Source organism: Salvelinus alpinus, chromosome 2 (genome assembly GCF_045679555.1).
Source record: "Salvelinus alpinus chromosome 2, SLU_Salpinus.1, whole genome shotgun sequence".
Classification (NCBI taxonomy): Eukaryota; Metazoa; Chordata; class Actinopteri; order Salmoniformes; family Salmonidae; genus Salvelinus; species Salvelinus alpinus.
The window spans coordinates 16,666,077-16,952,498 of NC_092087.1; the positions used below are offsets into that span (position 1 = coordinate 16,666,077).

Genomic DNA, 286,422 nt, shown 5'->3' on the forward strand with positions numbered 1-286,422 from the left:
TATCTGCATCTTGGCATTTCTTCAACAGTTTCCTCTGTGAAGCAACAAACCCTCCTACCAGTGCCCACATTCCTGCTTCAAAGACAAATAAAACCGCTGTCATGGACAAATAAAATATTCCCTTCCATTAAAAATCATGCTTCATTTAATTTATGGTGTTTTATTTCTCACTTTATTTGGTGGGTTGAATTGATCTCATCGTGGGTGTTGCCTAATCTCTGTAGAGAATCAGAGTTGTCCAGATAATTAGAAGGTTTTGCTCGCACACTCAAAGTGCTAGTAGCTATACATTCTATGAGTTGAGCTGTGATTAGTGGTAGCTACAGGAGCTGTGCTCTGATCTGATTTACCTTTATTCATAAGGAAACACTGTCACTCTGTCCATCACACCTTCAAAACCTGTCTACTGTTTTAACTTTTTCTCGCTACCCTTCGCTAAATCTTTATTTTTCTCCCCATTCATGATCTCTTTCTCCCTCTGCCATGCACAAACTTACAAGAAAATGCTTTTTATCCTCAAAGGTCCGTAATGTCACAATAATAAAAACTATGATATTACAGAGAACAATTTAACAATCTCATCTCGGAAAATATCTGTAATGTGCTGGTTCTTGTTCACATTATTGATGCTATTGTTGGGTTGTTATGCCCCCCTCCGCAAATCAAAAATGTGTTTATCTGTCCTGCTACGCCGCTACTATTCTGAACTCTGGAAAATGAAATAAAACTCTCATAAACAGTATATTAAAAAAATGCAATTGTAGGCTAGGGCTGGCACCGAATTGTTTTCGGTCCGGCATGTCCGTTCCACACATTTCAACAGCAGGGCTGCCCCTCTAGCTACAGTGGGGAGAACAAGTATTTGATACACTGCCGATTTTGCAGGTTTTCCTACTTACAAAGCATGTAGAGGTCTGTAATTTTTATCATAGGTACACTTCAACTGTGAGAGACGGAATCTAAAACAAAAATCCAGAAAATCACATTGTATGATTTTAAAATAATTAATTTGCATTTTATTGCATGACATAAGTATTTGATCACCTACCAACCAGTAAGAATTCCGGCTCTCACAGACCTGTTAGTTTTTCTTTAAGAAGCCCTCCTGTTCTCCACTCATTACCTGTATTAACTGCACCTGTTTGAACTCGTTACCTGTATAAAAGACACCTGTCCACACACTCAATCAAACAGATTCCAACCTCTCCACAATGGCCAAGACCAGAGAGCTGTGTAAGGACATCAGGGATAAAATTGTAGACCTGCACAAGGCTGGGGTGGGCTACAGGACAATAGGCAAGCAGCTTGGTGAGAAGGAAACAACTGTTGGCGCAATTATTAGAAAATGGAAGAAGTTCAAGATGACGGTCAATCACCCTCGGTCTGGGGCTCCATGCAAGATTTCACCTCGTGGGGCATCAATGATCATGAGGAAGGTGAGGGATCAGCCCAGAACTACACGGCAGGACCTGGTCAATGACCTGAAGAGAGCTGGGACCACAGTCTCAAAGAAAACCATTAGTAACACACTACGCCGTCATGGATTAAAATCCTGCAGCGCACGCAAGGTCCCCCTGCTTAAGCCAGTGCATGTCCAGGCCTGTCTGAAGTTTGCCAATGACCATCTGGATGATCCAGAGGAGGAATGGGAGAAGGTCATGTGGTCTGATGAGACAAAAATAGAGCTTATTGGTCTAACTCCACTCGCCGTGTTTGGAGGAAGAAGAAGTATGAGTACAACCCCAAGAACACCATCCCAACCGTGAAGCATGGAGGTGGAAACATCATTCTTTGGGGATGCTTTTCTGCAAAGGGGACAGGACGACTGCACCGTATTGAGGGGAGGATGGATGGGGCCATGTATCGCGAGATCTTGGCCAACAACCTCCTTCCCTCAGTAAGAGCATTGAAGATGGGTCGTGGCTGGGTCTTCCAGCATGACAACGACACGAAACACACAGCCATGGCAACTAAGGAGTGGCTCCGTAAGAAGCATCTCAAGGTCCTGGAGTGGCCTAGCCAGTCTCCAGACCTGAACCCAATAGAAAATCTTTGGAGGGAGCTGAAAGTCCGTATTGCCCAGCGACAGCCCCGAAACCTGAAGGATCTGGAGAAGATCTGTAGGGAGGAGTGGGCCAAAATCCCTGCTGCAGTGTGTGCAAACCTAGTCAAGAACTACAGGAAACGTATGATCTCTGTAATTGCAAACAAAGGTTTCTGTACCAAATATTAAGTTCTGCTTTTCTGATGTATCAAATACTTATGTCATGCAATAAAATGCAAATTAATTACTTAAAAATCATACAATGTGATTTTCTGGATTTTTGTTTTAGATTCCGTCTCTCATAGTTGAAGTGTACCTATGATAAAAATTACAGACCTCTACATGCTTTGTAAGTAGGAAAACCTGCAAAATCGGCAGTGTATCAAATACTTGTTCTCCCCACTGTAGCTAACACTATCAGTTTACCAATGTTTAACAATAAATAAAAAAATCTAAATGGATTAATCATTTAGGTTGCATGCTTATGGTGTTATAGCGAATCACATTTGCACGTCGATAATGTTTGTTTATTTCGTTGCTATGGTCACCTGGAGCTGTCGCCCTCATGTGTGACTATGGATAAGTTGGTATCAGCGAACATCCGCTCAACCCACAGCTGGCCGTCTGAAAAAGCCTTTATTGTTTTGTTGACAAAGCAAAGCTGGGGAGCGTCGCTCATCAACCCCCCCCCCCCCCCCCCCACACACACACACACACACACAAAACAGTACATATGCTGCTGTTCTCGCATGTGCAATGATGTCTGAGGGTAGGCTGGACACATGACATTTTTAACAATGCTTTTTTCTGATGAAAACGAGTTGATTGCATCCGCCGTGGACCCCAGTTTCATAATATTACCACATGTCCCAGCTGCTTGCCATAGTTATTAAGTAATCACGAACAAACTGGCCTTATTTTAGGCCATTTTTCACCCTGCCAGCTCCTACCATGGCACCAACTCGCCGTCCTGAACGTTCTATTCCCAGTTTATTGTTCTAAGTCACAAAACCTGCTTTGCTATCGTTGGCAATGAGACCTACCTCGTTGCTGGTAGTTAAAATGTAAACAACAAAAAATTACTCATGGAACTCTGAGATCGTCCCATTGTTTACTATAAGGAAATATAGGTATGTCTGTCTATTTTGCCAAATATCTCGCAATGTGTATATTTAGATGTTTTCAAATTGGACACCATTATAAACATGATAATCTCCTCTTTCTAATTACATAAGGTTGGGCAGCGTACTCTGCTGTCATCGATTGCTAGACCAGAAAAAGTCAAAAGTTGCCATTTTTCCCTACTTCCTCATTATGCAGACATAAGCACACTTGGCACCATCGAGGTGCGGATGTTTACTTTCTACACCAGTTGTTCTTTTTCAGTTTCGTCCTAAGAACAGATTGTAGTGGTAAAATAATAAAAAAAATTGGTGCCATTTATCCAAAATGGAATTCTAAGTGTCACTCCAGTCAATACAGGCTCTGCGAACGTTCGATTCCATTCATTTGCTATGGGCTCGCGTTAGTGTTCCAGCTTAGCCACCATTCTTTTGCCGTTTTTCAGCCTTGGGTAAATTTTTACTCGTTCTATTGTCCAGCCTACTGAGCGGAGGGGGGGAAACTGTGTCGTTGTTTGCATTAACTTTGTTGTTTTAATATTGCAAACGGTCATGGCAGTTTCACAATTAAGGATTCCATATATAAGACGTTGATCTTGTTGCCATCTATAAATGCAACCTGGACTCCTCGACTTCTCTGTATATTCTCGTTGTGAACCGCATCATGGTTGTTCGTGGAGATCCATCTTGCTTTCTCTTTGCCTGTCGGTATACCACGTTAACGACATTCGGGAGATTGTAAATTCTAGATGCTAAGGATGTTAGTTATAGAGATAGTTTATTTAAAAATAATAATAATATTGCAACAATAATGACAATATTACACATCAATACAGGGACATTTCTGCGAATACAATGAAAAAAATGAAATAATAGAACACCAGAGATAGCTAGCTACAGCAGCAGATTTGGTCCCTCTGGCATGGCGAGGTAACCTAATTCACCTGCCTTGTCTATGGCGCTGAAAGACCCAAACCCCTGGACTGGAGCCATGGCAGTATCGGGTTTGTGCCAAACTTCCTGGCACCCTTGTGGAAATCCTGACAGCACGGCAGGATGTTTGGGTTCTTCTGAGTTTCTTGCCCCTCATAATAGAAGCTGGGGCCACTACATGTTTACACATTCACTGTTGATTACATATTCACATATATTATTGTCACGATCGAGTGGACCAAAATGCAGCGTGGTATGTTTCCATCCTTTTATTTTGGAAGAGAAACTCAAAGAAAATACAATAAAGCAAAAAAAATTAAAAAAATAAACCTGAAGCTCAAAGTAGTGCTCGCAGGCAACTATACCTAGACAATATCCCACAAAGCACAATGGGGAAATGGCTGCCTAAATATTATCCCCAATCAGAGACAATGATAAACAGCTGCCTCTGATTGGGAACCATACCAGGCCAACATAGATCATTAATCACCTAGATAACACACCCTAGTCATTGTCACGCCCCAACCACCATAGAGCATAAACAGCTCTCTATGGTCAGGGCGTGACAATTATGTATATGTACAGTACCAGTCAAAATTCTGGACACCTACTCATTCAAGGGTTTTTCTTCATTTTTACTATTTTCTACATTGTAGAATAGTGAAGACATCAAAACTATGAAATAACACATATGGAATCATGTAACCAAAACACCCTTTGCCTTGATGACAGCTAGGTAGTCACCTGGAATGCATTTCAATTAACAGGTGTGGCTTATTAAAGGTTAATTTGTGGAATTTCTTTCCTTTTTAATGTGTTTGAGCCAATCAGTTGTTATGTGACAAGGTAGAGTTGGTATTCAGAATATAGCCCTATGTGGTGAAAGACCAAGTCTATATTATGGCAAGAACAGCTCAAATAAGCAAAGAGAAATGACAGCCCATCATTACTTTAAGACATTAAGGTCATTCAATCCGGAAAATGTCAAGAACTTGGAAAGTTTCTTCATGTGCAGTCGCAAAAACCATCCAGCGTAATGATGAAACTGGCTCTCAGGAGGACTGCCACAGGAAAGGAAGACCCAGATACCTCTGCTGCAGAGGATAAGTTCATTCGAGTTACCAGCCTCAGAAATCGGCAATTAACTTCATATGGCTGCAACCCTGGTAACGGGATCGATATGACAACAGCCAGTGAAAGTGCAGGGCGCCAAATTCAAACAACAGAAATCTCATAATTAAAATTCCTCAAACATACATGTGTCTTATACCATTTTAAAGGTAATCTTGTTGTTAATCCCACCAAAGTGTCCGATTTCAAATAGGCTTTTCAGCAAAAGCACCACAAACGATTATGTTAGGTCACCACCAACTCAAAGAAAAATTCAGCCATTTTTCCAGCCAAAGAGAGGAGCCACAAATAGCACAAATAGAGATAAAATGAATCACTAACCTTTGATGATCTTCACCAGATGACACTCATAGGACTTCATGTTACACAATACATGCATGTTTTGTTTGATAAAGTTCATATTTATATAAAAAATCAGAATGCAGTCCTAGGAATCCTAGGTCCACAATAAATGCTTGATTTGTTCGATAATGTCCGTTATTTATGTCCAATTAGCTACTTTGGTTAGCGCGTTTGGTAAACAATTCCAAAGTCACAAAGCGCGTCCACTATAACGTGACGAAATGTCCAAAAGTTCCATAACAGTCAGTAGAAACATGTGAAACGATGTATTGAATCAATCTTAAGAATGTTGTTAACATACATCTTGAATAACGTTCCACCCGGAGAATTACATTGACTTCAGTTGAGCGATGGAACGGAGCTGCCTCTCACGTGAACGCGTGTGTTCAATGCGTGGTCACCTCATGGCAGTGGTGAATCATTCCTGTCTCCTTCGGCCCCCCTTCACATTAGAGTCATCAGACACTGTTCTATTGACTGTTGACATCTAGTGGAAACCGTAGAAAGTGAAAGCTCATCCATATCTCGCTGTAATTTCAATGGGAGCTTGTTTGAAAATCTACCAGCCTCAGAAAAAATCCAAACAGGAAGTGGAACTTCTCAGGTTTTTGCCTGCCATGTGAGTTCTGTTATACTCACAGACATAATTCAAACAGTTTTAGAAACTTCAGAGTGTTTTCTATCCAATAATAATAATATGCATATATTAGCAACTATGACTGAGGAGCAGGGTGTTTACTCTGGAAAATAGTACAAATAGAGAAAAACCCTTGAATGAGTAGATGTGTCCAAACGTTTGACTGGTACTGTATATTTACAGGTGTAGCCTATTTATATTACAGTTAGTGATGGAAGTGATCTACTGCATTGCAGTTGCTCGCTTGGCTGACTTGCTATCATATTGCACCGTTTGTGTTTCCTCCTCTCTTAGGACCATTTGCCATTTGAGCTTGGCCAACCTCTTGATGACCTTCCCGCTAATTTGGTGGCAGGGTTGAAGCTTGCTCATCCCATCCATAATTGCAACACTACGCCTATAGGCTATGTCTATGCTGCTTTGTAGGCATATGCCTCAAGTGAGCTAAATAAAACATTTCTGGCTATTCCGTTTTAACAACAACTGCCTATGCACACGTTGCAACCAAAATGTGCATCTTAAATTGACATATTTTAAACTGTCCTTGTGTGAGGGCGCAGCCGAGAACTAGTTCTGGATGATGGCAAGTGGCGGGGTCAATAAACCAGAATTGGTGGAGGCTCCATCACACTCAACGAGAATAGCCTATGCACCTGCCAACACCTCATACGTTGATACATTTACTTCAACATCACCCCAGTACATCAGAGCAAGACGGAAATGCAAAGAAACACCAACACAACACAGTTTCCCCTCTGACAGGGCCAAAGAAAGTATGCTATGTTTATCACTTTTTGTCTTTGGTTTATAGCCACAGATATGCTCCCATTCTCGGTGGTTGAGAATAGGGGGTTTCAGCATCTTGTGAAAGTGCTCGAGCGACATGACAAACTTCCCTCTTGTACCCATTTCAGTAAAGAGGTAGTACCCACTCTATTTAAGCAAACCAAAGCTAACATTTTCAATGAATTGGCCAATGCACCCTGTGTTGCACTTACTTAACAATGGCAGCTCATCACATTACCCCGGAGTGGGAGATGTACTGCGCTAGAGACACATTCCCCCTTTATGAGAGTCACAAGTGTGCATTTGGCACTGAAGGAGGCAGTTTCATGGTGCTGTCGTAGCCAAGTGGGAATTTACCACATACAACTGGGAAATATCCACTTCAACGGCCCTCAAACTGGTAATTACTAGTGGAAAACTAGTCTATCATCCTGAGCACCGACTTCTCCCACATGGTGACCTCTGACATCACCTACTAAGGAAATGGTCTCTATAACAGCATTTTCGGCAATTAAATGCAACAACTAAACATTATTTATAAAAGGCAATCTATTAATGTAGTTTTTGAAGACTATAAATTGTTTACATGCATAAAAGCTGTACTTTTAGCTTATGGTTGACACAGCCTGTTGGCTATTAGCCAATTGGCGTTTCTCAACGAGTTCAAATCACATGAATGCATCCAACTGGAATTCATGACTTCACAACTGGTAAATTCTCACATCCCACATGGTTACAAATGCAGCATCAGAGTGGAAACTTGAGAGGCCCATCATAACAATCCGCTCACAACAGACAATGCAAGGAACATTGTGAACAAACTTTGGGTTTGGTGAACTCCTACACCTACACCAAAATAAGATATTTTGCTTACTGTTTGAGAATAATATAGCCAGAATAGTGTTGTTTCACTGTGAAGCTAGTATTGCATTGGGACTGCTGGTGTTGTATTTCTAGTGAGCAGGCTTGCACTGTGATAAATTCATACAACATTAACAACAATGGATATTATTAAATGACACTGACGTTCAAGATGGCTTGGTTTTATATTCATTCACCTTATGCATAGATAGCTAATATTGTTAAGTGATATGCAATATAACTAGATTAGAAGGCTTAGGCTACTTCATCCTAATGTAAGCTAAACGCATTGGATAAAAAACAAACACTGGCATATTATAATGGGGAACCTGTCCAATTAAATGATATGTCTGCATATCAAACAGAAATATACACTCACTGGACAGTTTATTAGGTACACCACACGTTCACGGAAATAGTTAGCTCCTGCAGACCGTGAATCATGTGGCTGTGGCTTGCTATATAAAGCTGGCAGAAATGCATCCAGTTACTGTTAGAATAGGCAAAACTAGTGACCTAAGAGACTTTAAGTGTAGTATGATCGTCGGTGCTAGGCGCGCCGGATCCAGTTTCTCAGAAACGGCCATCCTCCTGGGCTTTTCATGCACGACAGTGTTTAGGGTTTACCGAGAACTGTGTGACAAACAAAAAACATCCCCTCAGCAGCAGGCCTGAGGGCAAAAACAGCTCGTTGATGAGAGAGGTCAAAGGAGAATGGCAAGAATCGTGCAAGCTAACAGGCGGGCCACAAACAGACAAATAATGGCTCAGTACAACAGTGGTGTGCAGGGTGACATCTCGGAACGCACAACTCGCCGATCCTTGTCACGGCTGGGCTATTGCAGCAGACGACCACACCGCATTCCACTCCTATCAGTTAAGAAGAGGCTCCAGTGGGCACACAATCACCAACACTGGAGGAGCGGAAAAACATTGCCTGGAACATGACAGCAAGTTCAGTTTACTTGAGTGGCCTGCGTAGTCCCCAGACCTCAACCCAATAGAGCATATTTGGGATAAGATGGAATGGCCTGTTCGCAGCATGCATGTACTGTCCTCCAATCTGTTGTCATCTACGTGATGCCATCGCGTCAGCATGGATGAACATCCCTGTGGAACGTTTCCAAAACCTTGTAGAATAGCCCAAAGAGTTCAGGCTGTTCTGGAGGCAAAGGGGGTTCCAAACCGGTACTAGATGGGTGTACCTAATAAGTGTATATAAACCGGTGAGTGTATATTACATGGAATTAATACACCATTGTAATATTATTAATGCCTTTCTCTCTCCTTGCATGGCATTAGACAGATCAACTGCAGCCCGCAGATGGCCAATCCTCAAAACCAGAACTGTGGGGAGAAATCAACACTTGTCATCTTTTATAAATATCAACACTTTTATTGGTTATCCTGTGTCTGTGCATGAATCCTTAGAACATCGTCCATTGTAATTTTTTTTTTTTTTTTAAGAAGTCATCCCATAAGTGAGAGACATCTCAAGGAGATTAACTTCCAACATTTAAAAGCTTGTTCAGTAGATGAGGGCAAACTTTGTCATGACAGCCACAGGAGTTAACAGTTTTTTTTGCAGCCCTTCACTAACACCTTGTTCAACTAATTGTGGTCTAAATTGTAGAACATGAATAGTTGAAAAATGTTTTTGTGCTGGTCAGGAATAAAAATATTCTATGACAGAAATCACCCATGTCTGTATTTTAGAATGAGCTGGCAATTCTACATGATAGAAAATAATGTGTTGATCTACTTCTATCTAACATGTTGATGTTGCAAACTGCTGAATAAACTCCTGACTAAACTCCTGGGATAGGGGGCTGTTCCTGGTGGACGGAAGGTTCCCAAGTTTTGGGTGATGGGGTGGGAGCAGAAACACAAGGGGGGAGAAATTAACCTCACTGCTCAAATTCCAGTGCTGCCTCAAGTTGCTGAGAACCACAACTACCTTTAGTTATGTGCAGTGGTTTTGTAAACCGTTTTGCATATTCACAGGCTTGATCAAGTTGTTACCGATGTACTTTTAATTGATCATTTCATAACGCAAAAGAAATCTTCATATGCAATGGTGCAACACAGGAGAGGATGAAAAAGTGACAAGAAGAAAGTAAGCTATGTATTGACTGTAAGAATGCAAAAAATAAATTGGCTGGCTAGCAAACCTAGATAGAACAGAACACAGCTAGCTGCATTTCCTAGGTTTTTAATCAAATGTTGTTAAAATGTCTTACCTCCAAACCAGTCGGGCACAACTGTTTTGTTCTGCCAAACAAATGCAATGGAGTGAAATTAATGCATCAGTTGCCATCTGTCCCTGTAAACAAATTGGGGAAAAAACATGATTTGCTACATTTGTCATTAGCTGTCTAGCAAGTTCAACAAGTCAGGATAAAAAAACACACCCCCTCAAGATTCTGAGCCTGCCTGGTAGGATTGGTCCTACAAAGCCAAAGCCCCCTGAAGGGAGAGCATAATATACAAGGAATTTCTCAAAGCTGCTAATGAGAACCTTGACAAGCTTGTACCTAGCCGGTGGGGATTCCGGTGGGGTGCGCCCACCCAGGCAGTGGCAGTGCTGGCAACACTAACTGCAGGAACCCATGGGGAGGGTGTCACACTCGGACAATCAGAGATGTGGCAAATTACTGTGGCCCTGGTGGCACGGAATGAACAAAGGTCACTCAGATGCTTGGGGAAATGGTCACAACGGGGGACCAGCGTGTGTGTGTTTTCAAGGGAAGGGGATGTACCTGATCTCCAACAGCTAGGACAAATTTCCCAATTTGTGCAATTTTTTTGTGCAAAATTTTGCATGCCTTATCAAACAGCTGCAACTGTATATGCATTCGCACATCAAGTCCTTTCTTGAGTTGGGCTCAGGGATGGAACAACTGTTGAACATCTGAGCTTGTGGTTGTTTGTTGGGGAGAGGGGTCGTGTGTGTATGTATCCCACATCTGTTGCTATGGGGTAATGATGTTAGGGACAATATAGGATGAATCACAATAAATGTTTGCTAAAATAATAATTGCTTGCCAAAAATATAATCTTTGCATGAACTGCATATTATTTGTTAATGGTGGAAATTAGAAACGCAGGATTTTTTATATATGTTTTAACCATATATAATACATATCGAGGTGAGGGCATTGGAAGTGCTTTTGGCGGTTGATCTGCTTCTGTTCTGTGGGTGGCACTGTGTGCTCTTTTTGAAGGATGGGTCCCGGTCTCTCAGGGGCCCTGGGATGTGGGGGGACCGAGATGGTCTGCCGGTAACTAGGATGTGATGACAACCCAACTTGGGAGGAGGGGGGGTGTTAGCGGGTGGAATAAATTAAATGAAAACAAACCACATTTTATTGGTCACACACATTTTTAGAAGATGTTATTGCGAGTGCAGCGAAATGCTTGTGTTCCTTGCTAGAACAAGCAATTATGTTAGCACAGCTGAAAACTGTTCTGCTGATTAAAGAAGCAATAAAACTGGCCTTCCTTAGACTAGCTGAGTATCTGGAGCGTCAGCATTTGTGGGTTCGATTACAGGCTCAAAATGGCCAGAAACAAAGACATTTCTTCTGAAACTCGTCAGTCTATTTTTGTTCTGAGAAATTAAGGCTTTTCCATGCAAGAAATTGCAAAGAAACTGAAGATCTCGTACAACGCTGTGTACTACTCCCTTCACAGAACAGTGCAAACTGGCTCTAACCAGAATAAAAAGAGGAGTGGGAGGCCCTGGTGCACAACTGAGCAAGAGGACAAGCACATAAGAGTGTCTAGCTTGAGAAACAGACGCCTCACAAGTCCTCAACTGGCAGCTTCATTAAATGGTACCCGCAAAACACCAGTCTCAAAGTCAACAGTGAAGAGGTGACTATGGGATACTGGCCTTTCTAGTCAGAATTCCTCTGTGCAGTGTCTGTGTTCTTTTACCCATCTTAAACTTTTATTTTTATTGGCCAGTCTGAGATATGGCTTTTTGACTTCACTTTTGACTTTGAGACTGGTGTTTTGCGGGTACCATTTAATGAAGCTGCCAGTTGAGGACTTGGGGATGAGGTAGTTGGATGGGCTATTTATAGATGGGCTATGTACAAGTGCAGTGATCTGTGAGCTGCTCTGACAGCTGGTGCTTAAAGTTAGAGAGGGAGATATGAGTCTTCAGCTTCAGTGATTTTTGCAATTTGTTGGCAGCAGAGAGCTGGAAGGAAGGGCGGCCAAAGGAGGAATTGGCTTTGGGGGTGACCAGTGAAATATACCTGATGGAGCGCGTGCTACAGGTGGGTGCTGCTATGGTGACCAGTTAGCTGAGATAAGGTGGGGCTTTACCTAGGAAAGACTTATAGATGACCTGGAGCCAGTGGGTTTGGCAACGAATATGAAGCAACTGCCAGCCAACGAGAGCATACAGGTCACAGTGGTGGGTAGTATATGGGGCTTTGGTGACTAAAGGATGGCACTGGGATAGACTGCATCCAATTTTCTGAGTAGAGTGTCGGAGGCTATTTTGTAAATGACATCGCTGAAGTCAAGGATCGGTAGGATAGTCAGTTTTACGAGGGTATGTTTGGCAGCATGAGTAAAGTATGTTTTGTTGCGAAATAGGAAGCCGAATCTAGAATAATTTTGGATTGGAGATGCTTAATGTGAGTCTGGAACTAGAGTTTAAAGTCTAACCAGACACCTAGGTATTTGTAGTTGTCCACATATTCTAAGTCAGAACCGTCCAGAGTAGTGATGTTGAACGGGCGGGCAGTTGCGGGCAGCGATGGGCTGAAGAGCGTGCATTTAGTTTTACTTGCATTTAAGAGCAGTTGAAGGCCATGGAAGGAGAGTTGTATGGCATTGAAGCTCGTCTGAAGGTTAGTTAACACAGTGTCCAAAGAAGGGCCAGAAGTATACAGAACGCTGTCGTCTGCGTAGAGGTGGATCAGAGAATCACCAGCAGCAAGAGCGGCATCATTGATGTATACAGAGAAAAGAGTCGGCACAAGAATTGAACCCTGTGGCACCCCCATAGAGACTGCCAGAGGTCCGGACAACAGGCCCTCCGATTTGACAAACTGAACTCTGTCTGAGAAGTAGTTGGTGAACCAGGCGAGGCAGTCATTTGAGAAACCAAGGCTGTTGAGTCTGCCGATAAGAATGCAGTGATTGACAGAGTCGAAAGCCTTGGCCAGGTCGATGGATACGGCTGCACAGTATAGTCTTTTGTCGATGGCGACTATGATATCGTTTAGGACCTTGAGCTTGGCTGAGGTGCACCTATGACCAGCTCGGAAACCAGATTGCATAGCGGAGAAGGTACGGTGGGATCCGAAATGGTCGCTGATCTGTTTGCTAACTTGGCTTTCGAAGACATTAGAAAGGCAGGGTAGGATAGATATAGGTCTGTAACAGTTTGGGTCTAGAGTTTCTCCCCCTTTGAAGAGGGGGATGACCGCGGCAGCTTTCCAATCTTTGGGGATCTCAGACGATACGAAAGAGAGGTTGAACAGGCTAGTAATAGGGGTTGCAACAATTGCGGCTGATAATTTTAGAAAGAGAAGGTCCAGATTGTCTAGCCCAGTTGATTTGTAGGGGTCCAGATTTTGCAGCTCTTTCAGAACATCAGCTATCTGGATTTGGGTGAAGGAAAAATGGGGGAGGCTTGGGCAAGTTGCTGTGGGGGGTACAGAGCTGTTGACTGGGGTAGGGGTAGCCAGGTGGAAAGCAAGGCCAGCCGTAGAAAAATGCTTATTGAAATTCTCGATAATCGTAGATTTATCGGTGGTGCCAGTGTTTCCTAGCCTCAGTGCAGTGGGCAGCTGGGAGGAGGTGCTCTTATTCTCTATGGACTTTACAGTGTCCCAGAACTTTTTGGAGTTTGTGTTACAGGATGCAAATTTATGTTTGAAAAAGCTAGCCTTTGCTTTCCTAACTGCCTGTGTGTATTGGTTCCTAACTTCCCTGAAAAGTTGCATATCGCGGGGGTTATTCGATGCTAATGCTGTACGCCACTGGATGTTTTTGTGCTGGTCAAGGGCAGTCAGGTCTGGAGTGAACCAGGGGCTATATCTCTTCCTGGTTCTACATTTTTTGAATGGGGCATGCTTATTTAATGGTGAGGAAAGCACTTTTAAAGAATAACCAGGCCACCTCTACTGACGGAATGAGATCAATATCTTTCCAGGATACCCGGGCCAGGTCGATTAGAAAGGCCTGCTCGCTGAAGTGTTTTAGGGAGCGTTTGACTGTGATGAGGGGTGGTCGTTTGACCGCGGTCCCATTACGGACGCAGGCAATGAGGCAGTGATCGCTGAGATCCTGGTTGAAGACAGCAGAGGTGTGTTTAGAGGACAGGTTGGTTAGGATGATATCTATGAGGGTGCCCGAGTTTACAGATTATGGGGATGTACCTGGTAGGTTCCAAGATAATTTGTGTGAGATTGAGGGCATCCAGCTTAGATTGTAGGACGGCCGGGGTGTTAAGCATATCCCAGTTTATGTCCCCTAACAGTACAAACTCTGAAGATAAATGGGGGGCAATTAATTCACATATGGTGTCCAGGGCGCAGCTGGGGGCCTAGGGAGGTCTGTAACAAGCGGCAACGGTGAGAGACTTATTTTTGGAAAGGTGGATTTTTAAAAGTAGAAGCTTGAACTGTTTGGGCACAGACCTGGATAGCATGACAGAACTCTGCAGGCTGTCTCTGCAGTAGATTGCAACTCCACCCCCTTTGGCAGTTCTGTCTTGGCGGAAAATGTATACACAAAATGTATACACATGTATACAAATGTATACATTTTTCAGCTATGATTTTACCACTCAGAATCCAGAATGGATATGACAATGTGGCCAGCACAGGATGTAATACACCCTTACAACAATCTACTTTTTGATCTTCTTGACTTCTTATCTGGTAAACTGCTACTATGTGTCAAGAAAAGAGCCCCAATTAGGGGTTAGTGTACTCCAGTAAAAAAGGGCTGGTTTAGATTAAAAACTATTGCTCTGTGTCCCCGTTCATAGGGGCATTGTTATAATTGAGTTGGCACTTTATTGGCCCAAACACCCAAAGACCCACAAGGTTGAGGTTACTCATGGACAGTAATTAGTAATTTTAAAAAAATTGCATTGATGCATTGTGTCTTCTAACTGTCCAAGAAAAGAATCCAAAGTGTTAGTAAATATTTGTTCCCATAAATACAAAGGAGGATGTCTCTCCTCATACCTCTGGCACTTTAGTCAGACTGCCAGACTGTGCACCACAGAGCCAATCAGGAGAGAATACATACAGGTCAACGGTGCCAATTGAAAGTCAAGGGGTGTGTCTGTGCCTTTTGGATTACTCTCTCTTTACAGAGAACCCCTGTGGTTCTTGTCTGCTCTGAGCATGTCTGAAAGTGACAGAGCCAGCAGCCAAGAGAGTTTTTCACAGTATGTTATAAAAAACTATTACACTTATGAATGTATGTAAAATACTAATATGTATTAGATCCAAGTACAATGGAATAACTAAGACCTGAATTTGAATGCAGCGTGTTCCGATTCCTCCTTCTCTTTCTGTCCAGCAGGGTCAACCAAAAACACTTGGCCATTTGTCTTAATGTACAGTATATGAAAGTGATGCTATGAAAATTATTCTTTCATGTTATCAAGCTCACTGTGACTGACAAATCCCTGCCTATTACTGTGATTAAAAAGAGCATATGAAACAGTGTTTTTCATGAGGCCTACCTGTGCGCCTTCCTTTAAGCACTTCTGTTTGAACACCTCTCCTGTCCTTCATCCATTCCACATACAGACATTTGTGGATCTTTTCAGTGTCCATGTGAAAGATAGTTATTGCGAAGATGGAATATTTGTTGACTTAAAAAAAATAATAATTAAAACCAATGTGAAATGAAGGCCTTCAAAGCTTACAGATTTAAGTCTAATAGCATTAAATGAAAGTAGACAAACAGAGTGTGCGATGTTAAGGTATAGTCAGTGGACATTCTGAAACATGTTTGAAGTCACCAAGTCACATGACCAAGGAGCTATTGAAATTCTACATTTTGAAAAATTCATGTAAAACCATGTGAGATGAACATGGACAAACTAAAGGGTGTGCAATGTGTAGGCCCACTGAGTGGTCATTCTGAAACTTGTTTGAAGTCACTAGGTCACATGACCAAGGAGCTATTGAAATTCTACATTTTGAAAAAGTGTAGGGCCACTGCGTGGATATTCTGAACCTTGTTTGAAGTCATTAGGTCACATGACCAAGGAGCTATTGAAATTGTACATTTTGAAAAATTCATGTAAAACCATGTGAGATGAAAATGGACGAACTAAAGGGTGTGCAATATAGAATGGTAATCAGTGGACATACTGAACCTTGTTTGAAGTCATTAGGTCACATGACCAAGGAGCATTTGAAATTTGAGTGTAAAAGAAGTTTGTACTTTGTTTACGCTCCCTAACTAATTCAACTTGGAATACAAAATGCTGCTCACATTTCCACATGTTTATTAGCTTTGGAAAGTGAATTAATGTCCAAATTGTGAAAATAAGACCTGTGCAATGTTGTGCACAATTTTTCCAACATCATGACACTTATTTGGAGTCTGTGGCAAGTGGTTTGAAAGCTATTGAGGTTTGAAAACGCGAATATCCGTTGAATATCCAACTCGAAACTGTCTTAACCTCGGTCAATTTAGTTGGCATCGGTAAAATTATCTCTGTCATCTTTCGCAGTGCAAATAAGTTTAGGGACTGGGGAGAAAATACAATAAAGCACAAAAAACAGAAATCAGTTTGACCGGTTGTAAGGAAAAATAAAGCTGTGAAAACGACCCATCATGTTTCTGATAACATTTCAGTTCGTCTTTGATGCATATTTTATGTGGTTGAAATACTATCAACTTTTATGATGAAGACAGCACCTCTACAGATGGTATCAAGCTGAGCATTGCATTCTCTCAAGGTGCAGAAATAAATAAATCATATTTCTCCACTCCTGTTCACAAGTCCAAATGTTGCCTTTATTTGGTGTATAATTTTACTGCAAGTAATGCTTAATTCTGCAGTAGTTATTAAGGCTATAGCAGTGGTGTAAAGTACTTAAGTTAAAATACTTTAAAGTACTACTTAAGTCGTTGTTTGGGTATGTGTACTTTACTATTTATATTTTTAGCAACTTTTACTTTACTACATTCCTAAATAAAATAATGTACTTTATACTCCATACATTTTCCCTGACACCCAAAAGTACTCGTTTCATTCTGACAGAAAAATTGTCCAATTCACACACTTATCAAGAGAACATCCCTGGTCATTCTTACTGCCTGGCGGACTCAAATGCTTAACACAAATGCTTCGTTTGTAAATTATGTCTGAGTGTTGGTGTGCCCCTTGCTATCCGTAAATAAATACTACATTTTAAAAATGTGCTGTCTGGTTTGCTTAATATAAGGAAGTTGAAATTATTTATACGTTTACTTTTCTTTTTGATACTTAAGTACATTTTATATTTTCCATTTACTTTTGATACTTAAGTATATTTAAAACCAAATACTTATGACTTTTACTCAAGTAGTATTTTACTGGGTGACTTTTACATGAGTCATCAAGTATGACAACTGAGTACTTTTTCCACCACTGGGCTTTAGCCCTATTCGCACCGGACTAGTATTACTAGAGAACGTTGGTATTTATTACCCCAGAATGTCCATTATTCCAGATCTGACGTGATTCGTTTTGTTTACCAAACTGCCTGCTGTAATCCTTTCTCTTTTTTTCAATAAATTAACAGTTATGACGGAAGCTAAGAGTTTTTTTTCTAGGTGTGAAGATATTTAATCAAGTCTAGGCGATAACAGCCACTGATAACTCGAGTTTTGTTCGCAAGTTTCCAAACCATCTTTGGTATTGTGTCGCCATAATATTTGAATTGAGGAAGTGTGATCATCATCAGGCGGATATTTTAGCGATCCGAAGTAGAATACGTCCTAAATGCCCCCAGCGTTCAGATGTGAGCTAAACAGCTAACGTTCACTTCATATGCGTTTGTAGGCTATGAATGAGAAAGTGAACTTGTTCCAAACGTTAAGATCAGTTGCATGCTGCTTTGCGATCTATTAACAGCAGGCGCAATATTTTTGAATTATGCATTTGGCGATGCTCAATTCATTCACACAAAACGTATAAACAAAAGCATTCACTGTGAAAGTCGATACATGTAGACACTTAATATATAGATAAAGCGCAGCACTTCGTTCAATTTATTGAATCAGTTATTATATTCTTGTAGAAAACGCGAGCAACACCTGTTAAACTCAGACATTCCTATCAAAGCACAAGGATGTCGATTTGCACGGGACTAGTATTATAGCAGAATTTTGGAGTTTGCCAAAAAAACTGTAGGTTATTCTGGTTAGTCAATGTCCAGATTTCAGTTCCCATTTAACCCATCCAAACAGTAGGCTACAGTTCCCTTGACATGACATAGGTCTATTTGAAGTCCCACCTTGTGACTGTCGAATTTATATGGAGCCTCACAATCATCACACATAACAAAGTCTGCACTGCTATCATCCTCTTTCGTCACTATTTAATTACCCTAAACTGTCCAGTGGGGACTGCAGGTTATGACCACCCTGCATACCACTGCTGGCTTGCTTCTGAAGCTAAGCAGGGTTGGTCCTGGTCAGTCCCTGGATGGGAGACCAGGTGCTGCTGGAAGTGGTGTTGGAGGGCCAGTAGGAGGCACTCTTTCCTCTGGTCTAAACAAAGATCCCAATGCCCCAGGGCAGTGATTGGGGACACTGCTCTGTGTAGGGTGCCGTCTTTCGGATGGGACGTTAAACGGGTGTCCTGACTCTCTGAGGTCATTAAAGATCCCATGGCACTTATCGTAAGAGTAGGGGTGTTAACCCCGGTGTCCTGGCTAAATTCCCAATCTGGCCCTCAACCATCACGGTCACCTAATAATCCCCAGTTTACAATTGGCTCATTCATCCCCCTCCTCTCCCCTGTAACTATTCCCCAGGTCGTTGCTGCAAATGAGAACGTGTTCTCAGTCAACTTACCTGGTAAAATAAAAAAATAAAAAAATGAGTCAACCAAACCATCACTAATGTACAGTTGAAGTCGGAAGTTTACATACACCTTAGTCAAATACATTTAAACTCAGTTTTTCACAATTCCTGACATTTAGCCCTAGTAACAAAAACAAAATCCCTGTTTAAGGTCAGTTAGAATCACCACTTTATTTTAAGAATGTGAAATGTCAGAATAATCGTAGAGTGAATGATTTATTTCAGCTTTTATTTATTTCATCACATTCCCAGTGGGTCAGAGGTTTATATACACTCAATTAGTATTTGTTAGCATTGCCTTTAAATTGTTTAACTTGGGTCAAATGTTTCAGGTAGCCTTCCACAAGCTTCCCACAATAAGTTGGGTGAGTTTTGTCCCATTCCTCCTGACAGAGCTGGTGTAACTGAGTCAGGTTTTTAGGCCTCCTTGCTCACACATGCTTTTTCAGTTCTGCCCACAAATTTTCTATAGGATTGAGGTCAGGGCTTTGTGATGGCCACTCCAATACCTTGACTTTGTTGTCCTTAAACCATTTTGCCACAACTTTGGAAGTATGCTTGGGGTCATTGTCCATTTGGAAGAGTCATTTGCAACCAAGCTTTAACTTCCTGACTGATGTCTTGAGATGTTGCTTCAATATATCCACATAATTTTCCTGCCTCGTGATGCCATCTATTTTGTGAAGTGCACCAGTCCCTCCTGCAGCAAAGCACCCCCACAAAATGATGCTGCCACCCCCGTGCTTCACGGTTGGGATGGTGTTCTTCGGCTTGCAAGCGTCCCCCTTTTTCCTCCAAACATAACGATGGTCATTATGGCCAAACAATTCTATTTTTGTTTCATCTGACCAGAGGACATTTCTCCAAAAAGTACGATATTTGTCCCCATGTGCAGTTGCAAACTGTAGTCTGGCTTTTTTTATGGCGTTTTGGAGCAGTGGCTTCTTCCTTGCTGAGCGGCCTTTCAGGTGATGTCGACATAGGACTCGTTTTATTGTGGATATAGATACTTTTGTACCTGTTTCCTCCAGCATCTTCACAGGGTCCTTTGCTGTTGTTCTGGGATTGATTTGCACTTTTCGCACCGAAGTACGTTCATCTCTAGGAGACAGAACGTGTCTCCTTCCTGAGCGGTATGACGGCTGCATGGTCCCGTGGTGTTTATACTTGCGTACTATTGTTTGTACAGATGAACGTGTTACCTTCAGGCGTTTGGAAATTGCTCCCAAGGATGAACCAGACTTGTGGAGGTCTACAATTTTTTTCTGAGGTCTTGGCTGATTTCTTTTGATATTCCCATGATGTCAAGCAAAGAGGGACTGAGTTTGAAGGTAGGCCTTGAAATACATCCACAGGTACACCTCCAATTGACTCAAATTATGTCAATTAGCCTATCAGAAGCTTCTAAAGCCATGACATAATTTTCTGGAATTTTCCAAGCTGTTTAAAGGCACAGTCAACTTAGTGTATGTACATTTCTGACCCACTGGAATTGTGATATAGTGAATTATAAGTGAAATAATCTGTCTGTAAACAATTGTTGGAACAATTACTTGTGTTATGCACAAAGTAGATGTCCTAACTGACTTGCCAAAACTATAGTTTGTTAACAAGAAATTTGTGGAGTGGTTGAAAACCGAGTTTTAGTAACTCCAACCTAAGTGTATGTAAACTTCCAACTTCAACTGTACATATCATCAGTAGTAATACACAGGGCATGGCAGAGGACAGGGAGAGCTTTGCAGTGTTGTTTAATGACATTTGAATGTGCATCAGATGGCAACAAGATCATATTGTAAAGGAATTTCCTCAGGTCACATGAATACAAAGCTGGCAAGAGAGGGTTTAGAATAAGATGGGAGGCCACGAGTCTGTGTAACCAATAGAGAATCAGAGTCACAAGTGTGGGAATAAACATTGTCTGGGTAAAGGAGCAAATGCATACTCAACAAAGCTTGCAGGAGTCATGGACCAAATAGCACTATAAAAAAGTAAAACGGTTTGGGGCTAGCCATTGCACACTGAAGAAAAATATAAATGCAACATTTTCAAAGAATGAGTTACAGTTCATACAAGGAAATCAGCAAATTTTAAATAAATAAATGAATCCCTATTCTATGGATTTCACATGACTGGGAATACAGATATGCATCTGTTGGTCACAGATACCTTTAAAAAAAAACTAGGGCATGGATCTGAAAACCAGTCAGTATCTGGTGTGACCACCACTTGCCCAGTGTTGCCGTGTTCGCGGTATTCTGCCAAATTGGGCTACTTTGAAAACGATGTCGCGGGTCAAAATGTATTGGTCGCGGGTGGTTTTTTGTTGTTGCCTACTTCTAAATTGCACCGCGGCCGCATGGCATTTTTCTTTAATAAATATATATATTTCACTGTGACCTGCTGCTGCTGACTATCAGGCAGTGAGCAGGCTGTTACTGAGTAAGTGAGTGAGCGTGTGAGTGAATGAGTGAATGGTGGAGAGGGGGGTGTGTGCGTTGAGAGCAAGGGTTGAGAGAGTGCTGCAGCAGAGGCAGCTGTGCGCGCACGTCGTGACAACTTTTTACCTGTTGTAGTTAGGCTATTTAGATTTGGCATTATGGAGACACCCTTTTTCCATAAAACATATTAACGCGCTAGAACTGATATAACGGCGACAAAGCATTGGAAAACCACTTTAGGCGCACTAGAGCTCTTTAGATAAATTCTCTCAGACGTGGTATAAAGTAAACTGCATTCTAATGTCGACTTTTCTTATGGATAACAGTATAAAGCGAAGTGTTTTTCTCATGCTCAGTTCGAGCGCTGTGCGAGTTGACCTTTTAAATGTAGGTTATGGAACTCGCTCACGTGCTTGTGCTATGGGGAAAAAGTCCACAATGAAAATGACTTTAAGTATAAAAAATGATAGGCTACATTTGCATCTGTTGGCCATCAAGTAGGCTATTAATTCCTATATAATTCATATAAGACATTAATGAGCGAGCTAGGACTACGTAGTCAATAACTATTTGTTCAGCACTTTTGAAATACAGAGACAGAATTCAGAACATGGGCCGTTCTTACAGTATACTCCCTGTACACCAAGTCAGAACGTAGGATACATAAAGGGGGCATATAAGCAGAAAATAAAAGCTCTTACAATTTTCAATGATTACATTTCTCTAAAACAGGCTATGGGCTACAGGTGCACCACCAAGTCAGAACAGTAGGCTAAGTTATGAGTTGCTTTGCAACCCTTGCAGTTAGCCACTGATTCCTTCCAAACCACTCATTATTGAATTTGCGATTTCCAACTTGTTGTGTAATTTTTATGTCCAATGGCCGATGAGAACAGATACGTTTTTCTATAATTTTTCGTCATATGACAAGGATTTGCCAGTAGATTATCGACTTGATTCATGATGATAACTGCTTGTCTAGCTTGCTAGCTAAGATTTTGAAAGTATGATGTTGACATGATCAGTCCAATCAAATCTACTGTAGATACAATGTGATTTGATGTCATTTTATCTGTGGCCAATGACCTTGAGCCTTCTTTGATGGGCACTTCTAATGTAAATCTATGGCAGCACCCAGGGTGCTTGAATATTCGAGCTCTCCACATAGACTTTGTAATGATGTAGTGTCCCCATGAGTGACAGAACAGTGAGCCAATGACGGCGCAACTAGAGAACATTACCAACCCCTACACTCCGTATTTTCTGCTGGCTGCTCCACCACCACAGAAAGCACCGAGTTAGGCTGAAACACCTGCATTTTGGAGCTGCCTTACTCAAGAAAGCAAAAAAGAGACCATGTTTATTTTTTTACATTGTTTGCAATCTGACATGTATTAATTCCAAAATAACATGCAACACTGGTCAGTTTCATTGTGGACTTTTCCCTGAAATGAGATGTTGGCATGTTTGCCTATCAGGGGCTATAGGCTGCCTGCATCTAGCTCAGCAAACCATGGCAAAATTGAATTGTAATTTATAAACCCAGATTTTAGTCAGTAGCCTATGCGTATTGAAATAACAAATACATCTAGCAAATAGGCCATTTATAACAGTTTGTAGTCTTAACATCTGGCACATAGTAATGTCACAATTAGCAGAAAATTATCTAACGTTTGATTTTTGAAGTTCGTCCAAGTGTTTCTTGCACGGAGATTGAGATCCTCTGTCCAACTTTTATCACTCAAACTCTCCCGTCGGATTTATCTATAGTTGTGTACATGCGCAAAAGGGATTTTATTTACAATTATAAACTGGGTGGTTTGAACTCTGAATACTGATTGGTTGAAAGCCATGATGTACCATGGGAATGACAAAGACGTTTTACTGTTCTAATTATGTTGGTAACCAGTTTATAATAACAGTAAGGCATCTCATGAGTTTGGTATATGGCCAATATACCACAGCTAAGGGCTGTTATTTGTGATATATGGCCAATATACCACACCTCCTCGGGCCTTATTGCATTTATCCTTTGCCAAGATAATCCATCCACCTGACAGGTGTGGCATATAAAGAAGCTGATTAAACGGCATGATCATTACACAGGTGCACCTTGTACTGGGGGCAATAAAAGGCTATTCTAAAATGTACAGATACACAACACAATGCCACAGATGTCTCAAGTTTCGAGGGAACATGAAATTGGCATGCTGACCTCAGGAATATCCACCAGAGCTGTTGCCAAAGAATTGAATGTTCAGTTCTCTACCATAAGCCATCTCCAGTGTCATTTTATAGAATTTGTCAGTACGTCCAACCAGCCTCACGACTGCAGACCACGTGTATGGTGTCATGTGGACGAGCGGTTTGCTGGTCAATGTTGTGAACAGAGTGCCCCATGGTGGCGGTGGGGTTATGGTATGGGCAGACATAAGCTACGGACAAAGAACACAATTGCATTTTATTGATGACAATTTGAGTGCACAAAGATACTGTGACGAGATCCTGAAGCCCATTGTTGTGCCATTCATCCACCGCCATCACCTCATGTTTCAGCATGATAATGCACGGCCCCCATGTCGCAAGGATCTGTACACAATTCCTTGAAGCTGAAAATGTCCCAGTTCGTCCATGGCCTGCATACCCACCAGACATGTAACCTATTGAGCATGTTTGGAATTCTCTGGATCGAAGTGTACAACAGAGTGTTCCAATTCTTGCCAATATCCAGGAACTTTGCACAGCCATTGAAGAGGAGCGGGGCAACATTCCACAGGCCACAATCAACAGCCTGATCTATGCAAAGGAGATGTGTCATGCTGCATTAGATAAATTGTGGACACAAGATACTGACTGGTTTTCCATCCACCTCCCTACCTTTTTTTAAGGTATCTGTGATGAACAAATGCATATCTGTATTCCCAGTCATGTGAAATCCACAGATTAGATTCAATTGTTGCATGTTGCGTTTATATTTTTGTTCAGTATATATTCAGAAACGTCAAGTTTTTAAATTACTATACCTGTGGACCCTGGATATTGTAGACGTGAAATCTTGCAGTTGTGTTCCAGACAGTTGATTTTCAAGAGGGACGTACAGAGGCGTCGCCGCTAAGGTAAGTTCCCGCCCCATGGGTGTGTCTATGCAGGATACCCGCGAGCGCGCTGTATCCACCTGCCAATGCGTTTCCCCTTCAGTAGCCTACAGAGAGAGCTGTGTTGCATGCGCCGCGTTTCAACTTTAGCAACTACTCCATTTCAAGGAATAACGCTCATTATGAGAACAACAAAGTGGGATTGTACACAATAGACTGAGAAAAGAGCATAGAGGACACAAATATTGCAAGCTGAGGTGATTAACAAGTTAATTTGGAACCTATATATTTGTTACCAGGGAATCGTGCAGGATCTCCGCTGCTTCATTCGTAGGCTACACTGAGAAGAATAATTGAATAGGATTTTGTTTACTACCTTCTCAATGACTTGTATAACTGGATTCAACATAATTTACACCGGGCAATAATAACCAGGTAGGCACAACTGTAGGCTACTTTATTTAGCTCTAATGTTTTGATGCATAGGGCCTAAGCTTTTTCAGTCAAATCATGACTCATATGTCCATGTTGAATTATTTATTATCCTAAGAGATTACAATCAAAACACAATGGCTCCAGTAATTGAGTCGAACAATAATTGTGAATTAGGCCTATTGTCTATACTAGTCTATACTCTTTTAAGTCTACTGATTTAAGTGTAGCCAAATAAGAAGCTAATTCTTTGTGTAATCAAATCCAGTTTTATTGGTTTCTTTTTATTGTTAATATTATAATCATCTATTATTTTGTTGCATTGTGCCGGCATGAGGAACAATATTGTCTAAGCTTTCAGTCCCTGTAGTAGACTATCGCATGATATTAGCCATAATAAACCCGTTTTGGATTTCTTGCAGATTCCTCTGCATTTCAAACTGCTGTGGGAGCTCTTGCATGGTCTTTTGAGCTACTGTACTTCTCACGAGCGTCGCAAGAAGCGAGCATTTTATAGCGCTCGAGTTTCTTTATCCAACAGGCTGTAGAAATCTGTGCTGCTATTAGTGGGTGGTTTAAAACAGTCAATAGACTGTTGTTATTCTGTTATAACACAAGCATTTCCCCAGTTAAAGCTAGTCTAAAATGTTAAGAGTTGCCTAATTTAACTGATATTGCACAGACTTCTCAACGGAATAATTAATGTTTAGCAATAACAATGTCGTATCATTTTAAACCCAGTCACGCTTTATTTGGGCAAAATGGCAGGCTATAATTTGGAATTTTACGCTTGGAGGTCTGTCCTAACCTGGAGGGTTGAGGCTCTCATTGGGAACTTGATCCTAAATCCCTTCGTGGCAGCTTGACCTCATACCCTGTTGACCCGCGTTACGAGCAGAACAGTGCCATGCAGGAGGGATTTGATGGCAAAACATGTCTTTAAGTAGCCTTTATGATCTCCAAACCTCATAAATCAGTCTTAATATTAACATTATCTCTACTTACGTGGTGTTTTGTTAAATTACCATATTAGGTTATTCATACGCTTTTATCATGTCACCTTAAACGTCGCACGTTTTATTATTGAGATTACTGTCCATTTTTGGAGATGCCAGTGTTCTGTGCTACGTATGCGTAAAATATCTCCAGATAACATATTTGACAACAGACTCGTTCACTGGGCATAAAAGTAAACCTATATGCGTGTATGATTTTTTTTTTTTTTTTTTTGCGTGACAGGGCAGCGGTTAGCGGGTGTGTGGCAGACCCGCCAGACCTACGTTATTTAGGGATGTGGTAACACCTCTGGTGCTCTTTGCTCTCTGGGGTCTCCGGAGACGCTGGGGAGGAGGGAACTGTGGAGTGGTGCGTTATAGAATGGGACAGCGATGGGGATGTTGCGGGGGTCTCGGGAGTAAAATTAGATTAATGAAGATGCAGAATAGTTAAGGGGGAAACTGTAATTCAATGTGAACGAACGCCGAGCTCGGGCCGCGCCCCAACAATTCCATCCCTACATTGACGTGCTCTGTTGCTTTGTAGTAGTCTGTACCTGTACCGACTTACCTGGGAGAACAAGAGACTGCAGGTCTCATCTGTGATGTATCCCCCCTCAACAACACTTCCCTTTTTATAAGAGGAGTGACAGTGAAAGTTGGAATTTGTATGATAAATATCCTCAAAATGGATGCATAAACATTCACTTAGTGTTGATTGATACAACATGCAACACTTTTTTTTCTTGAAAAATGGCACAGAACCCTAACCCAGAAGGAGTTGGTAGGTCCAGTATGTTGCAGGTGTGAGTATGGGGTGTGGTACAGAGCTGATCATTCTCTCTCCCTCTCTCCCGCTCTCTCTCTCTCTCTCTCTCTCTCCAGCTTCCTGGACTGTTTCTCCTCTGTTTCTGGAAGCGGAGGGACCATGCTGTGGGACAAACTATGGTGGCTGTCCACCTTGCTGGCCCTGTCGGCCGAAGCATTGCCCACACTGCCCATTGAGCCCCTCTCTGCCCCTCGGGTTTTCCTCTCCTTCAAAGGTAAGCCATTCACACTTTCAGATATCTCAAATAGTTTGTGTGGTTCTCTGTGACTGAAAATAGGTGGATACAATGTCCTTGTATGTGAGCTCTTGTGGTTGCTTCTAGGTTTTTATTTTCACGGTTCCTCCTAGCTTTGTCTGCTCTTGGTGAAATGTAGGGTTTAGGGGGACTAGACTGCCGTTATAGCCAGCTATGCGCTTATTTTGGCACACCACGGTGTCAGTCAGAGCCCATCCCTCTCTCTCTCTGGCTGAAACCTGATTATCTGCTGAGAGAGGGGGCGATGAGAGAGATGAGGAGAGGTGCTGTTTGTTCCTACTGCTCACGGCCAGAGAGCACATCTTCATTAAACAGACTGACTGACTGACTACCACAGTCCTCCAACAGGGCTTTGCCTGCCCTCAGCTCCCCTCTGAAATCAAGTTGGATTTAACACTTGGCCGTGTACACATTTAGAGGGCCCAGCGTATTATGAATGCCTTTCAATGTCACATGAGGCCCTGTCTGTGTTTTGAACTGTACCTTCAAAATGGTTCTTTATGGACATCATCTCTAATGTCTTGTAGACCTAATTGCTGTGTCTATTTACAGGTGTAGGGGCTTACTTTGATCACCCTGTTGCAGTAGAACTTTCCTGCAATGCAGGGAATGTAAAACTTGTAGTGTATTTGAGGTATAAAAAGGCTTCTGAAGTTTTTAATTCCCACTTGGAAAATGTTCCCTTGTGAAAAATGTATCAACCCTTACAAAAATGTATTAATTATAATCCACATGTTCACATTTCCTGTGGCTGCAGGATTATTTTCCTGCTGTAGCAAATGGCCTCAAACTAATATCCTACATCTGTAGGCTAATCGTGAGGTGAACCCTGGGATGGAGCTCAAAGGAGCGGAGGACTCGCAAAGCCTCCAGATGACTTTAAATCCTCATCACCTCATCTGGGGACTGAGAGGAGATTCTGCACTTTTTATTTTTGTCTGCAAGTATGTAGAATTGGGCAACCTCTCTCTCTCTCTCTCTCTCTCGCTCTCTCTTACCTGTCTGTTTTCACTCTCTAATCAAGTTTGTTTTCACAATCACACTGCTCCAAATTGGTAATTTCTTTCCAATTTCCTTTCAATTAGTTCCCTTTTTTAAAATTGGTTTTTGAGAGACCTATATGCCTGACAGAGCATCTTTACTTTGTTGGTGACTAGAATTGAACATGAGCTGCACATTTTCTAATTGTGTCATTTTGGCTCATGCTGAGGGGAATTGCTTTTAAATGTGCCCATATTGATTCCTTTATGGACCTTGGTGAGCCAATTGTTTTGCTACACATTTTAAAAAGCATATCCATGGGGTCAAGATTCCTTGGAGCTTGCCAAGGGTGCTTAGCTGAATTTTAACAAGTGTATATCTAACCTCTTAAAAATGCAACTAATCTCTTTCTAGCCATCCAACTGTTTTTAAACAAGCTTTTTGATTTCGACACTCCAAGCTTTACACAACCTCTTGCACCTACTATTTCATGATGGCAATCTCTGTCTATTGGAGCAGTTGTGGTACAGTACATTGTGGATTGTGTTGCCTAAATGTGAATCCTAACCTGTGGCATCAGTGTGACTTCTGGCTAATACCGCCAGTGTGGTCTGGTGGTCCAAAGGTATTCTCTAATCTGGTTGGTCTATTGTCAAACACTGAGGTTAAAACCTTACCCTCCAGTTTCAATGTCAGACTTGTAGACAGTTTGTTCTAAATCATTTTTTTTCGTGTCATGTTTTGTGTTATTATATGTCATAATCTTGGATGAGTTGTAGTTGCTGTCGACCACCTGCTGGTCATCAGTGTGGTTAGACCTGGGCCAGTCCTTTCTGCTGAGGACTCAGACTTAACTAAAGCTAGTTCAGGAGTTTGTTTAGTATGTCTGGCATTATTGATTGCTTTGAAGCTGCGTGTGGGTGCCTTGCAACACAGACACACACAGATGTGCATTAACTGTGTGTATAAACATAAAAGCACAGACATGGCATGCACCTAAAACATCAACACATGGAGTGAAGGGCAGGGGCCATTAGAGAGAATGTATTTCCTTTGGATGAGGACTTGAGTTCATGTAGGCTCCTGCTACATGGAGAGGAAAGATGGATGTGTCCATCAGTCAACTCACTCAGGGAACTTGCGCTACAGACCATCTCACAGAGACCTTGGTCTGCCAGACTGATTCATCTAAGATGTGTAGGAGGCCGTTTTCAGTTAATGCTACTACACTGGTTGAATCCATATTCAAGTCATATTAGTTCACATTGCCATTTACTGTCTCCTTTTCACAGCTCAAAATCCAGGTTCTATTTTCATAGAAATGTTTTAAATCTCTTATCTTCTGTCGTTTTTTTCCTAAGCGGAGAGAGAAAATCTTTCTGCTACATGAGTGAAAGCGTTAAGGATTTACATGCTAAAGGGTGGCCCGGGGGGGAGAGGGGAGAGACACGTCACATGCTACCTAGCCATCACATAACTTCATTGTGACATGACAGCACATTCCCTATGATTATTTCCCAGCACAATGGTTAAGAAAAGACACAAAGCAAAATGCTCTCTCTGGAATTGTTGCTCATGTTGTTTAAAATGTAGTTTTCTATCATTCTGAGCTATAAATTGTTATATCATATTTATTTCTTCAACTGACATTTTCCTCCCAAGTATTGAGTACATTTTCAGTTTTACTTGATTCATATTTTTTTGTTGTTGAGTAAAGGTCCCAGATCTGTCTATAGTTTCTGTTGAATGTTGTCCATAACATCAGTCCGCCTATCTTATCATCTAATACTTGAATTGAAATAGATTAAGTCCCTATCAGCACTGAGCTCTCTATGTAAGTTTATATCAGTTGTCTGTAGTATATAGTGAGGTCTATAAAAGCAGCCAGTGAGGGGGTCAGAGTCGGTGCAGGGCTGTGAGTTATCACTCGTGATAAGGGAAGAATAAACAGCAACTGAGAGTAAAGGAATGTCCACTCAGGACTCGTAAGCATCGATCATCTCCCACACTGCTTTAGTAGTATGATATGAATGGTGAAGAAAACAGACATACACACCATTTACACCTATTGAATACACTAAAGCACTGTTGAACACAATGCTCCCAGTTAGTCACACACGCAAAAACATACTTACATGCTCCCATACACGTTAAAAGCCTTTTCTAAATGCTTATCGCAGGCTGGTTAGCAAACACATGTTAAGGTTATGAAGATAAAGTGGGCGCTTAGGTTTTCAAAGAACAGACAGTGTGTTTACAGACATCGTTGAGACCTATGGTAGACATATAGACACCCTGAAGAAGACACAGTTATGCCGAAACGTTGGTGTTTTTTTATCCAATAAATTACTGGGAGGTTATACTAATGGAGTGTGCGACTTTCTTTGTTGTTCTAGCTTCCAGTTTGTTCTCCGTTAGTCAGCACCTCAACACTACATCATGTTCTCTGGGGGAGCTGCAGCTCATGCTTTTTATTAGACATATAGACATTGCCACACTTTCTCCGGTTTTTGGTTGGGTGTTTTTCTTTTGGGGTCAGTGGAAATTGCAAAGTGGATGGTGGACGTTGTAATACAATGTTACAAACACAAACAAAGCACCACCGTTGTGTTCCTTATGAAGGGTACCCATTGCCATCTTATTTGTAAAGAGCTAATAGGACTGACTGGTTTCAGCCTCTGAGAGAAGAACTCTTATATTTATCCTCCAACAAGCTCTATAATCTTGTGCTATTTCAAGGTGTGGGGCTCCTCAGGGGTCATGAACCCCAAAACAGGAGCCAGTCACACTAACTGCACCCCCCCCACACACACACACACACACTTTGGGAGAATGGGAGCATATTAGCTAGTAATAGCTCGTTACGCTAATCTTCAGTCACATTCGAAAGTGTTTAACGTTGTTTTCTTTTTGCCTTTGGTCCAGGGTGAAACACCTGGAAACAGAGTTGGTGGTGAGTGAGTGAGGGAGGGAAATAGAACACTCTAAACGGGGGAGAAAATGCACAGCCAGACAGTCATATAATTGGACTATTTCTCAAACAGAATCTCAAGGTTATTTCAACTTCCCCTAGCTTCTCTCTTTCTCTATCATGTAACGTAATGGTTAAGTGATTATCACAGTAGCACAAAGAGCTCAGTGTTAGCTCACCTCTCCTGTCTGTGCTCTCAGGGTGGAATATATTAACACACAGATCGGCTCTGGCTATATTTCTGCTTCCCTATTATGTGAATTATGCTACTACTCACAGTGAACTTCACTTAGACTTCACTCAGTGTCTCTCTACGGCTCTACGATTACAATAGCCCAGGTTTCTTAGATTAGAGAAAGAAATGTGGGCGGACATGCAGACATGCCTACTGTGGCTGGTAAGAGAGGAAAGCCTATTCATGGTTAAATGCCTTGCTGGAGGTGCTCTCTCAGCTTTCCGCCTGCCTGTGGTTAGTTACTATACTGTATGGGTTGTCTGAAACCCTTGCTGACATGTCTACTGAAAGGGAGAGCATTATGGCAGTCTATTTGTGCGCAGTCTGTCTGAGAGCCAGCCTTGAACTGAGCCTTCCACCCCTGTCAGGGCCTAAGAGAGAGAGATGGCCAGCCAAGAAAGAAAGGCAAGAGTGACAGGGGAAAAGGCCACAGTCCGGACTCCATGTAATGGACACGAGGTGGGAATGTGTGTGTGTGTGGTGTTTGTGTGGATGGGTGTCTGTGAGTGTGAGAGTGAAACAGAGACAGTTAGATGCCCATGTCCAGACTGGCAGAGTAGATCTCCATCCATCTCTCTTCCAGGCTCCTAGGTTCCTATTTAGTTGGGTCCATTGTGACACTAGAGCCAGAGCTAAGTGCCCCAGCCTTACCAGAACAGAGGCCCATGCCATCCCTAAACCTTCCCTGGGCAGACAGACAGACAGACAGACAGACAGACAGACAGACAGACAGACAGAGAGACAGACAGACAGACAGACAGACAGACAGACAGACAGACAGACAGACAGACAGACAGACAGACAGACAGACAGACAGACAGACAGACAGACAGACAGAAACATGGTTTCAGAGTGTAACACTCCCAATGAGACCAGAACCAAAACATGTAAGGTACAAGGGTTCTTGCTCACCAATCAGTTAGGATATATTGTATCCACTGGCTGGTTCAACTGTTGTTGTTTTAAAACAATGGTTCACTGAAGATGACAAGAAGCTTTGTCAAGGTATAATACTCACTGGGGAGACCGTGTCTGGGTCTCTAGTTATGTCTGCTACTTGGGATTACTCACAGTTCATTTTCAGAGCAGGTAGAGGCGGCTGCTATTTGTCTAAGTGCTCATTTGGTCTTAAAGTTCATTCTGATTCCATGACATTAAACCATACGAACAGGGACAGGCAAGATGTGACAGAATGAAAACAGAACACATTTGCAGTCTTTTTATATCCTGATGATTTGCATAATTACTTATTAATGGGAACACTCCCACCTCCAGAAGACATATTCACCTAACCCATCTGACACAGAGAGCCACTGCTGTTAGGTAAGGATAGAGAGTGCTATGTCAGACACACTATGTAAGTAAGAGGCAGTGGACGCACTGTAGCTAGTACATCAGTGTGACAGGCCCCTGCCTGCCGTCCTCTCCTCTCCCTGCTCAAACTGTGCTATTCCGTCCCCTTACTCTGCACAGATACAGTGGGGAGAACAAGTATTTGATACACTGCCGATTTTGAAGGTTTTCCTACTTACAAAGCATGTAGAGGTCTGTAATTTTTATCATAGGTACACTTCAACTGTGAGAGACGGAATCTAAAACAAAAATCCAGAAAATCACATTGTATGATTTTTAAGTAATTAAATTGCATTTTATTGCGTGACATAAGTATTTGATCACCTACCAACCAGTAAGAATTCCGGCTCTCACAGACCTGTTAGTTTTTCTTTTAGAAGCCCTCCTGTTCTCCACTCATTACCTGTATTAACTGCACCTGTTTGAACTTGTTACCTGTATAAAAGACACCTGTACACACACTCAATCAAACAGACTCCAATCTCTCCACAATGGCCAAGACCAGAGAGCTGTGTAAGGACATCAGGGATAAAATTGTAGACCTGCACAAGGCTGGGATGGGCTACAGGACAATAGGCAAGCAGCGTGGTGAGAAGGCAACAACTGTTGGCGCAATTATTAGAAAATGGAAGATGTTCAAGATGACGGTCAATCACCCTCGGTCTGGGGCTCCATGCAAGATCTCACCTCGTGGGGCATCAATGATCATAAGGAAGGTGAGGGATCAGCCCAGAACTACACGGCAGGACCTGGTCAATGACCTGAAGAGAGCTGGGACCACAGTCTCAAAGAAAACCATTAGTAACACACTACGCTGTCATGGATTGAAATCCTGCAGCGCACGCAAGGTCCCCCTGCTCAAGCCAGCGCATGTCCAGGCCCGTCTGAAGTTTGCCAATGACCATCTGGATGATCCAGAGGAGGAATGGGAGAAGGTCATGTGGTCTGATGAGACAAAAATAGAGCTTTTTGGTCTAAACTCCACTCGCCGTGTTTGGAGGAAGAAGAAGGTTGAGTGCAACCCCAAGAACACCCTCCCAACCGTGAAGCATGGAGGTGGAAACATAATTATTTGGGGATGCTTTTCTGCAAAGGGGACAGGACGACTGCACCGTATTGAGGGGAGGATGGATGGGGCCATGTATCGCGAGATCTTGGCCAAAAACCTCCTTCCCTCAGTAAGAGCATTGAAGATGGGTCGTGGCTGGATCTTCCAGCATGACAACGACCCGAAACACACAGCCAGGGCAACTAAGGAGTGGCTCCGTAAGAAGCATCTCAAGGTCCTGGAGTGGCCTAGCCAGTCTCCAGACCTGAACCCAATAGAAAATCTTTGGAGGGAGCTGAACGTCCGTATTGCCCACCGACAGCCCCGAAACCTGAAGGATCTGGAGAAGGTATGTATGGAGGAGTGGGCCAAAATCCCTGCTGCAGTGTGTGCAAACCTGGTCAATAACTACAGGAAACGTATGATCTTTGTAATTGCAAACAAAGGTTTCTGTACCAAATATTAAGTTCTGCTTTTCTGATGTATCAAATACTTATGTCATGCAATAAAATGCAAATTAATTACTTAAAAATCATACAATGTGATTTTCTGGATTTTTGTTTTAGATTCCGTCTCTCACAGTTGAAGTGTACCTATGATAAAAATTACAGACCTCTACATGCTTTGTAAGTAGGAAAACCTTCAAAATCGGCAGTGTATCAAATACTTGTTCTCCCCACTGTATATGCCATGTCATCTCTAATCTGCATCCCACCTCCCTCCCTCCCTATCGCTCGCTCCGCTCTGCCAGCTGTGCATGTATACAGCGTTTATAATAGATGTCCAGGATAGCAGATGTTTAATACATATAAGCAGCATGTTTTCGGAATGAGCTCAGACAAGCCAAGTCAAGTGCAGTGAGTGCGGTCAGTCCCTGTGTCACGTGGGTCATGACGGGTGCTCTGACATTTTAGTTCAACGACAGCATGTAAGTGAGTCTGTGCTTGTCCGCTGATCTATATGTTTGGGGTGGTGAATGGAGTTCTTTAGGTTGGCTTTTTTCTGCTGAACATTTTTCAGAGACCGGAGATATAAAGGCAGTCATAGCGTGAAGGGGAGCTACTAGTCTGCAGTCCATGCTGACCATGGTGACCATGTTGACCATGCTGACCATTCTGACCATAGTGAGTGACCATGTTGACCATGCTGACCATCGCTGACCATTCTGACCATGTTGACCATGTTGACCAAGCTGGCCATGTTGACCATGCTGACCATCGCTGACCAAGCTGACCATGTTGACCATGCTGACCATGTTGACCATGTTGACCATGCTGACCATCACTGACCAAGCTGACCATGTTGACCATGCTGACCATCGCTGACCAAGCTGACCATTCTGACCATGTTGACCATGTTGACCATCGCTGACCATCGCTGACCATCACTGACCAAGCTGACCATGCTGACCATGATGACCATGATGACCATGCTGACCATCGCTGACCAAGCTGACCATTCTGACCATGTTGACCATGTTGACCATCGCTGACCATCGCTGACCATCACTGACCATCACTAACCATCACTGACCATCACTGATCATCACTGACCATCACTGATCATCACTGACCATCACTGATCATGCTGACCATCACTGACCATCACTGATCATGCTGAACATCACTGATCATCACTGATGATGCTGACCATCACTGATCATGCTGACCATCACTGACCATCACTGACCATCACTGACCATCACTGACCATCACTCACTGATCATGCTGACCATCACTAACCATCACTGACCATCACTGATCATCACTGACCATCACTCATCATGCTGACCATCACTGACCATCACTGATCATGCTGACCATCACTGACCATCACTGACCATCACTGACCATCACTGACCATCACTGATCATGCTGACCATCACTGACCATCACTGATCATGCTGACCTTCGCTGACCATCTCTGACCATCACTGATTATGCTGACCATCACTGACCATCACTGACCATCACTGACCATCACTGACCATGCTGACACACATTTCCTGTCTAGACCAGTCGCTCCTTTACTCTGTGACTGTCTTTTTATCTCTCAGGTCTTTGAAAAATTGCTTCAACAGAATTATATTCAGTGGCTGTGGCACGCAAGCCTGCAGCAATTATTATTACCTTGGCTGTGTCTCTCTCTAGAGATGGTGGTGGGAGGGGTGAGGGGGGCATACTGCATCCCAGCAACCTCTGCTCTGCAGGAGTCGTGCTGTCAGACTGATTATTCAAGAAGGGAAAACAGAAGGTGACAGCTTGAGCTCTAAATATAGTGTCTGTCTCTGTTTCTCTCTATATCCTCCTCCTCCTCTCCTCCTCCTCCTCCTCCTCACACCCTCTCTTGTTGCTTGTTGGTAAGGGGTTGGCAGAGGCAGGGAGGGGTGTCAGAGGCAGGGAGGGGAGGAAGAAGCAGGGAGGGGAGAGGAGGCAGGGGGAGGGAGGAGTGGGGATTACCTAGCACAGCATGGGCACCCTGTTTTAGCACGCTTCAAAGGGGAAAGGGGAGATGGCCGCAAGGTGGGGGGGGGGGGGGGCCTCTCAGGGCGGAAGGGTTTGACATACCGGCTCTGTCACAGCGTCACCGTCACGGTAACTAGGATCACAGGCCTGAGGGAAAATAGAGCGTGTTAAATCTCCTCTGTTCTGTGTGGTCTTATGTCAGCCCTGTTGCATAATGATGAATCTGACTGCTGCTATAGTACTACCGTATAGCTATGATCCCTGTCTCTCCCCCTCAAAGTGATGTCATGGATTTTAAAAGAAAGACGTGAAGCACTTCAAGACTATCCTTCTCAATCAAAGGGAATGAACAGCAAATGAAAAGCAGGCAGGCTGATGCTGTTTATACCAGTGTGAGCAGAGTATTTCATGACAGCAGGCGACAGTGGTCAGACAGGGTCCATAACTAAGTATTTAATCATGCTGCAATCTCTCTCCGTAGAGTTATAAAGACATACCATCCAAATTAAATCAGAATCACTGCGTTTTTATTATTCTTAATCTGTGGTTTGGGATTGCCAGGCCTTTTAATTAGAGTCAGAGTTGTTCCTGTGTACAGGAAAAGGACAGATTCCCTCATCTCAGGGATCAGCTCATCAGCCTGTCTAACATAGCCCGGTCTATGGACAGGCTGCAGAAAGGAATGGGCACTGAGGTGGCATGACATGGAAAGGGCACTGTTGAACCGGATGGATGGGAGAGAGACATTGTGGTGTGGAGTGAAGTTAAGATGGAGAGAGAGAGAAGCGGAAAGAGTCGTCAGGTCCGGAGTCTTCCTGTCAGTCACTTACAGTACTCACATACACACACCACGCTCTCCCATGTTTTCCTCATTCTCACAGCCTTCTTTACTCTTACAGTACTCACATACACACACCACGCTCTCCCATGTTCTCCTCATTCTCACAGCCTTCTTTACTCTTATAGTACTCTCCTACACACCACAGTCTCCCATGTTCTCCTCATTCTCACAGCCTTCTTTACTCTTATAGTACTCTCCTACACACACCACAGTCTCCCGTGTTCTCCTCGTTTTAACAGCCTTCTTTACTCTTATAGTACTCTCCTACACACATCACAGTCTCCCGTGTTCTCCTCGTTTTAACAGCCTTCTTTACTCTTATAGTACTCTCCTACACACACCACAGTCTCCCGTGTTCTCCTCGTTTTAACAGCCTTCTTTACTCTTATAGTACTCTCCTACACACACCACAGTCTCCCGTGTTCTCCTCGTTTTAACAGCCTTCTTTACTCTTATAGTACTCTCCTACACACACCACAGTCTCCCGTGTTCTCCTCGTTTTAACAGCCTTCTTTACTCTTATAGTACTCTCCTACACACACCACAGTCTCCCGTGTTCTCCTCGTTTTAACAGCCTTCTTTACTCTTATAGTACTCTCCTACACACACCACAGTCTCCCGTGTTCTCCTCGTTTTAACAGCCTTCTTTACTCTTATAGTACTCTCCTACACACACCACAGTCTCCCGTGTTCTCCTCGTTTTAACAGCCTTCTTTACTCTTATAGTACTCTCCTACACACACCACAGTCTCCCATGTCCTCCTCGTTTTAACAGCCTTCTTTACTCTTATAGTACTCTCCTACACACACCACAGTCTCCCGTGTTCTCCTCGTTTTAACAGCCTTCTTTACTCTTATAGTACTCTCCTACACACACCACAGTCTCCCGTGTTCTCCTCGTTTTAACAGCCTTCTTTACTCTTATAGTACTCTCCTACACACACCACAGTCTCCCATGTCCTCCTCGTTTTAACAGCCTTCTTTACTCTTATAGTACTCTCCTACACACACCACAGTCTCCCGTGTTCTCCTCGTTTTAACAGCCTTCTTTACTCTTATAGTACTCTCCTACACACACCACAGTCTCCCGTGTTCTCCTCGTTTTAACAGCCTTCTTTACGCCGTTCTCTTTATTTCACCCACATTAATATAACCTTTCAACAGTTTTTCCCTCCCCATTACTTTTATGCTCCCTAGGGCATGTACGGTAACAGCCTGATGTTTTAAGATAACTGCTTTATGTACCCTTATGAATTTGACTATCTATGCATGTGTGCATCTGTGGAATTATGTTTTGATTAGAATTCTGCCAACCATGAAAACACCAGATCGGATAAAGCTTCTCTGGTTTTCCCACAGTGCAGTTTTTAGTTTTCCCTATACATTAAATGCTTTTTCAGAATGCAAAATCACATGTAGACCATGGTCTTCTTCACATGGGGCCACTTTGGCATGCTTGATAAATGGCCTTTCTATTTCACACTCTCTGCTGTGCAAAGGGTTTCAACGCTCAGCAGGGGTGTGAGACTACCCCTCTGATGGATTTGTGTGTGTGTGTGTGTGTGTGTGTGTGTGTGTGTGTGTGTGTGTGTGTGTGTGTGTGTGTGTGTGTGTGTGTGTGTGTGTGTGTGTGTGTGTGTGTGTGTGTGTGTGTGTGTGTGTGTGTGTGTGTGTGTGTGTGTGTGTGTGTTCATGTCTCTTGGTGTCTGCTGCGGCCTTTTTATCCAATCGAAATTTGACAGACCGGATAAAAATAGGCTTTAGCCACAGTAGTAGATGCAGCGATGTTGTCGTCTCATTTTTCTAGCCCCTTCAAAGCAGGACCCAAGGAGCGCTGAACATTCAGACATCCACACTGCCCATGTTAGGATGTGTTTTGTTTTCACATGCAATTGACCATTGACTACAGGCATCAATGATTTTCTGACTATTGTTTCTTATGAATGTAAGAAACTCCTTGGTGAACCCTTGTAGATCCTTTGCTTCTAATGAAAAAGTATGGAGGCAGAGGCTGTAGAGTAATAGAGTAAACCTCAGCCCCTGTTACTGAGACAGCGGTGGAAAGGCGAGGGATGGAGGATAAGGGGAGCATTGCAGATGAAAGTCAGAGATAGATGATAATGGATTTTTCAAGAAGTGTTTCTCTTAAGATTCAAAGTGACAGAGGAGGAGGATGACTGCTTGAATATTAATCTCTTCAAGTGTGTGTGTGTGTGTGTGTGTGTGTGTGTGTGTGTGTGTGTGTGTGTGTGTGTGTGTGTGTGTGTGTGTGTGTGTGTGTGTGTGTGTGTGTGTGTGTGTGTGTGTGTGTGTGTGTGTGTGTGGAAACCGCAACAGAGCCCATGTTTGGAGGTGGAGTGTGACAGTTCTTTGGCTTGGTTGCCATAGCAGCATGGCTGTTACTACCTGTCACTTTTCCTCTCAAACAAACCGAACTGATTTCAAATGACTCTCTTCAGAGGGGAAATGAATGCAATCTCTGGATTGGTCTTATTTCCCCTGGTGTGTGTTGTCGTGTCTGCACACAGATGGAGTCTGAAATTAACAAGGATAGAGGTCTGCTAGTTAAGATAAATGGGAACTTTAAAAGTGGATTTTGGGAGACAATTTAACCTTCATACCAATTCAATATTGGGAATGTGATTGAGGTTGTGGTTGGTGTGTGTAGGCTTTGTGTCTGTCTGTTTGAGAAAGAGAAGGAGGAAGACGGAGAGAGATGGAGAGGAGAAAGTGGAAGAGTAGATTCCTCAAGGACACAAACCCCATGGGCCCTCCAGATGTGACCCCATGTGTGTGTGGGAGTTCTCTGGGGGTTAGCGGTCAAGGCTTAATCCCAGGGCTGAAATTAAGGGGATGGCAGTGATGGGGGGTCAAGGGCGCCTCTCTCTCGCCCTGCTGGTCCTGTTTATCCAGTCAGACATCATTTATTACCATCTGTCTGTCAGGGCTAGGTTCTGTTACCATGATGCTGCTGAGACATGGCCATACAAAGACAGACAGACAGAGTTTGGACAGGAGGGAGACAGAGACAGGCACCTGGCATAGGGAGAACAGCTGACTGGTTATCCTATTAGAGATACTGGTTATGTCTGGAGAGTAGGGAGAACAGCTGACTGGCTATCTTATTAGAGATACTGGTTATGTCTGGGGAGTACATTTACATTTACATTTAAGTCATTTAGCAGACGCTCTTATCCAGAGCGACTTACAAAGTAGGGAGAACAGCTGACTGGCTATCTTATTAGAGATACTGGTTATGTTTGGAGAGTAGGGAGAACAGCTGACTGGCTATCTTATTAGAGATACTGGTTATGTCTGGGGAGTAGGGAGAACAGCTGACTGGCTATCTTATTAGAGATACTGGTTATGTCTGGGGAGTAGGGAGAACAGCTAGGGTTGCAAAGCTACCTGTAATTTACCAAAGTAATTTAGGTAATTAACAGAAAATCTATGGCAATCTATTGTGACTTTGGTCATTTATACTTCAATAACAAACAAAAAATATGTCATATATAGTAAGGGTATTCAAAGCTTACTCCACGAGGTCCAGAGCCTGCTGGTTTTCTGTTCTACCTAATAATTAAATGCACCCACCTGGTGTCCCAGGTCTAAATCATTCTCTGATTAGAGGGTTAGAATTTAAAATAGCAGTGGAACTGGCTTCGAGGTCCAGAGTTGAATATGAGGGATACGTACAGTTGAAGTCGGAAGTTGACATACACTTAGGTTGGAGTCATTAAAAGTCATTTTTCAACCACTCCACACATTTCTTGTTAACAAACTATAGTTTTGGCAAGTCAGTCTACTTTGTGCATGACACAAGTAATTTTTCCAACAATTGTTTACAGACAGATTATTTCACTTATAATTCACTGTATCACAATTCCAGTGGGTCAGAAGTTTACATTTACTAAGTTGACTGTGCCTTTAAACAGCTTGGAAAATTCCAGAAAATTATGTCATGGCTTTAGAAGCTTCTGATAGGCTAATTGACATAATTTGAGTCAATTGGAGGTGTACTTGTGGATGTATTTCAAGGCCTACCTTCAAACTCAGTGCCTCTTTGCTTGACATCATAGGAAAATCAAAAGAAATCAGCCAAGACCTCAGAAAAAAATTGTAGACCCCCACAAGTCTGGTTCATCCTTGGGAGCAATATCCAAATGCCTGAAGGTACCACGTTCATCTGCACAAACAATAGTACGCAAGTATAAACACCATGGGACCACGCAGCCGTCATACCGCTCATTAAGGAGACATGTTCTGTCTCGTAGAGATGAAGTACTGTGGTGCGAAAGGTGCAAATCAATCCCAGAACAACAGCAAAGGACCTTGTGAAGATGCTAGAGGAAACAGGTACAGAAGTATCTATATCCACAGTAAAACGAGTCCTATATCGACATAACCTGAAAGGCCGCTCAGTAAGGAAGAAGTCACTGCTCCAAAACCGCCATAAAGCCAGACTACGGTTTGCAACTGCACATGGGGACAAATATAGTACTTTTTGGAGAAATGTCCTCTGGTCTGATGATACAAAAATAGAACTGTTTGGCCATAATGACCATCATTATGTTTGGAGGGAAAAGGGGGAGGCTTGCAAGCCGAAGAACACCATCCCAATCGTGAAGCACAGGGGGGGGCAGCATCGTGTTGTGGGGGTTCTTTGTTGCAGGAGGGACTGGTGCACTTCACAAAATAGATGGCATCATGAGGAGGGAAATTATGTGAATATATTGAAGCAACATCTCAAGACATCAGTCAGGACGTTAAAGCTTGGTCGCAAATGGGTCTTCCAAATGGACAATGACCCCAAGCATACTTCCAAAGTTGTGGCAAAATGGCTTAAGGACAGCAAAGTCAAGGTATTGGCGTGGCCATCACAAAGCCCTGACTTCAATCCTATAGAAATTTTGTGGGCAGAACTGTAAAAGAGTGTGCGAGCAAGGAGGCCTACAAACCTGACTCAGTTACACCAGCTCTGTCAGGAGGAATGGGCCAAAATGTTTACTAGGATTAAATGTCAGGAATTGTGAAAAACAGATTAAATGTATTTGGCTAAGGTGTATGTAAACTTCCGACTTCAAGTGTATATAGTATTAATTTATTATATATGTCCATAAGTGGGAGGGGGCTGAGGAAAGGTACAAGGGTAGTTAGTTCTGGACCTAAAGAGCCCAACAGTAGAGGTGCCATAATACCCATAATACCTAGCGGTCAAACAGGGAAATGGTTCCAATCGTTTTTCTCATAAGGGCTTTTAGAAACACTTAAAATAAGGGCTGTGTTTTGTGTAGACTTACCCTGGCGTGACACTTTGATAACAGTGTAAATCTCTCTCGGACAAGGTGACTTATCAATATTTTCGTCTCTATTTACTCTCAGATTCTAAAATGATAATTAGCATCAAAGGAGCCATCATGCAAGACTACAAATCCCTGCAAGCTCCTGCACGTCATCTCTAGTTGACACCTTTGCTAACAATTATTGTGTCAATTTAAAACTTGTACAAGACAGTTCACAGAATTGTACATTTAAAGAAATGTTGGCAATTTATTCATTACTACATTTAGCTAATATTAGATAGTTAATCCAGAGATTCTTACCTTTGCCTCTATTCGGCAGTCTCATCCAGATCATCATGGCATTTGTAGTTATTTTTGATAGCCACATTAGCAGCTAATTGGCATTTAATTTTGGGGGGTAAATAGAGCCGAAATATAATGATAAAAGTCACCTTGTCCTAGAGAGATTTACACGGTTATCAAAAAGTCACGCCAGGGTAAGCCTACACTAAACACAACCCTTATTTAAGTGTTTCTAAAAATAAAAAAAACCTATGGGAAAAATTTATGGTGGAAAAACAATTGGAACTATTTCCCTGTTTGACCTCTAGATTTTATGGGTATTATGACTCATACTGTGGTACTCTATTGTTGGTGGGGAGGAGGGAGAGCCTTTTCTCTTCCCATCCCAGTAATGTGCTTTAAATGTGGAGTGACTAATCACCAGGGACTGAGCTAGCCTGGCTCTGCTCTCCTCCTTGTGGTGAGACTTAGTGGGACATGATGAACTGATGGACTGGACTTGTCTCTGGAAGAGGGAGAGAGAATTCATCTGGGAAGAGAGAGGGGGTGAGAGGAGATGGTGCTGGAGAGAGAGGGTGAGAGGGAGAAAGAGTGAAAGAAAGAAAGGGAGTGAGGAAGTGCTTCAGGCAAGGCGTGGGAGACTAAAAGGGAGTGAGGGAGAGAGTAGGTGATGTGTTGAACCTGGAGGGAGGGATTGGGGAGGGCTGGCTGAGACACTACTAATGGATGGAGGGGCATCAGTGTCAGGCCTCGTATCTTAGAAAGGTCATGGCTGGCTAGATGGAAGGATGGATAGATGGCGGGATGAGGAGGAGGAGGAGAGGAGCGTGGGAGCTGGAGGCGTACTCAGAACAAATTGTCTCTCTGTTTCTTATTAGCTGTCTCTGAGTGTTGGTTGACATGGTTTAGCTCATGGTGGTTGAGTGCTGGGACACCTTCATGCCAATGCCCTGACAGTAACCTCATGCCTTCTCCTCTCCTCTAATGTTAGGTCCTATCTGAACATCAACAAACCCCTGACTTTCTTTACACTTTTGAATTGTCATACAAATTCGGTTAAACCAACTGTTTCAGATCACTTGGCATGTGAGCTAATTTGGACTAGAGCCTGGACAGTATAACTGAGCCATACCATTCACTCACTGACCATATAAGTGGTTGTCTGCCAAAATGAGAAATTACTATTTTACTGAGCATTGGGGAGTATGTATTTCTCAGTGAACTGACTTGGCATTGCCTGTTGGGAAACTCTCAACTAATCATTCTTAAATGAGAAGCTGTGTATTGTTTTTCTGTTCAAGCAGGAGTTTGGCAACATCAATAGTTACTTTGAGGATAGTGTGTTCTGTTTAAAGGTGCACTATGCAGAAATCACTCTGCCATTTCCTGGTTACTAAAATTCAAATAGTTCGCCTAATTTCAGTTTATTTGACAAAACAAGCAAGTATAGTGTAGAGAATCAGTGTACCATCTAAACCGCTGTGAAATATATTTTCCATAACCAAAAATATTGTATTTTCAGCTGTTTGAAGCTGATATACAAAACCAAAAGTGAAAGACACAAAAACAAAACTTAAGACAGGGAAGCATAGAAATAGCACACATTGAACAGATCTACAGCTTCTTAAACTAGCTTTCAATGAGAATGACAGATCTATAACTGACATTTATATTGGTCAGGTCGCCCAAAAAGTTACATATTGCAGCTTTAAGAAACAGGTCTGGGCGAGTTCAGGCATCCCTATCATGTGTGTTTGCGTGTTTGTGCGTGTGTGTGTCACCCAGGAGCACTCCCAGCTGCAGAACCTTTGAACACAAGTTCACTAGAGAGAAACGATTTACCCATTGGAACACCCTGAAACCCATTAAGCTCAATGCTTTTGGTGGGATGAGGACCAACTAGCTGTCTGTCTCTGGGAGTATGAGAGGGATCAGGGTTGGAGATGGAGAGTGTGGTTGAGAGCGAACGCTGATCTGGTGGGAGGGAGGTTTGTAGTTGTGCTTCACTGCTAGATTTAAAACAGCCTCAGCAGCATTCCTCCGCCTACCTCAGTGACTGCACTATTTTACCCCAGTTCCTTTCACTGCTACCCTAAGCAACAATGAGGTCACACCCTACAGCCCCCCCCTCACCCCTCTCTGCTCATCCATCAGGTGCACTTGGAGGGTATCAATGTTCACCCATGTTAAATAAAAATGAACAGAGCAAGTGTTTTGTCTGGCACACTCTGGTTTGGTCACACACCACATAAATGTGGAAGCTACTATATATGAGACCACTCACGTCCTGTAACCAGTGTTAGCGCTCGCTCTCACCTTTCATGCGGCATGCATATTGTAGGAAACTGAACATCAATTCAACAAGTGTGGTCTCACAGATGTAGTGTCATTGAGTCAAATGCTTCAGGCGTAGCATAATGTACATGGCCAAGAATCCATGGTGGATTGTTCTCCATCCAACTGGATTTGTTTTCACATCTCTTTTCCATAGTCATTGTGGCTTTCAGGCTAGGGAAGGCAGAGTGCATGTGAGAGTCAGTCAGTGTGGGTGTCAGAACATTGAGGAGCAGTGACACTCCTCAGAGATCACCCTTGGGTGGGCTAAGGCTCTGATCCCTCCAATGAACCACTTCCTGGAAGAATAATAGAGAAGGGAAAGGCCCTGAATTTGGAATGAAGGAACTGGGGGATTTTAGGCCCTGTGTGGTGGGACATGAGGTTCCAGACCTTGTTTTCTGGGTTCCAGACCTTGTTTTCTGGGTTCATGTACTGATGGGGTTTCTTTTGCGTGGATAATGTGCTGATTGTTGGTGGAGGAGATGGCTTCTCATCCGCAGTCATTGTGGCGATTGCATTGACATGATGCCAAGATTCTCCCCATGTCCTGCCTCGTTCACTCCCCTCTAACCCTCCTGCTTTGTCGGATGCCCCTGTTCTCAGGCACCCTCTGTAGGTGTCTCCAATGGTATGCTGGCAATGTGGGCCTGTGTGGAAAAGTGTGTGTATGTGTGTGTGTGTGTGTTTGTGAGAGAATGAGAAAGAAGAACAGAGGCCTCCGTTCCCAATGTGTTGCTGTTGTTGTTGGTGTCGCCTCCTTTCTAATCCCAGTGAAAGGAGTGCTACGTCTCAACAGTAGAGGGGCGTTTATGTGGGCTGGTCCACAATTCACTGACTTCATTCACGTCTGAAGGGAAGCCAGGAGGCTTCAACACAAGGAGGCAGACAACATTGGTTAAATGCATCTTTCTCTCTTTCTTCCTCTCACTTTCTCCATTCTTTCTCTCCACTTCCTCCTCTTGGTGCCCATGCTAGGATGATATTTACTCAGAACTCGGAAATGATCCGAAGCTGTTTTTGAGAATTTCACGTTGCATGAATTGATGTGTTCCGCTGTACCCAGCGTTAAACCTTCCATACAGTGATGGGAGTCTGCTGTCCTCTGGGAACCTCATGGTGAACATTCATGTCATGATCAGTTAGACAATGCCATTGTACTGCAGAGACAGTATTTTTAAGAATCCCAGGAACGGTCAGAGCATGTGATAGTTCTACCCATTCCAGTGCTATTGTTCTATTGGAACCAACCCACAATATACCTTACATCTTCACTGGTATCCCTTACGCTGGCTTTGGTCCCCATGGTTCACATTAAGATAAAGTGGCGCTCTACGGTTTCAAAGGGGCTGATGTACATTGGGCGCATGTGAATCGGGGGGCATTGTGTGCATGGCATTTTCTTCTCATGGCATGCCTTCTCTCTATAGCCTCGTTCTGACTGAGTCCTTTTTAATGGTGTCCACTCAGTTGAGCAACAAAGACATAGGAAACAAAAGCAAACTCTTTTGGCATGAAGACGATGGGGAGGAAACAGGCAGGGTTTTCACCAATAATCACCTCCTGTATTGAATCTCAGTCAGTCTGGAATATATTAGCCTGACTGTTGATTAATCCAACATCACTAGGGAATGGTTACAGCAAGATTTACATACTAACATCCGTGACCAGATTACGTTGTTCTTGTTATTTAACATGTTTGTGCTTAATTAAACTGCAAATCCATGGTTAAGTCATCATTAACAATAAAATTAAGACATTCATTTAGACCAGAATGCATCCCAATGATGGAAAGGCTTACTTGATAGCTTTACAATTTACAACCGCCCTACTGTTGGCAAAGGAAAGATGAGCTCTATAAATCTTCTTGGTCTCTTTGCTTGCCACTGACAGAAGTGGAAAGGTTCAACTGTTTTAAAAATACTCAAACTTTTTCAGTGTGCTGTGCAGTACTGGATACCCTGTGCAATGTTGCAAGAAGATTGGGGAAGAGAACAAAGTGATTAATTAAGTTAGAGGACTGGGATTTCTCAATGCTGTGTGAAATCACCAAGCCAACACGGTTTAAATGTAGTATTACATCCTTATGTTGCAACAGTAATAAAAGCTTCAGAGATTAAGAATTGGCCCCAAACATTTAATGTGGGCCAGGGAAGAATTCAAGTCTGCCTCTGCTCACATGAAGAATAATATAGGCCTAGATGACACTGAAGTCTTTTGGTCTGCTTAGGACTAATATCTCCATTCCTTTTAAGATAATTATTTAATTTACTGCCCATCATTGTAATAATTCAACAAGATGGTCAATAAGAAACATAAAAAATGTTCTAATCTATCCTACACATGAAATGATGAAATACTTTAACAGGTGTCCAAACGTCCATGCAGGTGGAGTTTCTGAACTCTCAAGAGGAAGTCTCCAGGCTAAACTGTGACTGACACGCTCATGTTACCATGGCGATGTTGTTGTGGCTACAGTTACCCAGGAAATTAAATTTAAATGACAAGCTTTGTCCCTTAATATTTTGCACAAGATCACAAGACTCAGTATTATTTTCCATGAGTTGGACAGCTTTTTCCTGTGTGAACAATCTGAGCAGTCATTCGTCGGTGTCAAATTGAACTCTGGATCGGGAGGCTGTGAGAGAAAATCTGTCAGGCTGCAGACAAACAAAGACTTGTTTAAAAATAACACCTGTTGGAATCAGATGGGTAAAAAACAGATAGCAGTCATAGGAGGGAGAAAGAGAGCAAGAAAGGGGCCTCCTAAAACCAGATAGGAGAAGTGCGTCTCTCTCCACTCCCTGTGTGGAATGGTCTGTGTTTGGGTTTCTTACCGGTCCAGAGCGGATGGGGTGATTATTGATTTGGTAGCAGGTATTATAGTGTGTGATAAGAGAGTTTTAAGCCCCTCAATGTGTCACTGACTGGAATCACTGGCATAGAGAGAAAGGGAGAGAAGCAGGAACCATGATCACCACTTCCCACTGTCACGCATGTTGCTTCTCCCAGCAGATAAAACTATTTTTTCCCCTCGCCCTCAACCTACAGGCCACAGAAAAACAGATGCTTCCAACTAATATTTCCTCTCCTCCAACCTGTCTGAGCATCTCCCATAGCGGTGTGTTGGTGTTTTTGAGCCCCAATTGAAAATACTAGGAATGTTATAAAGAAATTCAAGATTTTCCAAGATGGTGTAGCAGTTCAGACATCTTTGGCTTTGTCTTGTCCCGTGTATATATATTTTTTTTCTTCGTATATATTTTGTATACTTTTAACCTTAATTTCAACATACTCTCCTGCAACCCACCTCACCCAATGTGGTTTGGATCTGCTATTTTCTATACTTTAGAACCAGAACCCCAAACAGAAGCTAGCCAGCTAACTAGCTACTAGCTAGTAGTCAGTTAGCCACTGCTAGCGGTCATCAACTAACCTTAGCCCGGTCAACTCCTGCCAGTCTGCTCAGCGTGATTCAACCCAGAGCATACCGGACTGCTTTTTCTCCACATCTCCGGTTTCCTACCACAAGCTCTGAACCTTTTCACCTGGACCATCGCAGCTAGCTAGCTGTAATCTGAGTGGCTACCCCTGGCTAACGTCTCTTTCCCGAAGCAAGCACCAGTTAGCCTGGAACTAGCCTCGTGCTAGAACCATCTCCCGGCTAGCTGAAGAGATCCATCAGCCACTCCTTGGGCTACAATACCTATTTTGCCAATTGGCCTGGACCCCTTTTACTGCCGACACGGAGCCCCGCCAATCCATCACGACTGGTCTACCGACGTAATCCGCCCGAGGGGGTTTCAACAGGCTCCTCCGTCGCGACGTCCCCTGAAGGCCCATCCGCTAGCCTGCTAGACGCGGCCCGTTAGCTGTCTAGAGCATGTCGGACTGTTAGCTGAAGAGGTCCATCAGCCAATTTCTTGGGCTACAATACCTATTTTTCCAATTGTCCTGGACCCTTTAACTGTCTACACGGAGCCCTGCCAATCCAACATGACTGGTCTGCCGACGTAACCGTCCGAGGGGGCTACGACAGACTCTTCCGTCGCGAAGTCCCCCTAAGGCCCTTCTGCTAGCCTGCTATCCCCGGCCCGCTAGCTGTCTGAATAGCTGTGTCTCTAGCTTGCCTAGCTATCCACTGGTCCCTATGATCACTCGGCTACGCATGCCTCTCCCTAATGTCAATATGCCTTGTCCATTGCTATTTTGGTTAGTGATTATTCTCTTATTTAGCTGTAGAGCCTCCAGCCTGCTCAATATGCCTTAGCTAGCCTTTTTGTTCCACCTCCCACACATGCGGTGACCTCACCTGGTTTAAATTATGTCTCTAGAGACAAAACCTCTCTCATTGTCACTCAATGCCTAGGTTTACCTCCACTGTATTCACATTCTACCATACCCTTGTCTGTACATTATGCCTTAAATCTATTCTTCCGCCCCAGAAACCTGTTCCTTTTACTCTCTGTTCCGAACACACTAGACGGCCAGTTCCTATAGCCTTTAGCCGTACCCTTATCCTACTCCTCCTCTGTTCCTCTGGTGATGTAGAGGTTAATCCAGGCCCTGCAGCACCTAGCTCCACTCCCATTCCCCAGGCGCTCTCATTTGTTGACTTCTGTAACCGTAAAAGCATTGGTTTCATGCATGTTAACATTAGAAGCCTCCTCCCTAAGTTTGTTTTATTCACTGGTTTAGCACACTCTGCCAACTCAGATGTCCTAGCCGTGTCCCTAACTAAAATCCCTAACTACAATATTTTCCAACAAGATAGAACTGCCAAAGGGGGCGGAGTAGCAATCTACTGCAGAGATAGCCTACAGAGTTCTGTGATTCTATCCAGGTCTGTGCCCAATAATTTGGGCTTCTACTTCTAAAAATCCACATTTTCAAAAACAAGTCTCTCACCGTTGCCGCTTGTTATAGACCACCTTCTACGCTCAGCTGTGCCCTGGACACCATATGTGAATTGATTGCCCCAAATCTATCTTCAGAGCTCGTACTGTTAAGTGACCTAAACTGGGACATGCTTAACACCCCGGCCGTCCTACAATCTAAGCTAGATGCCCTCAATCTCACACAAATTATCAATGAACCTACCAGGTACAACCCCAAATTCGTAAACACGGGCACCCTCATAGATATCATCCTGACCAACCTGCCGTCTAAATACCCTTCTGCTGTCCTCGACCAGGATCTCAGCGATCACTGCCTCATTGGCTGCATGCATAATGGGTCTGCGGTCAAACGACCACCCCTCATCACTGTCAAACGCTCCCTAAAACACTTCAGCGAGCAGGCCTTTCTAATCGACCTGGCCCGGGTATCCTGGAAGGATACTGGCCTCATTCCGTCAGTAGAGGATGCCTGGTTGCTCTTTAAAAGTGCTTTCCTCACCATCTTAAATAAGCATGCCCAATTCAAAAAATGTAGAACCAGGAACAAATATAGCCTTTGGTTCACTCCAGACCTGACTGCCCTCGACCAGCACAAAAACATCCTGTGGCGTACTGCATTAGCATAGAATAGCCCCCGCGAAATGCAACCTTTCAGGGAAGTTAGGAACCAATATACAGGCAGTTAGGAAAGCAAAGGCTAGCTTTTTCAAGCAGAAATTTGCATCCTGTAGCACAAACTCCAAAAAGTTCTGGGACACTGTAAAGTCCATGGAGAATAAGAGCACCTCCTCCCAGCTGCCCACTGCACTGAGGCTAGGAAACACTGTTACCACCGATAAATCCACTAGAATTGAGAATTTCAAGAAGTATTTTTCTACGGCTGGCCATGCTTTCCACCTGGCTACCCCTACCCCAGTCTACAGCTCTGAACCCCCCACAGCAACTTGCCTAAGCCTCCCCCATTTCTCCTTCACCCAAATCCAGATAGCTGATGTTCTGAAAGAGCTGCAAAATCTGGACCCCTACAAATCAGCTGGGAAAGACAATCTGGACCCTCTCTTTCTAAAATTATCCGCCGCAATTGTTGCAACCCCTATTACTAGCCTGTTCAACCTCTCTTTCGTATCGTCTGAGATCCCCAAAGATTGGAAAGCTGCCGCGGTCATCCCCCTCTTCAAAGGGGGAGACACTCTAGAACCAAACTGTTACAGACCTATATCTATCCGACCCTGCCTTTCTAATGTCTTCGAAAGCCAAGTTAACAAACAGATCACCGACCATTTCGAATCCCACCGTACCTTCTCCGCTATGCAATCTGGTTTCAGAGCTGGTCATGGGTGCACCTTAGCCACGCTCAAGGTCCTAAATGGTATCATAACCGCCATCGATAAGAGACAATACTGTGCAGCCGTATTCATCGACCCGGCTAAGGCTTTCGACTCTGTCAATTACCACATTCTTATCGGCAGACTCAACAGCCTTGGTTTCTCAAATGACTGCCTCGCTCGCCTGGTTCACCAACTACTTCTCAGACAGAGTTCAGTTTGTCAAATCGGAGGGCCTGTTGTCCGGACCTCTGGCAGTCTCTATGGGGGTGCCAAAGGGTTAACATCTCGAGCCGACTCTCTTGTCTGAATACATCAATGATGTCGCTCTTGCTGCTGGTTATTCTCTGATCCACCTCTACGCAGGCGACACCATTCTGTATACTTCTGGCCCTTCTTTGGACACTGTGTTAACTAACCTCCAGACGAGCTTCAATGCCATACAACTCTCCTTCCGTGGCCTCCAACTGCTCTTAAATGCAAGTAAAACTAAATGCATGCTCTTCACCTGCCCACCCGTCCGGCATCACTACTCTGGACGGTTCTGACTTAGAATATGTGGACAACTACAAATACCTAGGTGTCTGGTTAGACTGTGAACTCTCCTTCCAGACTCACATCTCTAATCAAAAATTAAATCTAGAATTGGCTTCCTATTTCGTAACAAAGCATTCTTCACTCATGCTGCCAAACATACCCTCATAAAACTGACTATCCTACCGATCCTTGACTTTGGCGATGTCATTTTACAAAATAGCCTCCAACACTCTACTCAGAAAATTGGAGGCAATTACAGTGCCATCCGTTTTGTCACCAAAGCCCCATATACTACCCACCACTGCGACCTGTATGCTCTCGTTGGCTGGCCGTCGCTTCATATTCGTCGCGAAACCCACTGGCTCCAGGTCATCTTTAAGTCTTTGCTAGGTAAAGCCTCGCCTTATCTCAGCTCACTGGTCACCATAGCAGCACCCACCTGTAGAACGCGTTCCAGCAGGTATATTTCACTGGTCACCCCCAAAGCCAATTTTTCCTTTGGTCGCCTTTCCTTCCAGTTCTCTGCTGCCAATGACTGGAACTAATTGCAAAAATCACTGAAGCTGGAGACTCATATCTCCCTCACTAACTTTAAGCATCAGCTGTCAGAGCAGCTCACAGATCATTGCACCTGTACATAGCCCATCTGTAAATAGCCCATCCAACTACCTCATCCCCATATTGTTATTATTATTTTTTTGCTCCTTTGCACCCCAATATCTCTTCTTGCACATTCATCTTCTGCACATCTATTACTCCAGTGTTTAATTGCTAAATTGTAATTACTTTGCCACCACGGCCTATTTATTGCCTTACCTCCCTAATCTTACCTCATTTGCACACACTGTATATAGATTATTTTCTATTGTGTTATTGACTGTATGTCTGTTTATTCCATGTGTAACTCTGTGTTGTTGTTTGTGTCACACTGCTTTGCTTTATCTTGGCCAGGTCGCAGTTGTAAATGGCCTACCTGGCCTACCTGGTTAAATAAGGGTGAAATATTTTTTATTTTTTTTTATGTTGGAGGGATAAACATGGCCCATTTGAGGAGTTAATAGACAGTCAGAAAGTGTCTAATCCTTATGCAATCTATCCTGATGAAGGTTTTAGATTAGATTAGATTAGATTAGATTAGAAGTTGAATAGTCACATGTACAGGGTTGCAGATGTAATTACAGGGTACAGTGAAAATCTTAAGCTCCGAGCTCCAACAATGCAGGACAAAGTGAAATAAATAATAATAATAAAAAATCCTCTCTGTCCCTGATTATCTTCTTGGCCTTACTGCGACACCTGGTGTTGTAGGTGTCCTGGAGGGCGGGCAGTGTACCCAGTGGTTCGTTAGGCTGAGTGTACCACCCTCTGTAGAGCCTTCTGGTCTGTGGCAGTGGAGTTGCTGTACCAGGCTGTGATGCAGCCCGACAGTATGCTCTCAATGGTGCTCCTGTAGAACACGGCGAGGGCCCTCTGGCACAGGAAGAATTTCTTCAGCATCCTGACTTTGAAGAGTCGCTGACGTGCTTGCTTCACCACGGTGTCCATGTGGTTTGACCATCTCAGCTCTTCGGAAATGTGTACGCCAAGGAACTTGAAGTTTTTTTTGTTTTTTTTTAGCTCATATAATATAATTTAAAAGTATGCATTAAGGTGTCTGTAATAGAATAAATATGTGAACATTTAATGTAGACATGCATTTCTATAGCTTTCCCCCCCAAAAAAATATTTAGGAGGAGTACCAAGATGGCTGGATGGTGGCTTCAATACAGCGCCCCCTGTCAGTCATCCAGGGTTTATACACATCATTGGACTGCACTAATGAGAGGGATGTTGTGAACTAGACGGATCAGCACCAAAGCTGGGGCTCTGGTGGGTCTCTGTTAGAGAGTGTGACAGACAAGATGGGCTAGCGCTCTCACTCTTTCTCTCTCTTTACTGTGCCTCTTAGATAATTGTGTCTGTAGACGGGTTGGTTGAGTGCGCAACTATGGGGCCAAACAGACGGGGTTGGCTTAGATTGTTGACTAGATGAAAACTGTATTTTGTCTCCAAATGTATTGATAACATAAATACATTTGCACAATGAGCACTTGTTGTCTCTCAAATACATTATTACAGTTGTTGGTTAGATAGCTATTGAATTTTAGCCATTTTAGCATTGACATGAAATCAGTCACCTACGATTCCCCACATGGCAGCTTCTTGTCATTGTTGCTGGCTATCTGACCGTTCAGAACCAAAACAAAGCACGGCTTCCGGCCACATCGATGCGTTAGAATCATTTTCGTGACGTTGTCAGCCAACCCGTCTGTAGGCTTTATCTTCATTCATTGATGGCTCTGTATAGATGTGTAAAGTGATCCGTAGCGATACGAACATTCAATGGACTTCACAGGGTTTTAACCATTTCTGGGAGTAACTGGAGCAATGCAAAGTCTCCTCCAACTCCCCCACATAACCCTAGACTCCACGCTGACCCTAGTTGTCATGGGTGAGAAAAAAGGTACAGGGTAGGATGTCCTGTCTGTCCGTCAAACATGAAATGGCTAAAGTGGCTGGCTGGGTGGATGTAATGGCTGCCAACATGTTTTGTCTTAAATGACAAAACTTCATTTCAAAGCAAATTAATTTGCACTATTGGAATGTAAATGGTAGTTTTAGCCTGCAATTATTTTTTGAATATTCAACCCATTAGGTTTGAAGTGCTGGCTTTTATTTGTCCTTTTCCTATCAGTCTCATGTATGGCTGTAGAGACCCCGACAGACCAGACAAACAGACGGCCACATGTTCCATAGGACAATGGACAGGTTGTATATTAGTTTGGACCCCAGATTACTTCTCCCATGCAAGATATAAAATTTACGCCCCATATGTTCATTCAATACTTCATGTTGGACAGCAGGTGTAGGGTAGATCTCTCTTCACACCTCTGGTAGGAAATGTTCTCGCCCTGTCAAACCGGCCTCCATTCAGAGACCCTGTTCGTATCACAACAACCTAAAGAGACAGATACTGCTAAGAGAGGAGTGTTTTCAATAGGGAAATGGGTAGGGCAGAAAAATAGGTGTGACTATGAGATGTGTTGTCAACCGTTTACTGCCATTAGAATCTCTTCCATTAGCTCTTCTCCACTATTTCCATCAAAATAACCTTCTGTAATAATTCCGTCTCCCAGCATTCCTTGAGACACCCCCTCCCCCAACCTCCACCCCCCCCCCCCCCCCCAACACCGCCACTCACTCTGTCCCTCCCTCTGTTCACACTATCACTACCTTCATCTCAGAGCAGCGACAGACTTCCACAGCAAGGCAGAGGAATGGTCTTGACTGACAGCTCTCCACCTCATCATCCCCCTCTCTTTCTCTCTCCACCTCCATATCCCCCTCCACTCTTCATTCATTCATGCCTAACAGGCAAAGGAACGAGAGAGAGGAGGGGGACTCAGCCTTGAGGAGCTCCCTGTCAGTCAGAGCACCCTGCCGACTCTTTCTCACTCTTTTTTCTCCCCCTAACCCCCACCCACCACTCCTGCTGCGTCCTACTCAAAGCCTGGATCACATTTATGATGTGTGTGAACGTACCAACGGGTGAGTGTGTCTATGAAGTCTTTTATGTTTCCCATGAACGAGGTCAAACCCATGTCTGTCGTATTCACACAGTCTGGTCATGTTCAGAATGGTTCCATTGTGATGATGGAAAAGAAAGATAAAGAGAGAAAAGATGCCTCCTGTTTGGGATAAACAGAGATGGTGGTAGGATGCGCTCCATGCACCCTAGCTGCTCTATCACTCTTATGGGTCTCCACCACTGATCTCAAAGTGCACTTTGTGTAGAGCGTGAAATCCTCTGGGCTACTCCCATCTGCCAAGGAGCAGGCTGGCTGGATCAATGGCCTGCAAATGAGGGTTGTTTTTGTGGGGAACCAGATTCCTATGGGGCGTTTAGCCTTATGAGAGCTGGTTCAAAGAACCAGAGAACCCAAAAGCTGAGGCCCAGGCCGAGGAGAGGTGGGAAACAGAGCTTTCTGAGGATCCATTTCCCAATCTCTCCCTCTCTGGAGTGTCACCGTCTCGGCCAGTCGAATTGAAGCACAATATTGAGCCTGGCTCTTCCCTGTAACAACAACAACAGCAGAGGAGTTAACTGGGACAACTTGTTGGCGGTCTCTGAGTGTTTGGGTTTGAGAATTTACTCTGGAATTCTAAGTAACCTGTCAGTTAATGTTATTCTAAAGCCAAGGTCGTGGTCACAGGGTTTAACAAACCCGAGGGAGAGAGTTTGATTTTTGAGTGTAATTATCCACAAATCCTTGCACTGGGTCAATGCAATATTGATTTGTTATACCTGTGTGCAGCCTGGCTGTCAGTAATGGACTTTTTTCTCAAGATTTCTCTTTAGGGAATTTGGGCAGACAGGAAACTTGACATTAAGCTGCATCCATAAAGTAGTATAGGAGAGGCTCATCTATCAATCATTATACTGTAACTAGTCCATCAAGCAAATACACACACAACAATATGTTTACATTTTATTTGATGGCTTGTTTTATTCTTTGCTACTATATATTTGAATATCTTTCCCACAATTATTTTCCTCAAACCCTTCCACCTACACGTTAAAAGGAAAGCCATACAGCAACTGTGGGAGAGGGGTATAATGAAGGAATAGTGCTTCAAATACTGTACAAACAGTTCAAGATGATTGATGTTGTTTTAAGAGGTGATTTCGTATTCCTCGTGGTGGGGCTGAATTGGGGGAACGTTTAGTTTTGGTCTCCCCCATCATGCTCCATGGTCTCCATGCCTGTCACATTGTCTTAGTGGCATGGCCTCCATCTGCTGCTCACTGAACACAAAGCCTGTCAGCTGAATAAGCCAGCCTCTCTGCAGGCAGGGCCCAATACTGACACCCCGTCACAGACCCACGCCTCCACGGCTCCACGCCACGCAGCACAACAACCAGCCACCTCGACCTCCCGCTATCCCAGTGTCTTCTGCCTGTCACATGGCATTAGCCACAAGAGGTTGGGCTGGGGGTCTCTGTTGACACCTATCTGGTCGGGGGTGACCCTGGCCTTTGTGTCCCATAGACGGAGGGGTCAAGTGGGTGTATGTAGGGCAGGCAAAGCCCTGGACGCCCCTGGCCTGGAGGAGGAAGAGGAACCTGAAGCATCAGCAGGGTCACTAATGGCTTGTAGTGTAGTAACCCCTCTGACCCTACTGACTCCTGTTCTGTTCTGTAGGGCAGTTAGTCCTCTGACCCTACTGACTCCTGTTCTGTTCTGTAGGGCAGTTAGTCCCCTGACCCTACTGACTCCTGTTCTGTTCTGTAGGGCAGTTAGTCCTCTGACCCTACTGACTCCTGTTCTGTTCTGTAGGGCAGTTAGTCCCCTGACCCTACTGACTCCTGTTCTGTTCTGTAGGGCAGTTAGTCCTCTGACCCTACTGACTCCTGTTCTGTTCTGTAGGGCAGTTAGTCCTCTGACCCTACTGACTCCTGTTCTGTTCTGTAGGGCAGTTAGTCCTCTGACCCTACTGACTCTTGTTCTGTTCTGAGGGGCAGTTAGTCCTAGCATACTGAGGACAGAGGGGGATCTGTAAAGTTGGGGGTTGTAGTCACTCCAACCCAGTCACCTTTTCACAACATAGACCTGGGTTGGGTGATGTCAACCTTTATCCCATCGTGATTATGTACTAATAAAACATGCGGATGGTATCGCCCCCTATTGGCTTAAAACATTACAGGAGGGAGGAGATAAATAAGTGGGGATGTCTGTGTGTGCTGGAGCGCACAGATGGAGCGAGTGACACAGTCAATTTGCCATGCACAAATACCACCCTGTACTACAATCAATAGTAATACATGAGAACCGGGGTTTGGAATGAGTTCAGATCTACAGTATAATCACAATCCAGAATGTTTTGTGATGCTGTAAACTCCGTTAAGGTGGTGGTTCTATGAGACATTTGATTAAAGTCTGTCTCTGGCAGGGTTTGTTAAGGTGACCAAATGAGTACAGAGGACTTGGGATTTAACAGTGGCTAGCAAGGCGGCAGGTAGCCTAGCGGTTAGAGCGTCGGGCCAGTAACCGTAAAGGTCACTAGTTCGAGGCACTTAACCCTATTTGCTCCAGGGTTGCCGTTCATAATGGCAGACCCTGGCCGTGACCCCACTCTCAGGGAGAATGGGTTATGCAAAAAACACATTTCCAATTCACACGTGTATAATACACACTTGAAATAGGACCAATACTGTATAAGCAAACACCTATTATTATTATTATAGATGTCATGTTGAGTCTTGTCTTAATCCTTGGCTAGCTGAGCTGGAGCTGAGAACCTTCTGGATAACCTGTACTCTCGTGAAACATGATTGTGAAAGGGCACGGTGTGGGAGGCAGAGTCAAGGTCTCTTTTTGACATTTTTTCCATTTCAGCCTTTAATGTTCTGCTGGAAAATCAGATGATAATCAAAGGTCAAAGGGGCATTTACAGATGCCTCAGAAAGGATTGCATTCTGTGTGTCAGAATGGATTGCCATACTGTAGCAGGGCAAGACATTTTGCTTATACAGGACATCTGATGTAATAAAGTGTATTACTGTTGTTATTCCTCCAGCTTATGTTCTTATTCTAAACAATACAGCCTTTGCCTGCTCCTTTACACTTGGCTAAATCTGTTTGAACGCCCTGAGTAATAAGGGCAGGGGAATCATAATGTGATTGTTGGCCACGTTGTACCCTAAATCCATCTCAGAGTGCAAGGTTAATTAACAGAGAAAACATGGCCAAGAAAGAGAGATGAAGAAATTCAGCAGAATCTAAACATACCTATGAATGTAATTGTACCTGATCCTGCAAAAATAGACTCTGACAAACCAAATTCATTTCTCTGTCCTTAAAAAGTGACTTTTTACATTCACCTTTCAGATAATAGGAATAATCTACCACAAACCCAGAGCTGATTAGTGAAGGTCCTGGAGGCAATAGGCAAAACTGTAGAAACAGGAAAAAGTCTCCTCACACTTCGTCAGGTGCACATTTCTTTAATTGTGGCTGAGCTTTCGGTCAGTCGACCTTCATCAGAGAATGTCTCCACAAACAATAGTGGGTCAGATAAGGCCACACAGTGAGCCAGAGATAATTACAGACACCTGTGCTAATCTAAAGTACCCCAAAGGGCTACAAGATGTCATAATATCAGATATGAATAAAAAATATTAGTTAGAACAATAAAATACAACGTTATTTGTCGCGTACACATATTTAGTAGATGTTATCGCGGGTGTAGTGAAATGCTTATGTTCTTAGCTCCAACAGTGCAGTAATACCTGACAATACAAAACAATACACACAAGTCCAAAAAATAAAAATAAAGGAATTAAGAAATATACAAATATTATAACGAGCAATGTCAGAGTCCGGAATATGTACAGTGCATTTGGACAGTATTCAGACCCCTTGACTTCTTCCACATTTTGTTACGTTACAGCCTTATTCTAAAATGTATTAAATTGTTTTACATAATTTTACATAAGTATTCAGACCCTTTACTCAGTATTTTGTTGAAGCACCTTTGGCAGCAATTACAGCCTCGAGTCTTCTTGAGTATGACGCTACAAGCTTGGCATACCTGTATTTGGGGAGTTTCTCCTATTCTTCTCTGCAGATCTTTTCAAGCTCTGTCAGGTTGGATGGGAAACGTCGCTGCACAGCTATTTTATGGTCTCTCCAGAGATGTTCGATCGGGTTGAAGTCCAGGCTCTGGCTGGACCACTCAAGGACATTCAGAGACTTGTCCTGAAGCCACTCCTGCATTGTCTTGGCTGTGTGCCTAGGGTCATTGTCCTGTTGAAAGGTGAACTTTTGTCCCAGTTTGAGGTCCTGAGCGCTCTGGAGCAGGTTTTCATCAAGGATCTCTCTGTACTTTGCTCCGTTCATCTTTCCCTCGATCCCGACAAGTCTCCCAGTCTCTGCTGCTGAAAAACATCCCCACAGCATGATGCTGCCACCACCATGCTTCACCGTAAGGATGGTGCCAGGTTTCCTCCAGATGTGACGCTTGGCATTCAGGCCAAAGAGTTCAGTCTTGGTTTCATCAGACCAAAGAATCTTGTTTTTCATGGTCTGAGAGTCCTGTCGGTGTCTTTTGGCAAACTCCAAGCGGGCTGTCATGTGCCTTTTACTGAGGAGTGGCTTCCGTCTGACCACTCTATCATAAAGGCCTGATTGGTGGAGTGCTGCAGAGATGGTTGTCCTTCTGGAACATTCTCCCATCTCCACAGAGGAACTCTGGAGCTTTGTCAGAGTGACCATTGGGTTCTTGGTCACCTCCCTGACCAAGGCCCTTCTCCCCCGTTTGCTCAGTTTGGCAGGGCGGCCAGCTCTAGGAAGAGTCTTAACTTCTTCCATTTAAGAATGATGGAGATCACAGGCCGTGTTCGAATATACATACTTAAGTCCTAAATAGTAGACTGTTTTAGTATGAGGGGGAAAAGTATGTTTTATAGTATCATTAAGTAAGTATTATTAGTTTATAGTATAGTATAATGTTTTATAGTATGTGACATTTCTAAAATCGAGTACACTTTAAATGACCAGATGTTATGCTAATTTCTGCTTTGACAACAGCTGATAATTAGATATGGGGTTGTGCTACCGAAATTAACCTATAACATTCTCACATACTCATCTAGTAGAATTCCACTTTTCCACAATGCATTGGAAGAGGTGGGCTACAAGTGATAGGCCCTAGTTCTCTTCAAGTAGCCAAACAACAAAACTAGGCTACTTAATTGGGAAGATGCCGAATATTGAAGCTTCTGCAGTGGTGTTAAAATGTAGGCTAAGCGGTCACGAGTCATGAAGGCAGTCAAATTCCACGTGACTGTTTATTCACGGTAATTAGGCTTCTCCAATCTCTGATGATGGTCATTAGTAGCCTACCAAACTTGTTAACTACCTGGTACTCAGCACTCTATTTTCCCTCTAATCACTCTAATATCAATGCAAATGTAATCAAAAATCTAATCAAACACTTCGTGTTGCGCAATAGTTCTATAGGCTATGCAATTACGTGAGAAAACAGAGTGATGGCCTCTACTAAAAAGAGGAGGATCCCATCAGCTTTCTATAGGCCTACTATATTTTTTCTCAACTTTCCTAATATTAAGCACATTGTTTATCTTTATAACAGGAGTATAGCCTACCTGGCTATGATTAACTATGGGAAAAGTGTCTTCCATTTGCTACTTAAGTGCATAGATGACATGTATTTTTTCCCCTGCCCCTGTTTCGAGACAGGTTCATGCTAATGGTCCATTCTAAATAAAAACAAATTTCACACATGTATTATTTAGTATATGTAAAGACAAGATTAAATCAAAAATAGTCTGATGGGTGACAATATCAGCCTTATAACTTGGGAATTCTACATTATCACTGGTGAATGATGCCCAGCATAAGAAACTGCCTTTTATTTTGCCACTTTTTCTAATCATAGTGGCACATCTCATGTAGCCTAGCCCATGGGCCTACAGTATATGTTTTGATAAGGTTTGTATCACAACTAAAGTGGCCAAATAACTTCTTAAAATGAAGCACATTAATCCGCTTTCCAAGGGGTTTAGAGCCTAACTGGCATACATAAGCAGCGCGTGGAGTTTCAAGTTTGGGGAAGATAATTTTCACCATAAAAAGGCACCTTCATAATAAAAGCCTTACATGCATGATCAATTTTGCGGTCACTTTTGATATTGGTGTTTTCCCGCTAATGGAAAATGTGTGCATATAGCCTACTGCCATGTGCACATTGCTGCGCTTATAATGTGAAGAAATAGCCTGATAGTTTATCAACATTTTAAGCTAAATGTTCTGATGTGTTGCATCAGCCACATTGCGTATTATTTTGGGATCTATTGCATCCCACAACTGTCCCAGACTATGTTTGGATTATTTATTTCTCACACAGAACAGAATAGCCTACTCATCTTGTTGGCTTGAAGACAGCTCTTCCAATATCTTCAATATGCACCTCGGAATTGTATAAGGACGGACATAATTACATCCCCCTTCACTTGTAGCCTGTGAGGAAGGCCCAATTATAATATTTCAAACTAGGCCAGTTATGAACAAATTCTTATTTACAATGACAGCCTAGGAACAGTGAGTTAACTGTCTTGTTCAGGGGCAGAACAACAGATTTTTATCAACAGATTTTTACCTTGTCAGCTCAGGGATTTGATCTAGCAACCTTTCAGTTACTGGCCCAACACTCTAACCACTAGGCTAGCTGCCGCCCCCAATCAGGTGGTGGAGAGCCTTGTGAATAAGAGGTGCTTCGGAGTGCACAGCACTCATGGAGAAGGGCACAACGCAGCACTCTGGGCCAAAGGCACAACGGCCACTGGCCGCAAAAGGCATGTACCTATTTCTTTGTTAACCACTCAACACACAATAGCCGCATGTGCGCAGTCCCTTAAATCATTTGGAGAAAATATTTATATTTTATTCAGCTTTGTTCAATTGTGTTCTTCATACTATAAAATAATGCCATGGAATTCTAATCAAATCTTGTCTGCTAAATGAACTAGTGATGCCCACAGCAATTTGGCATAGACACATCAGGACCTAACATAAGGAAAACTCAAGAGTATGCTATTCCGTTCTTCTGAAATAGACTACATTTTCTTCCTATCATGCTTCTTTAGACCTGTCTTAAATAAATAATGCATTTATTGTGATGGTGTAGACTATATTACATGGATTTATTAGACTTTTTAATATCTAGATGTTCCAAAGGTCTGCATCAGTGGCTTGTAGGCTATGTGTGGAAGCCGGATGATGCTAAATGTGTTTAGGTTAATTAACGGTCAATTACCGTTAGACTGACAGTTATTTTCTTGACAATCACCGGCTGACGAAATTTCGTGACCGCCACAGTCCTAACACGGGTTCTGCATCGTAGGCTACATCGTTGAAAATAGAACTCTTTAAAAAATGTTTTTACCCCAAGTGGATATATGTTTTCTCATTGAAAAGTGTTTATTGTTCTCTTGGCCTTCGTCAGAGCTTTTAAACTAAATAGTAAACCATCTTTTGATTTCCGAATGTGTCGGCACCGGGGACTCGACATGTGGCTGCGTTGTTGATGTCATGTTAATCAGGTCTTTTGATTTGAACATATGGATTGTTTTCGTTTTGTAGGCAAGGCTACCTATTTCATTATTTAATTTAAACCTCAGCAGCTTTAGTTTATTATGTTGCTGTCCAGCAGTTCTGAATTTGCGATGCACCTGACCATATTCCTGTGCAACAGCTTTTTGATGTAAACATTTAAACATTTGGGTTCTGTGCTGCTGGAGACTCATATCTTTTGGGTCCTGGGAGGGACCTGTATATGGGCTTAGAGGTCCTGCTGTGGACCCTACAGGTCCTGAAAGGAACCCTACAGGTCCTGAAAGGAACCCTACAGGTCCTGGGAGGGACCCTACAGGTCCTGGGAGGGAACCTACAGGTCCTGGGAGGAAACCTACAGGTCCTGGGAGGAAACCTACAGGTCCTGGGAGGAAACCTACAGGTCCTGGGAGGAAACCTACAGGTCCTGGGAGGAACCCTACAGGTCCTGGGAGGAACCCTACAGGTCCTGGGAGGAAACCTACAGGTCCTGGGAGGGAACCTACAGGTCCTGGGAGGAAACCTACAGGTCCTGGGAGGAAACCTACAGGTCCTGGGAGGAAACCTACAGGTCCTGGGAGGAAACCTACAGGTCCTGGGAGGAACCCTACAGGTCCTGGGAGGAAACCTACAGGTCCTGGGAGGAACTCTACAGGTCATGGGAGGAAACCTACAGGTCCTGGGAGGGACACTACAGGTCCTGGGAGAGACACTACAGGTCCTGGGAGAGACACTACAGGTCCTGGGAGAGACCCTACAGGTCCTGGGAGAGACACTACAGGTCCTGGGAGGGAACCTACAGGTCCTGGGAGGAAACCTACAGGTCCTGGGAGGAAACCTACAGGTCCTGGGAGGAAACCTACAGGTCCTGGGAGGAAACCTACAGGTCCTGGGAGGAACCCTACAGGTCCTGGGAGGAACTCTACAGGTCATGGGAGGAAACCTACAGGTCCTGGGAGGGACACTACAGGTCCTGGGAGAGACACTACAGGTCCTGGGAGAGACACTACAGGTCCTGGGAGAGACACTACAGGTCCTGGGAGAGACCCTACAGGTCCTGGGAGGAACCCTACAGGTCCTGGGAGAGACACTACAGGTCCTGGGAGAGACCCTACAGGTCCTGAGAGGAACCCTACAGGTCCTGGGAGGGACCCTACAGGTCCTGGGAGGAACCCTACAGGTCCTGGGAGAGACACTATAGGTCCTGGGAGGAATCCTACAGGTCCTGGGAGGAACCCTACAGGTCTTGGTGTGGTCCTTTTTCTTTCTTTCCTACCTCTAATGGCTACATCCAGCCATGTCTGTCAGTGTTTCTGTGAGTGTCAAGGAACTTTCTGTCAGTGATTGTCGTTGTTAGACCTCGGTACGCCTCCGACTGTGAGTGAGCTGCTTTGAAATGAAAATGGAAACAGAGTTGAGTGTTTTCTGCCCCCTCAGTCAGCCAGTAGCGTCTCTCTCTATAGCCTCACTATAGCCTCTGTACTAGTCATTCAGGCTCAGAGAGAGAACACTAAGTTGCCAAGGCACTCCTCCTGCCAGGCTAGCGTTGATAAATGAAAGCTCTTAGGCCACGCTGTCAGACTCCTCCACCATGGGGACTCCTTCCTCCATTCTCACCCCTCTACCCCACCACCATCAGTCCTGTCCTGGGGTTGATCAATGACCTGGGAGTCCATTTTAGGCTCCTCTCACTGCCCTGGAGTGGGCAGAGAGAGAGCGGTGGATAGCTCGGTCTCAGTAGTCCCTGAGTCAACACTCAGTTCTAATGGTCTCTTTAAATATACCTCCTAATTACCCCCTCTAATTTCCCCATGTACCTCTCATCACCTCCCCCCATCTACCCCTACCTACCTCTCACCATGCTGGCCATGACCCTGTTGCTGGAGCCATGCTGGTCATGACCCTGTTGCTGGAGCCATGCTGGTCATGACCCTGTTGCTGGAGCCATGCTGGTCATGACCCTGTTGCTGGAGCCATGCTGGCCATGACCCTGTTGCTGGAGCCATGCTGGCCATGACCCTGTTGCTGGAGCCATGCTGGTCATGACCCTGTTGCTGGAGCCATGCTGGTCATGACCCTGTTGCTGGAGCCATGCTGGTCATGACCCTGTTGCTGGAGCCATGCTGGTCATGACCCTGTTGCTGGAGCCATGCTGGTCATGACCCTGTTGCTGGAGCCATGCTGGTCATGACCCTGTTGCTGGAGCCATGCTGGCCATGACCCTGTTGCTGGAGCCATGCTGGTCATGACCCTGTTGCTGGAGCCATGCTGGTCATGACCCTGTTGCTGGAGCCATGCTGGCCATGACCCTGTTGCTGGAGCCATGCTGGTCATGACCCTGTTGCTGGAGCCATGCTGGTCATGACCCTGTTGCTGGAGCCATGCTGGTCATGACCCTGTTGCTGGAGCCATGCTGGTCATGACCCTGTTGCTGGAGCCATGCTGGTCATGACCCTGTTGCTGGAGCCATGCTGGTCATGACCCTGTTGCTGGAGCCATGCTGGCCATGACCCTGTTGCTGGAGCCATGCTGGTCATGACCCTGTTGCTGGAGCCATGCTGGTCATGACCCTGTTGCTGGAGCCATGCTGGTCATGACCCTGTTGCTGGAGCCATGCTGGCCATGACCCTGTTGCTGGAGCCATGCTGGTCATGACCCTGTTGCTGGAGCCATGCTGGCCATGACCCTGTTGCTGGAGCCATGCTGGTCATGACCCTGTTGCTGGAGCCATGCTGGTCATGACCCTGTTGCTGGAGAGGGGAAGGGGGATACAGACTCTAGACTACTCCCAAAATCAAGCCCAGCACTCCATTGTATGTGTAAAGATAGGAGGAGAGATCAGGCTAAAGAATAAATCTAATGCACCCCTTTACTTAGTCTTTGGTGCTCGGTTTTTTATATATGATCATATGCGGAAGAGCAGACAGTTGATGTAGTGGGGAAACATAGATCCTTAAGTTATAAGAAAGGAGATTCTCAGTGTGAATTCATCATGGGTGTTAGGGCTTCTTTTTTAGTGGGTAGATCAGCTTTAATACTGCAGATAGATTCTAGCTTCCATCAATGTAATTGTTTTCATCACTTCCAATCCCACATAATTTGTTTTTACAAATATATATATATATACACTACCGTTCAAAAGTTTGGGGTCACTTAGAAATGTCCTTGTTTTTGAAAGAAAAGCACATTTTTTGTCCATTAAAATAACATCAAATTGATCAGAAATACAGTGTAGAAATTGTTAATGTTGTAAATGACTATTTACTTGACATCATGGAGAATTTTACTTGCTTGACATCATGGAGAAATCAAAAGAAATCAGCCCAAAAATTGTAGACCTCCACAAGTCTGGTTCATCCTTGGGAGCAATTTCCAAACGCCTGAAGGTACCACGTTCATCTGTACAAACAATAGTACGCCAGTATAAACACCATGGGACCACCACTCAGCCATCATACCACTCAGGGAGGAGACGCGTTCTGTCTCCTAGAGATGAACGTACTTTGGTGCGAAAAGTGCAAATCAATCCCAGAACAACAGCAAAGGACCTTGTGAAGATGCTGGAGGAAACAGGTACAAAAATATCTATATCAACAGTACAACAAGTCCTATATCGACATAACCTGAAAGGCCGCTCAGCAAGGAAGAAGCCACTGCTCCAAAACCGCCATAAAAAAAAGCCAGACTACGGTTTGCAACTGCACATGGGGACAAAGATCATACTTTTTGGAGAAATGTCCTCTTGTTTGATGAAACAAAAATAAAACTGTTTGGCCATATTGACCATCGTTATGTTTGGAGGAAAAAGGGGGATGCTTGCAAGCCGAAGAACACCATCCTAACCGTGAAGCATGGGGGTGGCAGCATCATGTTGTGGGGATGCTTTGTTGCAGGAGGGACTGATGCACTTCACAGAATAGATGGCTTTCAAGAGGAGGGAAAATTGGATATATTGAAGCAACATCTCAAGACATCAGTCAGGAAGTTAAAGCTTGGCCGCAAATGGGTCTTCCAAATGGACAATGACCCCAAGCATACTTACAAAGTTGTGGCAAAATAGCTTAAGGACAGCAAAGTCAAGGTATTGGAGTGGCCATCACAAAGCCCTGACCTCAATCCTATAGAAAATTTGTGGGCAGAACTGAAAAAGCGTGTGCGAGCAAGGAGGCCTACAAACCTGACTCAATTACACCAGCTCTGTCAGGAGGAATAGGCCAAAATTCACCCAACTTATTGTGGGAAGCTTGTGGAAGGCTACCTGAAACGTTTGACCAAATACTCATTGAGTGTATGTAAACTTCTGACCCACTGGGAATGTGATGAAAGAAATAAAAGCTGAAAGAAATCATTCTCTCTACTATTATTATGACATTTCACATTCTTAAAATAAAGTGGTGATCCTAACTGACCTAAGACGGGGAATTTTTACTAGGATTAAATGTCAGGAATTGTGAAAAACTAAGTTTAAATGTATTTGGCTAAGGTGTATGTAAACTTCTGACTTCAACTGTATATATACAAATCTTTGTTATATATAAATTTCCCTCCAACCCTACCACCCCTGCCCCAATTGGAGCAAACTAGTGAACAACAATGCTTAGGCATGTATTTCCAGTTCATACATATTATATACATTTTATGGACACAGTCTATTTTACAATAGTTTTATTTAGTTTGTTTTTAACTCTTGTCCTTCCTTTACCCTCAACCTCTCCCATATATTTATGATGTCCATCCGGTTTTATTTCTGTTTGCCATATCTTTCAAACTGTACTCTTTCAAAAAAGTTCTTAACCTAAATCCTTTTTATGGGCACAGTAGGTTTTACATTAGTTAACTTTGTTGAGTGTTTGCTTTAATTGCCAGGTCAGAGATCTGTTGGAGCTGGAGAGAGGGAGAAAGAGAGATGGAGAGAGAGACCAGAGAGAAAAGAGGGAGAGAGAGAAAGATGGAGAGGGGTAGAGAGAGAGACAGAAGGAGAGAGACAGATGGAGAGAGAGAAGAGGGAGAGAGAGACAGAGAGGAGAGAGTGAGGCGATGAGGATTTGAACTCATCAGGAGGCATAGCAAGGCTTCCACTCCTTTGTGAGCGGTAGAGAGAGAGATGGAGATGGAGAGAGAGAGATGGAGACAGAGAGAGGGGTGGATGCTCTATTCCTCCACACCACCACCAGGTATCTGTCTTATTATTCCGCTCCTCCCTGATCCCTTTGACCTCTGGTCTCAGCACCGGGCCAGCCACACACACACCCTGACCCCTACCGCACCACACCGCCGGCTAGCCTCAGCACAGCTACAACAATAAACATAGCTCTATCACCATTACAGAGGCTAGCTTAACAGCTACACATACCCCCTCTAGTCTACTGTGAAGCTCCCCCACCCACTCGCTAGCCAGGAGCCCAGACTGAGATATAGGCCCCATGGTAAACAAGGCGAGGAACCATCGTTCTCTGCGTTCACCAGAAGCCAGGGATTAGTGTTCTGAGGGAGGAGGTTAGAACCAGTAGACTGACATGCTGCGGGGCAACAGTGTTTATGGTATTATAAGCTCTGCATACGTTTATCAACCTTTTGGCATCTCCAAGGCTGTTTTTTGCTGTAGAATATGGAAACTATTCTTGTAGATTCTTGGAGCCATGTTGAATGATTTGATGCACTATGCTGTTTTTTTATAGCCAATTGTATTGTTGGAAGGATGCCATTGAAAACAATGTTGAGAGAGACCGTGAACATTACATAAAAATGACTGTCATGTCAAGATTCAGTTCACTGTCAATACTCAATTCAGGAACAACTCCGCTCATCCTCCCTTGACTGTCAACATCCCAGCCTCCATACAGTCCATTCTCCTCTCAGTGGCTGACCACCTGACCATCCTCCTGACGGAGTGGCTCTCGACCCTCACCATTCTTATCCCCCTCCACCTATCCCTAGCTCCTGATTGTGATCAGGCAGAGGCGTGAGGCGAGCCACATTGACCACTGAGATAATCCCAGATTATGCTGGACCAGGATAAACCCTCTCACCAGCCCCCTGGCTCCCTTTCACCTTCAACCCCTGACCATGGGCTGCTGCAGGTCAGACATCTGTCTTTGGCCGCGTCTGGTGTGGAAGAGTGCGTGTGGATATAGAGATTCAGATGTTTACCTCAGATAGTGCAGTCCCACCCTTTCACTCCAAACAACCTCTCAGAGCTCACGCTCTATTAGTACATGTCAACTCTGTCATTCTCACTTCTCCCCAAGCACTGTTCTACGACTCCAACGAGCGATTACAGGTCTTTTCTCAACAAAGTACAAGTGATGATTCATGTGTTGAGCTTGCTTGGACTGTTTGGTTGAATTAAACAAACAAAAAAAGCCAATAGCATCACTGGAAAACACGTCACTTTTTGTTTCATCAGTCTGTAACAACCCTGACTGGGTCCTGGGAAGGACAAAGGTTGATAATGTTATAGCACATTTGCAACTGCCATTAAGTTGACTGATGCTGTATGTATTAACTTATCTGACACGACTCCTTCTGAGACAACTCCTCTCCTTCTTCCACTCGGCGCCGCAGTTGATTCACATTTTCTCTCCTTCTCCTTTAATGAAGAAAAAGTAATGATCAAGTGCACTGACCAGAGGGAGACGAAGACAGAGAAAAGTATTCCCTGTCAGATGATGTGAAGGTCAACACCTTCTCCCTGTGGCTTTAATTAACCTCTCTTGTCATCTGAAACAAGCCCAGATAGATTTTTATAATCTCCTGTTTCCACACAGGAAGTCAGCTGAAGGAGCAGCGCTGCTTAAATCAATGTTGCCTCTTCCTGATCCCTGCACTGGGAGACAGGTGTCCCTGATTTGATGTGAGGATCATAGAGCTTTGCTCGCTGCTGCACTGTCACACACAGATGTGTGTGCATATACACACACACATCTATACACACACACACACACATACACATACACATACACATACACACTGTCAGTCACAGCTGCGGAGGAGTATGAGAGCGTCGGAGTGACAACCTCCAGAGGCTCAGAGATAAGACATAATCTGGTGGCAATTATTTCTCCTTGACAAGTGAAGGTAAACACCAATCAGCTCCTGTGACATGTGTTCTGAGTCAACAGTCCCGGACCAGTGGGTGGTGGTAGGGGCTGATTATGAGCTGTCGATGGGAGGCAAACACCAGGCTGTCACATTACAGCTCCCTGAGATAAGGCCTCTAGTTCAGATACCTGGTTATTCTGATGTCCTCTCAATATCCCTGCCTCTGTCAGGCTCAAAGAAGTACTTTTTATCTGGCTCTCGCTCTTATACTTTTTCCAAGATGGCGTAGCAGTCAGACATCTTTGTCCTCGACTTTGTCGTGTCCCATGTATATATCTTTTATATATTCTTTCTTCGCATATTTTTATATATTTTTTCTAAAACTCAACTTCAAAATACTCTCCTGCAACCCGCCTCACCCAATGTGGTGTGGATCTGCTTTTTTCATAAGTATTTTCTTTACTCCTGAATCGGAACCCCAACAGAAGCTAGCCAGCTGACTAGCTACTAGCTAGTAGTCAGCTAACCACTGCTAGCGGTCATCAGCTAACCTTTAGCTCAGAAAACTCTCGCCAGTTTGCACAACGCAATTCTAACCAGAGCATACCGGACCAATTTTCTCTCCATATCCCCGGATTCCCACCGCAAGCTCTGAACCTTTTCACCTGGATCATCGCAGCTAGCTAGCTGCAATCTGAGTGTCTACTCCTGGCTAATGTCTCTGTCCCGAAGCAAGCACCAACTAGCCTGGAGCTAGCCCATGCTAGGCCCATCTCCCGGCTAGCTAAAGAGTTCCATCAGCCACTCCTTGGGCTACAATACCTATTTTGCCAATTGGCCTGGACCCATTTTACTGCCGACACGGAGCCCCGCCGGTCCTTCACGACTGGACTACCGGCGTAATCTGCCCGAGGGGGTTATTCAACTGGCCCCTCCGTCGCGACGTCCCCTGAATGCCCATCTGCTAGCCTGCTAGCTGCGGCCCGCTAGCTGTCTAGAGCATATCGGCTGTTAGCTGAATGGGTCCATCGGACAATTTCTTGGGCCGCTATACGTATTTTGCCAATTGGTCTGGTCCACTTTACCACACGCAACCCTACTAATCCATCACGACTGGTCTACCGACGTAGACGCACGAGGAGGCTCTGCACGAGGAGGCTATAAACAGACTTCCCCCATCGCGACGTCCCTCTGAGGCCCTTCTGCTAGCTTGCTAGCCCCGGCCAGCTAGCTGTCTGAATCGCCGTGTCTCCAACCAGCCTCACTACTCACTGGACCCTTATGATCACCAGGCTACGCATGCCTCTCCTTAATGTCAATATGCCTTGTCCATTGCTGTTCTGGATAGTGATTATTGTCTTATTTCACTGTATAGCCTCTAGCACTGCTCAATATACCTTAGCCAACCCTTTAGTTCCACCTCCCACACATGCGATGACATCACCTCGTTTAAATGATGTTTCTAGAGACAATATCTCTCTCATAATCACTCAATGCCTAGGCCTACCTCCACTGTATTCACATCCTACCATACCTTTGTCTGTACATTATGCCTTGAATCTATTCTATCGCACCCAGAAACCTGCTCCTTTTACTCTCTATTCCGGACGTACTAGACAACCAGTTCTTATACCCTTTAGCTGTACCCTTATCCTACTCCTCCTCTGTTCCTCTGGTGATGTAGAGGTTAATCCAGGCCCTGCAGTGCCTAGCTCCACTCCTATTACCCAGGTGCTCTCATTTGTTGACTTCTGTAACCGTAAAATCCTTGGTTTCATGATGAACATTAGAAGCTTCCTCCCTAAGTTTGTTTTATTCACTGCTTTAGCACACTCTGCCGACCCAGATGTCCTAGCCATGTCTGAATCCTGGCTTAGGAAGACAACCAAAAACCCTGAAATTTCCATCCCTAACTATAACATTTTCCGACAAGATAGAACTGCCAAAGGGGGCGGTGCTGCAATCTACTGCAGAGATAGCCTGCAGAGTTCTGTCTTACTATTCAGGTCTGTACCCAAACAATTCGAGCTTCTACTTTTAAAACTTTTAAAGTCTCTCACCGTTGCCGCTTGATATAGACCACCTTCTGCCCCCAGCTGTGCCCTGGACACCATATGTGAACTGATTGCCCCACATCTATCTTCAGAGCTAGTGCTGCTAGGTGACCTAAACTGGGACATGCTTAACACCCCGGCCATTCTACAATCTAAGCTTGATGCCCTCAATCTCACACAAATTATCAATAAACCTACCAGGTACAACCCCAAATCCGTAAACACGGGCACCCTCATAGATATCATCCTAACCAACTTTCCCTCCAAATACACCTCTGCTGTTTTCAACCAAGATCTCAGCGATCATTGCCTGCATCCGTAATGGGTCTGTGGTTAAACGACCACCCCTCATCACTGTCAAACGCTCCCTAAAACACTTCAGCGAGCAGGCCTTTCTAATCGACCTGGCCCGGGTATCCTGGAAGGAAATTGACCTCATCCCGTCAGAAGAGGATGCCTGGTTATTCTTCCAAAGTGCAATCCTCACCATCTTAAATAAGCATGCCCCATTCAAAAAAAAAATAGAACCAGTAACAGATATAGCCATTGGTTCACTCCAGACCTGACTGCCCTTGACCAGCACAAAAACATCCTGTGGCATTCTGCATTACCATCGAATAACCCCCGTGATATGCAACTTTTCAGGGAAGTTAGGAACCAATATACACAGGCAGTTAGAAAAGCTAAGGCTAGCTTTTTCAAGCAGAAATTTGCATCCTGTAGCACAAACTCCAAAAAGTTCTGGGACACTGTAAAGTCCATGGAGAATAAGAGCACCTCCTCCCAGCTGCCCACTGCACTGAGGCTAGGAAACACTGTCACGACCGATAAATCTACTAGAATTGAGAATTTCAAGAAGCATTTTTCTACGGCTGGCCATGCTTTCCACCTGGCTATCCCTACCCCGGTCTACAGCCCTGCACCCCCCACAGCAACTCGCCCAAGCCTCCCCCATGTCTCCTTCACCCAAATCCAGATAGCTGATGTTCTGAAAGAGCTGCAAAATCTGGACCCCTACAAATCAGCCGGGCTAGACAATCTGGACCCTCTCTTGCTAAAATGATCTGCCGAAATTGTTGCAATCCCTATTACAAGCCTGTTCAACCTCTCTTTCGTATCGTCTGAGATTCCCAAAGATTGGAAAGCAGCCGCGGTCATCCCCCTCTTCAGAGGGGGAGAAACTCTAGACCCAAACTGTTACAGACCTATATCTATCCTACCCTGCCTTTCTAATGTCTTCGAAAGCCAAGTTAACAAACAGATCACCGACCATTTCGAATCCCACCGTACCTTCTCCGCTATGCAATCTGGTTTCAGAGCTGGTCATGGGTGCACCTCAGCCACGCTCAAGGTCCTAAACGATATCATAACCGCCATCAATAAGAGACAATACTGTGCAGCCGTATTCATCGACCTGGCCAATGCTTTCGACTCTGTTAATCACCACATTCTTATCGGGCAGACTCAACAGCCTTGGTTTCTCAAATCATTGCCTCGCCTGGTTCACCAACTACTTCTCTGATACAGTTCAGTGTGTCAAATCGGAGGGCCTGTTGTCTGGACCTCTGGCAGTCTCTATGGGGGTGCCAAAGGGTTCAAATCTCGAGCCGACTCTCTTCTCTGAATACATCAATGATGTCGCTCTTGCTGCTGGTGATGCTCTGCGCAGGCGACACCATTCTGTATACTTCTGGTCCTTCTTTGGACACTGTGTTAACTAATCTCCAGACGAGCTTCAATGCCATACAACTCTCCTTCCGTGGCCTCCAATTGCTCTTAAATGCAAGTAAAACTAAATGCATGCTCTTCACCTGCCCACCCGTCCAGCATCACTACTCTGGACGGTTCTGACTTAGAATATGTGGACAACTACAAATACCTAGGTGTCTGGTTAGACTGTAAACTCTCCTTCCAGACTTACAATTAAATCTAGAATCGGCTTCCTATTTCGCAACAAAGCATCCTTCACTCATGCTGCCAAACATACCCTCGTAAAACTCACCATCCTACCGATCCTCAACCTTGGCGATGTCATTTCCAAAATAGCCTCCAACACTCCACTCAGAAAATTGGATGCAGTCTATCACAGTGCCATCCGTTTTGTCACCAAAGCCCCATATACTACCCACCATTGTGACCTGTACGCTTTCGTTGGCTGGCCCTCGCTTCATACTCGTCGCCAAACCCACTGGCTCCAGGTCATCTTTAAGTCTTTGCTAGGTAAACCCCGCCTTATCTCAGCTCACTGGTCACCATAGCAGCACCCACCCGTAGCACGCGCCCCAGCAGGTATATCTCACTGGTCATCCCCAAAGCCAATTCCTCCTTTGGCTGCCTTTCCTTCCAGTTCTCTGCTGCCAATGACTGGAACGAACTGCAAGAATCACTGAAGCTGGAGACACATATCTCCCTCACTAGCTTTAAGCACCAGCTGTCAGAGCAGCTCACAGATAACTGCACCTGTACATAGCCCATCTGTAAATAGCCCATCCAACGACCTCATCCCCATACTGTATTTATTTATTTATCTTGCTCGTTTGCAGCCCAGTATCTCTACTTGCACATTCATCTTCTGCACATTTACCATTACAGTGTTTAATTGCTATATTGTAATTACTTCGCCACCATGGCCTATTTATTGCCTTACCTGCCTTATCTTACCCTATTTGCACACACTGTTTATAGACTTTTTCTACTGTATTGTTGACTGTATGTTTGTTTATTCCATGTGTAACTCTTTGTTGTTGTATGTGTTGAACTGCTTTGCTTTATCTTGGCCAGGTCCCAGTTGTAAATGAGAACTTGTTCTCAACTAGCCTACAGGGTTAAATAAAGGTGAAATTAAAAAAAAAATAATAATAGAACCCCTATATGCTCACACACCCAATCAAGCCAGGCTTCTGATACAGACGCATGTACGCACAAGGTGAGTGAAGCCCTCTTTGCAAGGATACGTCAGTCCCTTGATCAAAATCAAATCAAATGTATTTATATAGCCCTTCTTACATCAGCTGATATCTCAAAGTGCTGTACAGAAACCCAGCCTAAAACCCCAAACAGCAATCAAAGCAGGTGTGGAAGCACGGTGGCTAGGAAAAACTCCCTAGAAAGGCAAAAACCTAGGAAGAAACCTAGAGAGGAACCAGGCTATGAGGGGTGGCCAGTCCTCTGCTGGCTGTGCCGGGTGGAGATTATAACAGAACATGGCCAAGATGTTCAAATGTTCATAAATCACCAGCATGGTCAAATAATAATAATCACAGTAGTTGTCGAGGGTGCAAGAAGTCAGCACCTCAGAAGTAAATGTCAGTTGGCTTTTCATAGCCGATCATTGAGCGTATCTCTACCGCTCCTGCTGTCTCTAGAGAGTTGAAAACAGCAGGTCTGGAACAGGTAGCACGTCCGGTGAACAGGTCGGAGTTCCATAACCGCAGGCAGAACAGTTGAAACTGGAGCAGCAGCACAGCCAGGTGGACTGGGGACAGCAAGGAGTCATCATGCCAGGTAGTCCTGAGGCATGGTCCTGGGGCTCAGGTCCTCAGAGAGAGAGAAAGAGAGAATTAGAGATAGCATACTTAAATTCACACAGGACACCGGATAAGACAGGAGAAGTACTCTAGATATAACAGACTGACCCTAGCCCCCCGACACATAAACTACTGCAGCATAAATACTGGAGGCTGAGACAGGAGGGGTCAGGAGACACTGTGGCCCCATCCGATGATACCCCTGGACAGGGCCAAACAGGCAGGATATAACCCCACCCACTTTGCCAAAGCACAGCCCCCACACCACTAGAGGGATATCTTCAAACACCAACTTACCATCCTGAGACAAGGCCGAGTATAGCCCACAAAGATCTCCGCCACGGCACAACTCAAGGGAGGGCGCCAACCCAGACAGGAAGGTCACGTCAGTGACTCAACCCACTCAAGTGACGCACCCCTCCTAGGGACGGCATGGAAGAGCACCAGTAAGCCAGTGACTCAGCCCCTGTAATAGGGTTAGAGGCAGAGAATCCCAGTGGAGAGAGGGGAACCGGCCAGGCAGAGACAGGAAGGGCAGTTCGTTGCTCCAGTGCCTTTCCGTTCACCTTCACACTCCTGGGCCGGACTACACTCAATCATATGACTCACTGAAGAGATGAGTCTTCAATAAAGACTTAAAGGTTGAGACCGAGTCTGCGTCTCTGACATGGGTAGGCAGACCATTCCATAAAAATGGAGCTCTATAGGAGAAAGCCCTGCCTCCAGCTGTTTGCTTAGAAATTCTAGGGACAATTAGGAGGCCTGCGTCTTGTGACCGTAGCGTACGTGTAGGTATGTACTGCAGGACCAAATCGTTAAGATAGGTAGGAGCAAGCCCATGTAATGCTTTGTAGGTTAGCAGTAAAACCTTGAAATCAGCCCTTGCCTTAACAGGAAGCCAGTGTAGGACGGCTAGCACTGGAGTAATATGATCAAATATTTTGGTTCTAGTCAGGATTCTAGCAGCCGTATTTAGCACTAACTGAAGTTTATTCAGTGCTTTATCCGGTTAGCCGGAAAGTAGAGCATTGCAGTATTCTAACCTAGAAGTAACAAAAGCATGGATGAATTGTTCTGCATCATTTTTGGACAGAAAGTTTCTGATTTTTGCAATGTTACGTAGATGGAAAAAAGCTGTCCTTGAAACAGTCTTGATATGTTCGTCAAAAGAGAGATCAGGGTCCAGAGTAACGTCGGGGTCCTTCACAGTTTTCTTTGAGACAACTGTACAACCATCAAGATTAATTGTCAGATTCAACAGAAGATCTCTTTTTTTCTTGGGACCTAGAACAAGCATCTGTCACGTTCTGACCTTAGTTCCTTTTTTATGTCTTTAATTTAGTTTGGTCAGGGCGTGAGTTGGGGTGGGCATTCTGTTGTTTTTCTATGTTTTGTTCTGTTGTTAGATTTCTATGTGTTTGGCCTAGTATGGTTCTCAATCAGAGGCAGGTGTCAGTCGTTGTCTCTGATTGGGAGCCATATTTAGGTAGCCTGTTTTTCATTGTGTGTTGTGGGTGATTATTTTCTGTTCTGTGTTTTGCTTCACCGTACAGGACTGTTCGTTTGTCGTTTTATTGTTTTTGTTCAGTGTTCAGTATTCTTATTAAAACAATATGGACACTTACCACGCTGCGCATTGGTCCTCCTCTTCTTCCACCCACGACGAGCGTTACAGCATCTCTGTTTTGTCAGAGTTTAAAAGTAGAAAGTTTGCAGCCATCCACTTCCTTATGTCTGAAACACAGGCTTCTAGCGAGGGCAATTTTGGGGCTTCACCGTGTTTCGTTGAAATGTACAGCTGTGGGTCATCCGCATAGCAGTGAAAGTTAACATTATGTTTTCGAATGACATCCCCAAGAGGTAAAATATATAGTTAAAACAATAGTGGTCCTAAAACGGAACCTTGAGGAACACGGAAATTTACGGTTGATTTGTCAGAGGACAAACCATTCACAGAAACAAACTGATATCTTTCCGACAGATAAGATCTAAACCAGGCCAGAACTTGTCCGTGTAGACCAATTTGGGTTTCCAATCTCTCCAAAAGAATGTGCGGATCGATGGTATCAGAAGCAGCACTAAGGTCTAGGAGCACGAGGACAGATGCAGAGGCTCGGTCTGACGCCAGTAAAAGGTACCACCTTCACAAGTGCAGTCTCAGTGCTATGATGGGGTCTAAAACCAGACTGAAGCATTTCATATACATTGTTTGTCTTCAGGAAGGTAGTGAGTTGCTGCGCAACAGCTTTTTCAAAGAAAATTCAGAGGAATGGAAGATTCGATATAGGCCGATAGTTTTTTATATTTTCTGGGACAAGGTTTGGCTTTTTCAAGAGAGGCTTTATTACTGCCACTTTTAGTGAGTTTGGAACACATCCGGTGGATAGAGAGCCGTTTATTATGTTCAACATAGGAGGGCCAAGCACAGGAAGCAGCTCTTTCAGTAGTTAAGTTGGAATAGGTTCCACTAAGTAGCTTGAAGGTTTAGAGGCCATGATTATTTTCATCATTGTGTCAAGAGATATAATACTAAAACACTTGAGTGTCTCTCTTGATCCTAGGTCCTGGCAGAGTTGTGCAGACTCAGGACAACTGAGCTTTGGAGAAAAATAAGTTCATGAACTTATTACTGCTGAAGTGAAAGCCATCCTCTCTTGGGGAATGCTGCTTTTTAGTTAGCTTTGCGACAGTATCACAAAGAAATGTTGGATTGTTCTTATTTTCCTCAATTAAGTTGGAAAAATAAGATGATCGAGCAGCATTGAGGGCTCTTCAATACTGCACAGTACTGTCTTTCCAAGCTAGTCGGAAGACTTCCAGTTTGGTGTGGCGCCATTTCCGTTCCAATTTTCTGGAAGCTTGCTTCAGAGCTCGGGTATTTTCTGTATACCAGGGAGCTAGTTTCTTATAACAAATGTTTTTAGTTTTTAGGGGTGCAACTGCATCTAGGGTATTGCGCAAGGTTAAATTGAGTTCCTCAGTTAGGTGGTTAACTGATTTTTGTCCTCTGACGTCCTTGGGTATTGCGATTGCAAACGTAATAAAATGGTGGTCCGATAGTCCAGGATTATGAGGAAAAACATTAAGATCCACAACATTTATTCCATGGGACAAAACTAGGTCCAGAGTATGACTGTGACAGTGAGTCGGTCCAGAGACATGTTGGACAAAACCCACTGAGTTGATGATGGTTCCGAAAGCCTTTTGTTGTGGGTCTGTGGACTTTTCCATGTGAATATTAAAATCACCAAAAATTTGAATATTATCTGCTATGACTACAAGGTCCGATAGGAAGTCAGGGAACTCAGTGAGGAACGCTGTATATGGCCCAGGAGGCCTGTTAGTAGCTATAAAAAGTGATTGAGTGTCTAAAAAAAGTGAAAAGTGATTGATGTCTAAAGGTGGCGATAGATGAGAGAGAAAGGAAGAGAAAGAACACTAATGAGTCAGCATTCTTTCCTTATACGAAGCCGCTGCTCAGTATGCTCAACATTTATTGTATGTTCTGTACCATACATGCAACACAAACACACACACATGGCTGGAGACAAGCCAAAGCAAGGTGAGCCACACCTTCCCATTATGGGTCACTGAACCTAAGTGTTGATGGGGGAATTCAGACAACATGCCGGGGATGCCTGGGCAGGTATGTGGGATTTTCTGCTGTCTGCGACTTCTACGTCCAGATCGCCACCTTCCTTCCCCCTCCCCTCACCTCCACACCTCAGTGCAGCAGGCAGATCATGGGTAGATCTCCAGCTCTGATAGCGGCTCCTCACACAGGAGGAACCAAGTCAGGGCTGAGGGCCGAGGGCTGTGCTCCTCTTTCCGCTTCACAGACTGTCACAGCGCAGTTCACTCCACAAGCAGCCCCTCAAATAGAGCGACCTGGGCAGGTGCACAATTGGTCTCTCTCTCAAATCAAATTTTATTGGTCACGTACACATGGTTAGCAGATGTTATTGAGAGTGTAGAGAAATGCTTGTTGTCTCTCGCTCCACCAAGGAGACAGTGTGACCCTGCCCACCCAGCCCCAGCCCAGCCACCTGTCTACCCACCCAGTAGAAGAGTAGTGAGAGAGCAGAGGGATCAAATCATCTGGTGGACAGACAGACCGTATCAGTTTACCACCAGATGTAATTGACATGCTGGTCTGGGTCTGTGGTAGACAGAGCTCTTCACTAGTTACATTCTCAGGCCTACCTGTGATGGGATGTTCCATTAGGTCTGCTGCTCCAAGGTCGAGGTCATTCACTAATCGATTTTCGTTCTCCCTCAGCTCGCCTGTCAATCTCCCCTGAGATGCAGTAAATGTGACAGGTGCTTAAATCCAAGGCTTCTTTCCTCCTCAACTTTATCTCCTCATCATAACCATAAGGTCCTGGAACGCACGCACGCACGCACACGCACACACACACACACACACACACACACACACACACACACACACACACACACACACACACACACACACACACACACACACACACACACACACACACACATCTGGTTGTGGTTAGCTCCAGTGATGTATCCCAGATCCTTCTGATCTGCTCTGGGTGGAACTATTGCCACCAGTTTGCACTGAACACACAATTTATATGTGAAGGTTTCTCCTCTATATGCGTCCTCTCACTTTCAATATGTCATGCTAGATAAAACTATCAGAGCCGCAACTGAGAAGAGCACTTATCTTGCTTGCAAGGATGACGTACACTAAAATGTATGCACTCACTGAACTTTAAGGCCAGGCACCAGATTTATCAGACTGAAACTTTTCCAATTAAAAGAATACATAAATACATTTTATTTTTGTATTACAAGTTTTATTTATTTTAAAATGAAAATATGCAAAGGAGACAACCTCCTTAAACACCTTCTGCAACTGGATCCTGGACTTCCAGGTAGTAAGGGTAGGCAACAACACATCTGCCACACTGATCCTCAACACGGGGGCCCCTCAGGGGTGTGTGCTTTGTCCCTTCCTGTGCTCCCTGTTCACCCACGACTGCGTGGCCAAGCACGACTCCAACACCATCATTAAGTTTTATGATGACACAACAGTGGTAGGCCTGATCACCGACAACGATGAGACAGCCTATAGGGAGGAGGTCAGAGAGCAGGCAGTGTGGTGCCAGTACAACAACCTCTCCCTCAACGTGAGCAAGAAAAGGAGCTGATCGTGGACTACAGAAAAAACAGGGCCAAACTAGCCCCCATTAACATGTAGTGGAGTGGAGTGGAGTGGAGTAGTGGAGTAAGTCGAGAGTTTCAAGCTCCTTGGTGTCCACATCACCAACAAACTATCATTATCCAAACACACCAATTCCTGTGTCATGTCATAGAGTATACCTGCTGTGTCATGTCATAGAGTATACCTGCTGAGTCATGTCCTACAGTATACCTGCTGTGTCATGTCCTACAGTATATCTGCTGTGTTCTGTAATCCAGGACAGATACAAAGGAAGAGGACAAGCAGGCAGGAGAGAAGCAGACACATCTCTACTCAGTGTGGATTCTGTTCAGTCACTCCTTTAGAGTCCCTCCCTCCTAGTCTCCAGATCTCTAGTCATATGTTATGTAGGGGCATGCTTTACTGTATATTTGGCGCTCGTGATGTTTCTCATTCACCCTATTTGAAACTACAGACACCACCCGTTTTTAACAGCACAGTGATTTTAGCCACAAGAAATGTGCAGCGCAGAAGACGTTTTTTCTGTTTTGTTTTATGTTAAACATAGGCAGAAAATGTTTCAATTATCCCATAATACTCTTTATTTACAATGGGAATTTTCTCTGAGACAGAAAATGCCAAAATGGGTGATATGTATTTTTAAGATGATTGTTGGATCCAGTGATCGTTCTAAAACACAATTACATGAAATGTCCATCTTGCAAAACAAACCACAAGCACTATTTAATGTAACATAAGACTGTAATTATTCCAGTTTAAAAGTGATTTATTTGATGTCATGTTTTGATATCATTTTAACGGCGGAGAGCATGTACCTCAGCTTTATATTTAGTTAACTCTCCTTGGCCTGATTAGTCTTAAGCAGACCATGCAGATATTAAGTATCATGCTATTTCAATATTCTTTGTAGGTTTCTCAATGTTTGCTACATTTACTGTCGTTTATTTTATTCCTCGTTGCCAGCTGGAGAATACAAGTGTTTTTAGCATCCAAATTCAGAGTTCTAGATCTTGTAGATTTTTTGTTATCTTTATCTGTGGGTTAAAGGAGAATTTAGCTTTTTTACAACCAAATCTCTATCTTTGATGTAAATGGAATTTTATAGGATCCAGACACTTTTTTTGCGATTTCACTTGTTTTTGAGAAACTTGCCCCAACCAGCGAGTCACTTACGCATCCTCTTTGTGCGGTATGGGGGATCTGAAAGAAAAAAACATGAACAAATGCTTCAAAAACACCCACATAGTTTTAGAAACAGAAAGGTCTCAGCATAGCGATGCACGTCTTTAGATGTTGTTTTTGCAACTCAAGCTGTTTTGGGTGGATGTCTGCCTGTCACACAGAGGCATCATGCCCATAGGAGGCACAGGGGCACATGCCCCCTCAGATTTGTCCCCTCCAAACAAATGTTTTTGTTGTTGTTTCTCTGTAATACTACTAGCCACCTAGCAATTGTATGAAGTTGGCTTTAGCTAGCCCAGATAGGTTCCCAATCTCCCAACCTCATAACTAGCTACCAAGAAGCCATTTCAGGCTGTCAATCAATTTATAGTAGCTAGTTTGTCCAACTATCTTAGCTGGCATGCCTGCTCGCAAGGTTGGTAGACTTTAGAAAAGCAAGTAATTACTAAATGTACTGAATAAGACTCACATTCCTTTCAATCTTTTACCCAGATTTGTACACAGATGTAAAGCATATTTAGTTTCTTTAAAAAAAAAAAACACCAGTCAGTAGGATAGACAGCTCAAAAGGTATGCTTTGATATGCAGACAAATAAGCATATTTACATAGAATTAAGTTTATTGATGGCTCTAAATTGCAGGAAAAAGCTTTTTGCTCCAACTTCCGTACAGGGGGCCGAGTCCCCCCACTGGACCACCCCCAGCCATCCTCACATACTTTGTGCCCCATTAGATTTTTGGGGTGCATGACGCCCCTGTAATATTCCTGTGTATGTCTGTCTCTCTGTCTGTCTGTATATGTTTCTCTCCTATGACCTTGGACCTGCTAGGGACTTGTGCAATGCCTAACTTCCCCCTGCCAAGCGCTAGAAACAGAGCAGGCAGACAGTGACGCGACACCACCACGGTCCCATTCAAATGACCATGAGTGCTAATCTCAGCGCGGATGTGATGAATGCCACATGTCAGCTGGTGACGGCGTGTCCTCTGAACCCATCGTCTCCAGTATCCCCTCGGCCCGCTGCACCTGCCAGCAGCGCTACAGGACAGGACGGGAGTGATGTCTGGGCACAGTGAGGAACCGCTGGCTGGCGACTCGCCTGCTGATGACCAGAGCTGACAACAGGGCTGCTCAGACTAGTCGGCCTGGGTTTTTATGAAGATGGATGACCTTTCACTGCTCTCACACTGTTGAATGTGGTGTGTGTGTGTGTGTGTGTGTGTGTGTGTGTGTGTGTGTGTCTGTGTGTGGGGGCAGTACTGTAGCTGCTCTGTATCTGTTCTGGGTGGGCTGAACAGACACTGCTGAGAGAAAGGGATGTTGCTGTCTGTCTGGGTTAGAGAGGGTTAGTGAGGGTTAGAGAGAGTGAGGGTTAGAGACGGTTAGTGAGGGTTTGTGGGGATTAGTGAGGATTAGAGGGAGTTAGAGAGGATTAGATGGGGGTTAGCGATGGTTAGTGAGGGTTGGTGGGGGTTAGAGAGAGTTAGTGGGGTTAGAGAAGGCTAGTGGGGGTTAGAGTGTTAGTGAGGGTTTGTGGGGATTAGAGAGGGTTAGAGAGGATTAGAGGGGGTTATTAAGGGTTAGAGGGTTTAAATATCTTCACTACCACCTGTGTCCTAGTTACAGAGGCACAGAGAGCAACGTGGCAGAGCAGGTGTGTGTGTGTGTGTGCATATGGGAAGAGCATTCACATTAACAGAAGGAGAAAGGGAAGACATCTTGCACTATATACAGTATCTGTGTGTGGCTATCTCACACCTGCTAAACCATGATAGTACCATTGAAGAGTTTCCTAAGGGGAAAAGCCAGCGCTCGGCACATTAACAACTGAGTAGCCCTCTGCCAGATGATCCATGTCACTTTTACAGTTACACAATCTCCTGTGTCTCTGTCTGCACTTGAGAGCTACTCACTCACTCACTCACCCACTTCTTCCATCTGGGTAAACATAACATTATACACTTCTATTTCCACATGGACAGATGTTCACTAAAGCTGTTGTGGGGAGGGCTTTTTTATTGAGAAGAGACTTTCTCCTCTCGATGCAATGGAGCATACCATTAGCGGCAGGAGAAAGAGGAGGGCTCTGGAAAAGTAGTAGAAGTTACAGAAGACGGGGGTCGTTTGTCTGCACCCATCGGAGTGGAAAATGAACAGGACCTACATCGTAGTGTCCTCTGGGACATTTGGGGTCCAGGTGCTGGATCAACTTTCCCAAGCTGCACGCACAGAGGCCCACCTTGAGAGACAGAGAGAAAGACCTCCTGTCAGTTTCCCAGCTACGGTTTAACACTGAGATCCTCTCAACCTTTTAATGGACCCATTATCATACCAGACCAGTTGAAATGGGAGGACAGGAACAAAGCTCTACTCTGTGTCCCAAACCTCCCATCCATCTGCCCTCACACCCCTGATCTCACACATAAATGCACGCACACACACGCATGCGCACACACACACCAATCCATGGCAGCAATCCGCCATTAATGACAGATGAGTAATTTGCGACAGGTTTTATTTCCAGATTGTTTCAAAAAATGTTTCCCGTGTATCTCAGTTGGTAGAGCATGGAACTTGCAAGGCCAGGGTTGAGGGTTCCCATGCGGGACCTGCACAACAATGTACGCACTCACTACTACAGTAAGTTGCTCTGGATAAGAGAGTCTGGTAAATTTCTAAAATGTAAACCATTACGATGAGTTCACATGGAATTCAAATCTACATGTAACTGGACTGTGGTATGACCAGAATGGTTGTTTTTTTGAATAACCTTTTACATTTTTATGAACTTGTCCCTCTGGGTTGGTAGGCTGATCCACCAGAGCTGTTTTCGACCGAGATATGTCACGCTGGCATAGATGTCCTCTTTTGGGAAGGTCACCACAGGCATGGCTCCAATGGCCAGTATGCAGTTGGTTTCACAGACAATCACGACAGGGCTGAAGAGTGGTCTCGCCTGAAGAAAGGTGTTGGGGACTTCTGCAGACTGACACAAACACAAAGAGAAAAACAAATATGACCACAAAAACAGAGTGGAAGGGGGTGAAGGAGGAGGGAAAGGGTGTGGGATTGGGGCTGAAATCACAGGTCCCAGAGGAAGTGCCAGGTCTACACAGGTCTGATTCTTCACCCTGTATAAGACATACATTTATTCAATGGTAATTATAAAGAACAAATAACACCACACTATAACAACAACCTAACAGCAAACACCAAAACAAATACATCTTCAGATACATGTATTGTAATGATGGCCAGGAAATGCTTCTTTGATAACAGGAAACACTGCCTGCATGGTTAGATTAAATGTCTCCCAACTGTGAAAATCTAACATTATCTCATTTTCACCATGAGTAAGTCTCCACAAATGGTTCTGAAGAAGTGCTCTGGCCCGGGAAAGAGATCACATGAATCCTCCTTTAAGAAGCTGGACACCATGTCTGTGCTTATATTAGCAGCTGAAATACACATTTAACCACATGGTAAATAGTTAAATAATTAGCAACTAATACATAGACGCAAAGTGTCAGGTTGATACAGGTTATGAGACATTAGCATACTGTCTTCCCTTTCCAGTTAATGCAGGAATGATTTAACAAGCTAGCTAATGTTAGCTAACAAAAGTAGACTACCAGTATATCATTAACATTGGCGTTAATTACTTTAAACCAAAAGATAGTGCAAGCTAATGAAACTAACATTAACGCTAAATTGTCGCCTTTATGAAAATCTTAGTTATGTTAATCTTAGTTTGCCTAGCTAAGATTGTCGACAATGACTGACACCGTCGATTATTTAGCTTCGCCGTTTGGCACCCTTTCTATTTATTTTCTATTGTCAATAGAAAGGTAGCCAAAGACGGCGAAGCTAAATAATCGACGGTGTCAGTCATTAGGGCACATTTACACCTTATTAACACTATTTCTGGCAATAAAGCACTATCAATCTAACCAAAGTTCAAGTGTTTTCAACGAATGTCCGTTCGTGCAGTTATTAACTGCTAACAATCAACGTTACCTAGTTAAAATTAGCATGCTAACTTGGTTTGCCAACTTTCCAATTCAAATGAATGTTAGCTAACGAAAGGTAGATGGGTATAAACAAATTAACATGACCTTTTAATACTGCGGTTGATAAATGATCCATGCCCGGATATGTGTCATTCATTCCATCTTCATTCATGGTGTTGTTAAATGACGCAAAGCTTTGACTTTTTATTTATAGGCCTCACTTATGTAGCTAGATAATGTGATGAACGTATGTCAGTTAAGCAATATCACACGAGAGGGAGTGTTGAATATCAGCACAGCTGTGATTCGGTCGTAGGTACAAGGCCGCAGGCCGAGTGCCGAAGATAATAATATTCAGTATAACAGCACAACCTCGAGTGTGATATTGCTTTTATACAACAGTTCTACAAGCGCCATTTATTAGTTAACAGTAGTACGCGACAACAGATTATGATTTGTTTATTTATTTAATAATGTATTTGGCTCTGCCAACACACATAGTTCCACAACTGGACTGGGACACATAGTTCCACAACTGGACTGGGACACATAGTACCACAACTGGACTGGGACACATAGTACCACAACTGGACTGGGACACATAGTACCACAACTGGACTGGGACACATAGTACCACAACTGGACTGGGACACATAGTACCACAACTGGACTGGGACACATAGTACCACAACTGGACTGGGACACATAGTACCACAACTGGACTGGGACACATAGTACCACAACTGGACTGGAACACATAGTTCCACAACTGGACTGGGACACATAGTTCCACAACTGGACTGGGGCACATAGTTCCACAACTGGACTGGGACACATAGTACCACAACTGGACTGGAACACATAGTTCCACAACTGGACTGGGACACATAGTTCCACAACTGGACTGGGGCACATAGTTCCACAACTGGACTGGGACACATAGTTCCACAACTGGACTGGGACACATAGTACCACAACTGGACTGGAACACATAGTTCCACAACTGGACTGGGGACACATAGTTCCACAACTGGACTGGGGACATAGTTCCACAACTGGACTGGGACACATAGTACCACAACTGGACTGGGACACATAGTTCCACAACTGGACTGGGGCACATAGTTCCACAACTGGACTGGGGACACATAGTTCCACAACTGGACTGGGACACATAGTTCCACAACTGGACTGGGGACACATAGTTCCACAACTGGACTGGGGACATAGTTCCACAACTGGACTGGGACACATAGTTCCACAACTGGACTGGGACACATAGTACCACAACTGGACTGGAACACATAGTTCCACAACTGGACTGGGGACATAGTTCCACAACTGGACTGGGGACACATAGTTCCACAACTGGACTGGGGACATAGTTCCACAACTGGACTGGGACACATAGTACCACAACTGGACTGGGACACATAGTTCCACAACTGGACTGGGACACATAGTTCCACAACTGGACTGGGACACATAGTTCCACAACTGGACTGGAACTGGACTGTTGTCAAGCACCACATAAACATTTTCCTACACACTAGCCTGCTACTTTGTGTAGGTCTACACGTTACCGTCCTCTCCTGACGACCATTCATAATTTAACTCAAATGTTATTTGAGGAAATATGTTCATCTTTGTGGTGCGACGTTTGTTACAATCTAAGATAGATAACGATCGTTAATGTAATTAACGGTTATTAGAACACCTGTAAAGCGGAGTGATACATGTATAGTTAAAAGTCCCAGTGCTGTTATACTCTACTCCAATCAAATTACTTGGTCGTATAAAAAATACTTGTGAACATCATTTTGAGTTCTTTTAACCCTTTTTATAGTAAGCAGTGGGAACGTTTTACTTTCGTTTCCTTTTAGTAACGCTCAAGATACTTTGGCGGTGCGTTATCTGCTGCGTTTTTATGACTTTTTCATTGAAACTGTTATTGAGCCATATCAATAGATTTCACAGTCGCAGCCCTGATTTCTGGTTGCTCTGTGGTATTGGCGGATGCACTGAGGAATATAGAGTGTACAATTCCTTCTATCATCATGTAAAGAGAAGATACACCTTCAACACCTACTTGAAGGCACCCGACTAGGTGAACAGCCATCGGAGGAAAGCCAAGTACCACCGGAACAAGTAAGTAGCTAGCTAGGATTTGTTTTTGTTTTCTGCTGGATTTTTTAAATTGTATTTTATGAATGGACGATACACGGACCAAAGTCATACTGTCCATAGGCTATTCGATCATTTTAGCTATAATGACCTCTTATGGCTAAAGCCGGGTTAATGTGAAAATAATCAATGATAAATAGGAACAAAACACTTAAATAGCTCTTGGTGAAACTAAATACAATTTCAAATAATAATCTGTTTCTTTGACATGTGGTACACAGGACAATATTCAACCCGATCAGCTTCTAGCTAACTCCAGCATCACTGATCAGCAACTCCATACACCTGACTCAGACGAAGGGCAAAGGGGCATTGACCAACATGGAGCTGTCACAGTAAGTAAGTAAGTTACTCGGTTGGTGGCAATCTACTGAAATTGACCATATTTTTTAAAGTACTTGGCTATACTAATAGCATTCATAGTCAGTCTTCACAACCACTTCTCCTGTCACAAACATTATACATGTCATGAACTAGTAATGTCCAGACTGCACATGTCAGGATACTACATATTCAATGTCAACTTTTTTTTAGGATCAGACAACACATGCCACTGCTTTTGTGATAAATGCCAGAGCCAAGCATCTTCTCTCACAGGTAAGATGCTTTTTCTGAGCAGAGCACAGCATTTGGTTTGTTACATTATGCAGAGCATTTTGTAGTGGTTCAGTGATGGTTGAGTTCATTCTCTTCATTGCTAGGTTGTCCACCTTACTATTGTTGATCCCTTATGTCCTTGTGTTAATGAATATGTCATAAACAAAATCTGTATATCATAAGTATCCATGAAGGTGTGTTCCAACCTCCATGATTGATGACATCCCCACCTCTCTCTCTCTTTCATTTTCAGAAAGGCGTGAATGACATTGTTGCTGGGGTACAGCAATATCAATCATCACTATTGGACAACCTCAGGAAGCAGATGGAGACAGTGCTAAAGAAGCATTCAGGAAGCACATCAGGTCAACTTGAAGAAGATGCAATGGATATATTTGACAATTTCATTGACCCTTTTGCTGGCATTGCAACATTTCGACAGGGCAGTGTTATTAAAAAGCAGTTTAGCTGTTTGTACGCAGAGGAAATTCCAATTGCTCGAACCATATGCAGGATGAAATGTGGAGGATCAAAATACTTTTTCATCAAAGACAAATTATTTCATTATGTACCATTAGTCAAAAGTCTAGAACAGTTCTTATCACACCCAAGGATTTTGTCTGGTTGAAAAGGGACCCCAGATGTGCAGGGAAAGTTGTTTTCATGACATTGTTGATGGTGCTCTTCTAAAATCACATCCCTTATTTTCAGAGAAACCAAATGCATTGCAGATTGTTCTGTACACGGATGAAATAGAGATCTGTAATCCACTAGGATCCTTTGCCTCAAAAAACAAGTTGTTAATGGTGTACTACACCCTAGGAAATATAAATCCAAAATACAGGTCTAAACTGGCTGCTATCAGGCTACTTGCCATGGCTAGATCAGCAGACCTCCGTCAATCTGGTGTAGATGTAATATTGAATAGAATCAAGGAAGACATGGATGCATTGTACAGTGTGGTTAAAATGTAAACTTTTAACGGAGAGAAAACTATATATGGTGCCTTGGTCTCTCTGTGGAGACACCCTGACACAACATGAACTAGCAGGGCTCAAATAGGGTGTGGGCTTTACCTACAGTAAGTGCAGACACTGTGAGTGTTCTTTTGAAGACATGCAGTCACTCTTCAATGAGGATGCATATACTTAAAGGACATTGGAGAAGCATGTCAGACAGTGTGATGAAATAGAAAAGGCACAGACGGACTTGCTTAGCAACAGCCTGAGAACAACATATGGGATCAATAGAAGGACCAAGTTAGTTGAATTCCCAGCCTTTGATATTATAGAACAACTCCACAAGACATTATGCATGTAATTCTGGAGGGCATTGGAAATCAAATGTGTTTTGAATCATCTTGTTGTGTCAGGACAGATTGATCTGGACTTCTGCTATTCTTGGTTTCCTTTATGTTAGAGATCGGCCATCCCCAATTTCTGTTAGTACATTAACGTTAAGTGATGGTAAACAATAACAGTCAACTGGGCAAATGCTTGTCCTGCTAAGGATATTGCCACTTGTTTTGGAGAGTTTGGAAGTCAATGCATACAGTATATGATACATTTGCCATCACAGATAAAGTCATTGGGTCCAATGGTTAGACATATGTGTATGCGTGTATGCGTAATATGCCAGAATTTGGACTGGTCAAAACATATTTCTTGTTGATTCTAGGCTTTATTGTTTGGAATATCAGCCATTTCAAACTATACGCTTTGCAGAGAAAGTGGGTAGTAGTCTGTTCCCATGTTTATGCCTCCTCTGTCTCGTCCTGCCCCCCAACACACACACTACATGTTCATGTTTGTAAATGTATGTAAATCGTAAAGTATTTTGTCTGTAATGTATTTTTCGTTATGTGTCGGACCCCAGTAAGACTAACTGTCACCCCGTTGGCGTCAGCTAATGGGGATCCTAATAAATCAAACCCCATACAGGCTTTGGGGTTTTATGATGGCTTATGCTGATATTGTGCAGATATTAGATATTATATATTCACGTTGAGACACTTCTTGTAAACCCAGGTTGCATTTCCTGTCTGCGTGTGCGTTCCCTTAGTTATCACGTTACAGCAAGAACAGATATTGTCAATTCCCTGTGTTAGTCTCGCATCACCCACAGTCTGACGGGCACCTCTTAATTTTACTGTTACACAGAATGAAAATATCTATGGAAATACTCTTCGTGCGTCACTTTTGGGATGTGTGTAATTACATTTATATACCATAACTCATAGCAATTCAAAAAGCAAAAACCATAATAACAGCCAGTGAGGGTTTATATGTCATACAGAGCAACTGAATGTAAACAGAAGAGTGGAGTAGCAGGCATCGCTCCACCACAGCTAATGTAAAAGTTAGTGGGCAGTGGGGGTGTCGGAGGATTACATTTGGAGCCTACTTTTATGAGTGGTTGAAGTTATTGTAAGCGGCACAAGATTTGTTTTTGTGTGTGTGCTTGGATATGGTTGGCATGACTTTGTGCAGGAAATAGGATTTCCCCCCAAAAGGACTGTTACTGTAAAGTTCCTGTGCCAGTTCTAGGATCTTGTTGCCTTGAACTGACTCTCAATAAAAGGCGAATCACTTTTGAATATACAGGTCAATGCCAAAATAAAGAAAACACCAACATAAAGCGTCTTAATGGCGTTGGGCCACCACAAGCCAGAACAACTTCAATGCACATTGGCATTGATTCTACAAGTGTCTGGAACTCTTCCACGAGAAATTGGTGTTGGTGTTTTATTGAGGGTGGTGGAAAACGCTGTCTCAGAATCTCCCATAAGTGTTCAATTGGGTTGAGATCTGGTGACTGAACCGGCCATGGCATATGGTTTACATCGTTTTCATGCTCATCAAACCACTCAGTGACCACTTGTTCCTTGTGGATGGGGGCATTGTCATCCTATGGGAGCAGGGGCATAGCCATGGTAGCTAAAATAATGTCCCCAAGATTTGCCTGCCCAGCATTTTTATTCACACCCTAAGCATAATTGCTTAATTAACTAAGGAAGGATACCTGTGTGGAAGCACCTGATTTCAATATATTTTGTATCCCTCATTTACTAAAGTGTTTCCATTATTTTGGCAGTAACCTGTATGTGAATTACATGTTTCTCAATGTGTGAATATACACTGCACTTTACGGCCACATTGTTCATGACTACAGTGATTAAACCTAATTATCTTCCTCTCCCTCTCGCATTAGAGCTGAGATCTACTGGCACTGCCCACCACTTCTCCTTCCTGCTCAACTCAACAGACTACCGTATCCTGCGTATGGACGAGGACCATGACCGCATGTACGTGGGAAGCAAGGACTACATCCTGTCTCTGGACCTGCACGACATCAACAAGGAGCCACTCATAGTAAGAGATGCCCCACTCCATTATTGATCCTAGCTAGACCTGCTGGGTTCTGCATGTCTAGCACTAAAAACGAACCTGCTTCTCTCTCTCCTCTCTCTCAGATTCACTGGCCTGTGGCTCCTCAGAGGAAAACTGAGTGTGTTTTGTCTGGAAAGGATATCAACGTGAGTACCATACTCTCTCAATCATCTTAACATGTGGGTTAGTTGTGCTCTTGGTGTAAGAAATGGTCTACTTTTGAAAGAACTGTATGGCTGGTTTTAGTGGCCGCCAAAGGGCTCCTGTCAGAGAGACTTGGATTCAGGACTTCACTTTGATCACTTTGAACTGTTTTATTTTGGCAGGTCAATCATCAGAGGACATTGAAGTTATAGAATGTAGTATGTATGGTTCTAGGAACAATGGAAATGTGACAGTTATTAACAAATCCACAATAAGTTACAATTACCCTGGCACAATTCATCAATACACATTCAATACACATTTCCCATATAATGCTACTCAAAAGGGTGCTATAAGTAGCAATACTGAAACGGTTTAAACTTAAATGAACAATATGCAAAATGCTGAAGCTAAGGCAAGCGATAGGCAAGCGATAGGGCAGTGCAGCATCGACAGTAAAGTTCAAGAACATAATCTATAAGGCAGAAACTACAGAACAAATCAAAGTACATAGTCAGACAAAGCATCAGATAATAACTCACTTTTGGTCAATGACGCATTCTGTTGGTTCTTCACCACACCAAGGGCTGTTGCTTGGTGTGGTGTTCGTCTTCGATGAGGTTTAACGGCGTGCATTACCGCCACCAACTAAACTGGGGTATAAATCCATTATACTTTGCGTGATAAAAAAAAAAGTATAATAATAAATAAATTCCCTGCCATCTCACCCTACACTGATTAAAAACCCACCACCCTATTCCTCTATTTAAACCAATCTGATCCTACCTCAGGGCAACGGCCTGGGAGGACGTGACACCACTACTCAACACACCCTGTAACTCTTCTGACATCAAAGCTCGTACACCCGAATACTTCTCTGCAGCTGCCACCGCAACCTCTATTTTCTGCGATGTACGTTCCATCCCTGCAGTACAATTGATTACCATTGCTATGAACGCTAAAAAGCCATAAAAGCCATACTACACAGTATATCACTCATTGGCCTATCCCTCTGTAATAGCACAGATCTACTACTCACACGAATCCTCTCAGGATCCCTCCCCGTTGACCCATCTTCCTCTACTTTCTTCACTGCCTCAGCACACGATACCCTCTGCACTTCTTAACCCTGGTAACCTCAACCTGCCTCTCTCTCACTAGACATTTCTGATCCCAGCCCCATGGGCACCCCTACAATTACAACATACCGCTTCTTTCCCCAATGCTACACTTTCCTTTGTCTCATGCTCTTCCGCACACTTCTCACACCTAGGATCCTCCCTCGTACACACTGCTGCCACTTGCGCATAAGTTTGACACCTTTAACAATGTAATGGATTAGGCACAAAAGCTGGTACGAGATAACGGAAATATCCTAACATCACTTTGTCTGGCAAAGACTCAACATCAAAAGTCAAAAGAACAGACAATGACTCTTCTGTTTCACTACTCACGCCATCCTGTCTGCGTTGCACCAAATGACGAGCATCACAAATTCCGGGAATCTTCTCCTTCAGTTAATCCACTTTCACATTTACTGCTACCCCAGTAATCACTCTTTTCAATAGCCGTCAGGTGACTTGCCAGGTGACTTGGCGGCCATTTTGGAGAGGCCCTTTGACACTTTGATAGTGAGTTGGCCATTAAACATGGAATAATCCGCAACAGTTTACATTATGCAGCCATATTCCATCATTCCCTTCCCTTCCCCCGTTGAATCATGATCTGTTAGGGTGAGGAGGACTGTAGCTGGAGGCTAGAGCTCCTGTTTTACCACATCTGTTTCAGAGGGTTAAATCCTGCACATACACTCACACACACCACAGCCCCCCGTGGACCTGAGAGCACCATTTAAATTCATATCAAGGTCTGATCCTCCTCTGATTTCTCTTTTGATTTGTTCACACATGTCAACACCCCCACACACAGCCCTAAGGGTGTATTTGGGCAGTGGCATGCAGGATGGGGTATGGATAATAACCATGCTCCCCTGCTAGTTTTCAGAGAGCAGGCTTCTGTTTATCCAACTGGAATGTTCATTTAGATGCGCTCGCTGACCCGCACAGCTCACCACCTCTGGCTATATAGTACAGGCCCCTGTGTGTGTGTGTGTGTGTGTGTGTGTGTGTGTGTGTGTGTGTGTGTGTGTGTGTGTGTGTGTGTGTGTGTGTGTGTGCGTGTGTGCGTGCGTGCGTGCGTGCGTGCGTGCGTGCGTGCGTGCGTGCGTGCGTGCGTGCGTGCGGGTTGGAATTCCAACACGGTAATAATAAGAGAGGAAATTGGCTGTAGACATCTTGGCAAACCCCCTCTTTATGTAATGACAGATTATGACATTTCAAAAGCAATTCAAAGGGGATGTCATTTCAGGCAAGAGGTCAAAGGCAATCATGCACACTGCACTCCCTGTGGGGGAGCACAACTTTGCAATGAATACACATACCTACACACACACACACACACACACACACACTGGCCCTGTATCACTGTGGTCAGCATGGAGACCTGGCCCTGGAGGCCTGGCCCTGTATCACTGTGATCTGCATGGAGACCTGGCCCTGTATCACTGATCAGCATGGGGACCTGGCCCTGGAGACCTGGCCCTGTATCACTGGGATCAACATGGGGACCTGGCCCTGGAGGCCTGGCCCTGTATCACTGTGATCAGCATGGAGACCTGGCCCTGGAGGCCTGGCCCTGTATCACTGTGATCAGCATGGAGACCTGGCCCTGTATCACTGTGGTCAGCATGGAGACCTGGCCCTGGAGGCCTGGCCCTGTATCACTGTGATCAGCATGGGGACCTGGCCCTGGAGGCCTGGCCCTGTATCACTGTGATCAGCATGGGGACCTGGCCCTGGAGGCCTGGCCCTGTATCACTGTGATCAGCATGGGGACCTGGCCCTGGAGGCCTGGCCCTGTATCACTGTGATCAGCATGGGGACCTGGCCCTGGAGGCCTGGCCCTGTATCACTGTGGTCAGCATGGAGACCTGGCCCTGGAGGCCTGGCCCTGTATCACTGTGGTCAGCATGGAGGCCTGGCCCTGTATCACTGTGGTCAGCATGGAGGCCTGGTCCTGTATCACTGTGGCCAGCATGGAGGCCTGGTCCTGTATCACTGTGGCCAGCATGGAGGCCTGGTCCTGTATCACTGTGGCCAGCATGGAGGCCTGGTCCTGTATCACTGTGGCCAGCATGGAGGCCTGGCTGGTGTTAAGGCAAGGGTACTGGCTGGGGTTAAGACAGGAGGGCTGGGTGTGGTTGAGGCATTGGGACTGGCTGAGGTTAAGGTATGGGGACTGGCTGGCGTTAAGACAGGGGCACTGGCTGGGGTTAAGTTTGGGGGACTGGGTGGGGTTAAGGCAGGGGGGACTGTCTTGGGTTAAGGCAGGGGGACTAGCTGGTGTTAAGACAGGGGAACGGGGTTTCCAGACAGCTGGAAGGAGACATCATGGGCCACTGCCTTGTCCTGTTCAACGTGCGTGTGTGTGTACCTTCAGATTTAAACAGTCTGCCTATCTTTCATTGTTTTTTAGGGAAACTGTATTCATCCAACTTGCCTTGTAGTCAAATACGTATTCCTGACGTGTGTAATAATATTTTTTAGGCGTATGATAATTAAATTGTCAACTAAGTGAAAGGAATGTTTTCCATAGGCACAAGTGGAATACATAAATGTAACGGAGGTAGTTTGAGGTGGTTAGCTGAAGGTTATTGATCATCAATTGGACCTTTTGTTTTCCTCAGAAGGCTGAAAGGAGTCCAGAGCAGAATGTGTTTATCTTTCTGAAAATGTAATGATTATCCTTGTATCCTACTGACAGCGTTTTTTCCTTGTCTCCATCAGGGGGAATGTGGGAACTTCATCCGTCTGATCGAGCCATGGAACCGAACCCACCTGTACGTGTGTGGAACAGGGGCATACAACCCCATCTGCACCTACGTGGACCGCGGGCGCAGGTCCCAGGTAACCAGAGACAAGATGTAGCCAACCATGGTCACACTCCTGTACTCCCCTCTTTCAGAGTCAGATCTGTCAATCAACCCGGGGTCAAAAAATCTCATTCCGCTCCTTGTCTGTCTGGTCTGTTCTCTCATTTTCTGCTCCCCTTTTCACATTGATTTGCTCTATCCATGGTCTGGTGAACCCAGAGAAACGCTCATATTGGTGCTTTTCCATTGAGACTTAGTGGGCCGCTAGTGTTTTATGTTAATGTAAACTCTATAGTGTAATTGTGTTTCCATCAGGAGTGTGACACTAAAGCCTCGTGGCGAGCAGAATCAACAATCTCTGCATCATTCAAGACTGTTGCTTTGTGAGTAGGTGTTAAAGTTCGCAGTTAGCCATTGTTATGTAAATGAAAGCTAAAAAGTACCCCGGGTCTTGCCTCCAAGTGAGAGCAGGTCCACCAGAGCCATTGCCCAGTGAGACACGGGTGCCGGCCCAAGTAGACGGAAACAGAAAAGTCTGAGCCTTTTGATGTAAAACACTGGGGTCAATCCTCATTGGAAATGCCCCAATAGATAATGAGCTCTTCACAGGTGGTTAACTCTCCTTTATTCTGTCAGTTTGTGTCACACTGTTATAGTGACTCCTATTGGAGAGACAGCTAACTGCCACCATAGGAAGCTAACCGTCAGCTAAAGTACTGCTGGGAAGAGAATGTTGACAGTGTGTCTAAAACAACCAGTACTATCTTCTCCTACTAGTGGCTGTCTCCTCTCCCCCCTCACCTGTTTATGTGTAGTGTTCTGACCTGTCTGGGAGGCTCTGAAAGGCCATCATTACCGATGGAGCCTCTCATCCATCATCAGCCTTGTAACTCACCCCCTCCATCCATTCCTCCCTCTGTTCCTCCCTCTCTCCCTCATAGACCAGCGGCCATCAGAGATGCAGCAGCTGCCGTCCCCAGTGCACACTTACTGTTACTATCCTGCCTGTTTAGTCTCAACGATTCATTTCAGGGCTTAGGTTTCAATGTACAGGCCAGTCATCCCCTTGACATTCATCCTCTCCCCCAGGCCCTGCTAGCTACATCGCTTGAACTGTAAAGGTTTTCATTGGTTAAAATTAGAGGTGTAAACAGAAACCATTTGTTTGGAAGTTCTCCCAGTTGTCATTCCAAAGGCCTCACGCATGCTGAGTCCTCAGACAGCTCCCAAGGTTCTCCAGATATTACCTCACTTCTTCACTGAGTTCACTTTACTTTGAGCTCCTTTTCTGCTTTTCACCCAAATGGGTCCTTTTTTGTCTCATTTGTCTTTTTTATGTTGCTGAATCTTGTGTCTATGTTTTCATTTGCATGGCATGGCATGTTTTCTGTATGTATTTGGCAACCTAGATAGCTGTGGATTCTGAAACTCATCCATATTTTTATTTATTCACGTCACTGAACTCTCTCTAGCGTGCTTCGCTTGACATAGTTATTTTTTGTTACTTTTGGGTTCTTTTCTCATTGATTCTCATGGGGTGGCAGGTAGTCTAGCTGTTAAGAGAGTTGGGTCAGTAGGTGAAAAATCTGTCTGTGCCCTTGAGTAAAGCACGTAACCCTAATTGCTCCTGTAAGTCGCTCTGGGTAAGAGTGTCTGCCAAATGATTGAAATGTATTTTTTTTTTAATGTCATGAGTCCACTCTCATTTCTTCTGTTGTGGTCATGGTTGTGTTTCGGTCATGGGTCTTTCTTTGAGCTTTTTCTGTTCTCCTTCTGGTCAACTCTTGGGTTGATTTTTCCACTGAGTTTCAGTTGGTTTTGGGTTGTCCCTTCGGGTGCAGTCGATAGTACCCTCGTGGTAATCGCGTGGCACGTGTCCTCTTTTTTAGGCCCTCTACCTGCAGGCACCCCAGTCCGGAGGGAGGACCAGCCGGGCGGCAGACTTCAGCACTACGGCAGGGCCTGTGGAGTCAAAGGTGGGCCTACGGCCGAGGGGTGGCTACTGTAGCAAGGGGCTGGGGTCTAGGACCTGGGCAGAGGGGAGTCTACTGTAGCAAGGGCCTGTGGTCTGGGCTGAGGGGAGGCTACTGTAGTAAGGGGCTGGGGTCTAAGACCTGGGCCGAGGAGACTACTGTAGCAACTGGCTGGGACTTAGGCCAAGAGGAGACTACTGTAGCAACGGCTGGGCTCTGGGACCTGGTTGAGGGGAGGTTACTGTATCACGGTACTGCAGTTTGGGAGCTGAGGAGGCTACTGTAGCAAGGGGCTGGGTTCTGGGACCTGGGGAGGCTACTGTAGCAAGGGGCTGGGGTCTGGGACCTGGGGAGGCTACTGTAGCAAGGAGCTATGGCCTGGGGCGAGGGAGGCTACTGTAGCAAGGGGCTGGGTTCTGGGCCGAGGGAGGCTTCTGTAGCAAGGGGCTGGGTTCTGGGACCTGGGGAGGCTTCTGTAGCAAGGGGCTGGGTTCTGGGACCTGGGGAGGCTTCTGTAACAAGGGGCTGGGTTCTGGGACCTGGGGAGGCTTCTGTAGCAAGGGTCTGGGGTCTGGGACCTGGGGAGGCTTCTGTAGCAAGGAGCTATGACCTGGGGCGAGGGAGGCTTCTGTAGCAAGGGGCTGGGTTCTGGGACCTGGGGAGGCTTCTGTAGCAAGGGGCTGGGTTCTGGGACCTGGGGGAGGCTACTGTAGCAAGGGGCTGGGTTCTGGGACCTGGGGAGGCTTCTGTAGCAAGGGGCTGGATTCTGGGACCTGGGGGAGGCTACTGTAGCAAGGGGCTGGGTTCTGGGACCTGGGGAGGCTTCTGTAGCAAGGGGCTGGATTCTGGGACCTGGGGGAGGCTACTGTAGCAAGGGGCTGGGTTCTGGGACCTGGGGAGGCTTCTGTAGCAAGGGGCTGGATTCTGGGACCTGGGGAGGCTTCTGTAGCAAGGGGCTGGGTTCTGGGACCTGGGGGAGGCTACTGTAGCAAGGACCTGGGGTCTGGGACCTGGGGAGGCTACTGTAGCAAGGAGCTGTGACCTGGGCCGAGGGAGGCTACTGTAGCAAAGGGCTGGGGTCTGGGACCTGGGGGAGGCTACTGTAGCAAGGGGCTGGGGTCTGGGGTCTGGGGAGGCTACTGTAGCAAGGAGCTGTGACCTGGGCCGAGGGAGGCTACTGTAGCAAAGGGCTGGGGTCTGGGACCTGGGGGAGGCTACTGTAGCAAGGGGCTGGGTTCTGGGACCTGGGGAGGCTTCTGTAGCAAAGGGCTGGAGTCTGGGACCTGGGGGAGGCTACTGTAGCAAGGACCTGGGGTCTGAGACCTGGGGAGGCTACTGTAGCAAGGAGCTGTGACCTGGGGCGAGGGAGGCTACTGTAGCAAGGGGCTGGGTTCTGGGACCTGGGGGAGGCTACTGTAGCAAGGGGCTGGACTCTGGGACCTGGGGAGGCTACTGTAGCAAGGAGCTGTCACCTGGGGCGAGGGAGGCTACTGTAGCAAGGGGCTGGGGTCTGAGACCTGGGTCAGGTGCCCATCTGGTGTCTGAGAGGCCCTGTCATCATGTACAATCTGTTGAAATCCAAAATGGACGCTGCTGATTATGGTGTGAAAGAAATGGGGTGTTAAAGATAGAGATTATGGTGATATGGTCACGGTTCAGTAGAAAGGTCATAAATTAGTAGAAAGGTCATAAATTAAGTTGGTCAATGTCACCAAGTCCTGTTCTTTACAGTCATTAACATCCATGGGTTGATTTTTGTGACCCCAAAGGCCTACTTTATAAGGGATTTGACTGTACTTGTTCTACAACTCATCTTGGCAACTAAAATATTGAGAAGTAAGCTGCAAATGAATATCAGCCAAATCATTCAAAGTCATAAAGAAAAATGTGGTGGAGGACAATGTCAAAATCCATTCTAATGAGTACCACAACAAGTCATAAAGAATACATTTTAACTTCAGATTCCCCTATAAAATATACTGTAAAAATTGTGCAATAAATAAATGTCTTACAAATGTAGAGATCCTGATTCACCCCTGTTGCTTAGAATACAAAATAATGCTTTGTAAATGTACTGCCTTCAGTGTTGGGAGCCATTCTGGGAGGGTGCCTACAACTAGTGGAGTCATAGACACCAGGGTATAAGAACACTGTCCAACTCTAACAGCCTAGCTTCACAATTAAACAGTCTGCCTATCTTTCATTGTTTTTCAGGGAAACTGTATTCATCCAACATGCCTTTTAGTTAGATATGTATTCCTGACATGTGTAATATTTTTTGGGGCCGTGTGATAATTGTAATTGTCAACTAAGTGGAAGGAATGTTTTCCATAGGCAAAATTAATTATGGTTTGTCTTAGAAAGGCAATCTGTTTAGTTTTTCATTTACCGTGACGGAATCACATCATGCATTTCTAATCACATATTCTAAAATAAAATAAGCCTTATTATTACCAATCCTCAGGGGTACAGTAAGCTACTTGACACAAAGCCAATGTTGACACAAAGCCAATGTCCTCCTGGCTCGTGGACTTCAGAGCCACCCTCCACATCTCTAACACTAGGAGCATGGTGGATTAGTTTTGGATCGCTCTCCTCATTTTTACTCAAGCACTCCATTTTGCCAATAACTGGCCTTATACGCTTCATACTCCCTTGCTTAAAGCTAATACAGGTGTGTGAGTGTGTGTTTTACATAGATGTCTGGTTCAGCACACTAACACAGCATTTGACAGACCTGTGCTTAGAAACAAGGACACATATTTGTGTACCAAGTGCCAACCTTTATTGGGATGACTCGTGTACTGGAGGCAGCTCTGCAGGGTAGTCACTAGCTGGCATAGCCACAAAGTCATACAATCTGATTTTAAACCTAACCTTAACCATAACCTTAACCACACTGCTGACATTATGCCTAAACCTAACCTTAAATTATGACCAAAAAGCAAATATAGGGCAAATGTTGACTTTGCAACCCACCCATCTAGTAAAAATCACTCAGCTCTGCCTCCAAGACAAGACTCATCCCAATAAACATCAACCTGCATTCCCTATATATCCTCCTTGTGTCTGTATTTCTCTGCAAAGGGTTACATTATGTAAAAACCAAATCACTTGTAATAGATAAATAAGGCCTGAATCAACTCTGTGTTCTCAATGGAAACAACAGAATAATTGATGTTGTTTACATATTTAATTGTTTCTGCACTGTCCTCACTTTATCCCTACCTATATGTACTTATCTATCTCAATTACCTCATATCCCTGTACATTGACTCGGTACTGGTACCCCGTGCATATAGCCAAGTTATCATCAACTCGGTACTGGTACCCTGTGTATATAGTATAAAGATATCATTACTTATTGTCTATTTATTCCATGTGTTATTATCTTTCAATTATTTTTCTATTATTCTCTCTGCATTGTTGGGAAGGGCCCGTAAGTAAGCAATTCACTATTAGTCTACACCTGTTGTTTTACCAAGCATGTGACAAATAACATTTGATTTGCTATCTATTACAGGAATATATCTTCCGTTTAGAGCCAGGCAAAGTGGATTCGGGGAAAGGCAAATGTCCTTACGACCCTAAACTCAACAGCGTCTCAGCTTTGATCAGTAAGTGCCTGTTCACCTCTTCTCTCTCAGGTCACTTGTTCCAATATTGGAAGAATTGAGTGTCTCTGTTATTGGGGAAAAAAGTGCTGTTTCCCCGTCAAGCTATATTCCTCTTCCCCCCAAAGAGTCTTTGTGGTCAGTCCAACCCCTGTGGAAGCTATTACCTAATACAATATCTATCAATGCACGACTGGCAAGTCACACTAGATCTTGCTCATTCAAATACTTCTGCCTCTTTTAAAACCGTTTTCTCTTCAATTGTAGTTACCCTGTGATGACGTAAAAAAATCCATTGTTATACTATTCTCATAATCATCAAAGTATACTGGAAAGTGAATTGCTGTATTGAGAAGTATTCATCTATGTACTGCACAGTATATTTACTGTAATTCGGGGATAAAGGGAGTAGCATGTGTTGGTATGTAAGTTCTCATATCAATAGGTGGTCTGGTGTTGACACCAGCTTGCAGACAGTTGGTCAGACTTAGCAGTTGACCTCTTCCTCTCTGGCATGGCTCCACTGACCTCCCAGCCACCCAGGGTGTGTGACACTTCCCATGACCCCGCTCTGTGACTTCCCATGTCATCCCACACCTAGAGCTGACCGGGGCGGAACTAACTAGCATCCACTTACTGTAGCGACTCAGCTGCTACATAACTGACCTACAACACAGCCAGTCATACCACACAACACAGATGCAAAACAAAGAATTCTCCTCTTATACGGGGGCTTTCTATGTATCTCTCTTGACCCCAGTTTTTCTGCCATGTTTGGTCACCTTGCCAACCCACCCCAGTGTGAAGGCTTCGATCTGATGGGATTATATAAGGAAAATACTGTCTTGTCTTTAGGGAGATCTGTCAACACTCTAAACAGGTCCCATACTGGGGCAGCACCTGCTCACTCACACACTCAGCCACAAGCAACTGGTGGCGGGCATTTCCCAGGCCTCCACCCCACACTGCTTACAATGACCAGACCAGGGCCAATGACTACATCCCCACATCCTGCCCCAGGTCCCCAGTGTCTGCCCTGGGATCGCCCTCCCCGCTGTCCTGCCTGACCCTGGCCACCAGCTGGCACTACTGTTGGTTATGTGGAGGGGAGGGTTACCATGTGTTATTGTCCTACAGAAAACAGGGCCATATTGCCATAACAAAGGACGGTAGTCACGAATCACCCCTAGTTTACCACCTGTCAACCGATAGGTTATTGACTTTCTATAACATTCCATGGATCTCTTTCTCTCTGATTGACAGATGGGGAGCTCTACGCTGGGGTCTACATTGACTTCATGGGGACAGATGCGTCCATCTTCCGTACTCTAGGGAAACAGACTGCCATGAGGACGGATCAATACAACTCCAAATGGTTAAATGGTAACGTCTCACGTCTCATCCTGACAAACATCATCTCTCTATGGCATTTGTCTTTATATTTCCATCATGTATCAATTGATTCCTCAGTCTCTACATTCCTGTTCTGTCTCATAGCACCTCTGTATGTCATACTGTTTATATGGTCTAAGCCTCTAGCTGTTTCAGGCATTAAAAAGTCAACCATGCCTATCACATCAATACAGTAGGAAATGTTTTGTCACGTTTGTGCTGTAGCCAAGTCTTCTATGGTTCGTTGTCATGCCATACATGTCTGGTAGCATTTCATGTCTGGGATGTATGGCATGACAATTATATTTGAGTTGGCAAGAGCATATTGGCTGTCCAACCTCAAATACCTTGTACCCCTGCACATTGATCTGCTATATAGCTCCTTTCTTGTGTATAATTTTTATAATATATTTTTTTTATCGTTGGGAAGGGCTCGTAATCAAGCATTTCACGTTAATGTCACACCCTTCGGCGCATGTGACAAATCCAATTTGATTAGATGTTTTATTTTGACGAGAGTGTACACATAAGTGCTGCTGGGTGGGTGTGTTTGGGAATTCGGTGTGTTTTGGAGATCAGTGTGTTTGGGAGATCAGTGTGTTTGGGAAGTCAGTGTGTTTTGGGAGATCAGTGTGTTTGGGAAGTAAGTGTGTTTTGGGAGATCAGTGTGTTTGGGAAGTAAGTATGTTTTGGGAGATCAGTGTGTTTGGGAAGTCAGTGTGTTTTGGGAGATCAGTGTGTTTGGGAAGTAAGTGTGTTTTGGGAGATCAGTGTGTTTGGGAAGTAAGTGTGTTTTGGGAGATCAGTGTGTTTTGGGAGATCAGTGTGTTTGGGAGGTCAGTGTGTTTGGGAGATCAGTGTGTTTGGGAGATCAGTGTGTTTTGGGAGATCAGTGTGTTTGGGAAGTAAGTGTGTTTTGGGAGATCAGTGTGTTTGGGAGGTCAGTGTGTTTTGGAGATCAGTGTGTTTGGGAGGTCAGTGTGTTTGGGAGATCAGTGTGTTTGGGGAGTCAGTGTGTTTTGGGAGATCAGTGTGTTTGGGAGATCAGTGTGTTTGGGAAGTCAGTGTGTTTGGGAGATCAGTGTGTTTGGGAGATCAGTGTGTTTGGGAAGTCAGTGTGTTTGGGAGATCAGTGTGTTTGGGAGATCAGTGTGTTTGGGAAGTCAGTGTGTTTGGGAGATCAGTGTGTTTGGGAGATCAGTGTGTTTGGGGAGTCAGTGTGTTTTGGAGGTCAGTGTGTTTGGGAGATCAGTGTGTTTGGGAGATCAGTATGTTTGGGAAGTCAGTGTGTTTGGGAAGTCAGTGTGTTTGGGAGATCAGTGTGTTTGGGAGATCAGTGTGTTTGGGAAGTAAGTGTGTTTTGGGAGATCAGTGTGTTTGGGAGATCAGTGTGTTTGGGAGATCAGTGTGTTTGGGAAGTCAGTGTGTTTTGGAGGTCAGTGTGTTTGGGAGGAAAGTGTCACCATTGATTAGTAGGGCTGAGTCCACGGCAGGAGGTACTCCCCATCCCCACCTGAGTCCTGTTCATCAGTCCCAGGGCCACACTAGGACATCCTGATCCATCCTGCTTTCCCCATATGGGTTCATATATCCCACCCCCAACATGGTCTACCCCCCATATGAGTCTATGTACCTCCCCCCCACCCCAGAACCCACATGGTCAACCTCCCATATAAGTCTACCGTCCCGTAGCACTCACCTCCGTTATCATGAAGTGCTTTGAGAGGCTGGTCAAAGGCCACATTACCTCCTCCCTCCCCGACACACTTGGCACTCTACAATTCACCTACCGCCCTGATTGATCCACAGACAAAACAATCGCCATTGCACTGCACACTCTCCTCACCCACCTGGACAAAAGGAATGCATATGTGAAGATGCTATTCATAGACTTCAGCTCAGCCTTCAATACCATAGTGCCCTCTAAGCTCACCACAAAGCTCACGGCCCTGGAACTGAATTCCTCCCTATGCAATTTGGCCCTGGACTTCCTGATGGGCCGCCACCAGGTGGTGAAGGTAAGCAACGTTACCTCCTCGACACTGATTATCTACACAGGGGCCCCACAAGGGTGCGTCCTCGGTCCCCTCCTGTACTCCCTATAAACCCACGACTGCATGGCCTCACACAGTTCCAACTCCATCATCAAGTTTTCTGATGACAGTAGTTGGCCTGATTACTAACAATGACCAGACGGCCTACAGGCAGGACGTAGGCACTCTGACGGCATGGTGCCAGGAGCCGATTGTGGACTTCAGGCGGAACCAGGCTGGGTACGCCCCCATCCTCATCAATGGGGAGACGGTCAGAAACTTCACGTTCCTCAATGTGCACATCTCTGAGAAGCTGGAATGGTCAACCCACACGGAGAACGTTGTGAAGAAGGCACAACAGCGACTCTTCAAACTCAGGATGCTGAAGAAATTCTTCCTGTCCTTGAGGGCCCTCACAGTGTTCTACAGGAGCACCATTGAGAGCATACTGTCGGGCTGCATCACAGCCTGGTATGGCAACTGCACCGCCGCGGACTGCAAGGTGCTACAGAGGGTGGTACACTCTGCCTAACGCACCATTGGGTACACTGCCTGCCCTACAGGACACCTACAACACCAGGTGTCGTAGGAAGGCCAAGAAGATAATCAGGGACCTCAGCCACCCGAGCAATGTCCTGTTCTCCCCGCTTCTCAGACGCGGACCGTACAGGAGCATCAGGGCAATAACTTGAAGACTGGCCAATAGCTTCTACCCCCAGACCATCAGGCTGCTGAATAGCCAATAGGCAGCTCCCTGCTCCCCCCTCCTGCACCCAGACTTCCTACCCTGCCCCACCCCCCCAATGGACATTTATCACTGTTACAATATAAATATGTATATATTATTCTTTTTTATTACTGATTTTTCATTCACTTCTCACTCCCCCCTGCTGCTCCCCTTATGGGCATTCTTACCTTGCCTCCACCACCCAATGGTCATTTATCATTGCTACAATTGTAAATGTGTATATATTATTATTATCTTTATTTTTTCTCATTCACTTCTCTTTTCTTATTTTTATTTTATTTTGACCTGCGCTGTTGGAGCCCGCAGCATAAGATTTTCACTGTACCCAGCAGTTCCAGCTGCATCTCTGCATGCCTGTGACTAATGAACTCATCTCTAACCTATTCTATGTACTCCCCCATCCCACCCCCCACATAGTCTGCCCCCATATGGGTTGTGTCTGTTGCAGCAGGGAGGACAGGATCAGTTTGATTTGTCCAGCAGTGCCCTAATCAGTGAGCTATCATGAGAAGAGAGGTTGATACCACATTGTGCTCATTCAGTGAGATTAATAAAACTGATTTGGAATGTAGTGACATGTGCTCAGCTTGATGCCTCAACTGACTCTCACTAGCATCTGTCTCGTCTTCAACTCTCTCTTTCTTTCTCTCTCTCTATCTCTCACTCTTGCTCTCTTTTTCTTTCTCGATCTTTCTCTCTATTTTCAGATCCCATATTCATCAAGGCACACCTCATCCCAGACAGTGCTGAGAAGAATGACGACAAGCTGTACTTCTTCTTCCGGGAGAAGGCTTCAGAGATGGGCCAGAGTCCCATGGCCCAGTCCAGGATAGGCAGGATCTGTCTGGTAAGTGGCCACACAACCATATTATCTGCAAATGTTTTCTTACTGCAATTGTGAGGGTTTGTCTCATATTGTGACCTCTGAGCCTGCAAACCCAGTACCCTGCCACTCCTGATACTGAGACATCCCCAGAGTAGAGGGGTCTCCTTGGAAAATCCCCTTAAACCATCTCTGCCCCCCACTTCCTCAACAGCCAATGAGGAGTCTAAGAAAACCAAACTAAAGGGAATGCTTGTTGTCCCCTGTGATATTCTGTTGGAGTGGGAGAGTTTGCCTTTGGCCTCCAGTATATACACATAAACACACATACACATAACACTCTCAGGGTAATGTTGATCTAATGATGTACGTATCCAGTGGCTGCAGTGACTCAGAACGTTGTTTACCCTTAGAGGGGGTCAGAGGGTAACCCTGTGCTGTGTGCAAACCTTCCCCCTCTTGCTGCACGTCTCCTATGGGACCTTTGGGACGTTGGTCCTGTCTGTCTCTGGATCCTAAGCCACTGTCCTCAAATCTAATCAATGTATTTATAAAGCCCTTTTTACATCAGCAGATGTCACAAAGTGCTTATACAGAAACCCAGCCTAAAACCCCAAACAGCAAGCAATGCAGATGTAGAAGCACGGTGGCAAGGAAAACCTCCCTAGAAAGGCAGGAACCTAAGAAGAAACCTAGAGAGGAACCAGGTTGTGAGGGGTGGCCAGTCCTCTTCTGGCTGTGCCGGATGGAGATTTTTAAGAGTACATGGCCATTAAGGACAGATTCTCTGATGACGCCCACTGGAAATAACACTACTGTCGTAGATACAGTATACATACAATACATGGTAGAACGAGTTCACATGTTGATACAATTTAAGAGTACATCAAATGTTTGTGTAGGAGCTACAAAACAAAGGAATATTATAACCTTTGCATGATGTTCAGTAGCATATTACTCCAATATAAATTGTTGCATGAATAGCATTCTATGATTTTTCACTTGAACATTTCGTAATGAACACGTTTCGTAATGTTTTGCAAGGATTACTGGGCTGTGAATAATTTTCACTGGGCATCACCTCCCTCCCCACCTCTCTGTAGGGGCAGGCGTCTGTCCACAACAGATGGGGTGGACAGACTGACCCACAGATCTGATGTTTTCACTCTCAACTTCTCTGTAAGCTAGTGTTGGCTGCTAGTTGTCTGTATCAAACAGCTGTTGGTTTGAATCTGTGGACCGGTCCACTTGTTGTGTTTGTCTCCCCCCTGCAGAATGATGACGGTGGACACTGCTGCTTGGTCAACAAGTGGAGCACTTTCCTGAAGGCCAGACTCATCTGCTCTGTGCCTGGGGTGGACGGCATAGAGACCCACTTCGATGAGCTCCGTAAGTAGGCATCATTTCCCAACAGTGGTATAGCCTAGTAGTTATGTTCTTAACGTAACTTCACCATTTTCCTCAAGCGTTGTCCTACTCCTCTGTTCCCTCAACATAGTTTGCTCCACTCCACCTAAAAGCGACAGTGTGTAAAAGGACCAACCATCAGTTCAGATATCTGTAATCTTTCTGTTGTATCTTTGTAACATCTGAGTTCTTTTGAACTGTTCCAAACTGCACTAATGCATATTACGCACTGCAGAAAAACATTTAAAAAACAACACTGTCAACAGTTTAATTAAATATGTTTGGTTGTGAAAACATGTTACTATCAATGTTCCTGAATAGATTTCACTTGGTTTCGCAAACTAAGCACTGGGTAGCTGCAGGAACAGGATTGGAGAGCCCGTGGCATGCAGAGTTTGGGCGGAATAGAGTTAGAGGCTTTCTACTGCTACTATATTTATTTATCAGATGCTAATATTAAGCACATTGCTCCACTGTAAAACCAGAGTAGCCTACCTGGCATAATTGAAAAAGGAACCACAGGAAAGCGCCGAATACAACAGGTGTAGACCTTACCGTGAAATGCTTACTTACAAGCCCTTAACCAACAATGCAGTTCAAGAAATAGAGTTAAGAAAAAAATTATAAAAATAGGTCCTGGATGGCAGGAAGCTTGGACCCAGTGATGCACTAGTAGAGTGCATATGGATGACATCTTTTTACCCCGACCCTGTTCCTACCTATCTGATGATGGCCATTTTAAATAAAAACTCATTTCAAATATTAGTAAAGGCGAGATTCAATTGAAAATAGTCTGATGGATGAGAATGTTATCACTTAATGAGAGAACAGCCTGAGGCAAGAAACAGAGCGCGTGTATTTTATTAGACTTTTTCAAATCATCAATATAGTTGCATTATGCCGCCCATGTGTTTGGATTTCTAAGACATTCTAAGGTTTGTATTATTCACAACTAAAGTTGTCAAATTACTCTAAATCTAGCGTATAGGATCTGTTTCAAATTATCACTTTTACACTCAACATAGCCACTTCACATGCGCACTCGCTCAGGAATGGGAAAAATATCCTTTCTATTTTATTCAAATAAGTTAAATTACAATGAACAAAAATATAAATGCAACATACAACAATTTCAAAGATTTTACTTAGTTACAGTTCATATAAGGAAATCAGTCAATTTAAATAATGAATTAAAAAATATATGTATATATACAGTTGAAGTCGGAAGTTTACATACACCTTAGCCAAATACATATAAACTCAGGTTTTCACAATTCCTGACAATTAATCCTCGTAAAAATTCCCTGTCTTAGGTCAGTTAGGATCACCAGTTTATTTTATGAATGTGAAATGTCAGAATAATAGTAGAGAGAATGATTTATTTCAGCTTTTATTTCTTTCATCACATTCCCAGTGGGTCAGAAGTTTACATACACTCAATGAGTATTTGATAGCATTGCCTTTAAATTGTTTAACTTGGGTCAAACGTTTTGGGTAGTCTTCCACAAGCTTCCCACAATAAGTTGGGTGAATTTTGACACATTCCTCCTGACAGAGCCGGTGTAACCGAGTCAGGTTTTTAGGCCTCCTTGCTCGCACACGCTTTTTCAGTTCTGCCCACAAATTTTCTATAGGATTGAAGTCAGGGCTTTGTGATGGCCACTCCAATACCTTGACTTTGTTGTCCTTATGCCATTTTGCCACAACTTTGTAAGTATACTCCATTTGGAAGACCCATTTGCGACCAAGCTTTAACTTCGTGACTGATGTCTTGAGATGTTCCTTCAATATATCCACATAATTTTCTTACCTTATGATGCAATCTATTTTGTGAAGTGCACCAGTCCCTCCTGCTGCAAAGCACCCCCATAACATGATGCTGCCACCCCCGTGCTTCACGAATGGGATGGTGTTCTTCGGCTTGCAAGCCTCCCCCTTTTTTCTCCAAACATAACAATGGTCATTATGGCCAAACAGTCTATTTTTGTTTCATCAGACAAAAGGACATTTCTCCAAAAAGTACGATCTTTGTCCCCATGTGCAGTTGCAAACCGTAGTCTGGCTTTTTTATGGTGGTTTTGGAGCAGTGTCTTCTTCCTTGCTGAGCGGTATAGGACTCGTTTTACTATGGACATAGATACTTTTGTACCTGTTTCCTCCAGCATGTTCACAAGGTCCTTTGCTGTTGTTCTGGGATTGATTTGCACTTTTCGCACCAAAGTACGTTCATTTCTAGGAGACAGACGCTTTTTCGCGTCATACCATATCTAGGAGACAGACGCGTCATACCGCTCCTTCCTGAGCGGTATGACGGCTGCATGGTCCCATGGTGTTTATACTTGCGTACTATTGTTTGTACAGATGAACGTGGTACCTTCAGGCGTTTGGAAATTGCTCCTAAGGATGAACCAGACTTATGGAGGTCTACATTTCTTTTCTGAGGTCTTGGCTGATTTCTTTTGATTTTCTCATAATGTCAATGTCACGCCCTGACCTTAGAGAGCTTTTTATGTCTCTATTTTGGTTTGGTATGGGTGTGATTTGGGTGAACATTCTATGTTCATTTTTCTATGTGTTGTATTTCTTTGCTTTGGCCGGGTATGGTTCTCAATCAGGGACAGCTGTCTATCGTTGTCTCTGATTGGGAACCATACTTAGGTAGCATTTTCCCACCTGTGTTTTGTGGGTAGTTATTTTCTGTTTAGTGTTTTCTGCACCTGACAGGACTGTTTCGGTTTCGTTTATTCTCTTTGTTATTTTGTTCCAGTGTTCAGTTCAATAAAAGTCATGAACACTTACCACGCTGCGCTTTGGTCTGATTCTTCCTCATCCGACGACACCCGTTACAGTCAAGCAAAGAGGCACTGAGTTTGAAGCTAGGCCTTGAAATACATCCACAGGTACACCTCCAATTGACTCAAATGATGTCAATTATCCTGTCAGAATCTTCTAAAGCCATGACATAATTTTCTGGAATTTTCCAAGCTGTTTAAAGGCACAGTCAACTTAGTGTATGTAAGCTTCTTACCCACTGGAATTGTAATACAGTGAATTATAAGTGAAATAATCTGTCTGTAAACAATTGTTGGAAAAAATACTTGTATCATGCACAAAGTAGATGTCCTATCCGACTTGCCAAAACTATAGTTTGTTAACAAGACATTTGTGGAGTGGTTGAAAAACTAGTTTTAATGACTCCAACCTAAGTGTATGTAAACTTCTGACTTCAACTGTATATACAGTACCAGTCAAAAGTTTGGACACACCTAGATTCTTCATGACAGCTTTGCACATCTTGATGACAGCTTTGCACTCAAGAGTATATAAACTTCCTGTTTCCATCACAACTGTCTTGTTTTTAAAATGTATATATACAGTTAATTCGGAAAGTATTCAGACAGCTTGACTATTTCAAAATGTTGTTACGTCACAGCCTTATTCTAAAAATGATTAAAATAGTTTTTTTCCCTCATCAAACTACACACAATACCCCATAATGACAAAGCAAAAACTGGTTTTTAGACATTTTAGAACATTTTTATTTTTTTTATACACTGGAACAACTGGAGCATCAGCATTTGTGGGTTCGATTACAGGCTCAAAATGGCCAGAAACAAATACATTTCTTCTGAAACTCGTCAGTCTATTCTTGATCTGAGAAGGCCAGCATCCCGGAGTCGCCTCTTCACTGTTGACATTGAGACTGGTTTTGCAGGTACTATTTAAAGAAGCTGCCAGTTGAGGACATGTGAGGTGTCTGTTTCTCAAACTAGACACTCTAATGTACTTGTCCTCTTGCTCAGTTATGCACTGGGCCTCCCAATACTCTTTCTATTCTGGTTAGAGCCCGTTTGTGCTGTTCTAGGAGTGGAGTACTACACAGTGTTGTACGAGATCTTCAGTTTCGTGGCATTTTCTCTCATGGAATAGCCTTCATTTCTCAGAACAAGAATAGACTGACGAGTTTCAGAAGAAAGTTCTTTGTTTCTGGCCATTTTTTAGCCTGTAATCAAACCCAGAAGTGCTGATGCTCCAGATACTCAACTAGTCTAAAGAAGGCCAGTTTAATTGCTTCTTTTATCAGTACAACAGTTTTCAGCTGTGCTAACATAATTGCACAAGGGGGTTCTAATGATCAATTAGCCTTTTAAAATTATAAACTTGGATTAGATAACACAATGTGCCATTGGAACACAGGAGTGATGGTTGCCTCTGTACGCCTATGTAGATATTCCATGAAAAATTTGCTGTTTCCAGCTACAATAGTCATTTACAACATTAACAATGTCTACACTGTATTTCTGATCAATTTTATGTTATTTTAATGGACAAAAAATGTGATTTTCTTTCAAAAACAAGGACATTTCTAAGTGACCCCAAACTTTTGTATGGTAGTGTATATCTGAAATATCACATTTACATAAGTATTCAGACCCTTTACTCAGTACTTTGTTGAAGCACCTTTGGCAGCGATTACAGCCTTGAGTCTTCTTGAGAATGACGCTACAAGCTTGGCACACCTGTATTTGGGGAGTTTATCCTATTCTTCTCTGCAGATCCTCTCAAGCTCTGTCAGGTTAGATGACAAGCGTCACTGCACAGCTATTTTCAGGTCTTTCCAGAGATGTTCGATTGGGTTCAAGTCCGGGCTCTGGCTGGGCGACTCCAGGACATTCAGAGACTTGTCCCGAAGCCATTCCTACATTGTTTTGACCGTGTGCTTAGGGTTGTTGTCCTGTTGGAAGGTGAACCTTTGCCCCAGTCTGAGGTCCTGAGCACTCTGGAGTATGTTTTCATCAAGGATCTCTCTGTACTTTGCTACATTCATCTTTCCCTCGATCCTGACTAGTCTCTCAGTCCCTGCTGCTGAAAAACTTTCCAACAGCATGATGCTGCCACCACCATGCTTCACCGTAGGGATGGTGCCATGTTTCCTCCAGATGTGACGCTTAGCATTCAGGCCAAAGAGTTCAATCTTGGTTTCATCAGACCAGAGAATCTTGTTTCTCATGAGAGTTTTTAGGTGCCTTTTGGCAAACTCCAAGGGGGCTGTAATGTGTGGTTTTTGTTCTGACATGCACTTTCAACTGTGGGACCTTATATAGACAGGTGTGTGCCTTTCCAAATCATGTCCAATCAATTGAATATACCACAGGTGGACTCCAATCAAGTTGTTGAAACATCTCAAAGATTATCAGTGGAAACAGGATGCAGCTGAGCTCAACTTAGAGTGTCATAGCAAATGGTCTGAATACTTAGTATGTAAATAACGTCTTTCTTTGTTTTATTTGTAATACATTTGCAAAAATTTCAAAAAATCTGTTTTTCGCTTTGTCATTATGGGGTATTGTGTGTTGATTGAAGAGGGGAAAAATATTATACCATTTTAGAATAAGGCTGTAACGTAAGAAAATTTGGAAAAAGTTAAGGGGTTTGAATACTTTCTGAATGCACTGTGTATATATATGGATTTCACATGACTTGGAATACAGATATGCATCTGTTGGTCACAGATATATTTAAAAAAAGGTAGGGTGTGTATCAGAAAACCAGTTAGTATCTGGTGTGTCCACCATTTGCCTCATGCAGCGTTACACATCTCCTTTGCATAGAGTTGATCAGGCTGTTGATTTTGGACTGTGGAATATTATCCTACTCATCTTCAATGGCTGTGTGAAGTTGCTAGATATTGGCGGAAACTGGAACGCGCTGTCGTACACATCGATCCAGAGCATCCCAAACGTGCTCAATGGGTGACATGTCTGGTGAATATGAAGGCCATGGAAAAACTGTGACATTTTCAGCTTCCAGGAATTGTGTACAGATCCTTGTGACATGGGGCTGTCCATTATCATCCTGAAACATGAGGTGATGGTGGCGGATGAATGGCACAACAATGGGCCTCTGGATCTCGTCATGGTATCTCTGTGCATTCAAATTGCCATCGATAAAATGCATTTGTGTTTGTTGTCCGTAGCATATGTTCATAGCTTAAACCATAACCCCACTGCCACCATGGGGCACCCTGTTCACAACGTTGACATCAGCAAACTGCTCGCCCACACAACGCCATACAGGCTGTCTGCCATCTCCCTGGTACAGTTGAAACCAGGATTCAGCCGTGGAGAGCACAATTCTCCAGTGTGCCAGTGGCCATCGAAGGTGAGTATTTGCCCACTGAAGTCGGTTACGACAACAATCTGCAGTCAGGTCAAGACCCTGGTGAGGACGACGAGCTCGCACATGAGATTCCCTGAGACGGTTTCTGACAGTTTGTGCAGAAATTCTTCGGTTGTGCAAACCCACAGTTTTATCAGCTGTCCGGGTGGCTGGTCTCAGACGATCCCGTAAGGTGAAGAAGCCAGATGCGGAGGTCCTGGGCTGGCGTGGTTACACGTGGTCTGCGGTTGTGAGGCCGGTTGGACGTACTGCCAAATACTCTAAAACAACGTTGAAGGTGGCTTGTGGTAGAGAAATGAACATTAAATTCTCTGGCAACAGCTCTGGTGGACAGTCCTGCAGTCACCATGCCAATTGCACGCTCGCTCAAAACTTCAGACATCTGTGGCATTGTGTTGTGTGACAAAACTGCACATTTTGAGTGTCCTTTTAATTGTACCCAGCACAAGGTGCACCTGTGTAATGATCATGCTGTTTAATCAGCTTCTTGATATGCCACACCTGTCAGGTGGATGGATTATCTTGGCAAAGGAGAAATGCTCACTAATAGGGATATAAACAAATTTGTGCACATTATTGCACATGGAACATTTTAGAGAAATAAGCTTTTTGTGCGTATGGAAGATTTCTGGGATCTTTCATTTCAGCTCATGAAACATGGGACCAACATTTTACATATTGCTTTTCTATTTTTGTTCAGTATATATTCTTCTTACTATAAAATCATATAATATAAAATAATGGCATGGAATTTATTAACATATATTGTCCACTAAATGATCTAGATAATGGATTTATTGTGATGTTGTGTATATTAAATGGATTTATTAGACTTTTCTAAATGTTGATGTTCCCAAGACGTGCATCAGCGGCTTGTATGCTGGAGGCCTGGAGAAGCTGAACGTGTGCTTCTGATAGTTAACGGTCGATTACCATGAGACCGGCAGTCATTTGCTTGACATTTACCGCCTGACAAAATGTCGTGACCACCACAGCCCTAATTGAGAGCCTAGCTGATGGAGAGTGAAAGCATCAATGTGACGCCATGACCCGGCTAATAGAAAACAAGAGTGTATATGTTTCCAATTTGTAAGTCGCTCTGGATAAGAGCGTCTGCTAAATGACTTAAATGTAAATGTATCTGCTGACAGATTCCACATGCACCACCATAGCCAAGCACAGATTCCTAACAGACACTAACTCTTCCATTGTGTTTTCACTGAAATCAAATCAAATTTCTTTGGTCACATACACATATTTAGCTGATGTTATTGCTGGTGTAGCGAATTGCCATCTCTTCAGCTCTGCTCTCTGGTATAGTTTTGGTTTAGGGCAAAAAGGAAATCAGCAAAGAGTTGATGACTGTTACAATGTTGTTTGATTAATTATTCTGCAAGGCACAGAATGTCCGTCTGTACTAATGGGTCTGTACACGTACTGTACTGTTCTGCACCTGTAAAGCAACACAGATGGGAATTCTGAGGAAGGTACTGCAGTGGTTAAGATATCGCTGTCCCACCCAGCTGTGGACATCAACATCACTCCTGTATGATAAGCAGATCTGGGATCAGGTTACCTCAATAAGACAACAGTGGAAGTGCTGAGAGTAGAGGTGTGTGTAGGTGTCTAGGGAGGACTGGTAATGAGGCGCAGGGCTTTAAGTTCTGGATCTGGATCAGCCAGGGGGGCGCCCTGCAGGGTTAGAGGGATCATCCCTGCCTGTCACTCACATCTCTCCTCTCACATGACTGATAGCTCACCATCTAAGGAAAACATCAGTGAAATGCACTGTGTTGAGGAAGTCTGACTGAGGAGGCTTGAGCACTCTCCTTGAAATGATCATGAAAACTAGTTATTAGTAGGACATATTTCATTAGCGGTCCAATGCAATCACAATAACTGATGTGATTTTGTTTTATTGCAGGTCATTTGTTTTTACTGCTGCCATCAATCATTACTTGATTGTGTTTGTTATATATTAGGCCTGTAGCCTAGTGGAGGCTCATTTCAGCCTTAGGCTGAGGGCTGTGAACGACCAGTTGTTTTGATACAGCATGACTACCCAAACCACACACTTATGTTCAGCAGTACTCAACTCTTACTCAATGTCAATGTCTATTTTTCTTACTTCTCTCGTCTTCCGTCAATGTCACCGCCTTTTTAACAGTCCCTCCTGCAGGTCAATAGGTTTCCCTCAGTCTGAGAGCAGTCTGGGACACACTCAGTGAGGTCATACTAGGCTTGTCACCGCTGAACGTACAGCTATCCATCACACGTCTGTCTAAGTGACGGATGTCTAAAGTCTCTATCATAAAGATGGAATCCGCAGTAGGGGGAAACAGTGCCACTGGCCACCCCACAACCTTTTTTTTTTGCAGTACATATTGTGCTCTTCTATCGCACATGCAATGATGTCAGAGGGGGAAAACAGTGTTGGTTGTTTGCAGTAACGTCTTTGTTGTTGTAATATTGCAAAAGGACGTGGCAGTTTCACCATTAAAGATTCCAGCTTAGTGGTGGAGCCCAGAAGAGGCATCTGAGGGGGGCTGAGAGGGGGTGGTGAGAGGGGTGGTGGGAGGAGGGCTGAGAGGAGGGCTGAGAGGGGTGCTGAGAGGAGGGCTGAGAGGAGGGCTGAGAGGAGGGCTGAGAGGAGGGCTGAGAGGGGTGGTGAGAAGAGGGCTGAGAGGAGGGCTGAGAGGAGGTGGTGAGAGGAGGGCTGAGAGGAGGGCTGAGAGGGGTGGTGAGAGGAGGGCTGAGAGGAGGTGGTGAGAAGAGGGCTGAGAGGAGGTGGTGAGAGGATGGCTGAGAGGAGGTGGTGAGAGGAGGGCTGAGAGGAGGGCTGAGAGGGGTGGTGAGAAGAGGGCTGAGAGGAGGGCTGAGAGGAGGTGGTGAGAGGAGGGCTGAGAGGAGGGCTGAGAGGGGTGGTGAGAGGAGGGCTGAGAGGAGGTGGTGAGAAGAGGGCTGAGAGGAGGTGGTGATAGGATGGCTGAGAGGAGGTGGTGAGAGGAGGGCTGAGAGGAGGGCTGAGAGGAGGGCTGAGAGGAGGGCTGAGAGGGGTAGTGAGAAGAGGGCTGAGAGGAGGTGGTGAGAGGAGGGCTGAGAGGAGGGCTGAGAGGAGGGCTGAGAGGGGTGGTGAGAAGAGGGCTGAGAGGAGGTGGTGAGAGGAGGGCTGAGAGGAGGGCTGAGAGGGGTGGTGAGAAGAGGGCTGAGAGGGGTGGTGAGAGGAGGGCTGAGAGGGAGGGTGAGAGGAGGGCTGAGAGGAGGTGGTGAGAGGAGGGCTGAGAGGAGGGCTGAGAGGAGGGCTGAGAGGAGGGCTGGTGAGAGGAGGGCTGAGAGGAGGGCTGAGAGGGGTGGTGAGAGGAGGGCTGAGAGGAGGGGTGGTGAGAGGAGGGCTGAGAGGAGGGCTGAGAGGTGGTGAGAGGAGGGCTGAGAGGAGTGGTGAGAGGGGTGGTGAGAGGGGTGGTGAGAGGGCTGAGAGGGGTGGTGAGAGGGCTGAGAGGGGTGGTGAGAGGAGGGCTGAGAAGGGTGGTGAGAGAAGGGCTGAGAGGAGGGCTGAGAGGGGGGCTGAGAGGGGCTTTCAAACAATTTAAGGAGCAAGAACAAATATAGTGATTCTAATGATAAGCCTAACCGTCTTCTGGTAGATGGAAAGGCTTTCCCAAAAACATTCTCAATAAAATGTTAACTAGCTACAAAGTAGTCTATGTCTACCTGGCAGAATGATATCATGATTATTTCCATCAATCCAGTGGCCATTTTATTTTGCTACTCCATTCTCATGTGCTACAGAAACACTACAACCAAACAACAGTGCTAGGTGAGTGTACTAGAGAAACACTGCTAACAAAACAACAGGGCTAGATGGTTGTACTACAGAAACACTGCTAACAAAACAACAGGGCTAGGTGGCTGTACTACAGAAACACTGCTAACAAAAAAACAGGGCTAGGTGGTTGTACTACAGAAACACTGCTAACATAATAACAGGGCTAGGTGGCTGTACTACAGAAACACTGCTAACAAAACAACAGGGCTAGGTGGCTGTACTACAGAAACACTGCTAACAAAACAACAGGGCTAGATGGTTGTACTACAGAAACACTGCTAACAAAACAACAGGGCTAGGTGGCTGTACTACAGAAACACTGCTAACAAAACAACAGGGCTAGGTTGTTGTACTACAGAAACACTGCTAACAAAACAACCGTGCTAGGTGGCTGTACTACAGAAACACTGCTAACAAAACAACAGGGCTAGGTGGTTGTACTACAGAAACACTGCTAACAAAACAACAGGGCTAGGTGAATGTACTACAGAAACACTGCTAACCAAACAACAGTGCTAGTTGGTTGTACTACAGAAACACTGCTAACAAAATAACAGTGCTAGGTGGCTGTACTACAGAAACACTGCTAACCAAACAACAATGCTAGGTGGCTGTACTACAGAAACACCGTTATCCAAACAACAGGGCTAGGTGGGTGTACTACAGAAACACTGCTAACCAAACAACAGTGCTAGGTGGCTGTACTACAGAAACACTGCTAACAAAACAACAGGGCTAGGTGGCTGTACTACAGAAACACCATTATCCAAACAACAGGGCTAGGTGGGTGTACTACAGAAACACTGCTAACCAAACAACAGTGCTAGGTGGCTGTACTACAGAAACACTGCTAACAAAATAACAGTGCTAGGTGGCTGTACTACAGAAACACTGCTAACCAAACAACAATGCTAGGTGGCTGTACTACAGAAACACCGTTATCCAAACAACAGGGCTAGGTGGGTGTACTACAGAAACACTGCTAACCAAACAACAGTGCTAGGTGGCTGTACTACAGAAACACCGTTATCCAAACAACAGTGCTAGGTGGCTGTACTACAGAAACACTGCTAACAAAACAACAGGGCTAGATGGTTGTACTACAGAAACACTGCTAACCAAACAACGGGGCTAGGTGGTTGTACTACGGAAACACCGTTATCCAAACAACAGTGCTAGTTGGTTGTACTACAGAAACACTGCTAACCAAACAACAGTGCTTAGATTTTTCCCAGACCTCAAAAGCGGTCTCCTGATGTGATTTGGGCCTTTTTATGGACTTAGAACATCCATTTTTGTAGTTTTTTTTTTTTTTAAGTGTCACTGAGAGTAAAAACCTGAAAATAATTGGGAAAATCTGAATCCTGTGAATTTCTGACTCAGTTGACAGCCTCGTTTATCTGTTTCAATAGTAGGCTTATTATTAGTTTACTTGTACAGCTTGGTTAGGCCTGAATGTGAATAACCAGTATGGGATTGATCAGTTTAGGTCATTCAGAGTGTATGTCACTGTTTCTCTGAATTTCTCACACAGGGCACCTTTCCTTCGTCTGGCGAGCCGTTTGGGAATTTTTGGGCAAAATTAGAGTATACCCGCTTCTCCAGGCACCACTACACCACTAGAGTCAGATGTTGAGGATGTCTTGGCTCAAAAAGGAGAAAGGATCCAGGCCAGCATGGGAGCTATGTACAGTAGAGTCTGGAGAGAGAGAGGCATGGGGGGAAAGAAAGAAAGAAAGAAAGAAAGAAAGAAAGAAAGAAAGAAAGAAAGAAAGAAAGAAAGAAAGAAAGAAAGAAAGAAAGAAAGAAAGAAAGAAAGAGAGTTGGCAGGATTCCAGACAGAATAACGTGTCTGTCAGAAAAAATGAAAATTAATGTGTGGGTATTGGGATTTTTATTGCCATTTCAAAAGTGTGATGGGGGAAAGGACCATTTTGTTTAAGGTTCATTTCATAGTTATTTAAGGTATTACAAGCGCAGAGCCCCAGAAGCCAACTCTTTTCCTTCCAGTCTAAGGTTTTTTACCATCCACCATTATTTTTCTCATAGTCATCATTCTTGAGCAATGTGACTTCATTTTGACTACATGTTTTTCTGTGTCACAAAGGGAGCCATGTGGTCTTTATTTGTGTTTGCTTTTGTAATGCTTTGCAGTTGGACGGTTCCCCAGGGTAGAGACCATATACTTTTTAAGTGCTGTGCAGTCAGATGGGTCTGAAGGGTAGAGACCATACACCATCTTTTGGTAATGCAGTCATTACAGTCATCAGACAGACAGACAGACCCTATGTCTCTCTGTTTACCCACCATGACCATTCAGAAGAGGATTTTGTGAATGCACATTGTCACATTTATCTACTGTAACATATAAAACTTGTGTCTCAACCCAATTTTCAATTGAAGATTTTTTTTTTCAAAATGCTGTATCCACCAATTTTCACATTTGTGTTGTTTCATCAGAAACTATTACTTCTCTGAGAGTGAGGCGGATATATAGCATTTTGTTTAAAAAACTAAACATGATTAATGATTTTAAACAAATACATGTCTGTCATTGAACATGCCATGATTAGATAGTGAAAAAACACACCAATCTCTTTCATAATTTCTTTTAACAATAAAAGCTAATTTACCAATATTTCTGAAAATTGATATATAGCGTTTTGGAATGAAACTCCAACTATTGAAGTACATTATGCTGCATTAGTTTTCTTCATGATATAAATGGTAATTGTATAATCAGCATAAGGCAAAATTCAAGGTACAGTATGGTTATTGGTTATCTATAAGAAAACTATACATGCACAATGACAAAAATTAAAATACACAAAATAGCACAATTTCTCTCATAGTTCTGATATTTTGTCATCCTCATTCTCTAGCATTAACAACAGAGCATTATTTTTGCAGGCACACTGCTGACTTTAGAAACTCCTCAAGGAGTCTTAATCTGCTCTGACACATCAAAAAAAAAGTCCAGAATAAAAGAAAATGATGCAACTTGTTCCACATTTGATTGAAGTTCTCCGTCTGCAGCCAGGAGGGATGTCAAACTGGTGTCAGATGTAGTTTGAATGTCTCTCCTGTTAGCCAACAGTTAATTCCCGTTCTTGTTTGCGCCCATTACCTTTCATTCTCATATCCTGGCAATAAAACAAATATTTTTACACACTCATGAATGTCAAAGAAACTCAGTTGCAGTTACAGCTTTTCTAAGAGGCCAAGAATCTCTCTTTACAAAAAGTGGTGGGTCAAAGTGGTGGGTCAAAGCAGATTTGTTTATTCTTTGGGCAAACAATCTTAATGCATGATAAACTCAAAATAACGTTTTATTATACGACTTTACTCTTAATCCAGTGAGATTTGGTGAGTGTGTGCATGGAGAGAGCTGCTGTTTTGTTATTTGAGGGTTTTTACATTTCAACTTGATATTTGCTGAGAGATTTATCTGAAAGGGTAGAGTCAGGGTGTGGAGCTGCTTTATATATACGAGGCTCGATATCTACTAACGTCTGGCTTCATAAATGCCCATGACAGTGGTCCAGAGTTATACATGAAGAGTATAATGTTTCATGCATCATCTAATCATTAGACATTCATAGTTATTGACCTTTCCAATGACTTGTGGCTGTGGGCTAAGACGTACAATCTACTCTCCCTCTCCCTCTACTCTCCCAATTCCTTTACCCAGGAATTGTGTTTCCAACAAGGGGCTGAAGTGTTATACTTCTCAGTTGAGGTAGTCGACTCTAAATTGATTTACATTTTCCCCTTTATTGTTTTTCCTGTCACTTTTAACTCATTAAACCACTGGAGGATACAGGGTCCAGTTACCTCAGCTCTGACAATCATGGGCCGCATATGGCTCCCGTTAAAGCCTTGTTACACCACAGATCTCTATTTTTGTACCTTCCCCCTCTGAGACGCAGGAATCAGTGTCTGCTCTGGGAGGGTTCTGATTCAGGACCCCATAATGGCCGGAAACGCTGCTAACAAACCTAACCACCGCTGTGCTGTCCAATCCAAAAGGTCTTCTCCTTGAACCCGCCTCCTGTCCTGTGTCAATACCGGAAGTAGAAACTGTCCGTACGTCACGCTTTGAATTAGCTCTGGCTGCTCAGGAATCCCGGTTGGAATAATAGATCCCCCGCTTAACAGACACCATCCTTCCATGTTTATCTCAGATTAACTGTGTTTTACCAGAGTCCTTCATACTGCTATAGTATTGTGATTGTGAAAGAATGTTTTCACTACCACTTTTAGTAATATGTAATTATCTTTTTGTCTAACAGGGGACGTGTACATCCAGCCAACTCAAGACACAAAGAATCCTGTCATCTACGGAGTGTTCTCAGTTTCAGGGTGAGCCACTGATTGACTGTGTTATTTGTCTCCGTTAATTCAATCACATCATTACCACAAGTATCTGTCTCATTGAAGAACAATACAGCCCCTTTCAGCTTTCACTCAATCAGATCTCCTCAGCAGACCTGTAGAAAATATGAAGTCAGTGGTTCAGATGTTTGGTTTCCGTCCGTGGTTTCCCGTCTCCCATCCATATTCATTCTGCCCGAAGGCACCTGTGTAACACGCTCTGTTATTGAAACAGCCTATTCCACACAGTCTGCTCTGCACACTACAAAGGCAGAGGAGGAAGTCAGTCCGTAGCACAGAGGGGAAGGGGTCTCCAGTGAGAGATTTAACCTGTGTTCCCACATGGCTGGGCTTTGATAACAAGCCATCAGTCAGCACAGCATTAGGATTCAAGGAAACGGCTCGCAGCTCCTGCCCCCATATATGCAACAGTAGATTTTGTGTGGCGGATACACACACAGAGAGTTCGCTCTCACACTGACACACCCAGTCATAATAAATATGCTGGTATGTGTGTCTGTGAGAGAAGTGCTCTGTAATTGTTTCCCCGTCTCACCCAAGGCCTCCATGCTAACTCGCCACAGTCATCATCCCCCTTGAAGCCCAATTGATTAAAACTACTGTAGTGCTAATGATAGGCCCCTCGACAGAATGTACTAATATAGTAATATACTGTACACCCAGCACACCACAGGACAGCACACCCAACTATACCCAACTACGGCACACCACACCCCTCCACCACACCACAGCACAACCCACCACACCACAGCTAACCCCACCACAGCACACCACAGCACACACCACAGCACACCCACCACACACCACCACAGCGCACCCCATCAACCACAGCGCAACCCAACACAGCACACCCCACCACACCACACCCCACCCCTCCGCAGCCCACTCCACCACACACCACAGCACACCCTACCACACCACACCCTACCACACCACAGCACACCCCACCACAGTACACCCTACCACAGCACACCCCACCACAGCACACCCTACCACACCACAGCACACCCCACCACAGCACACCCCACCACACCCCACCACAGCACAGCGTGGGAGTGCTGTGGTGTGGTGTGGTGTGGTAGGGTGTGCTGTGGTGGGGTGTGCTGTGGTGTGGTAGGGTGTGCTGTGGTGGAGTGTGCTGTGGTGTGGTAGGGTGTGCTCTGGTGGGGTGTGCTGTGGTGGGGTGTGCTGTGCTGTGCTGTGGTAGGGTGTGGTGTGGTGTGCTTTGCTCTGGTGGGGTGTGCTGTGCTGTGGTGGGGAGTGGTGTGCTGTGGTGGAGTGTGCTGTGGTGGAGTGTGCTTTGCTCTGGTGGGGTGTGCTGTGGTGTGCTGTGGAGGGGTGTGCTGTGGTGGGGTGGAGTGTGCTTTGCTCTGGTGGCGTGTGCTGTGGTGTGGTAGGGTGTGGTGGGGTGTGGTATGCTGTGGTGGGGTGTGCTGTGGTGTGGTGTGGTGTGCTTTGCTCTGGTGGGATGTGCTGTGGTGTGCTGTTCTGTGGTGGGGTGTGCTGTGGTGGGGTGTGGTGTTGTGTTGTGTTGTGTGGTGTGCTATGGTGGGGTGTGGTGTGCTGTGGTGGGGTGTGCTGTGGTGGGGTGTGCTGTGGTGGGGTGTGCTATGGTGGGGTGTGGTGTGCTGTGCTGTGGTGGGGTGTGCTATGGTGGGGTGTGGTGTGCTGTGCTGTGCTGTGGTGTGCTATGGTGGGGTGTGGTGTTCTGTGGTGGGGTGTGCTGTGGTGGGGTGTGGTGGGATGTGGTGTTGTGTTGTGTGCTGTGGTGTGGTGTGCTATGGTGGGGTGTGGTGTGCTGTGGTGGGGTGTGCTCTGGTGGGGTGTGCTGTGCTGGGGTGTGCTGTGCTGTGCTCTGGTGGGGTGTGCTGTGCTGTGGTGGGGTGTGCTGTGGTGTGCTGTGGTGGGGTGGGGTGTGCTGTGGTGTGGTGGGATGTGGTGTGCTGTGGTGGGGTGTGCTGTGGTGGGGAGTGGTGTGCTGTGGTGGAGTGTGCTGTGGTGGAGTGTGCTTTGCTCTGGTGGGGTGTGCTGTGGTGTGCTGTGGAGGGGTGTGCTGTGGTGGGGTGGGATGTGGTGTGGTGGAGTGTGCTTTGCTCTGGTGGCGTGTGCTGTGGTGTGGTAGGGTGTGGTGGGATGTGGTATGCTGTGGTGGGGTGTGCTGTGGTGTGGTGTGGTGTGCTTTGCTCTGGTGGGATGTGCTGTGGTGTGGTAGGGTGTGGTGGGATGTGGTATGCTGTGGTGGGATGTGGTATGCTGTGGTGTGGTGTGCTTTGCTCTGGTGGGATGTGCTGTGGTGTGCTGTTCTGTGGTGGGGTGTGCTGTGGTAGGGTGTGGTGGGATGTGGTGTTGTGTTGTGTGCTGTGGTGTGGTGTGGTGTGCTATGGTGGGGTGTGGTGTGCTGTGGTAGGGTGTGCTGTGGTGGGGTGTGCTGTGGTGGGGTGTGCTATGGTGGGGTGTGGTGTGCTGTGCTGTGGTGTGGTGTGGTGTGCTATGGTGGGGTGTGCTGTGGTGGGGTGTGCTGTGGTGGGGTGTGCTATGGTGGGGTGTGGTGTGCTGTGCTGTGGTGGGGTGTGCTGTGGTGGGGTGTGGTGTGCTGTGCTGTGCTGTGGTGGGGTGTGCTATGGTGGGGTGTGGTGTGCTGTGCTGTGGTGTGGTGTGGTGTGCTATGGTGGGGTGTGGTGTTCTGTGGTGGGGTGTGCTGTGGTGGGGTGTGCTGTGGTGGGGTGTGCTGTGGTGGGAGGTGGTGTTGTGTTGTGTGCTGTGGTGTGGTGTGGTGGGATGTGCTATGGTGGGGTGTGGTGTGCTGTGGTGGGGTGTGGTGGGATGTGGTGGGGTGTACTATGGTGGGGTGTGGTGTGCTGTGGTGGGGTGTGCTGTGGTGTGCTGTGCTGTGGTGGGGTGTGCTGTGGTGGGGTGGGGTGTGCTATGGTCTCTCTGATGTTTAGCTTGGCTGTGTGTGATGTTTGATTGTGAGTGTGTCAGACAGCTTGTCTGTGGTGGAGAGTGTTTGTGGGTCATCATAGTGTTGGAGTATGCCTGCCTTATGTCTATGAGAGAATATGTGATGTGAGGGACAATGTAGCTAATTTCTCAGAGAGTGAGTAGTAATCCCATGTCTCCTAAAGCTGTTCCCTTTAGTGTGTCTGAGCCTCCTCGTCCCTTTACCTCTCCCTTCCAGATCCGTGTTTAAGGGCTCAGCAGTGTGTGTCTACTCCATGGCTGACATCCGTCAGGTCTTTAATGGACCCTATGCTCACAAGGAGGGCCCCAACTATCAGTGGATGGCCTACACTGGGAAGATCCCCTACCCTCGTCCTGGGACGGTGAGTGACGTGCTGAGGGTGATAAACACACACACATATTCATAAATTCAATAAATGACCACATTTAACATGGCTGGTTCTGCTCTCTTTCTAAACCCAGTGTCCCGGTGGTACGTTCACCCCCAACATGAAGTCCACTAAGGATTACCCAGACGAGGTGATTAACTTCATGCGGAACCACCCCACCATGTACCACGCTGTATACCCAATACACAAGCGCCCCCTGGTGGTCCGGAACAACGTGGACTATGAGTTTACCACCATCACCGTGGACCAGGTGGCTGCTGCAGATGGGAGCTACGAGGTCCTCTTCCTGGGGACAGGTCAGTGCTCTGAGTCCCTGCCTGCTGATTGATTTGATAGTCTTGTTATTGTGTGTGTTCACAACTGTGATAGATTCAGAAAAAAAAACTATAATCTGGGGAAAGTATTATGTTAGAATTTTTGTCAAAGTGCTTGTCTTCTCAAAGACGAAAGAACACAGCCTACAGTACTATTTTTATGGAAAGGGTGGAGTTACTGTAATTTGTTTGAATGTACGGTAATACTACCCTGGTCATCGTCTGGCAGTACTTCACACAGCCTGTCCCTATGGCCGTAAATCATGGTGTGGATCAGAGGGTGGGAGCTGGAAGACCCTACAGTTGATGACTGTACTGTGCTCACTCAGCCTGGTGATGAATGCCTCCTGTAGACCCCTGTACAAGACCGGGGGGATCCTCCTATACTCCTATTCCCCTATCTTCCTCAGCACATTTGAGTAGAGTAGAACCTGATCCTCTGAGTCTAGAGTAGGGTAGAGGTTAACCTGATCACTCCTCTGGATCTGGTCTGGAGTAGAGGTTAACATGATCACTCCTCTGGATCTGGTCTGGAGTAGAGGTTAACATGATCACTCCTCTGGATCTGGTCTGGAGTAGAGGTTAACCGGATCACTCCTCTGGGACTGGTCTGGAGTAGAGGTTAACCTGATCACTCCTCTGGATCTGGTCTGGAGTAGAGGTTAACATGATCACTCCTCTGGGTCTGGTCTGGAGTAGAGGTTAACCTGATCACTCCTCTGGGACTGGTCTGGAGTAGAGGTTAACATGATCACTCCTCTGGATCTGGTCTGGAGTAGAGGTTAACCTGATCACTCCTCTGGGACTGGTCTGGAGTAGAGGTTAACCTGATCACTACTCTGGATCTGGTCTGGAGTAGAGATTAACATGATCACTCCTCTGGGTCTGGTCTGGTCTGGAGTAGAGGTTAACATGATCACTCCTCTGGATCTGGTCTGGAGTAGAGGTTAACCTGATCACTCCTCTGGGACTGGTCTGGAGTAGAGGTTAACCTGATCACTCCTCTGGATCTGGTCTGGAGTAGAGATTAACATGATCACTCCTCTGGATCTGGTCTGGAGTAGAGGTTAACATGATCACGCCTCTGGATCTGGTCTGGAGTAGAGGTTAACCTGATCACTCCTCTGGATCTGGTCTGGAGTAGAGGTTAACATGATCACTCCTCTGGGTCTGATCTGGTCTGGAGTAGAGATTAACATGATCACTCCTCTGGGTCTGGTCTGGTCTGGAGTAGAGGTTAACATGATCACGCCTCTGGATCTGGTCTGGAGTAGAGGTTAACACGATCACTCCTCTGGATCTGGTCTGGAGTAGAGGTTAACCTGATCACTCCTCTGGATCTGGTCTGGAGTAGAGGTTAACATGATCACGCCTCTGGATCTGGTCTGGAGTAGAGATTAACCTGATCACTCCTCTGGGACTGGTCTGGAGTAGAGGTTAACATGATCACGCCTCTGGATCTGGTCTGGAGTAGAGGTTAACCTGATCACTCCTCTGGATCTGGTCTGGAGTAGAGGTTAACATGATCACGCCTCTGGATCTGGTCTGGAGTAGAGGTTAACCTGATCACTCCTCTGGATCTGGTCTGGAGTAGAGGTTAACACGATCACTCCTCTGGGTCTTCAGACAGGGGGACGGTTCAGAAGGTAATTGTCCTGCCCAGAGATGACCTGCAGACTGAGGAGCTGGTGCTAGAGGAGGTGGAGGTGTTCAGGGTGAGTTTCTCTTTCTCTCTTCTTCTGTTCTTCCTCTCTCTCCCTCTACCTTTCCTTCTCTTTCTCTTTCATGTTCTCTCTCTCTCCTTATTTTACCTCTCTCTTTCTCAGTAGTAACTTTCCATTTTTGTCAACTCATTCCTCATGTAAGAAACATTTATTCTGTAGAACATCGTTCCAACTTTTATTCTTCTCTTATTAAGATCTGCTTCTATCCCTTACATTTCAGGTGCCAACTCCCATAACCACCATGAAGATTTCCTCCAAAAGGGTAAGTTGAACATTCCACAGTCTGATGGTTCAGTGCACACACATTCAGAATTGTCTTCCTATAAAATATCACATAATTCACTGCAGCTTAAACAGTGGATGCCGAAGTCTGGATGATGCTATGCCGACATTTTCCAATTGGTCTCTATTCCTCGCTCAGTCTCTCCTTCTCTTCCTCCCTACAGCAACAGCTGTATGTGGGCTCAGTGTTGGGTGTGACCCACCTGGCCCTCCATCGCTGTGACGTGTACGGGGAGGTGTGTGCTGACTGCTGCCTGGCCCGGGACCCCTACTGCGCCTGGGACGGAAAGTCCTGTACCCGCTACTCCGCCTCGCAGAAGAGGTGAGTACCAACAGAGTGTGTGTGTGTGTGTGTGTGTGTGTGTGTGTGTGTGTGTGTGTGCGTCTTTGTGTGTGTGTTGCTCATGTTTAGGGGCAGGAACCTTTGCCAAATGCCAATACAATGTTCTCTCAACATTGTCTCTACTCTTTAATTATATTTTGACATTTACTGCAGTCTTGCAGTTTGTAGAACGTTTTGTAGTTAACCTCTTTATTTTTGGGGAATGTTGATCTGACCCCTCTAGGCGCAGCCGTCGACAGGATGTAAAGTATGGCAACCCAATCCGCCAGTGCAGAGGCTATAACTCCAATGGTGAGCTGACAAGAACACTCTAACGTACCTCAAATAGACACTCTAACAGCACTGAGGTTACCATTCAGTGTGACAGCAGCAGTATCCAATAACATCACATGTGTATAATATTATGAAAGGGGAATGTGATTTTGACAGAGGACATGATTTTGTCAATTCTACTACTGTGCTACTTCACTAACTGTTGAGCAGTAATTGACTGATTTGGTCTGAGGAAATGATGCCTGAAACACATGCATGTGATGTCATGATGCTTATGCTTTGCTGCAGCCAATAAGAACACGCTGGAGATGGTGCAGTATGGGGTGGAGGGCAGCACTACGTTCCTGGAGTGTCAGGCCAGGTCCCCTCATGTGTCCCTCAAATGGCACCTGCAGAGGGAGAACAGCGACAGGAGGAAAGAGGTAAGTCAGGAACTCTCATCCCACTGTAGCTGTACTGTACTCTACTGTATTGACTCTTATACAGCCTGCCTTCTAAACAGGCTGATAATCAGACAAATGACTACTTTATTATTTAACAATATGGCCTGCTGTTTATGGAAAATGATTGCTAAATGAATGCAATGATAAATGAATGATATCTCCCTGCTGTCAGATCCGCTCTGAGGGCCGGACACTAAAGACAGAGCTGGGTCTACTGCTGCGTTCCCTCCAGTTATCAGACAGCGGCGTCTACCAGTGCACGGCCACAGAGAAGAACTTCAAACACACGCTGGTCAAGCTGCAGCTGGTGGTCCTGTCCAGCCGCACGGTAAACAGCGTTCTGGTAGAGACGGGCAGCCCGGCCCTGCCACCCCTCCAGTCCAGCCCTTGGACCCCCAGCGCGGGTCAGTACAAGGACCTGCTGACCATCCTGAGCCAGCCAGAGATGGGCCTGATCAACCAGTACTGTCAGGACTACTGGCAGCTGGGAGAGGGCAGTCCGGGGGACCCCATGCTGGCCGTTGGCAAGGCCAAGGAACTGAAGGAGGTGAAAGAGCAGAAGAAGCCCCGCAACCGCCGGCATCATGACGATGACGATGAGCGTGAGGACGATGACGATGAGCACACCACCCCAGCCGAAACATGAGGCCGTAGGCTTATACCACAGGCCACACACTACCCCAACACCCGACACCCAACCCCCTGTCCCATCTGCTTTCTCCCTCTCTGCACAACCCTCCAAAAATGGGAAAGACTTCAATCAAAGGATTAAAAAAGGTAATGATCAAAAGCGATAAGAAAGAGAAACCACTACAAGCAAACAACAAACAGGTTCTTCTTAACTGTTAAAAAGATACACAGTATTTATTGTAGGTTGTACATAGTAAGATTCTGTGGATTTCTTTGTACTTAAATAGAAAACAAGGATTTTTTGTGCAAATCTGTGCAAATAGGATTGTTATTATAATGATATTATTGTTGGTAGTGTTACTGTTTATTACAAATGGTGTTCTTACATTGCAAAAACCGTTATGTTCTGTATTTTGGATGAAGCGCAGCAACACATCGAAAGGACATTTGAAAGTGTAAATATCTACAGCTGAATGGACTGATAAGAATGCTTTCTAATAGGTTTTGTTAATTTGGCTCCGTGTTGGATCATTCCACTGCTGGCAGTATGCAGTCTGAGGTGGGAGGAGTCAGATCACTGATGTGTGATGAACCTCCCCCAAAGACATGATGGACAGTTGATTCCCACAGCCAATGAACTATAAGGATGTCACTTCAAGGCACTTCATTGGACACGCAGATAGATGAGGAAATGCCCATAGGAGGCTGCAGCTTTGAGTTTGTCCCACAGCCACAGACAGACACGAGAGTGAAAGGCCTTGTGGGAAATGATGCCCTCCTCTTCCTTAGCCAGCCTAACTGACCTAACTGGGGTGAAACAAGACTTGACCCCAAATTCCCTCGAGTATTTTCTACTCTTCCAGAAGCTGATGAGGGGTGCCTGTGTCTTCTGTGGTCCAATCTGGCTTTCTTTCAACCCCATTTGTTATATTTACATTGATATTGCCAGTCTCTTCCAGAATTAGTTGCTGTGGACTTTTTGTGTGTATATGTAGTATATGTAAATATGACATCTCAATGTTGTACCCTTGAGGCTGTGATAGTTAAAATAAGCGTTTTGGGGGATGGGATTGAAATAACATTGACTTCCCTTTGTACACCATTGTTCAATTGAGATTAGAATTTCAAGCAGGTCACTACATAATTTGTGACAATTTGATTATGCACAATTACGACAAGAGACAAAGAAATCTCTTAGTCTCCATACTAATCCATAAGTATACTGGTTTGCATTCCAGCCTATACCTATTCTCCTTATGAGGTCAGTTGTTTCATATGAAATGCGCTGAACATTTCTAAACTCCTCCAATCCTCCCATGTAGTTTCCAATATCACAGCTCTCCTTGTAATATATATACCCTTCGTCCACATTGTTTTATGTCAGATAGCGCAACAATTTCGCCTGCACTGATTGGCGGTTGAGGGACGAGCGTCTCGTAGGAGTGACGCCACCTGACGTAAGACAATGGTTAGTCCATGGAAGTCACTAAAGGGAAAGTGCGCAAAGACTGTTTTAAAAATGATAGTGTAACATGTTGGAGAGGGTTACCATAGGTTACCATAGGTTTGTCAGAGCTGTTGTCCATCTCCTACAGAAGGTAAATGTTACACAACTCTCACTAAAGAGTTTATTCAACTTCTCTGATCAGCCGTTGTTGATGGTATTCTGCCTGAAAATGTGTCAAAATCCACAGATGTGTATAGCAGAGAAGACTCCGTCTCCATGTACAACTCTATGTATATAGCTACAGCCACTAGAATGATCTGCTCTTGACCACAGGAAAACACATACCAAACTCTTTGGGATGGTGGCTTTTCATTGTGTGCATGAAATGTATTATGTATTGTATATGATATTAGTCCAAAAAGCTATGCTGTGGATGTCAGTGGATGGAAAGGCAGATGGAGTCATACCCTAGTTGGGGAATATTCAACACACAGAGGCCCCTTTGTCTCTTTAGTTCTCCTTCTCTATCTCTCTTTACCTCTCCTCTCTCTTTCTCTATTTACCTCTCTCTTTCTCTCGTTCTCTTCCTTTCTCTCTTCTTCTCTCTCTCATCCTCTCTCTCTCGCTCCCTCTTTCTTTCCAAAAAGTTTTTTGTTGTTGTTGCATATTTCAAATATATGCATCTTTGGCAAATTTTTGGTATGGGTTATTTAGGAAAAATCACTTAGTATGACATAAAGCACAGTTGATGTTATTGTAATGATTTGTGTAAATGACTATTTCTCCTTTCTCATTGATGTTGCTGACTAATAAATTAAAGCTCTATATTTTATAAAAACAGAAATCATTTTTATATTCATATGGTGCATGGATAACTATACTGAACAAAAATATAAATGCAACGTGCAACAATTTCAAAGATTTTACTGAGTTACAGTTCATATAAGGAAATCAGTCAATTTAAATAAATTCATTAGGCCCTAATCTATGAATTTCACATGACTGGGAATACAGATACACATCTGTTGCTCATAGATACCTTAAAAAAAAAAGCTTCACAATGGGCCTCAAGATCTCACCACGGCATCTCTGTGCATTCAAATTACCATCGACAAATCCAATTGTGTTCGTTGTCCGTAGCTTATGCCTGCACATAACCCCACCGCCACCATGGGGCACTCTCTTCATAATGTTGACATGAGCAAACCGCTTGCCCACACGATGCCATACACGTAGTCTGCGGTTGTGAGGCCAGTTGGACGTACTGCAAAATTCTCTAAAACGACGTTGAAGGCGGCTTTTGGTAGAGAAATTAAGATTCAATTCTCTGGCACAGCTCTGCTGGACATTCCTGCAGTCACCATGTCAATTGCACGCTCCCTTAAAACTTGAGACATCTGTGGCACTGTGTTGTGTGACAAAACTGCACATTTTAGAGTGGCCTTTTATTGTCCCCAGCACAAGGTACACCTGTGTAATGATCATGCTGTTTAATCAGCTTCTTGATATGCTACAGCTGCCAGGTGGATGGATTATTTTGGCAAAGGAGAAATGCTCACTAACAGGGATGTCAACAAATTTGTGCATTTTTGAGAGAAATAAACTTTTTGTGCGTACAGAAAATTTCTGGGATCTTTTATTTCAGCTCATGAAACATGGGACCAACACTTTACATGTTGCGTTCGTATTTTTGTTCAGTGTATATACAGTGCAGTAAGGTCACATAGACAGGTTTCGGGTCTCGTGCACTGGCCTCAACCCTTTATTGCGTCAACTGATCCTAATTTGTTTAATGGTTCTTACAATTTACGAAAGCTGAGTGCTGGAGTTGTCCTTCTTCCATCTCTCAGAGGACACGCTGTGGATTAGGTTTTGTTACCATCTTCAGATTGAGGTCAATGAGATCTGTCAGGGGAAACTAAAGCCCTGTAAGTACCTTTGAGATCACACCCCTCAGTCTAGAGTAGGTTACTTTCTAAATGTAATCCATTACAGTTACTAGTTACCTGTCCAAAATTGTAATCAGTAACGTAACTTTTGGATTACCCAAACTCAGTAAAGTAATCTGATTACAGTCAGTCATTTTTATATCACTTTCCTTTTAAGAGGATTTAGAAGAAGACAAACATCTATTGCAGGATAAATCAATGTTGAAGTTTACATAGCTGGCCATTTATGGATGTTAAATTAACTTTATGGGTTGGTTATGTAGGCATCTTCTAACCCATCACTTTCTACTACATATAATAATACAATTCAATTATATATTTACAATTAAAAACCAAAGTCTATCATTATTCCAGTCATTCTAATAAATGTTATACCCCTTGATCTTCAAGAATAGGACTTGGAAATATGGAAGTATAGATTAGCCAAATTGTTTTACCTGAGAATAACCCCAAAAGTAAGGACTTATTAGCCAGCCCTACTCTGTTGATTATGATTTGTTGTCATGGAGAACTGATCGGGCTCATTGATTCGAGTTGGAAAATAAATGCTGCGCTCATGGAATGGCATGCTTTGGGCACTATTGAAAAGGGCTATTTATATGTGAAAAATGTATGCCATATGCTGCATTTGCTATAGGCCTATTGTTTACCTTTTAGTTGGTGATACTTTGATATACTGATAATATGCAGCTGTTTAAAGGGAAAATCCACAGATGAAACAATAACAAAATGGTCGCCCCGCCTCTGTTTTGGTAAAAAAAACTGAGGGATGGGCCTGGAGAAATGTAACCACTCTCAGATTAATAGACAGAGCTATGGATGCAAGGACTGACCTTTCATGATATCAAAATGATTGTTTTAACCATGTTATGAGGCTATACAGTGTTTGTTTACATTTGCAATGTTTACAAACATTGGAGAAAAACAAGATTATGTTTATGGTTCTGATGGGGTGCGAAAGGCATTCATAAGTTATATTCTTCAAGAATCAATGGGTATATATATATATATATACACACAGTGCCAGTCAATAGTTTGGACACACCTACTCATTCCAGGGTCTTTCTTTATTTTTACTATTTGCTACATTGTAGAGTAACAGTGGTAAAATACCACTATTACTCTACATTAAGAAGGAAATAAATTCTACAAATGAACTTTTAACAAGGCACACCTGTTAATTGAAATGCATTCCCAGTGACTACCTCACGAAGCTGTTTGAGAGAATGCCAAGACTGTGCAAAGCTGTTATCAATGCAAAGGGTGGCTACTTTGAAGAATTTCAAGTGTAAAATATTTTTAGATTTGTTTAACGCTTTTTTGGGTACTACATGATTCCATATGCGTTATTTCATAGTTTTGATGTCTTCACTATTATTCTACAATGTAGAAAATAGTAACAATAAAGAAAAACCCTGGAATGAGTAGGTGTGTGCAAACTTTTGACTGGTACTGTATATATAATGTATATATAAGTCCAAAAATGGATGTAGCAACTACAGATTGCCCCTTTAGGTCTATCACAAGTGTGAGAGTTTGAGCATGTGTCCATTAGGCCTATGGATTTGTATTTTTATCAGCAGGAATTAGATTGGAATAAATGTGGGGCTTTTATTGCTCATAGGGTGGGAACCACACTATGCAGGTGTTGCAAGAGCACCTTTTTCACTGGCTCTCCACTGGTTTCAAAAACAATGATTGATAGGCAGCTTAAACTTCTTGAATTCAACCATTATTGGGTTCAAATAGACATTTAGATTTGTGAACAGCCATCCACAACAACCACAATCCATAAACTACACCACTGCTGTCATCCTGACCTCCAAGCGTTTATTCAAGTTGGATAATCTTTGGATGCCGATAGCAGTTGCACCATTGGAAGACATAGTTTGGACTGTAGCCTACAAAAGCCTATTCCTGCGCCTTCCCGTGATCCATCAAACACATTTGGTGTGTCATCATAGCGGTCTCTGACTTGTGGTCAGACTCACTCAGGTGAACAAACTTAAACTTTTTTCAATGCTGATTTGAATGTCAATGAGAAAACAGAGAAGTGTCAAATATTTGTTTGCGCAAACATCCTTTCTGGATTTAAAAGTAATCCTCAAAGTAATCATCTAGTTTTTCAAAAGTATCTGTAATCTGATTACAATATTGTTGCTGGTAACATAACGGATTACAGTTACCATTTTTTTTTGTAATCCCTTACATGTAACAGATTGCTGGCTGTCCACTGGTTTCAAAAACAACCCTGAGAACTCCACAACCAAATCAAATCAAATCAAATGTATTTATATAGCCCTTCTTACATCAGCTGATATCTCAAAGTGCTGTACAGAAACCCAGCCTAAAACCCCAATCAGCAAGCAATGCAGGTGTAGAAGCACGGTGGCTAGGAAAAACTCCCTAGAAAGGCAAAAACCTAGGAAGAAACCTAGAGAGGAACCAGGCTATGAGGGGTGGTCAGTCCTCTTCTGGCTGTGCCGGGTGGAGATTATAACAGAACATGGCCAAGATGTTCAAATGTTCATAAATGACCAGCATGGTCAAATAATAATAATCACAGTAGTTGTTGAGGGTGCAACAGGTCAGCACCTCAAGAGTAAATGTCAGTTGGCTTTTCATAGCCGATCATTGAGAGTATCTCTACCGCTCCTGCGGTCTCTAGAGAGTTGAAAACAGCATGTCTGGGACAGGTAGCACGCCCAGTGAACAGGTCAGGGTTCCATAGCCGCAGGCAGAACAGTTGAAACTGGAGCAACAGCACGGCCAGGTGGACTGGGGACAGCAAGGAGTCATCATGCCAGGTAGTCCTGAGGCATGGTCCTAGGGCTCAGGTCCTCCGAGAGAGAGAAATAAAGAAAGAGATAAAGAGAGAATTAGAGAGAGCATACTTAAAATTCACACAGGACACCGGATAAGACAGGAGAAATACTCTAGATATAAAAGACTGACCCTAGCCCCCTGACACATAAACTACTGCAGCATAAATACTGGAGGCTGAGACAGGAGGGGTCAGGAGACACTGTGGCCCCATCCGATGATACCCCCGGACAGGGCCAAACAGGCAGGATATAACCCCACCCACTTTGCCAAAGCACAGCCCCCACACCACTAGAGGGATATCTTCAACCACCAACTTACCATCCTAAGACAAGGCCGAGTATAGCCCACAAAGATCTCCGCCAAGGCACAACCCAAGGGGGAGGCACCAACCCAGACAGGAAGACCACGTCAGTGACATAACCCACTCAAGTGACGCACCCCTCCTAGGGACGGCATGGAAGAGCACCAGTAAGCCAGTGACTCAGCCCCTATAATAGGGTTAGAGGCAGAGAATCCCAGTGGAGAGAGGGGAACCGGCCAGGCAGAGACAGCAAGGGCGGTTCGTTGCTCCAGTGCCTTTCCGTTCACCTTCACACTCCTGGGCCAGACTACACTCAATCATAGAACCTACTGAAGAGATGAGTCTTCAATAAAGACTTAAAGGTTGAGACCGAGTCTGCATCTCTCACATGGGTAGGCAGACCATTCCATAAAAATGGAGCTCTATAGAAGAAAGCCCTGCCTCTAGCTGTTTGCTTAGAAATTCTAGGGACAATTAGGAGAACTGACAAAAGCATGGAAGAATTTTTCTGCATCATTTTTGGACAGAACATTTCTGATTTTTGCAATGTTACTTAGATGGAAAAAAGCTGTCCTTGAAACAGTCTTGATATGTTTGTCAAAAGAGAGATCAGGGTCCAGAGTAACACCTAGGTCCTTCACAGTTTTATTTGAGACGACTGTACAACCATCAAGATTAATTTTCAGATTCAACAGAAGATCTCTTTGTTTCTTGGGACCTAGAACAACCCTGAGTATACAGTATCCTCAGTGTGTTCCACAAGTGTGAGCTGAGTAATGTACAGTGTCTTCGGGAAGACATCATTTTCTACATTTTGTTAAATTACAGCCTTATTCTAAAATGATGAAAAAAAATTATCCTAAGCAATCTACGCATAATGACGAAGCGAAAACAGTTAAAAACATTTTTTTTTACACATTTATTGAAAATTAAAACCAGAAATACCATATATACATAAGTATTGAGACCCTTTGCTATGAGACTCGAAATTGAGCTCAGGTTCATCCTGTTTCCATTGATCATCCTTGAGCTGTTTCTACAACTTGATCCACCTGTGTCCACCTGTGGTAAACTGTATTGATTTGGAAAGGCAAACACCGGTCTACATAAGGTCCCACAGTTGACAGAACATCTCAGAGCATAAACCAAGCCAAACTGAGCAATCGGGGCAGAAGGGTCTTGGTCAGGGAGGTGACCAAAAACCCAATGGTCACTCTGACAGAGCTCTAGAGTTCCTCTATGGAGATAGGAGAACCTTCCAGAAGGACAACCATCTCTGTAGCAGTCCACCAGTCAGGCCTTTATGGTAGAGTGACCAGACGGAAGTAAAAGGCACATGACAGTACTTAAAGACTCTCAGACCATGAGAAACAAGATTCTCTAGTCTGATGAAATCAAGATTGAACTCTTTGGCCTGAATACCAAGCGTCACGTCTGGAGGAAAGCTGTCCCCATCCCTACGGTGAAGCATGGTGGCAGCATCATGCTGTGGGGATGTTTTTCAGCAGCAGGGACTTGGAGACTAGTCAGGATCGAGGCAAAGATGAACAGAGCAAAGTACACATCCTTGATGAAAACATGCTCCAGAGTGCTCAGGACCTCAGACAGGACCTCAGACAGGACCTCAGACTGGAGCTCAGGACCTCACCTTCCCACAGGACAACGACCCTAAGCACACAGCCAAGACAACTCAGGAGTGGCTTCGGGACAAGTCTCTGAATGTCCTTGAGCAGCCCAGCCAGAGTCCGGACTTGAACCCGATCGAACATCTCTGGAGAGACCTGAAAATAGCTGTGCAGCAACGCTCCCCATCCAACCTGACAGAGCTTGAGAGGATCTGCAGAGAAGAATGGGAGAAACTCCCCAAATACAGCTGTGCCAAGCTTGTAGCATCATACCCAAGAAGACTCGAGGCTGTAATCGCTGCCAAAGGTTCTTCAACAAAGTACTGAGTAAAGGGTCTGAATACTTATGTAAATGTGATATTTCAGTTTTTTTATTTTTTATATATATTAGCAAACATTTCTAAAACCCTTTTTTTCCTTTGTCATTATGGGGTATTGTGTGTAGATTGGTGAGGGAAAAAACTATTTAATCAATTTTAGAATAAGGCTATATTTTAACAAAAAGTAAAGGGGTCTGAATACTTTCCGAAGGCACTGTATGTTGTAGTCTGTGTAGTCTTTTTCATTATACGGTGACGTCAGCTTTGTCATGAGAGGCACACTTCAAATAGAGTGAGTCTCTAAGAGTTAGACAGTGAAGTCCACAGCAGTAACTACCTCTGCCCTGCTGTAGACCAGTGGTCTGTAGAACAACGGGAACTATAGGTGAGCTTCTCATTAACAAGCGATAGCATGCATCATTGTACACTGATCAACTGTACACCTTGTTTCCTCTTTGTGTTAGAAATCTCACCCCTAACCTCTTTCAACCTCACTTACTTACTACTTACTAAGGTATTGTACTCCTCGTGGAACATAGGCCAGTGGATGAATAGATGTCTTTCTACCTCCCTCACTCTTATCAAGGCAGCTGAGGCCAGATAAGTACTTGAGCCGATGTGCATCTTCCGCTGAGCACAGCAAAGTCCTCCTAAACCTCAACCTAAAAAAGGTTAGGTCACTCATACGCCATGTACCCCTGCATCTGGTTCCCCCTGCCCCAGGAGTCTTCTGTCCTTGTGCCCTATTGGTCATCCCTGATCAGGTGGACAGAGGATGCCTAAAATCTTCTCTAAGACTTGAAAACACTCAATCATTTGCCTCACCGGTGTTCGTTAAAAGCAGTTGACGTGCCAGCTGCGTAGTTGACGACACCAGTCGGCCCTCTAGGTGATCAGCTAGGACGGTTTTCCCCGTTTATTTGGTTTTGAGCAGTACAGGGCTGAAGCCGGGGTGTGAGCATGGGGGCCGGAGCGAGCGCAGAGGATAAGCACTCCAAAGAACTTGAGAAGAAACTCAAGGAGGACGCAGAGAAGGACGCCAGGACAGTCAAGCTGCTGCTTCTGGGTAATGTCTGCCTGTCTGGCCCCCTGGTCCTCTGGTCCTCTGCTCTGGGGAAGGGCCTGGGTGGAGGGTGTTCTATGGGGTGCCTCATCATAACCTGGTATCCAAACTATGCACTAAATGAGTCATAGGCTCTAAGGCCCTATGTGACTGTCCAGTGGTTGGCTTGAGTCTTATCTGGTCAAAGGTCTGTTGCTCGGGATGGCTTCTTAGTATTTAATAGAAGGTGAAAAGGTTTCTTTCTTAAAAGCAACCTTTTGATCCTAAGTGTGTAATCCCATGTTTATATTGCTGAGTAGACTCTACTATACTCTTAGGAAAAAAGGGTTCCAAAAGGGTTCTTCGGTTGTCCCCACAGGATACCCCTTTTTGGTTTCAGGTAGAACCCTTTTTGGTTACAGATAGAACTCTTTTGGGTTCCATGTATAACCCTCTGTGGAAAGGGTTCTACATGGAATGAAACAGGTTCTACCTGGAACCTTAAAGGGTTCTTCCAATTGTTCTCGTATGGGGACAGCTGAAGAATCCTTTTAGGTTCTAGATAGCACCTTTTATCCTAAGAGGGATGGGGATAGAGATCGTTTTGTCCTCTGTCGTTTAGCCTTGAGAGAGATGTGAAGATCATGTCCATAGTAGTCTCCTGTGGTGTTGAATAATGCAGGTGTGTAGACAGAGACAATGTTATCTTGTCTCTTCGTATTATATTGTTAATCATGCAGTTGCCCTAAACCACATTGGATTGTAATTTAGACTTTACCATCCTTGCAAACTCATTAGGTAAATGTCAAAGCTAATAGAATTACTATGCCAAATACATTTACCCTCTTGTCGACATATGCTAAATTGACTGAAAATGCTGATATTCAGATGCAATACATTTTGCATTAGCAACAACGGTTAGGCTAAGCATCCTTGGTCACTCTGCAGGAGCCCGAGGCTGTAGCTTATCTCCCCCTGGCTTTCACACTATTGTTCTGAACACTTTGGTAATTACTCACCTCAAGCCCCTGGTAATCCTCAAACAACAATTGTTGCAGTACAGAAGTCTTAACCCCACACTACTGCACACACACCCTAACCTAATTACCCCAATGCAAACCTATTATAGCTCCACTGACCCCAACATCCACCCTTAACCTAACACCCTGCACCAATACTTCATGAACTAAGTCTTAGCAAGTATCTAGGGGACAAGAGAGAGAGGAGAGGAGAGAGACAGAGACAGAGACAGACAGACAGACAGACAGTGGGAGGGAGCACTTTCAGGACCACAACATTGATTGTAGATTCCTGAGTTGTAATAGCCATGTAGTGAACACATGGAACACATGCAGACTGAGGTGGTTCTGCTGACAGAAGAACATTCAGCACAGCATCTCTTGACACTGTCCCTGAGGGGCCTCAACACCTCATAGACACGGCCAACTAATAACCATGATGACTGTAGAGGGGCAGCAGGGTCAACTAATAACCACGGAGACTGTAGAGGGGCAGCAGGGTCAACTAATAACCATGATGGCTGTAGAGGGGCAGCAGGGTCAACTAATAACCATGATGGCTGTAGAGGGGCAGCAGGGTCAACTAATAACCATGATGGCTGTAGAGGGGCAGCAGGGTCAACTAATAACCATGATGACTGTAGATGGGCAGCAGGGCCAACTAATAACCATGATGGATATAGATGCGAAGCAGGAGAGAATAATAACCATGACAGCTGTAGAGTGTGCAGCAGGAAAGTGAGTCATACTGTATCTCTGTGACAATATAGGTCAGGGATAGAGAAAGTTCTTCCTGACATCAGCTTTGAAGGGGCTTAGGACAGGAGTAATGAGCTTGGTGCCCTTGTGTGGCTCCTCTGTGGGCAAATGTAGACACCAACTCAACAGGGAGGACCATAACAGGTCAGGAAAGAAAACGGAGGGAATAGTTGCAGAGGAATGTTAAAGAAAGGTGGAAAAGGTGAAAAGTGAAATAGAATAAGGGAGTACACTTTGTGACCTGTCACTTCCTTGTTTGCCCCTTAGTTTAACACTGCAGCCAAGTGGTCATGTTTGGTACTTTAAATGTGATGCCTACTTCTATAGAGACTGATCTACACCCTCCCAAAACCTTGCCATGCACCAGATAATGGTCTCCTACCACAGGCTGTAATTTATATATACAGTACCTGAGATCTAAATAAGTGTACTTTTTTCCCCACTTGTGCATAGGTGCTGGAGAATCAGGAAAGAGCACAATCGTCAAACAGATGAAGTGAGTCTAGTAACACTATTGTACCAAGTTAAATGTCATAAAAGGATCAGTGTCTCAACAATCAAATTAATTTGTGGATTCTTGTGTTCTCACAACAGAATTATCCATCAAGATGGTTACTCTCTTGAGGAGTCTATGGAGTTTGTCACCATCATCTACAGCAATACCCTTCAGTCCATCATGGCTATTGTAAAGGGTATGACTCAACTCAACATTGGCTATGGTGACTCCGCTCAGCAGGTAGTTACTGACTGTCTACTGCAGGGTTCCCAAACTCGATCCTGGAGCACGTTTTAGTTTTTGGCCTAGCACTACACAGCTGATTAAAATAACCAACTCATCATCATGCTTTGATTATTTGAATCAGCTGTGTAGTGCTAGGGAAAAACCCAAACCGTGCACCCAGGACCAAGTTTGGGAAACATTGTTCTACAGAACACTATTCAGACAGATGGATTACATAACATAACCAAGCCAGGCATCATATTATTTGGGATATGATGTTCCTTTGTCAAACTGGGTATAGTACGCAATCTAAGTGTGGAGGTATGATTTTGTACTTGCTTATGTCTGCGTGTGTTTGTTTGTAGGACGACTCCAGGAAGCTCATGCATCTAGCAGACACCATTGAGGAGGGCTCCATGCCCAAGGAGCTGTCTGACATTATCATCCGGCTGTGGAAGGACACTGGCATCCAGGCATGCTACGACAGGGCCTCCGAGTACCAGCTTAACGACTCTGCTGGATAGTAGGTTCCCTCTCCTGGACTGGACCAACCACATCCCCGTTCCCTTTTCCCCATGACAGCACACCATCATATCCACAAAGGGCTGGTTTCCCAGACACATATTAAGTTAAATCCTGGACTAAAACGCTCTTTGAATGAAGGATCTCCATTGTGAATGCTTTTTAGTCCAGGACCAGGGTATGTGTCTGGGAAACTAGCACCTAAGAGCTTTGTCCTCTCTTACTAGTCTGTTGATGAAGCAGATGAAGGTGGTTTTTCATAATCACTCTCTCCATGTCCCAGCTAACTTTCTGAATGACTTGGAGTCGCTGGTCCAGCCTGGATATACCCCTACTGAGTAGGAAGTAACCCCTCTCTCTCTCGGTGTCCCACCTAGCTATCTGAATGACTTGGAGAGGCTGGTCCAGCCTGGATATATCCCCACTGAGCAGGACATGTTGCGATCCAGGGTAAAGACCACTGGTATCATAGAGACCCAGTTCGGCTTAAAAGATCTCAACTTCAGGTGAGGCTAAAAACAAAACGCAAGACAATTATACCCGCATTAATCCCCATTGATCAGAATCACAAAAACATTGAAAACCAACAATTATCTTTAAGAAATCTAATGAGCTTAGATGACCATAACATTGTAATAATATAGTAATAACATTAGCGATCAACATTGACATCTGCCTCTCTCTCGCTGTCCTGCAGGATGTTTGACGTGGGCGGCCAGCGCTCAGAGAGGAAGAAATGGATCCACTGCTTTGAGGGAGTGACCTGTATTATCTTCATCGCTGCTCTGAGCGCCTACGACATGGTGCTGGTGGAGGATGACGAAGTGGTGAGATATCAGCATCATCATCATACACACTAGATTGAAGGAGTCACTGTAGGATGAAGTGGTGATATATCATCATACACACTAGATTGAGGTAGTCACTGTAGGATGAAGTGGTGAGATATCATCATACACACTAGATTGAAGGAGTCACTGTAGGATGAAGTGGTAAGATATCATCATACACACTAGATTGAGGTAGTCACTGTAGGATGAAGTGGTGAGATATCATCATACACACTAGATTGAGGTAGTCACTGTAGGATGAAGTGGTGAGATATCAGCATCATCATCATACACACTAGATTGAAGGAGTCACTGCATTGTCTCACGTCAGATAGCACGGCGGCCGTCTGCACTGATGGCTCCTGGAGATGCTTGTCACGTTAAAATGATGCCATCTGACGGAAGACAATGGTAGTCACCGTGGCACTGTATGGACAGAGTAGTGGTCAGAGTAGCGGCTTTGTGATCTCATGGAGAGATTAATTGTATAAGAATCAGTTTAATTAGCTTGTTTCATGCATGTAATCCATCTGTGATTCTCTCATGAAGAACCGAATGCACGAGAGTCTCCACCTGTTCAACAGTATCTGCAACCACCGCTACTTTATTGCCACCTCCATCGTACTTTTCCTCAACAAGAAAGACGTCTTCACCGAGAAGATCAAGAAAGCTCACCTCAGCATGTGCTTCCCCGACTACGACGGTGGGCTCACAACAGCAGATCTGCCACTGGCTTATTCTCCGTGGAACACTCAGTGTTTTCTCAATGTTCTTTTGATGTTAGACCAATGTCAGCTCTTAACTATTGCATATTGTGTTTGTCATCCGTAGCATAAGCAAGCTTTGATTTCAGCTCTTGTTGACTCTTTTGACAGTATTGTAAGTATTATTTCCCTAAATGTTGTTGGATTCCCTGTAGGCCCCAACACCTATGAGGATGCTGGTAACTACATCAAACTCCAGTTCCTGGACCTGAACTTGCGGCGAGATATCAAGGAGGTCTACTCACACATGACCTGTGCCACAGACACAGAGAACGTCAAGTTTGTGTTTGACGCCGTAACTGACATCATCATCAAAGAAAACCTAAAAAGCTGTGGTCTCTTCTAAGAGCCACGCCGTATAGCCATATAGGTGAGTGGAACTCTTCTGGTCTAGACTATACTAGGATACTGAGAGATTGTCTGCCTCTGCCCATTGAATCCCAAAGCCCCATAGTAAACTATAGTTTACCTGAAAGGCGCCACACACAACTCACTATGAATCAGCACATCATTTTCTCTGTCACCCACCCAATGGCACACACGTTATCTCCTCTAAACACTCCTCTGTTTCAGGCCTAACTCCTATCTCCTCCCCCTTTCAAACTGCAGGCAACAATCTCCTCAAGACCGGACCAAGATGAGAAACTGTCACTACGAGCTGCCATTCTCCAATAGATTACTACACACATACACAGACATGAATTCATACAGTCCAACGCAGCATCATAACCAAAGACAATTCAGTTCATTTGAGACCTTGACGAGCCCTAAGAGAGGTGTAATGTCAGATGATCTCTCCTGTACATATGTTATAAGTCGATCATAATCAAGCTGTCATCCTTTCTTAAAAAGTCTTGAATAGGAACTGTAGTTGAATCATCGACCCTTCGGTCAGCAGAAAGTGCTTCTTCTCCCAGACAGTAAATGTGAATAGGTGTAAGGCAATGTATCATCTCTACGCTCCAGTAACTGGCATATAAAGCCATAAGAGATGGAAACGAGACGGAAACAAGATGGCCTCCACCTGCACACGCACTTCAACTTGTGTTATAATAAGTTACAAAACCCATTCATTAGCAAAAATGGGTTTTAAGTGTAGATAAGGCATACTAGAACAAAGATTGAGCTGTTAAGTATAGTGGGCACAATATGAAAAGACCTCAAGCTACTGGAGAGGACCAATGTCACATGAAATCATACCAGTTCATTTTTATATGTCAAACATCAAAGAATTGCAAAGGTAAGGGTAACTTGTATGTATATCTCTAACTGATGAGCAACTGTAGTAAAAATGTAGTATTTTGTAGTTTGTCGCTTGGTCACAAACCAATTTGAATGCCTTGTAGGTCTTTGGGCCACACATTCTGTACAGAAAAGACAAAGGATGTTACTGTGAAATGTGAATCAGATGTTGAGTTATTAAAGCTTCTGTAGAAAACTAACCTCTCTGTGAACTACTTATTGAATAAATTCCTCTCAGTATTGTCACGTTATGTACTTGGCATTTATTTCACATACAATATTTTTATAGATTTTTCTGACAATAAGAGAAAACCATTCCTACAGCATTGTATGAACTGTTTGGTAGAGGTCTAAAGCCCACTTAGTTAAAACTCAAGATGACCTGAGAGAAGAACGTTAAAACTCAAGATGACCTGAGAGAAGAACGTTAAAACTCAAGATGACCTGAGAGAAGAAAGTTAAAACTCAAGATGACCTGAGAGAAGAAAGTTAAAACTCAAGATGACCTGAGAGAAGAAAGTTAAGTCCTGTTTAGATTATCTAAGACAAAAATTGTAGAATTCACAAGACAGAGGCAAAACAAGATGTCAAGAAGACAATCACAAAAAAGAATCCCTGAGTTTCCTCCCCACATACTGGTACTTGACATAGTCTGTTAGCACCATTAAGTCAAGGGAAGGTGGCCTAAGGGAGGACCATTTGCACAAGGTCGTCCACATACACATACTGTACTGCTGTGTACTAACTCTTTGGATATACAACAAAATTCACATGAACATGAACTAACAAAGCAGCACAACCGGTGTATAGCCGCATGAATAGCCCTTCCTTGAATATGAATACTAGGAATAGAAATTCATAATTGTTCAATAGAGACATGATACTCTTACACAACCTTAAACATTACACACTTTATGGCTTTGTTTAAACCCACAGGAAGTGTCAATAATATTGTACTAAAGAGGAATGATTTCCACCTTCTAGACCGGTCACAGAATGGAAGTTATTAACTTATTTCACAACCATCTTGGCTTTTATATTAAGTCAAGTCTGTATTAATAAGGTACCAAGTCACGTCAGCATCAATAAGGTGTCACGTCAGCATCAATAAGGTGTCACGTCAGCATCAATCAGGTGTCACGTCAGCATCAATCAGGTGTCACGTCAGCATCAATCAGGTGTCACGTCAGCATCAATCAGGTGTCACGTCAGCACCAATCAGGTGTCACGTCAGCACCAATCAGGTGTCAGCGTCAGCACTCAATCAGGTGTCACGTCAGCATCAATCAGGTGTCACGTCAGCATCAATCAGGTGTCACGTCAGCATCAATCAGGTGTCACGTCAGCATCAATCAGGTGTCACGTCAGCATCAATCAGGTGTCACGTCAGCATCAATCAGGTGTCACGTCAGCATCAATCAGGTGTCACGTCAGCATCAATCAGGTGTTACGTCAGCATCAATAAGGTGTTACGTCAGCATCAATAAGGTGTCACGTCAGCATCAATAAGGTGTCACGTCAGCATCAATAAGGTGTCACGTCAGCATCAATAAGGTGTCACGTCAGCATCAATCAGGTGTCACGTCTGCATCAATCAGGTGTCACGTCTGCATTAATACCAAGTCTGTATAAATAAGGTACCAAGTCAAGTCTGTATTAATACGTGTCGAGTATATATTAAAAAGGAGCCAAAAAGACTAAGGCACTATGGTTCATGTGACTGTAAATCTCACTGTCATGGCACATAAAATGACATAGATACATCCACCTGCCTATTGCAAGACAATTGCATGATAGTCAGGAATGCATATATCACACATCCACCTCAGATAGCTGAATAATACTGAATTAAAAAAAGATAACAGGATGCCTCAGAAGCTGAGGCTTCAGAAGAGTTATCAGTTGAAAACATAACTGTGACAATCCTAGTGAGGCACTAGTCACCCTGTATATCTTTTTTTTGCGTAAAGCACTTAAAATTATGCTGTGAACATTAAACAGGTATCTGGATGGCACTGTTCCCTCAACCCAATAATAGTTCACAGATCGGCGGTATGTTCAGAACACCTAGCTACACACCTAAACCAATGCTCGAACACTAAAGCCCTCATCACTGCTTCATTCATTCCTCAACCAAAACATCCCAGTTATAATGACACCAAACAACACCCAATGAGTCACATTCAAAATGTTGTGGAACAGGATTCCAGCAAACCTTTTACTGAATTTTTTTTTTTTTTAAAGATTGTCCTTTACAAAATAAACTTCCCCTTCTGAACGCTAAGTGATGCATATTCTAAAACAATAATGCAAAAAAAAATCAAAATGCTTTTTTAAAAAAGGTCCTAGAGAGTATTGTCCACCATGGTCCTGAGCAGCAGAGCGGTAGAGGAGCAGGGTGAGGTGAGACGATAAGTGTCTATTCCCCTCTGTCCCCTTCACACAACAAGTTGTGTCTGAGTTAGTGAGTCTACAAACTGAGGACAGACACAGCAGTGATCTCTCCTCAGAACAGTCCCACCATGTGATCGATCTGTCTCATGTACACACTCTTCAAAGGCAGGGAGTACCTCCGCTCCTCAGAGACCCTGTCACACTGAAGAAAGGAAGCAGAGGAGAGTGGATGATTTGTACGAAAAATAAAACATAGGTCATCTATCAACAACCTAACTCCGCATATTTCAAATATGTTTGTGCTTATTTAGCATAAAGAAATGTACGTCATTCATTACTGTATATTTTAAGCTGCAATATTTGATAATGCAGGCAGTGTCAGGGTAATATATATTTATATATCAGAGGTCATTACATTGCTATTGTTGATAGAAAATGACCCGTTGGAGGTCTCCTGGTCTGTCACCACTCCCTCCTCACAGGGGAACAGGTCATTCCACTGCTTCTCCCGGAAGCGCGTGTCAATAGGCACCACATGGCCCTCTGTGGTGAAGATGTACTTGTTCTCTGATTTGTGCAAGGGGTTGTCGTCATCAAACAGCTGGAAGGAGAATGTCACAGGATTAACTAGAATGACAGGTTCTATTAGCTCAGAAAAGCCTGTTCCAGTTTCTGACCAACAGACAGTACAGGTACATACCAGGTAAAGGTATTTTCACACAGTACAGTACAGGTACATACCAGGTAAAGGTATTTTCAGACAGTACAGGTACATACCAGGTAAAGGTATTTTCAGACAGTACAGGTACATACCAGGTAAAGGTATTTTCAGACAGTACAGGTACATACCAGGTAAAGGTATTTTCAGACAGTACAGGTACATACCAGGTAAAGGTATTTTCAGACAGTACAGGTACATACCAGGTAAAGGTATTTTCAGACAGTACAGGTACATACCAGGTAAAGGTATTTTCAGACAGTACAGTACAGGTACATACCAGGTAAAGGTATTTTCAGACAGTACAGTACAGGTACTATAGGGAGTTTTTCCTAGCCACCGTGCTTCTACACCTGCATTGCTTGCTGTTTGGGGTTTTAGGCTGGGTTTCTGTACAGCACTTCGAGATATTAGCTGATGTACGAAGGGCTATATAAAATAAACTTGATTGATTGATTGAGGTACTAAACAGCTCAGGCTAATGTTCCTATCGATCCAGTAAGGCCAGCAGGCTAGTTTCTTTTTATTGGCATGTAACTGATATGAATGTTGTATTGTCAATTTGTTTTCTACTGTATTTAATTGGCACTTTAAACGTGTATATGATACTGCAACAATTTCCCCATGGGGACAATAAAGTCAGTAAAGTAAAGTACATACCAGGTAAAGGTATTTGCAGGTCTCGCTGAGAAAGAAGCTCTCCATGCGATCCTCTTTGGACTTGTCCACCACGTGGTGAAGAGTGGCATACCCACACCTGTCATATCCACACATCAGTTTAGGGAACAGTAGAAACAGACTTCCTAACTCTCTAAAAGTAAGTGTTTTTCAAAGACCCGACTTATACCTGACTTTGGCATTTTTTTCCAGGCTCTCAAGGATATCCATTCCTACGTGCAAATAGAAAGGATTTTTGGTTGCCTGTGAGGGGAAATGAAATAGCTCAACTCAAAGCAGCTCAAAACAAATAAAATGAACAAACATTCTGTATCAAATGTTGTCTCCAATGCATGTGAAGCACTGGTACCTGGTAGAGGAGATAGGTGGACTCCACCAGTTCTGGCCTCAGGGGGTAGACGAGCACGTCAGGCGCCTGTAGCTGCCAGTTGTACCTCTCCGGCAGGGCCCCGAAGCGCTTCCAGATGGCGTAGTAGAAGGCATGCATGCAAATGGCCTCCTCAACATCACCATTCAACACCTGAGGTGGTCAGACACGGGGTCAGAGCACAGACACGGGGTCAGAGCACAGACACGGGGTCAGAGCAAAGACACGGGGTCAGAGCAAAGACACGGGGTCAGAGCACAGACACGGGGTCAGAGCACAGACACGGGGTCAGAGCACAGACATGGGGTCAGAGCACAGACACAGGGAAAACATCATAATCAGTAGTAACGCTGTCAGGTTGAACATACACCAAGGTATTCTACTGAACAACATTTATTGGGACATTGTAGGTTGAGGACATATGAAGGGTTTGTACTGCTCCCCATTCTCAGAGAGAAAGAGAGAGGTGTCTACCAGGAGGCCAGGGAAGAAGGCTTGCAGGGAGTCCATCCAGGTGTTCATGATCTGGCCGTTGAACATGTTCACATTGACGTAGAGTGGAGGGTCCCCTTCTCCCTCATTACATGACTCCCTCCTGCAGGTCAACATCAACACACACATTACCTTTACAGAACGTAGATCAACACTAAACATGCCGCCACATTACTAATATAACCTCAAATATAGCCAGTCATTCAACACACAACCATTAGAACACTGTGTATCCGCACAAACACACCCTTATCAAGTCAATTCAAGCACAGGACTGACCCCATTCTCAGGTGGTTCTGGATGCTCTCATAAGAAGCTTGGAACATCCGGTAGTCCTCTTTCTCTCCAAACAGGATGTAAGACTTAAGCAGGTACTCATAGAAGGAGTCCATCCCTGCTCCCAGGCCACTTTGTATGCCAACCCACTGTCCCGTTTGAATGTTCACCACATTCCCTGAGAGTTGAAGAGAAGAGGTAACCATGTGAGAAACAACAAGAGAGAAAGATGCAGCTACACATGAGCAAACATCTACATACAAACTACAAAGATGATCTCTACTCACCTAGCAAACCTGTCTCGTTGCTCCTCAGGTTCCACAGGGCTCGGACAGCCCGTCTGGCCACCCACTCAAACGTGGAGTCTCCAATCAGACGGCTCAGAATGCCAAACTCCACCAGCAGGGAGCCAGCCCCAGATGTGCAAGTCTCATTGATGCTGTCTGGAGAGACACCACTCTTCAGGTTCACCTGAGGAAATGAAGTGACAGGGTAATCAGTCACTGAAGAACATTAGTTATTTCAGTACGGCATAGTTGTGCTCGTTATACACTGCTCAAAAACATAAAGGGAACACTTAAACAACACAATGTAACTCCAAGTCAATCACACTTCTGTGAAATCAAACTGTCCACTTAGGAAGCAACACTGATTGACAATAAATTTCACATGTTGTTGTCCAAATGGAATAGACAACAGGTGGAAATTATAGGCAATTAGCAAGACACCCCCAATAAAGGAGTGGTTCTGCAGGTGGTGACCACAGACTAATTCTCAGTTCCTATGCTTCCTGGCTGATGTTTTGGTCACTTTTGAATGCTGGCGGTGCTTTCACTCTAGTGGTAGCATGAGACGGAGTCTACAACCCACACAAGTGGCTCAGGTAGTGCAGCTCATCCAGGATGGCACATCAATGCGAGTTGTGGCAAGAAGGTTTGCTGTGTCTGTCAGCGTAGTGTCCAGAGTATGGAGGCGCTACCAGGAGACAGGCCAGTTCATCAGGAGACGTGGAGGAGGCCGTAGGAGGGCAACAACCCAGCAGCAGGACCGCTACCTCCGCCTTTGTGCAAGGAGGAGCACTGCCAGAGCCCTGCAAAATGACCTCCAGCAGGCCACAAATGTGCATGTGTCTGCTCAAACAGTCAGAAACAGACTCCATGAGGGTGGTATGAGTGCCCGACGTCCACAGGTGGGGGTTGTGCTTACAGCCCAACACCGTGCAGGACGTTTGGCATTTGCCAGAGAACACCAAGATTGGCAAATTCGCCACTGGCGCCCTGTGCTCTTCACAGATGAAAGCAGGTTCTGGAGAAGCCGTGGAGAACGTTCTGCTGCCTGCAACATCCTCCAGCATGACCGGTTTGGCGGTGGGTCAGTCATGGTGTGGGGTGGCATTTCTTTGGGGGGGCCGCACAGCCCTCCATGTGCTCGCCAGAGGTAGCCTGACTGCCATTAGGTACCGAGATGAGATCCTCAGACCCCTTGTGAGACCAGATGCTGGTGCGGTTGGCCCTGGGTTCCTCCTAATGCAAGACAATGCTAGACCTCATGTGGCTGGAGTGTTTCAGCAGTTCCTGCAAGAGGAAGGCATTGATGCTATGGACTGGCCCGCCTGTTCCCCAGACCTGAATCCAATTGAGCACATCTGGGACATCATGTCTCGCTCCATCCACCAACGCCACGTTGCACCACAGACTGTCCAGGAGTTGGCGGATGCTTTAGTCCAGGTCTGGGAGGAGATCCCTCAGGAGACCATCCGCCACCTCATCAGGAGCATGCCCAGGCGTTGTAGGGAGGTCATACAGGCACGTGGAGGCCACACACACTACTGAGCCTCATTTTGACTTGTTTTAAGGACATTACATCAAAGTTGGATCAGCCTGTAGTGTGGTTTTCCACTTTAATTTTGAGTGTGACTCCAAATCTAGACCTCCATGGGTTGATACATTTGATTTCCATTGATAATTTTTGTGTGATTTTGTTGTCAGCACATTCAACTATGTAAAGAAAAAAGTATTTAATAAGAATATTTCATTCATTCATATCTAGGATGTGTTATTTTAGTGTTCCCTTTATTTTTTTGAGCAGTGTATATACACATTGTCTAAACAACCGGTGAAGTAAATGTCAAGACTAATAGTGGACCTCTGTTGTTGTTTAATGGTCTTAGATCTACCTCCACCTGTCTAGTATTTCCCCGGCCTGCAAAGCTAGGCCTGTCAAATCGTTAAGAACCCAGGACAGACCAGGCCATTAACCATGCAGCTCTCCTCTCACCCTGGGGTGGGGGATGCCTGTGCTGGTGTTCTCGAAGGCTGGCAGCAGGCGGACTGCCAGGTCGTGGGCCAGGTGTAGTAGCTCATTGTCATAATCGTCCAGGCCCACGTCACCGAAGGGATGCTTGGGGTCGGTCAGGAGGATGTGAGCAGAGATCAGACTACCCAGGATCCTGGAGGGACAAAGAATGAACGAATGAGACAACCACCAAGAGAATTTAGAAGACCGTCCTTGTTTAAACAGTAAGGTAGCTAGGATTCAGATAGATGCATTGAACTCTGCTCCTACCACTAGATTAGAGCTACCATTGCCCTACTTTAAACAATATAAACACTAAACACCCCCTCCCTCCCTCCACCACAGCACCTGCAATTTTTTGTTTTCTTTGCAGCTTGGAAAGATTACGAAATTATACTTGTGGTTTACAGAAATGTGAGCTGCAACTCCACCATGGTTGTAAAGCGGTTTGCTACAGCTTTACATCTGTAACTTGACACTGAGCTAACAAAAAAAGTGTTAGTCAATACGGATATTGCATTTATACCGGATGTTAGCCTCAAACACTTGCACAGTGGAGTCCTTGTCGAAAGATACCGTGTCTATCACCAACTTCACAGCTCTATGGAACTCCGACACATTCCCCAGCACCTGGAGCGAGAAACATTACCAGGATCATTGAAAAACATCCTAAACCGTTTTAATACCATTACCCCAAAAGCTGACACAAATGAAACAGGAATAGAAAATACAGCTGCTTACCAGTAGTGTGTCTAGGGTGTCAATGAGTGTCAATGAATAGTTTCCCAAGACATCATTGATGTTGATGTTTGACCTGAAACAACAGTAGTGAAACAAATAAAAGAGGCTTGACAATAATTGAGGGTATGCACATGTAGGCAATAATGCAAACACCACGGTGGGAATTGTGGGACTACATTCAACTTGATCACAAGCTGAACAACTTAAATGGATTGACCCTGTTTCAGCATGAGACAAATTAAGTTTCGTCCAGTTGTGCATTTTCTTTGTGCCTTTTGTTATCAGATTCAAAAGAATGTCGCTCAAAGTAGATAAAGCGGAAAAGCAAATATTACACCAGCCTTACAGTAACTGTATTTGGTTAGCTATTTACATCACCTTAACCAGATTTGATAACAAGTCCTGCATGACAGACAGATGCAAATTACAATAACCACACAGTTAACATCATCCGTCACAATGTAAATAATGAATGGACACTGGACACACACTTCAGCTAGTTGTACAGGGCAGTCTACCACCCAAATAATCAATTGCACGTGTGTGTTACCAGATTGGTTCTAGGCCTATACTCACGGGTTGAGAACGTCAGGACCTCTCCCTTGACAGTCAATGGGATTCAGCTCATCTTCGGGAAAGGCATATTTCATGTAGTTGTCATATCCAAAGTAGAACATGTCTTTGGCCATGCCTTTCATCTTTAACTTGAGTGTGTCCGGGAAGGAGCTATATCTCCTGTCATACTCATCCCTGTCCCCTTCAAAGAGGCTAAGGTAAGACTTCTTCTTAGGTGAATCTTCTTCACCAAGTTTGGCACAAGTGGTCCTGCTTTGTGCGTCTCCATGGCCGTGTATTCGTTGTGACCATGAATTGTCACTTGAGGATGTCCCATCATCCTCATTGAAAAGTTGTATTTTGTGCAAATTTAAATTTAGGGGAAAGTTGAACCCCCAGCTAGGTCCCAGTCCAAACGCTAGCCATAGTAGACAACTGAAAGTCAGTCTGAGTACGACGAGATCAACCAGTATCGACTTCCATTGCATCTTTGTTCTGGATCGGTCTTAAAATACATAGTTCAAATCGACAATCTTTGATGAATAAATGGCGGATTTGTCTTCCGTGTATTGCTTACAAGCCACCTAGGCTCAGCTGGCTGACAAAGTCGATAGCGCGCCACACTTTCTGTCAACAAACCCAGCCCCTCGGTTGTCATTAGTTACCACAGCCACAATGTAAAATGTCTATATGGTAACAATTCATGATTTTGTTAAGATATGTTCCCTTAATTTAAGGTTAGGCATAAGATTAGTAACAAAGTGGTTAAGGTTAAAATCTGATTTAAAAAGATATTAAAGAAACAGGCGGGGTTTAGGTTAAAGCTATAATTATGACTTTGTGGCTACGGTAACTAGTGACGAACCAGCCCTTCCCGGTTTTAAGGTGTGATTGGAGCTCCAGGTATGTCGTCAAGAAAGAGGGGGCAGGCGCGTTTCAGCAATTGGCTACCATGCATGTCAGTCTTGCCGTGTGTCAAGGAATATCACCTTTGCACCAATAGAAAACACCCACAAGCATTAAAAAGTAGAGGGGCTCAGACAGGTAAAGAGTCAGAAAATACCAGTGTCAAAACCAATCTGGAGGTATAACATTTTTTTTTTGCACTATCCGACATTTGTTTGCGTTTCTGATGTTTTCGAGTTAAAATCATAGTTTGAGACTATTGGTAGTAGGCTATGATTATTGGTACAAGTATTAGTCCAATGAGTGTAGTCAAATGTTGTCCTTAATTTTAATGACAAAGTTCATCTTTAAGCATAGTTTACATTTTTTATCCACCCAGATAACATATTTACAAAATAATTCCAAAGTATTGACACCATAAATATATATTTCAAAAATGCACCACAGAAAATATCGCAACTGAGGGTGAACGATAACAGTACAATGTCTAAATTAAAAAGCATGCCTTTTTATTTCTTGAATATATAGGAGTGGTGTTTTCTCTTTGCTCAGGAAGGCACACTTTGCATGCTGTTTGCTTCAGAGATGAGATATTGCACAAGGCACTTTGAATTCTGCCACTCTCTCTCAGCTCATTGACCGCAGTAGACATAATTCCACTGAGGCAAATTACAAACAAGGCTGATAACCACACAACCAACACACTATCTTGACCACCAGTACATTAATATAAAATATCCATATACGCTCACAAAAGTAAAACATCTTAACAGCTTGATATTTGTACAGACCTAGCTACTGAACTATTTACATAATTCATTGCTCAAAAAAAAGAAGAAATTTCCAAGACAAACATTTTTGATTTGGCAAAAAAAAAGGCAAAGGCCATAAAGCAGTTAATCTCACAGTAGAAGATGACAGAGACAAGACGGGAAACCAGAAAGTCCATTTACTTTCCCCAGTGACTTATATTAACATACACTATAAATACAAGCGTATGTGGACACCCCTTCAAATTAGTGGATTTGTCTATTTCAGCCACACCCGTTGCTGACAGGTGTATAAAATAAAGCACACTGCCATGCAATCTCCATAGACAAACATTGGCAGTGGAATGGCACGTACTGAAGAGCTCAGTCACTTTCAATGTGGCACCGTCATAGGATGCCACCTTTCCAACAAGTCAGTTCGTCAAATTCCTCCCCTGGTCAACTAAGTGCTGTTATTGTGAAGTGGAAACTTCTTTGAGCAACAACGGCTCAGTGGTAGGCCACACAAGCTCACAGAACGGGACCGCCGTCTGTACTCAGTTGCAACACTCACTGCCGAGTTCCAAACTGCCTCTGGAAGCAACATCAGCACAAGAACTGTTCGTCAGGAGCTTCATGAAATGGGTTTCCCATGGCCAAGCAGCCGCACACAAGCCTAAGATCATCATGCACAATGCCAAGCGTCAGCTGGAGTGGTGTAAAGCTTGCCACGATTGGACAATGTAGCAGTGGAAACGCGTTCTCTCGAGTGATGAATCACGCTTCATCCTCTGGCAGTCCGACGGACAATTCTGGGTTTGGCGGATGCCAGGAAAGTTCTACCTGCCCAAATGCATAGTGCCAGTTGTAAAGTTTGGTGGAGGAGGACTAATGGTCTGGTGCTGTTTTTCATGGTTCAAGTTAGGCCCCTTAGTTCCAGTGAAGGGAAATCTTAACGCTACAACATACAATGACATTCTAGATAATTCTGTGCTTCCAACTTTATGGCAACAGTTTGGGGAAGACCCTTTCCTGTTTTAGCATGACAATGCCCCCGTGCACAAAGCGAGGTCCATACAGAAATGGTTTGTCGAGATCGGCGTGGAAGAACTTGACTGGCCTGCACAGAGCCCTGACCTCAACCCCATCAAACACCTTTTTTGATGAATAGGACCGCCGACTGCGAGCCAGGCCTAGGAGGGACCAACTCCATATTAATGCCCATGATTTTGGAATGAGATGTTCGACGAGCAGGTGTCCACATACTTTTGGTCATGTAGTTATGTCTTATTTTCCCTATAGCTTCACACAGGACTGTCTGGAGAACATGTATAATGATGAGGCCCCAGTCAGTGGCTAAACAACCCATCCTGAGGGTGTAGGATCGCTACACTAGTGTTATAGACATTCGGACTTACAGGTGTGGGATACACCTGTAAGTCCGATACACCTGTAAGACTAAACCTCTCTCTGTTCAGGAGACTGAAGTAGCACCTCATGGCAGAGGTGTAATGCCCATTCTGTGACTCATGGGATGTGGTATTTGGTATTGACCAGGGGCTACCATCTTTTAGTAGTGCAGTAGTATGGGGTTTTGTGGGGGAGAATCATTGGATAAAATTAGAACAACAGGGAGTAACGGGCAGGGGGCACAGTGCAGCATCGGAGTTGGAGGGAACACTGTACATGTGTGAACAGAGAGTGAACAGGGTGTGGCATGAGGGTAACATTGAAGATAGATCTGGGAGAACAGAGTTCCTGTACTTTCAGCTTCTCCCAGATTTGGAGTGTTGGATGAGCCACTGCAGTGTGATATCTGGAAGGCAGGAGACGCATGGGGGTCAGTGTGAGACAGGAGAGACAGCAGGTGAAACACGAGACGCCTAGTGGTGGGTAAGTATGATTCGGGATACACAGGTTTATATATGTAGCCACTTTGGGTGCACCATGTTATTGTTCATTTGTTTCCTCTCCTCCAGCCTTCCATTCAGACAAGCAAACCGTTCCACCATCACCATCTTACTCACCTATGTTGTCTCTCGCTTTGCAGGAAATAGAGTAGCAGCAAATCTCTCTGTCTTGAATAGCTGCCAAATTCCTGTAGAAAGAAAGCGGTAAAAAAAACTGATAACCTGCTATCAACTGTTATGTTGGTGTTAATATTAACTGGCCAACAGAGGGAGCTGTTTCCTTTTGAAAACCTGTATAATTTCTAAAAGCAGTACAGTACTAGCAAGGAGTTTCTAAACCCAGAGGTGCAACATCGCAAGATTTCTGGGACAAGACTTCTGGGAAACCTTGCGAAGCAGACCAGTCTGGGGTTTGAGAAGTGAAACATTCTTCCTTAGTTCATTTTCTCAAAATGTAAAGGCACAACATTCGAGCCAATGACTTAAGTAGTTAGTGTTGAGCGACTAGTGCTTTTGAGATCGGTTCGGTTTTGATTCGATTATTGAAAAAATCACGGTTTTGCATTATGTCGGTTGAATGCTGTAAAACAGAATAAAACAATTAATAAAAGTCCCATGATGGTAGTGACTACCCATTACTGTTATCACTTATTAACCATCATTTATTCACATTACTATACTTTAATAAAATATTTCAGTTGTGTATATTACATTTGTTTTATTTGATGACTTTATTACTTAATTCCAAGTCATCTCTATAGAGCTGCTGCCCATGCTGTCTGACAAAATGAATATTTTAGTAGTTCTTCAAAGTAAATAGCGCTTACTTTTTATGGCTTTTGAATACTAACTATCAATCACTTAGATCATGTATTTTCAGGTTAAGATGCCTAGCGAAGCAACTGCTCTCTCTTTCTCCCTCTTTCCTAAAGTAGCAGGCATAAAAGGAACACACAGACCAGACAAGAAGGCGCGCAATGGATTATGGTAATTGTAGTTCATTACCAAGCATTGAGCTCACAGAAAAAAACTGAATGAAAGGGAATTCAAATAATTGAAACATCGGCAAAATTAGTTGTTTAAAACCCGAAAAATGACAAAGGTTGGTCAATCGCTCAGTGCTATAAGTAGTTTAACATGTTATTACTCCAACCTCGTGAAAGTGACAAACTGGCATGCTTTCATCCCCACCCCGTCTAATCAAAGGAGTGCCTTTGATTTGACGGCCTGTAAATGTACAGTTTGGCACAAGACAACCTTCAAACCCGATGACGTGTTTCTGCGCATGAGCTTAGCTAGCCAACGTCGCCTACAAGCGTGATCAGGGATTTCTACTGGTGAAGCAGTTTGTGCCCATCTTCATACTGTACTGTATTTGGTACAAGTGACAAAAGAATGCAATGTTTCTCTATGAAAAAGGAGAACAAAGCTTATAAAAAAGGCATGCCTAGAAAAAGTCACAAACTTCTCTTCTAAAATAAAACCATTAGGTCTTTGCTGATGTGAGATTAGTAAAAGGATAGCAGTGTTCAAAACTTCAAGAATGGTAACTAATCTTCCAAGGTAGTTATGGTCATAAGTATAGAGATTTGAAAAAATAACAATAGAAAATGTGACTACAATATCTAACGTCTTGGGGACCTGACCAAATTCACATAGAAATGTCAGTTATAGATCTTTCATTCTCATTGAAACCGAGTCAAAGTGTTAGATCTGTTCTATGTGCGCTATTTCAATGCTTTCCGTTTTTTAAGTTTAGTTTTTGTACTTTTGGTTTTGTACACCAGCTTCAAACATCCAAAACAACATTATTTTTAGTTATTGCAAAGGTATTTCACAGCGGTTTAGATGGTACAATGATTCTCTACACAATGGACTGCTTGTTTTGTCACAAACTGAAATTATGGCAAATTATTAGAATTTTAGAAACCAGGAAATGGTGGAATGATTTCTGCATAGTGCATCTTTAAATAAGTAATTGTGTGTGATGAATGTCTTTGTACTGCTACTATATTAGTGTATCCATCTTGAAGTGGATAAGCACAGCCAAGGACACAGCATGGAAGAAAACTGAAAAGCTCTTGTTTAAAAGTTTGTAGAAGAAACAATTGTGACATCAGTGATGCCATCACCATTTCATAAGTACCCTGTTAAACCTGAAATATTATGAAAAGCACATGATCAGAATATACAAAGGCCCTAACTCACAATGGCAATGTTCAATATCCATCTCCAGACTTTTCAAATCGGGGAGGGGGGGAACCACAATGGAAATAAGTCTGACTTTGTGATATCCCCATCACTTTTTAAAATGTATGTACAGTGTGTATACATGTGTTGGCAATAAAAATCAATCAAGGCACAGTAAGAGAGGGACCCCTCCTCCGTCATTTAGTTAGAATGAGTATACTCAACTTTAAAAAAGGGGATGTAGAGTTGATTCACACTACCTCAGCTCAGATGGATCAGATGCTGTGTGATTACTGCTGTGGGTTTACTACTAGGAAACACCTCATCTTTTCTCTTCATACTCACATGTTTTCAATGAGCTGCTTCTCGTCTAGAGCACTGGGGATATCTCCTTTGTTGCCAAGAACCAAAATCTAAAAAGCCAAACCACAGTTTAGCTCATGTGGCAGAAAAGCTTGCTGATCATATTAAGAAACTCTTGTCATTTACATGAATTCATTCAATTCAGCAGTTTCAGAAGTGTAGGCTTACTTACAGGAATTCCTTGCAACTGAGGCTTGTCTAACAAATTGTGCAGCTCATTCCTGGAAGCCTCCACCTTCTCACGGTCAGCTGCATCCACCATGTATCTAAAGAAATCAAATATTTAAAAGACATGGCACAAGTTTACAAACGCATAGAAAATAATGTTATGTATACAGTAAAGAATTGGACGTGCTCAAAACATACCCAACTCAATATTCGACCACTGACTGGTATTCACTGAATGTGTCTCTTAACTTCTCTAGGGTAGGGGGCAGCATTCGGAATTTTGGATGAAAAGCATGCCCAAATTAAACTGCCTGGTTCTCGGGCCCAGAAGATATGATATGCATATAACTGGTAGATTTCGATAGAAAACACTCGAAAGTTTCCAAAACTGTTAAAATAGTGTCTGTGAGTATAACAGAACTGATTTGGCAGGTGAAAACCTGAGAAAAATCCATTCAGGAAGCAGGATTTTTTTTGTTTTTTGTTTTTATTCAATGCCATTACAGTATCCATTGACTTAGGACTCAAATTGCAGTTCCTATGCCTTCCACTAGATGTCAAGTCTTTAGAAATTGTTTCAGGCTTGTATTCTGAAGAATGAGGGAGTAAGAGCAGTCTGAATGAGTGGACCCTGCCGTGTCAGAGCTTTTTCATGCGCGCGACCGAGAGAGTGCCTTTCATGTTTACCTTTTATATTGATGACGTTATTGTCCGGTTGAAATATTATCGATTATTTAGGCTAAAAACAACCTGAGGATTGAATATAAAAATCGTTTGACATGTTTTTATGAACTTTACGGATACAATTTGGATTTTTTTGTCTGCCTGTTGTGACTGCGTTTGAGCCTGTGGATTACTGAAGAAAACGCAAACAAAACGGAGGTTTCTGGATATAAAGAGACTTTATCGAACAAAAGGAACATTTGAGTAAATGAATGTCTTCTGAGTGCAACCATATGAAGATCATCAAAGGTAAGGGATTAATTTTCTCTCTATTCCTGACTTGTGTAACTCTTCTACTTGGCTGGTTACTGTTTGTAATGATTTGTCTGCTGGGCTATGTTCTCAAATAATCGTAAGGTATGCTTTCGCCGTAAAGCATTTTTTAAATCTGACACCGTGGTTGGATTCACAAGAAGTTAATCTTTAAACCTATGTAAAATATGTTTTGTTTTCTGAATTTTTATAATGAGTATTTCTGTATTTGAATTTGGCTCCCTGCAGTTTCACTGGCTGTTGAAGAGGTGGGACGCTAACGTCTCACGTACCCTAGAGATTAAGACAAACAGAACAATCAACAGTCCTGTACACTTCCTGAATTTAAATTGTACCCATGCAGACTGACAGGAAAGGACAAACTCAGATACTCACACAATTGCGTTAACTCCCCGACAGTAACGTTCCCACATGCTCCTGAACCTCGGCTGCCCTCCTATATCCCAGATCTGGAAAAGCAGAGGTCCCACATTTTTTTTATCATGCAGTAGGTATAGATTGCCACTGTGAAACAGTACAGTAGCCTACATACTGTAGTGACTGAAGACCTACCTTGATGTTAACGTTGCCTTTTGTGACCTTCCTCATGTTGAATCCTACTGTAGGGATCATGTCTTCACTAAAATGCCCAGACTAAACAAGAAGAGAAAAGACCATTGATCACCTTTGAGTGATTGTACAAGCTGAGCTGACATGGAACAAACATGGAAAAGCTAGGTCAAAGTGTTCCTAATTCTAACATGTCCTCTGGAATTGCCACCTGTATACAAGGCCTAACTAAAATGGTATACCAGAGACATAAACCTAATTGTCGTGGCTGGGTTACATTCGTAAATTCACACTGGCTATCTACTCAGATTTGACAGCACTCGTCTGAGTGTGCCAGAGCGCGAAATAACTGATGAATTTACGAATGCCCAATACCCGATGAATAACACCAGCAGCATACCATCCTGCATACCACTGCTGGCTTGCTTCTGAAGCTAAGCAGGGTTGGTCCTGGTCAGTCCCTGGATGGGAGACCAGATGCTGCTGGAAGTGGTGTTGGAGGGCCAGTAGGAGGCACTCTTTCCTCTGGTCTAAAAAAGATCCCAATGCCCCAGGGCAGTGAAATATGTTTGGAATGCAGACAGGTTTCAGGTTTTAAAGGAGACAATTTGTCCGTTTGTCACCAAAGCCCCATATACCACTGCGACCTGTATGCTCTCGTCAACTGGCCCTCGCTACATATTCGTCGCCAGACCCACTGGCTCCAGGTCATCTATAAGTCTTTGCTAGGTAAAGCTCTGCCTTATCTCAGCTCACTGGTCACCATAACAGCACGCACTCCAGCAGGTATATCTCACTGGTCATCCCCAGAGCCAACACCCACTTTGGCCACCTTTCCTTCCAGTTCTCTGCTGCCAATGACTGGAATGAATTGCAAAAATCGATGAAGTTGGAGACTTATATCTCCCTCACCAACTTTAAGCATCAGCTATCTGAGCAGCTTACCGATCGCGGCTGCTGTACACAGCCTATCTGTAAATAGCACAACTACCTACCTCATCCCCATATTGTTTTTTACTTTTTTGCACACCACTATTTCTACTTGCACATCATCATCTGCATATCTATCACTTCAGTGTTAATTTGCTATATTGTAATTACTTCGCTACTATGGCCTATTTATTGCCTTACCTCCTTACTCCATTTGCACACACTCTATATAGATTTTTCTATTGTGCTATTGACTGTACTTTTGTTTATCCTATGTGTAAATCTGTGTTGTTTTGTCACACTGCTTTGCTTTATCTTGGCCAGGTCGCAGTTGTAAATGAGAACTTGTTCTCAACTGGCCTACCTGATTAAATAAAGGTGAAATAAATAAAAAATCTTCTATCGCCTAAGAACCCTGTCTTATGAGAATAGGTGCAGGGAGGGAGAGAGAATTTAAAGGTCCAATGCAGACATTTTTTTACGCAATATTACATAATTTCTGGGTAACAATTAAGTACCTTGTGATTGAAACGTTTACATTTTTTAAAAGAAATAGCTTCTTAGCAATTTCTCAAGCAAGAATTGTGCTAGGACTGACTGGGAGTGGTCTAAGTGGGGAGGGGAAAACTGAAAACTAGCCATTATTGGCAAATCACCTTTCAAACAGCTCTTACACTAAAAAGGGCATTTTCATAATATTATTCCAACTGCAGTGTGGAAATATAAAACATAGGAATATCACGTTTTTGAATGCACTGGGCCTTTAAAAGAGCAATGCGAATGGTGTCTTTTTAGCCAACCGTAAATCATAGGCTACACTCGATGACAGAGAAACAATTGAAGTCATTCTGCAGTCAACTGTCTTTGCCCTTTACTTGAACCCAAACAGTCTCTGAGCAAGACATATGCTTTGTCTGCCGCACACTAGTAACCACACGACTTGATTAGTCACCTGACCAGGTCAAAGTAGAAGTGAGTGCAGTGGTCTCGTGAGTGAAGCCTGGCTGGAAACACCACCACCCTAACATATTACAACTAACCACATGGGCACTTCCCCATCAACGGCATGCATCTCATTCACTACAACACTGACTGACTCAGAATAAGTCAGTAGTGTTACTCTACATCCTATAAGAAATACCTGGAATTATAGGCTACGTGGAAAAGTTTAGGTGTTTATTATATTGGTAGAAACAGAATGCCTGGGTGTTTTGAGGCAAGAATGCTGCTGAAGGGAATCAGAGCACCGAATGGAGTGAATGGAATGATAAATCATGTGTTTATGTGTTTGATACCACTATTCCAGCCATTATTGTGAACCGTCCTCCCCTCAGCAGCCTCCACTGCATAAGTCCTCAAGTTCATCTCATTCTGTTGGAACTGTTCTGGTCAGCTAGCATCTTTCTGTCTTTGATCTTGCACATCCAAACTGCTGTGATGTCAAGAAGAAAGGATCACGATTTCCAAAGCCTAATAATCAGATTTTGAGAAATCCTAGTTGTAACACTAATGACAAAATGATTGCATAAGAGACCCTGGCCTGTTTGTTTAGCCAACGCAACTAGCTGAAAATCAAATTCATTGGTCGGGTACACAGTTTAGCGGGTGTTAGCTGTAAGTCATTGAGAGTGAAGACTGTGGGAGAATCTGAACTGCATTCTCCTCGGCACCTTCTCAAAACCCATTGGAGGAGCAAGCCAAAGGTTCCTCCCCTCTGACCTTCTCCTCCAATGGGTTTTGAGAAGGTGAGGAGCGAGGACGTGAGCCGTAAGGCTGTGACGGTACCAGCATAACAATGTTTTTTCCATGCCAAAAATTAAAACACAAGGCAGACCAAACTCTTTGGTCCATTGAAAACCTGCTGTATGCAAAATATTGTGTGCTTTAGCTTGGAAAATAAAATGTGACTCTGGATGACAACACAATGATGCTTGAGAATGCCAAGAGTGTGAAAAGCTGTCATTAAGTCAAAGGGTGGCTACTTTGAAGAAACTAAAACATGTTTAAAACTTTTTTGGTTCCTACATGATTCCATGTGTTATTTCATAGTGTTGATGTCTTCACTATTATTCTACAATGTTGAAAAAAGTAAAAATATAAAACCCTTGAATGAGTAGGTGTGTGTGTATGTATATATACACATACATACAGTACCAGTCAAAAGTTGTCACACCTACTCATTCAAGGGTTTTTCTTTATTAGGTTGGAATAATACTGTGAAATTGTGAATATTATGATAATGCCCTTTTAGTGTAAGAGCTGTTTAAAGACAGCCGTAAATGTCAGCTTGTTTTGGTAGGAGGGAGTTTTAGCCCTCCATGGTGACATCACCATGCGGTAAATGAGTTAATAGACCAATAAAAGAGTTCCAAACCTCTGCCAATAACAGCACATTTTCAGTTTTCCCCACTCAAACCAATCCCAGATAGTCCTTGCAACCGTCTTGCTTGAGAAATAGCATTTTTTCCAATAACAAAAAAATAAGTTTTATAGCCCAGCCTAAAAGTCTACCAGAGGGCATTATTCCTGATGTTTGGCTCATTCATAAAACATCCTCCAATTAGGCTGCAAAGGAGTCAGTTTCCTCCTTAAACCGGTAAAATTGGCACAATGACCCCCCCAAAAAAACAGGACACATTTGCAAATTCTTAATAAAAACAATTTTCCACCACCATGCTAGAGTGGCTAATACTACTTCTGGATGTTGCGTTCTGACCAGGGGCCTATTCGTTAAGACGATTATGTTGCAAACAAAACTGGGCGGGACCTACCTGAATTTGTCCAATAAAAACTGTTGTTTTACTTGTTTGGACCAATGAATACACCCCTGGGGTAAACAACAGACTGCTGCAACGTAATTGGCTGAACGGGGTACGCAACAACCCGGAAGTAGCCTTAGCCACTCTAACACAGGCTGCAGTCCAAACACTTTATTTGTACCCCCTCAGCCCTTGCGCTAGTCACCTTCCCTCGGTGGAATCCCAGTCGAAAACCGGATGCAGTTTGATTGCCATCTTAAGTGGTAGGTCCAATTCACTAACGTTGCCCCCTCGACACTCGATTTAGCTCGAGGGAGCAAGTGAACAACTTTGGTCACTTGCGGGGTTGATTTGACCCACATTTCAATGCAAACTGTAGTCACATTTTCAAATATGGTGGCCACGAAGTGTCAAATTTAATCCACAAAGCTTTAAGAAAAAGTATGAAGCTTGCTAAAAAATATATATACATTGATTTTAGCATTGGAAAATTGGCTTAGTCTCATTGTAAGGAACCTATAAAACGTAGCTAGATTCATAAAACTTGGGGAAATCTGAAATGTAATGGAATAAATTACCAAACTATAAAACTAGCTAACCAGCTATGGGTAACTAGCTAGCTACATGACAGGAGTGCTAACTAGATACATTAGCTTACTATGTACATTAATAGCTTTAGGTTGGTTGTTTTTAAGGTCAACATCAAGATTTCCACCAAGGCCATTGCCTCTCCTATCATCCCTCTTCCTCACTTGGGAAAGGGACATTTAAGGTACACTCGGACGTGACGACGTAAAACGTCATTCTAGGTCCGAGGGCTGTTTACTTTGGCTGCGTTTCAAACTCATGACACGCCCTCGTCCACTTACCCCTGCCTTATGCCCTTGGGGGAATCTCCGCAACCATATTGGTCCTTGGTCCAAATGATTAGCCAAGCAAGGGAAGTTTGCAACACAAGCCCTTGTTTTCAATGGAGTTTGCGAGTGTACAATTATGTTCACTAATGGGCTTGAAACGCAAAGTAATTCAAATCGCAATGATTGTACATCCGCCAAAACATAAAACCTCAGCGTCAATATGGAGTCAACATACACGTATAAGTAAAAAATGTAAATAAGTTAGAAATTGTGCTACTAATGCACATGACGGTAATTATGTTTGGTTAGCTTTTGGGAATTGTAGAAATAAAACATCCTTCAGAAGTTCCATGTAGGCAGGCTAACATTATGTCGCTAATTAATTTGCTAGCTATCATACAGTAGGCATATAATAATAATTATACTTAATGTAATTAGACATACAACCATAATTGACTATCGCATTTAAGGCACCCACAAGCTACCTACCGGTGGCTGAAAACACAATCGCGGGATGGTGACGAATTTCCGGGCAAGGGCAGTCCATTTAAAAATCATTCCTTCCTCCCTCGCCTTGCAAGTGTATACTCGTCAGACATCATGATACATGTACGTCATCAGTGTTTGGAATGCAGCCACCGTGGTGGAAAATAGTTGTTTTTTCAGACAGTGTTTGCGGTCTAAACACTTAAGACAAACCCTATCCCTTCAGCCCTCAAATTAAGTGGACACTACTGAGGTCGTTTTATGATGTCTAGTAACGTTATACACTTGCAGGGCAAGGGAGGAAAAAATTATTTAAATGGACCACCCTTGGCCGGAAAGTCATCACTCGATGATTGTGTTCAGCCACCGGTAGCTTATGGGTGCTTTATACGCACTACAGTCAATTATGAGTGCATGTCTACTTAAATTAAATATATAATTAATATACACACCTAACGTTACTGTATGATAGCTAGCAAATGTATTAGCCAACTGACGTTAGCCTGCCTAGCTGGAACTTCTAAAGGAAAAAAATAATTTCTACAATTTTCAAAAGATAACCAAACAAAAAATTTTACTTTTTACGACACTGCTTGTGCCGTCATGTGCATTAGTAGCACATGTCTAACTAATTTGCATTCGTTTTTACTTACACGTGTACGTTGACTTCTCCATTGATATTGTTTTTAAGTTTTAGCTGACTTTGTTTTAGCGGATGTACAATAGCCGCGAATTGAATTATGGGAAGTTTCAGGCCCCGGAGTGAAAATAATTAAACACTCACAAAACCCAATAAAAACGAGCGCCTTACATTGCAGACTTCCCTTGCTTGGCTAATCAGTTGGACCGGATTCCCCCAAGGGCATGTGGTAGAGGGTGTCGTTTAAGTGTTTGGAAAGCAGCCACGGTGGAAAATAGTTTGTATTTACCACGGGTTTTTTTTTTTTTAAATCAGCGCGGCATTATTTTATGAACGAGCTGGTCACTGGGGGGCACGAGTGTATCACTAGCTGGGTAGAAAACATGACTACAGGAATAATACCGCCCTGTTGTGGGCATTAAGGCTGTTGCTTGGCCTGTTGTAGCTAGTAAAAAGGGTAATTAGCTAGTTAATCCAGACGTTTTAGGAATAAACCTAGACTAGCGAGCAAAATAATATTTAGCCAAATTCCCAAAAAGTGGTTGAACAGTCTGATTATATTGCCAACAAACCACTAAAGACATCTAACTAGCAGTAGATATCTAGTTTGGAAGGTTAGCCGCGAAGTATGACTTGTGCTATTGTACGTTAACGTTAGCCACTGTAGCTGGCTGACTTTGCGTAAAACAATTGTCAGATAGGCAATCAATAATATAGATAGCAGAGGGACGATACTAAATCGATATTGCTGAAGTCGCTAACTTACCTAGTTAGTGCTTACGTAACTAGAAAGCTACTATAACTAACTGCTAACATTAGCTACCAGCAAAATAAAAACTTACAACTATAACGTTAACAAATGTGGTTTTCCCAGAGTGTTGAAGTCCAACCAGAGTCAACTCCATCTCCTCTTTCCAAAAGAGGGACTTGAACCAGTCCAAAAGCTGGTTTATGAATGCCAGCATCTTGAAATTGATATTACCACTCAACTTCGACAGAAAACGACCAGTGTTGTGGCGTTCGCACAAGTGTAGAGGAAATGCTTAGTGCTGTCATATGACTTGCGACCGCGCACGATGAACTCTTCCTTTCTTTAGTCTCTTCATATGCGGTCACTGGGTGAATCTCAATTGTATCCTCGTCGCGTCCTCTGTATTCCCTCCTTCTCAAAACCCATTGGATGAGAAAGTCAGAAGTCCCGCCTTTCTGACATTATCCTCCAATGGGTTTAGGAGGCAAGGAGAGGATGCAAGGAAGATATTGAGATTCTCCCATTGTTCTAATTCTGTCCAGTGTCCACCCTTCCTTCCTTGCGCCCTTAACTATGCTCAATTTTGATCGTTTCTATCTATCCTTCCAATTTTGATAGATTTGCGAACACTGTCACAATGTTCAGCAGCCTATCGTGCACTGCTTGATAAAACAAATCACAGATACTTATCTTAACTACCTCTTCCCCTACTGTATTTATTTATTTATTTATCTCCTTTGCACCCCATTATTTCTATTTCTACTTTGCACATTCTTCCACTGCAAATCTACCATTCCAGTGTTTTACTTGCTATTACTTTGCACATTCTTCCACTGCAAATCTACCATTCCAGTGTTTTACTTGCTATATTGTATTTACTTTGCCACCTTGGCCTTTTTTTGCCTTTACCTCCCTTATCTCACCTCATTTGCTCACATCGTATATAGACTTATTTTTCTACTGTATTATTGACTGTATGTTTGTTTTACTCCATGTCTAACTCTGTGTTGTTGTATGTGTCGAACTGCTTTGCTTTATCTTGACCAGGTCGCAATTGTAAATGAGAACTTGTTCTCAACTTGCCTACCTGGTTAAATAAAGGTGAAATAAATAAAATTATAAAATTGTTCATTTATTCTTAAACAAAAAAGTACAGTAATAAGCCTTTTTATGATCTGTACAGGGAAACACCTTTGTAGAAGGTCACATTTTATAGGCAATCATACCCACTTATACAATCAAGTGAATCGACACAATAGCCTACACATTGTTAATGGAACTTATATTAATTTGACATTGATTGCATTGATTTCACTTGTTCAAATCTTGTTTAAAAAAAGAAAGTAATATCAGGAATTAGAAGATGCCTCTACATGTTTTTGTCATAGCTGAGAGAACAGTTAATGTTCTTATCAGTAATTTACATGAGTATTATTATTACTCTTAAGAAATAGTAAAAAAAAAAAAAAAAAAATGTATTAATTGTGCAAAGAAAGTAAGAAAAGCTGTAGAAATAATAATTAGTATTGATGAAAGACTGCACAAATGAAGGAAGCAAGCGATAAACAAGATTACAAAATACAGGGGAATTATAGGTGGCTTAATGCACGTTGTTTCTGTAGTAGACTTGAATTTGTTCACTTGGGACTAGCTGCCATGCTATCTCTGAAATAAAAGCACTCCTGCAACACATGTCAGATCATACAGTGGAGATGTTTTCCATTGACAGCAGACTCTGGCTGGCATGGTCCTTGGTACAAGCCTGCTGGATGAGCAGGCCACCACTCTCCTCCTTTGACAGCGGGCAGACACATATATCTGAGGAAGCGATGGAAGTACTTGTAGCAGGGCAGTTCACTAAGGGAGAAAGGGTTGTGAAAAGGTTGTTTTGTACACGTCACTATTTTAACTTGAACTTTACATCTGAATACTGTAATTAATTTGAGAATACAATGTTGCCTATGCTTTATGTTCCAAAGAATTTCAAAATGACCGACACACCGTGTCAACGACTTAACCTATTCTATGGTAGGCTACTCACTGGCTTTAAGCTTCTTGTGTCTGATTATCCTGATGCAGGCTTGAGTGAGGAACACCAGGAGGGTGACAGTAAAGAAGAAGGCGCCAATGGCCAGAATCAGCTGAATGGAACACCCGTCCTCTTTGCTTCCTGTCGCTGATGAACAGTCAAACAATTAGATCTACCCAAATACACTACATGGCCAAAAATGTGTACGCCCCTTCAAATTAGTGGTTTCGGATATTTCAGCCACACCCGTTGCTGACAGGTGTATAAAATTGAGCACACAGCCATGCAATCTCCATAGACAAACACCGGCAGTAGAATGGCCCATACTGAAGAGTTCAGTGACTTTCAACGTGGCACCGTCATAGGATGCCACCTTACCAACAAGTCAGTTTGTCAAATTTCTGCTCTGCTAGAGCTGCCTCTGTCAAATGTAAGTGTTTTTATTGTGTAGTGGAAACTTCTAGGAGCAACAACGCTGCAAAGTGGTAGGCACACAAGCTCACAGAACGGGACCGCTGAGTACTGAAGTGCGTACAGCGTAAAAATCATCTGTCCTCAGTTGCAACACTCACTACCGAGTTCCAAACTGCCTCTGGAAGCAACATCAGCACACAAACTGTTCATTGGGAGCTTCATGAAATGGGTTTCATTGGCCGAGCAGCCACACACAAGTCTAAGCTCAGCATGTGCAATGCCAAGTGTCGTCTGGAGTGGTGTAAAGCTCGCCGCTATTGGACTCTGGAGCAGTGGAAATGCATTCTTTGGAGTGATGAATCATGCTTCACCATCTGGCATTCCGACGGACAAATCTGGGTTTGGCGGATGCCAGGAGAACGCTACCTGCCCAACTGGATAGTGCCCACTATAAATTTTGGTGGAGGACGAATAATGGTCTGGGGCTGTTTTTCATGGTTCGGGCTAGGCCCCTTAGTTCCAGTAAAGGAAAATCTTAACGCTACAGCATACAATGACATTCTAGACGATTTCATACAGTAAGGGTTTGTCGAGATCGGTGTGGAAGAACTTGACTGGCCTGCACAGAGCTGTGACTTCAACCCAATTGAACACCTTTGGGATCAATTGGAACGCCGACTGCGAGCCACATCTAATCGACCAACATCAGTGCCCGACCTCACTAATGCTTGTGGCTGAAAGGACGCATGTCCCCGCAGCAATGTTTCAACATATAGTGGAACGCTTTCCCAGAAGAGTGGAGGCTTTTATAGCATCAAAGGGGGGACTAACTTCATATTAATACCCATGATTTTGGAATTAGATTTTCGACAAGCAGGTGTCCATATACTTAGTATACATTGGAAATTACTTTGGATTGTGATTTGTCTGACTGTAATTGCCAACATACCATGTATGCCACATTTTGAGTTATGGGTCTTGTTCCCAGGGAAGATCACATCAAGTCCATGTGCACTACACCTGTTGGTGACAAGGTATTACAAGTTATTTTGGAGCCACTAGAAACATTTCACATGATAGAGGAGCTCTGCTAAAAGTGATATCTGGCTATTTTTCAAAACAGTGTTCTTACTGTGTCAACAGTTTGCAGTGACCATGTTCAGTGTCAGAGTATGTGTTATTAGGACATGGGACACATTTCCAAGTGTACTCCCTGGAACCTGTGAATGGAAAACATACTTCAGGTTAGCAGTGTATGGACATGCCTGCTGATCACTTCCCCGCATTAAGATGATGTTGTTTTTTGCTGCATCATTGTTTTTTGCTGAGTCAGTGACAGGTAGTAGAGGAAGGAAAACATATGACAGTCTTACCTGTCCTTTTTAGTTCCTCCCCCTTGCGGCATTTATTTTCCTTTTCACATTTTGAGCAGACGTAGTCTGAGCACAGGAAACCAGAGCCACACGAACAGTTTGCATTTGCGGTTGAGGTGCACACTCTTGTGTAGACTGCCCAGAAAAGCAACGAGAGAAAGAAGACTACCAAGTGAGAGTCTAGTAATTCAATGGAGACATTTACAAACCATTACACGAATGAACAGTGTGAGCCTCTAGGTGTGCCTGCCCCAACAGCCACCGCTTTCCTGTTATTAGTTACTTTGACCATTGAGGGTCGATCAACAATCTAAGGGTAGGACGCTAATGATTTTTAAGAGCTAGACCAAAATAATGTTTTATTTATGTCACCTGTCATCCACAGGAGGTTGGTGGCACCTTAACTGGGGAGGACGGGCTTGTGGTAATGGCTAGAGCGTAATAAGTGGAATGGTATCAAACACATGGTTTCCAGGTGTTTGATGCCATTCTATTTGCTCCATTCTGGTCTTTATTGTGAGCCGTCCTCCTCTCAGCAGCCTCTTGTGCTGTCATCATAACCCTTACCTTGTTGGCATTTGAGGCATGGTTGACAGTCCTCAAAGCGGTCATTGGTCTCAGAGTAGAAGCCCACTGGGCAGTCACCACAGTCAGTTTTGGTGCTTGCTGTGCATTGCTTCTTCACAAATTTACCTATGAGCCAGCCAGTCAGAGATCAACTAAATATTAGTTCAGTTATATTTTTACATTAATAAAGTATTTGTCACATTGTGACAAAGAATTACAAGCAATGGATATATGTAAACATTTTTAACAAACACAGTATAGGGTGCCATCAAAACATTTACCGCAATAATCTGAAGGATTTAAATTTGGAATTATTATGTTATCTTTTTATAATACCATTTATGTTTCCATGATCTCCACTCCACTGAGTTGTAGTTAGTTTTTAGCTTCTAACAGGCAAGTCTTACCTGGTGGACAAAGTTCACAACATTTGCCATCTTTCTCATACGAATCATTGCATTGTTGATCAGCTGCTAAAGCCATAGTCCAAAAATACAGAAGACAGATGACTGTCATATGGATGTACTGAGTGTCCATTATGTTTAACACATTCTCCTTTCTCCCCCGATTATTTTATGTACTGTATGCAGTGACGTCAGGTATCTCTCTCTGTGTGGGTGCGTGAGTGTGTGGTAAGCAATCTAGGAAGCAAGTGTTTCTGTGACGTTTATCCAGCTGAAGCAATCTATGATGTGTACAGTATGAATGGTGTGAGTTTGACAGTAGACCTAGGTACATAAGCTGAATGTGTGAGCATCTCTCTCTTTCTCCCAATGTGCAAACTTTTTTTTCTTCCAAAAAATGTATTTGGTATCAGTGTTGCTGGGTTCATTAAAAACTCTGATGGATTTTGGATGTCCTTGGTCTTATTTATTTTTTACAGGAACACGTCACAACTGTCACAACGCCTCTTCACAGTGACGTCAGCTGCAGATCAGGACCACAGGGAACACGAGGTAGGTGGTTGTGTGGGGCCCTAAATGTCACAATACTATCGTAGGCTACATACACAGCTATAGTTCCCCTTATTGAGTCCTCTTCTCAGCCTACAGAGCCATGGCACACACCACTCACTGCTGCCTACAACTAGGATCACACGTCACCTGGTCAACTCTACCCTTTAGTGGTGGAGACCCACTTTTATTTATTTTATAAATGTTTTATTTAACCTTTATTAAACTAGGCAAGTCAGTTAAGAACAAATTCTTATTTACGACGACAGCCTACTGGGGAACAGTGGGTTAACTGCCTTGTTCAGGGGCAGAACGGCAGATTTTTACCTTGTCAGCTCGGGGATTCGATCCAGCAACCTTTTGGTTACTGGACCAATGCTCAAACCACTAGGCCCAAAATTATTAAACTGTCTGGTTTAATTAACCTTTGATGTGCTCAGGTATATTGTTACATATACTGGTATATTTTTACAGGGGTGCAACTTTCACTGGGGATGGGGGGGACATGTTACCCCCACATTCTGAAATAGCGTTTTTGTCTCCCCCAGTTTTATCATCGGAATGTGATACAAAACGAGGCAATGGTGTGCTTTAGGACCATGAGGATGCCTCTGAGTGGTCTGGTAGGCTGTTTGGAGTGTTTATACAACTGGATTTTGTTGTGTTGTCCCCCCCACTTGTAAAACCAAAGTTGCGCCCCTGTATTTTTAAAAGCTCAGGTGTAGTGTTGCAAATATAACAGGTTGATTATGCTGATCAAAATGGAAGGAGTTACAAAAGCTTTTTACAGGAGTTACACAACATATGTCTGGTCCATGTTTACTGCTCACAGGATATATTTTTATGAAGCCAGTGATGCAACATTTTAACCAGCCTTTGTCAAGTTGCTTATGTTTCTATCATTTTGGCCTGTTAAAGTGATTATGAATTTTGACACATTTCTGTAAGTTTATGTTTTGGTAGAAGCACATGCAGAAACAGAGCCATCATCAGTGTTGCATAGATGAATTATAGAAAGATCCTGATAAATTGCTAAAGGGCCTATGTCATAATCCCTCAAAGTTTACATTTACATTTAAGTCATTTAGCAGACGCTCTTATCCAGAGCGACTTACAAATTGGAAAGTTCATACATATTCATCCTGGTCCCCCCGTGGGGAATGAACCCACAACCCTGGCGTTGCAAGCGCCATGCTCTACCAACTGAGCCACACGGGACCAAAGTTCCATAAAGGTATGATAATTCTAATTCCTAATTCTATGGGTGAAATTCTAACTACTACTGGAAGGTGTGGGCCACCAGGGGGCATTAGTCCTTTGGTGAGCTCACAACTGGTCCAGTCTAGTAATGGGATCCTGTGCTATTAAAAATGTTCCATCTATTAGATGAGGCTTTAAATCATGACCCTGAGGCTGAATGCATTTAGAAAAAAGGTTAAGGCTAACATGTTATTTTTTCGGTAACCTCAAGCCCAAATCAGTCTTAGTGGCTGATGTAGATTGAAATGTTTTTGATCACCCATCACTCATTTTCCATCCTATTATGCACACAATATCCCTTCATTTTGTAAAACTACATATCTACTACAACCACAGTAATGAACATTGCTGAGATATGTGAAAAGTGATGATAAAAAAGATAAAGTGGAAACTATCAGAACTTGAAAAGTGATCAACAACATAAGATCTCGCTCACGATGGCAGCCTCTGTGTCACGTCCTGACCATAGTGCTTATGTGTTTTGCTTGTTTTAGTGTTGGTCAGGACGTGAGCTGGGTGGGCATTCTATGTTGTGTGTCTAGTTTGTCTGTTTCTGTGTTCAGCCTAATATGGTTCTCAATCAGAGGCAGCTGTCAATCGTTGTCCCTGATTGAGAATCATATATAGGTGGCTTGTTTTGTGTTGGGATTTTGTGGGTGGTGTTTTCTGTGTCAGTGTTTGTGCCACACGGGACTGTGACGGTTAGTTTGTTTTGTTATTTTGTAATTGTATATTGTTTTCATGTTATTAAATCATGGAAACTTACCACGCTGCACATTGGTCCTCCGATCCTTCTCGCCTCTCCTCGTCCGATGAGGAGGACGAAATAGACTGCCGTTACAGAACCACCCACCTAACCCGGACCAAGCAGCGTGGAAACGGGCAGCAGCGACAGCAGCAGCGGTACCAGGAGGAATGGACATGGGAGGAAATTCTAGATGGTAAAGGACCCTGGGCAGAGCCAGAGGAGTGTCGCCGCCCCAAAGCGGAGCTGGAGGCAGCAAAAGCGGAGAGGCGGCATTATGAGGCGCTAGCAAGGCAGAGCGGCTGGAAGCCCGAGAGGCTCACCCAAAAATTTCTTGGGGGGGGGGGGGGGGGGGCTAAAGGGGAGTGTGGCGAAGTCAGGTAGGAGACCTAAGCCAACTTCCCGTGCTTACCGTGGAGTGAGAGGGCGTCGTACTGGTCAGACACCGTGTTATGCGGTGGAGCGCACGGTGTCCCCAGTACGCGTGCTTAGCCCAGTGCGGGCTATTCCACCTCGCCGCACTGGTAGGGCTAGGTTGGGCATCGAGCCGGGTGTCATGAAGCCGGCCCAACGCATCTGGTCTCCAGTGCGTCTCCTCGGGCCGGCGTACATGGCACCAGCCTTACAAATGGTGTCCCCGGTTCGCCAGCATAGCCCAGTGCGGGCTATTCCACCTCTCCGCACTGGCAGGGCTACGGGGACCATTCAACCAGGTAAGGTTGGGCAGGCTCGGTGCTCACAAGCTCGTGTACTCCTTCACGGTCCGGTATATCCGGCGCCACCTTCCCGCCCCAGCCCAGTACCATCAGTGCCTACACCACGCACCAGGCTTCCAGTGCGTCTCCAGAGCCCTGTTCCTCCTCCACGCACTCTCCCTGTGGTGCGTGTCTCCAGCCCAGTACCTCCAGTTCCGGCACCACGCACTAAGCCTCCTGTGCGTCTCCAGAGCCCTGTACGCACTGTTCCTGCTCCCCGCACTAGCCTTGAGGTGCGTGTCTCCAGTCCGGTACCACCAGTTCCGGCACCACGCACCAGGCCTACTGTGCGCCTCAGCAGGTCAGAGTCGGTCGTCTGCCCAGCGCAGTCTGAGCTGCCTGCCTGCCCAGCGCCGTCTGAGCTGCCTGCCTGCCCAGCGCCGTCTGAGCTGCCTGCTTGCCCAGCGCCGTCTGAGCCATCCGTCTGCCCAGCGCCATCTGAGCCATCCGTCTGCCCAGCGCCATCTGAGCCATCCGTCTGCCCAGCGCCATCTGAGCCATCCGTCTGCCCAGCGCCATCTGAGCCATCCGTCTGCCCAGCGCCATCTGAGCCATCCGTCTGCCCAGCGCCATCTGAGCCATCCGTCTGCCCAGCGCCATCTGAGCCATCCGTCTGTCCAGCGCCGCCCGTCTGTCCAGCGCCGCCCGTCTGTCCCGAGCCATCAGAGCCGCCCGTCTGTCCCGAGCCATCAGAGCCGCCCGTCTGTCCCGAGCCGTCAGAGCCGCCCGTCTGTCCCGAGCCGTCAGAGCCGCCCGTCTGTCCCGAGCCGTCAGAGCCGCCCGTCTGTCCCGAGCCGTCAGAGCCGCCCGTCTGTCCCGAGCCGTCAGAGCCGCCCGTCTGTCCCGAGCCGTCAGAGCCGCCCGTCTGTCCCGAGCCGTCAGAGCCGCCCGTCTGTCCCGAGCCGTCAGAGCCGCCCGTCTGTCCCGAGCCTTCAGAGCCGTCCGTCTGTCAGGAGCCGCTAGAGCCCTCCAGTCATGAGCTGCCCTCCAGTCATGAGCTGCCCTCCAGTCATGAGCTGCCCTCCAGTCATGAGCTGCCCTCCAGTCATGAGCTGCCCTCCAGTCATGAGCTGCCCTCCAGTCCGGAGTTGCCCTTCAGTCCGGAGTTGCCCTTCAGTCCGGAGTTGCCCTTCAGTCCGGAGTTGCCCTTCAGTCCGGAGTTCCCCTCTGTCCTGAGCTGTCTCCTAAATCTAGGGGGAACCTTTGTGAAGGTTCCTAGACCAGGGTCGGGGGCGAGGGTCGCCACTCAAAGGACGCTAAGGAGGGGGACAAAGACAATGGTGGAGTGGTGTCCTCGTCCTGCGCCGGAGCCGCCACCGCGGACAGATGCCCACCCAGACCCTCCCCTTCAGTTTTAGGGGTGCGTTCGGAGTCCGCACCTCAGGAGGGGGGTACTGTCACGTCCTGACCATAGTGCTTATGTGGTTTGCTTGTTTTGGTGTTGGTCAGGACGTGAGCTGGGTGGGCATTCTATGTTGTGTGTCTAGTTTGTCTGTTTCTGTGTTCAGCCTAATATGGTTCTCAATCAGAGGCAGCTGTCAATCGTTGTCCCTGATTGAGAATCATATATAGGTGGCTTGTTTTGTGTTGGGATTTTGTGGGTGGTTGTTTTCTGTGTCAGTGTTTGTGCCACACGGGACTGTGACGGTTACTTTGTTTTGTTATTTTGTAATTGTATATTGTTTTCATGTTATTAAATCATGGAAACTTACCATGCTGCACATTGATCCTCCGATCCTTCTCGCCTCTCCTCGTCTGATGAGGAGGACGAAATAGGCTGCCGTTACACTCTGTCTTTGACTTGATGGTTTCGATTGAAAACGTGAGTGGAAGTCATACAGACTGGGTGGAAGTATCTCTCTCATTGAAAATAAGTAACAGACCTATAGCCTATCCACAGGGGGAAGACCCTACCCAGTGTCAGTGTCTGTAATGTACTGATTCTTCTCTCTTCTCTGATACTTCTGCTCTTGCTGGGTCTTAGTTTATGTAAATGTCTCAACTCCTAAGAATGTGCATATTGACATTAGGATCATGTAAAATGTGAAAAAGTTTATTTGCAAAGACATAAACAACCACAACATTTAACACAATACACATTTTACAATATGTTGCCACATTATTTTGCCACCATAGCATTGTTTTCACATAATCTCCCTGTAAATCTAACCAGACACCTGAAGGAATAGGAAGTAGTATTTATCATTATTTTGTCAGAAGCCCATTTGTGAAAATAACATAATATCTAGATCCCCCAGCGCAGCCGAGAACAATGCTATTGTTGACAAATAGATTGAAAACAAAGTACTGTCTAAAATGCTTTTCCATAATAACAGAATACATGAGAATCAAATATTGACCATATTTTAAAAACTGTTTAAAGTTGTTTCTGGTTTAAAAGAGTGGCATTGAGAATAACAGCAACATTTTGACAATATGAATAGTTTGACAGACAGATAGCCAGGTATCTCTATCATGGCTCCCCCAAACTTGGTTGTTTTACCAGGGAAGAGGAACTGCTGTCTCCACTTTCTTCAATCTGGCCTCCGGCACATTGAGTCCTGAGCTAGGGTAGAACAATAGAGTCAGAATATACAAACAAAACAACACACAGATGACATTTCAGATTCAAGAGCCCATCAAGCTCAAATAACTACAACGCACATAATAGCTAAAGAAACTAACATAACACTTCTCATAACTATTGTGTGACTTATAGTTTCCCTAACAGTTGCACATACATGTTCTGACAGCTGGCTTATTGTGGTCCTTGATGCAAGGAATGGTGATCAGTTTGCAGGTCACAGTGGTAAGTAGAAAAGTAAGCAGCAGGACAGTTCCCATGAGTGTCATTACTGGAAGACAGAAATAAGGCATTATTCATATAAAGCTATACAATGATCAACTGTAACACAAAGTTTTACATGAATGTATGTCATGGATGAGAGTCAAGAACAGCATTTACCTTGGCCAAAGTCTGCCGTTGAGAACTTGGGACTTTTGGTCACCTTGATAGTGGGGGCTGGTGTTAAGGTGGGGACATCGGGATGAGGGGATGACCTTTGGCTCTGGATCAATGACTTAGAAAAGGTCTGGATGGAGCCAGATGGGGAAATGGTGTGTGTGGAGGAGAGGGTCTTCCCCTCTGGCTCTGAATTATCATTACAGGTCACATCTGATGTCGCACTGCCCGGAATCCTCACTCCACTCCTACACCTAAGACACAAGCAGATACACAGCCATGAGTCAGACTGCCTTAAAAATGCTTTGAAATCAATTGCAAAGGATGACAAAAAGTCCAACATTATATTGTAAATGTAAGGAGATTGCTTGATACTTTAGCAAATAGCAAAAATTGAACAAATGCTAGTTCATTTACATACTCTCGCCATTTCACACATTTAGAGTCCATTTTGGTGGTAAAGGATCCCTCCTTACATTCACGGCATATTAATCCTGAGGTGAGAAATGATATAATGCCAGTTATTTACATTTACTAATCAATCCATTAAAAAGCATCAGTATTACATGCTCCAGCTTTACCTGATGTATCCTGCTCAGACCCCTTGGCACACTTGCATATCGAAGACTCATCGTTCCTTCTAATGAATCCTGTACGACACTGACATATAGCATTGGAAGTCTTTGTGCACTCTGATATCAATTCACTGTCTGAATAAAACACAAAGATATTATAGTTTATTGATGCAAACAAACAAACGTGTCTGTGGGTTACACTGGCATATTGTATGGCTATTTGTATTCAAATCAAATGAATTTATAAAGCCCTTCTTACATCAGCTGATATCTCAAAGTGCTGTACAGAAACCCAGCCTAAAACCCCAAACAGCAAGCAATGCAGGTGTAGAAGCACGGTGGCTAGGAAAAACTCCCTAGAAAGGCCAGAACCTAGGAAGAAACCTAGGGAGGAACCAGGCTATGAGGGGTGATCAGTCCTCTTCTGGCTGTGCCGGGTGGAGATTATAACAGAACATGGCCAAGATGTTCAAATGTTCATAGTATTCAATTCAAGATTTGGTGTGGGATCATTATACAGATACTATTTTCTGTCAACAGGTCATTTGTTTACATCATGTATTAAAACTGATTGTAACTTCTTACTACATGATTATAACTTACTCTCAAGGCAGAAGGTGCAGGGTTCACATTGCTGAGAGCGATTTGGTCCTGCCTGGTATTGCCTTTCAGGGCATGGGTCACAAAATCTTCCTTTCCATCTACTTATCATCTCACCTTGATAACTTCATTCACATTATTTTCCTTGTACTGTAATTGTTGTTAACATTGGACTCATTTCACATTAGAAGTAACTTTAATAGTATCAATGGTAAAGAAAAAGTATTCAAGATATATCTACATTCATTGTACATTAGAGTATAACTCACACAATAGCACCTAATAATTAATAACTCATACTTTACCTTTTTTGCATTCGAAAGTTGCCTCCACTGCATTTAAAAAATCCTTTACAAGTGATTACACATAAATAGATGAGCACCCAGAATCTAGACAGGATCATCATATAACTTTCGCTATAGAAAAGAGCACGGCTGTCTGTGAACCTGTACAGGGGGGATTTAAGACTATATGTGTCACGCCCTGACCATAGTTTGCTTTGTATGTTTATATGTTTTGTTTGGTCATGGTGTGATCTGAGTGGGCATTCTATGTTGTATGTCTAGTTTGTCTGTTTCTGTGTTTGGCCTGATATGGTTCTCAATCAGAGGCAGGTGTTAGTCGTTGTCTCTGATTGGGAACCGTATTTAGGTAGCCTGTTTTGTCATTGTGGGTTGTGGGTGATTGTCTAAGTGTAGTGTTTTTGTGTCAGCACTATTATTCATTAGCTTCACGTTCGTTGTTTTGTTATTTTTGTGTAGTTTCGTTAAGTGTTCTCTGTGTTAATAAATATCAAGATGAACACTTACCACGCTGCATATTGGTCCTCCGATCCTTCAAACTTCTCCTCGTCAGATGAGGAGGACGAAGACAACAGTGACAGAATCACCCACCACAACCGGACCAAGCAGCGTGGTAGCGGGCAGCAGCAGCAGCGGCCGGATTCTCAGGACTCCTGGACATGGGAGGAGATTTTAAATGGAGAAGGACCCTGGGCACAGGCTGGGGAATATCGCTGCCCCAAAGCATAGCTGGAGGCAGCGAAAGCTGAGCGGCGGCGATATGAGGAGGCAGCACGGCAGTGCGAAAGGTACGAGAGGCAGCTTTTTTGGGGCACACGGGGAGTGTGGCTAAGCCAGGTAGCAGACCTGAGCTCACTCCTCGTGCTTATTATAAGCAGCGCGTTACTGGTCAGGCACCGTGTTATGCGGTTAAGCGCACGGTGTCGCCAGTACGTGCCCATAGCCCGGTGCGCTATAGGGCAGCCCCCCGAAAGTGTCATGCGAGTGTCGGCATCCAGCCAGGGTGTATGGTGCCTGCTCAGCGTGTCTGGTCTCCGGTATGCCGTTTCGGTCCAGGGTATCCTGCTCAGGCTCTGCGTGCTGTGTCTCCGGGGCGCTGGGAGGGTGCAGTGCGTCCTATGCCTGCGCTCCGCTCGTGCCGGGCAAATGTGGGAGTGGAGCCTAAGAGAGAGGTGCGCGTAGTAGGCACTAGATCTCCAGTGCTTACCCACAGCCCGGTTCAACCTGTGCCTGCACTCTGGAGGGTCCGGGCTAGAGTAGTTATCCAGCCTGGGGGAGTGGTGTCAAGGCTGCGCACCAGAGCTCCAGTGCTCCCCCACAGCCCGGTCCTTCAGGTGCCTTCTCCTAACACCAAGCCTCCTGGAGGTCTCCCCAGCCTGGTGGGTCCTGTGTCAGCCCCACGCACCAGGCTGTCTCTCCGTCTCCTCCCTACAGGTGCGCCCGTCTGTCCAGCGCCGCCTGAGCTGCCCGTCTGTCCAGCGCCGCCTGAGCTGCCCGTCTGTCCAGCGCCGCCTGAGCTGCCCGTCTGTCCAGCGCTGCCTGAGCTGCCCGTCTGTCCAGCGCCGCCCGTCTGTCCAGCGCCGCCCGTCTGTCCAGCGCCGCCCGTCTGTCCTGAGCCGCCGGAGCCGCCCGTCTGTCCTGAGCCGCCGGAGCCGCCCGTCTGTCTTGAGCCGCCGGAGCCGCACGTCTGTCCTGAGCCGCCGGAGCCGCCCGTCTGTCCAGCGCCGCCCGTCTGTCCAGCGCCGCCCGTCTGTCCAGCGCCGCCCGTCTGTCCTGAGCCGCCGGAGCCGCCCGTCTGTCCTGAGCCGTCGGAGCCGCTCGTCTGTCCTGAGCCGTCGGAGCCGCCCGTCTGTCCTGAGCCGCCGGAGCCGCCCGTCAGTCCTGAGCCGCCCGGAGCCGCCCGTCAGTCCTGAGCCGCCGGAGCCGTCCGTCAGTCATGAGCCGCCGGAGCCGCCCGTCAGTCCTGAGCCGCCCTTCAGTCAGGAGCCGCCCCTCAGTCCGGAGCCGCCCTTCAGTCCGGAGCCGCCCCTCAGTCCGGAGCCGCCCCTCAGTCCGGAGCCGCCCCTCAGTCCGGAACCGCCCCTCAGTCTGGAGGCGCTCCTCAGTCCAGTGGGGCCCTTTAGTAGGGTTGCCAGTCCAAGGTTGGCGGCGAGGGTCGCCGTTCCTAAGAGGCCACTGAAGCGGGTAATGACTATGGTGGAGTGGGGTCCACGTCCCGCGCCAGAGCCGCCACCGCGGATAGATGCCCACCCAGACCCTCCCCTATAGGTTTAGGTTTTGCGGCCGGAGTCCGCACCTTGGGGGGGGGGGGGGTACTGTCACGCCCTGACCATAGTTTGCTTTATATGTTTATGTTTTGTTTGGTCAGGGTGTGATCTGAGTGGGCATTCTATGTTGTATGTCTAGTTTGTCTGTTTCTGTGTTTGGCCTGATATGGTTCTCAATCAGAGGCAGGTGTTAGTCATTGTCTCTGATTGGGAACCATATTTAGGTAGCCTGTTTTGTCATTGTGGGTTGTGGGTGATTGTCTAAGTGTAGTGTTTTTGTGTCAGCACTATTATTCATTAGCTTCACGTTCGTTGTTTTGTTATTTTTGTGTAGTTTCGTTAAGTGTTCTCTGTGTTAATAAATATCAAGATGAACACTTACCACGCTGCATATTGGTCCTCCGATCCTTCAAACTTCTCCTCCTCAGATGAGGAGGACGACGAGCGTGACAATATGAAAAATACTATGGTGTTGAAACCTCACTTATATATGATCTACAGCTTAGGTGACATATATATATTGATGTGGTGTAGTTCAGCTGTACCATGTGCACGTTTAAGATAGTGTGATGAATCATATGATTTCCTGTTCCTCTTTAGTTATCCCCGCCCCAAGAGTGGTAAATAAATTATAATCCTCATTCTTTTCAACTGAAAATACTCTGTCCTTCAAGGTTTATTATATTTCCTTGACATAACACCCCAAATAAACTGATCACTTCCACTCATATTAATGCTGTTTCCTTTTGTTTCTGAGAGGTACAGTAGGTAGGACATTCTATGTGTACTAAACCCCAGTGTAACTCCCACCTTCTCCTTTTTTGTTAATTTATTTTATTTCACCTTTATTTAACCAGGTAGGCAAGTTGAGAACAAGTTCTCATTTACAACTGCGACCTGGCAAAGATAAAGCAAAGCAGTTCGACACATACAACAACACAGAGTTAGACATGGAGTAAAACAAACATACAGTCAATAATACAGTAGAAAAAAAAGTCTATATACAATGTGTGCAAATGAGGTGAGATAAGGGAGGTAAGGCAATAAATAGGCCATGGTGGCATAGTAAATACAATATAGCAATTAAACACTGGAATGGTAGATGTGCAGTGGATGAATGTGCAAAGTAGAAATACTGGGGTGCAAAGGAGCAAGATAAATAAATACAGTAGGGGATGAGGTAGTTGTTTGGGCTATTTACAGATGGGCTATGTACCGGTGCAGTGATCTGTGAGCTGCTCTGACAGCTGGTGCTTAAAGCTAGTGAGGGAGATAAGTGTCTCCAGTTTCAGTGATTTTTGTAGTTCGTTCCAGTCATTGGCAGCAGAGAACTGGAAGGAGAGGCGGCCAAAGGAGGAATTGGCTTTGGGGGTGACCAGTGAGATATACCTGCTGGAGCGCGTGCTACTGGTGGGTGCTGCTATGGTGACCAGCGAGCTGCGATAAGGTGGGGCTTTAGCTACCAGGGTCTTGTAGATGACCTGGAGCCAGTGGGTTTGGCGACGAGTATGAAGCGAGGGCCAGCCAACGAAAGCGTACAGGTCGCAGTGGTGGGTAGTATATGGGGCTTTGGTGACAAAACAGATGGCACTGGGATAGACTGCATCCAATTTGTTGAGTAGAGTGTTGGAGGCTATTTTGGAAATGACATCGCCGAAGTCGAGGATCGGAAGGATGGTTAGTTTTACGAGGGTATGTTTGGCAGCATGAGTGAAGGATGCTTTGTTGCGAAATAGGAAGCCAATTCTAGATTTAATTTTGGATTGGAGATGTTTGATGTGAGTCTGGAAGGAGAGTTTACAGTCTAACCAGACACCTAGGTATTTGTAGTTGTCCACATATTCTAAGTCAGAACCGTCCAGAGTAGTGATGCTGGACGGCCAGGGAGGTGCGGGCAGCAATCGGTTGAAGAGCATGCATTTAGTTTTACTTGCATTTAAGAGCAGTTGGAGGCCACGGAAGGAGAGTTGTATGGCATTGAAGCTCGTCTGGAGGGTAGTTAACACTGTGTCCAGAGAAGGGCCAGAAGTATACAGAATGGTGTCGTCTGCATAGAGGTGGATCAGAGACTCACCAGTAGCAAGAGCAACATCATTGATGTATACAGAGAAGAGAGTCGGCCCAACAATTGAACCCTGTGGCACCACCATAGAGACTGCCAGATGCCCGGACAACAGGCCCTCCGATTTGACACACTGAACTCTGTCTGAGAAGTAGTTGGTGAACCAGGCGAGGCAATCATTTCATGCACAGTATTGTCTCTTATCGATGGTGGTTATGATATCGTTTAGGACCTTGAGCGTGGCTGAGGTGCACCCATGACCAGCTCTGAAACCAGATTGCATAGTGGAGAAGGTACGGTGGGATTCGAAATCGTCGGTAATCTGTTTGTTAACTTGGCTTTCGAAGACCTTAGAAAGGCAGGGTAGGATAGATATAGGTCTGTAGCAGTTTGGGTCAAGAGTGTACCCCCCTTTGAAGAGGGGGATGACCGCAGATGCTTTCCAATCTTTGGGAATCTCAGACGACACGAAAGAGAGGTTGAACAGGCTAGTAATAGGGGTTGCAACAATCTCGGCAGATAATTTTAGAAAGAAAGGGTCCAGATTGTCTAGCCCGGCTGATTTGTAGGGGTCCAGATTTTGCATCTCTTTCAGAACATCAGCTATCTGGATTTGGGAGAAGGAGAAATGGGGGAGGCTTGGGCGAGTTGCTGTGGGGCTGGGCTGTTGACCAGGGTAGGGGTAGCCAGGTGGAAAGCATGGCCAGCCGTAGAAAAATTCTTATTGAAATTCTCAATTATAGTGGATTTATCGGTGTGACAGAGTTTCCTTGCCTTAATGTGTAAAGCGTTCAACATTCAAGATTAGTTGAGATGTAGAAATAGAATGTATTGTGTTTTACCGATAACATAATATATTGTTTTTGCGGATAAGAAAGTATTTTATTGTTCTTGCATAGTATATCACCTTCTCTACTATGTTATCATCTCATTAGGTCCACTAAAAGTGAAACTTATATATTGTTTTGTGATGACTCATTGTTGTTCACTATTCTATATCATATGTGCTATAGTTGACATTTTGGCATGAAAAACAACCAGAACAATTGCATCTTCAGAAATCTATTTTACATAATTCCTTTTCTACCCTCTGCAAAACACTCCATGACGATTCAACTGCGTGGTGATGTATGCATTGAGTAGGATTACTATCTGCATGGGGTTCCTATGTATTCTATACCACATCTAACAGACTCACGGAGAGACAAATACTTTTTTTCACACAGAAGTACTGTGGTATCATCATTGTGTTAAAGTAATGGGCTGATCAAAGCGATACATCTTGAGTGCCGATAATACAATGTTATCTGGTATGACTAGAAGGGAGAGATGTTCACATTTATTTTAACATTGTTGCATGGTGATATAATTAAGCAAAAAGGCACAAGGGGGTGTGATATATGGCTAATATACCACGGCTAAGGGCTGTTCTTCTGCACGATGCAACTCGGAGTGCCTGGATACAGCCCTTAGCTGTGCTATATTGGCCATATACCACAAACCCCAGAAGTTCCTTATTGCTATTATAAACTGGTTACCAATGTAACTAGAGCAGTAAAAATTAACATTTTGTCATACCTGTGGTATACGGTCTCAAATACCTCGGCTGTCAACCAATCAGCATTCAGGCTCGAACCACCCAGTTTATAAGGCTCTTTATGATGAGGCTCTCAAGTAAAAAATATATACAGTATGTCTCCGGAGAGGTGGAGTAGCGTATGTCAGAAAGTTATCATTATTATTACCAAAGTATTTGGAAAGAGTTATTACAAGGGGTTAAATTGGGAACTCGGAGGTGGTAGAGCCCAATTTGGAGGTGTTAGGGTAAAGGTTAAGCCAGGAATTAACATAAAGCTATGGTAAAGGTTATGCCAAGATTAGTGTTGTGGCTAGGGTTAGAACTGGCTGTGGACATGAATCTAGGGTTAGGGTTATGGCTAGGGTTCGGGTTCGGGTTCGGGTTACTGCTGTAAGTAAAATGTAGTAGAATTTTAGGGTTAGGTTAGGTACTTTTAGCCTACTTTCTATCTCTTCAGATGCGTAATGTGCTCCGCCTGGCTCTCTCTTTGACACATTTCATCACCATGTGACCCCTTAGCAGGCCCTTTCTATCTCTTCAGATGCGTAATGTGCTCCGCCTGGCTCTCTCTTTGACACATTTCATCACCATGTGACCCCTTAGCAGGCCCTTTCTATCTCTTCAGATGCGTAATGTGCTCCGCCTGGCTCTCTCTTTGACACATTTCATCACCATGTGACCCCTTAGCAGGCCCTTTTTTTATCTTTTTCCCTAATTGTTGAAAACATGTATTTATTTTTTAAAGACAAGGAGATGGCTTCTGCAGAAATAAATGCCAGGGACTTTGGGCCTATTAACAGAAACTGTTTAAACATGTTTTGCCACTAAGAAGTTCAGGTGGTGTCGGTACTTTGATTGCTATTACAGATAGAAACACATCTCTTGCTAATTTGCAAGATAGGTTACAACCACGCAACTTCCTCTGGGGAGGGAGAACAGTCAACAATGTTTTGGTTTCCTCTCCCTATCATCTGCCAGCCATTGTTACATTTATGATGTTAATCTACGATTAGCAGCAGATAGAGCACACTTATGCAATCAATCTAACATCCATGCAGGAAAATCTCAAATAAAACATGGCACCAAAATATAGAGAATTGTAATTTTAATTGCTCACCTCAAAGCTACAAACAAAATGAAATGAACAAAAAATGTGTAAAAATGTGTTTATTTCCCGCTGCAGTGCAATAGTCATTTCAATTGAAAACTACCCATTGACTCTTGATAAATACTTATGAATTCAAATTGATTGAATACAAATCAATAGTTATAACATATAAACATACCTATATTGTAAATGCCATATGCATTTACAGCTGGCTTATCCTATCAAAAAGCAAAATGCAAGGTTGTAGGTAGTTTGTTTCTGTTGTCATTCGAGTGAACAAAGTACACCTTCAATCCCATTATATCTCAATGGACAGTCATAAAATACATTGCCTTATTGGTGCAGCCATAAAGCACAAGATGTAGGCCTTGTGTATTTTTGCATTAGATAGTTTTGCATAAGGTGATACAATTGTTCCTAAGGCAATAGAGAATATATCATAAGAATGTACTTTTATGTGCACTGCTGTCATTTGTTTGATTGAAGGTCGATTTTTTTATTGTTAATAATTGTAATTATTATTTATTTATGCTTTTTCTAGTTGTTTATTAGATAAAATGTGCCTATTTGATTGTGAGAACACAGCTCCTGGAATATGCAATGAGAAACTGAGTTGCATTCAGTTCGCTTGATGCTTTGCTATGTTGCAGAATGGTTTGTCGGCCTACTGAAAGACACGTTTCCCCAATATGTTCTTGAACAGATTTTGAGGTACGTTTGCTCCATAAACCACTTTTCCATTCACAGTTTTTACGTGACTAAAGTCATACCATATATACAATGCCTTTCTAAAGTATTCAGACCCCTTTACTTTTTGCAGATTTTATTACTTTACATCCTTAATATAAATGGATTAAATAAATAAAATCCTCAGCAATCTACACACAATACCCTGTAATGACAGGTTTTTAGACATTTTTGCAAATGTATTCAAATTAAAAAATAGAAATACCTTATTTACATAGGTATTCAGACCCTTTACTATGAGACTTGAAATTGAGCTCAGGTGCATCCTGTTTCCATTGATGATCCTTGAGATGTTTCTACAACTTAATTGGAGTCCACCTGTGGTAAATTCAATTGATTGAAAATGATTTGGAAAGGCACACACCTGTCTATATAAGGTCCCACAGTTGACAGTGCATGTCAGAACAACAACCAAGTCAAAAACCACCTGGCCAAACTGAGCAATCGGGGGAGAAGGGCCTTGGTCAGGGAGGTGACCAAGAACCCGATGGTCACTCTGACAGAGCTCTAGAGTTCCTCTGTGGAGATGGGAGAACCTTCCAGAAGGACAACCATCTCTAGAGCACTCCACCAGTCAGGTCTTTATGGTGTGGCCAGACGGAAGACACTCCTCAGTAAAAAGAACTTGACAGCCCTCTTGGAGTTTGCTAAAAGGCACAGTAAGAATCTCAGACCATGAGAAACAGGATTGGTCTGATGAAACCAGATTGAACTCTTTGGCCTGAATGCCAAGTGTCACGTTTGGAGGAAACCTGGCACCATCCCTATGGTGAAGCATGGTGGTGGCAGCATCATGCTGTGGGGATGTTTTTCATCTGCAGGGACTGGGAGACTAGTCAGGATCGAGGCAAAGATGATCGGAGCAAAGTACAGAGAGATCCTTGATGAAAACCTGCTGCAGAGCGCTCAGGATTTCAAACTGGGGCAAAGGTTCACCTTCCAACAGGACAACGGCCATAAGCACACAGCCAAGACAATGCAGGAGTGGCTTCGGGACAAGTGTGTGAATGTCCTTGACTGGCCCGGACTTGAACCCGATCACACATCTCCGGAGAGACCTGAAAATAGCTGTGCAGCAACGCTCCCCATCCAACCTGACAGAGCTTGAGAGAATCTGCAGAGAAGAATGGGAGAAACTCCCCAAATACAGGTGTGCCAAGCTTGTAGCGTCATACCAAAGAAGACTCAAGCCTGTAACCGCTGCCAAAGGTGCTTCAACAAAGTACTGAGTAAAGGGTCTGAATACTTATGTAAATGTGATTTTTCAGATATATATTTTTTTATAAATGTTTAAAAACTTCTAAAAACCAGTTTTTGCTTTGTCATTATGGGGTATTGTGTGTAGTTTGATGAGGAAAAACACTATTTAATCTATTTTAGAATAAGGCTGTAATGTAGCAAAACAATTTAAAAGTCAAGGGGTCTGAATACTTTCTGAATGCACTGTGTATATAGGCTATATATAAATAAATAAAAACAAGACAGCTGTGATGGAAACAGGAAGTTTTGGTACAATTTTATAAATGCCAACAGAATTTTTTGTGGTCTTTTTGTGTCTGTAAAAGGAATTATGCGAGTAATGGCGGTTGAAACACCTTTATGCACAAATATTTATATAATAACCATCATATCGAAGTAAACTTGGAGTCACGTGATGATATTATGTGTGGTCCTCCCACTACAATCTGGAAACCATGCAGTTTATTAGGATACAGATTAAATAAAATGGTGAACTTCACAGGGTGGTGAAAGTCAAATCAAATCACATTTTATTAGTCACATGCGCCGAATACAACAGGTGTAGGTAGACCTTACAGTGAAATGCTTACTTACAAACCCCTAACCAACAATGCAGTTTAAAAATTACAAATAATAAGAAATAAAAGTAAAAAGTAGTTAAAGAGCAGCAGCAAAATAACAATAGTAGGACTATATACAGGGCGTACTGGTACAGAGTCAATGTGCGGAGGCACCAGTTAGTCGAGGTAATTGAGGTAATATGTACATCTAGGTAGAGTTTTTAAAGTGACTATGCATAGCCATTTGATTAGATGTGCAGGAATCTTATGGCTTGGGGGTAGAAGCTGTTTAGAAGTCTCTTGGACCTATACTTGGCGCTCCGGTACTGCTTGTCGTGCGGTAGCAGAGAGAACAGTCTATGAATAGGGTGGCTGGAGTCTTTGACAATAATTAGGGCCTTCCTCTGACACCGCCTGGTATAGAGGTCCTGGATGGCAGGAAGCCTGGCCCCAGTGAAGTACTGGGCCGTTCGCACTACCTTCTGCAGTGCCTTCCGGTCGGAGGCCGAGCAGTTGCCATACCAGGCAGTGATGCAACCAGTCAGGATGCTCTCGATGGTGCAGCTGTAGAACCTTTTGAGGATCTGAGGACCCATGCCAAATATTTTCAGTCTCCTGAGGGGGAATAGGTTTTGTCGTGCCCTCTTCACGACTGTCTTGGTGTGCTTGGACTAGAGGTCGACCGATTATGATTTTTCAACGCCGATACCGATACCGATTATTGGTGGGCCAAAAAAAGCCGATACCGATTAATCGGACAATTTTTATATATATTTGTAATAATGACAATTACAACAATACTGAATGAACAATGAACCCTTTTAATTAACTTAATATAATACAAAAATAAAATCTATTTTGTCTCAAATAAATAATTAAACATGTTCAATTTGGTTTAAATAATGCAAAAACACAGTGTTGGAGAAGAAAGTAAAAGTGCAATATGTGCCATGTAAAAAAGCTAAAGTTGAAGTTCCTTGCTCGTTCTGAGCAAGGAAATTACGGTCTTTGTTAGGAAGAAACACAGTTTGCAACGAGCCAGCTGGCCCTAACTGTTGCATATACCCTGACTCTGCTTGCACTGAATGCAAGAGATGTGACACAATTTCCCTAGTTAATATTGCCTGCTAACATGCATTTATAAATATGCAGGTTTAAAAATATATACTTCTGTGTATTGATTTTAAGAAAGGCATTGATGTTTATGGTTAGGTACATTTGTGCAACAAATGTGCTTTTTTCGCGAATGCACTTTTGTTAAATCATCACCTGTTTGGCAAAGTTGAAGTAGGCTGTGATTCGATGATAAATTAACAGGCACCGCATTGATTATATGCAACGCAGGACAAGCTAGTTGACCTAGTAATATCATCAACCATGTGTAGTTAACTAGTGATTATGTATAGATTGATTGTTTTTTTATAAGATAAGTTTAGTGCTAGCTAGCAACTCATTGCAGCCACAATGTCCTTTTGACGCTGCACTCGCGTAACAGGTGGTCAGCCTGCCACGCAGTATCCTCATGGATTGAAATGTAATCGGTCATAATCGGCGTCCAAAAAGGCAGATTACAGATTGTTATGAAAACTTGAAATCGGCCCTAATTAATCGGCCATACCGATTAATTGGTCGACCTCTAGCTTGGACCATTCTAGTTTGTTGGTGATGTGGACACCAAAGAACTTGAAGCTCTCAATCTGCTCCACTACAGACCCGTCGATGAGAATGGGAGCGTGCTCGGTCCTCCTTTTCCTGCAGTCCACAATCATTTCCTTTGTCTTGATCACATTGAGGGAGAGGTTCTTGTCCTGGCACCACACGGCCAGGTCTCTGACCTCCTCCTTATAGGCTGTCTTGTCGTTGTCGGTGATCAGGCTTACCAATGTTATGTCATCGGCAAACTTAATGATGGCGTTGGAGTCGTGCCTGGCTGTGCAGTCATGAGTGAACAGGAAGTACAGGAGGGGACTGAGCACGAACCCCTGAAGGGCCCCTGTGTTGAGGATCAGCGTGGCGGTTGTGTTGTTACCTACCCGTACCACTTGGGGACGGCCCGTCAAGAAGTCCAGGATCCAGTTGCAGAGGGAGGTGTTTAGTCTCAGGGTCCTTAGCTTATTGATGAGCTTTGAGGGCACTATGGTGTTGAACGCTGAGCTGTAGTCAATGAATAGCATTCTCACATAGGTGTTCCTTTTGTCCAGATGGGAAAGGGCAGTGTGGAGTGCAATAGAGATTGCATCATCTGTGGATCTGACTTGGAGTGGGTCTAGGGTTTTTGGGATAATGGTGTTGATATGAGACATGACCAGCCTTTCAAAGCACTTCATGGTTACAGACGTGAGTGCCACAGGTCGGTAGTCATTTAGCAAGGTTACCTTAGTGTTCTTGGGCACAGGGACTATGGTGGTCTGCTTAAAACATGTTGGTATTACAGACTCAGACAGGGAGAGGTTGAAAATGTCATTGAAGACACATGCAAGTTGGTCAGCGCATGCTCGCAGTACACGTCCTGATAATCTGTCTGGCCCTGCGGCCTTGTGAATGTTGACCTGTTTAAAGGTCGTACTCACATTGGCTGCGGAGAGCGTGATCACAGAGTTGTCCGGAACAGCTGGTGCTTTCATGCATTTTTCAGTGTTATTTGCCTCAAAGCGAGCATAGAAGTAGTTTAGCTCGTCTGGTAGGTTCCTATCACTGGGCAGCTCTCGGCTGTGCTTCCCTTTGTAGTCTGTAATGGTTTGCAAGCCCTGCCACATCCGACGAGCATCGGAGCCAGTGTAGTATGATTCAATCTTAGTCCTGTATTGACACTTTGCCTGTTTGATGGTTCGTCGGAGGACATTTCGTCGCAGGATTTCTTATAAGCTTCCGGGTTACAGTCCCGCTCCTTGAAAGCGGCAGCTCTTGTCTTTAGCTCAGTGTGGATGTTGCTTGTAATCCATGGCTTCTGGTTCGGGTATGTACGTACGGTCACTGTGGGGACTATGTCATTGATGCACTTTTTGATGAAGCCAATGACTGATGTGATGTACTGCTCAATGCCATAGGAAGAATCCCGGAACATATTCCAGTCTGTGCTAGCAAAACATTCCTTTAGCTTAGCATCTGTTTCATCTAACCACTTTTTTATTGACCACTGGTGCTTCAAGCTTGAATTTTTGCTTGTATGCAAGATTCAGGAAGATATAATTATGGTCAGATTTACCAAATGGAGGGCGAGGGAGAGCTTTGTACACGTCTCTGTGTGTGAAGCAAAGGTGGTCTAGAGTTTTTATCCCACTGGTTGCACATTTAACATGCTGATAGAGATTTGGTAAAACAGATTTAAATTTCCCTGAGCGTTTTCCTCTTTGCTTATGGAGGAATACAGCTCATTGAGTGTGGTCTTAGTGCCAGCATCGGCATTAAGTACACTGAAATCTTGATGCACCTTTACAATATGGGTCTAATTCTGGTGACATGATGATTGATGCTTGACTACAAAAATATTCTCCATAATAATCTCATCATGTAGAGTAGCCTACCTGCCCAGCCTACCCACACTGTATCTGCGAGCCATTGGCTAGAGTGCATATGCCAAAACCAGAGTAGGCACATTTACTATTTAACGCAACAGTTTTTGTGACAAAACTATTGGTAGAGTTGAAAAGGAGATGGAGACACAGTGAATTTATATTTTTATTCGATACATAAAAACTTAAGCAAAAATGTACATTTTGTGTGATTTCTATACACAACAAGTACGTTTGGTGGAAACACACCACTGGTGGGAAAATGTGCATATTTTTTATGCATATTTTAGAATATTCACATGAAAATCTGCCGCCAATTGATGGAAACCTAGCTATTGGTGGGAAAATGCACATATTTTCTTTATGCGGATTTTAGCTACTAACCAGGTTTCCATCCAACATTTTTTATGTGAGTAAAGTACATGTCCAAATGTCACAAAACAAAATACGCTAGACAAGGTGGGACCTTTATGTGTCTGTAAAATTAATTATGCTAGAAATGTAGGTGGGGACGTTTTTATGCGCAAATATTGATATAATAACCATCATATTGATGTAAACTTGGAGACACTATGATATTGTGTGTGGTCCTCTCACTACATCTCCTCGGGAAAGCATGAGGTTTATTGGGCAACATGTAAAATAAATGAAGATGAACTTCACAGGGCAGTAAAAGTGCAAGGTGATGAGCTTGATGCTCCTTTCCAGTAAATATCAGGGGTCTTATTGTGGTGACATGATGATCGATGCATGGCTGCCATTTGACAAATAAAAATAATCTCACTCTTTTGTCCATAATAATCTCATTGTGCAGGTGGGCTATACCTGGTAGGCTATACCTTTTTATTTTATTTTTTTATTTCACCTTTATTTAACCAGGTAGGCAAGTTGAGAACAAGTTCTCATTTACAATTGCGACCTGGCCAAGATAAAGCAAAGCAGTTCGACACGTACAACAACACAGAGTTACACATGGAGTAAAACAAACATACAGTCAATAATACAGTAGAAAAATAAGTCTATATACAATGTGAGCAAATGAGGTGAGATAAGGGAGGTAAAGGCAAAAAAAAGGCCATGGTGGCGAAGTAAATACAATATAGCAAGTAAAAACACTGGAATGGTAGGTTTGCAGTGGAAGAATGTGCAAAGTAGAGCTAGAAATAATGGGGTGCAAAGGAGCAAAATAAATAAATAAATACAGTAGGGGGAGAGGTAGTTGTTTGGGCTAAATTATAGATGGGCTATGTACAGGTGCAGTAATATGTGAGCTGCTCTGACAGCTGGTGCTTAAAGCTAGTGAGGGAGATAAGTGTTTCCAGTTTTAGAGATTTTTGTAGTTCGTTCCAGTCATTGGCAGCAGAGAACCTGCACCACAGGAGGATGGTGGCACCTTAATTGGGGAGAACACGCTCGTGATAATGGCTGGAGCGGAATTGTGGAATGGTATCAAATACATCAAACACATGGTTTGATGTATTTGCTCTGTTCCAGCCATTATCATGAGCTGTCCTCCCCTCAGCAGCTCTACTGCCCTGCACTGTATCTGCAAGCTGTTGGCTAGAGCGCATATGGGCACAATCACTATATAACATATAATGCTAAAACAGTTGTGAGAAAACCATCAATTGAGTTGAAAATGCAATGGAACCCCATTAAACTTTGTATTTTTTATTAGGTACATGGGAATTTAATCACAAAGGGTATTTTTATGTCCACTACGTCATCACGCACAGCCTTTTATCCGCAACAAGTACATTTGATAAACACATCTCATTACATTTTTATGTGGATTTTAGAATATTCGCATGAAAATCTGTTACCAATTGGATGGACCCCTTAGGTAATGACTGTAAAAAGTGTTGCTCCCGTTTGGTGGGTGTGACTTGAAGTTACGTATTTAAAGAGCAATTGAACGTTCCAGAACGTAAAAACGTAATGCACGCAGCCCTGGTTTAGGATACATAAAATATCCAGAGTACCCATTTAGTAGTATTTGAGGAGACGAAACGTCATACATTTATCTAGGTAGTTAGCGCCCGTGAATATTTGATGTTAGATTATCTTTATTGAGTTTTGTTGAAACAGAAGTTTGCGTGCTCACAACGATACTGAAATTAGCTAACGTTGCTAGTTAGCACGCTAACGTTAGCTAGCTAGTAGTAGTGTCAACAAACTGAGAGTGACTTTACGTTAACGGGTTCAAGTAACTCTGCACAAAAGCGCGATGCTGGTAACCGTTTTCTGCTGCCCCAATGACCATTCGGAAATCACATTTTCACTCGATGTCTCTCCAGAGCTCGAACTCAGAGATTTTGTTGCTCTGTGTGAACTAGAATCAGGAATCCCTGCTGGTGAAATTCAGGTGAACTACTAGCTAGTTAGCTTAGCATAAACGTGTTAGCAGCTAAGTTAGCTAGCTACATCTCATTGTTTATATCAGCTAGTTCATAAAAAAAAACATATAGATATTGTCCTACTTGACAGAACTAGCTACACCTACTGAATTAACAGTCAGAATTAACTTTGTCATTGGTCGCTAGCTAGGTAACGTTAGTTGATTTAACTACTGTCTAATTAGCTAGTTACGCTAGCCATCTTACTAACTAGTAAGTTGAGCTAACATAGCATGTGTCAACAGTCAGAACAGAACAACAACTTCTACTGACTCATGTAACGTTACCTGGCTAGCTGTCCATTGGTTTGCTTGCCACGTTTTGATTAACCACCTAGCTAATAAGTTAAGTTGATTTGGCCACCTGGCAGCATTTTAATTTGTCCTCTTACTTTTCTTCAAGTGTGAAAAGGGAATGCTTCTTATTTTGCATCATTGTTTTTCCTCCTGTGGCCCTTCTTCAGATCACATATGCAGAGCAGCCCCTAAAAGATCTGACCTGTGCTTTAGGGACTTATGGTCTGAAGGATGGCGATGTGGTGGTGCTCAGACAGGTAGAAAGACGGCAACCGCCAGCACAACCAGTCTTCCCAGGTAAAGTTAGTGCCAGTGGGTAAGACAGAACAAGTGAGAAATCTACAGTCTGGCTGCTCTAGTAAGAGTTCAGTCGTAACCCTTCTCTAAAGCGCTTCATTCTGTTGGTTCTATTGTTCCTCAGTCAGTAATGGCTTTCCATTTTAATAGCTCATCCCAAATGTCTACCTGGCATGATGTCACTCAACCCTCAGTCATGCTTACTCTCTCTCCTACCCTCCCGGTCTCCCCTTTCTCCTCCAGGTCTGCCCCGTATTGACTTCAGTTCCATTGCAGTTCCTGGCACCTCTTCTGGTTCCAGTCAACGGTCCACCCGTAGACAGCAGCAACAGGCCCCAACCCCACAGCAGCAGTGCCCTCCACCCCCTGCTGCACCCCCATCCCTACTGGGCTCCACTTCCTCTCCTCCGGGGCTGGATGACCCTGCCTTACTGCAGCAGATGCTCTTGGCCAATCCACACGAACTGTCGCTGCTCAAGGAGCGCAATCCACCATTGGCTGAGGCCCTGTTGAGTGGAGACCTGGGTGAGTAGAAGTGGTGTTAGCGGGATAGCATCAACCCATATCTGAGTTGAATATCTTGTCATTATAACGGCTAATGGGTCTTAAGTGATCAGCTAGGAGCTCTAACCATGTTTCTGACTGCCTCCCTTCCCATAGAGCGTTTCACCAAAGTGCTGTTGGAGCAGCAGCAGGATCGAGCTCGCAGAGAGCAAGAGAGGATCCGGCTTCTGACTGCCGACCCATTTGACATGGAGGCCCAGGCCAAGATAGAAGAGGACATCAGGTACACACACCTAATGTCACACATCCAAGAGGGGAAAGGAAAGGGGTTGGGTTGGAGTCAAAGACGGCTTTAGTCAGGGTCTCTTCTGAAATCAATTAAAAACGTGCTAGTTTACATATTGACTTATGTACACCTAATACACTTAATATTTGAGAGTATTAAGTGTACATGTGCTTCAATACATAATCACACACAATTTGTACTTCAGGCAGCACAATGTTGAGGAAAACATGACCATTGCGATGGAGGAGGCCCCCGAGAGCTTTGGCCAGGTGGTTATGCTCTACATCGACTGTATAGTGAACGGGTACCATGTGAAAGCTTTTGTTGACTCAGGTATTGTATCCTATAATTTTCTCCCCCAGTGCAAAAGCATAAGCATTTTTGACTAGGGCAGTAGGGAGACTCTTCAGTTCAGGGTTTGTCTGTTTTGTGGTGTCCAGTATAGTGTGTCTTGGCTAGTTTTGACATGGCTTTGCTCTCATGATGCTATATCCACTAGTATTCAGTGTGTCTTGGCTAGTTTTTTACTTCGCTTTCCACCTGCATATATTCTCTCTACACCACTTCTGACATCTCTTGATTTTAAAAAATGTCTTCCAACTTGCTTGCCTGTACTTCATACACCCCCCCCCCCCATCTGTTCTTCCCTTCCCTACTTGTCCTGTATCTATCCCCCCTTCATTGTCTTTATTCTGCTCCTCTCACCCTCTCTCCCATTGTCTGCTTCCCCTCTTCCAGGGGCCCAGATGACCATCATGAGTCAGGCGTGTGCTAAGCGCTGTAACATCATGCGCCTGGTGGACCGACGCTGGGCCGGCATCGCCAAGGGAGTGGGCACCCAGAAGATCATTGGCAGAGTCCACTTGGGTGGGTATCAATCATGTCTCAGAGATCCGCTTTCTTAAGGATGCGCAACATTGTGTTCCTGTAGACTAGACGCTCATGAGATGTTTTCCTTGTTTTATCAAATTTGTCGAAAGCAAAGATATCCAAACCTGAAAGCAAGTGTTGGTGGTATCATCTGTGTGTATTTCCCTACCCAGCTCAGGTCCAGATAGAAGGGGACTTCCTGCCTTGCTCCTTTTCCATCTTGGAGGACCAGCCTATGGATATGTTGCTTGGACTGGACATGCTCAAGAGACATCAGGTCAGATACCTGTCCCTCCAAATCCATGCACACTAACTACCACACAATGACATCCTTTGGAAAAGTAGGTCTTTAAAAATACCCCTGTGTGTAAATGGCTGTTCTCTCTATATCCTGCTACTTCAGTGTTCTATTGACCTGAAGAAGAACACGCTACTGATCGGGACGACGGGCACTGAGACCCGCTTTCTGCCCGAGGCAGAGCTGCCAGAGTGTGCACGACTGGCGTACGGGCCGGAGGGCCGAGAGGACGCCCAGCCAGACGAGATCGCAGACAGAGAGCTGGCGGAGGCACTTCAGAGATCTGTTCAGGAGAGCGGTAAGGAACACGGTCTGGGAGAGAGGGCTATGGGGATTCCTCAGCTCTCTGTCTGCACACTAAAGCAGTGGAGAGTTTTGCAGCACAGCAGAGACATGACCCAGAAGCACTTTTGCATGGGTCTTTTTTTAGCTGCTTTACTCCTGAGCCCTGTTTCTGTACTCATCTGCCTTCTCAGTCACATGATCACTGCATTTCATCACCTCAGCAAATGAAAAATAAGCTTTATAATCAGCAGGGTTCTTGCTGTCATGAAAGTCCTTAGTCTTAGAGTTTTAAAATTGTGTTTTCCAGGCCCCGAATAGTTTCATGGTAATTTATTTAAACGTTTTTGTTTTATGTAATTTATTTAGGCACAGTTCTTAAATATTTTATCAATCAAATACATATCAGCCAGGATTGTCTGTGTTTGCGCGCATCACCTGCATATTTATTTATTTCACCTTTTATTTAACCAGGTAGGCTAGTTAAGAACAAGTTCTCATTTACAACTGCGACCTGGCCAAGATAAAGCAAAGCAGTTCGACACAAACAACAATGGAGTTACACATGGAATAAACAAACATACAGTAGAAAAAGTCTATATACAGTGTGTGCAAATGAGGTAAGATAAGGGAGCTAAGGCAATAAATAGGCCATGGTGGCAAAGTAATTACAATATACCAATTAAACACTGGAGTGATAGATGTGCAGAAGATGAATGTGCAAGTAGAGATACTGGGTTGCAAAGGAGCAAAATAAATAAATACAGTATGGGGATGAATTAGTTGGATGGGCTGTTTACATATGTGCGAGATGAGTGGGCCGTTGCTCAAGGAGAGGGAGACTGTCGGACATTGTAGCAGCAGGTATGCCTATGTAGTCTACCATATGATAGAGAAGAGACCAATAACTAGGTGGCCAATTAAAAACATATCTTGTACCCTCAAGTTAATTGTTTAGCTACACTGAACAAAAATATATATGCAACAATTTTGTGCCCTGCACAACAACAGGTGACGGTACATGGGATCAGTGAGCAGTCGCCCAGTGTCCACATTGTTGGTCATCCAATTGTTAATCATGGAAATCTGGTTAGAAGTCATGGAGAAGTTATGAAATTCCGTCTGTTGAAATGTGTATGAACCCTGAATTTGACTAGATATGAAATTAGGCTAAGGCCCAATTTTGGGTTCTTATTAAGTCTAGTTACAGTAGTGTTTTAAAAGTATTGGGAGGTTGCAGCGACGAGACAATTGGATATCATAAAATTGTGGAGAAAAGGGGCGTTAAAAATAAAATAAGTATGAATTTAAAAAAACGTCTTGGAAGTTTGGTTCTGTAAATGCATTTGATTTAAAAGTTCTCTAAGTTCAAAATGCACAAGTCCCTCTGCGGCCCAATTTGGATCTGGAGTCATAGGTGAAATAAAGTTGTCTTGGCTGACTCTCTTCACCACTAGGTGAACAGTCTGACAGTGTGGCGCATGCTTTGTGTGTGAGTGCTAACGCTCTGCGTCCCTTTGCATGATGTGTGGTGTGTGGCCTAACCATGAGCAGGACAGCACTGATGCATTTGGAGAGACAGCTGGAGTCAACCCTATCAACCAGGTACTGCAAACTTACAGAGAATCAATGCCACGGTCATCACCCATATTCTTTTTGGGGATTTTGTAACAAAATCAGTTTTGCTTGTTGAAAAACCAATGATAAAGATTGGTATGATAATATATATATTTTTTGTTGATATATATATATATTAGTCAATTGTATTTACCATGTTTTCCCACTTATTTTAAAAAGTAGAAGATGCAATCACTAAGGTTCATGTTTGTTCATGCATTTCATGTTTAATTTCAGAAGCTGGCATGAACAAAAACGATGCATGTTGTGTGCATGAGTGTTTTGGTCCGTAGCGTGTTTCAATTGTTGTACAGTACTGTTTAACTCTCGAACTGATCTCTACCATCAGACACTGCAGATGGACAAACTACCTCACCGGAATCCCCACCATTCCCAACGCCCAAACCCCTGAACAATATGCCCCTGTCCCCTTCCCCCGGCCATCCCCGGAGCCTTTTCCTGGACCGCTCCCAGTCTGCTCCAGCCTACATGCGCCAGGCTGGGGCCCCAACACCAGGACCGAGCCAGAGCCAAACAGAGCCTGGCTTCCAGGGTCTCCCCATCCCTGGACCCTCATCCCAGGCCCAGAACACAGCACCTACAGCCCAACAGTCTCCTCTCTCAGGCCCCAGCCCTACCAACCCCACCCAGCCCCTCCTTTCCACCATCACCACTCCCCCGGCTCTGTCCACGTGCTCCCTTCCTGCAGACAAGATGGTGACTGGGACTCCCACCTTGGGAGGTTCAGCCAGTCAGATCCCTTCAGCCACAAAGATTGGGTGTGCCTCTGAGAAGGCAGGGAACAGCTCAGTGTTCCCCCACCCAGAGGAAAGCCTTACCACTCAGCCCATGGAGCAGGAGGAGGACATGTCAGACACCATTACAGATCACTGGACCTGTCTGAGTTCCCCACGTCAGCAGAGTGAAGGGGGTTCCCAATATCCCCACCAGCCCGTCTCTAATCCCCCATCACTCACACTAGAACCCTGTCCTTTTGGATCCACCTCTACAGAGATCAAGTCTCCCCCTGCCTCCTCCCAGAACACTGTGCCATCAGAGAGGGACCAGCCAGAGGGGAAGCGCTGTTCCTACTCAGACCAGATCCCATCTCTGGCCCAGGCACTGCTGGAGCTCCATGAGCTGCTGGTGTCTAACAGCCGTAGCCTGTCCCCTCAGGACCGCAGTGCCTCCTGCTCCCCCTCACACAGACAGAACGCTGACGGACTGGACGACAACCCCACCGTAGAGCCCCGAGTCCTGACACCTGAAAACACCACCCAACCCTCCCCCTCTACTGCCATTACAGCTGGTGCAGAACCATGTGATGCCAAAGCCAACCATCCTGCTGCTGTGTCTAACAGAGGACCTCCTCCTGACTGTGTCCTGCCAGGCTCCTCTGAGCAGAGCCTGGAGACCAGGACCGAGGCTGAACCAGGAGAGGGACACGGGGAACCAGAACCACAGTGTCCAAAGAGCTCCTGGTGGGAAAGGAGGGCAGATGGGTATGGGCTAGATAACAGTAAAAGCAAAGGGACTGTGTCTAAAGCCAAAGGCCCCTCTTCACTTCAAGCAGACCTGGTGTTCAGGGAGCCCCCTGAGGGGCAGCAGGGGAGGGGTGTGGCAGACGGGAGAGCCTCTGGCAATGACAACCCAAACACACTCAACCTCCAACCTGACACAACACAGCAGAGCCCCCTGTCCATGGCTGCTGGCTCACCTGGGGAGGAGTCTGGCGTTTCGCCCCGCACTTCACCTCTTCCTCAGGCCCCGAACCACCCCTCCTCCTCAGCCGCTCTCATGTCTGCTCCACGTCTCTTTACCGATGATCACATCCAAAGGATCCAGGCAGCTGGCTTCTCTGCCAGGGAGGCTGCGGAGGCACTGGAACAGGCCCAGGGCAGTGTGGAGCTGGCTCTGCTGGCACTACTGGCCCGCAAGATCACTGTGCCCACCTAGACACTCACAACATTGCAATCATGTAAGAGTCCTAGCCTCTGTCAACATGGGTTTTATTTGTGCTCTTTTCTTATTGTTGATGGTGACATCTGAATTCCCTGGCCTCACATGCTGAAGGGGAAATGCTGTCAGTCTCTTGGTTTCTCACAGACCATACAACCAACTGTTATTTGTTCCTAGATTTAGCCGATATGATCTGAGGTGTGTGTGTGTGCAGCAGTTGGTGGTGCCTCAGAAGAAACCTGTTTTTATGTATTTTATAGATGAGATTTAGTAGATTGATTTCCTTCACCCCCCCCCCCCCAACTCCATATATACATATTTCATTATAAACACTATTGAATTGCCCCAATGATTTAGGTTAATGTTTACAGTTGTGTGTGTGAAATATCATTTTATAAAGGGCTGAAGATTAGTTAAAATGTCAGGTTTGTGAGGAGTGTCATTGATGCGCCAAACAATTAAATGGTTTTAAAATAATGTTAGATTTTTTTTTTTAACTCATCTCAGATTCTGCTAATAAAACCCACCATACCGTCAACTTATTGCACTGGACATAGCTCCATTTTAAGAAGCATTGCTAACTGGTGTTCTTTGCCTTCTTCTGCCAATGTTATCATGTTGTAATATGACATTCAGTCAAGTAATTATTGCCAATCCTGAGGAACTTGATGGTGGTTTTAATTTTTAAACGTCTTGCACGAAGAAGAAAAAAATCAAGCAGCACTATTTTTCAAATGACCCTTTTATTTTCCTCATTCCTTGGATTTATAGAGGAACGTCAAAATAGATGAGGACATATTCAGCAAAGTTATAAGCCACACGTTGGAATTTTTCTGAAAAATGTCAGTGTGTGATTGTGAAGGATAAAGAGGTCTTCAAATATAACAGCACGTGTAATGGGGATGTCTGGAAATGTGGTTTCTAAGTTATAGAAGGGTTTTGGAGTTTCCTGTTCAGTTTACCTTGGTTTGTTTCAGATATCTATCATGCATTAGAATTACTCCATCCCCCATCAACTGGTAATCTCTCCCACAGTCCAAGTCTACCCTATCCAGCTGACTGATTTATTTGCTCAGTCATTCATGTAACCATTATATATTTAAATTGTATTATTTGGGTCATATTCATATACCAACAACATCGAGGCAAGTTCAATTATTTAGTTATCTTGTACTCCATTTTAAACTGTATGGTAAAACTGGTTCTTTCTATTGTATGTGTGGGGTTTGGGATATTTCTAGGGAATGGGTGTTAAGGATTGTAATTAAAGCTATGTTTTTCTAATCTGTCTTTTATTCCTTGCTCTTATAGTTGCTTTAGCATAATATGCAAACATATTTGTGTGTATGTATATATTAGTGGAGTAAAAGAACATGTTTTATGGCAGCTCTATCCTTAAGGCCAATTTCTGCTTGCTCCGACAATGCGATCCAGAGGCCAAATCGACCGCCGTACTGCATTGACGTGCCCCTCCCAAATGTTGTACCAATAAGGAGGGCGCCGTATAGTTCTGCATAGACAGGATTGTTTGATGGTAGGTGGGGGCGGGAGATCCTGTATAAACACTCACTCACTTCCTTGACAGCAGCTCTGCTCCTTGAAGCGCAACAAGTATGAATACCTTGACTGCGGCAGAGGCCGTATCACAGTAAATGCTGTACGGAAACTGCAGACGTGGCTTGACCATTGTCGTGGTAATTTCCTGTATTACTCAATAAAGAGAGAGAGAGAGCCAACCACACACGTCAGAGTTAAATTATATATTCCATCTTTAATATATATACAAGCTTCATCAAAGTCCTTTTTTGACTCTCAGATCAATTCAGTGTCTATAAATGAATTCTCAGAGTGCTTACAAAACAATTCTTAGTTTCATTTATAGCCAAGATACACCCCTCTCAACTTACAAAGAATCCTTTACCCGAAAGAGGAGTATCCTATCGCTAGACAGCATCAGCTATAAATCATCGTTCAGTTTGATCTCCCAAGACAAGGTTTAAATCTCATGCTTGGTACTTCACTGTCTACCAACCATTACCTCATCCAATGGCATATATCAATTGTCATTTCTAGATATTCCCAAACCTGGACAAACTCAAAATCAGACAGTGAGCCCCTTAGGTCAAATACTAGGTCAAGATAAGGGCAACCTCAGAGGGGACATACAATGGTTCCAAACACGGCCAAACTCCTTCCCCCTATGAGAAAAGTAGGGAGTGACTGGCGTACAGACATTGTATGAGATAACTAACTGGTTCACCAATTAATAACTCCACCCCGTCACATGGTTTAATATATACATTGACATATGAAGACAAGCCTGACCTCTCCCCTCTCTGGCCCCATTCTAATGACAAGTATCTCACAAGCATATGATGAAAATAACATCTTATCTATCTATGTTACTTAGCTAAATCTGATTCTGCCACGACACCATGCAGAGCCTTTAAGGGTAAACTGATTATTAATGTCCAGAAGTGTCATGAACAGGGAAATTAAATGGGGGCCGACGGCATCACATGTAGACTTTGATTTGATAGACTGTGTTTACACAGGCACCCCAATTCTGATCTTTTGCCCAATTATTGGCAAAAGATCTGATTGGCCAAAAGACTAATTAGGGGGAAAATATCAGAATTGGGCTGCCTGGGTAAATGCTACCTTAAGAGGCTTGTGCACAGTAGGCACAGGATAGTAGGTATGAAAAGTGCTGCTGACCTAACTTTCATTGCAGCACAGAATAATTTATTTTGTCATCTATCCCTGAATTGCACTGATGTAGCCTCATTTAATGACATAGTGTTAGGCTGCGTTTACACGGGCAACCCAATTCTATCCTTTTGTCCAATTAATGGCAAAATATCTGATCTGATGGGTCAAAAGACCAATCAAGTGGCCAAAGATCAGAATAAGGCTGTCTGTGTAAATGAAGCCGTAGTGACACAATTGTCTGTAGCAAGCAATTCAATGGTGGCAGAAGCGCAGTCCAGGATTTATTCATACTAGCAACAATGACCAGTGTGACAGAACCCACATAATGCACACCTGTAACTAGTTGCTTTGGGATTGTTAGGGTGATAATGCCCAGCTGAAACCAATAAACTGGAACATCCTGTGTTGAAGCAGGTTCATGGTAGGCTTAGACTACCTTTTAACATTTGTGATTGTACCTTGATTTGTTTTCACCCTCCAACTCAAACTGTTACCACTGCATAGTATGACTCTGTACAGGTGTTTTTGAGTCCAACAATACACTAACTATCAGAATCTGTCCACCGATTGATTACTAGAGCACAATGGCTCAGCTGCCTGACTTGGTAGTTCACTTAAGGAGTGAGTCATTTCACCACACATATCCTTGCGTGGGGATTTTGGACCACCTTGAGACTGATCTTATGGAACAGATGCCATCATCGGTAGAGTGCTCAGACCAACCTGGTGGGACTGAGGAGAGTAACAGGTCAGGGATGAGTGGAAACACTGTAGGTGGTGTGACAGAAGATCAGAACCAACTGGAGGATCTCTTTGGGTATGTGACTATTTTACACTGGTGTAAAAAGTACTTGATTGTCATACTTGAGTAAAAGTAAATGCTATACATCAGATTCCTTATTAATTAAACCAGACAGCAAGATGTATTTATTTACCGACAGCCAGGGGCACACAGACATTTACAAATACTGTATTTGTGTTTAGTGAGTCAGCCAGATCAGAGGTGTTAGGGATAACAACGCTTTATATTGGTAGAAGCGTGAATTGGACCACTGTTGTCCTACCTGTGCATTTGAAATGTAACGATTACTTTTGGGTATCAGGGTAAATGTATGGGAGTAAAGTACATATTCTTAAGGAATGTAGTGGAGTGAAGTACAGACCCCCCCCAAAACAAAAAAATACTTAAGTACTGTACCCCACTTAAGTTCTTATTCTTCAAATCATGACTGTCCTGTAACTAATGTAATGCCTTAAAATTTTCCTTAGTTCTGGAGGCATAGCAGTAACTCTCATGTCTGTGGCCTCTTTACATTCATGGAGTCTTGGAGGCCAAGTGCAGCGATCTGTGCCCAAGTTATTTTCTGTTCCAGGGCAGGATGACAGGGAGGCTACAGCCTCTCCATTATCACTCTATAAGGATGATGACGACGAAGGGTGAGTGTGCAGAGGCTTTAATTTATTTTCTTTTGCAGGTTTTGTATTCTAGATTAAAAGTCCCTGTCTTCTTCCTGTAGGGCAGCAGATGCCAATAAAGAGGAAACTCAAGACCTCACTTTGAAGGAATTGTTTGAGTCTAAGTACACTCATGTTTGTAAGTTTCTCTCAATTGTGTACTTTTTAGGGATAATTGACCCCACATATTTAGTCTCAATCTCCAGTTGTCTAAGTGCATTGATAAAGTGTAATATTTGCCTCCTTTCTCCAGTTCCTCTGTATCAGTACTACTGCCTGCAATCTGTAAAAGCTGACCTAAACAGGATAAACAACAACAGTCTGTCTGAGCTGGTGACCGCCCAGTGTCTACCTGGCCTACAGTCCCCACCTGTCTTCCGCGTGGTCACCTCTCCCCCACCACTGTCTCCTCTCACAGTAAACCCATGCAGCTTTTGGCAGGACTTGTCTGAGGTGAAGGAGAGTGGCCTACTTAAAATACTCTCCCTCGGCGAGATCCGTCTGCAGGAGGTGGGTGGGTAGTACCAAGAATGTTTTCTGCTGTGTTTGGTGTTTGTCATTCCATACAATAGTGAACATCTCTGGTATGACTTGAAGTGTAGTGAGGAATAGAGATGAAGTGATCTGTTTTGCTCTGAAGGCTATGTTTGAGATGATTGGTTCTGAGGCCTCCTACCTGAGAAGCCTGGGGGTAGCTGTGAATCACTTCTTTGCATCGAAGACACTGAAACAGACCCTCCATCGCATGGAGCATCACATTCTGTTTTCCAACCTGCGCAGTGTGATGGCAGCCAGTGAGGGGTAAGGACTGCCAATGGAGTAGTCTTTACATGACTGACCAGACTGGCATTTGTTTTTTGTCATATAGGTGCAGTGAAATGTGGTATTTTACAGGGTCAGTCATAGTATGTCTCCCCTGGAGCAAATTAGGGTTAAGTGCCTTGGACAATTACATATTTGTCAGCTTGGGTATTCCAACAGCGACCTTTCAGTCACTGGCCCAACACTCTAACGGCTAGGCTACCTGCTGCCCTTGGGGTGTGTCTTTGGGTCACTGTTGTTGAAAGACAGTCTTGCTAAAATGACAGGACTAAAATCCTCAGTCTCCATTTTTGTTTATTTGACATTCCATACCAACTTGTGTGTTATGAGGCTTCAGGCTGTGACTGCTCTGGTACCTACAGGTTTCTGCTGGACCTGGAGGTGCGTCTGGGGGAGAGTGTGGTGATCTCTCAGGTTGGCGACATTGTGCTGCGTCACTGCCTCATGTTCCGATCGCTCTACGTGCCATATGTGACCAACATGATGTACCAGGACGCCCTGGTCACGCTACTGCTGTGGGTTTTCCCCTCATTATGCTTCTGTTACTGTCTTGTCTTCATTTTTACTTCAGTCTTGCTCTTTCCCCTATTCCCAGGCAGGAGAACCGAGAGTTTCTGTTAGCAGTGAAGAAACTGGAGAGTGATCCAATATGTCGGCGACAGACCCTGAAATACTTCCTAGTCCTCCCCTTCCAGAGGATCACACGTCTGAAGATCATCATGGAGGTAGGCAGGCCTCAGATGTAAGTCTACAGGGGGAGAGCAGTATTGGGTGGTGTCCCTTGACTGATTAGGGTTCGGTATACAGGATTCCATGCAACAGACTTCATGCTTGTGGAGGTTAATGCTGGTGGAGGTTAATGCTGGGACTTTCTATGGTCATTGCAGAGCATCCTGAAGCTGACCGGGCAAGACTCTAAATCGATCCCTTGTCTGAAACAGGCCATTGAAGCCATACACAAGGTAGAGGTCACTATTTACACAATTGAATAAAGCTTTGGTTTTGGGTTTAATTGTTGACTGGTTAGGCTACAACACTGCTATTTTTATCTCCTCCAATGAGACCAGATAGTGATGGAGTGTGATGGGGGGGTTCAGCGGATGAAGCAGATTGAGAAACTGGTGTACCTGGACAAGCACATGGATTTCGTCAATGTTAAGGTCTGACATCATTGCAGTCTCATTATTTCAGTAACTCTTGTGTTAGTTACTACATCGTTGTATCCCTTCTATTTTAACAAGGTCACAATCACAACAGCCTGCTTTTTCTCCCTGTTTAACCTATAGGTGGCAGTGGTGCCTCAACATTGCGATTCACCATTTACCTCATTGTTTCTCTCCAGTCCATTCCTCTGATCACAAGTGTCCGCTTTCTGGTGCATGAAGGCCCCTTGAGACAGCTCACTCCAGAGGGCTACGTGCCAGGATCCAGGATTTCCTACATGGATGTTTACCTGCACCTTTTCAATGACCTGTTGCTCATCTCATTGAAAAAGTATGCTTCCACATCTTCATACATGCATCTATGAACAATATTTCCAAGTACTGTGCTTGTTAAATACAAAGTACCACTTTCTCTTTGTATTCCTGTCACCCAACTTCCCTTTGGTCTTCTCAAACCATCAGAGAGATGCGTTTCAGAGTGCTGGATCATGCGGTGTTCCCCACCCACGTGCACACTGAGCAGCTGAAAACAGAGGCCCTTGGTCTGCCCCTAGAGTCCTTCGTGCTGCGCCTCTCCCAGAACCACACTGGGCATGCCACTGCTTTCATACTCGCCCCACATACCACTACCAGGTAAGAAGTTGGTTAGAAATGCCTTTGTCCCCTCACATCTAATTCACACAATGACTCCATATGCATGTGTTTACAGGTCAGACAAAGACGCCTGGATGAAAGCGCTGTCCTCTGTCAGTGGGGACATGTATGAAGGACCTGTGAAGTACTGTACTGTATAGAGTTTCTGATGTGTTATTAGTCAATGGTTCTCTGGAATAGCAGCAGTTTTAGTTGCCTGTCAGTGTTACTGTATTGGGAAAAGTAAGTTTGTTTTTTAGACACGTTTCAGCTTCTGATATTGTGCAATTTGATGCGACAGTTTTAATTTGTTACTGGATTACATGTACTTGCATCTTATTCACTTTGTGTATATTTGGCACTTAGTTTTCCTATATTTGCACTTTTTGGGGGGGTTGTATAGCACTATATTGGTTATTTTCGATGGACAGCTCTTGTTCGTACATGGATGACTTGGACAGATTAGTTACCAGCTCACAATTAGTTTAGGAAACTTCAGTTTTAAATTTTTATGTGAATTTTATGCATGATAAATAAAGTGTCATATTTTAAAATGTCCCTGTTGAACCCTTTTCCTGCTGAAATCGCTTGTACGTTTCTATAGTTACATTTTGAGCAGCATGGTTATAACTATAACGCCCTCAGTACAGAATAAATGTCAGTTAGCGTGGCAATGCCTGAATTAGCAGGTAGCTAATGTGAACATTACAATTGGAGCATGCTAAGCTAACCCACTCTTACAGCAATAAAATACAGAAGCTCATTCCAGGTTTCCCCCAATGGCTAACAGGTACAGTTAAAGTCGGCAGTTTACATACACTTAGAATTGGAGTCATTAACTCGTTTTTCTACCACTCCACAAATTTCTTCACAAACGATTGTTTTGGCAAGTCGGTTAGGACATCTACTTTGTGCATGACACAAGTAATTTTTCCAACAATTGTTTAGACAGAGAATTTCACTTTTAATTCACTATCACAATTCCAGTGGGTCAAGTTTACATACACTAAGTTGACTGTGCATTTAACAGCTTGGAAAATTCCAGAAAATGATTTCATGGCTTTAGAAGCTTCTGATTCAAATGATGTCAATTAGCTTATTGGAGGTATACCTGTGGATGTATTTCAAGGCTTACCTTCAAACTCAGTGCCTCTTTGCTTGACATCACAGGGAAATCAAAAGACCTCTGAAAAAAATAGTAGACCTCCACAAATCTGGTTCATCCTTGGGACTAGTGCACTTCACAAAATAGATGGCATGAGGAGGGAAAATTGTGGATATATTGAAGCAATATCTCAAGACCTCAGTCACTAAGTTAAAGCTTGGTCACAAATGCGTCTTCCAAATGGACAATGACCCCAAGCATACTTCCAAAGTTGTGGCAAAATGGCTTAAGGACAAAGTCAAGGTATTGGAGTGGCCATCACAAAGCCCTAACCTCAATCCTATAGAAAATGTGGGCAGAACTGGAAAAGCGTGTGAGCAAGGAGGCCGACAAACCTGACTCGGTTACATCAGCTCTGTCGGGTGAATTTTTGCCCATTCCTCAACTTATTGTGGGACGCTTGTGGAAGGCTACCTGAAACGTTTGACCCAAGTTAAACAATTTAAAGGTAATGCTAGCAAATATTATTTGACTATGTAAACTTCTGACCCTCTGGGAATGTGATGAAAGGAATAAAAGCTGAAATCAATCTCCTATTCTGACATTTCACATTCTTAAAATAAAGTGGTGATCCTAACTGACCTAAGAAAGGGAATTTTTACTCTGATTAAATGTCAGGTAATGTGAAACTGAGTTTACATGTATTTGGCTATGGTGTATGTAAACTTCTGACTTCAACTGTACGTATGTAACAACTTTAGTCCGCCTCCTTTTCCGCAGCAACCAGTGATCCGGGTCAACAGCATCAATGTAACAGTATAACTTTACGTCTGTCCCCTCGCCCATACCCGGGCTCGAACCAGGGACCCTCTGCACACAACTGACACCCACGAAGCATCGTTACCCATCGCTCCACAAAAGCCTCGGCCCTTGCAGAGCAAGGGGAACCACTACTTCAAGGTCTCAGAGCAAGTGATGTCACCGATTGAAAGGCTATCAGCGCGCACCACCGCTAACTAGCTAGCCATTTCACATCTGTTACACGTACACAAATGCACATCAGGACATGTAAACTGAGCAAAAATCGAAATGCAACAATTTCAAAGATGTTCCTGAGTTAATATTAGAAATCGGTCACTTGAAATTCATTTGGCTGAAATCTATGGATTTCGCATGACTGGGCAGAGGTGCAGCAATGGTCTCAACCTTCCATTGATCTCACTGTACAATCATACAAGGACTGAGAGGAGAAAGTATATGTGGAGGAGCAACGCATATATCTGTGCAAAGATAACATTTCATTATTTCGTCACCCTGCCCTCCCCATCTGACGATCATGCACATGAAGAAGCCGGATGTGGAGGTCCTGGGCTGGTGTGGTTACACGTGGTCTGCGGTTGTGAGGCCGGTTGGACGTACTGCCAAATTCTCTAAAATGACGGAGGCAGCTTATGGTAGAGAAATTAACATTCAATTCTCTGGCAACAGCTCTGGTGAACATTCCTGTAGTCAGCATGGCAATTGCATGCTCCCTCAACTTGAGACATCTGGCATTGTGTTATGACACACCTGCACATTTTAGTGGCCTTTTATTGTCCCCAGCACAAGGTGCACCTGTGTAATGATCATGCTGTTTAATCCGCTTCTTGATATGCCACACCTGACAAGTGGTTGGATTATCTTGACAAAGGATAAATGCTCACTAACAGGACTGTAAACAAATTTGTGCACATTGTGAGAGAAATAAGCTTTTTGGTTTTTATTTCAGCTTTTGAAACATGGAACTAACACATTACATGTTGCGTTTATATTTTTATTCAGTGTAGATAAACGTGTCAATATTACATTTAGAGACATTGTAATAACTGTCCCACTCAAAATTGCAAGTGAACAATTAATTGAAGAGAAATTAATATTGAGTCCTAGATACAGCGAGTATGAATTTAGCAGGGGCTCAGTAACAGATGATACATATGTGATGAAGTACAGTAGAGTAGAGATGGAACATTCCAGACTGCAATTGTAGTCACTAACTGACATCGAAGCTGACTGTGCTTATCGCCAACTGGAGGGTGGTTGTCAAGGAAATACCCCCCAAAATGTTGATTTCAATCAAACATGATTTTTTCTTGCCTGTATTTTTTATCAAATCGAAATGTTTCATGTGCTGAAATGCTTGTTTCTAGCTCCTTAACAGTGAAAAAAGTCAAACAAGCACACAAATAATCATCAGAAACAAGAAATCATAAATATCAGAACGAATCCAGTGAACCCAAATAACATTAAATTAGTAATCCTAATGCAATCTATGCATATTTACACAAAATATATATACCTAGAATGATATGTACAGCAGTAGATATTACAGTGAGCTATGTTGAGAATCCAGTGTATAAATAGTATAACTACAATGTAATGTACAGTAGTTGATATTATTTTCTGCTGGTTGATTGAATTCAGACAAGTGATTGCTACAAGGAAACAATGATTTTATTGAAACAGAAAACTATATTTCTAAAAATGTGCCAGAGCAGTGTCTTTAATTTAAAAAATACAATAAATATAAAATATTAAATAAATATTAAATAATAATGGAAGAACCACTAAGAGTAGATGGAGATGAACTGTAAACTAAAGAAAAATACTATTTCAAAATGTATGAGAGAAAAGTATATGAGGTGGATTGCAGACAGGATGGAACCTACAAAATCAAAAAGAAAGAAAAGGTATTTGATCTCTTGACCTGACTGGAATAATTCAGAAGACCAATAAACCTGTCATTTGAGTAGACTGGCATTCTCATCTATCTATCTGTTACGTCAAAACCTCAAATCTTTATGAAACGAATAAGTCCAGAAGTGACTAGAGGAATAAGTGAGTGCTTGAGGAGGTAGACCCAGTCCTGGAGTGCCTTAGCTTGAATGTCTTTTGTTTTTCAGACTTCCATTTGAGAGAAAAAAGTCTCAGGTCTCATACAGCTTCCTCCAAAGCCTGTCGTTTCCTATCTACCATTATATTTCCATACTTGATAATATAAAAAGTTATTTATATATGATGCATTACTTCTCCTTTAACCATCTCTCAGCGTCTCTTGTCATGGAGATCTTCATGGAGGACTGACATGTAACTGACATGTTCTTCATGGAGGTTTTACATGCCAGTCTTTTCTGAGTGGCTGGCAGGCAAGGTCCTCTTCAGTCATGCCACTGACCAGTCTAAAGCAGCGTGGCTCAGCCATTATTAGTACATGTTCAACCCAACTTGTTCCATTTCCCTATTCAATGTGACAGTGAAATAAGGTGGTCAGTGCAGTCCTATTTTGGGGAATCTCAGGTTGGGGGTCTCACACTGCAAACACTGTACTGCAAACACTGAGTGAGCTGGTCTGGTCTTTAAGTCCAACGATGCTGTAGGCGATTCTCTTCATGTGACCTGGTAACCGCACGCCAATGTTCCTGATGTCCCTGAGAGAGAAGAAAGATAGAGACAGGAGCTGTTAGGAAAATGTTTCACATTCAAACCAATAGGTAGCACATGATAAAATATGATTGCATTTGAAACTTCCTACTCGGACATGATACAGCCAGTGGTGCTATATAGGGTGGGGCAGTGAGGAATGGTATGGGGAGGGGCATTTTATGAGTGCAGCATGAATGAGAGTGTTGCATTCCATAGATGAGTGTGGCATACCGGACAACAAATGCTTAACAAAGATCTGAATACTCTTACTGTATTTTTCAAACGTGGCAGTGTCCCTACTTAGCTCATGTAATGTGGTGAGGCTGGTGCATGGTTACTGTATGTGTGTAGTACTTACTCATGCCTCATGGATAGCACCTGATCCATGGTTGTGATTCCAGCGCAGGCAAAGCTCTCAGTGTACTGACTCATCTTGATGGACTCCAGCCATTCCGGCACAGACCTGAAGGGGGAGCCGTCACAGCCACTGGTGCTGGGGAGGCGGATGGACACACTGTGTGGAAAAAACGGGGAAATAGATTGGTAAGTAAATGCTATATTCACAGTATGTGATTGAAATAAATCAACTGTCATGTCCAGGGGAAATCAGCTTCATTCATTCGCATCTTACCGGGGATCAAAGTGAGCAATGGTTTTCAGAGATTCTGGGCTCCGGAGCAGTTTGTCCAGGATGTTGACGATGTCTGGGAAGCGAGGTCGTTTGGAGCGGTCCTGCAGCCAACACTGCAGCATCAGCTGGTAAACGGTGGATGGACAGTCCATGGGTGCAGGCAGCCGGAAGGCCTCGTTAATGGCCTTCATCACCTGAGGAAGAAGCGGGGTTTAGACCATGTCTCACAGAGCTAGTGTTTGTGATCTAAACCAACAGACTGTAAGATTATGTGTTGTCTTAATGCATGTGGGCACTAACAGTTTTATGTGAAGAGGACTGTGGGAACTATTTTGACTTTGAGGCCCTTAGTGGGTTGTTTTAAACACTCCACCCAGGATAAATACCCAGAGATGATGCATCACAGAGGCCTTGTGTTTACCCAGACCTACAGCGCTCTGTTATTTCCATAAAACAGGGAAGGGAGTGGACGGATTAAGTGTAAGGTCTACTTCATGTTTGCTCATGTCCCAGTAGGGTCTACCTCATTGTTGCTCATGTCCCAGTAGGGTCTACCTCATGGTTGCTCATGTCCCAGTAGGGTCTACCTCATGGTTTCTCATGTCCCAGTAGGGCCTACCTCATGGTTTCTCATGTCCCAGTAGGGCCTACCTCATGGTTGCTCATGTCCCAGTAGGGTCTACCTCATTGTTGCTCATGTCCCAGTAGGGTCTACCTCATGGTTGCTCATGTCCCAGTAGGGCCTACCTCATGTTTGCTCATGTCCCAGTAGGGTCTACCTCATGGTTGCTTATGTCCCAGTAGGGCCTACCTCATGGTTTCTCATGTCCCAGTAGGGTCTACCTCATGGTTGCTCATGTCCCAGTAGGGTCTACCTCATGGTTCCTCATGTCCCAGTAGGGCCTACCTAATGGTTTCTCATGTCCCAGTAGGGCCTACCTCATGGTTTCTCATGTCCCAGTAGGGTCTACCTCATTGTTGCTCATGTCACAGTAGGGTCTACCTCATGGTTGCTCATGTCCCAGTAGGGCCTACCTCATGTTTGCTCATGTCCCAGTAGGGTCTACCTCATGGTTGCTTATGTCCCAGTAGGGCCTACCTCATGGTTTCTCATGTCCCAGTAGGGTCTACCTCATGGTTGCTCATGTCCCAGTAGGGTCTACCTCATTGTTGCTCATGTCCCAGTAGGCCTACCTCATGGTTGCTCATGTCCCAGTAGGGTCTACCTCATGGTTGCTCATGTCCCAGTAGGGTCTACCTCATGGTTTCTCATGTCCCAGTAGGGTCCACCTCATGGTTGCTCATGTCCCAGTAGGGTCTACCTCATGGTTGCTCATGTCCCAGTAGGATCTACCTCATGGTTGCTCATGTCCCAGTAGGGTCTACCTCATGGTTTCTCATGTCCCAGTAGGGCCTACCTCATGGTTGCTCATGTCCCAGTAGGGTCGTTCTCCGAAGGCCATGACTTCCCACATGACTATGCCGAAGCTCCACACGTCGCTGGCCGAGGTGAACTTCCTGTAGGCGATAGCCTCTGGGGCGGTCCAGCGGATGGGGATCTTCCCTCCCTGAAGGAACAGCAACAATAACTAATCATAAGAATGAGACTGAAGGGAATGTATTCACTGGAGGCATGGCTATTACTAATGTAAAGGTTTAGGAGGCGGAGTGAGTGTCTGTCAACATCACCAATCATTTGTAACCAATTATAAGTAAAGACATGGGAAGGCTACTAAGTGCATAGCACAAAGTAGATTGTTATACCCCCACTGTTTCCATACATTAATATCAGTACTATGGATGTTTGACTCACGCTGGTGGTGTAGGTGCCCTCAGGATCGTCTTCCAGCACGCGGGACAGGCCGAAGTCAGACACCTTGCACTCCAGGTTGCTGTTGACCAGAACGTTGCGGGCAGCCAGGTCTCGGTGAACATAGCTCATGTCAGAGAGGTACTTCATGCCGGCCGCGATGCCACGCAGCATGCCCACCAGCTGGTACGATGACATCTCCCCATCATGGTCCTTTAGATAGTTGTCAAGCGCTCCATTCTCCATATATTCTGTCACAATCATGGCATGCTTGACTGCTAGAAGAAAATTATAAAAAGGTACCAATGTAGTACTTCATGTCTACAAAAGAGGCACAGTATGGTGGAGATGGGAAATAGGGGATGTTACTAGATAAAGTAAATAACTTAATAATAACTAATAAATGTCACGACTTCCGCCGAAGTCGGCTCCTCTCCTTGTTCGGGCGGCGTTCGGCAGTCGACGTCATCGGCTTTCTAGCCATCGCCGCTCCATTTTTCATGTATCCATTTGTTTTGTCTTGTTCCCTGCACACCTGGTTTCCATTCCCCAATCACACTGCATGTATTTATTCTTCTGTTCCCCCTCATGTCTTTATGTGAAATTGTTTGTGTTACGTGTTAATTGTTGACGCGCCAGACTGGTTTGCTTATACCGTGTTGTTCACGAAGATGTTTATTGTTAAACATAAATTATTGTGAATGTTTTGCGCGTTTTGCACTTTTTCCTAATGGCTGGAGGTTTTGACGCAGTTGCGTCCGTCTGTTGGTTTCTCCTGACTCAATAAAGTGTGTGCCTGTTCACAACTCTCTGCTCTCCTGCACCTGACTTCGCTACCAGTACGCACACACCTGACAATAAATGACTATTCAGTGAATCAGTAGAGGCTGCCATTTGAGACGCAGACAGTGTCTGAGAGCAGGAACTCACACTTGGTGATGACTCCCTCCAGGCGGATGATGTTCTGGTGGGAGAACTGGCCCATGATGCTAGCTTCACTCAGGAAATCCTGCTTCTGCTTCTCTGTGTAGCCTGGCTTCAATGTCTTGATGGCTACCGCTACCTCTCCTCTCCTTGGAGCCTTCATCACACCACGGTACACTTCCCCAAACTCTCCTGTGAAACAGAAACACACAGAGAATAATATGAATTCATAACATTCTTCTTGGGGGAGGGGATCAGTGAGATTTGTTCAAAATATTACTGTAAACTAGTTTGACATTTACCTGCTCCGATGGCTTTTTGCTTAGTGACAAGACTGGGATGAATCTCGCTGGCAAACTTCAGGATAGCCGTGTTGGGGTCCTCGTACATGTGTGGGTCAACGTAGGTCTTCAGGGGCTTCAGTTGATCTGAGGAAGTGTGAAAGACAATTAGTCAAGGAGGAGATTGAAGATGGGAGATAATCTCTTTGGTAATGCACATCGCTGTTCCAATAGAGGGACTTTGACTATATATACAAAAGTATGTGGACACCCCTTAAAATTAGTGGATTTTGCTATTTCAGCCACACTCGTTGCTGACAGGTGCATAAAATCGAGCACACAGCCATTCAATCTCCATAGACAAACATTGGCAGTAGAATGGCCTTACTGAAGAGCTCAATGACTTTCAATGTGGCACTGTCATAGGATACCACCTTTCCAACAAGTCAGTTAGTCAAATTTCTCTGCCTTCATTGGACTCTGGAGCAGTGGAAACTCGTTCTCTGGAGTGATGAATCATCTGGCAGTCCGACGGACGAATCTGCGTTTAGCGGATGCCAGGAGAACGCTACCTGCCCCAATGCAAAGTGCCAACTGTAAAGTTTGGTGGAGGAGGAATAATGGCCTGGGGCTATTTTTCATGGTTCAGGCTAGTCCACTTAGTTCCAGTGAAGGGACATTTTAACGCTACAGCATACATTCTAGACGATTCTGTGCTTCCAACTTTGTTGCAACAGTTTGGGGAAAGCCCTTTCCTGTTTCAGCATGACAATGCCCCCGTGCACAAAGCGAGGTCCATACAGAAATTATTTGTTGAGATCGGTGTGAAACTTGACTGGCCTGCTCAAAGCCCTGACCTCAACCCCATCGAACACCTTTCGGATTAATTGGAACGCCGACTGCGAGCCAGGCCAAATCGCCCAACATCAGTGCCCGAACTCAATAACGCTCTTGTGGCAGATTGGAAGCAAGTCCCAGCAGCAATGTTCCAACATCTAGTGGAAAGCCTTCCCAGAAGAGTATAGGCTGTTATACCAGCAAAGGGGGGACCAACTCCATATTAATGCCCATGATTTTGGAATGAGATGTTCGACGAGCCGGTGTCCACATACTTTTGGTCATGTAGTGTATTTCTTGGATGCTGTGATTCCTACCTGTGCTGAAGAAGTAGGGGTCCTCTGATCCCTGTCTATGACGGTAGTTCATTCTCCTGTTAGGAAGCACAGTCACTATTATGATTGGCCAGACAATATGCAATGTTAAGACATTCTTATTATGTAAGGTATCATTAAACTGCCCAGTGAAAATCTCACTTTTAAAAGTTCACATTCTGTTAACTCATATCCAGATAATGTTGTTGACTCGTCCTATACTCGTATATACAGACAGGCTGCCGTATCAGTAAGGGCAGCATCATCTTCAGCCACAGACCCAGTCAGCTACAGTTACAGTTTTTAACAGCTACTCTGGCTGTTACTGATAAAAACCCTCTTCGAGATGACATGGCATTACATTCTCAATCAGCTTATTAAGAAAAACATTTACTCACTATGACTGCGATACAGTATGTGGTTGTGCCACATAGTTATCTTAGGATGAATGCACTAACTGTAAGTCGCTTTGGATAAGAGCATCTGCTAAATTACTGAAATGGAAATGTAATGAAATACCAAATGTGAACTACATCTTAGGACAGAGGGATATGATAGGATTAGTGTGTTCTAACCGTTTGTGCAGCAGTAGAAGGACTACAACGACGAGCAGCATGATTCCTCCTCCTACTACAGCTCCCATAACCCCTGTGTAGTTCTGGACCTGAGACTCTGCTGAAACACAACCACAGACAACATAGTGAGATCACAATACACTCACATTTTTAAACGTCTTGTCTGGATATTAGAGACAAACAGTGTGGTGTCTCTAGGGCCACACTTACCAATGGGCAAGGTTTTGAACTCATGCTTCATGCTGTATCCCCCTGGGTTTCCCTCAGGGCTGAGAGCCTGGACTCTGAACACGTAGGCCGTGTCAGGGGAGAGGTCACTGATCTGCACCGTACTCTTGTCCAGAACCAGGACTGTGTATGCAGTGACATCACGCTCACTGTCGTCCTCCTGCACGGGACAGGGAGAGAGAGGAGCACTGAGAGGGGATTCACTATAGAGATATACTAATACTATTATATATATGTTGTGTTTAATGTGTGACTGACATGGAGAGAAGAGAGAGGGAGGAGTGTAGTTGTCTGTCTTACCTTCCTGCGGTACATGAGTTCGTAGCGGTGGGTGATATGGGATGGTGCTCGGCTGGACAGAGCCCAGGACAGAGACAGGCTGGTGGGGCTCCGCTCATCCAGACGGATGGACGTCACCTTGGGGGGATCAGTGAAGTGCAGAGAGGTGGTGATGGTGCTGCTGGGTCTCTGGCTGCTGTACTGAGACACTCCGCTGCGGGCCTCTACAGTGAACGTGTAGTTGAGGTGGGGCTCCAACTGGCTGACAGTCACCACAGTGTCCTGGAGGTCCGTGGGGTCGGGCTGGAAGCGGACCTTCTCCCCACAGGGCACACACAGGGCCCCGGTGCAGCGCTCACACACCACGCTGTAGCAGATGTCCCGGCGGCCTCCTGTCACCAGTGGGGGGCTCCAGGACAGCTGCAGCCTGCCGTCCGCTGACAGAGTGGTGGAGGCCAGGTCACGAGGGGCGCTTGGTGGGGCTAAAGGAGGAGGCAGAAAGTAGACAATAGTTATTATGAGACATTCCAAATGTTAATACACCAGATGAAGAACGCTCAGATCCCTCTATCAACAATGATGATGACATAAAGACAGTATAGCCTATGAGGACACAGGATAAAACAAGGAATGGCTGTAGAATTGGCTAATCCTTTGTTAGTGATAGGCCTGGCTGTAGCTGACTATCTGGCCATTGTTCTTACCAGAGCAGGCTGACATAAGAGGGTCTGATGGGGAGCGGTAGAATCCCTCCATACATGGACACAGGAGGGCGCCGGCTGTGGATGGCTCAGTATTCTCAGGACAAACCTCACAGGACTCACTGGACACAGAGTCTTTAAAGGAGCCTGGTGTACATGCTGAAAGAAACAGGAGGATGCTTATCAGTTATAGTATTATTAGTATCCACACGTACACAAGGGAAAGAGTGTGTGATTGAGTTACAATACATTAAAACGATATCTCTGTCAGTCGCCTGGGGCTTGACAGGAAACTCAGGCTGTGGTTAAACTGTAATCACTGAGGCTTTGTATTTAAACAGAATGGAATGGGATTTTCCGGACGATTTGCCTCCACTTGTCCTTTGCGCCTCAAGTTCCATTCTCAAGTTGCACTGACAGTCAACCGGATGCCACGGAAACACTCAACATAGCAGATGTTCACTCTGTACAACCGTTCCCTTTTGAACTCCAAAATCAGCACTGTGAATGCTGGTGTGGGTATTGTTTGAGGAGCCTAACGGAAATAGCAAAATGGTTACTGCTGAAGATATTCAATTGACCTGTGTAGGATGTGTGTGTGTGTGTGTGTGTGTGTGTGTGTGTGTGTGTGTGTGTGTGTGTGTGTGTGTGTGTGTGTGTGTGTGTGTGTGTGTGTGTGTGTGTGTGTGTGTGTGTGTGTGTGTGTGTGTGTGTGTGTGTGTGTTGGACAGAAACCAGGATGCAAGGATTGCAAGTCTGAAACTGTACTTCCTTCCTTCCTCCGGTGACAACATGCTAGGATGGAGCAAGGGAGAGGAAGTCTGGAGGAAGTAGAACTGGTAAAGGGGAGATGTTGTTGACCGACCGTGTTGTTGGAGCCTAAATCAATACACATTTTTTAGGAGAATCGATGTGAATGTTTACTTTAAGAAGCGATCTCCTCTCTCACACCCTTTATTCTAATGTCTCCCCAGGGGATAAGTCTTTCATCAGGCCTCTATAGTGAAGAGGGTGACCTGTGATGGACAAGAGGGATCTGCCGGTGACTTAACCACCATGGCAGAAGGACCGCTGCGTAACAACCAGCCCCACAATAGAACAATGGATAGGAGTTTTGAGTTTGAGTAGGGGGGATTGAGAAGAATAGATGGATGGGGGATGGGTTAGGGTCTCAAGTACCAACAGAAGTTCTCTCTGGGGAATCACTCTGGGAGTGTAGGGGTGTATAGTGCTCCGAACGCATAAGAAAAGGGGGCTAGCCTGTTTCATCTGGAGAAGGAGCAGTAGGACTCCTGCCACGTATCAAAGCACCCCTACCCCTATTCATCTATTGTGACTGGGATTGGACTGAGTGGTTCCATAAATATGTTGTGTTTATTCATTAGAGCCCTAAAATGGTGGCATGTGCGCTGCATATATCAGTGACAGCATTCTTTCAAGATCACTCTGAGAATGTTTGAATCTCAGTGGGCGAAACTTTACAAGACTAAAAAAGGAATTTGACAGAATTATTACATATTAATGTGGTTGTTTGTTATTGATGAATTGCATTAAGAGTAAAAAAAAAATAGATTTTCTTACAAAACTAAAGAAAATAATAATAATATCTGACTGAAAGTGGTACCTGAAATAATGCCTCACATTGTCCTGTTCAGTCCCTTTGGACATGGCAGTGCTCTTTATGAATGAATGGAGTGGTGGAGGCAGTAATGTATCTGTTAATTTCATCTATGTTTTGATCTCTGTGTAGGCCCATTGTTCTAATGAGTGGGAACAAGGTTTAGAGAGCTCATTGTGTTAACAACCGGATGAAAGAGCAAAGAGGAGTGAAGTTGGGCATATCATTCACAAACAGCTGTCCTTTTGCTCCACACTAATCCTCTTGACAACATTTTTTTTACCTTTATTTAACTAGGCAAGTCAGTTAAGAACAAATATTCTTATTCTCAATGATGGCCTAGGAATAGTGGGTTAACTGCCTTGTTCAGGGGTAGAACGCCAGATTTTTACCTTGGGGATTTGATTTTGCAACCTTTCGGTTACTAGTCCAACGTTCTAACCACTATGCTACCTACCGCCCCTTGCCTAACTTAACTAAGTTCCTGGCAGTTCCACACATCTAACTGACCAACCTCTCATGTGCCCGCCAACTGTCCACTAACCACCAACTACCCTCCCTAATGACTTCATACTGAGTCATGAACAGCCATCTTATTTGAGTCATCCTGGCCCAACCTTCCCCTTTACTTCCTCGTTCCCAGAAGATATTCTCTGGACCTTTAGAGACATAAATCCCTTGCCATTGACAGGAATGTGTTTCTGCTTGACTGTACAGAGAATTAGGGTATGACTCAGTATTATAAATTAGTATAATAATGAACTGAACAAGTTTGTCATGGCAACCCTGTTTGGGTCTTTTCTGGCTTTGTCATCTTTTAATATATATATACAGTTGAAGTTGGAAGTTTACATACACTTAGGTTGAAGTATTTAAAACTATAGTTTTTCAACCACTCCACAAATTTCTTGTTAACAAACTATAGTTTTGGCAAGTCGGTTAGGACATCTACTTTGTGCATGATACAAGTAATTTTTCCAACAATTGTTTACATACAGATTATTTCACTTATAATTCACTGTATCACAATTCCAGTGGGTCAGAAGTTTACATACACTAAGTTGACTGTGCCTTTAAACAGCTTGTAAAATTCCAGAAAATGATGTAATGGCTTTAGAAGCTTCTGATGACCTAATTGACATCATTTGAGTCAATTGGAGGTGTACCTGTGGATGTATTTCAAGGCCTACCTTCAAACTCAGTGCCTCTTTGCTTGACTTCATGGGAAAATCAAAAGATTATAGACCTCCACAAGTCCGGTTCATCCTTGGGAGCAATTTCCAAACGCCTGAAGGTACCACGTTCATCTGTACAAACAATAGTACGCAAGTATAAACACCATGGGACCACGAAGCCGTCATACCACTCAGAAGGAGACGCGTCCTGTCTCCTAGACATGAATGTACTTTGGTGCGAAAAGTGCAAATCAATCCCAGAACAACAGCAAAGGACCTTGTGAACATGCTGGAGGAAACAGGTACAAAAGTATCTATATCCACAGTAAAAACGAGTCCTATATCGACATAACCTGAAAGGCCGCTCAGCAAGGAAGAAGACACTGCTCCAAAACTGCCATAAAAAAGCCAGACTATGGTTCGCATCTGCACATGGGGACAAAGATAGTACTTTTTGGAGAAATGTCCTCTGGTCTGATGAAACAAAAATAGAACTGTTTGGCCATAATAACCATCATTATGTTTGGAGGAAAAAGGGGGAGGCTTGCAAGCCGAAGAACACCATCCCAACCATGAAGCACAGGGGTGGCAGCATCATGTTGTGGGGGTGCTTTGCTACAGGAGGGACTGGTGCACTTCACAAAATAGATGGCATCATGAGGGAGGACAATTATGTGGATATATTGAAGCAACATCTCAAGACATCAGTCAGGAAGTCTTCCAAACGGACAATGACGCCAAGCATACTTCCAAAGTTGTGGCAAAATTGCTTAAGGACAACAAAGTCAAGGTATTGGAGTGGCCATCACAAAGCCCTGACCTCAATCCCATAGAAAATTTGTGGGCAGAACTGAAAAAGCGTGTGCGAGCAAGGAGGCCTACAAACCTGGCTCAGTTACACCAGCTCTGTCAGGAGGAATGAGACAAAATTCACCCAACTTATTGTGGGAAGCTTGTGGAATGCTACCCGAGACGTTTGACCCAAGTTAAACAATTTAAAGGCAATGCTACCAAATACTAATTGAGTGTATGTAAACTTCTGACCCACTGGGAATGTGATAATTCTATCTACAATTATTCTGACATGTCACATTCTTAAAATAAAGTAGTGATCCTAACTGACCTAAGACAGGGAATTTTTACTATGATTAAATGTCAGGAATTGTGAAAAACTGAGTTTAAATGTATTTGGCTAAGGTGTATGTAAACTTCCGACTTCAACTGTATATATATTTTTTAAAGGCCCCGAACAGTCATTCCCATGTAAAATGGCCTTTTGAGTGACTATAATATCCCCCATAATATTTTTGGGGATTAGAAATGCTGACATTTTTGAGGGAAAAAGGCATTTCTCTCTCATGGCTTACTACCAGGAAGTTTGAAAAGACAGCCTGAGTGGCGGAGAACTTATATTCATGAGCTCGCCTTGACTGACAGCTCTTTGAAACGCCTATGTCAAAAAACTTGGATGCAGTGAGCAATGTTGCAGTAAAATCATCTCAAGCAAATGTGGTGATCCACAAAGAAACTCAAACAGCATTGAAATTGCATCATTAATGTATTTTTTTAATACATCTTCTGTTTGGCATGTCTCTTGTGATGCGATTCACAGCAGCACTGACAGATGCCTCTGCCAACAGTTCTGGACATGGTACATTCCTGAGCTTGGCCTTCCCCCTTCGGCTGGAACTATCAGACCCTTCGGGGTACCCTTCCTCAGGCTTGGAGCTATGGTATGGTGGAATACTTTCTCAATGTTAAGATAAATGTCTCTTTAATGTAGTACGGTAACAACATAACAATCTATGACAGGGTTCCCTAACTGGCGGCCTGCGGCCCGGGTTTGGCCCTCAGTTTTTAGACATTTTAGAAATGTTTTTGAAAATGAAATACAGAAATGTCTCATTTACATAAGTATTCACACCCCTGAGTCAATACATTGTAGAAGCACCTTTGTCGGCGATTACAGCTTTGAGTCGTCTTGGGTATGTCTGTATCCACAAGAGACACATCTGGATTTGGGGATTTTATCCCATTCTTCCTTGCATATTTGATCAAGCTCTCATAAATTAGATGGGGAACGGCGGTGAACCGTAATCTTCAAGTCTTTCCACAGATTTTCAATTCTAGTCTGGGCTTTGGCTGGGCCACAAAGGGACTTTCACATTCTTGTTCTGAAACCATTCCAGCATTGCATTGGCTGTATGCTTGGGGTCATTAAATTCTCTAAAACGACGTTGGAGGCGGCTTATGGTAGAGAAATGAACATTAAATTCTCTGGCAACAGCTCTGGTGGACATTCCTGTACTCAGTATGCCAAATCCACACTCCCTCAAAACTTGAGACATATATGGCATTGTGTTGTGTGACAAAAATTCACATTTTAGAGTGTTCTTTTATTGTCCCCAGTACAAGGTGCACCTGTGTATTAATCTTGCTGTTTAATCAGCTTCTTGATATGCCACACCTGTCAGGTGGATGGATTATCTTGGCAAAGGAGAAATGCTCACTAACAGGGATGTTAACAAATTTGCGCTCAAAATTTTAGAGAAATAAGCTTTTTGTGCATATAGAACATTTCTGGGATCTTTTATTTCAGTTCATGAAACATAGTAGCAACACTTTACATGTTACGTTTATATTTTAGTTCAGTTAGTTGATGATCCCTGATCTATGAGCTAACCTGGTTGCCTAGCCTATTGGCTATATTTTACTGTAATAGGGAGTCAAAGGGATACAATCCAAGTAATTATACCACCCAAGGTGACTGGGATCTCTGGCTTCAACAAGGGAGCATCTTGTCCCGTCATAAACCACAGACTGACTCAGTATAACCTTCCTGACTGAGATGGGCGTGATGGCACAGTCCCTGTAATCTGTGGTTCGCCTCAGCCATGGCTATGGACGCACACAAATAGCTGTGTGGAGAAGACACACTGCTCAGGTACTCTTCAGCTGGCACATCAAGTCACATGGCTCTCCTTAGCCAATCAGTACGGGAGGGGACGTGAGGGTGAACGAATTCCTTTCAGAAATCCCCAGTTCACTGAGCGTAAAGTAATGTAATGTTCCTCCCTCCCTGCCCCCCCCCCCCCCTCCTTTCCAGTTTCCTCCTGATAGCTCAACACACCACACCCTGGAATACCAAAGACATGACAACTTTCATACAAACAATGTGAGCAAAAAATCATTTACATTTCAATTCATTACTGCAATGTGTTCCATCTAGGCGTACTCTCAGTGTTTCTCAACTACAACATTAAAAAAACAAATGCCTCTACCAGTCCCCTTGCCTCAAACAAACAGATGTATCCGGATTATATGCATTCAAACATTCTTAAACAACATTCCTACTTAAACTACAAACTTTTACGCCTCATGCCCCTATAGTCTACAACAGATTTCCCTCGTACATTTTTCATTGTCCATAAAACAGTATCCTCCTCACCCCACCCCATTTCTAAGTCCTGAGAGACAAACACAGTGGAAAGAAAATGTTGGCCAACACTAACAGGTAGGATGATTCATGACCAGGAGTGCTCTTTACAGCAGTCAAAACTTCCCCAAAATTCCCTTATGCCTTGTACCTCTGCCACATTCTCCCACATGCAGTCCCTCTCCCATATTATGTTTGGAAATAGTGTTACAATCCTAAACATCTCTTGGTATTGCTGTCAAAACAAACAAAAACATGTCCAAATACCTTTCACTGTTTTGTCTACATTCATTCCTGTAAATCATTCTACACCTGACCTGCTTTTATTTTTGTTTGTGAGATGTTTGAAATCAAAATTAACATTCATGTCTGTGAGGTGTTTTAAATCACAATTAACATTCTTGTGCACAGTGTGCAGTCATTTCTAAAACCCAGCCAGGGTGGTGGTTAGGCCTTGCACTTCTGTAAATACAGCTGCAGTTGAAAACGAACACCTAACATTACAACAGGTAGGGTGTTGGGGTGTGCAGGGAGATGCATTACGTGAAGCCTGGCTGTAGTCTTACCTTGGCAGGAGTCTCCAACAACTTCATAGCCTCCGCGGCATTGGCACTGTCCCACGGGCACCACCCACTCTCCCTCAGCGGTGCAGTAGATGCGTGGGGTGGCATGGCTCATGGCGTTCTGCACACATGTTCCCTCCACCTCCCTCAGGGCATCTGTTACCGTCTCTGGGAAGGCGGCCAGGCTCTGCACGGTGGACGGACAAGTCTTGTAGTACACCCTCACAGAGAGCAGTGCCACACACGCTCCCATGTCCTGGAAGGCCAGGTAGAAGCCCTTCCTGGATAGAGGGCCCATTGTCCGTGTCTCCACGTTTACCTTCAGCACACCGCGGCCCCGCGTGATTTCGTCCGACGCGATGGTGGCCACTTTGCGGAACTGGCCCTTATGGAAGCTGGTACCCACGTCGGCATCGGCCTCGAACATGTGCAGGTTGAAGGTCTCTTTGCAGGTGAGCGAGGCGCCGTCGAAGGTGTTGCAGTCCCGCACAACGAAGTGCAGCTCCACAGAGATGCGGGTGGTCCCTGGGCGCCCCTGGATGAAGGTGGTTCGGAGCCAGTTGTCCTGCTCACCCGCGTCGATGTTACACACACTGTAAGTGTAGAGGAGGGAGCCATTCACCACTGTCTGGACTATCTCCCACTGAAACAGAGAGAGAACAGAGGTTTAGTTTAACACAATGTACAGGGCAAGACACAACAAGTGAAGGAAGGAGAGAGAGGGTTTTAAGAGAATGAGCGTAAGATTAAGGGGATTATGTTCTCGTCAAGGATCAGTTGCTGTTTTATTGATGAAACAACTGTCTGCCTGCTGAGAAGCCTATAAACTGCTCAAGCTTTCCTGCTACTTTTCTTCCACACGCCAGGGAAGGATTTAGTCTGGACGCGTGGATTGCTCACTACATGTGTGGTTTCCACGAACTGACGTGGGTGCCTGTGTGACACAGACATAACACTAAAACAAATACTTTTGTGGAATACCAAGCATTATGGCAGTTAAAGTTTTTTTTATAAGTTCATGGAAAAGACATGGCAGCAATATTGGCTGTGATTAAGTCTGTTTTAAGAGAGGGAAAATAAGGAAATGCTTGCCTGGTAGCAGGATTTAAAGGAATCCATTAATTAAGCACATAGCTTTAAAAGCATAACCATCATGAAATCATTTAACCCCTCAGATGGCTTCCATAAAGGCATAATTCATTGGACCATGCATAGTGAGTGCTTTATTCCAAGTGTGAGAAGGGAGAGTGTGAGAAGGAAGAGAAGATAGATATAGATCAAGAACAAAGTGCATTATTAAAACATCCACTCCAAAGTCAAATGTAAATGTGTTCCATAAGTTTGAGGAAGTTTGGTGAGAATAGACAAAACATCATAAAATAGGGGGGAATCCTACCCAATACATAGAGAATGCATTGGAGGATCTGTAAACTTCACGGTCACAAAAGAAAAGCAGTTAGGGCACTGACGCTGACCACGTCCTGTTGCTTTTTTAAGACAGTCAACCACACTACTATAGATAGAGGAATGCCTCTCTCCCCCTCCACCCAGTCTCCCTTCCTTTCTCCTTCCATCAGTCTTGTGTTCTAGTTTGACTGACAGGAACCTCCCAAATTTATATTACCACAGCAACAACAAAAAAGTTTTTGGTGGAATATTGTTGGAATGATGACAACCTGTTGGCTATTTTCAGTTAGAAAATGTACTTTTGTCCTGTAAATTCAGATGCAGCTCTTACGCTGACATTTTATGACATTCATAGTTGTATTATGAAAGGGTTGGTCTAAAACCAGTGTAGGCTAGCTTTGCCAAAACTTTGCGAGCTGCCACTCATTACATCTTTCACAGAAAACTGTTCTGAAGGAATGAGCGAGGAGAGAATGTCTTGCATGTGACCTTTCAAAAATCTGCAATTCAAAATGTGGCTTGGAATCTACATTGTGTGACATCTAGCCTAAGTTTCACACCATCTGGTGTATCATGTGTAGACCATCCATCTGGTTAGACTACTGCAATCCTTATATTTTCTCACTATATGGTATGGTAACTACTCACCCCTTCTTCATATGGCCAGGTCAACCATCCCAACTCGCCTCCTGAAGCTTTCATATCCAGCAGCACCTCTACAGAGATCATTTTAGAGCACTATTAGTAAACATTCTTAGTTCATATGAGGAGCCTTTTCATGAGAAAATAATAGGCATAAGTTCTGATGTGTTATAAGAAATTGAACATGTGTAATAAGCGATGTACTCTACAAGTAAACTGGATTATCAAAGTTACTTTGTTTCTCTGAGCCAACAATTATTAAAGTAGCCTGCTAGAAATTGCCAGGCCTAGATTCACCAAATAGGGCCCAATATAACGCCATCCATGGCTTTCAAGAGGACATGCCCTGGCATGACAAATCTGATCAAATAAGCCATGTCCATTTAAGTAAACTATGAATTACCATGTCCTTCAACCCCCGTGTTTGCATGAAAAAGGCAGAGGAAAATATGGGAATTTAAATAGCATGATATAGGGAGTGAAAATTGTTGGGAACATCTCTAAGAACCCATGCAAGTCAATCACAGCCTACACTCCCATCCCTTCTCCCTTCAGTACAAGACCCTGTCCACTCCAATACTGAAACTAAAAACTTTGAATGAACAATGGCATCACCTAGCAACTCTCATCTGAAGGAATTTCAGTGTCAAGTCCTCATTGTGAAGTAAAATTCCTTCCTTTAAATCATGATCAAATACCACCATTACCAAGTTGTATAAATTAAGAATAATGAAAAGTATCATTATTACATGTTTAAAGTAGCAAAGTTAGCCTACAATGTACTGCCTTTCTTTTATTTAAGTCAACATAGGCTAATTATTTTTTGTATTTAACAATTTACAATTATTTTCATCAAAAAAGAAACTGAACAGTACATGAACAAGCCCATGGAATTGTTTGAGGGATCTTTCCCCATATTGACAAGTTAGTTATCATAGAAAAAGCAATACTTTGAATAGAAAATAGAAATATTGGAGGAAAGACTGTTAAAAAAGACTGTATAACACTGTAATATAGACAATATTGCAAGAATATTACAAAACTTCAAGAATACCATGTCACAGCCCAATCCCCCAACTCATAAAACACAAAGCAAGCCTCTTTACAATCGCATTTTAAAACGAAAAATAGAGTACGTACGTTCTTTCGCGTGAAGAGTAATAAATATATGGTTAATAAATAGATACAAAAACAAAGAATAAAAAGTAACACGACGGAAATCCATTTAAAAAAAAACTTTTGACGGCAATTCCTCTCTGATCTGATCTCGGAATATCGCCGAACTTCTGTGAGCACTACCGGTGTTAACCGCCCTTTGGTTCAGCCGAAAGTTCCATAGAAAAACAGGTGGCATGATGAGCTCCGCCTTTGGAATGTGGGCACAATCCATATATGGTATGCGGTAGAGGTGGGGTCAAGTCATAAGATTATACTACCTGTGCAGTGCGGATGTACATTCAGTGAAACGACTGTAGGCTATCCCCCTAGTACTTTAGCTTTTAGAAAAAAAATACAATATTGTACTATGTCTATTTGTAAAAAAAAATCAACACACCACACACACGTGCTCACACATACACACACACCTAGTCCCCTGCCCCAGAATTGTTAATTGAATATTGATTATATCTGTATTATATTCTTATATCCTTATCAATAGTAATAACATGATTTATAATGTAACATTTTTTCTTCTCACCTACTACTAGTACTACTTCGGTAAGAGAGAAAATGAGAGTGAAGAAACCAGTGGGTATTACTTGTGGTCATCTTGAGGTGTTAAGATAAGAGTCCTTATCTTGTTGGACAGTCTTACAAGTAGCTGGAAGCATCTTCCACAAACCATCTTATTTAAAACAGGTCTTTCCCACCCTAGGAAAGGGAGGGGTCAAGTGGAGGGGTGGGCTGGTATGAATATGTGACTACTAATGAGATGGTCTTCATAAAGAACTTTAGAATTTGGGTATGAATATGGGGACACAAAAAAGGCATGAACAATGGCATCACCTAGCAACTCTCATCTGAAGGAATTTCAGTGTCAAGTCCTCTTTGTGAGGCAGCGTGTACGTGGACAGGAGAGCCCCTTGAGCTGAGAGCCAAACATAGACAGCCGTCCTCACAAAGACACAGAAAAATCTACTGAAGAAGACAGACATTGTCTTGTCTTATGTTACCATACATGGACATTAATCATACAACAGACGGAAGGAACGTTGTTGGTTAAAAATGTATTAACAAGTTAAGTACGCTTTGGACTATACAGTGCATTCGGAAAGTATTCAGACTAGTTTCCTTTTTCAAAATGTTGTTACGTTACAGCCTTATTCTAAATTGGATTAAATTAAAATGTTCCTTCATCAATCTACACACAATACCCCATGACAAAGCAATAACAGGTTTTTAGATTGTTTTTTGCAAATGAAAAAAATAAATAAACAGAAATATTACATTTACATAAGTATTCAGACCCTTTACTCAGTACTTTGTTGAATCACCTTTGACTGCGATTACAGCCTCGAGTCTTTTGGGTATGACACTACAAGCTTGGCACACCTGTATTTGGGGAGTTTCTCCCATTCTTCTCTGCAGATCCTCTCAAGCTCTGTCAAGTTGGACGGGGAGCGTTGCTGCACAGCTATTTGCAGGTCTCTCTAGAAATGTTCGATCGGGTTCAAGTCCGGGCTCTGGTTGGGCCACTCAAGGACATTCAGAGACTTGTCACAAAGCCACTCCTGCATTGTCTTGGCTGTGTGCTTATGGCCGTTGTCCTGTTGGAAGGTGAACCATTGCTCCAGTCTGAAGTCCTGAGCACTCTGGAGCAGGTTTTCATCAAGGATCTCTCTGTACTTTTCTCCGTTCATCTTTCCCTCGATCCTCACTAGTCTCCCAGTCCCTGCCACTGAAAAACATCCCTATGGCATGATGCTGCCACCACCGTTCTTCACCGTAGGGATGGTGCCAGGTTTCCTTCAGACGTGACGCTTGGCATTCAGGCCAAAGCGTTCAATCTTGGTTCTCACCATCTGAGAGTCCTTTAGGTGCATTTTGGCAAACTCCAAGAGGGCTTTCATATGGCTTTTACTGAGGAGTGGCTTTCGTCTGGCCACTCTACCATAAAGGCCTGATTGGTGGAGTGCTGCAGAGATCGTTGTCCTTCTGGAAGGTTCTCCCATCTTGATAGAGGAACTCTGGAGCTCTGTCAGAGTGACCATCGGGTTCTTGGTCACCTCCCTGACCAAGGCCCTTAACCCGATTGCTCAGTTTGGCCAGGCGACCAGCTCTAGGAAGAGTCAAGAGGATTCCAAACTTCCTCCATTTAAGAATGAGGGAGGCCATTGTGTTCTCGGGGACCTTCAATGCTGCAGAATTTTTTTTGGTACCCTTCCCCAGATCTGTGCCTCGACACAATCCTCTTTTTCTTATCTACTTTTTTATATATTACATTTTTGTTTTTGTCAATATGTCAGTGTGATATATCTGTTGTTTGTAACAGTGTGTTATTTGTGAAAATGTAAATTGCATTTTCAAGTTTGTTAGGGACTCTTGGAAGATTCGTCCAAAATGAGGACTAAAATAGATCCTAATAAATCAAATCAAACCATAAACACACATCTAGGTCCTGTATGCACTTTTTTCTTTCAAACAAGTGTAATTTCATATGGGATGATTCAATGAGATGCTTCAAAATCATTTGAAAAAATGAAGATATTGATTAACTTGAAAATGTGGACATTCCATGCACATGGAGAACATTGCATCTGGGTATTCATAAAAGGCTTCTAGTTATTTACACTCTTCTGTCTGCAAGATCTGCTTCATGTATTGAAAGGTTCCGATATTGAGTGAGGCGGTTTCTGTTGTCAGTTTGTCAGTGGTGCTAGAGAGGTGTCAAAGGTTAACACCCTCTGGAGGTATGCAAATGATCTATTATAATAAAGTCTTCTTAATCCTCCTATGGAGCATGCGTCCTGCTAGAGAAGAGTGTTAAACCCCTCCCCCCTCCCCCGGCTGGTACCCATCCCACCCCCCCTCTCTGCTGGTTCCCTGCTACTTTGGGATCTGCCAACACAAAGACACTTCACACTGGGGGCTGGGCCTGCATTTCGAGGGTCAGCGAACAGCGGCAGCATCAATGCCATGTCATTCAGGCTCTCCCACACCCAGACCCACAGCTTTTCTTGCATCTCTCGTGCTTTGAGCAAACAGAGAGGTGGAGCACTATTGTGAAGGCCGGGGAGTTTTTGTGTAATGCTCACATGAAATGCGCCTACTGTTTTGCACAGTTCTCACGGTTAGGGTGCCCAGACACATAGTTAGTCAATGATGAACCTTTGCCAGTTTGATGAAACGTAAAATTTAAGCCACCGCCTCTGTCAGTGATTTCTATTGAGTTTGTTCTGGTTGCTGAATCCTCTATCAGTCATTGTTAATCACTTAAATAATCCTTAAAACAGATTGTGTGTGTTTGGGGGAAAGTTGAAGGACCAAACTACATACAAAGCGTCTAAAGGACTAGTTAACAGAAAATCTTCTTCGCAAGTCACTTGCTCCAGTAAAACAAATGGGGGCTAGGTCCATGGCTAAGTACCTCTAGATTTCCATCTATAGTATAGAGTGGTGTTGCACACCTGTCAACAAGGACCCCATGTATTCTCTAAGAATGAGAGGGGCTTTGTTTGTCTTACAATGTACTCTTAAGTTTATCACACTGAAACCCAAATCTTTTCAGCACCTCTCACAACTGGAATTTGGGCGGCGTCTGTGTGTGTTTTAAAAGGGACTTTTTTTAAGGGTGGTGTTCAGAAGCAAAGAAAAGAGCCTGTTCGGACATGTTTTCACTCTATGGATGCAAGAAATGTGAGTATGCAGTTGAAACACACAAACAATTACTCACACAAGGGAGAAGTTTAACTATGACTTCACTCTTTGAACAGTCATCATCACTGCCAGCATCTGCATCACTGCAGCATATTACCTATCACGGCTGATTGGTGGTTAGCAGAATGAAATACTTCTAGAATGAGTTGATGGAACTGTTTAGACAAAGCACAGTGTGTTTAGGAAAGACACAGTGATGGTGGTTATCAAGTTTAAGAGTCAGTCCAGGGTAACATGTTAAAATCCCCTCCTGTAGTGTGGTTCCAAATACATATGCAATGATAAAATAATTGAAATAACAGTGAATCCAAATGAGAGAGTTTTGAAGTAATTGAAGGGGCAAGTGTTTTATTTGAGATCACAAAAACTGTAATTACATTTTACAGTATTTACTTTACAAAGAAAGTTAATAACAAATTGAATGAGACATATTTTTCTTATCTTGCACTTGTCCTTTGTATCAGTACATTCTACCAGATGAAGATGAGTAGCAGTTTGTGTTTTTAGGTTCAGTCCCTGCCCCCAGATCTTGTGTGGAACGTAGAGGGGGAGCCAGAGCACAAACGAAAGTGAAATGTAATTTGGTAAATAGCCGTAGTAAATGTGATGTGTGTTGGCCGAGGGGGCCTAATGAAGATGAGAGCAGACATTCATATGCGTTCGTTTGTGTGCTCGGCTTGACGACGTCTGCCCTGAAGTCTGAACAAAGGGAAGGAAGGTAGCTAGGTACTGGGTAGAAGGCCTGGGGGGAGGAGGTGTTAGAATACAGTGGCCCTCCAGCTGTGTCTTGCGGAGCTTGCGCTGCCTCTCAAGTCTTGGGTTATGGCAGGGACAGCTGGGCTAGCAAACTCTGTATGGGCCCATTCTCTCTCTCTCTCTCTCTCTCTCTCTCTCTCTCTCTCTCTCTCTCTCTCTCTCTCTCTCTCTCTCTCTCTCTCTCTCTCTCTCTCTCTCTCTCACACACACACACACACACACACACACACACACACACACACACACACACACACACACACACACACACACACACACACACACACACACACACACACACACACACACACACACACACACACACACACACACACACACACACACGTACTCAGGAAGCACTGTTTACATTTCACAGTGGAAGGCTACTCGGGAGGGCTCTGGGGTATGGCCACTGGACCTAAAGCTGAGTGTGTGTGGTGTGTGTATTGGCAAGATTTAATATAGTGTTATAAGTAGCTTTTGTGTAGTTGAAGGTCAATATGGTGTTTTCAGGGAAAATTGCATGACCTTATCTGATAGTTTTTGTGCAGGGAGGTTGATTTAAGATGACTACAGTCTAAATCTGTCATGTGGTAAAGACTGCAAGTATTGAAAAAAGGCCAAAAGAGCTCTTGGTTCCACCTGCTCTTGGTTCCATAGGCACTGAATGATGGCATGAGACGGCTGATCAGCTGATGCAGTACGAACAAATGTTTCAGGATACAAAATCAAATATGTCATTTATTTGAATATCTTATATGAGTCATTATCTAGTTAAAGAAAAGATGTGGTGGTAAATGTAAAAATTTTTGGTGGTAAATGTTTATTTGGTTGTTGTATCATTCTTGTTCTGGTGCATAGCCAAGACTAATTCCTAAAGAATATTGAATTTACTGTATGGCAATTTTGAGTTAGTTTCTCAATATTTAACAATACATGATCATGATGTAATGTAGGCCAGGCAATTTTACCATATTTTATAATCTTGTTATTTTATTTTTTATTTATTGTATATATTATTCTATAACAAATGAAAAAGGCAGGGGGGTAGAGTGTTACCAAAGTGACTCTACAAAGTACAGTACCTCAGATGGAAATTCTAAATAACTGTAGTACACCAGTAGAGGGCAGTCATGTGTAGGAGTTGGAGAGATGGGAGCCCGAAGACAAGGGCCAGAGGTGTCAACCACAGGCGGCTGGTGGCACCTTCATTGGGGAGGACGCGCTCATAGTAATGGCTGGAATGGACTAGTATCAAACACATCAAACATATAGTTTCCATGTGTTTGATACCATTCCATTAACTCCATTCCATAATTTATTATGAGCCGTCCTCCTTTCACCAGCCTCCTGTGGTATCAACTAAACTGTGATTTTAAATAAATGGGATAATATAGATTAGAGGGTCAACATTTGTCATGATTTGTTTGATTTTTAAACAGTGTTATTGAATAATTGACTACTATTGTAGCATATGATATGAATACCATTAACCTCTTTCACATTCAAATGCCGAAAGCATGTTATGTTGATTGTCAAAGAGGCTGGCATTAGCAAGACTATGTCAGTTCAGCCGCACGCAGTGAAATAGCCTAGGCGACAGGCTACTGCCATGCTCGGCTTTCGTTTTCTTCTTCAATTCCCTACAACTATCAGACGTAAGTTTTGTGTAGTTTCAGGTGAACAACCGCACTCTTTTTTTTCTTGTAAAATTTTCATAAAAATCTAGAGCAACACAAATAAAATGCATTTGCATCCGACCTAATGGTTTAATGCAGGATCCCAATGTAACTGACTGAACAATTACGCCTTTGGTGAAATGTACGGGCTATTTGGTATGGTCACATAACTGTGAAACGCATAATTTATTCAAGCGCTCGGATGTCACATGACTGCTCTAGGAAGTGTCTTTTGACATAAATATCGATGGATGCGATCTTTCATCGAACTCGACTGTCGAGGGAGAAGGTAAACTTAATTTCCATAGAATGTATATCTTTTTTGTATTTTTTAAAAATGTTTAGACTAGGTTAGTTTGAATAGTTCGAGTGAGATGGATTAGCTTATTATTTTTTATGTTCAGACTAGGTTAGTTTGAATAGTTTGAGTGAGATGAATTAGTTTATAATTTTTTATGTTCAGACTAGGTTAGTTTGAATAGTTTGAGTGAGATGAATTAGTTTATAATTTTTTATGTTCAGACTAGGTTAGTTTGAATAGTTTGAGTGAGATGGATTAGCTATACAAAATTAATTTATTGTGATTGTAAATGGCCTGAAACGCTGTTGTTGGGTAACATTGTATCCATCTACTGCATGGCTGAAGTCAGACAGCTAGCAGGTGTAACTGTCAGACCTATTGTATGGGCATAGATTGTGATGGCAGGGCCATAGGTGAGAGAACACTATTCATGACAAATACATCATATTTTAGCCAGGGTTATTTAGTCTCTTTTTGTATTTCAGTCAGAAATGAATAGTAGGAGAAAATAGTATCCAAAAGCTAGCTATTATTGCTTATTTTTCAAGGTTTAACATATCATTTGGATGTAAATGTGATAAACACACTAGGCAGAAGGTGGATGTTAAACCATTTGGTTCTGTTTTTTAGTTGAGTGAAGGCTTCAAGGCTCAATACATTTGCACTGGGTGGGTTATGAATTTCTACAAAGTTCCACATTTATTGAGTGTAGGCTACTGTATAATTTCAGGATGGTACATTTTTGACTTTCCAATATCCAGCCTTTCAGATCATGTGGAGGACTGTGTTGCAATTCTCTAATGTCCTCAGAGGCAGACTGGGTTAACAATGTGAGCACTGTTGTTATTCATCAGGCTGCTATGGGCTATCTAGTTTTCCCCTCACAATAGAACTTTTGAGAAGTTATAAATTCAATGGTTTGTTAGTTCTGCACTTATCATGAGTTAATACTTAATCGTTACTCAAAATATGTATTTTTAGTATTTTGTACACTATTTACTGGGACTGAGTTGATCCCTCATAGTCATAAGTGAGTCGTTCTGTATGAAAATGGGACAACTATATATCCATGTAATTTTTTATTTTCCTGAAAGGTCAAAGGCATTTTCTCAGGGGGATCTGGATTTAGACATGTGGGATAGGTATCTCAAATTATTATTGAGATGGTTCCTATATCTTTGCCACTAGCCTAACTTACAATGTGTATACAGTACAGAGCAAGTCTTTATGTCACTGTCAATGAAATCATTATACAATGTGTGGTCTTAAGTGTGGTAAAGGAGGTTTTGGTTACCCAAAGTTTCAGGAACTTAATGCCATGGATATTTGTTCACACTGAATGACCCGGCCTATGTTCATCCTTACTCCTCTTTTTTATTGGTCAACGTCCTGCAGTCAGAGCTGTGATCTGGGTTGTTTGGATAGGACCACTCCTTAATCTTGACTTACTGTCAGCTAAAAATGTAAATGTTTTAATAAGATTCCATCCATTCCAATAGTATTTGATTCCCAGAAGAATTCAGCGGCATTGACTTTTGTTGTTTGCTGTGTAAACTTCAATACTAAACTATGATTTCAGACGTTACAGTAAAGTTACGCAAGCTGTTTACGGTAGATGCCTCGTCTGTTTATCTTGTAAATGTTGACTTAGCCATACTCTTTTCAATGGGCTCAGTCTAGAAACCATTGTCTCTCTCTGCAATTTGAGCAGTCCGGTTGTCTCTAACTTTCCACCCCAAAACGTAGGCCTCGGGGTTCAACCACTTGAATACAATCAATGTGAAGAACATTTACCACAGGATTGACATGTTATCTACTGACAGAGTAGTTCCCTCACTTTGACACAAAAAATAAATACTTTTACCTATAGATGAACCTATGACAGAGACATGTAAGAAGATTATGTTGGGGGGTGATGTTGTAGTTCATGGAATAACTAAGAGCTGACACTTTGCACCCACAAACCAAATATGCCACATTATTAAAAGTAGGCTAGGCTGCCTCACAGAATTCCTGCTTGCATTGGCGGAAAACCAATCCACGACTGTAATCAATGTGTGTTTTAAGTGGGTAATTCAGCCACTGTGATTATGGGTTAATAACGTGGAAATACTTAGCAATCCTCAACCGGTCTGTAAATCCCCTTTTTGAAGTTCTCTGATTCTTCTTGCTCTGTCTCTCTCCTGTAGGAGCTGATCTGTGTTGGACCAGAGAATGTGGAAGGTTGTGTGGGCAGCACTGCTGCTTCTGGCCACCGTGTGTGTCCAGAGAGGCTATGCCAAGGAGGCCAAGGGAGCACAGAGCCTAGGGCACGTGTCAGTGGTCATAGTGGGAGGTACAGGTGACTTGGCTAAGAAGTACCTGTGGCAGGGCTTCTTCCAGCTGTACGCTAACCAGGTCAGTAGCGGCTACAGCTTCTCCTTTTATGGCGGAGGCCTGTCGCCCAACGATAAGGCCACGCCGATCCTGTTTGAAGTGCTGAAGGGAGTGGTCTGTCCTCGGGAGTTGTCTGTGGAGCGCTGTGCCCTGGTGAAGGAGCAGTTCCTGAGGCTGGCTGAGTATCGTCAGCTGAATACTTCAGAGGACTACCAGGCCCTGAGCAAACACCTGACAGAGCAGCTGAGGCAGGAGGGCATAGTGGAGGCAGGCAGGCTGTTCTACCTGTCAGTGCCAGCCTTCGCTTATGCGGACATTGCAGAGAAGATCAACAACAGCTGCAGGCCGACCGACGGGGCGTGGTTGAGGGTGGTGCTGGAGAAGCCATTTGGCCATGATTTCAGTAGCGCCCAACTCCTGTCCACTCAACTGGGTGCCTCCCTCAAAGACAACGAGATGTACAGGATCGACCACTATTTAGGGAAGCAGGTGATGTAGGCCTCTTGATCAGTCCATACATAGTAGGTTACACTTTAACACAATACTTCACATTTGAAGCAGGTCTTTGGTTTAATTAAGCTGACCCTCCTGAAATCGTGCACTAGAATTACTTTAACATTTTTTTCAATGTTGACATGACTTATTTTATTGATTTCCCACCGTTTTATAAGTCAGAAGACAGCCTGAGCTTCCTAGGACTATGTAAACATCTTCTGGGGGGTGGTCCTTAGAAAAACATTTATCTAGCTTGACTGCTTCACGGCACACACATATGGCAAAGCAATCGCTGAATTTGTCTCGAGGAGGTGGATCTAAATACATAACTTTCATGGCTATACACTTCCTTAAACCTAAAAGAAAAGAAGTCATTTGTGTGGAAGTCAAACATTTGTTTTACATCGGAGGCAGACACATAGCATATGCTCAGAACAACAAAATCGATCCCTTTACATAGCCCTTCTCCCTTTGTCTACAGGAGGAAAACACGCTGTTTAAATGGCCTAAATGTTGATTTAGACAGTCCAAAATCTGTTAAATTTGTGAACATCACTAATGTCATGATATGTTTGGTAAAGTAATAAAGAAGGTGAAATATTTTGAGTAGATAGTTAGAAACAGATTCTAACTTTATACTGTATGGACATTATAAAATATGAAAAGGCTCCATTGAGATAATTTTGTATTTTTATCATATTATATTTGTAAATGTTTTATTATACTTATATTGCCTACTAGATCATATGGGTGTAAAAGTATTTTTTTTCTCAGACATAAATAAACAATTAGAGGTGAAAGCCAAAGGTCATAGGGGGGGACACTACTACATTGATACAATTCTGCCCTTTTGCAAGATTGATGACTAAAACCTTAGCGAAGCAGTGCAAAACGACTGTCAACTCAACTGGTTTTTATTCTATTGTTTGTTTTTATACTCAAAAGGTTGTCTCTAAGATTTTGCCATTCAGAAGGGAGAACAGCAAGCATCTGGATCTTATCTGGAACAAGCACCACATTGAGAGAGTTGAGATTGTACTTAAGGAGACCCTGGATGCCAAAGGTACTGTATAGTTAAAGCAAGTGTATTAACCCCCTCTATAAAATATGTGATGGGGATAGTAACATCACCTGTCAGGGAGTTTTGGATTGTTTGATTTATTCTCTCTTTGTCACAGGTCGCATCCCCTTCTATGAACAGTATGGCGTGATCAGGGACGTGATACAGAACCACCTGACTGAGGTCATGACCCTTCTGACCATGGAGCTCCCATCCAACCTGAGCAACACTAAGGAGGTCCTCAAGAACAAGCTGAAGATCTTCAGTGCCTTGCAGCACCTGGACAGGAACTGTGCTGCCATTGGTCAGTACCAGGCCTACAATGCAGAGGTACAGGAAGAACTGAGCAAAACAAAGGAGTACTTCAGCCTCACCCCCACCTTCGCTGGTAAGTGTCATGAGAACGTTTGTCTGTAGGAGTTCTTCTCTTCAGCCTGTGCATTAAAGGCTTATTAAAGGAGAAATGTTTTGTCATATAGTAATAACATATGATTAGGGCCATGTGTTTCGGGCAATCATGTCACATGATCTGGTTGTTAACCTTTTATTTAAAGCTTTTTCATCAAACTATCCCCCTTTCTTTTTATGTCAGATGTTCCAGCACCATCCTCAGCCAAATGCTTAAATTTTTGGTGTAATTCTGATTTCTTAAAACGGCTTAAAATGAAGGTTAAAGTCTCAGTCATGTGACATGATAGTCCAAAACACAGGGCCCTACATGTGATACATAGATAATAAAAAAATTAAAAAAAAAATATGTGATTAAACTGCTTTTTCTATTTCAGGTATAATGGTGCACATTGACCTAGCCCAGTACGAGGGCGTGCCAGTCATTCTGACCTCAGGGAAGATGCTGGATGAGCGCGTAGGCTACGCTCGCATTCTGTTCAAGAATGACATCTTCTGTATCCAGAGCCACAGCAGCGTCCACTGCAAGCCCAAGCAGATTGTGTTCTACTTTGGCCACGGCACTCTGCAGTACCCAGCCATTCTCGTGAGTAAGAACCTGTTCAAGCCAGACTTGATGGACACTGAGTGGAAGGAGGTAACAGAACACAAAGATGTCAGTGTATTAGGTTTGCCCATCTCAGACTACTACGTGCTGACGCCAACGGTGGAGAGGGAGGCTTACGCAGAACTCATTTTGCACATCTTCCAAGGCCGGAAGGACAGCTTTATCAGTGCTGAGAACCTGCTGGCCTCCTGGAGTTTCTGGACACCTCTCCTGCAGAGCCTGGCCGACACCTTCCCCCGCCTGTATCCCGGGGGAGCGGACAATGGCAACATGCTGGATTTCAAACTGTTGGGACGGGAGGTGACCTTCGCCAATGAGGCAGTGGTCATGGTCACCCAGGACCACATGGGCGGGTCTGGGACGGAGAGCTTCCAGGTGATGCAGGGGAAGTACCGCAGCGCTGACATGGTGTCTGCCTGGCCCGAGGAGCTCATCGTGCGGCTGGCCGCAGACCTCCAGGTCGCAGCGGAGAACGCAGTAAGGGAGGGCGGACGCTTCCACCTTGCCCTCTCCGGGGGCTCCAGTCCCCTAGCTCTGTTTCAGAGGCTGGCCCATCACCACTACTCCTTCCCCTGGAGGGACACCCACGTGTGGATGGTGGACGAGCGATGCGTGCCTCTCACAGGGTTGGACTCCAACTTCCGCACCCTGCACGACCACCTGCTCCAACACGTGAAGATGTCCTACTTCAACATCCACCCCATGCCGGTGCAGATGAACCAGCGGCTGTGTGTGGAGGAGGATAGTGGAGCGCTGCTCTATGAGAGCGACATCACCCAGTTGGTTAATGCTTCCAGCTTCCACTTTGTACTGCTGGGAGTGGGCTACGACGGCCACACTGCCTCTCTGTTCCCAGGCAGCAAACTAGACGCACGTGGGAACAGTCTAGTAGCCTTCACCGAGAGCCCAGCCAAGCCTCACCAGCGTATGAGCCTCACCCTCAAGGCTATCAACCAGGCCCAGAAAGTGGGTGTGCTGGTGATGGGTAAGAGCAAACATGAGCTGGTCACTCAGCTCAGCCGAGTCAAGGACAACCCAAAAAATTGGCCCATCACTGGGATCCGGCCGACCAGTGGCAGGCTAGTATGGTACATAGACTATGATGCTCTTTTAGGATAGGGGATACTGTAGCAATGAAATTATGTACATTTAAATTGATTAAATTAATGATTTGCTGTAGTTTTACTCTTTTGCTGTATTTTGACCAAGAATGTAAAGTAATGATAAAGTTCTGTTGATTCCGTGCACCTTACTTAAAGTTGAAGGTAGATGTGGTATATATTTTCTTTTTCAATATACAAGATGTAGGGTTAATGTGGTGTGTGTGTGATGCACGCATGTATTTTAAAGAAGTATGATTTTTTTATCTCAGGAAAGCAAAGTGGATATGGAAGTTTGTTATTCAGATAATGAATAATTATTAAAAGACTAACTATATTTTATATAGTTGTTAAAACAGTATATTTTCTCATAAAGCTACCTGTTCTCCACTGAACCAGCATAGAATAGGATTGTTAAAAGGGGATTTTGAACTGTGAAAGGCCAATAATTTAGGTAAAAATGAATGGTCAACAGATAATGTAGGCTATAGCCATGTATTATTGTATTTGTGCCTCAATGACAAATTAAATCAAACTGCATAATGTAATGTACTATCCAGTACATTAAATTACCACAAAGCACATTCTGATCCATTGCTGCTTTTGTTTTAATCAGTGCTCGTGAATTCAAAAAACTAAAATGATGATCAAATGTATTACTTGATATCTATGTAAAATGTCCACAGCCTTTGACCCTAATGGGTGCAATTTTCCCTATAAGCCAGCACAGTATTTCCTAATACTTCCTATTTTAATGTGAGAAAGTGAAATGGTGCTTGTATGTGGTTTTAGAAGTTGTGACGTTCCAAATGTAATACTTTTAAAATAGATTTAAAACAGGTTGATGAAGGTTGGTCGAACCGTTTCACTACGTTTACCTTAATTAAGGTCTGGATTCAATCCGTATCGCGGAAGCTCCACGTATACATTTAAGGTAATTTCCGATTGAGCTGACATATGTAGCATTCACCGTGAATGCAGTCTCAGTGATCCCGGGAACTTTGCCTTTTTATAATTTCTATTGAGTTATAATGCAGATCTTCTGCGATACGGATGGAATCCAGCCCTAATTATACAAAGAGGTGTATGTTTAATATACTTATGGTGCTTGTGAAAAGGATTCGATTAGGTTTCAATTTGATGTTTGTAGATACAAGGTTCTATCTGACATTTTGGTAAAAAAATTGTTAAGTCACATATAATTGATCTTTAGATGGTTCTTCATGTGCCTGTGAAGTTCGATTTTTGAAAACGTTACAGTACCAGTCAGAAGTTTGGACACACCTACACACCAGGGTTTGTCTTTATTTGTACTATTTTCTACATTGTACAATAATAGTGAAGACTTCAAAACTATGAAATAACACATATGGAATCATGTTGTCACCAAGAAAGTATTAAACAAAGCTTCTTCAAAGTAGCCAGCCACCCTTTGCCTTGATGACAGCTTTGCACACTCTTGGTATTCTCTCAACCATCTTCATGAGGTGGAATGCATTTCAGTTAACAGGTGTGCCTTGTTAAAAGTTAATTTGTGGAATTTCTTTCCTTAATGTGTTTGAGCCAATCAGTTGTGTTGTGACAAGGTAGGGGTGGTATACAGAAGATAGCCCTATTTGGTAAAAGTCCATATTATGGCAAGAATAGCTCAAATAAGCAAAGAGAAACGACAGTCCATCATTACTTTCAGACATGAAAGTCAGTCATTCCGGAAAATGTCAAGAACTTTGAAAGTTTCTTGAACTGCAGTCGCAAAAACCATCAAGTGCTATGATGAAACTGGCTCCCATGAGGACCACCACAGGAAAGGAAGACCCAGAGTTACCTCTGCTGCAGAGGATAAGTTCATTAGAGTTACCAGCCTCAGAAATTGCAGCCCAAATAAATGCTTCACAGAGTTCAAGTAACAAACACATCTCAACATCAACTGTTCAGAGTATACTGCATGAATCAGGCCTTCATGGTCAAATTGCTGCAAAAAAAACACTGCTAAAGGACACCAATAATAAGAAGAGACTTGTTTGGGCCAAGAAACATGAGCAATGGACATTAGACCGGTGGAAATCTGTCCTTTGGTCTCATCAATCTTAATTTGAGATTTTTGGTTCCAACCGCGGTGTCTTTGTGAGACGCAGAGTAGGTGCACGGATGATCTCTGCATGTGTGGTTCCCACCGTGAAGCATGGAGGAGGAGGTGTGATGGTGTGAGGGTGTTTTGCTGGTGACACTGTCAGTGATTTATTTAGAATTCAAGCCACACTTAACCAGCATGGCTACCACAGCATTCTGCAGCAATACGCCATCCAATCTTGATTGCTCTTAGTGAGACTATCATTTGCTTTTCAACAGGACACTGAGACAAAACACATCTCTGGGCTGTGTAAAGGCTATTTGACCAAGAAGGAGAGTGATGGAGTGCTGCATCAAATGACCTGGCCTCCACAATCACCCGACCTCAACCCAATTGAGATGGTTTGTGAGTTGGACCGCAGACTGAAGGAAAAGCAGCCAACAAGTGCTCAGCATATGTGGGAACTCCTTCAAGACTGTTGAAAAGGCATTCCAGGTGAAGCTGATGGAGAGAATGCCAAGACTCTGCAAGCTGTCATCAAGGCAAAGGGTGGCTACTTTGAAGAATCTAAAATATATTTTGATTTGTTTAACACTTTTTTGTTTGGTTACGACATGATTCCATATGTGTTATTTTATAGTTTTGATGTCTTCACTAGTATGTAGAAAATAGTAAAAATAAAGAAAAACCCTTGAATGACTAGGTGTGTCCACACTTTTGACTGGTACTGTATATATAAGTTCTATCTGCATAAACCCATTTGAACTTGGCGCTGTAAGGTTCTTTCTGCAATCCAATCACAAACCTGAACAAATACAGACAGACCAATCAGAACATGTCTTTGACATTTCCCTCTAAGTATGGTCTAGCCAGCAATAATGGCACGGCAGCAAAAAACAAACCTGTCAGTAATCATAAAGTAAGTCATTTATCTAATCATAATACATGTCGTAATGTATTTGGTGATGTGTTCTGAGTCTATCATTTACGTATTCAAATAGCTACAGTTAGAACCTTATAGTCCCATTGTCTCGAAATGTTATAGCACTTAATCATTCTCAATGTTGTAAGTTAGTCGTCACCAACCGGTCAATCGCTTTCTCCAAACGGATCTCCAAGGCATTCCTAGTTGACCACTAAACACTTCTGTGAGGTGCTGCGTATAATTTTTGTCTGACAAGTATTTTTCGTTGCTCATACAGGAGTAATCATTTGTTGAAAAAAATATATCTTATCAGGGGGTACTGCAGCATCCTCAGCACCCGTACTTCCCGTGGCTATGTATAGACCTACCACTGGCCAATCAGATAGCTCAGATCACCATGTCTGCACAGCTTCCTCAAGCCTAGACTGTAAAAAGAAGCCTTGAATGCACAGCAAAGTTGATAGTGAGATTTCAAAAACTATGACTAGAGAGAGACTCAACGAATACACCAAAAAGCTTCTGATTTTATAAGTAATGTTTAAGTTGTTATTCAGCACTGTCAACACTTTGTTCAACACTTTTGTAAGCCATATAATGTGCATTCTCCCTAGTTCCACTCACGCTACAACAGCACTGCAGCTGAAATGAATGAGTAGCAAAGTGTTTCGATAAACATCCGTTGTTATTATTAGCGGCTTGTCTTTTTTAATATCGAGAAATATTTCACTTTCTCTGGACAATGTCATAGGAGTAACAACATGAATTGGTGCATGAGGCAGAAATAATGAAGTGCTACTTGAGTTTCGCCATCAGCTGGAAGGCTGTCTCTCCTTTTCTCAGCGGAGGGAGGGAGAGTAGAGGGATGGTTGGTCAGGTGAGGCAGCCTACCCGCTGCTCCATCCCACCCCTCAGACTGACCATCAGTCCAGTAAAAAAAGCTAATTATTATGCTCCATCATCTGTGCCTCACAAGTAATACAACAAATGATCTATTACTAGTGTGATCATATACTGTTTTTTCAATATCATTTCAAAATGGTCTGAGAAGAACAACATTGGCAGGGCAATTCAAGCATAGCCAATATGCTGTGATAATGTATTAGGCCTATAGCCTACTGCACAAACATCATTGCTGCATAACTTTTTTTAATTGGTTAATGTTGATCTCGGCTTGCATTTTGACTCAGAAAGTGATCTTGACTCAGAAAAGGTTGGTGACCACTGTTGTAAGTGAAAGTGTGGTTTGTTCCGTATCACTTTGAGGTTCAAAAAGGCTATGAATGAAGGATTCGCTAATGTTATTTTTTACATCTGGGGACCGAACACCACTTTTCTACATATTGTACACAAATGGAATTAATGTAACACGTAGTCACTATTTAAACACAAGGAAATAAACTACAGTTTTCACAGCCATTTCTGCACAGATTCTTTATTTTTAACTGTGTGATTTCTAACTAAGGAATATTTTAGCATAAATGTTGGGTGCTTGAAAAATCTATAAGCCCCTTCATAGTTAATTCGATACTCACAGTCAGATTAATTTCATGCTTATAAACAGATATGAACACCAATTGCTTTCGTAGTATACCAAATTAAGGAAAGGGGATATTTAAAGTCACTACATACTACACCAGTCACCATACTGTGCAACGGTATTGCTTGCTAGTGATATCCTAGAAACAGCATCAATTATGGAAGGATGGCTCTGTGGAGCATGTATCTAATTGCAGCCAACCGTTTCTAGCCTGTCTATCTATGGGTAACAGGATTTACATTTTATGCTCGATCCGTTCAGTTTTCCACCACAAAACGACAGAAAATGGCCAAAAATAGTAGAACCAGCTCACCTGCTTTTAAGTAAAGAGTAAAACCAGCTCACCTGCTTTTAAGTAAAGAGTAGAACCAGTTCACCTGCTTTTAAGTAAAGAGTAGAACCAGCTCAACTGCTTTTAAGTAGAGTAGAACCAGCTCACCTGCTTTTAAGTAAAGAGTACAACCAGCTCACCTGCTTTTAAGTAAAGAGTAGAACCAGCTCACCTGCTTTTAAGTAAAGAGTAGAACCAGCTCAACTGCTTTTAAGTAAAGAGTAGAACCAGCTCAACTGCTTTTAAGTAAAGAGTAGAACCAGCTCAACTGCTTTTAAGTAAAGAGTAGAACCAGTTTACCTGCTTTTAAGTAAAGAGTAGAACCAGTTCACCTGCTTTTAAGTAAAGAGTAGAACCAGCTCACCTGCTTTTAAGTAAAGAGTACAACCAGCTCACCTGCTTTTAAGTAAAGAGTAAAACCAGCTCAACTGCTTTTAAGTAAAGAGTAGAACCAGTTCACCTGCTTTTAAGTAAAGAGTAGAACCAGTTCACCTGCTTTTAAGTAAAGAGTAGAACCAGTTCACCTGCTTTTAAGTAAAGAGTAGAACCAGTTCACCTGCTTTTAAGTAAAGAGTAGAACCAGCTCACCTGCTTTTAAGTAAAGAGTAGAACCAGCTCAACTGCTTTTAAGTAAAGAGTAGAACCAGCTCAACTGCTTTTAAGTAAAGAGTAGAACCAGTTCACCTGCTTTTAAGTAAAGAGTAGAACCAGTTAACCTGCTTTTAAGTAAAGAGTAGAACCAGTTCACCTGCTTTTAAGTAAAGAGTACAACCAGCTCACCTGCTTTTAAGTAAAGAGTACAACCAGCTCACCTGCTTTTAAGTAAAGAGTAGAACCAGTTCACCTGCTTTTAAGTAAAGAGTAGAACCAGTTCACCTGCTTTTAAGTAAAGAGTAGAACCAGCTCAACTGCTTTTAAGTAAAGAGTACAACCAGCTCACCTGCTTTTAAGTAAAGAGTAGAACCAGCTCACCTGCTTTTAAGTAAAGAGTAGAACCAGCTCAACTGCTTTTAAGTAAAGAGTAGAACCAGTTCACCTGCTTTTAAGTAAAGAGTAGAACCAGCTCAACTGCTTTTAAGTAAAGAGTACAACCAGCTCACCTGCTTTTAAGTAAAGAGTAGAACCAGCTCACCTGCTTTTAAGTAAAGAGTAGAACCAGCTCAACTGCTTTTAAGTAAAGAGTAGAACCAGTTCACCTGCTTTTAAGTAAAGAGTAGAACCAGTTCACCTGCTTTTAAGTAAAGAGTAGAACCAGCTCAACTGCTTTTAAGTAAAGAGTACAATCAGCTCACCTGCTTTTAAGTAAAGAGTAGAACCAGCTCACCTGCTTTTAAGTAAAGAGTAGAACCAGCTCAACTGCTTTTAAGTAAAGAGTAGAACCAGTTCACCTGCTTTTAAGTAAAGAGTAGAACCAGCTCAACTGCTTTTAAGTAAAGAGTACAACCAGCTCACCTGCTTTTAAGTAAAGAGTAGAACCAGCTCACCTGCTTTTAAGTAAAGAGTAGAACCAGTTCACCTGCTTTTAAGTAAAGAGTAGAACCAGCTCACCTGCTTTTAAGTAAAGAGTAAAACCAGTTCACCTGCTTTTAAGTAAAGAGTAGAACCAGCTCAACTGCTTTTAAGTAAAGAGTAGAACCAGTTCACCTGCTTTTAAGTAAAGAGTAGAACCAGCTCAACTGCTTTTAAGTAAAGAGTAGAACCAGTTCACCTGCTTTTAAGTAAAGAGTAGAACCAGTTCACCTGCTTTTAAGTAAAGAGTAGAACCAGCTCACCTGCTTTTAAGTAAAGAGTACAACCAGCTCACCTGCTTTTAAGTAAAGAGTACAACCAGTTCACCTGCTTTTAAGTAAAGAGTAGAACCAGTTCACCTGCTTTTAAGTAAAGAGTAGAACCAGTTCACCTGCTTTTAAGTAAAGAGTAGAACCAGCTCACCTGCTTTTAAGTAAAGAGTACAACCAGCTCACCTGCTTTTAAGTAAAGAGTACAACCAGCTCACCTGCTTTTAAGTAAAGAGTACAACCAGTTCACCTGCTTTTAAGTAAAGAGTAGAACCAGTTCACCTGCTTTTAAGTAAAGAGTAGAACCAGTTCAACTGCTTTTAAGTAAAGAGTAGAACCAGTTCACCTGCTTTTAAGTAAAGAGTACAACCAGCTCACCTGCTTTTAAGTAAAGAGTAGAACCAGTTCACCTGCTTTTAAGTAAAGAGTAGAACCAGTTCACCTGCTTTTAAGTAAAGAGTACAACCAGCTCACCTGCTTTTAAGTAAAGAGTACAACCAGCTCACCTGCTTTTAAGGAAAGAGTACAACCAGCTCACCTGCTTTTAAGTAAAGAGTAGAACCAGCTCACCTGCTTTTAAGTAAAGAGTAGAACCAGCTCACCTGCTTTTAAGTAAAGAGTAGAACCAGCTCAACTGCTTTTAAGTAAAGAGTAGAACCAGTTCACCTGCTTTTAAGTAAAGAGTAGAACCAGTTCACCTGCTTTTAAGTAAAGAGTAGAACCAGTTCACCTGCTTTTAAGTAAAGAGTAGAACCAGTTCACCTGCTTTTAAGTAAAGAGTACAACCAGCTCACCTGCTTTTAAGTACAACCAGCTCACCTGCTTTTAAGTAAAGAGTACAACCAGCTCACCTGCTTTTAAGTAAAGAGTAGAACCAGTTCACCTGCTTTTAAGTAAAGAGTAGAACCAGCTCACCTGCTTTTAAGTAAAGAGTACAACCAGCTCACCTGCTTTTAAGTAAAGAGTACAACCAGCTCACCTGCTTTTAAGTAAAGAGTAGAACCAGTTCACCTGCTTTTAAGTAAAGAGTAGAACCAGCTCACCTGCTTTTAAGTAAAGAGTAGAACCAGCTCACCTGCTTTTAAGTAAAGAGTACAACCAGCTCACCTGCTTTTAAGTAAAGAGTACAACCAGCTCACCTGCTTTTAAGGAAAGAGTACAACCAGCTCACCTGCTTTTAAGTAAAGAGTAGAACCAGCTCAACTGCTTTTAAGTAAAGAGTACAACCAGCTCACCTGCTTTTATACTATCATTTGACTGTTAGATGTTCAATGTTTCTTTTGAAAATAATATTTAAAAAGGAATGGTTTCACCATATTAAAACGAGAGTTCAGTTCAATTAACAGGGTTTCCCTTAAAATGTGGGACAGATGTAAATGATTCACTAATCACATGAAATAAATAATACTCTTCAGAAATGACTTTGTCAAAGCAACAAAATAAATAGTGCTTTACATTGATGGTGTAATCTGGAGACATTTGGGGGTGAAAATCTTCCTAGAAGTGTTAGAACATGTCAAAATGCTGAATTTTGGCATTTTAGCAAGCCTTTATTCAAATTAAGAATCTGATTTATTGAATTCTCAATGTGGTCTATATTAAAGGGCTTTCATTTAATATCAAAGGCTTTTAAAATTCAATATTGGTGCACAATTTCTACTTAAAATATCAAAGGGAATCAAAAGGCATTATTTTCATGGAAAGACCCACATCATTTAAATGTACATTTAGATTGTTGCAACGAATGCAATGACCCAATCTGATTGAACTATGCGGAGGGTCGGAATGACCAAAGCTTGTCTCTACTGCCATCTCTCTTTCATCATAATCAAATCAACTTATTATGAACTTGGCTAAAATTAAATTAAACATTGCTTTTGCCAAAAGCCAAACAATTGTGAGGAGCACACCTCATTAAAACTATAAGAAATAGCTATCAAAAATATGTTTACAAAGCAGGATGTAGCCATGAAGGATAAGACAATGAAGGCAGTCAGATTGTTCAGAAGAGGCTGCTGGCAATATCGAGAGGATTTAGGCCTGAGGGATTTATACTCTCAATCAGAAACTTGAAAATGGTACACACTGCATGTTTGACTTCAAATTAAAAGCTTTTAGTTGTAAATTTGAATTTACTTACCTGGTTAACACATACAATTGAGGGATGAGAAGTAGTGCCACAAAGATTGCATTAATTATCTGACTGCAAATAAAAGGTTTCTAAGACTAGAATTAGATTCATGTTCATTTAGAATAAGTTACTAATAGAAAACATGTAATCAATAGTACAAAGAAAAGTGAAAGAATCACCATCAGATCATTCTTCACAACACAAGAAGCCACCAACTAGTTATTGTTCATTATCATCATAGAAATGAGACCCGGACCCAATCTGTGAATAGACCTTAACACCTCCAATACTTACAATTGATGTGCTAATGCGTAATGTAGCATTGTGCCCATTCATTTTGAATAAACTCTGCCAAAGAAGTGAGAGGTGATAGGCCTTGATGACACATCCTTCCCAGTTCTAACTTCTGTGAAAATGATCATCCAACCAGGCTTTTCATCATACTCTGGTGTGCGTCCATGTGAATGAAACTGTATAACATTTATTCTAGTCACCCTTCACATTGTTGGAAAGAGAGACACTAAAGAATGTGCACATATGTTTGATGCATTATAGCCTACTCTATTTCGAGACGCCTATCTCAAATGTTATTTCCTCATATAATTGTGCAAAAAGTCATGTTCCGCCCTCCACCAGGCTACTCCTCTACTCTATTGTCCAAAATAGCAACCAACTACGAGAGGTAAACCAAACCCTCGCCCTATATTAACACACCATGGGACATCCTAGAGACTTTAAATCTCTTCATTCTAACAACTGCTGTCTATTGAAGGTTTGAGACTGCCACGCAAGTATCCACCATGCCTACCGACTACAGTGGCACATGGGACATGACTAGTAATGAAAACTTTGAAAGTTACATGGTTGCTCTTGGTAAGTTCTCTTTTTACTTGTTAATTGCAGTACACATTTTCTTATGTTTTTAGGCAAGTGACTTTGATTACAATAATATTGACTATTTATTGATTAATTAATTAGGGTGAGTATTGGTAAAGTGGGACACGTTATGAAAATGTGTTTCCCGAACACCTTACAGAATCATCCCATTGTCTTAAACCCCAACATGATATCATTCTAAACAGCTTAAGAAAGAAATATTAAACACAGGATGGATGGCTCTTCTTCAAACACAAATTGTGCTTAGACCACATGTTTTAAGTCGATACTGGCAAATTGGGACACCTTGATTGACAAAGTGGGACACTTCATTATTTTTTGTAAAGAAGGATAAATTTGAGTATTTGAGTATTTTCAATATTTTTATGATAAACTTCAATTGTTCATACAAATGAAATGTATCAAAACGTGCTTTATGTATTTTTGTGGAACATTAAGAATGATCATTTATAATTATTATTATCATCATCATACTTGATTATAATTATATGATGTAGCCTATATGTAATTGTATAGCCTATAAATAAAATGAACTTCATCTAGATCTATCAGCTCAACATTCTCAACATTACACTCTAATGGACATTTTGTAGAATAAAACCAGAAAGACCTTACCCCTCAACAATTTCATTGACTGTTTTATTGTGAAATACAGCAAAATACACTTTTTTAGTCATCATATACCTGTAAGGTTATGAATATAGCTAGCTAGGATTTTTTATGTTGGTTAGGTAATCTCTTTCTAAGTAAAATGCAGCTATGCAGGCTTTTTATAGCAAGCTAGGTGATAGCAGATTTGAGGAAAATGAAATGCAACATGCGAGCCTATTTAGAAAATGGATTTCATAATCCCCTGAAATATATTTTCTGCATTAAAATGGCCTAGAGGAGTGTCCCATTTTGACAGTAGGCGATTGGCATACTGGGACACTGTCAAAATGTCAATATTCTAAAAAGGTGAGAGTAGTAAGAAAACAATTTACAGTCATTTTGATTTACAATTACATCCCATTACAAAATAGGTCGTAATTAGACACTGAATATCCTTTCTTAGTTTTTTATAACCTTAACATTAGGCATCTAGAGACAGGTGTCATTACACGGAATGCCACGCCCACAATGATTATCATCACATACTTCCTCACTAACACACAGGCACAATGTTATTGTACACATTTAAAGATATCCATTACAAAGCTTAAGTGTCCCACTTTGCCAGGTGTCCCACTTAACCAATACTCACTCTACCTGTTGGTAATTAATTAATGCTGCCATTAGGTAAGGGTAGCGTACTGTTTTATTCAACTGAAATTGATTATCTTTGATTTATTCACGTTTATTAATTTATTACATAGGCCTATATTTTCAAATCAATAATTTTTCATAATTGTAATTTATCTTTTCTGTCAATAATTCAAAACAATAATAACATGTATGTGATTGTTATTGTCTGAACTCTATGCTTGTGTTTATTTTTTCTTTAGTATGTGGCACATATGGGGGCACCTGCAGGGTTAGGGTTACTTTCTAAATGTAATATGTTACAGTGACTAGTTACCTGTCCAAAAGTGTTATCAGTAACACAACTTTTGTATTAGCCTACCCCAAAATCTGCAACATAATCAGATTACTTTCAGTTACTTTGGATTACTTTCCCCGTCAGAGGCATTAGAAGAAGACGAAAAGGATTCATCAAACGCATTTGGTGTCCTCATAGTGGTCTGTGACTTGTGGTCAGACTTGCTCAGGTGGAACAAACTTAAACTTTTAATGCTACATTATAATATATATTATTATAATAAACATTGAGAGTACAAAACATTAAGAACACCTTCCTAATATTGAGTTGCAATTTCTATCTTCTTTCTTTTGCTCAACATGCTCACCAGTAGAATTATAACTCCATATAATATGAATCTTAACTTCTTTCGAAATACATTCTGAAGAATTCAAATGTGTAACTTTGGAGTTATGATTCATAGCCTAGCTCACCAGTTTCCTACTGAGAATGGATTGGAAATGTTCAGTCTCTTAGGATATATTTGTAACACATGCAGGATTTCTTTCCTTACAGGCATTGATTTTGCAACACGCAAGATTGCAAACATGTTGAAACCTCAGAAAGTGATTGAGCAAGACGGGGATTCTTTCACCATCAAAACATTCACTACCTTCAAAAACTACACAGTCTCATTCAAGATTGGGGAAGAGTTTGAGGAGGTGACCAAAGCCATGGATAACAGAAAAGTTCAGGTAGAAACTTGCAATTTACTGTTCCTATGGGCGCCAGCACTTTATAATTTATGTCATATCATTATCATGATGAATAGAACCCTTTTTGTTATTTTGCTCCTTGTTGCTTATTGAACTGTGGTCCTTAATATGGCACCATTGAGAACAATATGTAACAGAGCTGTCTATAAGCCTATTTCAAGCAAGCTGGACCTATCCCAGGTGTTTTAAAGTTATGGTCCACACAACCCATTCTGATAAGTACTCTTGTTAATTGCAGACGGTGGTCAACTGGGACAATGATAAACTGGTGTGTGTTCAGAAGGGAGAGAAGAAGAACAGAGGGTGGACACACTGGATAGAAGGAGATGAGCTCTATCTGGCATGTAGCATGTACTCATATCTACCTTTTAACTACATTGATGGCATTAGTATTAGTAGGCCTAACTGTTATGCATTTTTCCTCTCTCTTATAGGAAATCACCTGTGGGGATAAAGTCTGCAAGCAGATTTATAAAAAGAGTGCTTGATAATTCTTTCACCATAAAGTTTGCACAATTGTTCTTCAACCTTACATTTGCTAAATATGCTTCATAAATGTATCATTAATATGACATGCTCATGGTATGTTTTGAGTATGCAAAATAATTAAAATAAAATAGTTAACATTTTAACAACATGAATAAAAATAACATGATATACATTTGAGGATTTCGTGATTATGTACAATACATTTAATCTACTAAAAACCATGAATAAAGCACTGGACCATTAATGCATTGTTTTGTAATACTCCAGCCCAGCAGGTGGTGCTATAGGCCTAGTATTCAATTGGATGACACCTTCCGCCTTTCTAAGCGCGCAACTTTTCAAGTTTAGCGAAATTTGATTTATCGTAAAGATTATTCCATGCCCATTAGCTAGCTACTCTAGAAACGATTGTACATGTTGTTTCATTTTCTGTTTTAAATATCATCTGGTGAAAAAGTATATGAGTAAACCAGAGTGGTAGGCTATGTATGCTATCCACTACTAGCTGTCTAGCTAACGTGAACTGTCGGGAGAAAATGCCAACAGCAATGGACGAGGAGGAAAGAAAACTTCAGGTGCAACTTTTACCTTTGATTTATTAATTGCATTAATTCACAATTATATATGTGTCTTGTAAGCACGTGTTGTCAGTTAGATAAAGATGGACAAAGCTAGTATTTACTCATGTTTTCACCAAACCCGTAGAGACTGAAAGCAGCAGTCCACTATACAGTGGGAAGACTGTGTCAAAGCATTGGTGAGGATCATCAGAAGGAATTCAGTCGACAGGTTATAGCAGCAATAGCTGAAACGACGTTCAGGCAATGTGGTGAGTATTATAATAACAAACATCAACAAATAATGTCTGTAGGGAAGGGGAGATTGCTGTGCATGACTGGTAACAATAGGGCCCTAATGAGTTAGTTATGAACATCTTTGTGCACGGTCTCCACCTTGGGTTTGCTCTGTCCAAGCACCAGTCAAATTCACATGTTATTCTATGTGGGATGGATTTGATTTGTAAACATGGTAATACTGTAGCTCCAACTTGCCAAATGACAGGCTTGGTATTCTTGTCAACATATTATTTACATATTCGGGTCTTGGGGGATTTACTGGAAAATCTTGAGACTCAAAAGGATTTGTCCAAACACCCCTATGGCTTCCTTTCCTCATCGTTTTCCTGAAAGACCAAGGATAGATGGGCAGATGACCATACATACATTGACTATCAAGTCCTCTGACGACAGCGTCATAAATAAAATGAACACTTTCGGTGCATCTCAATGGTCAGATGTAGATTGTTCCCCTTGTCTCCTTTCCTTCATCTGTACTGATGTGGCAAAAAATTGTCAGGCGGCTTAGCGGGGGTTGTAACTAGATGGAGTACAGCTAGGAACGGAAGTGACTTTTCGTAGCAGGTTAGGAGAGCATTTTAGCTGACCCTAACACTTTTCCTAACCATAATCTAATTCCACTAACCTGCTATGTTAATACTCCTTACCTGCTACGAAAAAGTAACTTCTGGTCGTAGCTGTATACCACGTAGTCAAAATCCCTAGCGGTTAGAGCGTTGGGCCAGTAACCGAAGGGTCACTGGTTTGAATACCCGAGCTGACAAGGTGATAAATATAGCTCTGGGGAAAATTAAGCGACCCCTGCAAAATAATCAGTTTCTCTGGTTTTACTGTTTATAGGTATGTGTTTGGGTAAAATTATCATTTTTGTTTTATTCTATAAACTACTGACATTTCTCCCAAATAAAAATATTGTCATTTAGAGCATTTATTTGCAGAAAATGACAACTGGTCAAAAGAACAAAAAATATGCAGTGTTGTCAGACCTCGAATAATGCAAATAATTCATTTTTAAACAACACAATACTAATGTTTTAACTTAGGAAGAGTTCAGAAATCAATATTTGGTGGAATAACCCTGATTTTCAATCACAGCTTTCATGCGTCTTGGCATGCTCTCCACCAATCTTTCACATTGATGTTGGGTGACTTTATGCCACTCCCGGCACAAAAATTCAAGCAGCTCGGCTTTGTTTGATGGCTTGTGACCATCCATCTTCCTCTTGATCACATTCCAGAGGTTTTCAATGGGGTTCTGGTCTGAAGATTGGGCTGGTCATCTGGTGGTCCTCCATCCACACCTTGATTGACTTGGCTGTGTGGCATGGAGCATTGTCCTGCTGGAAAAAACAATCCTCAGTTGGGGAACATTGTCACGTACAAGGTTCCAGGACAACCTTGTACGTGGCTTGATTAATGCGTTCTTCACAAAGACTAATCTTCCCGATTCCAGCCTTGCTGAAGCACCCCCAGATCATCACCGCTCCTCCACCTAGTTTCACAGTGGGTGCGAGGCCTACAAGCCAGTGTCTCGCACCCACTGTGAAATTTGGTGGCGGATCAATGATGATCTGGGGGCCACTTTACAGAGATTATTCTGCTTGTATGTTTCAGATGATTGACAGCATTTCTTTTTTCCCCCTCTTAGATATTTTTGCAAAGGACTTGGAGGCCTTTGCAAGGTAAAAGGTCTTCATACAGCTTGCATTGATGTTATGAAATCAGTGTTTATTCAGACTGACAATCCTGCTGTTACAAATGAATGATTTCCAGCCACTCATTTATGCAATGTTCAGTTAGGTGGGGGGTGATTGGCATCAAATGCTCCGCAGGGTCTATTGTAAACAGAAAAGGTTCCATGAGGTTTAATAATTTGCTTCTGTTTCATAATAGGATTAAAACTAACATGTGTGTTGCGGGGGTTAAATTGTAGGCATGCCAAAAGAAGCACAGTATCTGTAGAGGATGTGAAGCTTACAGCTCGTCGAAGTACAGCACTGGTGGGTATTGGCTAATATAACAAGTCAACATCACAGGATTGAACAGTCTGTTCTTGAAGCTTTATTATTGTATCATTTTATGATGGACCCAGTCATATTTGGACCCTTATAGGGAGTTGTTTTTCCCTACAACATAGGTATTTGCAGTGGTATTGTCTCCTACATTTCAAATAACAAACTCTCTTTTCTAGTCTAACTTCATACAAAGGAAGAGTGAAGAGATTGCCAGCGCCAACCAGGAGCAGAGAGACACAAGGAAGAAGATTGCAGGGAAGAGGAAGAATAAGGATACAGAGATGGTGTAGGGAGGGAAAAACATGCTACCCTAGTACTACGTGAATGGGTTCGATTATACAGACAGTCAATAGCATGTGTACTTTTACTAATATGGCATCAACTGCTCGACCAAACTTGCAGAAAATATTTATTGATTACAATTCCAAGTGGTACAGCAATATTATCTTCATTGGCTGAAATGTAAGCACTGTTCCAATGTCTTCTCCAAAAGTATTTACAGATCTACACATTAACATCAGTTCAATACAATTTTGAAGGAGAGCAGGTGTTCCCATTCACCTTCAGCATTGAGATGTGCTGTAATATCCTTTGTGTACACATCTGAAATATCATAACCTGTTCATTGTCTTGTCCCAAAGAATAGATTGCGGCATTGTGTAGAACTAATGTTATTTTAAAATATAAAGCCAAATAAACAATACTTGTCATCAGGTCTGACTAGAAATGTATCCAAACTTACTACCCAATTCTGACTCCTTTTAGGTTACCATAAATATAAGAGACACCATTTCAAGCCTGTGAGGACTTCAGTCTTCATCCTTCAGGACACTGACTCCAGTCCGGGTTCAGATGGAAACCTCGGTCAGCAGTGTCCAAGGTCCCTAGATATGTGAATTAAATTAGATTTTGACAACTCAAATGTCACAAAAGTACCCAGTATTCATATAAGCATATCTATTCAAACAAAGTTTTATTAGAGAACTCTTATTTGACATGTCTAAAACACCTTTGAAACACTGAATCACACTGGGAAATATGACAACCACACCACTCCATGCTCTCACACCAACACTCACGTCCCCAGTGTCCTCGGCAGGTGTCATCCACATCAAGTTCACACTTACAGAGCATCAATAACAAGGAAAGAAACCACACACACCATACAGCATTCAGGTCAGGTAGGTTATATAAGCAAGACAAATATTCAGCACAACATTCCACACTACATTTGTGTACTACTTCTGCACTTGATCAATAAGGGTAGGAAAAATTGCTACAATAAAGAGATCTTGAAGTACTACTAAATGAAAGTCCATTTTAGGGGGAAGGAGCTTGTAGCATCTGCAGCTTCCATTCACTCTCACAAAAGCAGTCAAATTGGGCTCTTTCATCGCACAACCAGTCCGTTTCACGCTTTCTTTTTCTCTCCGTTCGCTCACTCATCGATTCACTCTTCGCCACAAGCCATCCTCAGTCGCACTCATGAGTTCTTAAAATGTCAGCTGCGCAGTTCTTTCCATTAAAAAGTGGATAAAAAAATGTAACACCCACCGTCTCTTAGAACATGCGGAGTGAAGCCGTTGTTTGATGGCAAAGCATTTACAGATGGGAAGAGGGAGAGTGATACTGACATCACCCAAAGAATGCTGCCAAAGAGGAGCTTCTTCCCGGGAAAATGGAAGAGAAGTGAACTGCAGAAGAGATTGTAGTGAAGGTTTTTCCATTGAACTGGACTGCAAATAAAGTTGCACTTAAACATTTCAGTTTCAACCAGATTCTTTCCAATGCAAGATTGTTGTCAAATATATGGATGAATAGTGAACCATAGTGATTTCTCATGCATTTTCAGAAACATCACAACTCACAATACATGCCTTTAAGAATCCAGTTGAAAATAGGTCAGGACAAACTTAAATCAATTTGACATCAAAAGTAGCACTTAAGCTGAACACCCTGGTAAATAATAATTCACCTCAAACACTTTCTAAATTAAATCTTGAGCATTTTCCAAATTTACAAAACATTTTTTGACAAAAGCATTTAGCTATCAGATACGCGTAACACCAGAAATAGATTTGGAAAAAGACATCTCACAATACTTACCATACAAACTATTACTTACATACCCCACCCTGAAGACTTGGACTCCATACTGGAGCCAAATCCTCCTGAGCTAAACCCACTACCACTGGTTGTCGAATTAGAACCGGTACCCCAACCTAGACTGGCTGAACTGGTGCCATAGTTACTGTTGCCTGTGCTATAGGCCTGGCTCTGATCCCTGGTGGAGCTAGTCTGCCCAGTAGAGGTGGTGCCTGAGGTGGCAGTCTGCCCTTGTTGACTAGCCAACATACCCATCATTCCCCAACTGCTCTGCAGGGCAGCTTGAGCAGCAGCCATCATGGCAGGGTTCAGACTAAAGTTGCCAAAATTAGCCATATTACTCCCGGCGCTGCTCCCTAACCCTGTGCGGTTACTACCAAAGCCCTGAGCCCCAAACCCATTTCCAAACCGCCCTGCTCGCTCCATCATCTGCCTACTGCCGTGCTTTGGCTCAGCGTTTGAGATGTGCACGCTGACCCCCTTAATAATCAGGTCCTCTCCACATAGGGAACTGGCAACCTGGAGAGAGAAAAACAACATACCAGTCTGACATTAAAGGGGTAATTCAGCAGATGGCAAAAAAAACAATGCCTTTCAATTTGCAGTGGCACCAACCTGGTCATCTGCAAAGCTGACGAAGGCAAAGGCACGGAAGGGCTTGGGGATGAAGACGTCAGTGACCTCGCCATACTGCATGAAGAACTGGCGCAGCTCATCAGCGGAAATGTCTTCAGTGCAACGGCCTACAAACACTTTCCTGCTTCTCATGGGCTCATCTGGACCTTGCTGTTTTACAAAGGTAGAAAAAAATGCTTGCACATTAACTTCTTATGGCTGGGGGCAGTATTGAGTAGCTTGGATGAATAAGGTGCCCAGAGTAAATCAGTCCCAGTTGCTAATATATGCATATTATTAGTATATTTGAATAGAAAACACTCTGAAGTTTCTAAAACTGTTTTAATGATGTCTGTGAGTATAAAATAACTTATATGGCAGGCAAAAACCTGAGAAGAAATCCAACCAGGAAGTGGGAAATCTGGGGTTGGTCGTTTTTCAACTCATTCCCTATTGAAGATAGTGGGATATGGGTCATGTTGTACTTCCTAAGGCTTCCACTAGATGTCAACAGTCCATAGAACCTTGTTTGATGCTTCTACTGTGAAGTGGGGCCGAATGAGAGGGGAATGAGTCAGAGGTCTGGCAGAATGCTTTGAGCTCGTGACGCTTGTTCACGTGAGAGCGAGCTCGGTTCCATTTGCTTTTCTGAAGACAAAGGAATTCTCCGGTTGGAACATTATTGAAGATTTGTTAAAAACATCCTAAAGATTTATTCTATACATCGTTTGACATGTTTCTACGGACTGTAACATAACTTTTTGACATTGTCTGCTCCTAGTGAACGTGCTTCATGACTTTGGATTTGTTTACAAAACACGCTAACAAAAGTAGCTATTTGGACATAAATGGACATTATTGAACAAAACAAACATTTATTGTGGAACTAGGATTCCCGGAAGTGCATTCTGATGAAGAACATCAAAGTGAATGTTTATAATGGTATTTCTGACTTCTGTTGACTGCACAATATGGCAAATATCTTTGTCTTGATTGGGCTCTGAGCGCCGTACTCAGATTATTGCATGGTTTGCTTTTTCCGCAAAGCTTTTTTGAAATCTGACAGCGGTTGCATTAAGGAGAAGTGGATCTAAAATTCCATGTATAACACTTGTATCTTTGATCAACGTTTATTATGAGTATTTCTGTAAATTGATGTGGCTCTCTGCAAAATCACCGGATGTTTTTGGAACTACTGAACATAACGCGCCAATGTATACTGAGATTTTTTTTTATATAAACATGAACTTTACCGAACAAAACATACATGTATTGTGTAACATGAAGTCCTATGAGTGTCATCTGATGAAGATCATCAAAGGTTAGTGACAAAGACTCCTGTCTTTGGCTGGAAAAATGGCTGTGCTTTTCTGTGATTTGGCGATGACCTAACAATCGTTTGTGGTGCTTTCGCTTTAAAGCCTTTTTGAAATCAGACACTGTGGTGGGATTAACAACAAGTTTACCTTTAAAAATGGTATGATACTTGTATGTTTGAGTAATTTTAATTATGAGATTTCTGTTGTTTGAATTTGGCGCCCTGCACTTTCACTGGCTGTTGTCATATCGATCCCGTTAACGGGATTGCAGCCATAAGAAGTTAACAATATGTATGGAATTAGGGGGAGGTGGTGGGCCGGTGTGGGCTGAAATAAGTGCTCTTGCCATTAATGATCCATGTTACTACATGCCATACAGATACAAACACCTACCTTGGAGTTGGGGAGTTTGCAGTCACACCATCTTCCATCAATCATGTGGCGTTGAGAGATCACTTTATCTTGAGTTTCATACTCAGTAAACCTCACAAAGCCAAATCCCTTTGAGTTTCCAGTCTTCACATCTCGTTTCACCTGTAAGTAGGAACATGGGGTTAAAACCTACATTTCCCCTTTAAACATTTTGGGTTAATCTGCAGTTGCTACATTCATTTTGGGACATAAATGATATGTACCCATTGATTCATGTCTCATGAGCTTAGTTAAATTTACATACCTCATCACAACCCAAAATAAGCTTTACTCCAATGTTTGTTAAAGTAAGAGAAACACTATACCATCAAAACATAGTTAAAACTAGCATGTTGATATCATGGATGGTCAGTCCTTGCATCCATAGCTCAGTCTATGAATTTGAGAGTGGCTATGTTTCTCCAGATCCAACCCTTAGCAAAACAGTGGTGGAGAGAACGCGTTGTCATTGTTTAAACTGTTCACTGCCACTTTAAAATGTCTCAAATGTTAGTTTAGTATGAACCACAGATATAGCAAGGCCTTGTACATTAGAGCTGTGTAAAAGGAAAAAAATGGATCCACAGCACTCAAGTGATCTGCATGAATGAAATTGCTAATCTGAGACTTTACCTGTACCATGATGACTTCCCCAAAGGTGCTGAAGTAATCTTTCAGGTCCTGTTCAGATGTCTTCCATGGCAACCCCAGTACAATCAGGTCTGAAGTCTTCATGTCACCCCTCTTCATCTTTACAGCTGAGGAGGCATCAATCTCGTCCATTTTCCTTTTGTTGTCTGAAATAGTGTGGTACAGATCATTCAATAGCTGTTGGAACACTTGACAGACATTTGCCTAGCTAGATACTCATTCCATGTGATGCATATAGCTAGGGAAAAGTTGACGCTTAAATAATGTATTATACATGTATTATAATGCATTTGTCCACCAGTTGGTGGCTAATAAAATAACACGTAAAAAGTCAGTCACCATACCTTTAGGATAATTGACGACATAGACCAAATTGCCCCAGCCGTTTTCAGGTGCATGAAGAATCCCTTCCACCAAACGGACCCCTCGCATGCACTGCGAAACTGGACTCCTGAATCGTAGGCCGCAGGCCCCTGGAAACTGAGCTGCCACAGTAGAAAGCAACACTGTGCCATCATCCTCGGATGGGATCTCCATGGGCTCCTCATTCTCTTCTTCGGCAACGCGAATGTACACCTCTGCCATTGTTACGCACAACGCCTTTTCTCAGCCCAAAAAACAGCACTGGCAAGCTTACGTTAGATAGCCCTCTAAACACTTGGCTATGCCCGACGACACGAGCCGATTGGTACAAAACAGTCGTGAAAAAAAACTGGTTTTGCAAAAAAATTAAATAGTTTAGATGTTGAAATGGACGCTGTTAATCTTGATTACCCCAAATTGTATTTTAACGACGTAGAGTTTGAGATTCTCGCAAACGAGGCTACCACGGTCCCACTGCCAGTGTTCCTTTGTTAGGTTGGCTAGCTAACGTTAGCTAGCTGTGTCATCGACACCGGACGACGACCTCACTATAGCAATGTGGCTATGAATGCGCTAACGGCGTCTATCGCAGTGTTGGTCCTACAAATTGAAATGTCGTCTAAGAAAACTGAAATCGAGCAATCATAAAATTAACGTGAAGTCTTAACTCTGTTTTCTTATCTAAAATGCACGTATCACTGCAGATTTAAAGCAAATATTTACGCTCAAAAGCATCTGCGACAACATGAAACACCGCTGTACTTTCAGATCAAAATGGCATTATGTAAGTCATGGAGGAAGTACGTCATGTCAGATCATCTCATTGTAAACGGAGGGAGGGTGTTGTGCATCTAGGAAATAACAGAAACGGATAAATAATTATTTCAAGGTAAATACACAATTTTTACTGTGATCTCTTAAAACATTTGTATTTTCCCCCAAAAAAATGTAACCTTGAGTAAACTGATTATACCCACCTGAGATCCATACTCGATGACAACTGTGGCGTCCCCCCTATGTTAAGATTGGATGAACACATATTCCCCCTTCATTACTTCCTGTGACAACTGGAGACCAATGAACGTTTTGTCTAGAAGGGATACAGCTTTTGTCAAATTAAATGTTCGTGGCAGCAGGTTAGGAGAATTAGGAGAAAGGGTAAAGGTTAGTTATAATACCAAAAAAGTATAATTGACGTCAATTTCACAAAAGCTGTATCCCATCTAGACAAGATCAGGGAACAAGCGTCACCAACATTCCGGATAGGAATTCCAGGCTGCTGGCCCGCTCTCCATGTTGTTGTTAGCCATAGCAACATGCATCACGGGAGGGAAGAAAGCACCTCAAATGGCTCGTTTGTTGAAATGACACTGTACACACTTGGGGCGCTAGTAATGTCTACAAGCCACCCTGGACGTCCCACTTCTGACAACCCAATGCACTGTAGCGAACAGCGGGAGCATTGCACCAACAGGAATTAGAACCAAGATTGCCCGACCACAATGCGCAAGCCACAACCCCAAGATATATTTATAATGGGCTTAAACGGCTGGGGTCGCGTAACATGAATCCAAAACAAACACAGGAGGCAACTATTCATTAAAACCCCTCAGTTCGCCAAGACAAAAACAACCAACCATTAGGGTCACGTACAAACATTTTAAGTAGCCGATTGCGCTTTTACTTTGCATTGTTGGAATGTGAATGTGTGGGTTCCTTTCATTATTTGCACAGGCAATATAGTTAATCTACATATGAGCTAGAAAACATTTGACAAGTGGCATGAGAATAGGTTAAGAACAAGACATCTCAAACGGCTTTTTATTACATTTTCAATAACAGTACATTTTAGTACAGTATCTTGATCCAGCTCACTGTGGAACACCAAGGCTGTTTACACAGGCAGCCCAATTCTGTTCTTTTTCCCCCACTTGGACTTCTGACCAATCAGATCAGCACGTGTCAATAATTGGGCAAAAGATCAGAATTGGGTTGCATGTGTACACGCAGGACAAAAGATTGAAATAAAATACAAAAATGTGAAAAGGGTGCAGAGCTCCATCTTATCAATGGAAGGAGAAAAGGAAATCCATCTCAATTGAATTGCAATTCATTTTTACTTGTGGCCACACACAAATACATCACATGTATTGTACATCACAGAAAGTGAAAAATGTCAACTATTAAAGAAAGTGCTTCTGTACAGTGGAGAATTTTTATTTCTGCCATTCAGATTTTATGACTTAAGACCAAGAAAACAAATGACAAAATGTTTAAGTATGGGCATACATCGAAGAACATGTTTGTTCCATTGGGTGTGAACATTTAAAGGAGGTTAATCAAAAACAAGGTTCACACAATCATTCTATGAATTATTAAAAAAAATTGGCATTAGAACTGGTACGATATTTCCCATGGAGTCTGCAGTCAATATGAAATCCATTCTTCACTTTCAATTACTCTGGTGCATAGCTTTGCCAGTGTAAGTACATATGCAGTGTGTAGCCAAAATAAAATAGTTAACAGGTTACACCTTATGAACAAGACAGATGGACTTGGATCTTTGCATCGTGGAAAGCAATTCTACAGCATGCACGCTTAAATTAACCCATGGCAGACAAAACAAACTAAAATTTCAGATAATTATTTTCAGACATTGATTTGTACATTTCATTCACAGAATAGCAACTGCCGTTTCAAGCACAGGAAAGGTGTCCATTAGTCAGGCGGTCTTTCACTAAGTGGACACTTAAAAAAAAATCCCCATCCATTAAACTAAATCCAGCCCCAGCAATCACAAAACCCACCCTAAAACCCTATTCCCTATCCCACCCAAATAAGACAGAGTTAAGGGGTTAACTGAAATTAAATTACTCATGAACTCCTTTTGTATTGAAATTAGCATTCATCACAATTTATAGCATTTGCTTAGTTAACACAGTATTAGTTCAAGCACATTTTATTTTTGTGCAAAAAAAGCTGTGATGAAACAAAAATAGCTAGCATATAAATACACCATTGACGTTTTCTGAACGCAGCTCCTGTAATCTGGTGAATATTTTACTTTCATGCTTTCTGCATGTTTTATTTTGTCTCATCTTTCTTACATGATTACATTGGATTAATATGACAAGCTTTATTTTAAAAGAAAACCTGACAAACGAAAGCAACTGAATAAAACTAAAACCAGAGAATAGAATTCTTTAAAAAAAGAAAGTTAAATAATTTGTACAATTATGCTCAAACATTTGCTTTCAAGACATACATTTGCATGGGATGATAGTGTTTTCTCATTCAAGGTAACATAAAAGGGTCCAAGAAGGAATGCACAAGTTTTTGATTTGATACCACAGGAAATCTTCTTTTTAACTAGGTGACAAACAATTGTGCTCTTCTTGTGTAGGAAAGGCATTGGTTTCCCTTAGTTTGTGGTGTCCAAGTCAGTTTAAAACGGTGTTGAAGAAGATGCTATGAAATTTAACATTCTCAAGTTGTTGTAATGGTCTTCCAGTCAACTTTGGAGTTCAAAATGACATCTGAAGAAGAAAAGTAAGAATGAGTCGGGGTTCACTTATACTGAACAATGAACACACTGTATACAGCTGTTGTTCCAGAAGTAGCTAAAAAGGCTTAGCTTTACAGCAATACAAAAAGGGCAAAGCACCTTCAGGTTTCAATTCCAAATCTTGAGAAAACTGTCCCAGGATCCTGTTGCAACTGCCATGCCATCGTCGGTGACTCCCAGGCAGCTAACACGGTTGTCATGTCCAGCCAACACACCTAAAACAGAACCATAATATTAGTCTCAGGACTGTGCTGGGAATGATGCAATTTAATTTAGCTGACATTATAAATAAGTTAAAATGAGCTTGAAACATTTGTTGGGAGTTATTTTGAATTTCACATTTCCAGGACAGGTTGCATTTGACTAATACGTGTACAATATAAAACTTAGAAACATGCTTGGTGTGCAATAGTGTTGTCACGATACCAGAATTTTGACTTTAATACCGATAGCTTCCAGGTTTAGTATCACGATACTCAATACCAAGACAACAAAAAAAGGCACATTAGCCAAAGTCACAGGATGGCACTTGGAGACAAACGCAGCTACTGCTCTGTTCAATTGGGCATATTTATTTAACTAGGCAAGTCAGTTAAGAACAAATTCTTATTTACAATGATGGCCTATTCCTTCCTCCCCGTTGGGGAATTGAACCCCGGTCTCCCGCGTGACAAGCAGGGACACACACCACTATACTAAAGAGAAGGTGTCTTGAGTTCAATATTCAATTAGACATTTTGTTTGTCAACATTTTTCAGGGACAGCCATGTATGCATTAATGAATGTATCAATTATACAATCAATTTGACTTTGTTTTTACCAGTAACTACATAACGGTAGTCATTTATTTGAATGGTGAATCTCTATTGATAAACTTGGTAAATCAAGATGTAGCCTAGACGTATTCACAATACCGGTGAATGCATTTTCAATAGGTGTGTACGTGCATTGAGTTAAGCTTGTTTTGGCTGATTTCAGGGAGTGACAATCTGATTCCCTTCCATTTGAGTATTAGTGCCTTCAGAAAATATTCACACCCCTTGACTTTTTCCAAAAGTTGTGTTACAACCTGAATTTAAAATGGACTAAATTGAGATTGTCACTGGCCTACACCTCAATGTCAATGTCTCATCCTACACCTCAATGTCAAATTGGAATTATATTTGTAAAAATGTCTACAACTCAATTAAAAATGAAAAGCTTTCTACAAGCTGTGTGGCATTATTTAAGTGTGTTAACTTCTGTGCAGCATGAGTGGGGAGCTGACATGATGCAGCCCAGACTCCCAGTGCAGCATGAGTGGGGAGCTTTGCAGCCCAGACTCCCAGTGCAACATGAGTGGGGCGCTAACATGATGCAGCCCAGACTCCCAGTGCAACATGAGTGTGGAGCTAACATGATGCAGCCCAGCCTCCCAGTGCAGCATGAGTGGGGAGCTGACATGATGCAGCCCAGACTCCCAGTGCAGCATGAGTGGGGAGCTGACATGATGCAGCCCAGCCTCCCAGACAGTGGAGTGGTTCCTCAGGACAGGCTAGCTAGCACTGAGTAAAGCTTGGCATACGTTAGACAACAAAAATATTGACATCGTGGAACAACTCATATTATGCAAATTGTCTGGATAATCTTTTCATCCTGTAGTCTGCTACCGGTGTGCTCACATTAAGACTTATCTTGACCCCGCCCTGTGTATTCTATATATGTTGTGGCGCCGTGGCATTTACCCCCCTACGCTGTGGCTGTAGCCAAGAATGATCCGAGCAACGGAGGACGAGTTGCACAAGTCCAAATTCTGGCATGTCAGAAAAATAAAACCGGGACAGAAGATGCAGCTCAGGAGAGTGCAAGACTTATCACACTTCTTTCACCCGCTAACATTATGCGACCTACAACATCTTGAGCGGAGCATACAAATGACCTGCGATTCCAGAAATTCGGCATAGATACGAAATCGTTGCAAAATCGCAGTTTAAGCTTCCCGAGTGGCGCAGTGGTTTAAGGCACTGCATTGCAGTGCTAGCTGTGCCACTGGAGATTCTGGGTTCGAGTCCTGGCTGTCGCAGCCGACCGCGAGACCCATGGGGCAGCACACAATTGGCCCAGTGTCGTCCAGGTTAGGGGAGGTTTTGGCCGGCAGGGATGTCCTTGTCCCATCGCGCACTAGCGACTCCTGTGGCAGGCCAGACTTAGTGCACGCTGACACAGTCGCCAAGTGTACGGTGTTTCCTCCGACACATTGGTGCGTCTGGCTTCTGGGTTAAGTGGGCATTGTGTCAAGAAGCAGTGCGGCTTGGTTGGGTTTCGGAGGATGCACAGCTCTCAACCTTCGCCTCTCCCAAGTCCGTATGGGTGTTGCAGTGATGAGACAAGACTAACTACCAATTGGATACAACAAAATTGGGGAGATTTTTTTTTATTGCGGTTTAAAATCGTGTAATGTATGGCCAGCTTGACTGGACCAGGCAAGAGGCTCATGCTATAAAGGGGGCATTGGCTGATGCAGTACGTGACATTAAGAACCAATTATATAAAAACGTAAAATACCGAACCGTTTTCATGTTGTAGTATCGAAAAAGTACAGAAGTTTTGGTATACCGTGTGACGAGACGTCTCTGGGGTGTTATCAGTGACTCACCAGCACGGTCAGCCTTCAGTGTGTCCCACACGTTGCAGTTGAAGTCGTCATATCCAGCTAGGAGGAGACGTCCACTCTTGGAGAAAGCAACAGAGGTGATGCCACAAATGATGTTGTCATGCGAGTAGCACATCAGCTCCTGGTCGGCACGGAGATCGAAGAGTCTGCAGGTGGCGTCGTCAGAGCCCGTACAAAAGGCATTGCCATTGGGGAAGAACTGTAAAGCACAGATTATACAGCAATTACTTACTGAGCAAATAACTGACTATATTTTAATTAAAATTTGTATCTCAAAGACAATTTTTTTCAATCAAACTGAATTGTGTAAATTGAGATTATATTTCATGATTTGAGGACCACATTGGAAATAAGTGTTTTTACAGTGATGGGTCATCCTCTGGGTTTCTTGTACTTTTAAATACTGTTCTTCAAATGTACAAATTGCTTAACCTAAAATAAAGATTGATCAATGTAAAATGCCCTAATAGGCAATACGTGTGCATAGATATCTTTAAATATGCCCTTACACATATGGCATTGATGTCAGACTCATGCCCAGTGAAGGTCTGTCTGCACATGCCCTCTCTGACGTCCCAGAGTTTGGCCGAGGCATCACAAGCACCTGAGACAAATAGCCTAGTGTCAGGAGCCAATGAGAGGCTCATGACATCACCACTGTGACCAGCAAATGTGGTTGTCTGCTGGCCAGTCTCAATATCCCAAAGGGCACTGTAAAAACAACATCTGGTTAAAACAAGAGGCATGAGTTTCTATACAAATTTAATTCACATTTAATACATTTTAGGAAAATGAACAATGTTGTAGTATTGGAAATAGACTGAGCAGCATCCTTACAAGACACTGAGTAATTCCTTTACTTACCAGGTGGTGTCTCCAGAGCTTGTAATAATCTGGTTGTCATCAACGAAGCGACAGCAGGACAGATAACCTGGAAATTAGATTTAATTTGTGCATTACAAAAAAAAAATCTGAAACCCAGAAATGTTCCCATAGTGTGTTTTAAGTAGCAGAAAATGTGAAAGATTTCATAAGAAAACAAATACAATAAAACATGCCAAACAGAAAATGTAGTCTCTCTACCCGTGTGTCCAGCGAGCTCCCGGCTCACACGTACATTCCCCTCACGTGTCTTCAGGTTGTAAATAGAGCAGATGTTGTCCAGACCTCCACAGGCCACGTAGTTTCCTGAAGGTGCATATGAGCAGGTCATGACCCAGGAAGAACGCAGGGGAATGGCATGGACCTGCAAGGAGTTGGTGGATAAAAAACATGAAACCTTTGCACACCTGAAGTAATGATCTCTTATTACAGGTGTGTAGGTGAATAAAAAAACTAAAGTAGAATGTTTGAAGGGACAGAATGCAATGCCTATAATTGCAATGGAAACGTTGTAGTCGTTCTCTAAACAGAGCTACGGAAGTTGAGCTACTGAAGTCTGACCTTGTTAGTGGTATAGCTGTCCCAAATGATGAGTTTACCATCTTGGGACGCACTGACCAAGAGCCTGTGAGAAAGAGCAGAAACATAAGGTCATGGAATTACAGTTCCCGTTTAAGAAATTCTAACCAATTAAAAAAAAATCTAACTATAACTAGCTAAAATTCAATATGGAATAGAAAAGCAAACTAAAAGTAATTTATTAAGACTGCCTTGCCTTGTAACTTGGGGCCAAATCTAAGCAATGACAATCTAGCAACAACGCATGCTTAGTCATAACACCTACTTACATTTCCCACTATATCATGTGGAATCATATAATAACCAATTCATGCCAAGGGTGATACAATTATATACCATGCCAACTTTTACATTTGACAACTGGAATCATTCAACTATTTGTCATTGCAAAAACTCCAAAAAGCAAGCAAGTTTTTTTTGTTTGTAGTATAGACCAAATGGAAATTACCCTCCTAGCTTGTGAAAGACACTATAAAAATTACACTTGGGTTTACCTGGAATCAGTGCCCCAATGCATGGCATAGATCTTAGCCAAATGCCCCCTCAGTGTTCTTCTTGTGCGCATCTGAATACGGCCGACAGGATCAATATTGGCTGTGATCTGCAAAACACAGTTACATAAAGCCATCAATAGCAGATTGCATTGAATGTTTTGCATATCCCTAGTTAAAGATGTACTATGCAGAAATCACTCTGCAATTTTATGGTTGTTAAAATTGTAAGTTTGCCTAATTTCAGTTTATGACAAAACAAGCATCATTGCACCATATAAACAGCTGTTAAATACAGTGGGGAGAACAAGTATTTGATACACTGCCGATTTTGCAGGTTTTCCTACTTACAAAGCATGTAGAGGTCTGTAATTTTTATCATAGGTACACTTCAACTATGAGAGACGGAATCTAAAACAAAAATCCAGAAAATCACATTGTATGATTTTTAAGTAATTAATTTGCATTTTATTGCATGACATAAGTATTTGATACATCAGAAAAGCAGAACTTAATATTTGGTACAGAAACCTTTGTTTGCAATTACAGAGATCATACGTTTCCTGTAGTTCTTGACTAGGTTTGCACACACTGCAGCAGGGATTTTGGCCCACTCCTCCCTACAGATCTTCTCCAGATCCTTCAGGTTTCGGGGCTGTCGCTGGGCAATACGGACTTTCAGCTCCCTCCAAAGATTTTCTATTGGGTTCAGGTCTGGAGACTGGCTAGGCCACTCCAGGACCTTGAGATGCTTCTTACGGAGCACCTCCTTAGTTGTCCTGGCTGTGTGTTTCATGTCGTTGTCATGCTGGAAGACCCAGCCACGACCCATCTTCAATGCTCTTACTGAGGGAAGGAGGTTGTTGGCCAAGATCTCGCGATACATGGCCCCATCCATCCTCCCCTCAATACGGTGCAGTCGTCCTGTCCCCTTTGCAGAAAAGCATCCCCAAAGAATGATGTTTCCACCTCCATGCTTCACGGTTGGGATGGTGTTCTTGGGGTTGTACTCATACTTCTTCTTCCTCCAAACACGGCGAGTGGAGTTAGACCAAAAAGCTCTATTTTTGTCTCATCAGACCACATGACCTTCTCCCATTCCTCCTCTGGATCATCCAGATGGTCATTGGCAAACTTCAGACAGGCCTGGACATGCACTGGCTTAAGCAGGGGGACCTTGCGTGCGCTGCAGGATTTTAATCCATGACGGCGTAGTGTGTTACTAATGGTTTTCTTTGAGACTGTGGTCCCAGCTCTCTTCAGGTCATTGACCAGGTCCTGCCGTGTAGTTCTGGGCTGATCCCTCACCTTCCTCATGATCATTGATGCCCCACGAGGTGAAATCTTGCATGGAGCCCCAGACCGAGGGTGATTGACCGTCATCTTGAACTTCTTCCATTTTCTAATAATTGCGCCAACAGTTGTTTCCTTCTCACCAAGCTGCTTGCCTATTGTCCTGTAGCCCATCCCAGCCTTGTGCAGGTCTACAATTTTATCCCTGATGTCCTTACACAGCTCTCTGGTCTTGGCCATTGTGGAGAGGTTGGAATCTGTTTGATTGTGTGTGGACAGGTGTCTTTTATACAGGTAACGAGTTCAAACAGGTGCAGTTAATACAGGTAATGAGTGGAGAACAGGAGGGCTTCTTAAAGAAAAACTAACAGGTCTGTGAGAGGCGGAATTCTTACTGGTTGGTAGGTGATCAAATACTTATGTCATGCAATAAAATGCAAATTAATTATTTAAAAATCATACAATGTGATTTTCTGGATTTTTGTTTTAGATTCCGTCTCTCACAGTTGAAGTGTACCTATGATAAAAATTACAGACCTCTACATGCTTTGTAAGTAGGAAAACCTGCAAAATCGGCAGTGTATCAAATACTTGTTCTCCCCACTGTATATTTTCCATAACCAAAAATATTGTATTTTCCTCTGTTTGAAGCTGCTGTACAAAATCGAAAGTACAAGACGCAAAAACAAAACTGAACTTTTACCTGTGATAGCGTGGCATCGGCACATGCTTTCCTGGCATCCTGAAAAAGTAAGACGACAATTAAACCATCACACAAATTTAACAACCAAACACTGTCAGAAGATTATGTAGCTTTATGACACTGTTGAGACTTGATTATGAGCGCAGAGACAATTCAATTATTTCTGAAATACGCAATTTCTCTAGGTTTTAAACAATTGCTCCTGCCCATTGATGGTAGATGGAGGGATAAACACTCACTCTGATCTGGTTTTTGAGCTGCTCAGCCTCCTGGCGTAACTGGTCCAGTTCACTCATTTTGCCCTGCTAGTAGGTCTGTCTCGCTCCAGCTGCTGGGACAGTCGTTAATCTGAAAGAGGAAGAAAGAAGAGCCTCAGTAATCAGGTTTCCAGCCAACCTTTTAATGCGAATAAAGTACGTCGGCAAAAATATTAATTTACGACAGGCCTGGAGCAAATGTTGGTAAACATTCCAAATGTCGACAATACAAAATTAAGGTAGTCAAGGCGGGATCCTTAATTGTCGATAAAATGAATTATGAGAAATGGCGATGAAATGCCTTTATGCGCAAATATTGATATAATAACCATCAAATCGAAGTAAACTTGGGAGTCATGCCCCACTACGGTATGGTCCTCCCACTACGACTCAGGAAAGAATGCAGTTTTATTAGGCTACAGATTAAATTAATTATGAACTTCACAGGGTGTTGAAAGTGCATGCGGTATATGATGTTCCTTTCCAATAAATATCGAGGGTCTTATTCTGGAGACATGATCAATGCTTGGCGGCCTTTTGAAAAATGTATCTATTTTGTCCATAATCTCATCATGTAGGCTATCCTACCCGCACTGTACCTGCCAGCTAAAGCGCACGTGCCAAGACCAGAGTGGGCACATTCTCAATATAACGCAATTTAAAATTTTCCCAAAACCATCAGTAGAGTTCAAAATGCGATGGAAACCCATGAAAATCTGTTGCCAGATTGCTTGTCACTCATACACATTATGTAACCAACTGATCATGTTTTCCCCTCGTTGAGCTGTGAAAGCATTGAAATGGCATAATTTAGACAAACAAAGCTAGATGTTCTGTTACAAAAGGCTGTTTGTTCCAGAAAACAAAACATACGATACATAAAAATCACCTGTCATTCAAGGATAGGCCTAACACCTCGATCAGAACGACAGCGCCATTACATCAATACAGCGTAATAGATTCTGCAGTCAAACTTCTCATTGTGTACAGTGCATTCGGAAAGTATTTAGACTCCTTGACTTTTTCCACATTACAGCCTTATTCTATAATGGATTAAATAAAACAATTCTCAATCTACTCTCACACAATACCCCACCCATAACGACAACCTCAAAACAGGTTTTGAAATGTTTGCAAATTTATTAAAAATAAAACCCGAAAAAAATAAAGTATTTTACATAGGTATTCAGATCCTTTGCTATGAGAATTGAATTTGAGCTCAGATGCAGCCTGTTCCCATTTATCATTATTGAGACTTTTCTAAAACTAGATTGGAGTCCACCTGTGATAAATTCAATTGATTGGACATGATTGGGAAAGGCACAGAGAAAAAACCAAGCCATGAGGTCGAAGGGATTGTCCATAGAGCTGCAAGGCAGAATTGTGTCGAGGCACCGACCTGGGGAAGGGTACCGAAAATATCTGCCTCCTCAGACTGGGGCGAAGGTTCACCTTCCAACAGCACAACGACCCTAAGCAGACAGCCAAGACAACGCAGGAATGGCTTCGGGACAAGTCTCTGAATGTCCTTGAGTGGCCCAGCCAGAGCCCGGACTTGAACCCGAACGAACATCTCTGGAGAGACCTGAAAATACCTGTGCAGCGACACTCCCCAAACAACCTGACTGAGCTTGAGAGGATCTGTAGAGAAGAATGGGAGAAACAACCCAAATACAGGTATGCCAAGCTTGTAGGCTGTAAATACTCGAGGCACAAAGTACTGAGTAAATGGTCTGAATACTTATGTAAAATGTAAAGTTTATAGTTTTAATACATTTGTAAAAATGTATAACCGGTTTCTGCTTTGTCATTATGAGGTATTGTGGGGAAAAATACTATTTAAAAATACTATTGATTACGTTCCCGAATGCACTGTATGTAATCCAACATTTAAGTGGAAATTTGTGAAACAAAACATTCACCCTTTTCTACTATTTCTGTCAAATTTACACATACAATTTGACGCATGCGTTGGATAAATCCAATGTATGCACCACACAAAACACACTGCAACGCAATGCTGCAAGGCAAATGCAGAATTCCATTGGAAATGAATGTACTTCTAATGTACCAACATGCAATGACGCTGTCAGTCTGATCGAGGTGCAAGTCTTTAGTAAAGAAATAGGCTAATGACACGTTAGCATAGATGGACATTGTCCTGTTCAAAGAACTCTCTCAACCAGAAAACGGATTTTCGGAACTAGTAACTACTTTCCTTCCACAGAGAAACGTTGTGCAGTCATTAAACGACAAAAATTGCATCAGGGGGAGAAGAAGGCTGTGACAACGTTGCTTTGGCTAGTGCAGGCCGACACTCTCATAGCCTACAGAACAGTACTTCTGTTGGCTTGGCCAGTAGAGCAGGCCCATACACTCATATCCTACATTAGAGCGCCTCTCCTGCCCTCACACAACTCTGCTACTGACTCAGTCCTATCTTCTCACCTCAATGTCATAATCCTGAGACACACTTAATTTAGCCTCTCCTAACAAATCCTGTTGACATGACTGGCCAGATGATCTGAAAAACAGTCATCCTGCTGACATCCAGTCATCCTGCTGCATCCTGCTGACCCCAATCCACTGGTTGATGCTCACTAGATCAGCCAACGGTGCTAAGTGATCAATAAACCATTTATAGCGATACAGGCTGATCTGATCACACTTGGCAACCTAAACACATAATTTAGCCCAAACAGCAGCCTAAAGCACCGATCTTCCTATTAGTCAAATAATACCGAACATGGTCAGAGAAAACAGAAGTCATTTTCAAAACACATTTGATTTATTTAACAGACGCTCTTATCCAGAGCAATTAGGCTTAAGTGCCTTGCTCAAGGGGAGAGATTATTTTTTTTTACATAGTTGGCTCGGGGATTCTAACCAGAGACCTTTCGATTACTGGCCTTACGCTCTTAACTGCTAGGATAACATTCTATTGTGAAATTTTGAGAGATTATCCACACACCAGCATTGTGAAAGGTACCAGTAATACAGGAAACAGCCTTGATCTCACATTCGCAGAAGACTGGATTAGCACATTTGGATATGAATGAAACATAAGGATTATAATTAAAACCTTCGGTTTTAGCCCCAGTTCTTCTTCCTAGCTAACCCCATCACCTTACTTCACGTATTTCACTCTGTACGGTCAAAGTGTTTGAGTGCTAGACTGAGGATCTTCTCTAAACTGAGAAACTCACACTCAAGGTCCTCTGATAAAAATATCACTGTTAATACCATGACTACTTCCCATCCACATCCGTCCTTAAGACAGAGGGAAAAAAATTGTTGAATTAACCTTATAACATGAGAAAAGTGAGTAACAAAATCAGGAGGGAGACACTAGGACTAGACTTCAGTATAACACACTAATTACTGTGGCATCAGAATGTGGGACGTAGAATGACAACGTTAATCATGGAGAGGATAATATGTAATTAAACTAAAAATTCTGCACTGGCATTTGTTCAAACACCTAATTCATTGAGTTTGATGTTGAGTCTTGGTTGTAAGTTACTTGGAGTCAATGTAGGCACAATTCAGAAGATGCTCAAACCTAAACATAGGACTCAGTCACAGTTCATCCCTACACGACCTCAGGGTAAGAAAACAAAGAACAAATTCTGTAATGTGGGTGAACTAGATGCTCTCAGAGTCTGTCCATAATCCCTTACTGTAAGAAGTTCCTCTGCCCCTCATTTCTCCAAGCGCCTGATCGGAATCAGCTGACTGCATGATAAACAGGGAGTGGTGGCAAATAGCCTGGAGGTGTGGCTTACTGACTGCTCTGAGGTCTCTTGAGGGCAGCCGGAGTCTGCTGCTCAACATAAATGTTTTCATAATGTTTTTGTTTCCATGCAGGCATACAAATTCACCTTTCAGAGCAGGATCTCTCTCAGTAGTGTTCAGGATTATTTTAGTTTTACATTGATACAGTTTCCATATTTCAGATGTTTCTATTGCCTTTTCCAACCCCCCCCCCCCCCCCCCCCCCCCAAAAATGGAAGAAATGGCAAACGTGCATAAAGATGGCAGAATTCAGATATAAAGTCATTGTTTAAGCACCATCCATCGAGTTTTTAAACTACAGCACACGATATGGTTTGGTTTTCCAAATTGCCGGCGTCTTGAAGCTAAAATTGGGATCATATATACTCTACTAATGGCTAGGGCTGTTGCGGTGACTATTATCGCCACACCGGCAGTCATGAGTGAAATTCTAAGTGACCATTGAGTCACAGTAATCTCCTCTCATGCACAAAAATTACATACCTTATCAAAACAGTATGCGCTTTTTTTAAACTCACCTCACTGATCAATTTGAAGAAAGAATTTCAACAACCGGTTGAAACTGAGTGGAAAACATGGTTGTTGTGGATGTTGTTTTACAGTTTACACAAAGAAATGGACAGTGCTCTCTAAGGTGATGAATAATTCACACCCATATATATATATTAGTACCAGTCAAAAGTTTGGACACCTACTCATTCAAGGGTTTCTTTATTTTTTGTATTTTCTACATCGTAGAATAAGAGTTAAGACATCAAAACTATGAAAAAACACATGGAATCATGTAGCAACCAAAAAGTGTTTAACACATCAATATATTTTATATTGAAATTCTTCAAAGTAGCCACCCTTTGCCTTGATGACAGCTTTGCACACTCTTGGCATTCTCTCAACCAGCATTCTCTTCAACAGTATTGAAGGAGTTCCCACATACGCAGAGCACTTCTTGGCTGCTTTTCCTTCACTCTGCGGTCCAACTCATCCCAAACCATCTCAATTGGGTTGAGGTCAGGTGATTGTGGAGGCCAGGTCATCTGATGCAGCACTCCATCACTCTCCTTCTTGGTCAAATAGCCCTTACACAGCCCGGAGATGTGTTTTGTCTCAGTGTCCTGTTGAAAACCAAATGACAGTCTCAAGTGCAATCCAGATGGGATGGCGTATCGCTGCAGAATGCTGTGGTAGCCATGCTGGTTAAGTGTGCCTAGAACCCTAAATAAATCAGTGTCACAAGCAAAACACCCCCACACCACACCACCTCCTCGCTTCACGGTGGGAACCACACATGTGGAGAGCATCCGTTCACCTACTCTGCGTCTCACAAAGACCGCGGTTGGAACCAAAAATCTCAATTTGGACTCAGACCAACAGGACAGATTTCCACCGGTTTAATGTGCATTGGTCGTATTTCTTGGCCCAAGCAAGTCTCTTCTTCTTATTGGTGTCTTTTAGTAGTGGTTTCTTTGCAGCAATTTGACCGTGAAGGTCTGATTCACGCATTCTCCTCTGAACAGTTGATGTTGAGATTTATTTGGGCTGTAATTTCTGAGGCTGGTAACACTAATGAAAATATATTAAGCATTCTAGTACAGTTAAACAGTTGAAACAAAGACACATGTTTATTTGTTCAGTTAGGAACAGATTGTTTAATAACTTTTAAATTAGAAAAATTACAAACCCACGAATGTACTTTATCACACAACAGATATTCACAGAAATATTTTAGTTGCCCCGCATTACAAAGGTGGTGAAGTTGTCAGTGTCCCTTCTTACTATCCAATCTTGACTGTATGGAGAAACTTAAAAATGCTTTGAAATAAATATTGGTTGAAACTAAAATGCAGTTAATCATTTTAGCTTTAACTGCGTGAAAAAATTACTGTCTCTAGGCTGTCAAACTGCACAACTTACTTTTAAAATGTGCTCAACTTACTTGACTAGTAAAATGCGAGCAAATTTACAACACATCTCATCTTTCATTTAAGAAATAAAACTGCTTTGTTTCAAATGTAATTAAAATCTTGACCTATACCATCCATGAATAAACAGAAAAGCCATTGGTATTAGTCAATTTTTTTTCAGTGACGAAATGGCTGTGTTACAATATGACTGCCCATTTACAATTTTAACAGTTGGGGGAGGTTTTTCTTCAAATAAGACCTGCTCGGCTTTGTCACAAGAGTAATTACTTTTTTGTCTACAATGTGTGAAGATGCACTGAAAAGGCACTCACTGTCCATACTAGTACAGGGAGCACCAAGATTCTGAATACAACATATTGCATTATTCTTGCATTCCAAAGGATCATTAGGAATAGATCAACATTGGCTAATGTTGGCCGATGTAGTAACAGAAAATGACAATACAAAGCGTCTCTCTCTAATGGAGACACACACTGACCAAAAAGTTATTATTTTGTTGGCATCTACATATGTCCCCATTACAAGTAAAACATAATCAAAACCTATTCACTTACTTGCTGTGCTGTTTCGTTGTTCATTTGTTTAGTCGTTTCATTCTCAACCAGGATTTCAGCATACATGTCAAGCAGTGAAGTTCCAGCTGTCTGTCTGTGGCCTCTTCTGTCGTGGGTCCTCTTCCTCGGTGCGCACTGTCACTGTGTCCATTTCCATCTTGTCCAGCTGTGTCTAACATTTCACAAACCCCGTTTCGTGTCTCCATCGAAGCGGTGTCTCCATCGAAGCGGTCCTTGTACCTAGCATCGAGCATGGTGGCGACATAGTAGAGGCTCAGAGAGAATGCCACAGAATCACTTGTTCACAGCCTCTAATAGAGTACGTTTGCAAGTTTTAACCCCACGGTCTGTGTTGGCAGTTTTGTTGAGCAGGCGTTTCAATGCCATGAGAGGGTATCACGTCTGCTGCAGACGCAGTTGATGAGCTTATTTCGCGAGTCAGTTGTTTGAATGGAGCTAGGAGTGTGTTCATGTCAATGAAAGTCCACTGGTTTGTACTGATTGTTGCAGGTAACTCAGTCGGCTGCGTACACGCCAAGCACTCGTTTTTGTTCCAGCAGGCTCTCCATGTAAAAAGTACTGTTCCATCTGGTGGAAACATCTTACTTAAGCCTTTTCATTTTCACTCCAAGCTGCTCCTGTACTGCTTGCAGGCGGATGTATGCTAGCTGCGAGTGTTTAAAATGAACAACTATCTTCCTACCTGTTTCCACTGTGTCAGATATGCTGCGTTGGGCCAAAACACCTTAATTCAGAGCCAGTTGCTGGCGATTCCGCATTCTTCCAAAGCCTTTGTCATGTTACGTGCATTAACACGTTCTTGGGGATTTTCCAAGTTTCAAACATGTTCTCAAATGCCATTGAAATGGCTGTAGTGGTATGAGAACCAGCACATTCTTGAGCTTGCAATACGGCTTTCCTCAGTACGAAATCCTTGTTGACCCACTGTGCTGTAAGACTTAGCATGCTCATGGGTCTGACATCGCTGGTCCAAATGTCAGTCATGAAGCTAATCTCAGTGACGCCCATAGCAAGTAGCTCACGGATGTGCGTTTCAACAATACTGTGTAACTCTGGTAGGGCAACATCTGAAAAAAAGCACGTACTTGGTAGTGTGTACCGGGGCTCGACCAGTCGGCAAAAGCCAACATCATCCACGACAGAGAATGGTTGATTGTCAAGGGCAATTAATTCCATTATCTTGGCGTTAATGGATTTCGCCTTTGAGTTATCTCGCTGAAATTCTATTTCAAATGACTGCTCGACTTGAACTTGTTTATTTGTTGGAAGTGCGCACTTCGTTTTTTTCTGGATTTGTTCTTAGTAGTCACTGAACATCTGGGGATGACGCATTATCAAATCAGTAATTAGGTTTGTGGTTTTGAAAGATTTCACTTTCTCCCCTCTGGAAATAATAGCAGCACAAACGTTGCATATGACTTTTTTGTTATCTTCCTTTGAAACTTCAAAACAGATCCACACAGCAGACATTGTGGGCTAGGTTAGGAATGCTGTGTTGCACGTGTAGCTCTGTATTTTGTGGCATTATTACGTCATCTACCTATGTTACAGGTATGCACGTCAGCTTTGACATCTGCGTTATACATAGACCCGATGCTGACATTTTTAGCTAATATCATCCGATTTCGATATGCTTACCGATATATTTTGCATCCCTAATGTATGTATGTATGTATGTATGTATGTATGCACACACACAAACGAAGCTTGAAAAAAATAAAAAAAGATTTAAAAACGATTGTGCGTGTAGCATAGTCTACCGCATATTATGCACGGCAGAATTGTATTTATTTTAAAAACTTTGGTACATAATTGGTCTTGCATAAATTAAACCAATTCCGAGTTGGCCTACAATTAGTGACTTTGTATTTGGTTTTAAATAGCCTGGTAATAGGGCATTTTTATCTTTTCATAATTAATAGGTTGACATTACCTTTAGGTACAGAATATGGAATATCTCGCCACCGTGCATTTCCATCTCCTCCCTGCATACCTTTCAAGCACGCAGAGAGAGGGGCTATCAACAGTTTAATGAAATATGTTTCATTGTGAAAACGTATTACTATCAATGATCCCAAACAGATTTCACTTGGTTTCCTAAATTAAGCACTGTGTAGCTGCAGGAACAGGGTTGGAGACCCCACGGTACAGAGTTTGGAAGAAATATCACCTGTGCTGCGGAGAGATCCTGCATGCTCCTCAAACAGCGGTTGATGTGTGGAATGAAATAACCAGAATAGCCTATCCAACATGAGTGAAAAACAAAACAGCAGAAAGTGTCCTACATTCGCTATTCGAGTACATACGGATGACATCTTTTTCTCCTGCCCCTGTTCCTGCACATTTGATAATGTGCAATTCTAGTAATATTAGTAAAGACAAGATTCAATTGAGAATAGTTTGATGGGTTAAAGTATAATCACTTGACGAGAGAACAGCGTTTGCAGCCTGAGGCAAGGAACAGAGCGCAAGCTTTTTTTTGTGACTTTCTCAAATCATCAATAGCCTATAGTTGCATCATGCAGCCCATACATCTTTTGATATTCAAGGCATCCTAAATGTTTATTATTCACAACTAAAGTTGTCAAATTACTCTAAATCTAGCGTGTAGGACCTGTTTAAAAATGATCACTTTTACACTCAATATGCTTCTGAATGGGAAAATATCCAAGTTCAATTATATTAGTCTTACTATAAAATAATGGAACAGGACTTAAGAATATCTTGTCTGCTAAATAAACAAGCCTATGCATGGCACACTGCCAGAAACTGTAGGCCAACTCATTCTCTTCTGAAATACATTTTCTTCACATCATGTTTGTTTAGACCTGCCTAAAATAAATACATTGGTTTATGATGATGTAAATTCAACTGATTCATTAGACTTGTAGATGTTTCAAAGGCGCGCAATAGTGGCTTGCTCAACGTATTTATGTTAATTAACGATAAATTACCATGAGACCGGCAGTCTTTTGCATGACAATACCTGGCTGACACAATGTCATGACCACCACAGCCCTACCAATGGCCATACAAAAGAAGTGTAGCGGAGAGCAATATCAGTGCAACAAATGTCATATGGCTAAAGCTGGATCATAGAAAAGACCATAACCAGCACTATCACTGACCAAGCCTGTAATCCTAAAAGCTCAAATCCACAGACAGTAAATATTTAATCCAATCTATGCCCACTAACAGGAAAACAGCTGGCAAGAGCTCACACCGTAGTCGGAAATCAGTTTTCCACTCTGAAAAAAAGCATGTCTGATTAGTCTCTACGACAACATGCTTACAAGTAGCCTTAAAGACATTGGCGACTACTACGTAGTTAACCCTTCCCGTAACTTCTAAACTTAACGCCTAGCTAACGTTAGCCACCTATTACTTCTTGCAAATTCGTAGCATATATTAACTGTAACTTGTAACATATATGAAATGGGTGAGGGACATCCACAAATTATACATACCGTACGAAACATAACATATATTAAATGAGTGTCTCTGATTTACGTACAGAATGATACAACATGCTGAGACCAGGTTGGATATTAAGCTTGAAACGCCCCTGTCCTGATGTAATTTGACTGCAGCGGGAAACGTTGTTGTGCTCAAATATAGTGGTACAAATAATTTGCTTGCATCCCATTAGCACTATTTGCATCCAATTTGAATGTCACCTGCAAATAAACTGATGAATCACTCTCCGTTGGGATTCAGATGTGGCTACAATATTTGTTTGAACAATTCAAGCTCATTGTAGATACAATGCTGCAAATGCAAGAACTCCCCCGCTCATCTCTTCCAGATGTCTGTCATTTACATAGAAAAACAAAATAGCTGGCTTGAAAGATGATGTAAAGGTTATGGTAGCTACCACTACCAAAACAGTTACACTGACCACCTAAGAAGCCTCAACCGATGGCATGCTAATTAATGTCTTGCATCGATGGAAACATGAGACTGAGGCAGGAAACGCCATCTTGTTCGCGGCCGCTGTTTATAGGCCTAGCTACTAGGGTTGAAGAAGCGAAGCTAACTAGACACGTAGATAGATTTACTTTCATGCTATGTCACGTGTGAAAATAATGTGCAATCCCAGTATTTAATACAACATGCGAAAAGGCCGAGATGTAGTTATATCTCAATTTCCATTATCAGAATGTATGTCTCAACGATTTCTAACCACATAACCCTGCTCAATAGCAGTGACCTCAATTCTAGCTACTAGACAGCCGCCCAACTTCACTCTCCGACAACGGACGTCGGGGATTATCAGAAAGAGGGGGCAGACAAACAGAAAAGACCCACCCACCCAAAGGGAATATAACACACTGATCCAGCATTCCTATCGTTTCGCCCCCGTGCTAAATTACTCCAGCAACTAGCTAAGGAGTTAGCTGGCTAGTGTTGGCGAAGAAAATCCAATTAATTACCTACTTAACTAGAAGTAGCCATGTCGTTAAAGCCATCAGTAGCCGTTTAATTTGATGTAAACCACAAGAGCCAAGTAAAGCAATTGTGCTACCGTTAAAGTGGGGGATATCTAAATGGTACAAATTGTTTATTTACCAGCTAGCAGTTAGCTAACGTTTGTGCTTTTTAACATCAATCCAGCTAACTTTAGTTAGCAAACTAGCTAACGTGAGTGTTTAACAGACATCTAGTTAACTAGCTAACGTTAACTGAATTTATAACTACGTTAGCTATCTAGGTTGTAGATTGGCAAAAGTGGTCATACTTGAGTACCAAAACGGCATATCTAACAATGCCCCAACTTATTTTAAACACATCCAATTATGAAGTGCCCAAGATAAATGACTAGCAATGGACAAGTCAGATAACTAACGTTAGCTAGTTATCACTTGCATTTTAGGCCACAGTCGTCCATCTCAAAGATGTTAGCTACCCAGCTAACAAGTCCGCTTTTAATAAACAAGTTAAATATGGTTGTTTTGAATGCAGTTTAAATTAAAGGGGTATTGAGGCACGGTTAATATTTTTATGGAAAAATTAAGCTAGCTGGACAACATTGCTGTAGCTAACTAAACGCAGCGGTCTACCTCGGCTAGTTAGGTACCTAACCAAATTAGCTAGCTAACGTTAGTTGGTTAATGACTTGTCCAAGAAAGTGTTTGCTGTCCACTTCTCATGAATTGGACAAGGTCCAACCCGTCCCTTGCAAAATCAGGCAGGAAATATAGCTAGGTAGTTACCGTAGGTACGTTGACAATACATACGAGTATTTCAATATACATGCTGAAATTAGGATCGATATAGCCAGCCGAGTTAGTTATCTAACATTAGAACTAGTCTGCAGCAGCTGGAAAGTAGTTAAAGTTGTCTATGCCAACGTTACCCCACCCCGGACAGTAACGTAAACTAGCTAATCCAACGTTACCAAATCGGCCAACAATTACACAATCATTTTATTGCTTTCCAAATGTGCGACATTGCACCGTGACCGTCCTACCTTTTTCTCAGTTGGCGTTGGCTTGTGTTTATTTAGCATTAACTGGAAAATGTAACGGTGTAGTTATTCCTCCAATCCACGCATCAACGAACAGCTAGTTTACAAACTAGCTAGCTTTCAGAGGAGCAACCCTTTCCAAACGTAACCAGGCTGGCCAGTAAGCTTTTTCAACAACCTGGACCAACCGGGGGGGGGGGGTAAAAAAATCACACCACTCCCTGCTGATGACGGGACACAGATCCCTGCTGCAAACTGACAATCTCAATAATCAATTTTCACTACTGTCTGTTCCCGATGTATATTTCATTTAGAAGCCACTTCCCCTTTGGCCGCCCTAAACTCTTTCTCGGTACTACTCAGTCACTACTTCACCCGGCAATCAAACGGCGAGATGGGCGCGGTAACCCTGCAATAAACTATGGGAAACCCCACGCTCTGCAGCAACGCTCGCATAAACACAAAATTAGATTGAGCATTCGTTTAGAAAAATAACAATATAGGCCAATAATCAGTGCAAAATATCTAATTAATTGTCCAATTAATTAATCTAGGTATATTATGGGTTTACAGTACTTCATAAAATGTATTCTACTACAGCTATAATGACTCTGAGGACAGCGTCATTTTTTAAAACTTAAGTTGCCTGCATCAGTTTGCGTGTCTGTCCCAAGAGCCCACTACAGTTGTGCGTGCCTGTCTGTCTGTCTGTGTGCCCAAATGAATCCAATATAATGAGTTTTGGGGTAACTATGAAGAAATCTCCTT

The 286,422-nt window shown here is 43.3% G+C and overlaps 14 protein-coding genes across 25 annotated transcripts; 7 read left to right on the forward strand and 7 right to left on the reverse strand.

Annotated features, from left to right (window-relative positions):
* Positions 1-24,564: 24,564 nt before the first annotated feature.
* On the forward strand, positions 24,565-132,009 carry LOC139554874 (semaphorin-3F-like). 5 transcript variants are annotated; one of them, XM_071368121.1, is made up of 19 exons: positions 24,565-24,896; positions 26,774-26,931; positions 91,721-91,881; positions 91,983-92,045; positions 95,889-96,008; positions 97,864-97,950; positions 101,471-101,564; positions 102,825-102,944; positions 106,442-106,581; positions 107,832-107,946; positions 122,263-122,332; positions 125,544-125,688; positions 125,789-126,011; positions 127,656-127,744; positions 127,974-128,015; positions 128,200-128,357; positions 128,602-128,669; positions 128,940-129,073; positions 129,267-132,009. In XM_071368121.1, the coding sequence occupies exons 2-19, from the start codon at positions 26,817-26,819 to the stop codon at positions 129,738-129,740; spliced, it is 2,418 nt and encodes an 805-aa protein (XP_071224222.1). In that variant the 5' UTR covers positions 24,565-24,896; positions 26,774-26,816; the 3' UTR covers positions 129,741-132,009. The 5 variants fall into 5 exon arrangements, with proteins under 5 accessions (XP_071224222.1, XP_071224204.1, XP_071224214.1 ...); XM_071368103.1 differs by having other exon boundaries at positions 128,200-128,356; positions 128,586-128,669; XM_071368113.1 differs by having other exon boundaries at positions 24,565-24,718; positions 128,200-128,356; positions 128,586-128,669.
* A 6,952-nt stretch (positions 132,010-138,961) lies between these two features.
* On the forward strand, positions 138,962-145,282 carry LOC139554978 (guanine nucleotide-binding protein G(t) subunit alpha-1). Its single transcript, XM_071368318.1, has 9 exons — positions 138,962-139,258; positions 141,466-141,508; positions 141,607-141,748; positions 142,099-142,256; positions 142,633-142,761; positions 142,953-143,082; positions 143,635-143,788; positions 144,005-144,219; positions 144,459-145,282. Exons 1-8 carry the CDS (start codon positions 139,153-139,155, stop codon positions 144,193-144,195), a joined length of 1,053 nt encoding a protein of 350 aa, XP_071224419.1. The 5' UTR covers positions 138,962-139,152; the 3' UTR covers positions 144,196-144,219; positions 144,459-145,282.
* Positions 145,283-145,331: 49 nt separating this feature from the next.
* LOC139554972 (ER degradation-enhancing alpha-mannosidase-like protein 1) lies at positions 145,332-154,701 on the reverse strand. Its single transcript, XM_071368312.1, has 12 exons — positions 153,629-154,701; positions 153,053-153,125; positions 152,838-152,941; positions 152,294-152,465; positions 150,304-150,487; positions 150,020-150,194; positions 149,723-149,843; positions 149,231-149,401; positions 149,051-149,124; positions 148,864-148,960; positions 147,901-148,086; positions 145,332-147,687 (listed from the first exon to the last, which is right to left on the reverse strand). Exons 1-12 carry the CDS (start codon positions 154,093-154,095, stop codon positions 147,598-147,600), a joined length of 1,914 nt encoding a protein of 637 aa, XP_071224413.1. The 5' UTR covers positions 154,096-154,701; the 3' UTR covers positions 145,332-147,597.
* A 116-nt stretch (positions 154,702-154,817) lies between these two features.
* On the reverse strand, positions 154,818-168,217 carry LOC139554986 (ADP-ribosylation factor-like protein 8B-A). 2 transcript variants are annotated; one of them, XM_071368330.1, is made up of 7 exons: positions 167,953-168,217; positions 161,442-161,522; positions 161,265-161,338; positions 159,898-159,991; positions 159,708-159,775; positions 157,290-157,360; positions 154,818-157,078 (listed from the first exon to the last, which is right to left on the reverse strand). In XM_071368330.1, the coding sequence occupies exons 1-7, from the start codon at positions 168,073-168,075 to the stop codon at positions 157,029-157,031; spliced, it is 561 nt and encodes a 186-aa protein (XP_071224431.1). In that variant the 5' UTR covers positions 168,076-168,217; the 3' UTR covers positions 154,818-157,028. The 2 variants fall into 2 exon arrangements, with proteins under 2 accessions (XP_071224431.1, XP_071224440.1); XM_071368339.1 differs by lacking the exon at positions 167,953-168,217 and adding an exon at positions 166,474-166,873.
* Positions 168,218-168,972: 755 nt separating this feature from the next.
* LOC139554898 (tumor necrosis factor receptor superfamily member 9-like) lies at positions 168,973-172,787 on the reverse strand. Of its 2 annotated transcripts, XM_071368150.1 has the most exons (7): positions 172,652-172,787; positions 172,245-172,370; positions 171,678-171,812; positions 171,437-171,524; positions 171,254-171,324; positions 169,903-170,037; positions 168,973-169,718 (listed from the first exon to the last, which is right to left on the reverse strand). In XM_071368150.1, the coding sequence occupies exons 1-7, from the start codon at positions 172,779-172,781 to the stop codon at positions 169,561-169,563; spliced, it is 843 nt and encodes a 280-aa protein (XP_071224251.1). In that variant the 5' UTR covers positions 172,782-172,787; the 3' UTR covers positions 168,973-169,560. The 2 variants fall into 2 exon arrangements, with proteins under 2 accessions (XP_071224251.1, XP_071224262.1); XM_071368161.1 differs by lacking the exon at positions 169,903-170,037.
* Positions 172,788-178,158: 5,371 nt separating this feature from the next.
* Positions 178,159-180,206, reverse strand: LOC139550711 (tumor necrosis factor receptor superfamily member 4-like). The gene is made up of 6 exons (XM_071361810.1): positions 180,098-180,206; positions 179,501-179,629; positions 179,341-179,413; positions 178,923-179,173; positions 178,699-178,812; positions 178,159-178,523 (listed from the first exon to the last, which is right to left on the reverse strand). Exons 1-6 carry the CDS (start codon positions 180,204-180,206, stop codon positions 178,492-178,494), a joined length of 708 nt encoding a protein of 235 aa, XP_071217911.1. The 3' UTR covers positions 178,159-178,491.
* Positions 180,207-195,465: 15,259 nt separating this feature from the next.
* LOC139554995 (protein DDI1 homolog 2-like) lies at positions 195,466-202,751 on the forward strand. Of its 2 annotated transcripts, XM_071368363.1 has the most exons (10): positions 195,466-195,835; positions 196,330-196,459; positions 196,703-196,984; positions 197,120-197,246; positions 197,455-197,582; positions 197,988-198,116; positions 198,293-198,396; positions 198,523-198,715; positions 200,254-200,304; positions 200,666-200,763. In XM_071368363.1, exons 1-9 carry the CDS (start codon positions 195,698-195,700, stop codon positions 200,262-200,264), a joined length of 1,242 nt encoding a protein of 413 aa, XP_071224464.1. In that variant the 5' UTR covers positions 195,466-195,697; the 3' UTR covers positions 200,265-200,304; positions 200,666-200,763. The 2 variants fall into 2 exon arrangements, with proteins under 2 accessions (XP_071224464.1, XP_071224455.1); XM_071368354.1 differs by lacking the exon at positions 200,254-200,304 and having other exon boundaries at positions 195,550-195,835; positions 200,666-202,751.
* A 2,586-nt stretch (positions 202,752-205,337) lies between these two features.
* On the forward strand, positions 205,338-209,614 carry LOC139554905 (rho guanine nucleotide exchange factor 19). 2 transcript variants are annotated; one of them, XR_011670915.1, is made up of 12 exons: positions 205,338-205,804; positions 206,257-206,424; positions 206,505-206,581; positions 206,696-206,952; positions 207,083-207,243; positions 207,627-207,779; positions 207,860-207,989; positions 208,152-208,226; positions 208,332-208,424; positions 208,551-208,758; positions 208,890-209,060; positions 209,137-209,614. XR_011670915.1 is itself a non-coding variant. In XM_071368172.1 (12 exons), exons 1-12 carry the CDS (start codon positions 205,572-205,574, stop codon positions 209,219-209,221), a joined length of 1,755 nt encoding a protein of 584 aa, XP_071224273.1. In that variant the 5' UTR covers positions 205,338-205,571; the 3' UTR covers positions 209,222-209,614. The 2 variants fall into 2 exon arrangements, 1 of the variants encoding a protein (XP_071224273.1); XM_071368172.1 differs by having other exon boundaries at positions 208,607-208,758.
* A 2,295-nt stretch (positions 209,615-211,909) lies between these two features.
* Positions 211,910-230,432, reverse strand: LOC139555005 (ephrin type-A receptor 2-like). Of its 3 annotated transcripts, none has more exons than XM_071368392.1 (15): positions 230,186-230,432; positions 229,052-229,119; positions 227,000-227,639; positions 220,208-220,363; positions 219,525-219,985; positions 219,207-219,384; positions 218,997-219,093; positions 218,425-218,480; positions 217,292-217,417; positions 216,996-217,181; positions 216,069-216,343; positions 215,674-215,823; positions 214,256-214,449; positions 213,983-214,138; positions 211,910-213,629 (listed from the first exon to the last, which is right to left on the reverse strand). In XM_071368392.1, exons 1-15 carry the CDS (start codon positions 230,268-230,270, stop codon positions 213,509-213,511), a joined length of 2,949 nt encoding a protein of 982 aa, XP_071224493.1. In that variant the 5' UTR covers positions 230,271-230,432; the 3' UTR covers positions 211,910-213,508. The 3 variants fall into 3 exon arrangements, with proteins under 3 accessions (XP_071224493.1, XP_071224475.1, XP_071224484.1); XM_071368374.1 differs by having other exon boundaries at positions 218,997-219,096; positions 230,186-230,431; XM_071368383.1 differs by having other exon boundaries at positions 216,069-216,340; positions 218,997-219,096; positions 230,186-230,428.
* A 6,144-nt stretch (positions 230,433-236,576) lies between these two features.
* h6pd (hexose-6-phosphate dehydrogenase (glucose 1-dehydrogenase)) lies at positions 236,577-243,286 on the forward strand. The gene is made up of 5 exons (XM_071368189.1): positions 236,577-236,644; positions 238,846-239,521; positions 240,473-240,590; positions 240,706-240,975; positions 241,373-243,286. Exons 2-5 carry the CDS (start codon positions 238,871-238,873, stop codon positions 242,719-242,721), a joined length of 2,388 nt encoding a protein of 795 aa, XP_071224290.1. The 5' UTR covers positions 236,577-236,644; positions 238,846-238,870; the 3' UTR covers positions 242,722-243,286.
* An 8,871-nt stretch (positions 243,287-252,157) lies between these two features.
* Positions 252,158-255,307, forward strand: LOC139554933 (retinoid-binding protein 7-like). The gene is made up of 4 exons (XM_071368234.1): positions 252,158-252,348; positions 254,447-254,625; positions 254,885-254,986; positions 255,081-255,307. Exons 1-4 carry the CDS (start codon positions 252,276-252,278, stop codon positions 255,132-255,134), a joined length of 408 nt encoding a protein of 135 aa, XP_071224335.1. The 5' UTR covers positions 252,158-252,275; the 3' UTR covers positions 255,135-255,307.
* Positions 255,308-255,390: 83 nt separating this feature from the next.
* cenps (centromere protein S) lies at positions 255,391-258,734 on the forward strand. Its single transcript, XM_071368246.1, has 5 exons — positions 255,391-255,710; positions 255,841-255,964; positions 257,641-257,674; positions 257,926-257,992; positions 258,184-258,734. Exons 1-5 carry the CDS (start codon positions 255,624-255,626, stop codon positions 258,295-258,297), a joined length of 426 nt encoding a protein of 141 aa, XP_071224347.1. The 5' UTR covers positions 255,391-255,623; the 3' UTR covers positions 258,298-258,734.
* tardbpb (TAR DNA binding protein b) lies at positions 258,399-264,557 on the reverse strand. 2 transcript variants are annotated; one of them, XR_011670917.1, is made up of 7 exons: positions 264,450-264,557; positions 263,454-264,323; positions 263,092-263,255; positions 262,441-262,581; positions 260,729-260,899; positions 259,562-260,632; positions 258,399-258,891 (listed from the first exon to the last, which is right to left on the reverse strand). XR_011670917.1 is itself a non-coding variant. In XM_071368203.1 (6 exons), the coding sequence occupies exons 2-6, from the start codon at positions 263,692-263,694 to the stop codon at positions 260,129-260,131; spliced, it is 1,221 nt and encodes a 406-aa protein (XP_071224304.1). In that variant the 5' UTR covers positions 263,695-264,323; positions 264,450-264,557; the 3' UTR covers positions 258,399-260,128. The 2 variants fall into 2 exon arrangements, 1 of the variants encoding a protein (XP_071224304.1); XM_071368203.1 differs by having other exon boundaries at positions 258,399-260,632.
* Positions 264,558-265,261: 704 nt separating this feature from the next.
* On the reverse strand, positions 265,262-286,045 carry LOC139554928 (guanine nucleotide-binding protein G(I)/G(S)/G(T) subunit beta-1-like). Its single transcript, XM_071368221.1, has 11 exons — positions 285,658-286,045; positions 273,878-273,986; positions 273,639-273,677; positions 271,646-271,752; positions 271,134-271,197; positions 270,774-270,936; positions 270,555-270,621; positions 270,200-270,401; positions 269,673-269,889; positions 267,137-267,252; positions 265,262-267,008 (listed from the first exon to the last, which is right to left on the reverse strand). The coding sequence occupies exons 2-10, from the start codon at positions 273,932-273,934 to the stop codon at positions 267,146-267,148; spliced, it is 1,023 nt and encodes a 340-aa protein (XP_071224322.1). The 5' UTR covers positions 273,935-273,986; positions 285,658-286,045; the 3' UTR covers positions 265,262-267,008; positions 267,137-267,145.
* Between the last annotated feature and the right edge of the window lie 377 nt (positions 286,046-286,422).

Excerpts from the sequence above, each read along its gene's own strand:
- tardbpb (XM_071368203.1), bottom strand. The coding sequence starts at position 263,694 with ATGGCAGAGGTGTACATTCGCGTTGCCGAAGAAGAGAATGAGGAGCCC. Across the intron at positions 262,582-263,091 it reads GGGAAGTCATCATGGTACAG|GTGAAACGAGATGTGAAGAC; the intron begins GTAAAGTCTCAG and ends TCCTACTTACAG. Across the intron at positions 260,633-260,728 it reads TCAGCTTTGCAGATGACCAG|GTTGCCAGTTCCCTATGTGG; the intron begins GTTGGTGCCACT and ends TTCTCTCTCCAG.
- LOC139554986 (XM_071368330.1), bottom strand. The coding sequence starts at position 168,075 with ATGCTGGCATTCATAAACCAGCTTTTGGACTGGTTCAAGTCCCTCTTT. Across the intron at positions 161,339-161,441 it reads AAGGCAACGTTAACATCAAG|ATCTGGGATATAGGAGGGCA; the intron begins GTAGGTCTTCAG and ends CTGCTTTTCCAG. Across the intron at positions 157,361-159,707 it reads AAGCAGCTCATTGAAAACAT|GAATTTGGCAGCTATTCAAG; the intron begins GTGAGTATGAAG and ends TTCTTTCTACAG.
- LOC139555005 (XM_071368374.1), bottom strand. The coding sequence starts at position 230,270 with ATGGATTTCCGTCGTGTTACTTTTTATTCTTTGTTTTTGTATCTATTT. Across the intron at positions 229,120-230,185 it reads TACTCTTCACGCGAAAGAAC|AGGTGCTGCTGGATATGAAA; the intron begins GTACGTACTCTA and ends TGATCTCTGTAG. Across the intron at positions 215,824-216,068 it reads AGGGCACCTACACCACCAGC|GGAGGGAAGATCCCCATCCG; the intron begins GTGAGTCAAACA and ends CTGTTCCTTCAG.
- LOC139554972 (XM_071368312.1), bottom strand. The coding sequence starts at position 154,095 with ATGCAATGGAAGTCGATACTGGTTGATCTCGTCGTACTCAGACTGACT. Across the intron at positions 153,126-153,628 it reads GGTCCTGACGTTCTCAACCC|GTCAAACATCAACATCAATG; the intron begins GTGAGTATAGGC and ends CTGTTGTTTCAG. Across the intron at positions 152,942-153,052 it reads ACACCCTAGACACACTACTG|GTGCTGGGGAATGTGTCGGA; the intron begins GTAAGCAGCTGT and ends TTCTCGCTCCAG.
- LOC139554978 (XM_071368318.1), top strand. The coding sequence starts at position 139,153 with ATGGGGGCCGGAGCGAGCGCAGAGGATAAGCACTCCAAAGAACTTGAG. Across the intron at positions 141,749-142,098 it reads ATGGTGACTCCGCTCAGCAG|GACGACTCCAGGAAGCTCAT; the intron begins GTAGTTACTGAC and ends GTTTGTTTGTAG. Across the intron at positions 142,257-142,632 it reads CTTAACGACTCTGCTGGATA|CTATCTGAATGACTTGGAGA; the intron begins GTAGGTTCCCTC and ends TGTCCCACCTAG.
- LOC139554995 (XM_071368354.1), top strand. The coding sequence starts at position 195,698 with ATGCTGGTAACCGTTTTCTGCTGCCCCAATGACCATTCGGAAATCACA. Across the intron at positions 197,583-197,987 it reads GAAAGCTTTTGTTGACTCAG|GGGCCCAGATGACCATCATG; the intron begins GTATTGTATCCT and ends CCCCTCTTCCAG. Across the intron at positions 198,117-198,292 it reads CATTGGCAGAGTCCACTTGG|CTCAGGTCCAGATAGAAGGG; the intron begins GTGGGTATCAAT and ends TTCCCTACCCAG.
- LOC139554905 (XM_071368172.1), top strand. The coding sequence starts at position 205,572 with ATGGCTCAGCTGCCTGACTTGGTAGTTCACTTAAGGAGTGAGTCATTT. Across the intron at positions 206,953-207,082 it reads GCGAGATCCGTCTGCAGGAG|GCTATGTTTGAGATGATTGG; the intron begins GTGGGTGGGTAG and ends TTTGCTCTGAAG. Across the intron at positions 207,990-208,151 it reads GTCTGAAGATCATCATGGAG|AGCATCCTGAAGCTGACCGG; the intron begins GTAGGCAGGCCT and ends TGGTCATTGCAG.
- LOC139554898 (XM_071368150.1), bottom strand. The coding sequence starts at position 172,781 with ATGGACACTCAGTACATCCATATGACAGTCATCTGTCTTCTGTATTTT. Across the intron at positions 172,371-172,651 it reads TTGTGAACTTTGTCCACCAG|GTAAATTTGTGAAGAAGCAA; the intron begins GTAAGACTTGCC and ends GCTGGCTCATAG. Across the intron at positions 171,813-172,244 it reads ATGCCTCAAATGCCAACAAG|TCTACACAAGAGTGTGCACC; the intron begins GTAAGGGTTATG and ends TTTTCTGGGCAG.
- h6pd (XM_071368189.1), top strand. The coding sequence starts at position 238,871 with ATGTGGAAGGTTGTGTGGGCAGCACTGCTGCTTCTGGCCACCGTGTGT. Across the intron at positions 239,522-240,472 it reads ACCACTATTTAGGGAAGCAG|GTTGTCTCTAAGATTTTGCC; the intron begins GTGATGTAGGCC and ends TATACTCAAAAG. Across the intron at positions 240,591-240,705 it reads GGAGACCCTGGATGCCAAAG|GTCGCATCCCCTTCTATGAA; the intron begins GTACTGTATAGT and ends TCTTTGTCACAG.
- LOC139554933 (XM_071368234.1), top strand. The coding sequence starts at position 252,276 with ATGCCTACCGACTACAGTGGCACATGGGACATGACTAGTAATGAAAAC. Across the intron at positions 254,626-254,884 it reads TGGATAACAGAAAAGTTCAG|ACGGTGGTCAACTGGGACAA; the intron begins GTAGAAACTTGC and ends TGTTAATTGCAG. Across the intron at positions 254,987-255,080 it reads AAGGAGATGAGCTCTATCTG|GAAATCACCTGTGGGGATAA; the intron begins GCATGTAGCATG and ends TCTCTCTTATAG.
- LOC139554874 (XM_071368103.1), top strand. The coding sequence starts at position 26,817 with ATGCTGTGGGACAAACTATGGTGGCTGTCCACCTTGCTGGCCCTGTCG. Across the intron at positions 26,932-91,720 it reads GGTTTTCCTCTCCTTCAAAG|AGCTGAGATCTACTGGCACT; the intron begins GTAAGCCATTCA and ends CTCTCGCATTAG. Across the intron at positions 96,009-97,863 it reads ACCGCGGGCGCAGGTCCCAG|GCCCTCTACCTGCAGGCACC; the intron begins GTAACCAGAGAC and ends CCTCTTTTTTAG.
- cenps (XM_071368246.1), top strand. The coding sequence starts at position 255,624 with ATGCTATCCACTACTAGCTGTCTAGCTAACGTGAACTGTCGGGAGAAA. Across the intron at positions 255,965-257,640 it reads AACGACGTTCAGGCAATGTG|ATATTTTTGCAAAGGACTTG; the intron begins GTGAGTATTATA and ends TCCCCCTCTTAG. Across the intron at positions 257,993-258,183 it reads CTCGTCGAAGTACAGCACTG|TCTAACTTCATACAAAGGAA; the intron begins GTGGGTATTGGC and ends TCTCTTTTCTAG.
- LOC139554928 (XM_071368221.1), bottom strand. The coding sequence starts at position 273,934 with ATGAGTGAACTGGACCAGTTACGCCAGGAGGCTGAGCAGCTCAAAAAC. Across the intron at positions 271,198-271,645 it reads CATTGGGGCACTGATTCCAG|GCTCTTGGTCAGTGCGTCCC; the intron begins GTAAACCCAAGT and ends TCTTTCTCACAG. Across the intron at positions 267,253-269,672 it reads ACTGAAGGCTGACCGTGCTG|GTGTGTTGGCTGGACATGAC; the intron begins GTGAGTCACTGA and ends GTTCTGTTTTAG.
- LOC139550711 (XM_071361810.1), bottom strand. The coding sequence starts at position 180,206 with ATGATAAGTAGATGGAAAGGAAGATTTTGTGACCCATGCCCTGAAAGG. Across the intron at positions 179,630-180,097 it reads CTGCACCTTCTGCCTTGAGA|ACAGTGAATTGATATCAGAG; the intron begins GTAAGTTATAAT and ends TGTTTTATTCAG. Across the intron at positions 179,414-179,500 it reads GTCTGAGCAGGATACATCAG|GATTAATATGCCGTGAATGT; the intron begins GTAAAGCTGGAG and ends TTCTCACCTCAG.